The sequence below is a fragment of the Colius striatus genome, chromosome 26 (assembly GCF_028858725.1).
Source record: "Colius striatus isolate bColStr4 chromosome 26, bColStr4.1.hap1, whole genome shotgun sequence".
Taxonomy (NCBI): domain Eukaryota; kingdom Metazoa; phylum Chordata; class Aves; order Coliiformes; family Coliidae; genus Colius; species Colius striatus.
The window spans coordinates 1,186,041-1,462,913 of NC_084784.1; the positions used below are offsets into that span (position 1 = coordinate 1,186,041).

The 276,873-nt window shown below is 51.5% G+C and overlaps 14 protein-coding genes, 1 long non-coding RNA gene and 1 pseudogene across 19 annotated transcripts; 12 read left to right on the plus strand and 4 right to left on the minus strand.

Annotated features, from left to right (window-relative positions):
• Positions 1 to 4,617: 4,617 nt before the first annotated feature.
• On the plus strand, positions 4,618 to 9,062 carry LOC104562270 (keratin, type II cytoskeletal 75-like). The gene is made up of 8 exons (XM_010208276.2): positions 4,618 to 4,719; positions 4,767 to 4,922; positions 6,231 to 6,448; positions 7,111 to 7,171; positions 7,744 to 7,839; positions 8,188 to 8,352; positions 8,442 to 8,567; positions 8,838 to 9,062. The coding sequence occupies exons 1-8, from the start codon at positions 4,618 to 4,620 to the stop codon at positions 9,060 to 9,062; spliced, it is 1,149 nt and encodes a 382-aa protein (XP_010206578.2).
• An 8,795-nt stretch (positions 9,063 to 17,857) lies between these two features.
• Positions 17,858 to 30,152, plus strand: LOC133627875 (keratin, type II cytoskeletal 4-like; annotated as a pseudogene).
• A 5,546-nt stretch (positions 30,153 to 35,698) lies between these two features.
• LOC104551393 (keratin, type II cytoskeletal 4) lies at positions 35,699 to 41,206 on the plus strand. Its single transcript, XM_062015596.1, has 9 exons — positions 35,699 to 36,157; positions 37,012 to 37,226; positions 37,558 to 37,618; positions 38,259 to 38,354; positions 38,968 to 39,132; positions 39,214 to 39,339; positions 39,698 to 39,918; positions 40,169 to 40,197; positions 40,728 to 41,206. Exons 1-9 carry the CDS (start codon positions 35,699 to 35,701, stop codon positions 41,204 to 41,206), a joined length of 1,851 nt encoding a protein of 616 aa, XP_061871580.1.
• Positions 41,207 to 55,193: 13,987 nt separating this feature from the next.
• On the plus strand, positions 55,194 to 61,775 carry LOC104562883 (keratin, type II cytoskeletal 4-like). Its single transcript, XM_010209158.2, has 9 exons — positions 55,194 to 55,745; positions 56,915 to 57,129; positions 58,252 to 58,312; positions 58,618 to 58,713; positions 59,524 to 59,688; positions 60,108 to 60,233; positions 60,603 to 60,823; positions 61,243 to 61,271; positions 61,381 to 61,775. The coding sequence occupies exons 1-9, from the start codon at positions 55,194 to 55,196 to the stop codon at positions 61,773 to 61,775; spliced, it is 1,860 nt and encodes a 619-aa protein (XP_010207460.2).
• Positions 61,776 to 66,130: 4,355 nt separating this feature from the next.
• On the plus strand, positions 66,131 to 71,030 carry LOC104562882 (keratin, type II cytoskeletal cochleal). The gene is made up of 9 exons (XM_062015591.1): positions 66,131 to 66,802; positions 67,628 to 67,848; positions 68,420 to 68,480; positions 68,961 to 69,056; positions 69,175 to 69,339; positions 69,470 to 69,595; positions 69,929 to 70,149; positions 70,270 to 70,304; positions 70,546 to 71,030. Exons 1-9 carry the CDS (start codon positions 66,131 to 66,133, stop codon positions 71,028 to 71,030), a joined length of 2,082 nt encoding a protein of 693 aa, XP_061871575.1.
• A 5,200-nt stretch (positions 71,031 to 76,230) lies between these two features.
• On the plus strand, positions 76,231 to 83,517 carry LOC104562881 (keratin, type II cytoskeletal 6A). The gene is made up of 9 exons (XM_062015597.1): positions 76,231 to 76,815; positions 77,452 to 77,666; positions 79,524 to 79,584; positions 80,086 to 80,181; positions 80,458 to 80,622; positions 81,547 to 81,672; positions 82,170 to 82,390; positions 83,118 to 83,152; positions 83,255 to 83,517. The coding sequence occupies exons 1-9, from the start codon at positions 76,231 to 76,233 to the stop codon at positions 83,515 to 83,517; spliced, it is 1,767 nt and encodes a 588-aa protein (XP_061871581.1).
• Positions 83,518 to 85,686: 2,169 nt separating this feature from the next.
• Positions 85,687 to 99,445, minus strand: LOC133627980 (uncharacterized). The gene is made up of 7 exons (XR_009820467.1): positions 99,171 to 99,445; positions 95,522 to 95,584; positions 89,181 to 89,225; positions 88,656 to 88,788; positions 88,071 to 88,140; positions 87,706 to 87,802; positions 85,687 to 86,145 (listed from the first exon to the last, which is right to left on the minus strand). It is a non-coding gene; the product is annotated as an uncharacterized LOC133627980 (long non-coding RNA).
• On the plus strand, positions 91,563 to 95,884 carry LOC104561197 (keratin, type II cytoskeletal 75). Its single transcript, XM_062015601.1, has 9 exons — positions 91,563 to 92,057; positions 93,040 to 93,254; positions 93,795 to 93,855; positions 93,973 to 94,068; positions 94,315 to 94,479; positions 94,689 to 94,814; positions 95,046 to 95,266; positions 95,547 to 95,578; positions 95,688 to 95,884. The coding sequence occupies exons 1-9, from the start codon at positions 91,563 to 91,565 to the stop codon at positions 95,882 to 95,884; spliced, it is 1,608 nt and encodes a 535-aa protein (XP_061871585.1).
• A 1,011-nt stretch (positions 99,446 to 100,456) lies between the features above and the next one.
• On the plus strand, positions 100,457 to 104,558 carry LOC104561195 (keratin, type II cytoskeletal 5). The gene is made up of 9 exons (XM_010206789.2): positions 100,457 to 100,936; positions 101,358 to 101,572; positions 101,979 to 102,039; positions 102,161 to 102,256; positions 102,534 to 102,698; positions 102,960 to 103,085; positions 103,721 to 103,941; positions 104,205 to 104,239; positions 104,344 to 104,558. Exons 1-9 carry the CDS (start codon positions 100,457 to 100,459, stop codon positions 104,556 to 104,558), a joined length of 1,614 nt encoding a protein of 537 aa, XP_010205091.2.
• A 1,900-nt stretch (positions 104,559 to 106,458) lies between these two features.
• On the plus strand, positions 106,459 to 116,070 carry LOC104559568 (keratin, type II cytoskeletal 75). Its single transcript, XM_062015602.1, has 10 exons — positions 106,459 to 106,707; positions 106,777 to 106,916; positions 107,299 to 107,507; positions 111,060 to 111,120; positions 111,753 to 111,848; positions 112,029 to 112,193; positions 113,140 to 113,265; positions 113,394 to 113,614; positions 113,878 to 113,912; positions 114,962 to 116,070. Exons 1-10 carry the CDS (start codon positions 106,530 to 106,532, stop codon positions 115,153 to 115,155), a joined length of 1,425 nt encoding a protein of 474 aa, XP_061871586.1. The 5' UTR covers positions 106,459 to 106,529; the 3' UTR covers positions 115,156 to 116,070.
• Positions 116,071 to 132,646: 16,576 nt separating this feature from the next.
• Positions 132,647 to 145,827, minus strand: LOC104561902 (keratin, type II cytoskeletal cochleal). The gene is made up of 9 exons (XM_062015600.1): positions 145,346 to 145,827; positions 143,836 to 144,044; positions 140,891 to 140,951; positions 140,286 to 140,381; positions 139,392 to 139,556; positions 137,645 to 137,770; positions 136,109 to 136,329; positions 135,570 to 135,604; positions 132,647 to 133,939 (listed from the first exon to the last, which is right to left on the minus strand). Exons 1-9 carry the CDS (start codon positions 145,730 to 145,732, stop codon positions 133,752 to 133,754), a joined length of 1,488 nt encoding a protein of 495 aa, XP_061871584.1. The 5' UTR covers positions 145,733 to 145,827; the 3' UTR covers positions 132,647 to 133,751.
• Positions 145,828 to 146,053: 226 nt separating this feature from the next.
• BCDIN3D (BCDIN3 domain containing RNA methyltransferase) lies at positions 146,054 to 213,697 on the minus strand. Of its 5 annotated transcripts, XR_009820446.1 has the most exons (8): positions 213,488 to 213,697; positions 208,641 to 208,987; positions 204,431 to 204,538; positions 203,852 to 203,976; positions 170,019 to 170,097; positions 156,681 to 156,895; positions 149,294 to 149,443; positions 146,054 to 146,197 (listed from the first exon to the last, which is right to left on the minus strand). XR_009820446.1 is itself a non-coding variant. In XM_062015624.1 (2 exons), the coding sequence occupies exons 1-2, from the start codon at positions 213,677 to 213,679 to the stop codon at positions 208,373 to 208,375; spliced, it is 807 nt and encodes a 268-aa protein (XP_061871608.1). In that variant the 5' UTR covers positions 213,680 to 213,697; the 3' UTR covers positions 206,722 to 208,372. The 5 variants fall into 5 exon arrangements, 1 of the variants encoding a protein (XP_061871608.1); XR_009820447.1 differs by lacking the exon at positions 170,019 to 170,097; XR_009820449.1 differs by lacking the exons at positions 170,019 to 170,097; positions 203,852 to 203,976.
• LOC104550989 (keratin, type II cytoskeletal 80) lies at positions 164,560 to 181,696 on the plus strand. The gene is made up of 9 exons (XM_062015603.1): positions 164,560 to 165,000; positions 168,856 to 169,070; positions 174,685 to 174,745; positions 175,634 to 175,729; positions 178,737 to 178,901; positions 179,456 to 179,581; positions 179,679 to 179,899; positions 180,257 to 180,312; positions 180,405 to 181,696. The coding sequence occupies exons 1-9, from the start codon at positions 164,761 to 164,763 to the stop codon at positions 180,554 to 180,556; spliced, it is 1,332 nt and encodes a 443-aa protein (XP_061871587.1). The 5' UTR covers positions 164,560 to 164,760; the 3' UTR covers positions 180,557 to 181,696.
• A 9,162-nt stretch (positions 213,698 to 222,859) lies between the features above and the next one.
• FAIM2 (Fas apoptotic inhibitory molecule 2) lies at positions 222,860 to 240,203 on the minus strand. The gene is made up of 12 exons (XM_062015656.1): positions 240,189 to 240,203; positions 238,531 to 238,711; positions 234,216 to 234,319; positions 233,993 to 234,057; positions 233,195 to 233,248; positions 230,214 to 230,264; positions 229,635 to 229,674; positions 229,098 to 229,135; positions 227,861 to 227,948; positions 226,541 to 226,636; positions 224,768 to 224,821; positions 222,860 to 223,009 (listed from the first exon to the last, which is right to left on the minus strand). The coding sequence occupies exons 1-12, from the start codon at positions 240,201 to 240,203 to the stop codon at positions 222,860 to 222,862; spliced, it is 936 nt and encodes a 311-aa protein (XP_061871640.1).
• Positions 240,204 to 256,620: 16,417 nt separating this feature from the next.
• AQP2 (aquaporin 2) lies at positions 256,621 to 261,701 on the plus strand. Its single transcript, XM_062015542.1, has 4 exons — positions 256,621 to 256,986; positions 259,676 to 259,840; positions 260,618 to 260,698; positions 261,486 to 261,701. The coding sequence occupies exons 1-4, from the start codon at positions 256,621 to 256,623 to the stop codon at positions 261,699 to 261,701; spliced, it is 828 nt and encodes a 275-aa protein (XP_061871526.1).
• Positions 261,702 to 271,743: 10,042 nt separating this feature from the next.
• Positions 271,744 to 275,489, plus strand: AQP5 (aquaporin 5). Its single transcript, XM_010208144.2, has 4 exons — positions 271,744 to 272,106; positions 273,804 to 273,968; positions 274,686 to 274,769; positions 275,304 to 275,489. The coding sequence occupies exons 1-4, from the start codon at positions 271,744 to 271,746 to the stop codon at positions 275,487 to 275,489; spliced, it is 798 nt and encodes a 265-aa protein (XP_010206446.2).
• The last annotated feature ends 1,384 nt before the right edge of the window (positions 275,490 to 276,873 follow it).

Below are 276,873 nucleotides of genomic sequence, written 5' to 3' on the forward strand. Positions count from 1 at the left end.
TTTAGTGATTTCCTCCATCAATTGTGCTGGAAGAGCTAAAGCTTGAGTATGTCTGTGAATTGTCTTTATGGTTTGAAAACATTAACCCTTGGTTCAGCCTCTGTGTCATGGGTCTGGTGGGAGACAGCTCAGCTCATGTTACTTTCACTGCCTAAAGTCTGGAGTTGAGTGAGCTCTCAAGGTTCCTTTATGGTCTGTGGAGGGAAATGAGACCATCCAGCAAGGCATGCCCATATCACCTCAGGGGCTTCTCCAGGTGGGAGGAACAGCATCACCCATTTCACAGACTGCTCTGGATGGGAGGAATAACACATGGAGGTTCTGTGCTCACTCTGACAGCTGTGGAAGAAGCCCAAGCAGCCAATTTTACACGACTCACTTTTGGGATGACATTTACATTTATCTTAATAAAAAACAACAACAAAAAAACAGGTTAACTCTTGTGGCTATTTGAACTCTCCCTGAAGACTTCAGCTCCCTGGTAGATCCTGCAATAACCCATCTCCACAGTGAGGATATTAGCTGAACTTTTGGTCCTTTTGGTCCATGGGCTTTTGGAACCGTTGTGCTGTTTCTTTTAAAGGATCAGAGCAGAAGCTACCCAGACACATCCAAGAGCAATGCCAACTCATTGATGGGAAGAGGAAGATGTCACAGGATGCTCCTCCTTCATCTGCAGGATGCATGAATATCTCTCTGGATACATATCTGTTTCTGGAGCCAGCTCAGCAGGTTGAGGTGTGGCTCAGTCTGTTGTGCCAAGGCCAGGCTGGTGCCAGCAATGATCATAACAAGCAGCCTACACACTGTGCTCTGGATTATGTGGCACGTGGGGGACATTCTTCTCATGTAAGGTTTGCAGGAGGCCTTCTCAAGCAGGACACAGAATCATAGAATCACAGAATGGTTGGGTTAGAGGGGACCTTCAGAGCTCAACCAGTCCAACCCCCTGCAGAAGCAGGGTCACCTAGATCAGGGGGCACAGAAACACGTCCAGGTGGATTTTGAAGACCTCCAAGGAAGGAGCCTCCACAACCCCTCTGGGCAGCCTGGGCCAGGGCTCCTTCACCTCAACAGGGAAATAGGTTTTTCTTATGTTTAAATGGAACTTTTTGTGTTCCAGCTTCATTCCATCACCCCTTGTCCTGTTGCTAGCTACAATAGAGAAAAGAGATGTCTCAACCTCCTGACACCCACCATTTATGTACTTTAAATATTAATGAGAACCTTCCTCAGTCTTCTCCAGACTAAACAGCCCCAGATCCCACAGCCTTTCCTCATAAGGAAGATACTGTCGTCCCCTCAGCATCCTGGGAGCCCTGCACTGGCCTCTCTCCAGCAGTTTCCCGTCTCTCTGCAAGTGGGGAGCCCTGAACTGGACACAGGACTCCAGATGAGGCCTCACCAGGGCAGAGTATAGGGGGACCAGAACCTCTCTGACCTGCTGCCCACACTCTGCTTGATGCATCCCAGAATGCCATTGACTTTCTTGGCCATGAGGGCACATTACTGGCTCAGAGATCAATGCAGTGGTTCTGTATGAATTGCTACCTGGTTTGCTTTGTGCAGTGAGCTGATGCATGCATTTAGGGCAATGGTTTTGGATAGACATCTCTCTAACCATTGTTCCATATGGAGCTGGCTCATTTGGTCTGTGGATGTTCCCTCTCCTAGATCACAACACTTCCAAGACCCAGATGGATGATCTAAAGCATTGCCTGATACAATGTGCATTGGAATGAGCCACTCTCAGAACTAAAGGAATGGGAATGAAGATACATTTCACCCAGAGCAGTCATTCACAAACTCAATAGACAGGTGAACAACACCAGCCTTTTAGTTTAGAAACTCTTGAGTATATTGCTGAGGAATCATTACTTAGGGCAAGAAAAAGAGAGGTTTTGGCTCAGACCTCCCAAGGAAAATCACGGGTTATGTCCTCAGAGTCTCACCTCCTCCTGACAGGAAGTCATAGATTGTCCTAATCTTTACCTGAGCATAATAGTGGCTCTAAGTTGGCACAAGAGTTTCAGTCTCAGCATTGTCAAGACATAGTTTTGCAGGGGGTGGGAAGAAGCCCTTCCCTATGAGGATGGTGAGGCCCTGGGACAGGTTACCAAGAGAGACTGTGGTTGCCCCATCTCTGGAAATGTTCAGGCTGGATGGGGCTATGAGCATCCTGGTCAAGTGGAAGATGTGTCTGCCCATGTCAAGGGGGTGAAATTAGATGAGATTTAAGGTCCCTTCCCACAGAAACCATTCTGAAATTCTATGATTCCGTGATCAGTCAGTTTGACTGAAATGTACGAGTGAAGGAGGACAATGGACACTGATTTATGTCAAGATGCACCTGCATCTAGAAAATATTGAGCTCAACTAAAACAGAACAAGAAAGATTTGTGTGTAATACTGTAATGCTTTGGCAAATCTCATCCAGATGTGTCGAGATTAATCTGCTCCCAGACTTTCCCCCCACTCACTTTTAAAGCCATGGGCATTACACAGTTTTTTTCTGTTCACCACAATGATTCTTTCCAGTGGGGGACAGGATTCTCAACTCAAGTCATGTTTTTTATATAAATATTTAAAAATGGGGAATTCAATAGGAAATTTAGTTGAAATTCTCAATAAGATACAGATAAATGAGATAAAAAGTAGCACAAATAGAAAGTCTGGGCTACCAGTGGGGAATTCCTGGTGTAAGGATAGAAGAGACCAAGTTTTTCAGGGAAAAGTAGTAGTTCTCATCTGATTGTCTGGAGAGCACTATGTCTGCTTCTGGGAAAAGCCCTTCATCTGGTCACCGTCCAAAATCTTGTCCACTTCTAGATGTATCAGTTGGACTAATAACAGCTGGTCTAATAACCTCTCCCTACAAACATCTCATTTAGGGGATTTACGAGGCACTTTCCAAATGGAGCCAGAACAGGGATTACAAAGCTCTGACCACAAAACCTCTATATAACCAAAGGGTTCACTGTGAGGCTTTATCCAGCACCTTTGGAAGGAAGAACATCCCCTTTGGGTAAAGCCCAGCTCCTCCTAATGTTGTGTAGGGGACAAAGGGGAGGTGCCTCCCATGGAAAGTGTTCCACCAGTGTTTTTGAGGACATTGTAGCAGATCTCAGTTGTCTTCTTGAGATATTGGTCAAGACTGAAGACTTTCAGTGGCGTTGTCAGCAGCAGGACTTGGCTCTGAACTGCTTTTTAATGAGTCCAAGGCCACTGAGTCTTGCATGAAGTGTGCTCAGAGTGGAAAGGTGGAGACTTTGAGCAGAGATGGGGAGAGGAAAGAGGGATAGATCAGGTAGATGATCAGTGGGAGACTCTGGGTAGAAAAACTTGGAGGCCAGTTCTGTAACTCATATCTCAGCTGTCCAGTAGCAGAGTCCTTAAAAACCATCCCCAAAACACCCCACAAACAGGCAATTTTAGTTCATGCTCAAACTACTTCCATGTGAAAGAGAAGAAGCAGCCAAGAGCAAGGGTCAAGAGCCAATGGAAGCGATGAGTCATCTGTTCCTTAAGGTGACCTCATCTTAATCTTTAATATTTAAAACACTGGTTTAGTTGATTAAAGTTTATCTCAGAGCTTTCTCTTTCCCATTTAAAACCATATCCACTTGCTTAAAGCTAAAATTGTTGCAGACAGATTCAATTTTTTCTGTTTTCCAGACACTATTTCAGCTTCATGAACCAGAGGCAGATTTTTTTTAATGTCATTGGCAAGAAGACCAGGTCACAACATCTTCTCCCTTCTGACAGAGGCAATGCTTACTCCCGGGTGGATACACTGGCAATGAGAGAAAAGAGAGAATGAGAAGCTAAGGGAACTGTGGTCTTTGCTTTCTGTGGTAGGTACTTCTGGTGATGTGGCCAAGCAATTGACCCCTGAGTCAATGTGAGGGCAATATCAAGGCCTCCTGCTTCATGAAATGACATGTCAAAGGAGGTGGGGAAATGTGAGAGAGAACAAGCCATGGTAATGTGCACGGATAACTGTACAAGCTGTAATTAATGATAGAGGGGAGGTTAATGAGATAAGGAAATCTCACCTCAGCAAATCTCATGAGTCAAGTAGGATTTGGGGAATTTCACAACTCCTCCACTGGTGTGTGGTGTTTACTCTGACCTCTCTTTGGGAAGCCATTAATTGCTACCAAACCCAATAACAACATTAACAGACCTGCTAATTACGGAATGGAAACTAACTCCTCCAGAACGTATAAAGGGGAACATCCATCACCCCCCACCAGATGAGCTGAGGATCCTTCCCTCTCATTTCTCCTCCTGTTTTACAACCTTCCCCACCTGCTCTCTCATCTGAACGCTCTGAAAGCAGCGCAATGAGCCAACATTTCTTCCGATTTTGGGATGGGAATTTCAGCTCCTCTTCTGCTCACTGCGGCATGCTGGGAGGTGGGAGAGGCCCATCTGCCATAAGCCATTGTGAAGACAATAGAGGAGGAGAAAGATATGGTGGTTATGGGTATGGTTATGGCAGCAGGAGTCTCCAAAACCTTGGTGGTGGGTTTAGGAATGTTTCTGGTGGTGGAGGCTACGGAGGATATGGGAGGTACCTGGCATTCAGTGGCAGGAGACATCTTGATAGGGACTATGGTAGAAGAGGGTATGTTGTGGGAACTTTTCAAGGTGGTGAAGCAGGGCTTGGTGGCATCAGCAGAAGTTCAGGCAGAGAGGTGGCTGGAGGAGGCCTTGGTGTAAGCGCCTTTAATGAACAAAGGGTTGGACAGGGTTTTGAGCAGGGTGGTGTTAGCAGAGGCATCGAAGAGGTTCGTGTCAACACCAACCTGCTGAGGCCAATACAAGTACAAGTTGACCCTGAGTTCCAGAGAATGCGGTCAGATGAGAAAGAGCAGATTAAGACTCTCAACAACAAATTTGCATCATTCATCGATAAGGTGAGTCCCTGTTTCTCTTTTTCACTTGTTATTTGGGATGGGGAAAACACAAGGGGTGCTGCTTTGCCTGTGTGAGTCATGGGGACATCTTTATGTTGCATCTTTCCCCCGCCTAAAGTCACAATGTTGGCTAGATTCCCTTGTGTTGGTGTGAAGTTCTTAATAGCTTGCCATAAATGCCACTGCATGAATCACTTATTAGCCCTGGGATAAATATCTCTGAGCCTTCTTTTGTGGCAAACTACTGGATGTCACTGATGCATTAACTCACTTCTGAGGAGAAGGGTTTCTGCATGGCTAATAATAAGCTGGTGCATGGCAATTGTTGATGCTAGCAGAAAAAAATGGTCCCAGCTTCTTTCAGGGGGCCAAGGCCTCCCCTATTCTCCTTCTTTAGCTCTTTCTTTGGTTACACTACCAATGCTTCTCCCCTCTGTCTGCAGGCATAGAATCATAGAATGGCAGGGGTTGGAAGGAACCTCTAGAGATCATCTAGTTCAACCCCCCTGCAGTCTTTTGTTTTTACTCACAGACACAGGAACAAAACAGCCACAGAAACACTTGCACCCACGCAGAGCTGACAAGTGCCTTTGGGTGGTGACACGTGTCTCTGCATAGGGTGGAATCTCGTGTTGTTTGTTACATGTGAAGACTTCAGGGCTTTTTGTATTACCCTACAGAGGTGTTGGCTACATCCAGAAGCTTGAAGCATGCTTAGTCCTGAAAAAATAGGAGCACTTTTGGCTTCTTTTTGCTGTTTTTGAAACCTTCTGGATGTCATTTCCAGGTTATAACCTGTTCAGTGTTCCAGCTGAAGAGATCCTATCCCTCTGGTTTCCAAAAATACCAGCTCTGTGTGTTACAGGTCTTTCTGATCTTCTCTAAGGCAAAGTCTGTCTAGGAAGAGAGCAGTCCTGTGTCATCTTCTGAGAAGGGGCTAACACTTCTCATGCATTTGGGTGTCTAAGGTATTTCAGAAATGTCTGAAGTCCTCCTCAACCCAAATCATCCCTCTAAATATTGTGCATTTAAGAGATAAAAAGGCAGCAAAGATTTCAGTATCAGCTTTGAGAAGCAGCAGTAAAATCACACACTCCTTACACAACAGATTGGGGGAAAAAGAGGTGTCTCCTGTGCCAGTCTGAGCTGTCTCATGTTGCTGTGGTTGGTCCCACCTGACAAAGTGTCTTGATAAGTGTTGGAAAAATATTATCTGAGATTTCTTTTTCTATAGGGACTATTGCTGATGTTGGTCTTTCCCACCGTGTTTCTGCAGTGGCTGACACACTCTTCTGCTTTGTCTTTCAGGTTCAATGTCTTGAGCGTCAGAACCAGGCTCTGATGGCCAAATGGGAACTTCTGCAGCAGCAAAGTGCCCGACCAGAGGAGAGCAGAAATATCACCTCTTTCTTCCAGTCTTACATCAGCAACCTGCAGAGGCAGCTAGAAACGCTCCAGAACCAGAAGGAGCAGCTGGATCCAGAAGCATACAATATACTTCAGCTTGTTGAAGATTATAAAAAGAGGTGAATGATCCTGAGTCTGGCAAAAAGCATACTGGAATTTTCCAAGGCAGTGCTAATCATGCCCTGGGATGGTATAGCTTAGCTTTACACCTGTAAGAGCTTTGTACTCATGACATCCCTACTCTGCAGTAGGTTCATTGAGAGACTTGATTGTGATATTGGAAGACTAAAGCAGATTTGGCAGAACCCAGAACAGTAGGAGGGAAATCAAAGGCCCTGTAGGTCTATCTCACTCTTCTGTCCTCCCCTGTGCCCTTTCCTCCCCCATGCAATGAGTAACCCAGGACTCCTTACTCCTGCTGGTAGTTGTGGAGTTGTGGTCAACCTGGACAGTGGGGAGGGACAGAAGTGAGCAATGTTGTGAAGTTGAGAAGAGTTGTCACTTGTGACTTAGCTGTACCCAAAAGATAATATATATATGTCCACAGCTCTGAAAAAATGGGGCATTTAGTTGGGAATTACAGGGATATTGGAATTGATCTCTGTCTATCCCATTTTGTTGGGTAATTCAGCACATAGTCTTCAGAGGGTCTGCAACTGCCAAAATCTCGGTGGAATGAAAAATTGACACATTCTCTTTCTGGGTCATTCCTTTTGGCTTTTGACTGAGAAAAAAAAAAGACAGGCCATGAACTACCTGTTTATTTTCTCTGCTGCAACAGATTCGAGGATGAGATCAACAAACGCGCCTCTAAAGAAGAAGAGTTTGTGGAGCTTAAGAAGGTGAAGTAATCCAAGACACTGAGATAAATCAAAGCCTCTGAAATAAAGCAATAACTGGGCAATTGCTAAGGTTTTCAAAAGCAGGGTCCTTGCTTAACTTTCTCTAGCATTCCTCTGCAGTAATCAAAACCCTGAGCTTTTTACTGCAAGACTGGAGAGAAGTCGTTTCCTCTAGAGACATAATCAGTTCTTTGTAAGATGAATACTAGAAAGTGCTGGTCTTTATTCACTCAGTCACAGCCTAGGTGAGACGTGGTTGTTGGGGCTCAGACAATCTCTACGGATGGCTTAGACAGGAGGAGAGAAAATTCAGCAGAGTTTTGCATCCTCTCCAGGATCACACTGCCACAGATATTTTGCTTGATTTCCAAGCCATTCTTTTCTTTTAAGGGTTAAATTTTTCCCCTTTGCTCCAATTGTCTTTCAGATGAAACCTGAGATCTGTGGGTTGTTATTTGGCTCCAGGAATGAGTGCTCTAAAGATGTGTACCAAGTCTTGCAAGAATTGCATTTTGGTGGAGAATTTTGATCAAAGAAATACAAACAAACCCGTGGCTTTTCTGTTTTCACAGGAACTGGACAATGCCTACATGGGAAAAATGGAGTTTGAAGTTCGGGTTGAAATACTGAAGCAGCAGCTTGAGTTCCTCAGATGCTTACATGAAGCTGTGAGTATGTTTGTCAGATAAAAAACTTACCTTCAGGTCTTGAAGAACAGATATCTTTTGGAGGTTCCCAGAAATTTTTCACCTGAATAGAACTTGGTTTGGAGAGTGTATCATCCTTGGCCTTTCATCTTATAAAATCCTTTCAAGTCTGTCAGTGAAAAGGAGGCCTGGTGTGTCATGAAAGCTGGGAGAGACACTTCAAAATTAAAACTGGTGGTGGAACAGTAGGAGCTGAGGGATGCAGGTAGGGCAGTTCCAGTGGGTAACAGACTAGAAGGTCCCATTTCTTTCCTCACAACGTGACCTGCGTTACCCACAGGAGCAACCAAAATCTTGTTTTTCTTGCAGGAGCTGTCCCAGCTGCAAACAGTAGCTGGCAACACCAATGTTGTTCTGGCCATGGACAACAATAGGGAGCTGAACATGGATGGCATCATTGAAGAAGTCAGGCAAGAGTATGAGACAATTGCTCAGAGAAGCAAAGCTGAAGTAGATGACATGTATCAAGGCAGGGTGAGTAGACATCAGCAAGACAGGGAGGCAAGTCTGTCTACTCAGAGGAAAATAAACCAAAAAACTCTGTTTTCTTCTCTGCACATCAGTACCAGGATCTTCAGAACAAGTGGGAAACTCAACGTGAGCAGCTGAGGAAGAGTTACCAGGAAATCCAGGAACTTGCCAGGCAAATTCAAAGACTACAACCAGAAATTGAAGTTGCAAGGAAGAAGGTAAAGTTGAAGCTTCTCAACATGACCAAACTATTTAAATCACTTTTAGATGGGGGCTTGGTGAAGTATAACATAGTCTGACCTTTGGAGCAAACCTAGAAATGGTGTTTTCTCCTTTTGACTGTCTACACTGGGATTTAATTCGGGTTCTTTTACCCACACTAATGTATCTTCTGAGTCTGTCATTGTGGCAGGTCTTGTGCCAGAAAGGTTTGAAAATCTCCTTCCCACAGAAGGGAAATGGACATGTTCTGTTTGTGCCTTCTGCAGAATGACAACCTCCATAAGACCATTAAAGATGCTGAGCAGCGTGGGAGCTCTGCTGTCAAAGATGGCCAGCAAAAGCTTCAGGACCTGGAAAATGTCCTGCAGGAGGCAAAGGTTAAACTTGCTCAGCTTCTTCATGATTATCAAGAGCTCCTGAATGTGAAATTGGCCCTGGATGTTGAAATTGCCATGTATAGATCACTCCTTGAGGAGGAGGAAACCAGGTAGGTGCAAAGTAGAAGCATCAGAACAAAGCAGTTGTGTCCCATCCTTTGGTCTGGCACAGACCTCCAGGATGAATTGCTGCCTGGAAGGAGTGACCTGTTCCACTGGCCTGCTGATAGAACTAAGTCTGACCTTTCCTTTTATTGGATGCACTATCTCAGTGTCACTTTTCCTTCACAGGATCCAGGAAGGCTCACCAGCCACAATCTGTAAGTACTTTGAGGCTTTGCTTTTATTTAAGAGCACTGCTACCATTTTGTTGTGTGGTACTTCACACCTACCAACAAAACAACCTGCCTTAGCTTCTCTCTTAGTTCCCTGGGGAAATGAAGCACGTGGTGGTCTCCTGTGTCTGTGTGTGTGTGTGAATAGGCATGTACACATGTCAGCACCAAGCTACTGACTTTGGAACTTATTGGCTAAGCTCAACGAAATTTCTGGGAAGACCTACAGACTTCTTCTATAAATCTGTGCAGTGTGGGGTCAGAATTGAAGGAAACAAAAAAATCTAGTCCTAAAATTTGTGGGAATAAGAGGCCAGCTAAAGGAGGCAGAAATTCTTACTCTTGGCCTTTTTAAAGGAAGGGTTGCACTGGGTATTCATGTACAGATAAGATACAGGGCATCATAAAGTGATAAACTGGTAAAGCTAGAAACACGTGAGGAAAAAAATAGAGGTACCTGTGCTAATGGACATCCTCATTGGTTGATTTCAAAGACATGACTAGAGGAGGGAAAAACAAGTCTTATGAGGACCAGCTTAGAGAACTGGGGATGTTTAGCCTGGAGAAGAGGAGGCTGAGGGGAGACACAATCACTATCAGCAACTACCTGAAAGGAAGCTGTAGTGAGGTGGGAGTTGATCTTTTCTCTTCAGTAATGAATTACAGGCCATGAGGAAATGGCCTCAAGTTGCATCAGAGGTTTGGATTGGAGCTGAAGAAGAACTTTTTCCCTGAAAGGGTTTGTCAGCCCCTGTGCCAGGATGCCCATGTAGCTGGGGGAGTGCCCAGCCCTGGAGGGATCCCAAAGTTGTGGAGCTGAGGTGCTGAGGGCCAGGGGTTACTGGTGGGCTGGGCAGGGTGAGGTGGGCTTGGACTCCAGCAGCTTCAAGGGCTTTTCCAACCAAAATGATTCTATGATTCTATGAATGCAGGCCACAGCAAACTACATGCATCAGTTGAGCTTAAAACTTCTTTAAGTAAAAAGAATAGGGTGGACATAACTTCAATTTCTTGCAGGTGTCATTGAGCACAACATGGGTGCTACCGGAGTCTATGAAGTAGGAACTGGAGGACGGAAAACTGGGAATGAGGGGATGAGCTCTGGCAGTCCCAGCAAGAACAAGAACCAAGGAATAGTCTCTGGAGGAGGAAAAGGCAGAAGCTCAGGAGGATATACAGGATCTGTCTCTGGTGGAGGAGGAAGCTCAGGTCATGGAGGATACAGCTCTGGCAGTGGTGGGTCCATCTGTGGAGGAGGAGGCTCAGGAGGTGGAGGCTCCATCTCTGGAGGTGGCCACAGCTCTGGAAAAGGAGGATACAGCTCTGGCAGTGGTGGGTCCATCTGTGGAGGAGGCAGCTCAGGTGGTGGAGGCTCCATCTCTGGAGGTGGTCACAGCTCTGGAAAAGGGGGATACAGCTCTGGCAGTGGTGGGTCCATCTGTGGAGGAGGCAGCTCAGGTGGTGGAGGCTCAATTTCTGGAGGTGGTCACAGCTCTGGAAAAGGGGGATACAGCTCTGGCAGTGGTGGGTCCAACTGTGGAGGAGGAGGCTCAGGAGGTGGAGGCTCCATCTCTGGAGGTGGCCACAGCTCTGGAAAAGGAGGATACAGCTCTGGCAGTGGTGGGTCTATTTGTGGAGGAGGCAGCTCAGGTGGTGGAGGCTCCATCTCTGGAGGTGGTCACAGCTCTGGAAAAGGAGGATACAGCTCTGGCAGTGGTGGGTCCATCTGTGGAGGAGGCAGCTCAGGTGGTGGAAGCTCAATTTCTGGAGGTGGTCACAGCTCTGGAAAAGGGGGATACAGCTCTGGCAGTGGTGGGTCCATCTGTGGAGGAGGAGGCTCAGGAGGTGGAGGCTCCATCTCTGGAGGTGGCCACAGCTCTGGAAAAGGGGGATACAGCTCTGGCAGTGGTGGGTCCATCTGTGGAGGAGGCAGCTCAGGTGGTGGAAGCTCAATTTCTGGAGGTGGTCACAGCTCTGGAAAAGGGGGATACAGCTCTGGCAGTGGTGGGTCCATCTGTGGAGGAGGCAGCTCAGGTGGTGGAGGCTCCATCTCTGGAGGTGGCCACAGCTCTGGAAAAGGGGGATACAGCTCTGGCAGTGGTGGGTCCATCTGTGGAGGAGGCAGCTCAGGTGGTGGAAGCTCAATTTCTGGAGGTGGTCACAGCTCTGGAAAAGGGGGATACAGCTCTGGCAGTGGTGGGTCTATTTGTGGAAGAGGAGGCTCAGGAGGTGGAGGCTCCATCTCTGGAGGTGGCCACAGCTCTGGAAAAGGGGGATACAGCTCTGGCAGTGGTGGGTCCATCTGTGGAGGAGGAGGCTCAGGAGGTGGAGGCTCCATCTCTGGAGGTGGCCACAGCTCTGGAAAAGGGGGATACAGCTCTGGCAGTGGTGGGTCTATTTGTGGAGGAGGCAGCTCAGGATGTGGAGGAGGAAGCTCAGGATATGGTGGCAGAGGAAGCTCTGAAAGTGGTGGATCCATCTGTGGAGGGGGAAGCTCAGGCAGTGGAGGCTCTATGTCTGGAGGTGGCCACAGCTCTGGCGGATGCGGCTCTAGCTCGAGCAGGAGAGATTCCATCTCTGGAGGAGGAAGCTCAGGCAGTGGAGGCTCCATGTCTGGAGGAGGTGGCTCTTGCTATGGAGGAGGAGGAAGCTCAGGCAGTGGCAGTTGCAGTCCTCACAGTGGAGGGCTGAGCTCTGGAGGTGGCAGCAGCTCTGGTAGGAGAGGATCCATCTCTGGAGGTGGAAGCTCAGGCAGTGGAGGCTCTATGTCTGGAGGAGGTGGCTCTTCATATGGAGGAGGAAGCTCAGGCAGTGGTAGCTCCATGTCTGGAGGAGGTGGCTCTTCCTATGGAGGAGGAGGAAGCTCAGGCAGTGGCAGTTGCAGTCCTCACATTGGAGGGCTGAGCTCTGGAGGTGGCAGCAGCTCTGGTAGGAGAGGATCCATCTCTGGAGGAGGAAGCTCGGGCAGTGGAGGCTCCATGTCTGGAGGAGGTGGCTCTTCCTATGGAGGAGGAAGTTCGGGCAGTGGAGGCTCCATGTCTGGAGGAGGTGGCTCTTGCCATGAAGGAGGAAGCTCAGGCAGTGGTGGCTCCATGTCTGGAGGTGGCCACAGCTCTGGAGGGTCTGGATATAGTTCTGGGAGGAGAGGCTCCATCTCTGGAGGAGGAAGCTCAGGCAGTGGAGGTTCCATGTCTGGAGGAGGTCACTCTTGCTATGGAGGAGGAAGCTCAGGCAGTGGCAGTTGCAGTCCTCACAGTGGAGGGCTGAGCTCTGGAGGTGGCAGCAGCTCTGGTAGGAGAGGATCCATCTCTGGAGGAGGAAGCTCGGGCAGTGGAGGCTCCATGTCTGGAGGAGGTGGCTCTTCATATGGAGGAGGAAGCTCAGGCAGTGGAGGCTCCATGTCTGGAGGAGGTCACTCTTGCTATGGAGGAGGAAGCTCAGGCAGTGGAGGCTCCATGTCTGGAGGAGGTGGCTCTTCCTATGGAGGAGGAAGCTCAGGCAGTGGGGGCTCCATGTCTGGAGGTGGCCACAGCTCTGGAGGATCTGGATATAGTTCTGGGAGGAGAGGCTCCATCTCTGGAGGAGGAAGCTCAGGCAGTGGAGGCTCCATGTCTGGAGGAGGTCACTCTTGCTATGGAGGAGGAAGCTCAGGCAGTGGCAGTTGCAGTCCTCACAGTGGAGGGCTGAGCTCTGGAGGTGGCAGCAGCTCTGGTAGGAGAGGATCCATCTCTGGAGGAGGAAGCTCGGGCAGTGGAGGCTCCATGTCTGGAGGAGGTGGCTCTTCATATGGAGGAGGAAGCTCAGGCAGTGGAGGCTCCATGTCTGGAGGAGGTCACTCTTGCTATGGAGGAGGAAGCTCAGGCAGTGGAGGCTCCATGTCTGGAGGAGGTGGCTCTTCCTATGGAGGAGGAAGCTCAGGCAGTGGGGGCTCCATGTCTGGAGGTGGCCACAGCTCTGAAGGATATGGACATAATTCTGGGAGGAGAGGATCCATCTCTGGAGGAGGAGGCTCAGGCAGTGGAGGCTCCATGTCTGGAGGAGGTGGCTCTTGCTATGGAGGAGGAGGAAGCTCAGGCAGTGGCAGATGCAGTCCTCACAGTGGAGGGCTGAGCTCTGGAGGTGGCAGCAGCTCTGGTAGGAGAGGATCCATCTCTGGAGGAGGAAGCTCGGGCAGTGGAGGCTCCATGTCTGGAGGAGGTGGCTCTTGCCATGAAGGAGGAAGCTCAGGCAGTGGTGGCTCCATGTCTGGAGGTGGCCACAGCTCTGGAGGATCTGGATATAGTTCTGGGAGGAGAGGATCCATCTCTGGAGGAGGAAGCTCAAGCAGTGGAGGCTCCATGTCTGGAGGAGGTGGCTCTTCCTATGGAGGAGAAAGCTCAGGCAGTGGGGGCTCCATATCTGGAGGTGGCCACAGCTCTGAAGGATATGGACATAGTTCTGGGAGGAGAGGATCCATCTCTGGAGGAGGAGGCTCAGGCAGTGGAGGCTCCATGTCTGGAGGAGGTCACTCTTGCTATGGAGGAGGAAGCTCAGGCAGTGGAGGCTCCATGTCTGGAGGAGGTGGCTCTTCCTATGGAGGAGGAAGCTCAGGAAGTGGGGGCTCCATGTCTGGAGGTGGCCACAGCTCGGGAGGATCTGGATATAGTTCTGGGAGGAGAGGATCCATCTCTGGAGGAGGAAGCTCAGCCAGTGGAGGCTCCATGTCTGGAGGAGGTCACTCTTGCTATGGAGGAGGAAGCTCAGGCAGTGGAGGCTCCATGTCTGGAGGAGGTGGCTCTTCCTATGGAGGAGGAAGCTCAGGAAGTGGGGGCTCCATGTCTGGAGGTGGCCACAGCTCGGGAGGATCTGGATATAGTTCTGGTAGGAGAGGATCCATCTCTGGAGGAGGAAGCTCAGCCAGTGGAGGCTCCATGTCTGGAGGAGGTCACTCTTGCTATGGAGGAGGAAGCTCAGGCAGTGGAGGCTCCATGTCTGGAGGAGGTCACTCTTGCTATGGAGGAGGAAGCTCAGGCAGTGGGGGCTCCATGTCTGGAGGAGGTCACTCTTGCTATGGAGGAGGAAGCTCAGGCAGTGGTGGCTCCATGTCTGGAGGTGGCCACAGCTCTGGAGGGTCTGGATATAGTTCTGGGAGGAGAGGATCCATCTCTGGAGGAGGAAGCTCGGGCAGTGGAGGCTCCATGTCGGGAGGAGGTGGCTCTTCATATGGAGGAGGAAGCTCAGGCAGTGGAGGCTCCATGTCTGGAGGAGGTCACTCTTGTTATGGAGGAGGAAGCTCAGGCAGTGGGGGCTCCATGTCTGGAGGTGGTCACAGCTCGGGAGGATCTGGATATAGTTCTGGGAGGAGAGGCTCCATCTCTGGAGGAGGAAGCTCAGGCAGTGGAGGCTCCATGTCTGGAGGAGGTGGCTCTTGCTATGGAGGAGGAGGAAGCTCAGGCAGTGGCAGTTGCAGTCCTCACAGTGGAGGGCTGAGCTCTGGAGGTGGCAGCAGCTCTGGTAGGAGAGGATCCATCTCTGGAGGAGGAAGCTCGGGCAGTGGAGGCTCCATGTCTGGAGGAGGTGGCTCTTCATATGGAGGAGGAAGCTCAGGCAGTGGAGGCTCCATGTCTGGAGGAGGTCACTCTTGCTATGGAGGAGGAAGCTCAGGCAGTGGTGGCTCCATGTCTGGAGGAGGTGGCTCTTCATATGGAGGAGGAAGCTCAGGCAGTGGAGGCTCTATGTCTGGAGGAGGTCACTCTTGCTATGGAGGAGGAAGCTCAGGCAGTGGGGGCTCCATGTCTGGAGGTGGTCACAGCTCTGGAGGATCTGGATATAGTTCTGGGAGGAGAGGCTCCATCTCTGGAGGAGGAAGCTCAAGCAGTGGAGGCTCCATGTCTGGAGGAGGTGGCTCTTCCTATGGAGGAGAAAGCTCAGGCAGTGGGGGCTCCATGTCTGGAGGAGGTGGCTCTTGCTATGGAGGAGGAAGCTCAGGCAGTGGCAGTTGCAGTCCTCACAGTGGAGGGCTGAGCTCTGGAGGTGGCAGCAGCTCTGGTAGGAGAGGATCCATCTCTGGAGGAGGAAGCTCGGGCAGTGGAGGCTCCATGTCTGGAGGAGGTGGCTCTTCCTATGGAGGAGAAAGCTCAGGCAGTGGGGGCTCCATATCTGGAGGTGGCCACAGCTCTGAAGGATATGGACATAGTTCTGGGAGGAGAGGATCCATCTCTGGAGGAGGAAGCTCAGGCAGTGGAGGCTCCATGTCTGGAGGAGGTGGCTCTTCCTATGGAGGAGGAAGCTCAGGAAGTGGGGGCTCCATGTCTGGAGGTGGCCACAGCTCGGGAGGATCTGGATATAGTTCTGGGAGGAGAGGATCCATCTCTGGAGGAGGAAGCTCAGGCAGTGGAGGCTCCATGTCTGGAGGAGGTCACTCTTGCTATGGAGGAGGAAGCTCAGGCAGTGGTGGCTCCATGTCTGGAGGAGGTCACTCTTGCTATGGAGGAGGAAGCTCAGGCAGTGGGGGCTCCATGTCTGGAGGAGGTCACTCTTGCTATGGAGGAGGAAGCTCAGGCAGTGGTGGCTCCATGTCTGGAGGTGGCCACAGCTCTGGAGGGTCTGGATATAGTTCTGGGAGGAGAGGATCCATCTCTGGAGGAGGAAGCTCGGGCAGTGGAGGCTCCATGTCGGGAGGAGGTGGCTCTTCATATGGAGGAGGAAGCTCAGGCAGTGGAGGCTCCATGTCTGGAGGTGGCCACAGCTCGGGAGGATCTGGATATAGTTCTGGGAGGAGAGGCTCCATCTCTGGAGGAGGAAGCTCAGGCAGTGGAGGCTCCATGTCTGGAGGAGGTGGCTCTTGCTATGGAGGAGGAGGAAGCTCAGGCAGTGGCAGTTGCAGTCCTCACAGTGGAGGGCTGAGCTCTGGAGGTGGCAGCAGCTCTGGTAGGAGAGGATCCATCTCTGGAGGAGGAAGCTCGGGCAGTGGAGGCTCCATGTCTGGAGGAGGTGGCTCTTCATATGGAGGAGGAAGCTCAGGCAGTGGAGGCTCCATGTCTGGAGGAGGTCACTCTTGCTATGGAGGAGGAAGCTCAGGCAGTGGTGGCTCCATGTCTGGAGGAGGTGGCTCTTCCTATGGAGGAGAAAGCTCAGGCAGTGGGGGCTCCATGTCTGGAGGTGGCCACAGCTCTGGAGGATCTGGATATAGTTCTGGGAGGAGAGGATCCATCTCTGGAGGAGGTGGCTCAGGCAGTGGAGGCTCCATGTCTGGAGGTGGCCACAGCTCTGGAGGGTCTGGATATAGTTCTGGGAGGAGAGAATCCATGTCTGGAGGAGGAAGTTCAGGCAGTGGAGGCTCCATGTCTGGAGGAGGTCACTCTTGCTATGGAGGAGGAAGCTCAGGCAGTGGGGGCTCCATGTCTGGAGGAGGTCACTCTTGTTATGGAGGAGGAAGCTCAGGCAGTGGAGGCTCCATGTCTGGAGGAGGTCACTCTTGCTATGGAGGAGGAAGCTCAGGCAGTGGAGGCTCCATGTCTGGAGGAGGTCACTCTTGTTATGGAGGGGGAAGCTCAGGCAGTGGGGGCTCCATGTCTGGAGGAGGTCACTCTTGTTATGGAGGAGGAAGCCCAGGCAGTGGAGGCTCCATGTCTGGAGGTGGTCACAGCTCTGGAGGATCTGGATATAGTTCTGGGAGGAGAGGCTCCATCTCTGGAGGAGGAAGCTCAAGCAGTGGAGGCTCCATGTCTGGAGGAGGTGGCTCTTGCTATGGAGGAGGAGGAAGCTCAGGCAGTGGCAGTTGCAGTCCTCACAGTGGAGGGCTGAGCTCTGGAGGTGGCAGCAGCTCTGGTAGGAGAGGATCCATCTTTGGAGGAGGAAGCTCGGGCAGTGGAGGCTCCATGTCTGGAGGAGGTGGCTCTTCATATGGAGGAGGAAGCTCAGGCAGTGGAGGCTCCATGTCTGGAGGAGGTCACTCTTGCTATGGAGGAGGAAGCCCAGGCAGTGGTGGCTCCATGTCTGGAGGTGGCCACAGCTCTGGAGGGTCTGGATATAGTTCTGGGAGGAGAGGATCCATCTCTGGAGGAGGAAGCTCAGGCAGTGGAGGCTCCATGTCTGGAGGAGGTGGCTCTTGCTATGGAGGAAGAAGCTCAGGCAGTGGCAGTTGCAGTCCTCACAGTGGAGGGCTGAGCTCTGGAGGTGGCAGCAGCTCTGGTAGGAGAGGATCCATCTCTGGAGGAGGAAGCTCGGGCAGTGGAGGCTCCATGTCTGGAGGAGGTGGCTCTTCATATGGAGGAGGAAGCTCAGGCAGTGGAGGCTCCATGTCTGGAGGAGGTGGCTCTTCCTATGGAGGAGGAAGCTCAGGCAGTGGAGGCTCCATGTCTGGAGGAGGTGGCTCTTCCTATGGAGGAGGAAGCTCAGGCAGTGGGGGCTCCATGTCTGGAGGAGGTGGCTCTTGCTATGGAGGAGGAGGAAGCTCGGGCAGTGGCAGATGCAGTCCTCACAGTGGAGGGCTGAGCTCTGGAGGTGGCAGCAGCTCTGGTAGGAGAGGATCCATCTCTGGAGGTGGAATTTCAGGCAGTGGAGGCTCTATGTCTGGAGGAGGTCACTCTTGTTATGGAGGAGGAAGCTCAGGCAGTGGGGGCTCCATGTCTGGAGGAGGTGGCTCTTCCTATGGAGGAGGAATCTCAGGCAGTGGGGGCTCCATGTCTGGAGGTGGCCACAGCTCTGGAGGATCTGGATATAGTTCTGGGAGGAGAGGATCCATCTCTGGAGGAGGAAGCTCAGGCAGTGGAGGCTCCATGTGTGGAGGAGGTCACTCTTGCTATGGAGGGGGAAGCTCAGGCAGTGGAGGCTCTATGTCTGGAGGTGGCCACAGCTTTGGAGGATCTGGATATAGTTCTGGTAGGAGAGGGTCCATCTCTGGAGGAGGAAGCTCAGGCATTGGTGGCTCCATGTCTGGAGGAGGTGGCTCTGGTTTTGGAGGAGGAAGCTCAGGCAGCGGAGGCTCCATGTCTGGAGGAGGTGATTCTTGCTATGGAGGGGTAAGCTCGGGCAGTGGGGGCTATGGAGTAGGTCACAGCTCTGGAGAATCTGGATATAGTTCTGGGAGGAGAGGATCCTTTTCTGGAGCAGAAGGAAGCTCAGGGTTTGGAGGTGAGGGATCCAGCTGTGGTGGTGTCTGCAGTTCTGAGAGTGGAGGGTATGGTTCTGGGGGTGGTGGATCCTTCTCTGGGGTCATGAGCAGCTCTGACAGTCGAGGATATTGGTCTGGAGGAGAAGGAGACTTTGGCGGAGACTGCTCTGCTGGTGGGAGATACAGCCCCAGAGGTGGCTTTGGGGAACGCAGCTCTGAAGGAGGCTACTCTTCTCGAAGGCTGAGTTCCAGGTCTGTCTATGGAAGTGGCTCTGATTATTCTGAAGAAGCTTATCACCAATAATATTTGAATGCAAATATCTGCCAGTGAGTGGGAAGAATGCTGCTCCCTTGGCATTGAAGATAAGGGTGGCTTTCCTGCCCACCACTGAGGCACTGCTATTCCAAATGGGTCACACTCATTGCCCATCTCTTCTCCCTGCAAAACAATCTCTGGCATTCTCCAAACATGCATCTTTTTTTTTGGGACAATGTTGTGATTTTTGCTTTTGTTTCCTTTGCCTTTTCTGAGCATTTCACCTCAGGCTGTTTGGAACCTTTGTCCTTTTGAACTAAAAGCTTGAAATCCTGTCTGTTGTGTGTGTATTGATCTTTGGGAGGGTAGCACTCTGGGATTTGGGATGAGCTTTTTGAAAGAGCTCTTGAAGTAAATGAAACAGTTCATTGAGATTTGGTTCAATAGCAACTGAAAAAATAGCTGAAAAAGTGGAGGAACTTTTTTTACAAAAGTTTGTTGGGGGGCACACAATGCTGAACAACTGCTCTGAAATTGGGGTGTAGGGGACAATTCCTGTTGCCCTAATCTATCCAGTCATCTAGGACTGGTGGTTACATCTCAGTTCCATCATTCTCTCCAGAGTCACTCATCAAATAACCAGGAGACACATTCTCTATGTAGATCTTGTGAGCATTGTAGTTGCAGATAAAGAAAGGAAAGGAAAGTCTATGAACAATGTCTCCTTATCCCACTGCTAGTCCCGTTCTCCCCCCAGGAGTCTCAAATCAAAGTTGGACAGTATATACCCAATTAAGTCTTTTTCAACCAACATCTTATTCAATAGTCAGCAAGACACCATCTAAAAGTCTCACAGAACCTTCCTTAAGTCCAATCAACAGTTCTACAGAAGAGCAAAGCAGCTCACATTAGTGGGAAAGTTTGTTCAAGAAGCTCAATGCAATCGTGTCACCTTAATTTAGCAACACTCCACTTAGATAACTGGGGTGTCATAATGCCATCATGAATGTTTCATGCCTTGACCCCAATCAGAGGGAAGGTAGGGTCCCCAGATCCTCTTAACTACTTATCAGTGTAATCCAATTGTCCTCTGAGTGGCAGCCATTAGGGAGTGAGATGCTCAGCTTGATGGGGAATCTGCTGTGGAGACCCATTTGCTAATGGATGTAGAGTCATGACAAGAACAAGACACAAAAGGCTGATTCAAACCTTTATAGCATAGTCTGAAAGTAGTTATGGGTACCCTGCATGTGGGGAAGTCTAGACACTGTTCCAGGTAAAACTAGGTTATCACCATCCTCATCAAATGCAGAAAGCCTTGCACCATCTGTGAAGCAGTCAGCTGTGGTAGTGAAAGCTGGAGACTGTGTAGCAAACCCTGCAGAGATAAGCCTGTGTTTTCCTCTTCACTGGCTTGCACCCCACAGGTTAAAGTGTGTGGGTGATGTGAGTCTAACTTGGCTTGCAAAATTCTGTGTAGCGTTGCCCACCAACAGCTGAGATGGTTTATTCACCCCATCAGTGGTTCCTTCTACATCACCCGCTGGAGTTGCTCAGTTCTTCAGGATCCAAGTGATAAGTAAGGTGTATCATCACCACAGAGGTTAGGTAAGGCTTTTCAATCAAGCCTCTCCCTTACAACAAGAAGTGGAAACTGTGGAAGGTAATTCTGCCCACCATCAAGTATCACTGGGCCTTAGTTTCACTGCTAAATTAATTATGTAGACAGAGCTTCTCATCCTTAATCAGAAGGAATAAAGACTGTGGTCAGGTCTGCGGGTTTCTTACTGATCTCTTTTGTGGAGTGAAAGGTTGAAAAGGAAGAAGGGTGAGTCAATAGAGAGAAATAGGCACTTCTGGAGGCAGTTCAAAAGACCTGAGTTGTGCATCTGCCTTAGCAGGGGATGAATCACCCACTGGAGATCAGACAAACCATCTGTTTCAGTTGGCTACAACAGGAGCCTGGGAGACCAGCTTAGAAAAGAGATTGCTAACCCTCACCTTGTACCAGGGGCTTGATCAGCATTTCCATTAAGCTGGTTTAAGTACTATTTACACACTGGTAGTACATAGCCTGAAGTGCTGTGCTAATTTAGTGGAGGAATGGTTTGGAAGGCTGTATCAAAACCTGTTCTGCTTGTCAGCTAAGCTATAATCATATCTCCAGCTTCTGGAGATGAGTGTTCTGGCTCCTCCTTCCAAATAAAACCATTCTTTTTTAAGCATGAGTGAAAAATCTGGCCTGAGATTTGAGTCATGTGAAAATATGTCTAGTTTTAAATGCTTAATTATTGCTGTTCCTTTCCTTCAGTAGTTCTGTGGCTCCTGTTAGTGTCTGTAAGGAGCTTGTGTATTTGGCTCTGTTAAAACCAAGGCTGAGTTTCACATCTTTGGATCTTACAGATTTGAGCTGGGATGATCAAGTGGCCATAGCAGGTGGAAAGTGGCTAGAAGAGGTGCAATGTCACTGTGGGGAGAGTGGGGATATGCCCACTGATGATTTCTCGTTGACTCAACACTCACTTGCTTATGTTGATTAGATATTGTCCATGCATTTTGATGACAAAATCCATCACAAGGACAGGCTGACTGAGACTACACCCAGACACATTTTGATATTTGAGGGTCAGCTGAAGTCATGAGAAGAAGATGACGAGATGAGGCCTTCAGTTTTATGTCAGTTAATGTCTTGGGCAATGCATTATCAGCCACCACAACACTGTAAACATGATCAGGATGTAACACTGAAAGGTGTTTGCTGACACCCTGTGCCTGGTCACAGCTTGAGCCTCCAAGAGTAATGACACAATGAGCAAGATTCCAGGTATGAAGGGAGGACAGCAAAGTGGTGAGGACTGTAGGTCAGTTGTCGTTAAAGCTGGTGGTGACCTCCTATCCCAGTGTTGTTTTTCTGCCAGAGAGGCATTACTGGATCCACACATATTTTACAAAACATCCCAGGCTCACAGTCAACCCCAGAGCACAAATCCATATGCAATCTCACCTTCTTGGGAGGACTGAGGCCCTACTTGTTCCCATGCTGTCCTGCCTTCTAAATATTGCCCTTTCACAGCTATGAGCCAGCTCTTGTTAGTGGTATCCCAGAGCTTTCTGAGTGCTGAACTAGGGGTAAAGAGACTGGTGTCAACACCAAGAATCCAGACAAGATCCCATTCACAATGTGTACGATGCCACCATCTAGTGGGAGGAAGATGTTGAACCACAGAGGTACAGAGCTGGGCTTGGTGCCTGCTCTCCTGGTCCCTCCTGATGGAGTTTTGGGCGTGAACCCTCTTTGCTCTACAGATGTGGCCAGAACAAGAAGTTCTCTCATCATTTACTTTGGCAATAAGGGTTTGAAATTAGTCAGGGCTGCATTGCAGCACCATGAAAACCGTGGGCCTCCTATCTTCATTGCTGGGCCTCTTTCCAAAATTCCTGGTGATTAGAAGTAAATTAATGAGTTGGGATTACCCTGGAAGCTACCCCTCTGGTGCCCACATACTCATACAACCCTCCTTCTCCCATGAAGAAGCTGCAGCAAACACAGTTGCTCTGGATGGAAGCAAGAGGAGAAGATCTGGCGTATTTTAAACCTGGAGACATTTTAAATGCTGCCAAATGACACACAAAGACTTGGTCTCCTGCAGCAATTTGGGATGGGATGAGATTAAACTGGGAGACAAAGGCAGAACTGACTTTGTGGCCCTCCAAGGTGCCGAGCTGGGCACTTGAGAATGGCCCAAGGGTTGCATCAGGTGGCATCATCTGCCTTTGGGAGACTCAGGGTCACCAGGGGACACTTAGACTCAGAGGTTGACACAGATAAATGAACCTTTCACTACATCTAGGGGTATGAAACCCCAAGTTCAGAAGTTTTGCTTGTCAAAGTGTGTCTATGAGGGGAAAAACTTTGGAAACCATCCATGATCCTGTAGGCTCTAACAACAGCAAGGATGTGAAAACTCTGAGCTAACTCATTTGAGCTTGAAAGGAGCCTAACTCTCCTTGCAAGGTCAGACAGGGTGCTGTGAGATTGCCCACCCCTGTGCAGAAGATGCAGGGGAACCATCGAGCACCACGGTACCTCATCACTGGGTCCACGCAGACACAGCAAGAGCATTCAGTGAGAGACTGAGGAGAGACAAGCTGGAAGCACATAATGAAGAGAGAGTCAGAGCAGCTCCAGGCCAAGTGCCCTCCTCCTGGGCTCTAATCCTGCTCTTCCAGCTGGGATTGTCATGCACTCTGCCTGTATTTAAGCAGCCGAGACACCCAGCACTTCAATCATTCCTGCTCCTCTGTGCGTAGGTGTAATTGATAGTGCTGTCAAGAATCTGCAATTAAGCTAGTTGTCTTTCCAGCTACTTCATACCATCAATTATCTCTCTTGCTGGGTGAAGGGCAAGCTGTTCCAGTGGAGAACATTTGCAAATAATGAGGTACAAGGAGACCTTTGGCATCAGCCACTCTTGGAGACAGAATACCAGCAAGGTTTCTGGTAACCAGTTTTGTTTTTCATCAGCCTTCTTGCGAAAGGGGCTGAAACAGCCGTCCAATGAGCACAGGGAGTGAGAAAAATACATCCCAAAATCCCTTCAAAACCAAAGAAAGAAATGAGTGCACGAAATTCTACCCTGTTTACTTGGCATCTGAAATGCTTAAATGGTTAATTGCCAAAGAAAAAGCACTGCCCAAGGTTTGAGCCTATAGAAAACGCGAAGGATTGGTATGACATAACAGCAGGGGAAAACCATCTCTTTGAAATCATCTGAAACGAAACCCTTTGCCTTTCTGCTTTGAAGGAGACTTTGGCAAGGAGCCACGAGGACAGAGATGTAATCTCAGCTCCACCTCTGAGGTTCTGTGAGGCTCTCAGTAAATACAATAAACATATCAGCCTTTTCTTCCCCATCTGTCAGGCAACTCTAATAAATCTTTTTCATTTGCCTTGAGGTATCCCAAGGATTTTAATTACTAGCTGAAATACAAAGGACTGTAACAGAGAGCAGCCATACAGCAGCTGTATTAACAAGTTATTTCTGCAGGATGCTGGTTGCTGGTCTCCACCGAGGCCAAACTTGCCGCTGTTTCTAATTAAATGATTAACAAGCACCCAGTTAAGAGCCTTGTGGCTGAGTTTCCTGTTTTCTAAGCTATTTATTGTCTTCTCCACACAAGTCTCATTCTTCTATGTGTTCTATACAATCAAAGCCAAAAACTTAAAGATAAGATACAGTTAAACTAATTTTTTCCTCAAAAAAAATGGGCTTCCAGGTCTGAGATGTTTGGTTTGGACTCTCTTGGGCTCAACATAGAAGAGAAAGGCTCTCTGCAGAGCAGTATCTCAGACACGCCTGTCCCTCAGCAGACTGTGAGATGAGTCCTGCACAGTTAGTTATGGCCTTTAACTGGGGATTGTGTGTGAAGGGCAATTTGGAAAGAAGTATTTTGCACTCTTGTAGCACAGCAAAGAAACTTCAGCCCACACTGGTTCCCAGCTTCCAAGCACTGGGCTGCCTCTGGCTGTGCCTCATGGACTCATGCTGTGTACTTTGTGGAGGGAGTGACTGAAAAGAATGGCTACTGATGGCACCAAACTGGAAGGACTGGCTGATTCACTGGGAGGCTGTGCTGCCAGTCAGTGAGATCTTGACCAGCTGAGAGTTGGGCAGAGAGGAAACTCATGAGCTTCACCAATGGCAAGTGCAGAGTCCTGCAGCTGGGGAGGAACCAGCCCAGCACCAGCCCAGGCTGGGGGTGACCTGCTGGAGAGCAGCTGTGGGACAGGGCCCTGGCAGTGCTGGGGGGCAGCAAAGGGAACGTGGGGCAGCACCGTGGGCTGGTGGGCAAGGAGCCAATGGCAGCCTGGGGGGCATGAAGAGAGTGTGGGCAGCAGGGCCAGGGAGGTTGTGCTGCCCCTCTGCTCTGCCAGAGCTGGGGAGGCCTCAGCTGGAGTCCTGGGGCCAGTGCTGGGCTCCCCAGCTGCAGACAGACAGGGAAGTGCTGCAGAGAGGCCAGGGCAGGGACACCAAGATGCTGAGGGATGGAACGTGTGTGTGAGGAGGAAAGGCTGCAGCCCTGGGGCTGTTCAGCCTGGGGAAGAGGAGACTGAGGGGCGACATCATCAACACAAGTATCTAAAAGGTGGATGTCAAGAGGATGGGACAGCACTTCTTTCTGTTGTCTCCAGTGACAGGACAAGGGGTAATGAACATAAACTGGAACACAAAAAGTTCCACTTAAGGAAAAACTTCTTTAGTGTGGGGGTGAGGGAGCCCTGGCCCAGGCTGCCCAGGGAGGGTGTGGAGGCTCCTTCTTGGAAGGTTTCCAAACTCACCTGGACACGTTCCTGTGCACCCTGAGCCAACGGAACCTGCTTTAGCAGGGGGAAGGACTAGATGAGCTCTAGAGGTCCAACCCCCACCAATCTGTAATTCTGTGATACTACCAAAATCACTGATAATCTCCTGTTCAACAGAACGTTCCTTTACAGACTGTCCTTGACAGAGGGAGACACTCTTAGGACCATTTGCTAAACCATAATTCATGTAAGGAAGGAGGACAAACTAAAAGAAAAGATGAATCCCCACAAAACCCAGCCCACAGGATCCTCCGAGCTGAGTATGCAAACAGAGCAAATTAAAACCAGTAAAGTTCCACAGGATCTCACAGATGTTCAATGTTAAGCACTGTTTTGCACATTTAAACTTCTGAATTGCTGCCAGGAAAAGCAAACCCCAAGAAAACTCAAAATTAGTCTGCATCATCCAAGCTTCACTTTTGAGAGGTGTATAAATGAGGTGCTCAGAGATGTTAGAGCAAAGGGGCTCCTTTTTGAATTGCATCCTCCAGCATCCTCTCCTCCATCGTGTCTGCCAGCATGAGCCAGCATCTGTCAGCTACAAGGCCCTTTCGTGGAAGAAAGTACTTGTCATCATCTCCTGCTGAGAGTGGCATGAGCCACTGCTGAAGCAAGTGCTTTCCTCTCTGCTGTGCTATTTGGAAGAGGTTATGGAGCCTGGAGCCACAGCAGCCAAAGCCTCCAAAACACAGATGGGTGTCAGTGGATTTCTTCTGGCCAAAGCTTCACACATGTGGAGGCTTGGGGTGGAGGAACATCCATGCCAACAGTGAAAGGGGGAGTCATGAGCTAGGCTTCCATGGCAAGAGCTGCAAAAATGAAGGTATTTGTGTGGTGCATGTCAACAAGAACCTGTTGAAGCCTCTTGATGTGAAGATCAGTCCTGAAATCCAGCACATTGAAAAGCAGGAGAGAGAGCAAATAAAAAGCCTCAATAATCAGTTTGCCTCGTTGATTGACAAGGTGAGAGCTGAGACAAGGCTTAGAGAAATGATGTGTGAGGAACCCTTTTTGTGCTCAGGTCTTTGATTCCTCTCCTTCTCTCATCCTATTAAAAGAGCTGCTTTTATCACTCGTGACTCTAGTACCACGAGCTGCAAGGGCAAATCTAGAAGGCAATGTATTTTTAATCTGCCATATGTGCTTTGCTAAGATGCCTCTATTTTTATTATTAATAGTGTAAAGGAGCAGTTCCTCCAAGGTACCTTACCAAGGTTTCACACTGAGGACCTCCCTCTCTGTGTAGCTAGGCCTTGTGAAGTTGTATGGGGTCCTATCTATAAATGATGGTGTCCACTGTCAGCCAATTGATATGCAGATCTATGCAAATAGCTCCCACAAAGGCTGTGCTCTCTAGGGCTTCCTTGGAGCATAAGAGAGCAGCATGCCCAGTGTGCAATGCCCCCCTTTTGTCCCTCTCATCCTCTTCAAACCACAGTGTACCCCTGGGGCATTGACTCAGATATCTTCTGGTCATTCTGAGATGGCTTCTTCCCTCCACATTCATCTGATCCCCACACAATGCACCTAAGGACGTGCCTGAAGAAGTTGTCTTTGATTTCTGAATGCAGATACACCATCTGGAACAGCAGAACTGGGTGTTGGCCACCAAATGGGACCTACTCCAAAAGTAGATCCTGACATCCTAGAGAATATCAAGCATGTATTTGACAGATTTGTTTGCAGACAGAGAATGTGGCTGGACTCATTACTGCTTGAGAGAGGGCAGATGGAGTCTGAGATAAATGATACAGAGAAGCTCATTGAAGAGTTCAGATGCAACTGAGTGAACAGAAGCTGTCCCCAGGGCAGTGAGCTCAAACACCTTGTCTAATGGGACTTTTACTTCTGTCCATATCAATACACTTCTCTCTGAGGTACAAAAAACTGAGATCCAAAAGGACACCTAAATACTCAAATACTCAGACAAAGAAGGTCTCCAGTCTCAGAAGGACTCAGTAACCAGCTCTTCCTCAACAGGTACAAGCAGGAACTGAACAGAAGGACAGCTGCTGAGAATGAGTTTGTGTTACTGAAGAAGGTACCAGGTTCATATGAATTGGGAGGGTTGGATGCAGTGATCCAAGGGTGATCCAAGGACTTTCCTGTCATCTGCTCCTTGCAAGAGTCAGGTCTTGAGAATGTCATTGGACAAGTATGGATTCAGAAAAACATGTTACACGGAGCTTTAAACTTCTGCCTTTTAGCACAGAAAGTATATTTCATTCAAAACTGGGAGCTTGCCAGTCCTAACACACAAATCATGATGTTTTTCAAGCAAGAACTCAGCAATATTGTATATCCCTTTGGGATCCCTCAGCTGCTGCTGTTCAGGGCATATCTGAGCTTTCCAATTACATTTCCTAAACACAATTTCTTACTCTCAAGATATAATAAAGTGGCCTCAGGTCTCTGTATCAGCATCAATTTGACTTCTAAATGTTTTGAAACTCCTTTAGGATGCAGACTGTGTCTCTCTCAGACTGTGTCAAGGTAGAGCTGGAAGCAAAAATGCAAACCCTAAAGCAGGAGATAGAGTTCATGAAATGTGTTTCTGCTCAGGTATGGATACACCAGTCCCAAATTTGCCTGATGGCAGCTATTTCTTCCAGCTGTTTGTTATCTACATTGGTTTAGGCTTGATTAAACCAACCCATCAGGCTCTCATTGGGAGGCAATGGGAATCCCATTTGAGAAGGACTTTGAGATCTCATTAAAAAGCTCCCTAGCCCTTAGGCTGTATGTATGACTTAGTCCAGCCTCAACTCAGGTCAAACTCTTGGTGGAGGGAGTGTTACTTCTGTTGGAGTGTGAGATAAGAAGCTGACAAATGAGCAACAGCTGAGGCCTAGACATGGAGGGCTTCCACAGGAGTGTTGAGTGCTGCTCTGAGGACATAGCTCTGAAAAGTAAAGTAGAATTAGCTGTGTTGTACAGAACTAGGTAAGTAGTAGCATTCAGTGACATCTCATTATCAAAAGCAGTAATGCAAAGGTAGTGATTTTTCTTCCTGTCTTTCATATGTGACTTCTGGACCTAATTTGCCTTTCTGTTAATCTCTGTGAGTCGGGAGAACACCCTCAGAACAGACACAGCACAATGGGATGAGACCCAGCTGTGCTGGGAGTGGGGATGTTGTAGGTGAACAGTGAAAGCTCCAGGAGGAAAGCTCCATTTGCTGATGAATGTCTGGGGAGCTGCAAAGTCATGAGGACTTGTCTACATTCACTTGGGAAACACAGGCAAGGCTCCTTCTACCTACACAACCAGTACTGACTGTCAGTTCTCTCTTTATTACCAGTTCTAAACCCAGCAGTTCCAAAACCTTGAGGAGCCAAGGGGAGAGATTGCAAGGAACTGAAGTCCCACCAATGAGACTGAAGAGCTTCATGGTCCAGAGGAGATGGTGTGATGTTGAAATGTGAAGAAACAGATATTGTGGCTCATTTTGACTCACTGAATCCTACATGTGAGACCTCAAGCCACGTTTTCTACATCTCTGTGGTGTTTCTTTCATCTTTATCAGAGAGCATTGCCTCACACTGGTTCCATTGGTCTGGAGAAGATCTTACCAGTGCTGGGCGTGGAAGAGGAATTATCTGCTGGCCTGTCTTCTGCTGGATGGTTTTGATTATTGCAAAGAACTAATTGCACCAAATTAGATCATTGGATTAGCCACAGTCACTTGGAAAATTGCTAAATTTGCTCCAGCAAGATTTCTGGCAGGAGACAATGCTTCTGACACAGGTTCAAAGCATCCAATAAATAAGGTGGAATTATGACTCATGGGTGATTCAGCACCCATAGAAACTCGTATAATTTTCAGACCATCTAATTCATTATATAGTTTATAACGGGAAGTAATGGAAAACCTTAATTATTAGTTCCAATTAGAACAAAGTATTGGTGTCCTTGAAATAAGACTTAAACACTGCCCATGAGTACAGGGACATGTGCAGTTTCTCTGTAGTGTTTCAGAATTGATATTTGGTTCTGGAAACATTTGTCTTTCCTAAAAGCACCCTTAAAACTTCAGTTTGGCAACCTCAAAAGAAGTTAGACTTTCAAAGGTATGGCAAGAAAGAGAGCTGGGAAAGTAAGGCATTCTCGTGTCTCCCCTCACAGGTGTCCTCTATGCAAACATCAGTTTGTGAGACTGAGTGGAACAGGGACTGTGCCCTCAAAGATGTCTGGGAGAGCATGCTGAGCTGCAGAACACCCTTCAGAAGGGCAACAATGAGCTGGCTTACATGTTGCAGGATTACCAGGAGCTGCTGAAGGTCAAGCTGGCCCTGGATATTGAGATTGTCACATATAAGTCCCTACTGGAGGATGAAGAGAGCAGGTGGATACTACTACAACCATGTGAGGGCTGTGTTCAGTCCTTGAGGCTCTTCAACAGAAACAAGGAGGCTGGAAAAAGCTAAAGATACTAGTTAGGTGATGGATAACCTTGTGACCTTCTCTGTCAGGTTATGCCTTGGGAAGCCTGTGTGTAAGTATGCTCGATGTTTTCTGTTTTCCTTACAACATTAAACAATGTAGCCCTGGTTTGCAGGGGGAGGAGGAAAGCTCTGTCCTCCCCATGAGTGGTTTGGCATGAATTTTCCCATGATGGTGACCCTTTGCAACATCATCCTGGGATATGGATCTGGTAGACAGCCCAGAAGATGCAAGGCCTCTGATGGCACTGGTAGAGCATCTCTACCAAGTGGTAGTGCCTGCCATAGATTCACTTCCAGAAGCATTGCCAGGTCTGAGGGCAGGTAGCATATCCCTGGTGTACCCAGCAGCATCCTGAGGAATGGAGAATCTAAGGCAGGAGGTGAGGGGCATTCATGGCAGAGCTTGGCCTGCCTGGGCACTAGTGGATGGTGCAGTAGGACTGCAGGGAGCCAATGCAAAGAGCTGCAGAGGGTATGGGAATCATGGGTGACCCACACAGGATGCATTGGCCATGGGTGAGGATTTCAACTGGACCTTCATACTCCAGGAATATCTAGGTCTAAGCTTCAGCTGTCAGGAGAATCAGAATGTAAGATCTGAAGTAAAAAAATGAAAGCCCTGCTCCACTTTCAGTGGAAAAAATGTCCTGAGCTCCACCTTACACAGTGTGCCTCTTTCTTGTGTGTACAGGAATATTGCAGCATCATGAAACCACATCAGAGAAACTTCACTGGGATCACATCAAAAAAGGGACACTTGAAACATATGCCTTTTGATTTATGCTGTTTCCTTAAAGGGCTGGTGGTTGTGCTGAGGTGCTTATCTTATTATCACTCAAGTCCTGCTTCCCACCAGCCTTCCTTTTTTTTTCCCTGATTAAGCCTTTGCTGTATCTATGAAAGATGTTGTGATCTTGAGTTCAGAATCCTTTCTCTAGAGTGCTCTGGGGAGTGTTTCTGGAAATATGTTCTGCAGGACTCACTGCTTCATCAAAGTCCAGCTGATGCAATTTCAGGCAAGTCAGTAGAGCTGTAGTGGTGAGACAGGGGGTAATGGAGAGGGGAGGCAGGACTCCACTGATGTTCTTTGCTCACTGCTTTGGAGTGGTTTAGTCATCCATATACATGCAGGCAAATCTTAAAGGAAATCTCAATCTAAAAACCCCACATTTTCACCTTCTGTAGGCAACAGAGAATTGATTTATGCTGCTTGTACTCCTATCAGCTTCCTTGCTTAGTGTCCTGACGTATGCACACATTACAGCACCCTCACTTCTCTCTTGATGACTCAACAGCTTTAAACTTTTTCTCTCTTTTTTTCCATTAAATTGCATGGAGAAAAACCCTGTTGTCACCTGTTTGATGTTTGCCAAGAATACAGAAATGCCCTGTTCCTAAACTGGAGAAGCTCTATCTGCCACTAAGACGTCTTCACAGTTAAGCAGAGGTGGCAGGACTGCCCAGCAACAGACCTTGGTTGGTGTAAATTATGGAAGACTTTTAAAGCCAGATTATTTTTGCTGATTTCCACCAAATTTGGCTCCTACCCAATGCTATTCAATGGGTGTTTAAAGATTCATAGAGAGGTGACCTCAGTCTCTTTGCACTTTTATAGTATGTCTACCACAGAGGTTTGATGACAAAACACCTCTCACACTTCTTCAAAATCTGCTGCAAAAGAGTCATTACAAGAAAAAACTCAGGAGTGTGCTTGGTTGCTTTTTTTCAGCATCATTTTAGAAGTCTTACCACTACCAGTTTAGGAGCTCAAAACAGATCAGAGAGTGAGATGTGATTGTACATTTGAGTGGATTAAAAAAAGAAGCCAACAAATCAGTAGCATGAATCAACCACAAAGGACTAAAATGTTTTTGTTGATTAAACTGATGAAAGCCAATGAGTAGAACAAAGAAATGAGCCACATAGAGGTAGGTTGGGCAGAGATGTGTTTCATAAAGGGGGGAAATCCACAGAAGATCTTTCCTACCCAAAGTCATTATCCTGAGTTAGGACTGGAAGAGCTTTCTCTCTCCGCCCCACAATTCTCTTGTGATAGGAAGCTATTTCCCAATCAAATCTGAAGACTAGAAAAGGAAACAAGCACCATCTTTAATGAGGAAAACCACAAGAAAGGTTTGACAAGAAAAGAGCCATCGAGCAGCCATAAATATTCATAAAGAGGGGTTTAAATGTCTCTCAAAGGTTATGGTTTTCCATCAAAAACAGACAATCCTGTCACTTTTTATGCAAGAGAAGAATAAGGTGGGGAAGTGACACAGAATTATGGTTGCTTTCTCAACTCCAAACCCCTTCTGTCACTATTTCAAGATCCAACAAGTTCACTTTGCAAGGGCTTTACTTCAGACCTGTGACCAGCAGCTCTGAACATCAGTGTGTTGCAAACCAACCAGGTGCTTCATCAGAAATGCAGCAGTACATCACAAGGCTGCATCAATCAAATCCAACTTGAGCTTGGGCACTCCAGCTTTAGCATAACAAAAGGAAGAGCTTATCTCCTGCCATCTGAACATGCTTCCCAGGAGGACCTGACCCACCTTCCATGGGCAAGTCCTTTCTTCTGTATGGCTCAAGTGGAAAGGAATCCTGTAGATTTACAGGGAAGTTGCTGTAATCTAACAATGGCTGCTGTGTCCTGGTTTTTTTCCTTTTCTCATCTTTTGGCTTTAACAGGCAGTGTGATGCCACCCCATTCAAGGGCCTGAATTCCCATGCATCCCACATTAATTTCCACTGTGCAGTTCTGTGGGAGGAAGACATCAGCATGAAAAAGATCAAAACAAATCCTTTGCTTTGTTGTGAGCCTCAGCTCTACAGGCTCTCATCACCACACGGAGATATGATATATGCATACGTCAGGAACTGAGCAAATCTGGAGAGCGTGTGATGTTGTGTACTCTCATTAAGACTTCAAAGGTGCTAAAGAAATTTGGCGCCCAAAGGGTGGGACTAATTTCACCTGACTTTAACCATCCAGAAATGGGGCGCCTGGTCTAGTTGTCTGGTTGTCTAGACTGCCTCTGGTAGTCAATAAGAAGAGAGGCAAGTACCTCCAGAGGTGGATTCCTCCCAGCTGCCTTAGTTGCCTATTTTAAGATGTGATGAATCACCGTCTGGAGATGCCTATCTATCTCTTTCCATTAGCCATAGAGGGATTCTCAACGATGAAATTAGAATATATGGCTAGTTGGATGGCTGAAGTGGGGAGGAGGGTGCCCCTAGACTCAGTGTTTGATGAATTTTATGAGGAACATCCTTTGAAAATCCCAGCTTTGACTTCTAACACAGAACAGCTGTAGGCTAATGAGAGGAAAAAACACATTACCAGGTTTAATTCCCTTGGCCAACTTTGGCTTTAGGATACAAGGGAACAAGGCTGCTCTACTGACATCAATTCTTTAACATCTCATGAATGACGTGGACAAGAGTCTATACAGTCGAAGAAACTGTGTGCATAAAAATGCATATTTCAACCCAATCTTACATCTATCAAATGATGTTATTGCAGGTAGGTTATTGCCATTGTCCTGTCTGAATGCAATGAGTTTTCTATGGCTGTGGATAATTACAGAGACAGAGCACAGCCCTTTGAGACTGTCGTATATTTTAAGAGCTGGTTTAGATTCATCTCTACAGTCAGCAAACAAATTAGTGAACTTCACATGTTCTTATAATGAATTCCATTTTCAGCAGCACATTCAGGGACAAGAATGCTGACAAAGGGAGAGATTGCAACTTGTCAAAATGGCTCATCCAACCCTTTTTTCCTTTTTTGCTCCTTCAGTCCTTCCTCTCCTCTTTTTTTTTCTTTTTGAGTCAAAAAGATGCAATTTGTGCTTCAGAGCACTCTCCCATTTCCCTTTTCCATGCTCACAATAACTCGATCCTTGAGGTCTTATGTATCATCAGATGAAACATTATTTCCTTGGAAGGATTTAAGTGACATTAAATGAACCTTCTGCATTGCTGCCTTCTCACTGGGATTCAGGAGCAACTGCAGGGATTTGCTGAAGGTTTGAGAAACTTAATCCAGTACTGGATAACATGCTCCAAATCTCTTACCTATCAGGAAGCCAGTGGCCCTGGTGAGGTGTTTTGGAAGCGAAGCTGCTGCAGCACATTTGGTTGACAGTTGTTTAATTGCAGCTTGTGCTGCGTTCCAGGTGTCTCCCACACAGCTGACATGTATAATAGGGTACAGAAAGAGAGCAGTGGCACCCCAACCTTCAGTCTGGCACCTCATCCAGGATGCAGTTTTCCTATATACATGTCCTCACAATTGCCTTTTGTACTCTTCTTTGGATTCAAACACACATTTCACATCTTGAGCTTTAGAACTCTAAGGACCTGATCAGTTACAAGCTTTAGCTTGGAGTCTCTAATACTCAACTGATAGTGCCAATTGTGCTGGCAACCCAGCATGAACCGTCAGCCTAAAATACCATAAACAAAGGTGTAAGCTGAAAGTCATGCTGCAAAGATGTTGAATGATCCCATTTGTACAGGGCAAAAGTATCAGCTTATGCAACTAATTTATACCACCAGCCCCTCAGACTCACAGAAGTTGCAATTACACATTCAATTAATAGCCTTGTGCACCTTGGTGCTGCAGTCACGTCCGAGGGTTTCAATGTGCATGTCTTCCTTTTAAGAAAGGAAGGTATTGGTATTAGAAGGTTTAATGTTTTAAGGGAGTTTAGCTCTGTTTTTATGATTTGCACCACCTGCTCCAAACTCTTGCAAAGTATTTTTGGAGGGGGTTAATGAGGATGGGGGAACACAGCTACTGGGTGTCTCCAGACACCCTCCCGTTGTATGTTTCATGTGCAGACTTCTCCAGGCAGCACTCCCCTTCAGTCAGGAAGGGCTGAGGGCATTTCTTTGTTTGCACTATAATATCTCTCTTTCTCCCAAACACTTTGCTCTCAAAGAGCTGAAAGAGCCCCATTGTTTTGACTTTCCAAATGTCAGTTTGGAGAAGGTCCCGAGACGGTTGACAGATAGGTTCACTGTCTCACCTCCTGAGGCTGGTGATTAGGGGAGAGAGAGATTCATCTTGCCAATGTGAGTCAAAGCCATCTCTGGTGTCCAGTCTAATCCACTCATTAGGACTTCCTCTGTTGATGGAGAAAGACGAGTGCTTGTGGAGACTGAATCACTCTGGTTCCCCTAAGCACAGACCCAGGGGCTGTTTCTCTTGGAGATGTACTTCCATGGAGTGTCAAGGACGTGTCTGTCAAAGTCACCCAACTTTTAGCTGTTGCTTCTTGAATGAGGTAGATCTCATCAGGCTGAAACATGCTACTGTTCCTTTTGTGTTCCCTTATAGAGACTACCAGAAGATAAATAAAAAAGGTCTTTGACATCCAGCTTGGTAGAAGCTCCAGTACTGTGAGGGTCAAAGATTTAACTATGTCAAAGGGAATTCATGTTAAGCATTTGCAGCATTACTCAAGTGAAAAGGTCATTGACTGCACAGAACATAAATCTGATAAGCCACTGAAATACTCTGCAGGTTTTGGATACAGCCTGAGCTGCTTTGACGGTGTTTCATGGTATTAAGAGAAGTTTAGTGTGAAAATGCTGCATGCAAATGTTTTTGAGGTGGGATTTTGAGTCCTTACATATATATCCAGACCCACAACTCAGTGAATTTGCTGGTGTTTCAGGTACAGAAACGACCCATCCATCACAACACAACCTCCACCATGTTTTTTCCATGATTGACTTTGTTTTGGGTTTTTTTTTTGTTTGTTTTATTTTTGGTTACTTTTCCACACCCAAAGATTATGAAATTACCCCCATAAAGTGCAAGTCTGCAAAACACACCATCATACACAAAAACCCATGAGACACAAAACCCCAAACAACACACTGCAAACAAATCACAAAGAGTTTCTTCAAAAATGTTTGCTAAACTATAATTAGCCTAAGTTAGGGGAACACTTCAAACCGTAATATATTCTAAGCCAACTTGCAAACAGAGCACTTTTGGATTCCTTTTTATTTCCTCAGTAGTTAGTATTTGCTGGGCTGTTTTGCATTTTGAGGAGCATTTATTGCTGCCAGGCAAACCAAACCCTTAAGCGCTTTAAATTAACGTCCTGATCCTATCAAGGCCAGCTTCCCAAATATATATAAGGGGCAGCACCACGGTGTCACTTCAGCGGGATCTCTGTTCCTCTCCTGCGGAAGAGCTTCCCCTAAACTTTCATATTCCACCTTCAAATAAGCCACAATGAGCAGACAGGCACCTACAGTGAGATCTGTCCTGGGACGAAGAGGCTTCAGCTCCGCTTCAGAGATTTGTGGCCGAAGCTACGCCGCCTCTGCCTGCCAACCCGTGCGATGCGGGGCCGGTGCCTATAGCAGCAGGAGCGTCTGCAACCTGGGGGGAAACAGGAGAATTTCCTACGTGAATGGGGCCTGTGGTACTGGATGTTTTGGGGAGTTTGGCTTCGGAGGTGTAGGCTACGGTAGTGTTGGAGGACGGGTTGGCCTTTGTGGCCCCCGAGGATACAGCATTGTGAGAGGTTACCCCGATCGCAAGTCCGATGGCATCCAAGGTATCTGCATCGATGAGCGGCTTCTGAAGCCCCTCTGCGTTGGGGTCGACCCGCTGGAACATGAGATACGCTGTCAGGAGAAGGAACAGATCAAGACCCTCAACACCCAGTTTGCCTGCTTCATCGACAAGGTGGGTGTCAACATTGCTCTTCTTTGAGTCAGGACACAACCAAACCCCTCCAAGACCCCATTCCAGCTTTTGCTGAGCTGGGACCATGGAAGGGTCTAGAGCCACGTTGGTTCAGACTGGGATCTTCCTTGCTGGGGAAGGGCTCATTTCAGCCATATACCTAGTGTTTGCTGGTGTTTGTATTGTGGCTGTGGTAGCCCTGGACTTTCTTGCAGGTGTCTCCTCTCTGGACAGCCTTAGTTCAAGGCTGGATTTCTAATTGCAGCCTTGTTTTAGCTCAGCTGGGAGAGTTATAGACATGATGGGCTCATTTTTCTGTCTTGTATTAGTCTATATGGGATGATATTTGTCTTTAAACATAGCAACTGAAGGCAAAGGAGGTTAATCTTGATTCAGGCACCTAAATTCAGCTAAATTCACCTAAATCTCGGTTCAGGCACCTAATCTTGATTCAGGCACTCCTGCCATTCTATGAAATGTTAGATATCTAAGTCTGAGCCATCACCTTAGGATCCTTTTGTATAAAAAGAGAGAAGCAGATTCCACCTTCTGAGGATCCCAAAATACATCAGAGGTACCATTCTGAGATGGTTTATTTCTTGTCATTGGTGGGAAAGGCAGACTGACACATGTCACCTCGATTTCTGAGCAATTTAGACGTGAGACTTTTAGATTTCTAAATAAGAGCAGCTCGTTTTGTGATCCTCATGGCATATCCCCTCTCAGTGCCTGAAAATCCTGTTCTTACACCTGCTGTTTCACAGTGAGAGCAGACAGTTAAACCAGGTGTCGACTTATTGCGTTCAACTCTTGATTTGGAGAATCGTTTTGGGGCTTTTTTTTCTGGCCTGCAGGTCCGATTCCTGGAGCAGCAGAACAAAGTGCTGGAAACCAAGTGGGGCCTTCTGCAGCAATATGTCCAACCAAAGAAAGGGAAAAACCTTGAACTGTACTTTGAGAACTACATCTGCGACCTGCGAAAGCGCCTGGACTGTTTGCTATGCGAGAAGCAAAAACTGGGCAGTGAAGAATGTGCCACCAGCCAGCTGGTGGAGGAGTTCAAGTGCAAGTAAGGACCTTCAGGTCTCCTCTGATTGCTGGCATTTCACTTCTCCTCTGGTTCATCTCAGGCAATGTCTCATAGACCTGTGGTGCATCCCCTTTGGGGATGTCCCATTCTTCTGTCTCACTTGCAAACTCTTTGCATTGTTAATGTAGCTGTTCATGAGAAAGCTTCTGATCTTGAGATGGTCTAATATTTGGTCTACCAGACACTGATCTTACAGTGCCTGATGGCAGCCTCTGAGCAAGCAAAGGTTGTTATTTACATCTGGTGTTTAGTGTCTGTCTGTCTGTCTGATAGCATTGCTTGCCTCAGCCCCTTTCTGCTTTTCCAACAGATATGAAGAGGAAATCAACAGGCGTACAACTGTGGAGAACGAGTTTGTGGCACTCAAAAAGGTGAGAAGCTCAAAATACATGAATCCCTATGACAGGTTTATTTGGTGTAAAGCTTGGCTGAAGTACTACAGTGCATTGTTAGCAAACACCCAGCAGAAGTGTTCCAATGAGCAGAAGGATGGAGGCCTGTAAAGAGGTCAGAAAAAGAGGCAAATGCAAGTGGAAAGTAAAAATAATGTATCCTCAAAGCTTTACATCCTACAGCAGCAGTTTTATTACCCCAAGCACGTTCTTCAAGTGTAGTGGGAGGGTGTATGTCTGGAGTGGAAGAGGTCACACTGGAATACCTGGTGTCTAGGACGCTGGCTATTTTCTGACCGCCTCCTCACATCCTTTATCCTTGGACATCAGAAAAGCAGAAATCATTTGAACAATATTAAAAAAATCATATTTAAACACTCATTAGTCAATTCTGAGTTTGTAGCTAGGTCCCAAGTAATAAATAAACTGATCCCTACCAGTCATGTTGGGATGGTTTTGTTTTCCTTTAGGAGACACCAGAACATCTTGACTCACTCTCTCACACCTTTCTGCTCTTGAAATCTTGTTGTAACATGTTTCTGTTTTATTGGCGCTGCCTGTGTGTGTTCCTCCAAGGTTTTCAGCAAGATGGGGCTGGAAGGTGTCTCCTCTCTTTCAGGATGCAGACTGTATCTTTTTGAACAAGGAAGAGCTGGAAGTGAAGGTGGATCTGTTAAGAAGGCAGTTGGAGTTGTTGAAATGTGTCTTTGAGGAGGTGAGTTTCTCTGGCCCATCCCAGGAGTGTAGTGGTGCCGTCTCATCCTTCGGGTGCTCCAAATTTCTACAACTTAAAAACCCCTCTTGGACTTGTCTCATCCCAAGCCCTGAATACTTGAAAGCATGGAAGCACAAGGTTCATATAACATTAACATGATTATACTGGAAATAGGGTGGTTTCTCCTTTCTTAATGCAGCTCTAGGTATGAATTGGCTGTATCTTGAGTCTAGCCCTGGGAGAAGAAATGTGTCTGTCTAGTTACTCTGGATTGCAGTATTTGATTAGAGCTAGAGAAACTCCTAGTTTAATCCTGTCATTAACATCAGTAAAGCAGCTGATGACAGATGGAGAAGATGACAGGATGCCAAGGGTTAAGTCACTCAAATTCCTTGCCCTTGATGTGGACAGAATTGCTGCAGGTCAGCATGTAGGTCAGCAGCTGACATGTGGCAACTCATCTGGCAGGGAGGATTTTCTGCTGAGCCAACCTGAGGGACATCTCTTGACTTGTTAAATCCACCAGCTGAGCAGTGTGGCTCTTTGCCCCAGCCCTTCCTTCACTAGAACTGAGAATTGCTAACAGCTGACTAAGCCTTTCCCCAACCTGCAGGAACGAGCACAGGTAGATCGCCAGCTATGTGACACTTCTGTCATTGTGAAAATGGACAACAACAGAGACCTGGACATGGAAAGCATCATCAAGAACGTTGAATGCTGGTACCAAGAAATAGCTCAGAAGAGCAAAGAAGAAGTTGATGCTTTCTACCAAACCAGGGTGAGTAAGAAGCAAGCTGAGAGTCTGCCTGGAAACTCCACAGTCTGCAGAAGTGACAGTTGTCTTGTTCCTTGGTTCCAGTTTCAGGAGCTTCAAGACAAGAGAGGAAAGTATTGTGACGACCTGCAAAGCAACAAGTGTGAGATTTCAGAGCTAACCCGCATGATACAGAAGCTGCAGTGTGAACTGGAGAATGTGAAGAAGCAGGTAGGAGAGGCCCAGAAGTGATGTTTCCAGAAAGGGCAATGTCTGGGAGGACAGCTCAGGTATGGGGAAAGATGACACATTGGCCTTTAGTAGACTGAATATCTGCTCCAGGCTGTAGGTGGAAAGTGCATAGTCAAAAAGTGGATAGAGAGAAGGGAAGCTGGTGGGACTTCTTCCTCTGTTTGAAATTGGAAGAGTGGATTGATCTAGAATTATAGAATCATAGAATGGTAGGGTTGGAAAGGACCTTTAGAGATCATCTAGTCCAACTCCCCCTGCAGAATCTAAAAGCAGAACATCCAGGAATTAGGAAGCGAAGCCTCAAAGACACTTGCCCTGCTATTTTCCCTTCTGACAGGTCTCCTGCCTGCAAACCTCCATTTGTGATGTTGAGCAGCGTGGGGACTGTGCCCTCAAAGATGCCCGGGAGAAGCACGTTGAGCTGCAGAACGCCCTTCAGAAGGCAAAGGATGAGCTGGCTTGCATGCTGCGGGATTACCAGGAGCTGCTGAATGTCAAGCTGGCCCTGGATATTGAGATTGCCACATATAAGACTCTACTGGAGGGTGAAGAGAGCAGGTGGGTGACAGAGACAATTCCAGGATCCTCCCAGGCTCACAAAAAACAGGCTGGAGAGATGGCTGGGGGCCATACAGGCCACTCGTGTGCCAGCAAAAACAGTTCTTATCCTAGGGATAGTCAGGCATGTTACAACAAGGGGTGAAGTGGGCTGGGTGTATGGCTGGAAGTTACGAGTAACGTCAGGTTTCTAGATGTGCATGCAACTGGTTCATAGGATAACATGCATTTCTCTTCTCTCTCCTAACAGGATATGTGTGGGGAACCCCGTGAGCGTGTGTAAGTAACCAGGCGATTTACAGCCATGAGAGTTTTCTCAGTTCAGGAAAGGCAGCTTATGGAGTAGCATGCACCAGCTCCCTCTGCCTCCCATTTCCATTTCAGCCCACAACAAATGTTGAAGGTTCAGTCCCAGAAATCTCAAAGACCCCTGAATTTAAAAAAAAAAAAAACAACCCAAACCAAACTTGCTTTTGGTTGGAGTGGGGAAGGTCAAATTCATGACCCTGTTCTGCTCTTGGAGGCAACAGCAAACTGTCCTGGTGAAGCTGCCAGGCAATGCATTGGTGTGCATTGAACCTGGGAAACAACATGCCTCCGGCCAGATGAGCAACATGGGAACTGGGAGGATCTGTGAGGGGATGTGTTGGGACATGGGTGAGGAGTTGGAAGGTGCAGGGGCTCAGATATGTTGGACAAATCTGGAGGAAATCAGGTTTGGTTGGTTCTGTCACTCATGAAACAACTTGCCTTGTGAGAGTCTTCCCGTTTTCCTCTCTAAATAATTAATCCCATGGGTTGTGTTGCAGCTGTGGTCAGCAGTGGCTACAACATCCCCGACGACTGCGGGATGCTGGCTGCAAACGGGGCTGCGTGTGGCTACGGCTCCCTGGGGAGACGATCCGGACGGCACAGCTCCCAGAACGGAGGGTTCAGCTCTCGGAGTGCTGGGATCCACCCCAAGAGAGTCATTAGCTCGGTGGCCAAGCAGTGTGTCCCAGAGGTGTTTTGCCAAGCTGGAGGGGTCAACTGTAAAAGCGGGGGATTCAGCTCCCGGAGTGGGGGGTACCCAGCCCGCACCGTCATCAGCACGGGAAATGGGGGCCTGAATGCCAGGATGGGGGCTTGCCAAGCCGGTGGGGTGGTCAGCTTTGGAAACCAGGGCTGTGTCATCAGGCAGCTGGGGGGCTCACCTGTCGTTGTGGCAAGCAGCCCTGAAGTTGTGGGGTGCAACAACGGCGTGGTGGGGAACTTCGGGGTGGTCAGAGAGCCGTGCGTTGTCCCATAGGGCCCCGAGCTGTGCAGGAGGCAGAGCTGGCGGAGGGCAGCGCTTGCAGCCTCAGTCCCTTCCCTGAGACGAGGCAGGAGACTTTCTCTGCCCATTAGCAGCAACATTCCCACAACCCATTCCCACATTTATTAATGTCAGATATCCTACCAAGTTATGTTTTCATAGTGCCCAACCCCACAGACACATCTAACAAGCTTCTCCAGCAGGTGCTCAACACAGTGTTACGTCTCGGAGCTTGTACTGTGTAGATTGTCGCAGCTTTAAAGGTTTGCCTGTGTCTCTGCCTTCTCTCTCCAGCTTTTCCCATAACAAGCAGACTCATTAACAACCTTCTTCCTTACAAGACACCTCTTTTTCTTCCAGCTCCTCCCAAAGCATTTCAGAAAAGAGAGTGATGATTTATCTTTCCCAGGAGGCACTGCAAAGAGCACGCTCCCTTTTCTTTTCTTTTAGTCAAAGAAGAAACCCCGAGCTGCAAATTTGAGCTTAAATTTTAAACAAGGCAATTTCAGCTTTCAAAGCACCTGCTAGTTACACTGCAGCCATAGGCTTCTGGTGGAATTTGCTTACAGATGAGTACGTAGCACTTTCATTTGCTTCTGCATGTTAGGGGTGGCTGTTTCAAAGCCTGCTGATTTTAGAAGAGCTCACCACCCCACCCCACCCCCCGCCCCATCCCTACCCCTGGAATGCCAAGGGAAGTTACTGGTGCACAAATCTTCTGAGTTGACATCTTGTACTCACACGAACTGAGCTTCTGTTGACTGCTCAGACTTCCCAGCTTTTCACTGTGCCTTCAATAAACTGCATTGAAAGTACGAGGTGTGCCTCTGGTTTTTTTCCATAGGTGGTATTTAAAGATGTTACAAAACAGGGAAGAAAGGACCAAACATATCTTTTGATCCTCTGTAGAGCGTGGACTCAGATGTCAGGAGAATCAAATGGTGTTAATTCTGTTTTATTTAGCACCTTATATCACATCACCTATAAGGTGTTTTATAACCCAAGTAACAACTGATGACAAGGATTGCCAGAGCAACCCCCCAGAATACGTCTGAGAACTGTACGATGTCCTGTATGACAAGTTTGTCAGCCTGCAGCCTCATTCACTGCTGCAGCCTTCTAACAACTCATTTGTTCCTTATGTGTCACAGCAGCTGAGTGAAGATGCCAATGCTGACCTTCTGGGCTCCATGGGCTTGTGATTAGGGCTGTGCTCTGCCAGGGTGATATGTATTTCAGACATAAACCCCTTAGCTACAGTGGCATCAGGGCTGACAAAGTGTGGCATTTACCCTGTATGACTTAAAAGGCAAAGGGATAAGTTATGAGATCTCTTCATAACAGGGTGGGATCAACTTTGCCTCAATGTTGAATCCTCCCATGTAGAGACCAACACGTGAGCTGGTTGCTGAAGGCTCACTTCATGGAAGGAAATCGGCATCTTCATGGGGGGGCGATTCGTCTGACCAAACACAGTTGCCTAATTTAGCTCTGGAGTCTGCTGACTGCATCAATGAGCTCTCCCCTGGCTCTGCAGGCAGCCTGGAGCAGGGGTATTAACACAACTGGGGACTTGGCTGTGTGAGACGCCTGCATCTGCTTAGAGGAATCCCCCACCCTGCCTGTCATGCACTGGCCTCGCAGACACTATCATCACAGGGAACGTCTTCCTGTCTCCAGCACATGAGGAATTACAGGTCATGCAGCACCACTAATCTCCCTGCTCTCACAGGGCAAAATTCTAATTGTAACCTAAAAAAAAGTGAATATTAAAGAGTGGCACAAGGAAGAAGATAAGCACCTTTGGGGATCAGCCTCAGAAGTCATTTCTATGCTAAGAGTAGAACCTGTTTCATCTAACTTTGACCATCTGTGCATCAGACTCTGGCTGGATGAGGTCCTTCACCTGAGCCCCTCCCTCAAACAAAAGCATAATCACTGCCCTGGTCCTGCTGGTCACACTAGTGCTGATACAAGCCAGGATGCCATTGGCCTCCCTGGCCACATGGGCACAGTTTGCTTCTGGGCAGCTGAGCTTAATGCATTCACCACTTGCAAATGTCATTTGTGAAGAAGGCAAGCCCAATGCTTAGAATTTCTGCTGAGACATTAGGCAGCTCCAGTTAATTGCCTGAATGTCACCAATTCCCTGTGTGGCTACAAGATGTCACTCTGGGCCATGGCCAGACAGTGTGAGCAGGATGCCATCCAGGAAACAGTGGCTCCAAATTGGGGCTCTCCTTGTGGCTCTGAGGAGGCACAGCCACCACGTCACAACCCGTAGCCAGAACAACTTGGCCATTTTTCATTGTGTTTTGCTGTTGCCAAAAAGGACAAGTTGAGAAAAAAAAAAATGCTGAGAAAGAGGAGGTGGAAAAAGTCAGAGCTTTGGGACCTGAGGTTAATCCTCAGCAGCTGCTGCTGGTTGATTCACCCACTTGGTCTTTCCATTGCTTGCATTCATGGAGGGTGTGATGTTCCCAGCCTCCAATAGAAGAAAGGCCAGCAAGCCCCAGGTTTTCCTGTACACTCTCCTCCTGACCATTAACATGGGACACCAAGGTGTCCCCACATAAGACATGAGCCTGGGCTGTCAGTTGCAGTGCCTCATTCTCTTGCTTCAGGGGTGAACTGCAGACAGGAGTCTAAAATAGCTTCCTAACATTAGGGAGGGGTGACTTCTCTCATCCAAACCGAGGAAGCAGAAGGCAGCTGCCTAATTTCAGCAGAAGAATAATTATCTTTTAGTGGACTGAATAATAGAGTAAAGAAAGATGATATTAACTCTCCCAAAACAAGGGCAGCTCCTTTCCTCCTCGAGTTTGAGCCAACACCCAAGTATTCTCAGCTATAATATTAGCAAACCAAAGAGGAAAATGAAGGCTGCATTTATTTTCTCTCTGTATGGCTACAGCTGAATGGGCTGACTCTTAAGATGTTGTCACAGTAGCAGAAGCAAAAGGTTCATCTTGAATGGCTTTCAAGCTATTCATTAAAGCTTGTATGACAAGCTCAGGAACATTTCCTGGTGATTGTTATTTTTCCTTCCCACTTCATTTATTTATTTCTAAATCTTGAGGAGTGTTTTGACTACTTTTTTGTTCTTATTTCTAAAAGCAATTATCTTAAACAGTTGGGAAACTGGATTTTCTGTCAGTTAAAAACAACCACAGAAAACCTTTTGACAACTGAGAAATGTTTCCATTCAGCTCTTTTAGTAAAAAATACTAATAATTGGAAAAGTACTGTTCCAGTAACTTCATTCTATGAAATGTTTGGGTTTTGATGTATTGGCTGACCAATGCAAGCACCCTAAGCAAAAGTCTACCACTGTCAAGGAGATAAAGAACAGAGTGGGATGAAGCAAAGCCCTCTAGAAAAAGAGCGTGGTGCAGGTTTCCTCCATCACCCATGGGGACCGACGAGCACCTCAGAGGGTGTCCCCCTCCCAAAACAAAGTGTGTCCTGAGTGTGTTGCAAAAAGAGCAGTATGAAGAAAGGGATGAATCTACTCCTGCATCAGACGAGCTCCTGCAAATATGTCACCACCCTTTATAACCAGAGTTTTCCATTTCAACCATGTGGAACGCTTCTGCCACGTATTTGTCTTCAAAAAAGGCAAAATCACACTGACCCACTCACCTTGAACCTAACTGATAGACTAGAAAGGGTGACTCACCCTCTTCTACATCATCTCTCTATGCTAAATACACCAAGCCAAGAATGTGGGAAGAGGAGGAAGAGGTGGAACCCTTACAGTAAAACAGAGAGAAAGTCATCTCCAAGAAAGCCATGGCCACAGTGTGTCCCTGTGGTATGAAGCAGAAGAGACAGCACAGCTGCAGCAAGCAACTGAAAGAACACACTTTGCAGTAAATATTTGAACTGGTAATTAACCCAAATGGAATACATGAAACAAGGAAATGTTTTCCTAGCCAAGATTGTCACTGGAGCTTTTTCAGTTGCTCATTATTCTCTGTGTCTCTGATAGTTATTATAATGTAACTTCACGTCAAACGCAGATACCAGTTACCACTAACCAAACAAAACCATGCAGGCTCAAAAGACCTCATCCAGCCATGCCCAAGATAAGGGATATTTTCAAAGTCTGCCACTAGACGGGCTCCTTCCCTTCCTGCTCTACTCCTTCTTTTCTCCCTACCTGGAATGAATTAAAAATACTTGACCCGAGTGTGATCCAGCATTGGACAACGGGTCTTTGAAACTTTTTTAGCTCAGAAGCAGCAGAAAAGGCAGAAGCAAACTCATCCAGCTTTTGAATTGGTAGCAACATCAAGAAATTCGAACAGCTTTGCTGGAACAAGAACCCTCTTTGGTTCTGTGAAGGTCTACAGAGACCTTGGTGGTGAGCCACACACAGGTGGAACAAAACATGGAAGCACACACCATAGTTTTAGCTTTAAAGATCTCAGAGACTGCAGAGACCCCACTGAGTGCAGAAGGTTTGGATTTTACAGCAGCTGAGGAGCTTGCAGGATGAATCATGGTGCTGGTCATCCTGGTCCCACTCACTCTGCAAGCACTGACAATAGCCGAAGTGAAAAGACAGGGAAAGTGAAAAGACAGCAGAAGTGAAAACTCTCAGTAACGGTGCAGCTCTGGGGCTGAACCATCTGGGACTACGAAATACAGGGCTAAAGAAATCCCAGGAGCAAAAGCCTGCTTTGTTGATAAGGTGGGAACAGGTATTTAGTGGTGAATTCCTTACAGAGCCAAATTGGCAAGTCTCCAGCCACATCAGAAAGATTTCGTTTGGAATATCCCACTTAAAACCAACAATATCCACTTCTGCAACTTCAGCATTTTCTCCTAGGTGTTAAAAAGGGAGTTTGAAGCAGCTTGGGATTTTCTGGAGGACAGAAGCTGCATTTTTGTGGCCTGACAGAGCGGATGTCGATCTATTGCATTTTTTAACCATGACTCAGGGTGTCATTATCAGGGATCGTTTGCCTTTTTTTTTTGGCTTTGAATTTCTGTCAGCTATCCAATTTTCAAGCCATGTATCCAGCTCCCACAAAGCACAGTGGTTTTATTTCCCCTTTCTGACCTCACTGGATCAAAAGAGATCGTCTAGCTCTCCTCCTCATATGTTGTTTTCTATTCTGTAGTGAACACACCATTGACTGTGACCATTACTACATTGTTATTACTCCTAGCACATGGAGGAGGCAGCCAGGTTGGGTATCTTGTGGCTGCATAGATGGGAAATCTGAGGCTGTATTCTTACCTGCAGCGTGGGGAAGCAGAGAGATGTTCTGCAAGGCGGGTGGGAAATAATACCCAAATAATAATACCCAATAATAATACCCAAAGAGCCTGCCACAAAGCAGATTGTGCATAAACAGAGGTAAGAAATTAGTCAGTAATTAGTTCCCCCAGTGAACACTCATTCCTTGCAGCCAGACGGCTCCATAATCCACATTATATTCAAGAGCAAGTTGTTTCTTGTGATGTGGCCAATGCTACTAACAGGAGGGGGAATGTTTCAGACAGACATCTCACTTGAAAAGAGACGGATCAGGGCAGGAGCAAGATATTCTGGGCTTGTGGTCCAGGCTCAGTGTGTGGTTGTAGGATTCTCCACCTCCTTGGGCACAAGCAATATAGCACCATGCTGGATCTTTCTCAACAATGCTTAATACTACTTCCTTCCTTTGAAGGGGATTTAAATGGAAAGCCCAGTTTTCCTTGGATGCTTCAACTCAGCTGCACTAGAACAAAGTCAGTGTTGGACTTTTCTGTTTGTTGGCCAGACCAAACATCTGGGTAAATTCTAACTTGGCTGTCCCTAAGCATTTTTAAGGGTTCAAGGTTTGTCTTCTGCATCAATTAACCCTTTTCAGGAGATCTGTTCTTCTCAAAACTTTGGCCAAGGGATTTAATTTTCCTTCTCCACTTTTTTTTTCAAGCTTACGTCATTGGAGTGGCTGGAGAAACTCCTAACTGCAGACAAGACAATCTGCAAGTCTGCTTAGAAGGAATGAAGACAACCTGAACCAGCCATGCAAACCAGTTGGCTAGCTGATGGTGAACTGCTGGGTGTTTGCATGCAGCTGGCCCTGTGTCGGCTCCCGAGGAGCTGGACGGTGCACACCATGACACGACAGAGCCACGGGGCAGGGTGGATCTGTCGAGGCTGGGGCTGGAATTGCTGAGATGTGTGTTTGAAGAGGTAGCAATTCCTCCCTTTCTGTCCGCAGGGAAATGCAGGTTGTGGGGTTTTTTCCTGGAAACACCCTCATCGTTAGCACACCCCAGTTTGGTGTAGACAGAGTCAGCCTTTGGAGGTGGACTGTCTACTTATCCAACATATTCACTAACTGGGCTTATGTGCTAGTTGAGTATGGGAACAAAAATCCCACTGACATTCTTCAAGGTTCAGGTGCTACCTGTGTGAGGAATCTTCTGTCTCTCCTTGGTCATGGTTCAAATCACTTACATGGACTTATCCTTTTTCAGGATAAAGGAGGCTTGGTGTGTTCCTCAGTGATTAATCACTCCAGGTCAGATTATGGCTGCAGGATGACGACTCACATTATACAATTTGTTTTGCATTTCCCTAAAGGTGATGCAAATGAAAGGAGAATCGCTCTGGACAGCAGCTTTTTGCAACCTTTAGGTACAGGCTTTAAATTGCTTCTGCCACTGTGAAAATGGACGACTGATAGGACATGGGTACTGTAAGAAACCCCAGCACTGAACATAGAGCAGGGCAGACTTCAAGGCTTTGTACCATAAATGAAGGGTCCATCAGCTACTGAGTGCCATTGCACAAGACCAACTGCCAGCCCTAGAAGTGCCCAGATGTTGACCAAGGGCAGTGTATTCAATAGGACCTCTGCCATCTTTCTAGAAATGGGCTATTTTGTACAACAGGAATTAAATTAACAGTGTTATTATATGAGGAAAGCAGGCAGGTGGAAGGGTAAAGCATTAAAACCTTTCGCATTGTAAGGTGCTCTTTCAGCTCTGGAATCAAGGAAGGAGAATTCAGTGCAAGTGAGAAACAGGACACAACACCTGAGACCTCTGGCTTTGGAGATGAGACCATGAGCTTGCCTTGCTGTGGTCTGCTTGTGACAGTGATGAAGGGTTTGGGTGGAAAGGAGGTGCTAAACCTCTGCAGAGCAACAGGCAATTATGCCAAACCCAGTAGCAATCTCATAAGCAACTGGTTCTTTTTATCATATGCTCTTGGAGTAACTTGAAAGATGTCACTCAAAGGGGGTATGACATTTTGGGGACAGTATGCCTTGGGTGTTTTTCAGTCCTTAATTGAAGTGAGGACACAGTTGTCATGCTCAGTAATTAAAGGGAAAGTAAAGCCACCCCTCTGTCCTTTGACCGGTAGCCTGTCTGCAGATGGATATTTGTGATGCTGAGCGGTGTGGTGACAGTGTTTGCAAAAACATCTGGGAGAAAAAACACAAAAAGCTTTCTGTGTTAGAGCAGGGAAGAGCTGGAAGGCCAGGTGTGCAATTATTGGGATGTCTTGAACACCAAGAGGGCTTTTGGTCATTGAGATTCCCACATGCAAGCCATTCCTGGATGGAGAACAAGAGAGGCAGGTGCTTCACACTCCCTGGTATCACAGGCAGTGCCCAGCAGGTGGATTACACCATAGGATATTCAAGGAGAAAAAGCAACCACATAATAACAAGAACAAAGAGAATAACAATGCAAAACAATGATGTGTGGATGTTGCTTCAAGAAATGACACCAGAGCTCCCCAAATGAATCTCTTCAACGTGTGCATCCCTGCTGAGTGGAGCGGGAGGATGGGTGCCTGGTTCACCTGGGATCACCAGGGCGCAGAGTTAAGAGCAGCTGGTGAATGAAACAATGAATTTCTAAGCTCACACTCAGTGTGGCTTCTCCAGAAAGCTGCAGATTTGCCTGAAGTTGCCATTTGCCTGTTATCCTCCAGCACGACAGAGCTATGAAAACCATATGATTCACAGGATGATTTTTCTTCTCTGTTTCTCTGTGCTGCTTCTGTCTTTCTTTTCCAGCTACTGAGTGATGGTGATTCTTGCTGCATGGGTTCCCAATCCAGTGCAATGAACAGTGATAGTGGCCCTGTTGGATTTCACACTTAGTATGGGCACTTATCAGGCCATGGAAGAAAGAGATTTTTAGGTCAACAAGTGAAGGAATCCACCTGAGAAACAGTGAAAAAAACAGTGTGACTTTGCATCTCTGAAGGCACAATGACCTTGCATGCTGGAGGATATAGATGTGGCAGAGAAGTGTTTAGCTTTGGGACTAGGGATTACCAGTCCAGAGGCATCATCATTACCGTTGCTTGCTTTTATCTCCCTGAACGTGTGGTTTGCTGGCAATTCACGGAGTTAATCCCTGGAAATGGAGGTTACAACCCCGTGGGCTTGCTGAGCTGGGGAAATAAACACTGTAGTGCCCAATGTTTTGTCTGGCTGCTCTCCAGGGCAGATAGCACCAGGGCTTCAGGTAGCTTTGGAGCAGATGTTTCTGAGTATTAGGGCTGTGATGAACAGAAGTTGGTTTCAAATCCCTCTAGGAAAAATACTGTTGTTTATCTGTAGTTAACTCAGTGGAGACAACCACAATATAGAGCTCATGCACCAAGCTGCCACCTCTGGAGTGACACACAATGAGTTTTTTGCGTGTTGGTGGCAAAATGAATCACAGAAGAGTCTCCAACCCTTCATTAAGATGATAACAGGTATGTCCTCTAGAAGCTATACCTCTGTAGTCTCCTTAATATGAGTGTCCATCTAGAAAGCTTAATGAATAGGTGCTCTTAAACACTGCATTGTTATTTCTCCTGGTTCATATTTGTCCTTTTATTTTACTGAGGCCATTAGCTGCATAGAGATACTGCCTCTGCTCCTGGATCATGCTTCCATGGCCTTGCAAAGAATGACTCCTTGTCTCCAGGTTCTCCTGGGCTGGTAAATTTAGAAAACAATCTTTTTTTTTGATGATACCAAGCTCTCTCACGGACTCTTCATGGTGCCCATGCCTCCAGCTTCAGTTCAGTGGCTAGTTTTTAGGCAGCTGAGGACTCCCACACTAGCACTGGTTTTATTCCTTTATGTTATGTTGCCTGCCAGGTCATTCTTACAAGACCAGTAACAGGATTTGCTCCCTGCTGATCATCCCTCCTTGTCTGCAGAGCGATGCTTTTAAATTCAACACGCCACACAGAGATCGTATCGATGATAAAAGCTCTGTGTTCTCTGCTCTGCTGCCAATAAACTGCACACAGTGTTTGTGCATCATCTCCACTTCTTCATTTTTTTTTAAAGAAAGCTGTTAATAAGTTTGCAAAATTAACTCTATTACATTAACCACACACAGTGAGCAGCTGCTTTCTATGGCCATCATTATATACACTCATGTGCACACACAGACGTGGATTTACAGACATATTGATGGGAACTAGTTGAGATTCAGTGGCTGAATTTCCCTCCTCCCACACTCTCCTCTTTCACTGAGCTGCTGGAGGGCATCTCTGGAGTCCCTGCTTGGCTTAGTGCATGAAGGAACATGCTTTCTGGTTAAAAAAGTCTGTATCATACAAGAGAAGACTGTCCTGTGAAACAGCACAGCAGTATTTCCAGCCTCAAAACCTGATGTGGCTCCTTTTCACAGGCACTTCTTACACAGACTGCTCACCTTTCTCCAGAAAAACATTCTCAGTGCAAACCCTGGCATGCAGTTGCTTTCCCTCTGCAGTGGCAATTCCCTGTCTTTAGTCCTGTCTCTTGTGCTTTCATGGTGACACTGCCACATGAATTCCACCCCATTACTCAGAGGCCTAATAGTCCATCAGCCCCTGAGTGTTAGTACAAATTTGGTCAGATGATGCAAAAGCACCTTACAAATTCCTATGCAAAAGAGGGAGGTTACAAAGGAAGAGGGTGGACACCTGTGGTGTTTGGTTTGAAATCTATTTGTCCCTTGCAAAATAAGATGGTAAATAGTAAGAGCTATGAAGGAGAGTTTCTTGGCTTAGATCATCTGGTAACACCATTGAAACAGAGACTGAAAATCCAAACCAGCTGCTGCAGTCAAACATTCAGAAGTCACAGAAGCTCTGTCTAAAAGATGCAGGTAGTTCTGAACCCTACATCCAGGTTTTTCCATCATATGAACAAAATACTGCCCAGAATATGATAAAGTTGCTCTGAATGAAGCACTTGGATTTGTTGCCAAGGCACCAAGCGTGGCCAATGCATCACAGTGGACATAGGTCAGGTGAACATCTGACTCTGGCTCACAGGTAGCTCTCCATGTTCCATTGCCTTTGGGAGTGATACCCTCTTCTGTTTATCCTACTGCCATGACACTCCAACATCATCTCATCAGTACCAGTGATGTGGCCACACATAGTTTATTATTGTCCAGCAGAAAGGCTGCAGAAGGAGGGTAAAGGTTTTGACAAGGTCTCATGTGGCAGCACTGCAAATGCAGATGGTGGATATGGGCAGAGACCACTGATGTTGCATGAACAGCCTGGAAGGAACCTCAGGAATTATCTTGTGCATGTGTTTGCCCTAAAGCAGCACAATGTCCAGAGACAAGCTGGGCTGAGAGTGAAAACAGCTCCTCTGGAGCAATGTTACTGGGAAGAAAGCAAGGTGCCCAGTGGCGATGGAAGAAGCCTGGACCATCATCTCTAGCCCAGTCCCCACAAATCCGCCATCTGCTTTGATGTGGGAACAGAATCAAGCTGCAGTTAAGAGACCAGGAACAGCCACCTTCGGAGGGCTGGGCCCATGAAACCAGAGGGAGGTGTCCAGGGGCCTCATTAGCTATTTTAATGGTGACTTCATGGTCTCTTTCACAAGGAGCCACAAAAACTGCCCAGTCTGCAGGGAAGTGGGGAGAGCACCAACATAGCCAAGCCCTGCCAACCTCCTTTTCTCAGGAGAGGGTCTTAAAAAGCAGTTTTCTCACTGGGAGAAAGCAAATGGAGATGGTTGGGTTGTTACAGCTGAAATCATAACAGGGGGTTGGAAAACCCCCCAGGCTCTCCCTGCCTGTATGGTTGGCTTAACAGGTCCCAGTTTAGTAAGGTGCTTAAGCAGAATTAATTTACTCTAATGCATCCGGGTACATGTAAATCTCAAATGCATAACTCTCATGGAAACCACCACAGTTCAAGGCATATTGAGGGCCAAGGACCTCGGGGTTTCCCCAGTAAATCTCTGTGTAAGCTGCTGCTTTACACCTTTGCTGAATCCCGTCATCCTAAATAGAGCAGTTTCATCTCTTCCTTGTAGAGAGGAAGGTTAGTCCCTCTCCACACTTTCAAACACTATGTCTGATCTGCAGTCAGCCAGGACAAAGCATGGGAGACATGAAGGTCTCTACAAAGAAGGCATTTGCACCTGACTTGAGCCAGTGCTGTGCATGTGTGTGGCCAATGAAATAAAAGCGACTGCAAGCCTTCTCTCCAGAGGACCAAATCACACCAGAGTGCTTCCTCCTTTGAAGCTGATGTAACCAGTGCTCAGGGCTTCCACCATGTGACTGTGAACTGGCTTTGTGAAAGCTCAGCAGATGGAAACCACAAGCACTGCCCTGAACCATCTCCCTCTGATGTACAAGGCTGGGCACCTGGAAGAAGCCACTTCTTAGGGCTGCAAGGAGGAGCCAAAGGTTGAAGCACAGGTTTGCTGCTTTCAATCCTCAAGGAAACTGCCTGGCAGCATGTCGTGCCTAAGAAGGGATCTCAGGACTTGCAGACAGTGGAGGAATGTGGATGGTTGCTTCACAAGCTGCATTTTCTCTGCCTTCCAATAAGACCAAGGCCTTGGAGGGTCTACAGCCCTCAAATGGTACACGTATCACCCACATGGCACAAAGCACACTACAGTGGGTGGCCAAGCAGAGATATGGAGGATCCAGGGATCTGACCCAAACCAGATCCAGATTTTTCACAGCTGGAAAAACTGGCAAGTTGTTCCCTTCAAGGATGAAGGGCTATGTCTTTCTTGCCATGAAAACGAACTGAAATGTCTCTCTATGCTCCTGAAGGATAGCGGAGCTTGGAGCAGTGGCTTCTCCTGGTCACCATCCCCAACGTCTCACCTGCCCCACCCCAGTTGCACCAAGCCTGTGTGCAGGACCACTTGTGCCAGGAAGCTGATAGCCTGGCTCCTCCCTTTCAGCTTGCCCATGGTTATGCCCACCTAGACGTGTTCATTAAACTCGTGTTGTATGGACCTAAATAAAGACTAAGTGATGTGTTAGCCCCCACCATGAACACCCTCCTCCCAGGCAGAGCTCCAGGTTTGGCTTCAGACCACACACCAGCACCAAACAAAATATATTTCCAAAATATTTTCCCCTTTCACCAACTAGAGAGGTGTCCTGGTCCTTGCATTACCTGGGGCAGAATGGCACAAAGGACACAGTGGCCCAAAGCTCATCTGCTTTCTCCAACTATCTCAATCTCACAAACGAAAGTACATCTCGTTGCAAGACATCCATCCTAACACACCTGAACCATTGCAGCTCCAATGGAACTACTGCATGGTTATAGCTGCACACAGCATGTTACAGCTCATTTCAACCCATTATGAGACCAGTAAAAAAAAAGAGAGAGAGAGACTCCAAAAATACTCAAAATCATCCTGATTCCTTTGCATGATTTTTAATTCAAGGCAATCTACTTCAGGTTTACAATAGCACTGTCTAGGAATCCTCCCAGAATCGGTTGATACTACCCCAGCAAAGATGCAAAGACTTCTTAGGGCAAGCTAAGCAGTCAGCTGTGATTCTGTCATTTGAACCCTCCGTTAAAGGGGAAAAAAGGAACTTCATCGATTTCCAGGGAAATTAAAACATCTTTTTAAGAATTTTAATTAAGATGGCTCGATAGCTTCTCATTAACAGGTATTAGCAGAATGATTTAGTGTCAGGTAGGTGTGTCACAGGAAAAAAGGTCATTCTGGCTAACATTTCTCAACCTGTTTGTAACCCTTCACTTCTTTATTACATCCCCAGCTATCATTTGTGTGAATTTGCTGCGAATTCACCACTCACATCACACCCAGACACTAAACACAGTTATCACCTTCTGGGGGCACATAATCCAGCAATCAATGGCTGGCTGCATTACCCAGAAATGCCATATCTTCAGTTCCAAACAGGACACACAAACACAGGACACACAAAGCCCAGCAGGACCAGAGCCTTGGCTCCATGTGCACAAACCCCCAGTTTGCCAGAGCATACACCCCACAACAGAATTTGTCCTTCATCTGTGCTCCATTGATATAGAAACCACCAACCCCCTCCCGCTCCGCTCATCCACACGCGACCCGGCAACCACGGCTGTGCCGAATCGCCTGTGAGAGCCGCAGCCCTCCCCACGAGAGGAAGAAATGAATGCTTACGAGGACGCTCCCGACAACGTCGGTGCTGTGCTTTGGCAGATACACCTTCCTCCTCCCCTATCGCCACCGGTCATTGCTCAAGAGTCAGCCCTGAGCTGGCGAGAGCCCCTGGAAGAGGTGTCACCGCCACATTTTGCAGGAGGTCCTCAAACGTAATTAAACACTGTGGTGAAACCGAACCGTAAACAAGCCATGAATAAAAACCCCTTGAATTATTTTGCTAAACTATAATTACACAATAAGGAAGCAGATTAATTAAGTAAAATATAAGTCCTGAAACTGAAGCTTGCAAGCAAAGCAGTTTATTTTAATTTCCACATTATTTTGTATGAGATAGAAATGTTTGCTGTGGGTTTAAAATGTTGGAAGCCATTCCTTGCTGCCAGGCAGACCAAACCCAGTGGGTAAATTAAATTTTTGCATCTCAGGCACCTCCTGAAATGTATATAAGGAGAAGGGCTCTGCCTCAGAGAAGCTAAAGGAGATCTCCTTCTTTCACTCCCTGCACCTCTCTTGCTCCTCTGCTTTGCCGTTACTGCTTTTGACCTCACGTCTCCCCCCCAGCCACCATGAGTCGACAGTGCTACACCTCCAGCTCTCTCCTGGGAAGACGAGGCTTCTCCTCCGCGTCCGCCGTTTGTGGCCTGGGCAGAGGCAACAGCAGCTCGGCCTCTGTCTGCCAGCCAGTGGGACGGAGATGTGGCATCGGTGGCTTCAGCAGCCGGAGCGTCTGCGACCTGGGCAGAGGGCAAAGGATTTCCTTTGGCGGGAGCTGCCGCAGCGGGGTCTACGGCGGCGCCGGAGTGGGACGTTGCGGTGTGGCTTACGGCGGAGGCCGCTTTGGCGTGGGCACGGTCGTGGGGTTTGGTAACTGCGGAAGCTATGGCGGCCTGGGCAGCTACAGAGGTGTTGGGGACAGCGTGGCTATTGGAGGCTACAGCGGCGGCATCGGCATCGGCCTCGGCGGAGGTAGATCTGAAGGGATTCGGGGCGTCAGCATCCACCCAGAGCTCCTCAAGCCCCTCTGCGTGGGGGTCGACCCCGAGGAGTGCCAAGTGCGGACCCATGAGAAAGAGCAGATCAAGAACCTCAACAACCAGTTCGCCTGCTTCATCGACAAGGTGAGATCCCGCTTCCCTCCACGCAGGCTGTTTGTTGCGTGTCTCTGTGCTCTGATGGACGGGCTGTCTCCAGAGAGATGTCTCTCCTGGCACCCTCATATTGTAAATGTTTCTGATAGACCACGGTGGTCCTGACCTGGAGACTGTTTGGATTTAAGCCTTGCACCAAGGCACCTGCACCGGTATTTACCTTTCTGAGCTCACCAATCTGCTAAATTGCTAAATTAGGAGCGTCTCCAGGGATACAGGAAACCACAACCTGTGGGAGAAGGGATGGAGACACGGAAATGCAAGAAGGCAAAATAGGAAGTCTTGTCTCAAATGCGTAATCTGACATTGTACCTCTACAAACTCCAAAGAACTTGGTGTTTTTAAAAGTTTGTGTGCTTCAACAAGCTGCAGGAAGACAGATGTCTAGCTAAAATGAGATCAACTGTTTTAACTTCTCTGTCCCTCCACTCTGTGAATGAAATAATTTGGTGATTTCCTAAACAGATTTAATTTATCATTGCCTTCTTAGCTAAGCCTACGGGGTTTCATTACCCCTTAGGGCTTTAGACAGGTATTATAGGAAATACATTTTTCAAATGGCAGAGAAACCTGTGCTCTGTTTGATCTTGATTTTCCTTGTGAGTTGTTCTGCAGCTGGAAAAACCAAACCCACGTAAGAGCAGTGACTCTGCTTCCTCCCATTTGAAAAATGACTTATTCATGATCCATTACAAGGTTCTCAAGTACTAGGGAGCTCTTTAATCTAGAAGTGAAAGGCATGATAAATACCCATGGTTAGAGTTTAAATCAGATACATTCAAATGAGATCCTGGATGGAGCTTTTAGTGCTGCAAAAGACTCATTGCTGTACTCAGCCCATTGTGGGAGACAGTAGATCCAGCTGTCACAGGCTGAAGTGAGCTTTGGTCAAATAGATGATTGGCCTCGACACAGAGCAAACACACCAGTGTTGCTCAGCCTCTGATATGAGTCCTGAGTGAGACCAGGTTTAACTCAGAGAAAATGTGGTTCTCACTCCAGCTGCTGAGAAAGTGTCACTTAACCATAAGCATTTCTGATTTTATATTTACTTTTTCCTTTTGGAAGTGAAGAAACCCAAAGTGCCTTTTGCCCAGGACAAGAAGCAGCTGCATGACTCCTATCTCTTTCTTCCCCAGGTTCGGCTGCTGGAGCAGCAGAACAAGGTGCTAACCACCAAATGGGAGCTGCTGCAGCAGTATGTCCTCCCAGCTTCCAGAAGAAACCTGGAGCCTGTTTTTGAGAACTTCATCTGCAACCTGAGGAAGCAGCTGGAGTGTGTGCTGGGGGAGCGAGAGAGGCTGGAAAACGAGGAGCGGTGCCTCAGGGACCTGGTTCAAGAGTACAAGTGCAAGTAAGTAGTACACAGAGAGCAGGGTGTTCGCTGGCCTGAGCTGTGTTTCTGAGTGTGAAGCCAATGCAGTTGTGCTGGATGAATCCAAAAACTGGGCACAGGGAGGGGAGTGGGGCAGGGCACACCAGGGCTGTTTTCCTGGACTGGAGTCCTACTCCATTACCTTGGATGCTGGTGATGGACTGGAAGAGCTCTTCAACCACAGTGTTTCCTAAGGGAGAGGGAAAGGGAACCACTTTTCCTCCCCCTAAACTCTGGCACAGCACTGTGGTTTGCCATATCAAATCTCCCACATCATCTATGCCTGTGGCTCCCTTAGGTCTTATGCCCCTGGTGACATCTGCTCCCACAAAACCCTCAGCCTATTTGTTACCAGCCCACGTTTTATCCACAGACTCTGTTGGGGTTCATTCTCTCTTCCCAGAGGAAATGTAGGAATTGTTTTTTTCAATCTTAGCTGCAGATATCCCCTTAATAGCTCCCTGTGTGCTCTGCTAAGCCACGAACCAAGACACTTGGTGGCTGGTGGAATACAGCACAGGATCAAACAGCAATCCCTTCTGCAGAGGTCTTACAGTCAAGCACCTCAGATGTCTTCTTTTTCTCACTGAGCCACCACCAAGGTCAGACTCATGGAATCATCTTGTGAAAGTTCTTCTAGGTCCCAATTACTAGGTCATTAATGCACTGGCTCTCCTTCCCATTGCACCTGGGAGTTTCAAAGGTTGCTCAAGCTCCTGATCTCCCTTGGGGAATTTTGGCCACGGTCTCCCCATGAACGCTCAGAGCAGAGTCCTGGGTGTTTCAGAAAAACATCACACAAAGCAGCAGGGCCAGAAGCAGCAATCCAAACCTTCAGCTGAGGTACAAGCTTTGGCATTTCTAGTGGTTTGGCATGATTTACTGCCACCTCAGTCCAGCCACTGATACTGCTGGCGTGGACTAAAAACTGCTGAACAAAGCCCAGTGAGGAGGAAAGCTACAAGGCAAAAATCAAAAAGCAAGTACAAAGCAAATACAGAGAGGCTCTGGTTTTAGTCATACTGCCCATGTTTGGCATCGGCCACTGGGGTCGTGGGGACGGGACTCCCAGGCCTTAACCCCTTTCCTTTCCCCCTGCAGATATGAAGATGAGATCAACAAGCGCACGGCTGCAGAGAATGAGTTTGTGGTCCTCAAGAAGGTCAGTCACACTAAGGACAATGCTGGCGAGACCTGTGTGGGCAAAACCTGGCTGTGGGGCCAGGGAGAGAAATGAGGAGTCCTGGCACCATGACACTGCCTGAGTCCTCATCGGGTAGCCCCAACATAGAGGCACTCAATGAATTTGAAGAACCCCTCTCAGGCTGTAAGCACATACAATGCAAACCCAGATAGTCTTAAGGGCTGGGAATGGTGAGGTTTCCTCCTAATCTAACAGAAAGCATGGGCTTTGCCACAGTCGTTGTTTCTTCCCCTCCTTTCACCAAACACACAATGTCTTTGCAGGATGTAGACTGTCTCTACCTGACCAAAGAGGAGCTGGAAGTGAGAGTGGGCCTCCTGCGGCAGCAATTGGAGTTCCTGAAGTGCATCTACGCTGAGGTAAGAGCTCCCAGCACCTTGTCAGCTGCCCTGGGGACAATGCATCACCCTGCTGAGCTCTTACACCAAAACCAAATGCAGGGAAAGGTGTCTTTTCTGCAAATCCTGAAATTGCATCCCCAAAACCTGCATCTCTCTATATGTTATATGGTAATAACACTATCCCACACACGTTGGGAAGGCAAAGGGTGTTCTTGGTGGTGCCCTATACTGCTGGCTGTAAAGGGAGGGATTTTTTTGCATGAAAAAGCCCTTCAGATTAAAATTCAAACCATTCCTGGGAATCACTGAAACAGCTCTCTCTTCAAAACCCAAATATCGCTGCACTTCACTGTTTCAGCTGCACTGGTCAAAGTATTTTGGTAAAAGTAACACTTTTGTCTAAAATGCAGCAAGTTGTTAACAAAAGACACAGGAGGCACTTTATATTTGCACATTTTCCAGCCAAACACCTCCCAGCAATCTGTAGGTAATGGGGCCCAAAGCACTCACCTCTGAGGGACTCACAGGCCACAAAACTGCTGACATGTCCAGAAAGGCTGAATTGCAATGAAACGAGTTGCTCCATCAGGATTCCCCACCCTTCCTTAGGGAACTGCATGCAGCAATCTCATATTGTGCCACCAAAACAGGTCCCAGTTGCCAGCTCTTGCTGGAAACCAGTCACCAGCTCATGCTCTAAATGAGTGTTAATGGGAGAACCTCCCCTAACCCTTCACCTTCTCATCCAGCCCCACTTCTCCAGAGGCATCTGCATGCCTGGCTTGGGCTGGTTGAGGGAAGGGGTCTGACATGTGCTTGATCTTGCAGGAGAGAGCTCAGTTGGATTGCCAGCTGTGTGACACCTCTGTCATAGTTCAAATGGACAACAGCCGGGACCTGGACATGGAGGGCATCATCAAAAGTGTTGAGTGCTGCTATGAGGAGATTGCCCAGAAAAGCAAGGCTGAAGTGGAGGCTTTCTACCAAACCAGAGTGAGTATTTGCACCACCAGAACAGATGGCAATGGAATCTCTTGAGCAGCAAAACTCTGAGAGCCATTTTTGTCCACCATGATGTAACTTAAACCCACCTTGCTGTGCGGTCACTGTAGTTTGCTAAGAACATCCTATCAATCCACTGCCCCCAAACCTGTGGTTTGGAACTTCTCTGTAAAGAGGCAGCAGATCAGTGTTGCTTCAGAGGGGTCTCCTCTGTGCACACCCATCAGGAACACAATCCCCTTCCCAAAGGGCAAGTGCTCAGGACCTACCCAGGACTGTCACCTTGTCAGGGATGAGGTCACATCTGGGTGCTTCCTTGGAGCACCCACGTCAATGTGGCTCCAGAGTTGCCGCCTTCCCTGGAAGGGGCAACTCGGTTGTATGAACATCATCCTCTTCTCACACACTAGCTGGAGGAGCTCCACAGCAGCAGGGGCAAGTTCTGTGATGACCTGAGAAACAATCAGAGCGAGATCGCTGAGCTGAACCGGATGATCCAGAAGCTGCAGTGTGAGTCGGATAACGTGAAGAAACAGGTAGGACAAAGGGTTGAACACTGCACGGGCAGCGGGGCAGGCAACTTCTCCTCACTAACTCTTTGCTGAGCTTCAAGAATCCACCCCCTGTCCCCTGCTGAAGCCTATTTCATAGCTTGTCATCTGCTGTCAATACACAAAGAAGCAGATTTATTTTCACTTATCAAATAAGCAGGAGCCAATGGTAACACAAACAGTGTTTGCTGCTTCTGTCCTGCCAGTCCCCTCCCCTTCACCTCAAATAGCTTGGCCATCACATGTGTCCAGCCTAAACCTAGGCTCTGGCAGTTTCTAGCTGAGAAGGGGGTACACAAGCAGCCCTGTGGAGATGCTTTTTAATGTCACCCTCTTGCCCATTACTGTCCACAGATTGCAGCTCTGCAGACAGCCATCTGCGATGCCGAGCAGCGGGGCGACTGCGCCCTCAAAGATGCCCGTCAGAAGCTGATTGACCTGCAGACTGCACTGCAGCAAGCCAAGGACAAGATGGCATGCTTGCTGAGAGACTACCAGGAGCTGCTGAATGTCAAGCTGGCCCTGGACATTGAGATTGCCACTTACAGGACACTACTGGAAGGAGAAGAGAGCAGGTAGGAGCATCCCTGGCTGCACCTTGTAACCATAGCTGGGAAAACTCAACAGGAGAGTGAGAGGCAGTGAGGTGTGCTGGGTGGAGACAGCTCCTGATGGGTGCAGAGGGAGGAGAAACATTGTCCCTGTTTCCTCCTCATCCTCCCAGGGCAGACGGATTGCAGTGCACTGAGCATGCTGCAGTCAGATCCCCTGCTTGTGGTACAAAAAGAGGGTGAGACATTGAGATGTCTATGACATTTGGGGATCCAACCTTTGGTACTTTGGTGGGCAATTTGGATCAGCACCTCACATCTGGGTGGACAGAAAAGCTGAAGTACCTGCAGGGTTTCTAAGGAGGCAATAGCTGAGGCAGTGGCTTGTGTATTTGAGGAATCCTTCCCTAAATAAATCTTTGAGACATTTCTTTTCTTAACAGGATATGTACCGGCAACCCTGTGAGCGTAGGTAAGCTAATCAAGCATCCCCAAACTTCCTTACAAGCCTTTTGAGCTTGTTTCCTTAATCAGCTGCTTTTAGCCACTTTGGGAGTGACTGAGCCTGTTTTTCTCCACAGCTGTGGTCAGTGGCGGTGGCACCGTTGGGGAGTGCCGATCCTTGTCTGGAATCGGAGGCAAATGCACTGTCAAGACAGGAGGAGCCGGTGCAGGGTTAGGGGTGGTTTCCTCCTTTGGGGTCGGCGGCGCCGGGTTTAGCACCAGGAGCGTGGATTGCCTGCCCAGGGTAGGGGGTGGGTTTGGAGCCAGGAGCGCAGTCAGCTGCGTGGGGAGAGAAGTCATCTCCGGTGTGGAGGGGGTGCAGTGTGCCACTGGCATGGCCAACCTGGGCAACGTGGTGTGCGCTGGCGTGGAGCAGTGCAGCCCGGGAGCCGTCATCATCCCCGGGGCAGCGGTCTGCGGCACGGGCAGCAGGTACGGCACAGCTGTGCGCATGGTCAGGACAACCCGGTAGAGACCAGAGGGTGACAACACGTCACGTTTAAAAAGAATTAGCATTTCTGCAATAAAAACAGTATTCCCCTTCCTTCTGACAGCTGTAGGGATCACACAACCATGCGCTGCCCATGCCCACGCTATTCCACTAGTCACTCTGCCGAAAACCCTCTGCGTGACCAAAACCCACCTTCTCTTGCATGTCCTTCCTGGGGGAAACTTACCCCCACGGTCTCAGACAGGTGGGATTTTCATTACAGAGAGTCCCCACCTGTCTTCAGTGCATCATCTTGGCTCTTGACTCAGGCCTCTCAGCTTGACCCCTTTCCAGCAGGGATTTTCTTTCCCTGTAACACAGCCATTGCAAAAGGATGCAAAATTCGGTCATCCCAACTTCAGAGAGAGAAGCCACATTTTAATTGTCTGAGACGGAGCTGCAGCTATTATTTAACTTCTGTAATGACACCAGAAAATCCAATTTTTCCTGTTTACAAGAGGGTTGGTAATGCTTATGTAAATTGGTCCAAGTTGCCACAACAGGTTTGGTAGAGCAGATTTTAATTACACATCGACGAGCACCTTATGTTTCTGCAGTTAAATGCATGTGTTGTTGTTCCTGTGTGTGTTCTAGACAGAGTTAAAGCTTTTAAATGTGTAAGTGAACAGAGTTGATTACCCTTCGCTTACTCCAGACTTTCAGCTGTACCTTCAATAAACTACATGCATAATTCATGCTTTGCTTGATGGGTTTTCTTTCCCTCCCTGATATTACAAAAGCACAGATATTTTCTCAAACATGAACCTCCACATGGGTGGGGTTTGGTGGCTCAAAAGAAGTGGAGTTTTAGGCAAAGGGTGTTTTTGAGACTTGTGTCTGCTCCTGATGCACTTTTGCATACCTTTATTCCATCCAGAGATTGGTGTGGCCACAAGGAAGTCTGGAAATGCAGCAAAACCAGGATGTTTAACCTCTTGCTAGGGATCTCTCATGCTGTCTGGGATCTCTGGGAGCAGGGCAAAAAAAGCAGCCAGGCCTTTCTTTAAAGAAATCCATGAGAAACAGCTCAGGCGGTAACAAAAAGAAAAATAATCCCATACCCCACCTCTGAACCCCTCTCACAAGAGGTGACTTATTTTAAATGTAAGCAAGACAGAAGCCTATCTTCCCAAAACGCAGCATCAGGGCCTTTCTTCTTCAAAAACCCCACCTTCCCTAAAACACATCAACTTGCATGAAGAGCAGAGTCTGGAGTATGTGCCTGGACATCCCCCTTCAACATCCACTGCAGGGAGGGGAAAACCCTCTCCCATCATTGTGGGGGACTGGGATTTAGGTGGAATCAGGTTGCCTCTTGCTTACTCCATGAGGGTCCCCAGGTTCCACAGTACAGTGACCCACTGAGAAGTCTCTCTACCACACCTGGGAAGGGTTTGACACGGTGGCACTCTGGATGCACAGCTGGATGCCAGGAACATCAGCTTGCCCAACTGCCTTACTCCCTCCCACAGCTTGTCTGGGCACAGCTGAAAGCCCCTGAGACAACTTCACTCTGAATTACCCTTTGGAGAAATCTGCCTCTCCTCACCTGGAAGCAGCACAGGGTGTGGGCAGGTTAATTTACCCCATGGGGAAGGTACACTGAGGACCAAATGTCGTCATTTATTCCCCAATGTCCCGTTCCACTTCCTAGACTTCACTGTTGACTCAAGGCTTGCCTGACCCAGCCTCTCCATGGCTGGGAGACTAGTCCAACCACCCTGCCAGGCTCAGGCTGTCCATGCCAACGTGACGGTGATGAACCCATCAGTGGTTGTGCTTCCCTCCCAGCTGAGCTGAGCGTGGTGGATTCAGGCTCCTCACATCTGCAGCACTTTTTTGATGGCTTATTGGATGTGATCAGCAGGTAGCAGATCACTGTTTGTTTTTTAATAAATGAAATGCTTTAGCAACACTGCCTGTGCTGGGAGGGTGGTGAAAGCCAAATGGATCAGCCCTTGCTGAGAAGGCAAAACCCACTCACCTGAAGAGGGTGCTTTTTGAAATGGTTATCTCTATCTTTTCTGTCTCAGTGCATAAGACTCGGAGTTTGTCTTATTTATATGCAAATAACAAGCAGAAACAGCCAAACAAGAAGCTTCCAGTGTCCCAACAGCTCATAACTTATGTTGATCATCTTCCTGCAAAGCAATACCTGCACAGAAAAACCAGCCGGCTCCGCAGGGTACCAAAGCAGCCCAGCAGCTGTTTCACTTCTGGGAGAATACCTTTAATCATCCCTGCCCTTCTCAACCCCCAAGTATTGCAAAACCCATGTTTTCTGTGGCCTGCTTGAAGATGTTCATGTTGATCAAGCTATTTCGGAGAGAAAAAAACCCAGGAGCATGTTTTTAGGGGGAGTTTGGAAGCCAAATCCTTCTTGGTGTCACTCTGGACATGTCTCTTGCTAGATTGACAGAGCTGATCTGAATTGATAGAAGATGTAAAGAGCCACATCTGCCTCTGGGTGTGGAGCCCACAAACCTCGCTTCCTCCACAATCAACCAGCCCGGTAAAGAAATGGTGCACTTTCCACCCAAGCTTTTCATCGCTCACATACCTTGTGGACAGTGGGCTGAAGGAAGAAGAGTGTGGGAGCCTAAAATGACAATTCCCTCTTTCTTGTGGGCAGCCCCACCTTTAATCCCATTATATTCATTCAGCTCTAAAATCTGATCCGAACCCGTCTGTCAGCTTCAGGACAATCTGCCTTTACTGGGGTCAAGAAAGCATGAAGGCAATCTCGTTTTCCCATCGCACCCGGGCTTTGAGTTTCATGCAAACAACCCAGGCAATAGACATTCATGAATTTCAAGTGACATCCCAGGCAGATTCAGACCAACCTTTTCCAAAGAGAAGCAAGCCAACCTGCACCTACAGGGAATTTCACACTGCAATGGGAAATTCCCTCTGAGTGACCCAGCTCTCCTGCTTTGAGCCTGCCTGGCAGCACTTCTCCAAGGATCATCAGATATTTAGGCTTCTGTATTCGGCAGAACACAAAGCACCTGCTCAATTTCTCTTCCAGAGGTTCCAGTGGGATTTTACCTCGTACTTAATGGTTTTGTAGCATGTAGAGTCCTGTCCTGCAAATATGTTTAAGCTCCAGTCATGTAAACAGCACAGGCAATGCCACCAGGACAGCAACACACTGAAAAACAACCTGGGCTCTCAGATATGAAGAAACTCTAAACATTGCAGTTCCACAAAGGCTGAGACTCCAGAAAATGTCACCACACCCTATTGAATTTGCTCATTTTTTTTTTCTCAAGGACTCTAGGAAGTAAAATAAGGAGAATTTGTGGGAGCATTTCTCATGGCGGGTTAAATCTTTGCTTTTGGCAACATTTTGAATGGAATGGTTCAAAGTCTTTAAAAGAAACGGCAGCTGTAAAGAGCTAGAAACTCAAGACTGGTCACATTTTAATGTTAACATGCAAATAACAGGGTTCCACAAGGCTGGGCAGAGTGTTTTTTAGGGAATCTGCCTCTTTCACTCAAATGCTTTTTAGGTCAAGATGCAAATGCCTCGGTCACATCGTCTGGAGATATTGCAATGGCAACCCTTGGGTGGGATGGAGCTCTCCTCTAGAGATGCCAGTATCTCTAGAAAGGAAGCATGGCATAGGCTGAATATTTGATGATCAAGGTCTGAATGAAATAAATTTGAGCATTTAAATATCACAGAGGAAAACCATGGATCAGGACCTCTCTGCACAAGTCAACTCAAAACGACAGTCTCTGCCTAATTAATATGAAAGGGCAGACTGCATAAATCAGAGCCCTGAAAGAGATGTCAGACCTGGTGAACATCACACCCGTGCTCTGTCTTCAGGGTGAAATATTTCTGCTCAGATTTAGGCATTTTATTCTCACTGCCTCTCACTGAAGTTAATTCAGAGCTAAGCTCCACAACCACATCTCACGAGTAGCATGCATGCATCTGCGTGGCTATTTCTTTTCACCTTTCTTTATTTCTTTTCTTTTGCTTTGCAATTGGAAACAAAATCTCTCTGCAAGCATACAGAGGTTTTGTACTAAGGCTGAGCATTCCCTGCCAAAAAATCAGGGAGTTAGGTAACTCTTCTAGCTGAGCAGACTTGCACTAGCTCCAATAGGTGTGTTTGAGCGCAATCAGTGTTCAACAAGTTTCAGTAAGACAGCTGTCTGCCTGGCACGTCAAAACCATGAAGGCACTTAAATTGATCACTGGACTTCCATGCAACCAAGCCCAGATCCCCACAGGGATAAAAGGGGCATCCCACACTCCCTTCCACCAGAGCTCTGTGCTGGGTTTGCTGCCTCTTGCCAGTGCCAGGCTGTTATCTCCTGCTGCCATGAACCGGCAAACTTACAGCATGAGAGCAGGAGGTGGAGGTGGAGGCAGATCTTACAGCACTGCCTCAGCTATTATCCCAAGTGGCAACAGGGCTGGCTTTAGCTCAATGTCTGTGGCACGATCTGGAGGAGGTGGAGGTGGTTTTGGAAGGCTCATTGGAGGAGGTGGCGGTGGCGGTTTTGGCAGCAGGAGCCTCTACAACCTTGGTGGTAGCAAGAGGATATCCATTGGTGTTGGAAGCAGCTTCCGAGCTGCTTTTGGGAGTGGAGCTGGTGGTGGCTCTGGCCTGGGAGGTGGTGGTGGAGCTGCTGGTTATGGACTTGGTGGTGGAGCTGGTGGTGGTCTTGGACTTGGTCTCGGTGGTGGATATGGCTTTGGTGGAGGTGCTGGTGGGCTTGGCTTTGGTAGTGGACAGGGAGGTAGCGGAGGATTTGGCTTTGGTGGAGCAGGGGGGCTGGGGGGATTCAGTGGAGGACTGGGTAGTGGCAGGGGCCCAGCAGGGTTTGGTGGTGGTCCACCTGGAGTCGGTACAATCCAAGAAGTGACTGTCAACCAGAGTCTCCTGGCACCGCTGAACCTGGAGATAGATCCAAACATCCAGCAGGTTCGAAAAGATGAGAAGGAGCAAATCAAGACCCTCAACAACAAGTTTGCTTCTTTCATTGACAAGGTGAGACTTCATCAAGTGCTGTGGAATCATGACAGACAGGGAGCGAGATCATCTCGTAGCTACAGAAGTGGCTATAGATCTAAAGCAATCAATCTAAAGTCTATTGCTTACTTCCTATCTGCATGTCTTCATTTAAGTAATTATAAAAGAGCATTCATCTAAGCAGTTACAAGGCAGAAAGCTAGACTAGAAAGCAGTAATGAGAGGATTAGGTCCAGGTTTTGTGCCCAAGAATTAAGATAAAGGAGCTCAAATGGAGTAAGCCTGTTTCAGGGCCAGATGTAACTGCTTAACCCAGCTCTCTCTGTGGGGAATCACAGCAGATGCATCAGTCTTTATTGCTTTACTGCCTGCAAGTTAAAGTCTATTTTATACTGACTCAATTTAAGCTCTGCCTTGCCTTTCACAAAGGTAAATATATACTATAAATGAGCGAAAGGAAAGGCAATTAAGTACTAGTCTTTTAAACCTGCAGTACTCAGACCTTGGCTTTAATGAAGGAAGATGAATATCTCTTACAAAGAAAGAAAAAAGGATGTTAAAGAGAGCAAGTGATGAAAGAGCTGAACCTGCGTTTTCTGATGATTGCTCATTGCCTTGCTAAATTAACTTGTCTCCAAAGAGAACTGTCCACTGAAGGCAGATTTGCTTAGCTTCTGGATGGGCTAATATAGCCCTAGATGATCTGGAGCATATTCACAGTTGAATTTAATAACCTTGGCTTGGGATTTCCTTGGTTTGTTCTATGCATCGGTCTCTGATTATTGGCCATCGGCACGTTCACAGGTATCTTTTGCTAAGCTTTTTCTGCTTCCCAACGTTCAGGTTCGCTTCCTGGAGCAGCAGAACAAGGTGCTTGAGACCAAATGGACCCTCCTGCAGGACCAGGGTCAAAAGAACAACTCAGGCAAAAGCAATTTGGACCCACTGTTTGAGGCTTACATCAATAACTTGAAACGGCAGCTGGCAAACCTGCTCAACGAGAGAGGACGCATGGACGGGGAGCTGAAGAACATGCAAGACCTCGTTGAGGATTTCAAGAACAAGTGAGTGCCTGTTAGTTGCATATCCAGGCACCCTGGGGTGAAAAGGGATGCAAATGGTTCAGCTTAGCGTTAGGCAGCAGGATTAACCTCACTTAAATGTAGCTTTCTGAAAGTCAAACATCCAGCCTAAGATGATCCTCACACTTCCTACAGGAAAGGGGGTAAAAAGGTATCTGCAGTCTGTGCTCTGGCCTGAGACATAGCACCTAAATAATCCCCCTCTAATACACCACTGCCGTGAGGTATCTCTCCCTGCAGAGCCCCATCTTCCTCGACAGCCCCAGCAAAGTGGGCCATTGACATTCTTCCAATTGGAAAACTGAAAACTCAGCCAGAACACAACATCTTGTGATGACACTTGCAAAGGAAAATCATCCGAATCAGCTTTACCTTCCTTGTTCCATTTACATCATGTCAAAACGCCATTTCAGTCCTTTGAGAAATGGAACCTTTGAGCTGGGCTGTTCCCAGGGGGTTGATTTGGAAGTGCCAAGCCCAGCCCTGATAACCCTGCAGTCCCACCTGTACAGCTTTTCAGCTTGCTGAGGTATGATTCCCTTTACCCCCGCAGATATGAAGAGGAAATCAACCGACGCACAGCAGCAGAGAATGAATTTGTGGTGCTGAAGAAGGTGGGTGAGACAGGAGGTGTTATAGATGCTGGGCTAACCTCAACCATTGCACAAGCTGAGAACGTCCTGAAGGATGGGAGCTCTTATGGAGCTGCAGCCTCTTCCTTTAAAAGCTGTACTTTTGGGGGGAAGGAATGGAGGGGCTTGGAGGATGGTAGTAAATTCTTGTCCCACAGCATAAACACATATTTGCCTGGGCAAAACATATCATGTAGAAACAAAGATGGTCAGTAGTGCTGGGAACTCCAAGGACCAAGGTTGAATGGCCCACACCCTGCTTCTTCCCCACTAACAGTCACACACTGCATTTCATTTGACCAAGTGATGTCCTCTTGGCTCTCTTCTGGAGACATGTGGCAAGCACAGCCTCTCCAGTAAGGCAGCACCGCTGCAGCAGTGGAAGGGGCAGCCTCCTCTCTGGGCTTGGCCAGTTCTTGGTTAAGCTAAAGAAGAGATACAGGTGCTGTTGCTCTTTCCCAGGATGTTGATGCTGCTTACATGAATAAGGTGGAGCTGGAAGCCAAGGTGGATGCTCTGACCGATGAACTCAGTTTCCTCCGAGCCCTCTACGAAGCGGTACAGACACTCTGCCCTCCCTGATTCCTGTCCTCACCTCCTGGACAGTGACTGCCAACGTTCATGCCGTTTGAAAAGGTAAGTGCAGCCGCCTGGGCTCCCATCTGCTTCCCCGCAGGAGCTGGCTCAGCTCACCGCACAAGTGTCCGACACCGCCGTCATTCTGTCCATGGACAACAACCGGGACCTGGACCTCAGCAGCATCATAGCCGAAGTCAAAGCTCAGTACGAAGACATCGCTAACAGGAGCCGGGCTGAGGCAGAGGCCTGGTACCAAACCAAGGTGAACAGACCCATAGATGTCGTAGATGCATTTCTGGGGAAAATGATTGCTGTCCTTATATGAGGCTGTTTGAGCCACATCTTGTCCACCTGGACACCTCAGATGGTTTACTCTTCCTTCTGCACCTCAGTTTGAGGAGCTGCAGGCCACAGCTGGGAAGCACGGGGACGACCTGCGCAACACAAAGGGGGAGATCTCTGAGCTCAACCGGCTGATCCAGAGGATCCGGTCAGAGATAGAGAACACGAGGAACCAGGTAGGAATGGCAAAAGGAGCTTGTGGTGCCTCATGGTGCGGTCCCTTAGCACCACAGATCTGCTTTGCTGGTTTTGGACTTGAGCGGCCAGAGTATGATGTTCCTCACTGAACGTTGAACTCCTGAAAAGGGCACCACGCTGTCACATAAATGAAATCCCCCTTGCCAGGCTGGCATTTCAGCTCCAGCAATGATAGTTACAGGGGAATGGCCTCAGTCATAACTTTTTTGATTAACATCCCAAGCAAGGTTTTCTTGGTTTTCAAGGTTTTCTTCCTCAGGTGACTCTTACCCAAAAAGTAAAGCAGCATTTAGGAGTCCCTTCTCTTGCAGTGTGCCACCCTGCAGACAGCCATCAGAGACTCTGAGGAACGTGGGGACCTGGCCCTCAAAGATGCTAAGGCAAAGATGATTGACCTGGAAGACGCCCTGCAGAAAGCCAAAGCTGACATGGCCCGGCAGCTCCGTGAGTACCAGGAGCTGATGAACGTCAAGCTGGCCCTGGACATCGAGATCGCGACATATAGGAAGCTGCTGGAGGGAGAGGAGAGCAGGTGGGAGCAAAATCCCTGCAGGAATAGCAGGCACTATTGCTTTTGCCCCTGCCAGCAGTTGGTCCCCTTGCCTGTCCCCTTCATTTTGCTCTAACCTCCCCTTTATCTGCCCTCCAACAGGCTGAGCGGAGAGGGACTCAACCCCATCAGCTACTGTAAGTCTCACAGTGTTTGTCTCGCTTTGGGCCCACTGAGAGCAGGGGGCTGTGAGGAACCTTGGGACAGGGGAAGGTTTTGCCCAACATGAGATGTGCAGAGCCCTCCACCAGCATTGGTGGCTTGCACAGGGGACAGAAGTTGGAATCAAGTCCTGTGGGTCAAGGTCCTGAGGGTGCTTTCTGGAACTGGGTGACTGCCAAGCAGATGCCCAACCCTCTGGTTGTCTTTTTCTTGCAGCTGTCATCAGCTCCGGTTCTGGCATGGCTGGTGCAGGTGGGTTAGGAGGAGGATTTGGTGGACTGAGTCTAAGTGGAGGAGGCGGAGGAAGTGGTTTTGGTCTTGGAGGAGGCGGCGGAAGCGGTTTCGGTCTTGGAGGAGGCGGTGGAAGCGGCTTTGGTCTTGGAGGAGGCGGTGGAAGCGGCTTTGGTCTTGGAGGAGGCGGCGGTGGTGGTGGAGGCTACAGCTTTGGAAGCGGAGGAGGACTTGGACTCGGGAGTGGTGGTGGCCTCGGAGGTGGATTTGGAGGAGGAAGTGGTCTCGGTACTGCAAGTGGTCTTGGCTATGGAGGAGGTGGCAGCAGTGGTCTGAGCACCAGCGGAGGGAATTTCAGCTCTGGAAGTGCAAAAGGCACCAACCCAGGTGTGAAAATCGTCTCCAAAACCTCTTCCAGCAAAAAGAGCATAAAAAGTCAAAGCCTGAAGAATGCTACACAGCCTGAGTAAAAACACCACCAGATCCTCCCCCAAACCATTGCTCCTGCATCACTCCTGCACCCCACCATCCCTTCTACTCACCCCTGTCCTGGCTCCTTGCACCATAGTTCTTAAACATTTGGATCACGGTTCAAGAAAAGCAGCGGAGCACGTGTGAAACGGATCTCTCAGAGTACCTGAAACAGGATTAAAAGGAAAACACAGACCTAAGTGATTTCTGAATGGGGAACTGGGGGTTTTTTTGTTTGCTTTTAATGAGGCTGAGCAGCTTGTTTGTAATTGTGGCTAGCTGGCAGCCATCAGCCTAGACAGATCAAATAGCAGTGAAGGTGCAGTAACGTGGGTTTTTAGCTCAGTTCTGGGCCACAGAAGCCCAGGGATGGGCTGAGAACTTGACATTAGCTCAGTCTGCTTTGCCTTCACTGCTGGGATGAACCAAACACATTCCTTCAAGTTAAGCAGCTCATCTTTATGAGAGATGTGGGTTATTTTTCTGCTATGTAGAAATACCCCAGGAGACTGCTGAAAGACCCCAGGCAGTGGCTTGCAAGCGTAAGGCCTCTCTTAAAATATCCCTTATTATGGGAGTGCAGAGCCCATTAGGAGCCACTCCTGAGTCACTTGAGTGTGAGAGAAAAATCCCTCTGTTCCCCATTCACAGCCAAACTTTGGAAAAGACGCTTGTTCCAGATGTGCTGAGCATTGCAGCTGTGTGCAGTTAGGGCACACAAGCCTGGGCAGTGGTTCAAAGTGTAATATTAGGAAAGCAAAAGCTGAGATACCTCCATCACAGGTACCACACACAGGGGTGCAGATTCAACTTGCAACGAGCTCATCTAAAAGGAAGCCCCAAATACTCTCCCATTTCTGTCCTTCCTCTCCTTAAATGAAAATTTGCCCACAGTGACACCTTGCACATAATCCTGTGGGTGTATTCTGTCAGAAGGCCCATCAGCGACTGATCCAAAGCACATGGCAAAGGGCTGCTTTTCTAAATGGTGGGATTTTAAAATGCTAAACAATAACTGAGGCAGAGAATTCTTCAAAAGCAACCTCGGTGTTTGCAGTTAAATCAGGTTGCTACCCTGCCCCATGCTTGGTTTTGTTGGAATAGCTTAGGAAAATACCCAAATCATCCAACAGTCCAAATCTCATTGGCTTTCACCACTGTTTTGGTAGCAGCAGTCGAGGTGAAAGTCTGAGACACCGAAAATTACACTGAAAAAACTGCCTGAAATGCGACATCCACACTGCAACGGGGGGTGTTTCAGCCTCTCCACTCTCTGTGGGTTTCTCTGCCAAAAGAAACACATTTGTTAAACTGGAAAGTGCAGTCAGGATTCACCCCAGCACATGGGAAATGAGGCAATGGGCAGCAGGAGCCCAAGGCACTCTGGTGCCCAAGATATACTTTCCCCTTTCTAATGGAATCTACTCCTCTATCTTTCCACTGTGTCTCTTTATGTTTGTGAAAGTACCATTAAAAAGAAAATTGTAGCTTTTTCTACTTCAATGACAGTGATATTTTGCTGTGTTTTCCTTCCTCTCTTTTTGGAGTGTGTCCAATAAAACTGGATTGTAATTTATTTGTTCCTCCCTCTTTTTACTCTAAACCAGAACCAGCACACTGACATACTCCCACCCTTCAGCAGAGTGAGCTGGGGAGGGGGCTTTTGCTTTATGCTGGGGGGAAAGTTCCCATATTCTGATACAATTACAATGTAAAGCTTGAAATCAGTTGTCTCAAAACAAACTGAAGAATCAGAGACAGGAGGAGGAGGAAGAGGATGGGAGTTCACCCATTAAGTGAAAGAAAATGAATCCCCATTCATTTCTTAGCATCCCAGTTAAGCCAGAAGTCCTTCTTCCATGGAAGGGAGGGCTTTGACCAGCTTTTCTAGCTAAGGCAAGAACTAGCATTTATATTTTTTTGGCTTGTTAAAAAGACACAGCAAAAGCAAAGGCAAACAGGGCTCTGGGGAAGGATTTTATCAGGGTGCTCTGGATTGAGGATGGCTTTTGGTGAGCTGGAGCAGAGCGACTCACACACCAAGGTCATCATTGCAAAAGGAGGATAAAGAAGAAAAAAAAGGGGGAGAACAACCCCTCAGACAAACACTCACACCTCATTGCACTTCAAAGAGTCAGACGCTTCCCTCTTCCCTGACCTCTCAACATCCCGGCTTTACATAACTCAGGGCAGTAAGTGGGAAAGAGCAAGTGAGAACTTGCAGTCCTGCAGCTCTGTAAGAGACGCTCACAACTGCCTCAGCACAACCCCACAGAAACACAACTGCTTCAAACCTCCCTTCACACAGAAAAAGCAAAGGAGCTGCAGTAACGAAGTCAGGGGACAAAACCCCGCTCCTGGGCCCCTGCTGCTGCAGAGGATGTTTTATGCAGAAAGGGTCAAAAAGTAGTAAAGGTTAAAAATAACCTCTGAGTCACCTTGATTTCTGTACTCACCTGTGCAAACACTGACTACACCACAGCACAGCTGTGAGGCCTTAATACAGCTAATGGCAACCTAACCTTAGCTGACCTTAAAAGTTGTTAATGTCTTTTTTCCAATCTGAACTGAAAAAAAAAACCCAGATAAGAGAGTCCCAAAGTGGTGCTCACAGGCAGCTGAGCTCCTACAAACATCTCAGCTGCACCCATTCCTCCTCCCTTTGCTCTGCTCCCGTCGCTCTCCAGGCAACCCTTGTGCAGCAAATCCTGCCTCCCAAATTGACACTCCTGCAGGCAACCTGCTTGTCTGAGGGGGAAAACACAGCCCACCTGGAGCCCTGAGCAGCTTCAGAGGACAGTGCATGTGACTGACATTCTGCAAGAGATTTCCTTGTTTGGTGCCTACACCACCGTTTGCTTTGCTCTTCTAAATCCTTTGTAATATCCCACTTAATTACCATTGTCTGTAGCAACAGGCTTTCCTAGAAGAGCTGGGGAGGCAATGAGCGCCTTGATGAATCCTTTCTCTTTGTTTTAATTAAAACATTTGCTCTGGTTCCCAGGTGTGACTTTGCATAGCTCTTTGGAAGCCAAAGGCAGGCTCCCTGTCTGGCCCTTGTCCACAGGATTTGGCACACACACGGTGCCAGTTCTTATCTGCAGGCTTAGCAAAGAAAATCTCCATCCAACTGCCGTGCTTATAACAGAATTTATCTCCTTTCAGCACTAGCCCAACCCCGGTGGTGTTATGGTTGAGGTCTCCTGCTGCCGCGCATCACCTGTGCAACAGGGAGTTTGTGGCTTCTGGACGTTTGGGTGCCGTTTTCCCTGTGAAAAACCTCCGTTTCCAGCAGCCAGCAGATTCCCACGTCTCCACTCCCGAGGCGCGAGCACCCCCTTGCTACCGCCCAGCCGCCTCCCTTTCCTGTGGGAGAGTGTCTTGCAACAGCCCGTCCAACCATCCCAACCTCCAACCATCGGCTTCCCGATCACTGGCCCGCGGGCGCTGCGGCTGCTGGTGACTCACGCTATTGGCAATGGGCAGCCACAGGAGCGCTCGGAGGAGATGATGGTTGTGAGCGCTGCTTGCTTCTGATTGCAATGAGAAACACCCTCCCTCACTCCCCCCCAACCACCCTCCCCAAACCCAACAAACCAAAAAAAAACCACCCACCCTTCTGCTCAGGTTCTTTCAAGTTCCCAGACAGAGAAAACGGCGGTTGGAAACACATCAACAGAAACAAGCTCTGAGATGCAGCCTGTACCCTTAAGCTGCTCGTTTTGGATCAAACTCCCTGCACTCACTGCTCACGTAGCTGATTCCCAGAAGCTTTTTGCTTTAGCTGCTCATCTCTGTGCCCTGCACTATTATTTTATCTGATACATAACATGACCAAGGTGGGCAGCCCTTCGCTGGGGATGCAGCTGGGGGATGCAGTTGGGCAGAATCCAGTTTGCAGAAGTATTTTGGGTGGGAGGGAAGGGTTATCTTCTCTTGTAACCTAAGCTGGGCTCTTCATCAACACAAGAAAAGATGTTTCCAGCGCTCCTGCCTTCACACCATCCCAAATCACAACCCAGCCTCGCTGTGGGGATTGAAGCTCCTGGGCAAATGTTCACCCAGGATCAAAAGGCAAAGGTTATTTTAGAAACATTTTCTGACAGAATGATCTCAGCAGTGAAGAAGGGGGTGGGAGGGAGCTGGAAGAAAAGTGGGTGAATTCCCCTTCACCTTGGAGAGCCAGCAGTGACGTGGAAACTGTTGATTAAATACTGGGGGGTGGAAAAAAAGTGATAAAAATACCACTTCACAGGGAGCTTTGGAACCTTGAGCCTGACAGGGAGATTCAAAAGAGGAGCAATCACTTCAAACATCTTTTGAATAACTATTTTACAAGTCCTGTAGTATTAGTTACTGTAATTTGAAGCTATTTTGGGAGAGGCGTTCACTCGCTGTCTTTGAAAGCCACGATAACTAATTTCTCAGTTTCCTCTGCAATGAGGAAAGACAATTTTTCTTTTTTGTGAGATCCCAGAAAATACTGCCACAATATCAACTCCACACAGCTCATCTCTGCCAGCCCGTGATCGTTTAGATCCCTTTTCCAAAAGAAATCAAAAAGAGCTGCACTGCTAAAAGCAAAACCACCCTCAGCCCCAGCTTTCCCCAGCTGGCACCAGGACGTGCATGTCCAGCCCCAGAGCTGGCAGCCCTTGGGAAAGCCCCTGTTTGTGTTGCCCTGTTTGCTGTGCAACGGATTAAACTCTAAACATCACCCTGTGAAAGCTTCAGTGCCAGGAATCTTACTCCAGTGAGTGAGCCTTTGGCTCGCCCAAGGAAAACGGTCTCCAAGGGTCTTGGTAGAATCGTGTTGCATCCTGTCCCTGAGCACAGACCTCAGCAAGTCGTCCCATTCAATTCTAATTTCATGACTCAGAGGCTTTGGTTGGGGGGTGGGGTGGGGAGGGGGGAAGCTCCCTCACTCCGTTACTTTCTTGCCTGCAAACAATGCATTTTTCAGCGCCTTGCCATAGCCTAGGTGTGTTTGACAAGGCAAGTTGCTGCAAGGCACGTCAAGTTCTGAATTCCCGTGCCAAGTTTTCCAAGCAGATAAAAGAGGAGGCTCCCAAGCTCTCCCATCACAGGGGTTTCTGTCTCCTTTGCCCTCTGCTCTTTTCCTGCTGCGCAGCTTTTATTCAGCAGACTTTTTTTTCCCCCCCTCTCCTGCTCTTTGCATTTCCAATTGAACCAACCAACATGAGCCGGATCTCTTTCAGATCATCTACTGGAGGGGGCATGAGGGGCTTTAGCTCAGGCTCTGCTATTGTAGGAGGTGGCAGTGGTACTAGAAGCAGTTTTAGCTCCGTGTCTGTCTCCAGAGTTGGAGGAGGAAGAGCCGGAGGTGGAGGCGGCTTTGGAGCTGGTGGTGGCTTCGGCAGCAGAAGTCTCTATAGCCTAGGTGGAAACAAAAGAATTTCCTACAGCTCAGTCGGTGGAGGTCTACGGAGCGGAGCCGGTGCTGGATACGGCTTTGGTGGAGGAGCTGGCTTTGGTCTTGGCTATGGTGGTGGAGCAGGCGCTGGTTTTGGCTTAGGAGGAGCTGGTGGTGGTGGCGGCTATGGGCTGGGCAGTGGATTTGGGCTGGGAGGTCCTGGATTTGGTGGTCGAGGTGGCCCTGGGTTCCCAGTTTGCCCACCTGGTGGCATCCACGAAGTGACTGTCAACCAGAGCCTTCTGGCACCCCTCAAGCTGGATATTGACCCGGAAATCCAGAAGGTGCGAACACAGGAGCGGGAGCAGATCAAGACCCTCAACAACAAATTTGCCTCCTTCATCGACAAGGTGAGAGTTTGGTCTTAAACATCAAGCCATGCAGATAATCAGTTGCCTCGGGAAAAAACAACAGGAAGACATTTCCTTTGGATTTAGGGGCTTGCCTGAAGTAATCCCAGCGTGGGTTTGTCTGGAAACTATGGTCTTATGGTCCCTCTTTGCAAGGATTAAGTTTTTCAGCACCTTGATTTATTGAAAAAGTAAATCCCCCTCCTCCCTGCAAAAACATCGCAGGGGCAGGATGGATCTTCTCCTGGTTGTAAAATGGCAAAGCTCTACATAAATCAAGAGGGAAACACCAGTTTAAACCAGTAAGGTGGGCTGAGCATCCAGCCAGGGCAGAAACACCCGAAGTTGCAAATACAGGTGTTTGGCCTGCTTAATAACCCTTGAAAAAGCTCGTTAAAAATCTTTGTTGTTTTTGATACTTTCAAGAATCCACCATTCTAAGTCAGGACAATCCTAAGTCAGGACAATCCTAAGTCAGGACAATCCTAATAAACTCCCCCCAACTGTCCCAGCATCTCCTGACTTGTTTTTTTTTTTTTTCTGAGTGGAATGATCCCTTCTTTTCCTGGCAATGGGCCTGTTTTCAAGTGTTGTTTGCATGGACTTCAGCATGTGCCTGTTTTTGTTTCTCCCCAGGTGCGCTTTTTGGAGCAGCAGAACAAAGTTCTGGAGACCAAGTGGAGCCTCCTCCAAGAGCAAGGTCACACAGTCACCAGGAAGTCCCTTGAACCCCTTTTTGAAGCCTACATCAACAACCTCAGACGGCAGCTAGACAGTCTGGTGGGAGAGAGGGGGCGGTTGGACTCTGAACTGAGGAACATGCAGGACATGGTGGAAGACTTTAAGAACAAGTAAGAAATCATCTCTGTAGCATAAAGCATTAACAGATGGGAAAATCAGAGCAGGTGGTTCATGCTCCTTGGAGCACGCTTTGTGTTTGCACTGGGTTCACCTTCCAGTTTGCAACTCAGTTCACCTTCCAGTTGCAAAACGAACATATAAAAGCAAAACTTGGTCTCAGAATTAGCTCTAGTTCTGTCAGGATCTTGTGTGCAGGATCAGTGTTTAGCACAGAATTTATGTGCCCAGGGGAAGCTGCTGCATGTAACATTGATCACGGGCTGATCCCTCGAGTCTCCCCAAATAATACACCTGGAGACAGAAAACCATGTAGCTCATATAATGGACCTGTAAAAAGGGAATGGAACGTAGCTATAAACTGACAGCTCCAAAATCCCTCAGTTCCCTGTTTGCAAAGGAAACCCCAGCCTGTGTGGAGGGCTCCAGGAGACCTGCATGTGCTCGGCCTCGCTCGGCTCCCATCACATTAAAGGTGCTCAGCTCTTTTCTCTGACCATTGTAAAACAAACCTGTTTTCCTGGCAGAGGGGGGAGTTAATCCCATCACAGATTCACAGAATCTTAAGGGTTGGAAGGGACCTGGAAAGCTCATCCAGCGCAACCCCCCTTCCAGAGCAGGACCACCTAGGGCAGGTCACACAGGAACTCGTCCAGCTGGGTTTGGGATGTCTCCAGAGAAGGTGTGCAGTGGAGGTGGGATGAATCATTTTAAGGACATGCCAGTTTGCCTCTGCTGACTATAAGGGACCTTTAGGTGGTTTTTTTTGGGGCGAGGCAGTTGACATTCAGTGGGAGAGAAGAATCTCTTCCTTATTCAACCAAACCTGACCAAGTGCAAATTTGAGGAAAACACCCTTGAGACCTGAAATATTTTTGTGTTAGATCGTTAAGCATGTGAAGAGACAGACTTTTTCGGGGGGAGGGCAGGGGGAATGGGGAAATGGCATTTAGAGCTGGGATGGCACAGGGCTGATACAGCTGCTGGGATGTTGTATTTGGGTGCATTTCAGGTTGTGATAGGCATTACAGGCTTTTAGAAATGCTGACGAGGCCAAGAATGATAAGTGATACTTGTCTGGGAAGGAGAACTCATTTTATTTCAAGTCTAGAGTTGGTTCCGAGTCCGCTGGCTGATTTCCACTTCTCCCCATGCCTGCTCAGAGATCCATCTGCAGGGATAACTCTGCCAATATTAGTTAGAGGACTGGAATGAACCTGCCTTTAAAATCCAGGTCTTTGCCTCAAGAGCCTACATGTTTTGTCTACTTTCTAGCGAAGCCCTGCCCTGATTATCTGATGAGAGGATGTTGCTCAGAGCCATAAAAAGTTCCACAGAAACAGTCTGAGGCATAATGATCTGCTCTTGCACAACCATGGCTACGGAATCACAGACTTTTGCTTTAATTAAACGCTGCAGCGGGTTATTCAGAGCCATTAGCATTATTATAATATCAAATATCAAACTGTTACATTATTATACATCGTAGGCATCGCAATGCAGCTTTGTTGAAAGCCTTTTGCATAACTTTGCTTTGGGCAAAGGTCACCAAGAATACCTGCTCCTGCTTCCTACCGAAACGGGCTCTGATCCTGCAAATGTTTATGCATGAGCTTGACTTTGAGGGTTTAAAATCTATTAATTTTAGCTGGGACTGCTCACACCAGAGAGTGCTGCAGCTTCAGAGTCACTAATCATTAGCTCTGCATCTGCTCTGGACCATAAACAGGTGGGAGTAAGGAACATAACTGTGAGCCACAACTAACACTGGGATTGGAGTGGTCCCATCTCTGCTTCACATGCTGGTTTTTCTCTTCCACCAAAACCCTCTTGCTCTTTTATCCAAACAGATATGAAGATGAGATCAACCGGCGCACTGGTGCAGAGAATGAGTTTGTGGTCCTCAAGAAGGTGAGTGAACTGGGAGTTATGGGTCAGACTGGGAGTTATGGGATGGACAATGGAATCGCCTTGGCACGCACAAGGCTCAAGCAAAGCTGGTGGGAGCTGAGGTCCTTCAGCCTCAGTTTTATCAGGTTACGACATTGGCATGTCTAGGAGTGAGTTTGGGCTGGGCTCTCCTGAAGCCACAAATGGGCAATAACCTTCTTGCCAATGGACCTGCCCTGTTTTCTGAAGATAGCTGCTCCAGTTGCAGTTGCAAACCATCTGGACTGTTGTGGTTCAGCTGAATTCTATCTGTAGTCACATCCCCATGAATCAGAGCTTTGTCTTCTGCCCAAGAACCCAGTTCTGGCTCACAGTAAATGTCCAATATTACCTCAAACACCGTGGGCATAGCAATGTAAAAACAAGCATAAATAAAAACAGACCTGGAAGCAAAGCGATGGTCCCACTGGTGTCCTGATGCCCCTTTGTTTCATCAGAAGTCTTTTGTTTTCTTTTCTTTAGGACGTGGATGGTGCTTATATGAACAAGGTTGAGCTGCAGGCCAAAGCAGATGGGCTGGCAGATGAAATAAACTTCCTGAGAGCTCTCTACGAAGCGGTAAGCAGGCAGCCCTCCCTGCAACAGCATCGTCCACAGCTCCCTGTCCTACAGCTCTCCACACCCTGGCCACCAGGCTCAGTGCTGTACAGCTGTAAAACAGAAGGTGGTCACTGCCTGTTTGATATTTTAATGCAGGCATAAGACAGAAAGAGTAGAGCAGCAGGAAACGCAAGGAGAGGGCTCAGTGGAGAGGGCTGCTGAGACACCTCTTCCCTGCACGGCTTCCACCCCAGATACCAGGCCACTAACTTTGGGTTTTTACATTTCCTGCAGGAATTGTCCCAGATGCAGCAGCAAGTATCTGACACCTCTGTGGTCCTGTCCATGGACAACAACCGTAACTTGGACCTGAACAGCATCATCGCAGAGGTCAAAGCGCAGTACGAGGACATCGCCAACCGGAGCCGGGCAGAGGCTGAGGCTTGGTACCAGAACAAGGTGGGTGACCCGAACCACAGGCTGTGATCATGGGGCACCACACTAGCTGATGCAAGGAAGGGCTAACAGAGGAAGGACCACAGTATTACACCAGAGATGAACTGATCGTTCTGTGCATGTTGCTATAGACTCTGGGGTACAGATCCTTGCTGTGCACTTGGCCACTACACTTGATCAGCCTTAAATTCCTTCTGGCAAAACCAAGGGACAAGGGGCATGAATGCCCTGACCCTGGGCTCACAAGGAGTCACTGGTACATCTGGCCTTAAACACAGAGCACTTCTCTTTCCCCTCTAGGTTCTTAATAGCAGGTGACAACCCACAGGTGCTCTATGCAATGCACTGTCTGCATGCTTGGCATATATTCATGGAATCATAGAATCACAGAATGGTGGGGACTGGAAGGGAACTTTAGAGATCATTCAGTCCAAGCCCCCTGCAGAAGCAGCTCCCACCTAGATCAGGTCATGCAGTAACGTGTCCAGGTGGGTTTTGAAGAGCTCCAAGGAAGGAGCCTCCACAGCCTCCCTGGGCAGCCTGGGCCAGGGCTCCCTCACTGAAACACAGAAAGAGTTTTTTCCTATGTTTAAATGGAACTTTTTGTGTTCCATTACCTCGTCCTGTTGCTAGATACAACAGAAAAAAGGAGTGTCCTAACCTCCTGACACCCACCATTTATCTACTTATAAATACTAATGAGATTCCCCCCTCAGCCTCCTCTTCTCTAGACTAAACATTGATAATACAGACTAATATATTGATACCTAAGAGCAAATGCTGTTATTCCACGGGCAGGTTTCTCAAGGGAACGTTCTCATGCCCCTTAAACTGCATCTAGATCCACATTTTGTGCCCTGAAGTCTCCTCACCCTTCCCCTCACCCTGTAGTGACTAACCAGTGCTCTCCTCCCCCCTGCACACCAGTACGAGGAGCTCCAGGTCTCTGCGGGGCGCCACGGCGACGACCTGCGGAACACCAAGATGGAAATCTCAGAGATCAACCGGGTGGTGCAGAGGCTGCGGAATGAGATCGAGAGCGTGAAGAAACAGGTAGGAGGAGGGGGATGCTCCTGCAGAGCAGCTGCTGCGTGGTGGAGGCCAGTTGGAAGGTGATGGTGGCCAGGCATAGCAGAAAACCAACTCCTGGCACCAGAGCAGGGCTGGAGGGCCAAGCTTTTCCCTCTGCATTACAATGGGCACGGCCACATCTGTCTTTGCCCACCAGAGAAGGTCCCTTAGTGCAAGGATGCACTGTTATAGCAGTTTCCTTGCTGGGGAAGCAATTTGTGAGTGACCCAGCTACCCTAGCAAAGGTGTGTCACAAAGCAGAGCGACGTAGATGTCTCTCCTTTTCTTGGGGGACAGGATTATGGTTGTGGGTCCCCAGTCACCCACCCTAATGACATCTTCCTAATGGCCCTTCAGGAGCTGTCAGTGCCAGTATTTCCTCCTTGAAGCCATCAGCCAGTATTTGCAATACCACAGCAATACTCAGGAGAGCAGTTTGGGGTAGCCCAAGTTAAAACAACTGTTTCCCTCGCTTTCAGTGTGCCAACCTCCAAGCAGCCATCGCTGAGGCAGAGGAGCGTGGCGAGATGGCCCTCAAGGATGCCAAGGGGAAGCTGGCTGAGCTGGAAGATGCCCTGCAGAAGGCCAAGGCAGACCTGGCCCGGCAGCTTAGGGAGTACCAGGAGCTGATGAATGTCAAGCTGGCCCTGGACATCGAGATTGCGACCTACAGGAAGCTGCTGGAGGGAGAAGAGAGCAGGTGAGGTCAAGCACATGGACCTTTTGTGTGCTGCTCTTCAAAGCAGAGAGAGGAGCATTTTAAATGTTGAGTTTTGTAGGAAAAGATTAGTTTCTCTACCTCTTGGCACCAGATACACTTATAAAAATGAACATTGTCAACTTTCACCTGTGACACAGACACATCCCACCAGAGCACAGTCCCCGCTGAAGTCTAATTAGACAGTCCCAGTGAATGATCACAGGATCCCAGAGTCTCAAGGGCTGGAGGGGACCTGGGAAGCTCATCCAGTGCAAACCCCTGCCAGAGCAGCAGCACCTAGAGCAGGGCACACAGGGACTCATCCAGCTGGGGTTGGGATGTCTCCAGAGCAGGAGCCTCCACAGCCCATCTGGGCAGCCCCTGCCAGGAGTTTCTCCTCCTGTGCCAGTGCAACCAGAGAAACACACAGTGATGGGGGTGGGAAGGAACATCCAGAGCTCAAGCAGGTTCCTCATGGTCAGGGGGCACAGGAATGAGGCCAAGGTGGGTTTGGGATGTCTCCAGAGCAGGAGCCTCCACAGCCCATCTGGGCAGCCCCTGCCAGTGCTCCCTCACCTCAGCAGGGAACAAATTCTGCCTTGTGTCTCTCTGGAACCTCTGATGTTGCAGCTTGTCCCCGTTGCCCCTTGTCCCATCATTGGCCATCCCTGATGTTGTATCTTCTCTGTACCTTGGAATTGTTGCTCACTATCCCGTTTCCCAACAGGCTCGCCGGAGAGGGAGTCGGAGCCGTCAGTGTCTGTAAGTACCGTCCCCACTTCCCACCCCTGCTCATCGCCCCGTGCCACAGGGGTGACGGCACAGCTTCCCTCACCCTGGGGTCTGTGCTGTGTGTCCCTGCAGCCGTGGTCAGCAGCTCCAGCGGGATGAGCTACGGTGGTGGTGGCAGCGGCCTGGGCATGGGGGGAAGCCTCGGGCTGGGAGGCGGCAGCGGCGGCAGCTACAGCATGAGCAGCGGCGGCGGCTTCGGAGGCGGGAGCGCAGGGTTCGGCTACGGCGGAGGCAGCTCCTTCAGCTCCGGCAGCAGCCGAGGTGTCAGCTCCAGCACGGGAGGCAGCGTGAGGATCGTTTCCAAGACCACCACTAGCAAAAAGACCATCAGATAAGGATGGTGGGCACAGAGCTCTCTGCGTGGAGGGCGGCGTGTCGCCTGCCTACTGAAAGCAAGTGCTGTCTTCTGAATCAACGGTGTAAATAGCTGCGCTAGAACCTCTCCTTCCTCCATCCTTCACTCTGCACCTTTGGGGCAGCGGGGGGAAAAACCAGGACCCCACTGCCAGAATCTGCAGCATCTTTGGCTAAAGCACAGGTTGCAACATGTCACTGACAGGGCTTTGGAGAGCCGTCGTGGACCCTGGCGGTGGCCCTCTTCCAGCTCAGTCCTTGTTCCTCCCATGTTCTCATGTGTTTACAGCAAAGTGGAAGAGCTTTGTTGAACAGGGACAGCTGCATTTGGCCATGCACATTTGCTTCATTCACCCTACAACAAGGGTGGCAGCCTTCTGAAACCACAGTCCAGGGTCCTCAGTAATGAAAATAGCTCCAAGATGCTCTAAAAACCTCTGCCCACAACACGTGTTACAATCTCCAAATGTTTTGTCTGCAACTAAAGGGGTTTTTTTTCCAAGCCCTTCTGTTTTCTCAGGCACCTGTGGGAATGTTTATTGCTTTCTGTGTACATGAATTGCCACACTGATTTCTAACTCCTTGTCCTCACAGCTACAGCCTCTTCCCTTCCAGGCCTATCATACTGTATGATCCAATAAAGAGCATTTGTCATTTTTAAAATCTGCTGCTTTTTGGCTTTTTTTTCCCTGCTGATCTCAGGGTTGATGTGTGCTGTGCTCCAGCTGCATTGGGGACTCATCCTCAAAGGCAGGGGAGGGTGGAAGAAGGGTGGGATGGGTGGAGAACTGAGGCATGGGGAGGAAAAGCTGCCCCAGAGCTGAGCCAAGTGGATTCCACTGTGGTGGTGAACTGCAAAGCTGCCCCTTCTGCCTGTCACTGCAGGGGTGGGAAAGCACAGGGGAGTGGGAACAGGAGATTCCCAAAGGTTTATCTGGGACACACAGGGTATGGCTCAGCCTGGCCATTAGTTACTACAAACAGTAGCAAATCTCACAGCAGAGGAGCTTGGCTCTGGCATCAGCACCACTGCAGCGAGAACGGCACCAGAGAGGGAGAGGAATGGAGCAACCAAACATCACCTTAACCAGAAAGAGCAACTGAGGGGTGGGCAGCACTAGCAAAGAGTGGGCACAAGGCAAAGGGCCCAGCATCTGCACACGTGGTGTTTGCACATCGGGGTATGCACATGTAAATGTCTCACTACGTATCCTGGCTGCTCCACTGGAAGGGCTGGTTTTGGGCCTCAGCTTCATTTTGAATGAAGTTGAGGTCTTCCAAGGTGCCTGCAGTACCTGGCCTCCCAGTGCCCATCCAGCCCCTCCATGGGCTTTGGTCCAGCTCCTGCATTGGTCCTGGGCTCCCTCCTGTGGCTCTGGGGGCATCCCCTGGCTCCTGCTCCCTGTGAGGCCATAGGGCTGGGCACAAATCCTGGCAGCAGCAACTGGGAAGCAAGGGGAGAGGTAGGAACCCCAAAGGCAGGAGCTGGAGCATGAACCAAAGGTGAGGAAAAAGCATCAGGGCAGGAGCAGGACAGGTGAGGAAGGACCTGCAGCCCACTGGGAGTCCCAAAAGGAGACTGCTTGGTGTCCACCAACCCATCCTTCATCCTCTGCAAACTCCAGCTGGGGATGCACCCAAGTGGGACCCAAGGGAGGGAGAGGAGAGGGGGGCACCAGCCATGTCTGCAAGGCAAAAGCACCCTCTGCGTGGCGTGCCGGAGCGCTCGCCCCAAGGAAACGCCTCCGAGCTCCAGAGCCAGCGGGACCTCGCACCGTGTGCTGCACGAGCACTGCAGTCAGGATGGAGCTTCCAGTAGGTGGGGGCCCAGAGCAAGAGACAGGCCCAGTGCTGCTCTGTGAGGGCTGGAAGGCCTGCCAGTCCCATGGCAGGGCTGGGCAGGGGCTCGCAGCCATGGGAAGGGTTGAGCACACAATGGCTTTGGAAAGTTGGACAGTCCTTTGGCACCAGAGGAGGTTTTGTGTAGGGTCAATGGGTTTGGCTCCATTCATTGAACAGTTTGCATCACTTTTCAAGCATCTGACCATGTTTCTTAAACTGTTTTAAGGAAACAGAAAAAGGCTTGCAGAGCAGAGGCATCTAACAGGCAAAGTATCCCAGCTGGGCTACTGCTGCTAAACTGCACTCTGGTGTGTTTCTCTCCTTTTTTGGTTTTTTCCTGATGATTCAGAATGCCAAACATGAGTTTGTTGTGATTTTTTACAGCAGTGTGCACAGTGTGCACTGTGCCATCAGCTGCATCAATGTGTCATGCACACTTCTGCAAAAAAAACCCAAAACAAAGCCACCCTCAACATGGAACTCCCCATGAAACTTGGTTGAGAGCTGCACTGACAAGTCCTTACCCATCCCTGGCATCCCTGCAGCCCCCCATCAGTCTGGTGCCACAGGCTGCTGTCACATCTTTCTCCTGCAGGCTGAGGCTGAGGATGCCATTAAGGTCAAACCAGCCCTGAGTGGCTGTGAGTCTTTTTTTCTGTTTCCATGGGAAGTGTTTGCAGAGATCACTCCAGCATCTCTTCTCTCAGAAGGCAGACAGCAGATGCAAAAAGTCATCTTCTAGTTACCTTCTTCTGATTTGCAGAGACCTGGGAAAATCACATCATCCAACTTGACAAGTCATTTCAGCTGGAAACTTGAACACTAGGTGAAATAGGTTGTTAAGCTCAACATGTAATGTTTCCCGAGGGAATGGTCCTGTCTCTGGAATGCTGAAACATCTCCCCTTAACATTCCCAAATGGAACTTTGCAGCTTTCTTTTCTTTGACTCAAAATCAGAATTTTCCTCAAACAAAACAATTTCTGGTTTAATTTGGAAACAGTTTACACAGCCTATGAATGAAATAAGACACAAAATGACTGCAGGGGAGGTAGCTCAGGACACAGCAAAACCAGCAGTGGAACAATATTGCCAGTTACCATCTGTGAGGCACGTTCAGCCTGAGCATTGCCACTTAAACAAACAGGGCAGCAATATCCCACTGCACAGAGCAGCTGGGGATGGGAGTGTGGCCACACACAATGTCCAGAGTCACCAGACAGCAGCGAGACCTCTGTGTGCATGGTCAGTGCCAGAGAGCACAGATGGTAAATAAACAACAAGCCAGAACATTGGTTCATAGGACACACAAATCAGAAGTGACCATGTCCCTGTGCTGGGCCCTGGGGAGGCTGCAGCTCCAGGGCTGTGTCAGTGCTGGGCCCCTCACTCACTGCCACAGGGACACTGAGGGGCTGCAGCGTGGCCAGAGCCGGGCACAGAGCTGGGGAAGGGGCTGGAGCACAAGGGGCTGGGGAGGGGCTGAGGGAATGGGGGTGTTGAGGCTGGAGAAGAGGCTGAGGGGAGACAGGAGCCCTCTCTGACACTCCCTGACAGGAGGCTGCAGGGAGCTGGGGTTGGTCTCTGCTCCTGAGGGACAGGCCAAGAGGAAAGGGGCTGGAGTTGCCCCAGGGGAGGTTGAGGCTGGAGCTGAGGCAGAACTGTTTCCCTGAGAGGGGTGTGAGCCCTGTGCCAGGCTGCCCAGGGAGCTGGGGCAGTGCCCAGCCCTGGAGGGACCCCAAAGCCGTGGGGTGAGGCGCTGAGGGCTGTGGGTCAGTGCTGGGCTGGGCAGTGTCAGGTAAGTGGCTGGACTCGGTCTTAAAGGTATTGTCCAACCAAAACAATTCTATACATGAAATAACCCTTGTTTATCTTACCAGCTCTGAGAATTGTGTGGATTCAGTTTGTTTAATAGGCAGAAATTAACTTCACACAAGTGCTACAGCTCTTTGAGCAGAAACCCAAAGCAGGGGCAGTGCTTGGTGCTGGATGGAGCTGAGGGATGCATCCTGTGCAGGCACAGAGCTGATGGGAAATAATGGGACTTTCCAGCAACACTGTTTTTCTTTATCAGGAGAAAAGAGGTACCCTGAGGCCACGAGAAAGGACAAGGTGCTGCAACACTGCTACAACGACTTTCACTGTTGAAACACCTTGCTTTCCACCTGGGGCTCAGTGGACATCACAGCCCCAGTACTGAGACATTAAAGACAGGCTCAGAAAGTGTTACAAGACAATTTGGGCCATTTAGGTTTCTTTGGGTACCACCACCCTAAGCATCAGTGTCACATGCAGTATAGGATAAAGAAGGTATCAGCCAATACTCACACCTCAGGTCTCCTGTATTAGAGTCATGGCATCTGTCAATTGGTGGGCAAGACCCTAAGGCTGGCCAATAATCCACCTCTTGCTCTGTATAAAGCATCTGGCAACAACAGCAATAATGAAAGTGAATAAAAAACCCTGGGCTGCACCAGTGTCTCCATTCTAGCCCAGAAAACAATTATCTGGAGAAAGCAGGTCACACCTACACTTCAAAGTCATCCAGTAGTTATAGCTGACTGGCCTCCAGATACTGCTGGGAACAGGCTCAAAGGACTGCAACACCCATCACGGGGCAACACCTATGGGAAAGCTGCTGAGGAGTTCATCCTAATTCATCCCTTCAGGAAACGAGATTCAGGGACACTCACCTCCTGCTCGGGAGGTCTCTCGGAGGTGCCCATCCTTGCAGCACAGAGATGCTGTGAGTTCCCTGCTCCTCTGTGGAAAAAGCTCAGAGTGAGCAGCAGGGCTTCATTAACTTGGGATGAAATAGTAAATTACGGTCAAAATGAGTAGGGTTTGAATTTAGGTTAGCAGCCCAAGTTTAACCCAAAGGCTTTAATTTAAGCAATTAACCTAAATTACAGCCTTGACTTTACTGATAATTAAACTGAGATTAGGTAGCACAGGTGAACCAACCCGAGCTAGCAAGCCACACTCTTGTTTTACAAATACTTGTACTTTTACAAACAAAACACACAGAGGCTCTGCTCAAAATTTCAGCCTTGTCTGAGAAAGGGCATCAGCAGCCAGAGGCTTCCAAGGTGGATGCTGGAGAGGAGCAGTGGTGCAGCGAGATGGAGAGGGGGTGGTGAAAAGCTGCTGGAGGCATCCTCTGCTCTCTGGCTGGGCACACACAAAAACGGTTCAGATATATCACTAGAAGGGCTGGGGTTGCCTTTGCACTGACAGAGTCAGAACTCACTTTCCTAATCTCAAAAGGGAGTTATTACCTTGATATCAGCATGGTGCCAAAACCAGCCTGAGCCACGACTTTCCTCCCAGGTTTACAGCATGGTGTTAAAGGGATCTCCTGCTTCTCGGGCTGGGACCTGCACCCGCTGCAGCCTGTGCTCTCTGCTCTGTCTGTCAGGGAGAAACAAGGAGGGAGAAGGAAGAAAAAGGCTTCGGAGACAGCTCAACCTCACAGACAGCCTCACCAGGGGGGCTCTCACCTGGCAGGACGTGCTCAAAGACAGCTTGTTTTGTTTGATTAGGACAAACTATAGTGCAGCTTGAGCACTGTCCTCCAGTGGAGGGGGAAAAGTCCATATCAGAGCAAACCATCTGCACCAGAGCAGCAGATCCATTACATGCCTGGAGCTGCAGGGTGCACAGGAGACACTCCCCCAGGAGCTACCTGGAAACCCTGTGTTTCATCAACAGAGCAGGGTGGGGGCCCCCCCCTTGCCATCACCCCATACCCCAAACCTGTAGCTACAGCTCCTTGTGCTCACAGTTCTGCCTGTTGTAATTACCTCTCGAATTCCTTCCAGATGAGTGACAACCACATCACCTCCACCCTAGTGCAAATGTGAAATGGAAAGAAATTAATTTCTTTTTACTTGGTTAGAGGAGCTGTATTATTACCATTATTAACAATGGACTCCAACGCAGTTGGCATATTCTTTAGCCAAAAAAGACAAGTTTCATATGTAAAAGGAGCCTGAGGGGAAAAAGGAAAGTACTGACGCATCACGCTGTTAGTAACCGAGGGTGGATTTCAGCCTGGTTAACTCTGCACACCCTGACTCAGCCATCTGCTCTACCCACAGCTTGTTGTTGGGGGTGGAAAGCCATCTCCAAGGGCCTCCCCATCCACCTTAGGATGGGAGAACCTGCCGTTTGGCAGAGATCTCCACTGACTGCACAAGAACATAGAAAAGCTTTCAGATCGCCAAAGTTACATGCACCTGAGAGGGCAATTCCCAAAGGAGCCACTGGCATTCAACAAGGCTGCAACTTGCATCTGCCTTTGAATATCCTGCTGTCTGGGATTTGCACCTATATGAAACAAGCCCCCTGTGCACATGGGAAGTCAATCTCATGCATTCAAGTCATGACATCTGTCAACTGGTGGGCAAAACCCTAAGGCTAATCAATACTCCACAGCCTTTTGAGTGCAGATCTGTTGGTTGCAGTCTGTTCACTTCCAGTTCCCCTGGGTGCAAATGTGCAGACCCAATGAGAAAGCCCCACTGGCCAAAAATTGCAGGATTAAGCCTTTTCATATGATAAAAGCTCCATCTTGTTATAGACACTGAAATAAACAATTGCTATTTATTCTCCCCTTCATTCAGACACCCAGTTGCAAATGCAACCCATCTGAAATAAAGCAGCTGGGGAAACAACAGGGACATGAAGAGTTTCTGGGAGTCTCCTTTGCTCAGCTCCCTGGCAGGAGAGGGGCAGACTGAAGCACAACATCCCTCCATCATGACGACTCTCACTATTACGTTATCCCTGTACCACTGCCAGCAGCGGCTTGGGCTCGAGACGGCAGAAGAAGAAGCTCTTCAGGGGGAGATGGGTTTGCAATTCCCCCTCTTGTGTAAATAAATTATGTGTGAATCATGTTTTCCCAAAAAAGGGTCAGAAACACTTGTTGTCCCTCAAACAAAATAACTTATTTTACCGATTTTTCTGCCCAACTCATCACTAAATGCGAAGGGATGCATTGGCACCTGCAGCTGAGAACGGAAAGACTCAGGATGTCTCGCAGATTGCTGTGGATCTGGGCAGAGGAAATCGTGTACAGCACCTTTCCTGGTGGATTCCAGCAGGCAGGATCACATTTTCAGATGTGCAGTGCTGAGCACGGTGATTAAATCTTTGGGAAACTACATCGTGTTTATAAACTGAGAGTTGGGAACAGTCCCGGAGCACTCCATTTCCATAAAGCCAGTGGATTCAAAGCAGTTCCCATTCCCACAATCATTCCTGCTCTGCTTTTTTTTTTTTCAGTATGTGTTTTGTTTTGTTTGTTTGTTTCCATCCTGCTAAAACACCATAAATCCCAACCTTCAAAGCCAAAGTACCAGCACAGCTATTTGGGATACAGCTCAGTGGCAGCTGTCAAAATCCTCACGTGGACAAAAGATCTTGTCAAAGCATTTCACTGGCATTCCTGTGCTATCTTTTTGTTTTCTCAGTGACAGAAGAATAAGGCTGCAGAAGCAGGATTTTACCAAAGAGCTCAGCTCAGGGAGCTCAGCCTTTATAGGGATGGATGCAAAACTCCTTCTGCAGATATACTGAGGTGGCATAAAGGGGAGCATGCAGCACGTATCACAAAAACCCCAGGACAGAACAATTCACTGCAGGGTTTGCTGTCAAACTTTTCCTAAAACACCCAGGAATGGAACTTTTCGAAGCCCTGCTTGGGAAACAGAAAAGGGGCAAAAGCAATCCCGAGGGATCAAGTTCTCCGATGAGAGAGGTGCTGAGTGACAGGCACTCTGAACGGTGTTTTCCTCCCTGTGCCCAACGTTGACTCATGGCAACTTTCAAAGGCTTTGATATGGCGAAGAGTCTGTCTGTCTACAAAGACGGCAGAAGGCGACAGTTATTCCCAAACAATACCACTGTTGCTCAGAACTTGGCTATATTATTTCAGCAGGGCGTGTGTGAGGAGTGAGTTCACCCTCCAGAATGCTGTTGGACATGCCAAGCCTAATTAATCAGAAAGATGATCCACCTCATCAAACCCATCCCAGTCTCATACATGCATAAAAGGGCTCTCCTGAGCCCGCGGAGAGCACAGGTTCATCTCTCTCCTTTCCCTCCTACTCCTTGCTCCAGGCCAGCACCTTTGCTCCTTTATTCTTGCTGTAGCATCCATCCCAATCCAAAAGCCAGCGATGTCTCGCCAGTCCACTGTGAGGATTCAGAGGGGAAGAAGTGGCTTCAGCGCTGCTTCGGCCGTCGTCCCCAACACCTGCCGCACCAGCTTCAGCTCCTGCTCCGTCACCCGGGTCGGAGGCCGCAATGCCGGCAGTGGGTTTGCTAGGGTTGGTGGTGGCTTTGGAAGCAAAAGCCTCTACAATGTTGGTGGATGCAAGAGGATCTCTGTGGCTGGAAGGGGTGGTAGCTTCTATGGATCTGCAGGTTTCGGTGGTGGTAGCGTGTACGGTGGTGGCTTTGGTATGCCAAACCTTGGCTATGGATATGGTGCATTTGGTGGTGGCATGGGTGGTCCTGGATTCCCAGCTGGGGGCATCCACGAAGTATCCATCAACCAGAGCCTTCTGAAACCTCTCAACCTGGAGATTGACCCCAACATCCAAAGGATCCGAAAGGAAGAGAAGGAACAGATCAAAACCCTCAACAACAAATTTGCCTCCTTCATTGACAAGGTGAGACATGAGCTTCCCTAAATATCTTGTCCTCTTTTTTGATAGGGACTCCTTTCTTAGCTGCTTTATGAGCACTTAAGCTGATCAAGAAGGAAGAGGCATGAAGGGATGAGACTGGAAGATGCTCAGTCCAGAACTGTACCTGTTACATAGTGGTTGCTATGAATTAATCATCCAGTGTTGAGGTTCTCCTCATTTGCTACTTGACATCTCATAGGCAGTGCAGCAAGACAGCTCTAGAAGACAACCTAGAAAAGATGTGGGTCTCTCTCCACTGAGTCTTATAGGAGCCTTGATAACAGGTTTTTAGATGGTCAAGTGAGATGCAAGCAACCCATCTAAAATGGCCAAGAAAAGAATGACATGAATTGGAACCAGGGACAAGGAACCTTCTCATTCCTTGAATTTCCTCAAAGGCATTTCAGCCGTCCCTGCAACAGTACCAGCATGTTTGGACTGTTAGTTCAAAATAGCAAAATCTGATTTGACACTGTCTGTCTCCTTCATTTCCTTGTTAACTGTATTAGATGCATGGGAGCATCTGCTTGATTTCTGCTCTGGTTGAGCAGCTCCTCGTTGATTTCAAGGAAAATGCTACACTACTCCAGAGCTTTTGTGGGGTGGGGGAGCTACACTGAAGGGAACGAGAAGTGGCACTTTACCTTTGTTTTCTTATTAAGAGTGCAAACCCTGGTTTGCTCTTCATCTGACTTTGTGTGCACTCTTCACCCAAAAATATGACCCACATATCCTGGTTTATGAAAGCTGTGATGGGGAGGCACGGAGCAAGAAAATCAACAGTCATTGCAGAGTTGGTGTGCAACACTGAGCAGGGTCCCTGCAGTCAAATAGCAAATTCCTTCTTCTACTAGATGAGAATTTGGCTATGAAAACCAGCTGGACCAAGATCCCACACTTGAAAAGAAAAGCTCTCCATAACCTCTGCTCTTTCAAAACATCTCCAGGATCTCTCTGCTTGCAGGTCCGATTCCTTGAGCAACAAAACAAAGTGCTGGAAACCAAGTGGAGCCTGCTTCAGGAGCAGGGGATGAAAACAGTTAAGAACAACGTGGAGCCGCTTTTTGAGACTTACATCAACAACCTCAGGGTGCAGCTGAACAGTTTGCTGAGCGACAAGGGAAGGCTGGAGGGAGAGCTCGTCAACACACAGTACCTGGTTGAGGATTTCAAGAAGAAGTAAGTAAGCTAGCGGTCTGCTTCCCTGGGTAGGTGCAGCCTTTCCCCACTCAACATCCTCCAGGCAGCTGGGGATGGGATCCAGGAGAGTTTGGGACACGGGAAATCCCGACAGTAAAGGCTGTGACATTTTGTGAAGATAAACGGTAACGGAGTAACAGATCTGATACAGAAACACGTAGGGGACAGTTTAGAACACGATCAGAGACGTAGTAACTAAATCACCTCCTGAAAGAGGAAAACAAGAGATTACATGGTAGGTCTGAGAGTTTCAGGACAGCATGCTCAGTTTGCTTAAGGCAGGCAGCAGTGTGACTAATGGCCAGAAACAGGGGGAAAAGAATAGATTAACAATTTTTTGATGTACTTGTTTTAACTAGTTTAGCCCAGGAACGTGCTCATGGTGCCTCACTCAGATACTCTGCAGGAGAAAAGAACACTGTATGCAAAATGCTCTTAAGGAAGTTCATTCCAGCAAGCCCAAATCACTTCTATCTGTTACTTGCCTAAACAGATGCTCCTTCTGCTTCACTCCATCAGGTACGAAGATGAAATCAACAGGCGCACAGTCGCAGAGAATGAGTTTGTGACACTCAAGAAGGTGAGGGCAAACTACTGAACACCATTCTTTCTTTGGACTGTTCCTGCAGAGCTATGAGTGCTCCTGAGTTGTTAAAAAAGGTTTTAAACCACGTTACCTAAATCTCTTGTCCTCCAGGATGTAGATGCTTCCTATATGAACAAGGTGGAACTACAAGCCAAGGTAGATGCGCTGGTCGAAGAAATTAATTTCCTGAGAGCCCTCTACGAAGCAGTGAGTACAATCACCCCCCAAGAGACTTCAGCCCTCGGTTAAGAGCTTCCCTTCCTCCTTTTCTCTGAAAGCCTGTAATTTCTTCCCCGGGGAGATGCTAAATCCTTTACCTCTTCAGTTATACCAACCGTCTTAGTTGTTCAGATAACGATCTGTAGCCTCTCCCAGGTCTGCACACTCATCTGAAAGGATGAAAAGGCACCTCTCAAGTGAATTAGCTCACCTAATCCCCTGTGCTCTTTGCAGGAGCTGTCTCAGATGCAAACACAGATCTCTGACACCTCTGTCGTCCTCACCATGGACAACAACCGAAACCTGGACCTGGACAGCATCATCTCAGAGGTCAAAGCGCAGTACGAGGACATCGCCAACAGAAGCCGGGCAGAAGCAGAGTCCTGGTACCAAACCAAGGTGAAGAAACTGGGGGGTTTTCATGCTGTAATCTTCATATCTTGTCTTGAACAGATACAGACTGACTCTCCCAGGAAAACATTCTCAAATATTGCATCTTGCACAGCTGCTAGTCTGGGCTTGAGGCGGGCCCCATGCTTTCACACACCTGGGTTGCTCCAAAAATGATGGATTTTTACCTGGAGTGGTTGTTCCTCTCTCTGTGACAGTATGAAGAGCTGCAGGCTACAGCAGGCAGGCACGGGGACGACCTCCGTAACACCAAGCAGGAGATCTCCGAGCTCAACCGCCACGTCCAGCGGCTGCGGTCTGAGATCGACAGCGTGAAGAAACAGGTAAAAAGCAGCAGAAGTCCACATTTTAAACCAATTTACCCCACTGCTTGCAAAGGAGAGGAAGGAAAACATCACATTCCCCTCAGTTTGATCCTTTTCCTCTCAAAAAAAAGGAGAACTGTCACTAAAAACCATTAAGCTGCTGGAACAAGACCTTGTGATCTCAGGGTAGATAAAGAACAAGTCCAGGTCTTGCTGGGGGGAATTTAACTGAATGTTTCTCTTTTGTAGTGTGCAAGTCTGAAAGCTGCCATCGCTGATGCTGAGGAACGTGGGGAGCTGGCCCTCAAAGATGCCAAAGCCAAACTGGCTGAGCTGGAAGATGCTCTGCAGCAGGCCAAGGCAGACCTGGCCCGGCAGCTCCGCGAGTACCAGGAGCTGATGAACGTCAAGCTGGCCCTGGACATCGAGATTGCGACCTACAGGAAGCTGCTGGAGGGAGAGGAGTGCAGGTGGGTGAGAAACACAACCCTTCTAGTCTTGATGTTGGAGGAGCAAAGCAATGCAAGCCCTGGAGATGCTCAGCATTTCTGAAATGCTAAACAGGGGATTAGGGGCAGGGAGGGGAAAGATTCTCCTGGCTAATGAAAGTGACGTTGTGGGATGCAGCCCCGAATTATGCAAGTTTTTGTTTTTCTCCCTAAGAGCCTCTAGGAAATGTGTCCTGTTTTCCACCCCCACTCTTAACAGACTTATTATCCCCTTACCTTGTTGTGTTCTGTCCCCTAACAGGCTGGCTGGAGACGGTGTCCCAGTGAACATCTGTAAGTCTGAAAAATACATGCAATTATCTTAACTAAGCATTAGTGTGCCTGTGCACCAAGAAGTCAGTTCTCACAGAAACTAAAAAGCTTTTCCTTCTCCTTCTTGCAGCTGTGACCAGAACAACTGTGGGAACAGGCTATGGAGCAGGAAGCAACCTCAGCATGGGAGGGGGAATCTGCAACATGGGGAACAGCTTCAGCTGTGGAAGCGGTCCCGGGGTTGGCAGCACCACCCTCGGAGCCGGCAGCAGCTCCAGCATGAAGTTTGTCTCGACCTCCTCCACCAGAAGAAGTTACAGAAGCTAAAAGTTTTCTTTCAGATGCCTTCACTCGCCAGAAAAACCCCTGAAGGCTGGTCCCTTACTAACGGCTTCTCGGGGGTCAACAGAACGAGGGCCACCTAAAACCCTATGTCTTGTCACACAGGAGCCTCACTTTAGGAACTCTCTCTCAGCTCTGTTGTGCAGCACACGTCGTGTAGGGCTCTGCCACTGAACACGAGTCCAACTGCTTTAAATTTGCAACTTGCCTGTTACAGCTCAGCATTTTTTTTTTGGCCGGATTTTGTATATAAAATGTGTCCCATGACTGTTTGTCTCTCTTCACTTTCTGGTGTTTGTCTAATAAAAATGCATATGTAATTTATTCTATTTTGTGGATCTTTTTAATTAAAGGCATGGAGCAGAAAATGCAAATGCAGATAACAAGCACTTTTCTTAGGGCCCTGCCCAGCTAAAGGCTCAGGTTTTTGCTCCTCATTCGTATTTCCTGACTCTCCCCATTAGCAGCCAAAACACACAGGCACAGTGCAGCACCAAAGGCAGGTTTGCTGTTGATTCCAGTCTTCTCCCCACTGTGAGAGTAAAACACCTGGAAGCTAAACACAGGGCACGCCAAGGCAAGAGTCAGGCACAGGGGAAAAAGGCTAAGATTCATTACTGTGCAGCTTCCAGCCAACACAACATCCATCAGCCTGGATCCCAGGGGGTACAAAGGGCAGTGCCAAGCGTGTGATGTACCTGCAGAAACTTCTAAAGATAGGGAACGAATTACCAGGGGAGTCAGAGCAGCCACCTGACTTCTTCAAGTGTACCAGTCCCTCTCAAACCCCTTTCACTGCCTGCTGTCTTGCTCAAGCGTAGGTGAAAACATCTGTGGCCAAGAAGCCAAGGGCAGCCTGGGGGGCATGAGGAGAGTGTGGGCAGCAGGGCCAGGGAGCTTGTGCTGCCCCTCTGCTCTGCCAGAGCTGGGGAGGCCTCAGCTGGAGTCCTGGGGCCAGTGCTGGGCTCCCCAGCTGCAGAGAGACAGGGAAGTGCTGCAGAGAGGCCAGGGCAGGGCCAGCAAGATGCTGAGGGATGGAACATGTGTGTGAGGAGGAAAGGCTGCAGCCCTGGGGCTGTTCAGCCTGGGGAACAGAAGCCTGAGCTCAGGGGCAACTCAGCAACACTTTTAAGTATCTCTCCAGCTCCAGAGGGACAGGGAACTGCTGCAGAGGCCAGTGCAGGGACACCAAGATGATCAGGGCACTGGAGCATCTTCCTTCTGAGGGAAGGCTGCAGCCCTAGGGCTGTTTAGTCTGGAGGAGACTGAGCTCAGGGGCCCTTCTCAATGCTTCTGAGTCCCTAAAGGAGGATGGATGGGGCCAGGCTTTGTCCTGGGGTGGCCAGTGCCAGGACAAGGGGTGATGGACAAAAGCTGGAACACAAACAGCTCCACTTAAACATAAAGAAAAACTATTTTGCTGTAAGAGTGAGGGAGCCCTGGCCCAGGCTGCCCAGGGAGGGTGTGGAGGCTCCTTCTCAGGAAGTTTCCAAACTTGCCTGGACACATTCCTGTGCCCCTTGATCGAGGGGAACCTGCTTTAGCAGGGGGCTGGACTAGATGATCTCCAAAGGTCCCTTCTAACCCCTACCATTCTGTGATTCTGCCTGAGTGAGCTGAAAGCACTCCCTTTCTGTCCAGAGCACAGCCCACACTTTTAGGTGTTCATCTTGGGTCTTGATGCTGATGTTCCCCTTCCTTTGACCATAAGCAGGTGGAGGATCTGGTCCATACACTACATTGAAATTGATGATCTAACAGCCACCAAAAATATGTGAGAATGGGATATCTGTCAGAAAGTGAAAGTCTTCACAGATTCAACCTTTCCTCACATTCCTAGAATAGATGGGAGACCAGAATTTGTTCTGAGAAAATGGAAAAGAACCAGAGGAGGTGCAGCAATTTGAGATGTGGTTCTGACTAAGCCAGAGAAATTAGCTGAGAAATAAAAGCAGAGCATCATCTGGCTGAAAGCTACAGAAGGGCAAATCTCACTGCTGAAAGATCAGTTGAACAAACAGGCATCAATAGGAAAAGAAGCACTCCTAGGAAAATACTCATGGGCAAACAGAGATGATTTGCCTGTGCCTGAATGATTGTATTTGGGTTTTCCTTCAAGACCAGCAGTTTCCCATGTTTTTGTAGGATGCTCTGACCTCTGCACATTATGGGTTGGTTATGGGTCCACTGCAGCTCCCCACTCCTGCTCCACCATCTCTCCCTGAGGAATACTCACAGCAGCCTCCTGGGATGGAGCAATATCCTCACTCTGAACAGCAGGTCCAGACAAGCCTCAGTTATGGTCTTCCTCATTGCTGCCCAAAGACATTCTCTAAACAAAGAGGACATCATGTACATGGCCAACAGGCACATCAGGCAGATGTCATCCATTGTGTCAACACCCAGGTCAGGACACAGAGGGCATGAAACCCTTCATCCAGCACAGGAAAGGCTAGAGCCAGAATACTTGTTCTCCCAGGGCATCCCTTTTTAAGCAAGACACAAAACCCCATCCTGGCAGAGGCTGGCATCTCTGGCTACATGACCAAGCTGTCCTTGCTCCAGAGCAAGGCTCTGGTCACCATATACATAACCTTCTGCCTCCAGTCCTGCTAGGCAGGTCAGACAGAGCAATGACCTGGGGCTTCTGTTTCAGTGGGAGAGGACAGCCCTCATTAATTTTAACAGAGCCCAGATGAAAACCTTAGTCATAGTGAAATGAATGGTGCTTGCACTCAGGGGCTTGAATTTGCAATGTGTGGAGGGAACTGATTGCTAATTGCTACCCATAACGTTTTTACAGTGTTCATTAGGACACACAGTGGGCAGCTTACTGACAGAAGCTCCCCTCTCTTAAACACCGTTGCTTGTTGTAACTCACAGTGGCTGAAACACTCCCAGAACGGTTATTTTAGCTTCATTCCAAGGTGTGTAATAGAAACAACAGAAGAGAGGAAAATATACACATTAAAAAGGGGAAAAAAAGCATGGCTGAAAGGCAAAAGGGATGACAGGCATCTGCAAATTACCCTCCCGGGACCTGCTGGTCAAACTCACTTGACTGCTCAGCCTCCCTGTGTGAAATGGCAAGGACAAGAGTGCTTTTGAAGGATGTATCTGTGAACTCCTGCTCTACAGTGCCTGCACGTCTTTAATGGCTGGGGAAAGCTACAACCTCCCAGTGATGCTCTGCAGGTGGGCTGCTACCTCTGCTGAGTAGCTGTTCTGCTTGGGCATTGGCATCCCACACCCTTGTGTGAGAGAGACTTACCTTGGTGAATCCCAAGGGCTCTGGAGTCTGAGAGAAGCATGTCCATCCCTGGGCATCCAGACAAGACACGGGAGAGACTTCTGAGCATCTTGCCTGCTCTAGGATAAATGGCTGTCAGTACAGTGCTACCACACAGTATACACAGGGTGACTCAAGAAACCATGTGTGTTTCACCAAAGAAACGCAGTTTGACTTTTCCTCAGTGCTTATGAGGAATAAGAGTAAAGGGAGTTGTCTGGGAACAGAGCTGTAAGCCCAGATCCCAAGCGCTGAATTTCCCTGTGAGTAAGAGAGTATCAGAGAGGGAAGACACAAGATATGAGGAGGGCAGCCTGGGAACAGGCTTCAGACCATGTAGAGACAAGGTCATTCCATGAGTCAGGAAACAGCCCAAATATCTGTGAAGGTGAAGCTCTGAGAAATTGCCGACTCAGCTTTTGTGTTGTCACAGACAACAGTAACTCCCCTCCCAGATCATGTTCTGATATTTCATCACCTGTTGTCAGTCTGAATCAGGATGAAACGCAGACACTTTTCACAGAAAGAAAAGACCTGAAAATACTAACCATACCTTCCATGTCCTTCCCACTCTCCAGCTGGTTTTGACAGCTGATGGTCCACGACTTCCAGCAATGCTCCAGCATCCCTCCATCACCTCTTTCTCCCTCCTGTATCAGTTCTGCTTTAAACGACTCTTGTTTGGGCATGAGAATGAGAGCTCAGAATTTCTGACAAGTCAGGGCCTGAGGTGCTGATGCCCCGCTGGGGTTTACTCAAAACCACAGCAGCAGGAAAGCACAGACCCACAATAACAGATTTCTCAGACCTCGGACCACTGCACTGGGAAATAATGTGTCTTTACGCAACAGAGAGCTTGATTCATCCATGAAGCAGAGATGAGCGAGCGCTTGCCCAACTTGGGGAACCATCTACCACAGAGGTGAAAGGAAGGAGTGGGAGAGGGATGGCTGCAAACAATAGTTGAGCAGGCAGTATTTAGTGTTTTCTCAGATATTACAGTCAGATCATGACGGTCACCAAAAAATGCAACCCCGGCACTTTGCGTTTCAGGTGCTGGCGGTGAACTCACCCTCGGCTTCGCTGCTGGGTGTGACGAGCCCAGTTAATCAGTAAGATGAGCACCATGCCAGACCCATCCCCAGTCAGTAAGGGTATAAAAGGGCCAGTCCCAGCCTGGGGGAGCACAGCTTTACCTTCCCTCCTTCACCCTCTCCCTCACTGCCTTATCCTTGCTGTAGCATCTCACCCTGCTCGTACCAGCTGCCATGTCTCGCCAGTGTGCTGCAAGGAACCAGAGCAAAACAGGCTTCAGCGCTGCTTCTGCCTTCATCCCAAATGTCAGCAGCTCCAGCTTCTGCTTACGTCCTGCACCCCAAGGTGGAAGCTGCAGCACTGCTGCTGGGTATGGAAGATTTGCCGGAGGATTTGGAAGTAGGAGCCTCTACAGCCTTGGTGGATGCAAGAGGATCTCTGTAGCTGGGAGAGGTGGTGGCTTCTATGGACCTGCAGGTTTTGGTGCTGGCACTGGGATCTCCTGTGGGTTTGGTGGTGCAGTTGGTGGTGCCTTTGGGTTTGGCCCTGGATTCCCTGCTGTCCCAGCTGGTGGCATTCATGAAGTCTCAATCAACCAGAGTCTTCTGAAGCCTCTCAACTTGGAGATTGACCCCAACATCCAGAGTATCCGTAAGGACGAGAAGGATCAGATTCAGACTCTCAACAATAAATTCGCCTCTTTCATCGACAAGGTGAGACTGAGCTTTCCTGGCTATTGTGTGTTGATTCTTCAGTGGGGAGGCACAAACAAGGGCAAGTTGTACATCAGTAATTCTGCTGCTCTTGTACTGACTCTTCTGAGAGCAGCACCCTGGGAATAAAACCTGAGGGGTTCCAGCTTTGAGACGATCTCTTCTTCACATTAATGCTGAAGTGAGAGCCCCCAACAAGTGGGGAAATGGTGAAATGGGATGTAAAGAAGCAGAGTTTGCAAAGTGAGCAGGAATGTTAACATCAGATGTGCAATCCCTGCTTGCTGGTATAAATTGTCAGCTGCTCCCCAAGGGCTGAGAGACTTTCAGCAAGTGAATCCTCACAGGATTGCACCCTGCTTCTCTAAGGAAAAGTGTCATAAAAATCACTGTTTCTGAAACATCTCCTTTCTCCATCCAGGTCCGATTCCTTGAACAACAAAACAAGGTCCTGGAGACCAAGTGGGCTCTTCTGCAAGAACAGGGGAACAAAACAGTCAGAAACAACATTGAGCCCCTCTTTGAGACCTACATCAACAACCTGAGGAGACAGCTGAACAGCTTGTTGGCAGACAAGGAGAACTTGAGCAGGGAGCTGAGCAACGTGCAAAACCTTGCTGAGGACTTCAAGAACAAGTAAGTCTGTCCACCTGAGATCTGCCTGGAGAACAGGGTGGGCTGTGGAAGATGCCAGCTCTTTGTTGCATCTGTGCAGTCAAATGAGGACAGGAGGACTTTTTGCTGATACAATCTTCTGGGTAAGGCCCAGGTTAAGTTTAATGAGACATACCCAGCCTCATATCCCCATGGCTGAACGTCACAGGTAGAAGACTATAGGACTAAGACTGAGGTACAAAATTGTACACATAGAATCTTAAGGGTTGGAAGGGACCTTGAAAGATCGCCCCATCCAACTCCCCTGCCAGAGCAGCACCACCTAGAGTAGGGCTCACAGGAACTCATCCAGGGGGTCAGAAAAAAAAGTAACCCAAGGCTGACCCTGAAAATATGAAATCACCAACCCTCCACTTCCACCCTGCAGATATGAAGAGGAGATCAACAAGCACGCGGCTGTCGAGAATGAATTTGTGATCCTGAAGAAGGTGGGTGCACGCACGCTGTGCCTCAGCCCTGCACAAGCACAGCAATAAACACGTTCTCCAGCTTCTCCCTTTTTCAGCTTCTCTGAAATCTGCTTCATTTGTGATATGTTTCCTCTCCCAGGAGGTGGATGCTGTCTACATGAACAAGACAGAGCTGCAAGCCAAGCTGGACTCCCTTCTGGAGGAGATAGACTTCCTCAGAGCCCTCTATGAAGCTGTAAGCACCAGCATTTCTACCCTCCTTCTAGTTTTCAACATCCTTGCCTGTCATTTCCCACTTCAGAGGCTCACAACTGATTATCTTCCCCTCTGTCACATTAAATAATTCAGTGCTTTTCCCATTTCACCTACTGGCTTAACCCTGCCTGCCACTGCCTTGGGAAAGTCCCATTGCCCACCCAGGATTATCCTCTCTCTGTGGGGGGGTTTCCTCCCTCTGAGCAACGTTTGTGTCTCACAACTGCCACTTGCCAAAAGACCCAATGCTTTTGCAGGAGCTGTCTCAGATGCAGACCCAGATCTCTGACACCTCTGTCATCCTCACCATGGACAACAACCGCAGCCTGGACATGGACAGCATCATCGCAGAGGTCAAAGCGCAGTACGAGGACATCGCCAACCGCAGCCGGGCAGAGGCTGAGTCCTGGTACCAGTCCAGGGTGAGTGCCTAGGAAGGCTTTGGCAATGGGAAAACAACACTCCCTTCCCCAGATCCCCACAGGGAGGTGGGTCCCACTGTGATGTTATTTTATAACACAGGATGTCTTCAGATTTAATCATCCTGTAAAGTTCAAAAGTGCTAATTTGGGATTGAGAACATACGGAAACTCCAGAGTGCAAACAGCTCCCACCAGCCTGTTCTGCCAGGCTGTCAACCCAACATATTTCACCTGGAGTGGTTGTTCCTCTCTCTGTGACAGTATGAAGAGCTGCAGGCTACAGCAGGCAGGCACGGGGACGACCTCCGTAACACCAAGCAGGAGATCTCCGAGCTCAACCGCCACGTCCAGCGGCTGCGGTCTGAGATCGACAGCGTGAAGAAACAGGTAAAGGGGAGCATAGATGCATAGGAACTTAACTCTTGCCATAGCCTAACATCTTGGATCAGAAATGAATGCCACAGCATTTATCTCAGCGCAGTAACATCAGTCAGAGTAACTTCATGCAGTATTAGTAAGCAGTAAGTTGAGGTGTGGAGTTAGATCAAATCAAGGTTGTGACCTGGCTCAGAACACTGATCAGTTCAATGACTAAGATCACACCTATAGATGTCAATCCAAAGTCTTCTGTATCTAGACCAGGCACAGCATCATAGAATTGTTTCAGTTGGAAAAGACCTTTAAGACTATTAAATCCACCCACTTACCTGACACTGCCAAACCCACCACTAACCCATGGCCCTCGGCACCTCAGCTCCATGGCTTTGCAATAGCTCCAGGGATGGGGACTCCTCCACCATCCTGGGCAGCCTGGTACAGGGGCTGACAGCCCTCTCAGGGAAACAGTCCTGCCTCAGCTTCAATCTCAGCATCCCCTGCGGCAACTTAAGGGAATTTCCTCTTGTCCTGTCACTTCTCACCTGGGAGCTGAGACAGATCTCCACCTCAGCATGACCTCAGGGCAGACAGAACTGGTCTATGCTCTAGATCAGGGATGCAACCACTACACTTTTCCTCCACAGTGCTCCAGTTTGCAGACAGCCATCGCTGATGCTGAGCAGCGTGGGGAGATGGCCATCAAGGATGCCAGGGCCAAACTGGCTGAGCTGGAGACAGCCCTGCAGAAGGCCAAGGCAGACCTGGCCCGGCAGCTCCGCGAGTACCAGGAGCTGATGAACGTCAAGCTGGCCCTGGACATCGAGATTGCGACCTACAGGAAGCTGCTGGAGGGAGAGGAGTGCAGGTGGGTGCAATTTTATATCCCAGTTTCCAGAGGTGCAATGGAGTCACAGACCCTTGCCAGGTTTAGACTTCCCACATTCAGAAGACCTGAAACCTGTTTAAAGGCAAACAATTGCCAAGCAGATGAGCCCTTTGGGGAGATGGTGGATTTTTTGTGCAAACTCTCCAACATCTATCAAAAATATCCCAAGGAAATTTTCCTGCCTTTTCAACCAGCTTGAGTTGTTATTTGAATCCTTACTGTCTCATTTTGCTCCCTTACAGACTCTCTGGAGAAGGTGCTGGCGCAGTCAACGTCTGTAAGTAACTTTTAAAGACAGTTTGTGACTTTTACATTCCTGTCCCTGCCCCTCAGAGCCCCCTGCCTGTGAATGTTTCTAAAGAGAGCGTCTTCCTCTTGCAGCTGTGACCAGAACCGCTGTAGGAACAGGATATGGAAGTGGAAACTGCCTCAGCTTTGGAGGCAGTAGTGCTGTTGGAGGTGGGGTTTGTGCTGGAGGAGTGGGCTTCAGCTCTGGAAGTGGACAAGGCACAGCTGGGTCGTGTGTGGTCGGTGGCAGCAGTTCCAGTGTGAAGTACATCTCCACCACCACCTCTTCAACCAAGAGATGCTACTGAAGTCAGACATCAGCACCGGTAGCTAGAGTGTGCCAAGATTTCCCTTGGGTTGTGTACCATCCTTACCCTATTTGTTGCAAAAGATCTGGAGGTCAAAGCTGTCTGTCCATATTTATATAAACCACGTCACGCTCCTGTTTGTTCCTTGACTCTAAAATCCTTGTTTCCCAGTGTCTGTCTAATAAAAGGCACGTGCAATTAATTCAGTCGCATCCTCCTTTTAACCCCAAGTAATTTGTAGGACTTTGGGAGAAAGAATGGTTGACAGAGCAGAGCTGAAGGCAAACAAAAGCTTCACACACAAGAGTTGAGACCTTTCCTTCCTCTACGCTCAACCGCAACTGCACGGACGCTTCCTACATCCAGCAGGAACGGAGCAGTTGGATGTTGCATTCCCGTGTGTGTGAGCAAGGTTTTCTGGCACCACCATCCTCCATGGGATGGAAAAATCTCTCTTCTTCCTCGTAGGCACTAGAACAAACGTTCTTCTATGTTAGTTTCTACACTTCAGCATCTCAGTCTCTTCGTGCCACCTTGATCACGCCCAAACCCCTGTAATCTTTCAAGGTTTTATGTGATGAGTCATGAGGGGATATAAATCTGGTTTTTCCCAAGAAAGCAAGTATTTGGGCTCACACTGTTCTGTACATGCATTAGCTGCAGGGGCTAATAAAATGCCGTCACTGCCGTCCTCTTTGGGAAGCGTAATGTCTTCAGACATAGGCTGTGAGATCAAGACCCTGAGGGTAAGGAAGGTTTAGTTCCCCTTCTCTGATCTCCTGAATGGCAGCAATAAGAGTAGGTTTGGGGTGGTTTTTTGTTATTTCAAAAGCACCAAAGCTCATATTAAGGGGGAGGGGGAAAAGTGCTGAGGTAACCACAGCAGATTGTGGTGGTTCAGTCTCTGACACAGCCCTGCAAGTGACTAAAGTGCTGGAGGTAAACATGACGTACATTAAGTGCTTGCTGACTCTGAGCCTAAAACAGAAGGTCATGTAATAAACCCCAAACTATGAATCCTCTAGATCTAAGCACAACATCACACTACAGGAAAGGAAACACCTGCCTGCCTTTCTCTGACACCTCTGGACTGTATCTCCACTGACACCCACAGAACTGGTGCCTGGTTTGTTATTTGAACACCAGTTCTGCACCAAACAGCCATCTGATGACCTGCATCTTTACAAGTCAGGCTGTTTTCTCTCTGGGGGACCCTGTACTTTTAGCTATGTCATCACTCAGCATGTTGGCTAAGCAAAGCATCCAGACACCGTTTGTCAGAAAGACACAGGTGCCTCTCAAATCATCATCTTTAGCAGAAGCACCTCTGTGCAGGTGAAGATGAGCAATGAAGCCCAAGACACCCAACACCTTTCCTAGATCAGGACAGGTTGCTCCTGCCTCAAGATGGTTGTGAATCAGGGAGCAAAGTCAGGGTTCTTTTCATTAGCAAAGCACTTCAAACTGGCATTTTCAGCATCTCTGGATTCCTTCTTGTGGCAACTTCAGTCCCATCAGCTTCAAACTAACTGGGCACCCACACCGTTAACCAAGTTAAAAGCAAGCCCAAAAGGTACTTCTGGATGTAGGGTGTTTTTCCTCCTTTCCCACCAGTAATCCCCACTCTGAAAAACACAGGTTAGAAAATTTGGTTAGTTTTATGAGCCTGAAGGTTGCCAGCCCATTGCATTAGCAAGTCTGGTGATTAACGGGTTGGGAAAGGTGGCCACGTGCCAACATACCAAACCCATTAACTCAGTCAACAGAGCTGCGGTCCTCTGCGGCCGAGCCCAGCTCTCCAAGAGGATAAAAGGCAGAGGGGACTCCTGATCCAAACTCTCAAAGACTTCTACTCACCTGCCATCTCACCTCATTGTCTTCTGCCCTTACCACGGGCAAGCGATTGCACAGAAGTCGGTGGGCGTTAGGTCAGGAGGACTCACGGAGGGGTTTGGTCCCGCTTCTGCCGCTATGTCTGTGAAGAGAAGCAGCTTCAGCTCCATGTCCGTGTCCCGCAGCAGCGGTGGAGGTGTGGGACGCACCAACGGCGGCTTTGGCAGCAGGAGCCTTCACAATGTGGGGGCAAGCAAGAGGAGCTCCGTGAGCAGAGTATATTCTTCTGCTAGACCAGGATACAGCTACGGGTCAGGTCATGGCGGGGTGGCTTACAGAGCTGGTGGAGCTGGGTTTGGGTTCGGAGGAGGATGCGGCCCTGGAGGTATTCAAGAGGTTACAGTCAACCAACATCTCTTGGTACCCCTCAACTTGGAGTTTGACCCCAACATGCAGAAAGTGCGGCAGGAGGAGAAGGACCAGATCAAATCCCTCAACAACAAATTCGCCTCTTTCATTGACAAGGTAAGTCATGTTCCACCCCATCCAGCCTGGCATGTTTGTTGTTGCCTGTAGAGCTGGGTCAGGGTTGTACTCAACGTTATAAACTTACTTCTAAACCCTTTAATGCACCAAGTTCAGGATTTTGTTCAGTTTGTTACCTCCAGAGCTCAACTGTCTGGACACGGTGCAAGTTATTTCTCCAGGTCTCTTTGCACTTGAATATTGCTCCTGGTTTCCAAACCTTCCTACCACTGATCTTTAATGATGTGCCCATCTAAAGTCCATTTTGTGTTACATAAAAGGAAAACAAAACCCACCTGGCATGAAATCTTCCACCTTGTGAAAAGTGAGAGCTTTTGAGTCGATGATCCCAAAGGACTTAAGCTGTTCTGATGGGTTTCAGGTGCGGTTCCTAGAGCAACAAAATAAAGTGCTGGAGACCAAATGGAACCTCTTGAAAGACCAAAAAGTTGTGAAAAATAACCTTGAACCCATGTTTGATGCATACATCAGCAACATGAGGAGACAGCTCGAGGCTCTAGGAGGGGATAGGCTGAGGCTCAGCTCAGAGCTGAAGGCTATGCAAGATGCTGTTGAAGACTTCAAGATCAGGTAAGCTACACATGCAGAGAAAGAAACCTGCCCAGATTTTCTTTGCTCTATCTTCTGCCTGCAAGAGTTAGCAGACCCAACGCAACCCCAAAACTGTGAGACCTCAGAAAGGACCAAAATGACTCGTTTTCCCTCCCTTTGGCTGCTGTATATATGTCAGCAGCAGCGCTCCACCTGTTGCAAGGCATAAGCAGTGGGTTTTTTTCAGGGACAGATGAACTGTTTTAAACATTGCAAAAGGCTCAGAAGGTCAGAAACAGGGTCAGGAATCCAGGAGCAGCTTCCCAAAAGCTTGGTCTATCCAGAGCTTCAGCTTTCCAAATGGTTTCAGCTCCTAGTAGGCATTTTAACAGAGCAGGATGAAACCTTAACAAACCTACTGAGGATGCTGAACACTCACCTTTCTTACTGTTGTGGATTCCTGTCCAGGGGGGACAAATTGTCTGAAAAGAAAGATTAGTTTGAAGCATGCTTAAGTGTTTTATCTTTTAAATTACTGTAGTGTCCCTTAGTGTGAATGTATTGGATGGTTTCAGCCCTTCTGAGAGTCAAGAGAAAGTGACTGAAATCTCAGGTGAGGGTTTCGGCTCAACTCATTAACTCTTTAGCTGTCTGGAGGAGCTGTCGCCTCTCTCATGCACTCTTTGCACTTTGAAAAACATCTGTCAAGCACTAGTGTCTGCTACCATGCCCAAGAGGGATACACTGCTTGTGCTTGATGGATGTGAATAAGTAAGGAGCTTAAATTGTCAGTCTGGAACCAGAAAAACGAGAGGTGAGAGCTCAGTGCAGCCTCAATTCAAAACAAGGACACGTGTATTGTGCCAAAAGCCATCTGCTCTCCTTTTCCTGGGAGATCATGTGTCTGCCACTTTCTGCCACCTTTACCAGCAGTGCCTGTAGCCCAGGAGCAGCACTGGAACAGAAAGGACTGCCTAGGGGCAGAGAAATCATCACCCACGCTCTACGTTGAGACTTTTCTTTGATGGTTCTCTGTGCCTTCCAAAAGGAAACACTTAAAAGAGGACCCAAAAAAAGTCTGTCCTGTGCCAGTTTGGCCACACGAGATCCCAGGGTCTGCTACAAAGCAGCCATCTGGATTTCCTTAATTCACTTTAGGGTGGGAGAAATGACATTCTAGAAATGAATATCTTTCTCCATCAGCTGCTGGAAGGAATCCCAAAGGAGAGAGCTTAGTCAAAACAGACAAGCTCCAGGTAGCTGACGTGGGATGAATCCTGGCTGTATGCCACACAATGCTGCTATCGATTAACTGAGCCCTCATCACAGCTCCATGAGGCAATTTTAAGCTTTGAAAGGCAATGTCAAACATTAGCATAGTCTGGAGCAGCAAAGGAGCAGCTGAGGTTGCTGAGCTGAGATCCTGACCTGGCTTCAGTCAAGAGATCCTTTGACAACCAATGGTGCCATCATAGACAAAAATCAGACTTTAACACTCTGCTTGTGTCTGTCAAAGTGGCAAATTCCTTTTAGCCCCAGATCAGGGACTCTTTAGGCAAAATCTCATTTATATATATAGAAGTATCTAAATGGTGGGTGTCAGGAGGTTGGACATCCCTTTCTTCTATTGTACCTAGCAACAGGACAAGGGGTGATGGGATGAAGCTGGAACACAAAAAGTTCCATTTAAACATAAGAAAAACCTGTTTCACTGGGGGGAGGGAGCAGTGGAACAGGCTGCCCAGGGAGGGTGTGGAGGCTCCTTCCTTGGAGGTCTTCAAGACCCACCTGGACACGTTCCTGTGTGACCTGATCTAGGTGGGAGCTGCTTCTGCAGGGGGTTGGGCTGGATGAGCTCTAAAGGTCCCTCCCAATCCCACCATTCTGTGAGTCTATCAATCACATCATACACGTTGCTGGGCAGGGACCATCATCTGTCACTGTGGCAATAATGCCTATCAAAAGGACATCACTGCTTCTGTTCCCCTTTCCTCAGAACTCACTTTTCTCACCCTTATTTAGTAAGAAATATGAAATCCCAATGGATCCCAAAGTATTCTTCCCAATGCTTTGCTCTTCCAAGTCAAATACTAATCCATATGGCAATTAGATTAGTTTTCCTCTTTTGGTTAAGTTTAGAGACCCACATGTATAGGCTGGGGCTTTGCTTAACGGGAATGGTTTTAAGCATTGGATATTTCTGAATTGAACAAACCCTTCCCCATGAGAGGGTCGTGAAAGGCTAACACTTTATTAGCTGCACGGACTCCTTCCTTTGAACTGCTGTCTTTCATCTCCCCCATTGAATCATTCCATTTGAGTCCATGGCTACTGCTGGTTTTCATCCTTTTCCAAGAGTGGGACTGCGGGCTGCTGCTGCTGACCCAAGCCTTTGGCTTTCCTTGCCCAGGCCACCCTCTTTCCTGCTCCCCAGCCATCCCCAGCCCTGACTAACCCAGGCGTGGTGCTGGTGAGCTCAGCCCCGCTCCACCCACCCCTCCCGGCCTGAGAAAATGGAGGGAGCACAAGGCTCCCATTCACAGTCTGGGAGGACTAAACGTGCCTTTAATGAAGGCCTGCAGCTTTGCTAGCTGGCCTCCTCCCACCATCTAGCCCAAGGGTGCTGTCTTTCCATCGTAATGGGTGAGATACAATACAATCATAATGCCATGTGTAACATATGCACTGACACAGCCAGGACACGGCACTGGCAGGCAGCTGTTTTGCAGCTTCCCCCAAAGATCTGTGTTCTCATGGTAAGTGCTCTGCTAACAGACTCTTCAGTGTGAGACTCTTCTTTGGTGTGGGGGTGAGGGAGCCCTGGCCCAGGCTGCCCAGGGAGGGTGTGGAGGCTCCTTCTCAGGAGGTTCCCAACCCCCCCTGGACACGTTCCTGTGCCCCCTGAGCCAGGGGAAGCTGCTGGAGCAGGGGCTGGGGCTGGGGCAGCTCTGCAGGGCCCTTCCCACCCCCAGCATTTGGGGATTCTGTAAGGAGGGATGGCTTGTGGGAAGGCACTGAGTGCAGTGCTGAGGGCTGAGCTGGTCTCCTGTTAACAGGTCATTTTTGTTGATGATCAGGGGCCTGGAACATGTGTGTGAGGAAGAAAGGCTGCAGGACCTGGGGAAGAGAAGCCTGAGCTCAGGGGGACCTCATTAAAACTTTTAAATACCTAAAGGGTAGATGTCAGGAGGATGGGGCAGCATTTTTTTCTATTGTCTCCAGTGACAAGACAAGGGGTAATGGAAAGATGCTTGAATACAAAAAGTTCCACTTCAACAGGAGGAGAGGTGGTGCTGAGCATCTTTGGTGCTGAGCTGAGGGAGCCCTGGCCCAGGCTGCCCAGGGAGGGTGTGGAGGCTCCTTCTCAGGAGGTTCCCAACCCCCCCTGGACACGTTCCTGTGCCCCCTGAGCCAGGGGAAGCTGCTGGAGCAGGGGCTGGGGCTGCAGCAGCTCTGCAGGGCCCTTCACATCCCACCATTCTGTGATTCTGTGACCCTACAATGAATGTGTGGATTTCCCATCCAAGGTGGACAGGGTGGGTTGCAGTATCAAAGCTGTAAAGGGATGCTCATCTCCCCCTTTCCCAACAGGTATGAAGATGAGATCAACAAGCGCACAGCTGCAGAGAATGACTTTGTTATGCTCAAGAAGGTGAGGCACCAACAACAAAGAAGGGATAGCTTTTTAAAGGCAAAATGCATTTGAATGCAAATAACCCTTTTTATCCAGCAGTGCCAAGCTGGGCAAAGCTCTTAGCAAATGTGTAGTCATCCCTCCTTGAAGCAGAAACACCCAAATGTGCCAGTGTGTCAGTCCTTGGCAATAATTGCTCTTTGTTTCAGGCCCCTCACCCAAAATTCAGGTGAGTCCTAGTCCCTCGGGTACCAGATCACATCTGACTCATCCATACCTTGTTGTCACTTCACTAGATGCTCTGCCACTTTTGCAGCCTTCCTGTGTCACATCCCACCCTCCACAGCCCCCTGGTCTCACCTTCAGGAGACACAAAAAAAGGCCTTTCACTGTTTCAAGCTTTGTCCAAAATATCTGCTGAACCATGGCAAAAAAGGGAAATGCAGGGGCTTCTGACATGTCAAAAACTGCTTAGCTCGATGGACATCATCCCTCCAAACAGGTGAAGGGAAGAAACCATTTTACTCTTGCATCTGTTTAAAGGCTCAGAGGTCCATAAAAGCCTTCAGTTCTGGTTTAAGTGACAACTGGGCTTTGTACAAGGATGCAGACAGGGGAGGTTCAGTGCAATAAACCTGTTGTGGTTCCAGGATGCAGATGCTGCCTACTTGAACAAGGTGGACCTGGAGACCAAGGTGGATACACTGACAGATGAGATTAACTTCTTAAGAGCTCTCTATGAAGCAGTAAGTATCTCCCCAGTCCCCCACCTTTGCTATTTCCCCATTTTCCTGGTACCAAGAGGATCAAACGAGCCCGAGCGAGATGCTCAGAGCTCTGGTTCCTCCCCATTCCCACCCCGCTGCCATCTCTGGGATGGATGCAACGGGGAAACACTTGGGATTGAGAATGAATTTGACTTTCAGGAGCTGGCTCAGATGCAATCACAGATCTCTGACACCTCTGTGGTCCTGTCCATGGACAACAACCGAAACCTGGACCTGAACAGCATCATCGCAGAGGTCAAGGCGCAGTACGAGGACATCGCCAACCGCAGCCGGGCAGAGGCTGAGTCCTGGTACCAGAGCAAGGTGAGGAGGTGAAAATCCACCACGTGAGGTAGGACAAATTTTCTTCAGCATTTCCCAAAGGTTATTTTATGTTGGAGAGGACAGCAGAGTGGGGTATAAAAACAAGTTGGTTTGGGGAGGATTTCATCTTGTTTCTTGAACGTGTGAAAACGTCGTTTTGACAAGAGATACAGAAGCAAAAGGAAAGGAGGAAGGAAATATATGCTACACTTCATCTGCCTTGTGCTGAAAGGCTGAGGGAGCTGGGGCTCTGCAGCTTGGAGAAGAGGAGCCTGAGGGCTGAGCTCAGTCATGTTCACAAGTGGCAGGAGGCTGGAGCCAGGCTGTGCTCAGGGATGGCCAATGATGGGACAAGGGGCAACGGGCACAAGCTGCAACGTCAGAGGTTCCAGAGACACACAAGGCAGGATTTGTTCCCTGCTGAGCTGAGGGAGCCCTGGCAGGGGCTGCCCAGATGGGCTGTGGAGGCTCCTGCTCTGGAGACATCCCAACCCCACCTTGGCCTCATTCCTGTGCCCCCTGAGCATGAGGAACCTGCTTGAGGGGGCTGGAGGAGCTCTGGAGGTTCCTTCCCACCCCCATCACTGTGTGTTTCTCTGGTTGCACTGGCACAGGAGGAGAAACTCCTGGCAGGGGCTGCCCAGATGGGCTGTGGAGGCTCCTGCTCTGGGACACCCCAACCCCAGCTGGATGAGTCCCTGTGTGCCCTGCTCTGGGTGCTGCTGCTCTGGCAGGGGGCTGCACTGGCTGAGCTTCCCAGCTCCCTTCCAGCCCTTGAGATCCTGGGATTATGTAAAGCTCATGAGGAAGAGCTTGGATTGAGTACAGAAAGAGACAGAAGACCCAAGCAAGAGAGATTCAGAGCAGGGTGAATCTCTACCAATAAGTTCAGGCTGCTGCTCAGATCTGACCATGCCTTGGTGTCTTGTTTCCCTGCCCACCTCAGTACGAGGAGCTGCAGCGCACGGCTGGCCAGCACGGGGACGACCTCCACAACACCAAGATGGAGATCTCAGAGATGAACCGCATGATCCAGCGGCTCCACTCAGAAATTGATGGTGTAAAGAAGCAGGTATGGCAAACAGGTCCCCTCCAAACGTGAGGGCATCTCCAATACCTTGCTATATCCTTGCAAGGATGCCTGGAAATAAGGATCCAAACCCACTGAACAGTCACCAAACCTATTTCCACTTCTTGCAGTGCTCCAATTTGCAGACAGCCATCGCTGATGCTGAGCAGCGTGGGGAGATGGCCATCAAGGATGCCAAGGCCAAACTGGCTGAGCTGGAAGATGCCCTGCAGAAGGCCAAGGCAGACCTGGCCCGGCAGCTCCGGGAGTACCAGGAGCTGATGAACGTCAAGCTGGCCCTGGACATCGAGATTGCGACCTACAGGAAGCTGCTGGAGGGAGAGGAGAGCAGGTGGGTGGTTCTCCCTGCAAACTAAATAATGTCTAAACCCACAGATGGTTTCACAGTTCCATTTCCATAGGAGAGGGAAGGGCTGCAAGCACTTGCAGAGAAAACAGACCCCCAACCTACACAGTTACAGGTGTTATTTCTATTCCTATTGGATGCTCATCCTCAGACCACAGATCATGCTGATATCCAGTGTCCCTGGTGCCAAACTGTTGTCTGGAATTGTCCTGAGTAACAAGCTCTTCTCTGTTCTCCCTTCCTTCCAGGCTGGCTGGAGATGGTGTTGGTGCAGTGAATATTTGTAAGTAATCTGGCCCATAAGCAATTGATAGAGTATTCATTGAGTTATTCCTCAAATGTACCTGGAACCAAGGATAAGATGATGAAAATCACCTTAGGGGCTGCAAAGATGAGGAAGGGAGTGGAGCATCTGCTTTATGCTGAAAGGCTGAGGGAGCTGGGGCTCTGCAGCTTGGAGAAGGGGAGCCTGAGGGGTGACCTCAGTCATGGTTACAAATCCACCAAGGGTGGGTGTCAGGAGGCTGGAGCCAGGCTGTGCTCAGGGATGGCCAATGATGGGACAAGGGGAAACGGGCACAAGCTGCAACATCAGAGGTTCCAGAGAGACACACAAGGCAGAATTTGTTCCCTGCTGAGCTGAGGGAGCACTGGCAGGGGCTGCCCAGATGGGCTGTGGAGGCTCCTGCTCTGGAGACATCCCAAACCCAGCTGGACATGTTCCTGTGCCTCCTGACCATGAGGAACCTGCTTGAGGGGGCTGGAGGAGCTCTGGAGGTTCCTTCCCACCCCCATCATCATGTGATTCTCTGATTCCAACTGGCACAGGAGAAACTCCTGGCAGGGGCTGCCCAGATGGGCTGTGGAGGCTCCTGCTCTGGAGACATCCCAACCCCAGCTGGATGAGTCCCTGTGTGCCCTGCTCTGGGTGCTGCTGCTCTGGCAGGGGGCTGCACTGGATGAGCTTCCCAGCTCCCTTCTAACACTTAAGATCCTTCAGTTCTCTGAAAATGAGCTATGCAGCTTGTAGTTACCAGCACAAAAATGGAACATTCTTAGGGCTTTGCAGCTCTCTGTGGGGTGAGTGAAGCCAAAGAGCCTCATTTGTCTTTTCTTTGAACAGCTCTGAGCTTGAAATATTTTGTACCTTGAGATTGTCCCTAGGAAACCCAGATGTCTATCAGGGTAGCAAGAAAAGCCAGAGAATAAGATGTGTGAAACACAGGCAGTGGTAGACTGTCCAAGAAAAGCCATGAATGTGTGAAACTGGGTTGAAATTCCTTCTTACCACTCCACTCAAACTCACTCTCTGCTCATGGTTTCTCATTGCAGCCGTGGTCTCATCCGGGACCAGCTACGGAGGTGGGAACACATTGGGGCTGGGATCAGGCTTTGGCAACAGGCTGAGCATGGGGGGGAGTGCTGCCAACCCCAGCAGTGTGAGTGGATTTGGCCCTGGGGCAGGAAGCAGCTCGAGCATGAGGTTTGTATCGAAAAGCACCACCAAGAAGAGCTACCGGAGCTAAGCTGTGGTGGCATCCAGCTCGCTCAGAGCAGAAGAGGTTGAGCACCACCTCCTGCTGCCAGCACAAAGTCTATTAAAATCACCCAAAGAATCCTGCTTATCACTTACCCACTGGGAGAAAACATTCCCAGTGCTACTTACTGGCTTGGGAGAGATGCCTCTCCAATTAATTCCTCTGCATAAAGCCTCACCCAGCTGACCAGGAGCCCAGCATCGCTTGTCAATGAGTAATCAGCCTTCCCATTAACTGATGCCATCCTTAGAGCTCAGCTTGCAGCTTCTCAGGGCTTCCTTTTGCTCCAATGCAAATCCAGAGCAGATGCAGGACTCAGTGTAGGTGAAAGCAGAACGTGTCCCTTCACCTGCTCAGGACAGAAAGCAGGAGGTGTGTTGAGACCACAGTCTCTCACGCTCCCTCCTCATCAACCCTGCACTCCCCCACTGCTGAACTTGCTCTCCCCAAAGGCTTGGAGACTTGAAAATGGAGCATCTTTCAATGTAGAGGCAATTGTTCTCTTCCAGTCCCTCTTGTATGGCTGTTGTTTCACCCAAGGGCTCTCTAGCTCCACCTATGTCCACAGCTGAAAGGGGTCAGCTCCCTACGCTGCCCAATCCCTCACCCACCTAGTTCATGTCATTTAATCCAAAAGACCATGTAACCTACAGGTTGCTAAACCTTGGCTGAGCAGCAAACCATTCTGCTTTGCACCAGCCAGAGAGAGAGCTTCAAGTAGAGCTGAGGTTAAAAATACAGGACAAACAAACCTGGGCAACAGCAGGCTTTGGTGTGATAAACCTTCCACAACCTGGGAAAGCATCTCAGGTGTAATGCCTTTGTTCTGAGGTGGGTTTTTTTCCCCCCTCCTTCTCTATGGAAGGGGGTAAAGAAGAAGGTTGGAGAATTATGTGCCCAAATGTAAGCAGCTCATTCCCTCTCATCTCCTGCTACCCTTGAACTGTATGAGCTTTGTGCAAATTCTTCAATAAACTGCAAGCCAGCTCCCGTGAGCAATGTGGGGGTTTCTGTGCCACTGAAAGGGCAATTCACCTGAAAGGGTAATTATTGAACAAGGTTTAGAAGATTTGCCATAGTCACTGGCAAATCTCAGAGCCTTCCCATCTCCTCTGACCCACCACAGCCCCAGAGAGGAGGAGGAAAGTTGTGTTGGAGAGAGGGGTCACAGAGTGGCAATTCTCAAGAAGTTTGGGAGGTTTCCCAAGCTGCAAAGTCAATGGAGCAAGACCAGAATGTGGGGCTGGTTTCACTCAGACATAAACACCTCCCCCTGAGCCACTCCATGGACAGAACCTGACAATTCTGGGTCAAATGATTTGTTTTCCAGTAACACCTCCCTCCCTCCTCCTTCTTTTGCTTGGAGGAGACTGGGGAGGGACTTGAAAGGTGTTTGACAAGGGGATGGGGCAGCACTTTTTTCTGTAGTGTCCAGTGACAGGACAAGGTGTAATGGACAAAAAGCTGAACATAGAAAGTTCCTCTTAAACATAAGGAAAAACTTCTTTAGCATAAGGGTGACAGAGCCCTGGCCCAGGCTGCCCAGGCAGGGTGTGGAGGCTCCTTCTCTGGAGGTTTCCAAACCCAGCTGGACATGTTCCTGTGCAACTGCATTTAGGTGGGCCTGCTTTAGCAAGGAGGTTGGACTAGATGATCTCTAGAGGTCCCTTAGAACCCCTGCCATTCTGTGGTTCAGTGATTCCCTCCCTCTGTGAGACTGAAAGTGCCCTAGGCAGTTGGCTGCAGATGTGTCTGCATGGCAGGAGCAGTCCCAAAGGTGGGAAAGATGGATCCTGTGCATCAGAGCTAGAACTTCCAGAAAAGGTTCACTCCAAACCTGCAGCTTGTGCAGGGAAAACAGGAGAGGTTGCTCTCCATCCTCCATCTGGAGTGGCCAACAGAGCCATCAGTGCTAAACCAGGGTGCAATCCCAGGGCAGGGACATGCTCCTGAGCCAAAGTTTCTGTTGGGTCAGCAGATCAGAGCTGGGCTGGCTCAGACAAGCTGACAGGACTGAGCTCTGCTCAGGTCTGTAATTAAAAACCCAAGAGAGAGAAAGCAAGAGAAGAAGCCTGCACGACTTCTTCCATTTCATGGAAGATGCCAACTATCCCATGCAGCAGCTGCTCTCCAGCAGGGCCCAATCATGAAAGATGCTGAGCTCTCTGAACTCCTTTTAGGCTGAGTCCCTGGAAGCACTTTGCACATACAACTCCCACACAGCTTTACCCTAATAAAGGAGGCAGGCCAGCTTTCAGGCTTGCATGCATGAACTTCTCTCTGATCCCCTTCATGGAGCACAACGTGTTCATGGGCCACAGCAAGTAAGTGCCAAAACAAAATATCACATGAAAATAAGCAAATGCAGCTTTAGAAAAGGCTGAGATGTGCAGGGCTAAGCATTGTTTCACTGGAGGGAAAAGACTGAAGAGGTTTCCCTCTGATGGCACAAAGCCCTTTTGATAAGGGCTTCAGCAAAGGTGAGACTGAACATCAAGTGCTTCATCTTCTAGGAAATACTTAACTGCCTTTCCTGCATCTTTGTCACTCTGAACCCATCTCCTTTGCTGAAAAACATGTACAGTCCAGACCCACATCCACAGGAATTTGCCCAACAATTTCAGCAGAAAGGAATGACCAGGCCCAGCTCTCCTGGAAGCTGCTCCCCATGGAGGACACTTCTGCAAGCAGTGAGATGAGAAGTGTCAGTCTATCTGCCCTATGTCAGTCACACTCCCCCAAAAAACTAGGGCAAACAGCAGACCTCATCCAGAGCAGAATCACAGAGGTAGCCTGAGACATCACCTCCACCTATTCAGCTCCTGCCTTTGTTTTGTTCCTGGCTGGTGCAAAGGTCTGAACTGGAAAATCTTTCACTGCTTTCTCCTGTTCTCACTCCCCTCTTTCCTGTTTGTAGCTACAGACCAGCAGAGCCCCAGCACCAAGAAATACTCTTGCATGGGTCCATCTCCAGTCCTGAGGGAATTAAAAGATTGTTCTTGAGGCCAACAAAATTACAGAGGCAAAGAGCAAGCAAGAAAGCAGTAAATTACAGAATTGGGCTAACAAAAGGAGCAGCTCTGGCAAAAGGCTAATGCAACACCAAACCAAACCAGCCCCTGCACTTGGATCCCTCAAATACTCCCAATAATTTAACTCAGGTTCTTCTTTTCCCACGTGTAAAACAAAGCAACACTCCTTCCCTCACTCCCAGTGCCCTGCAAACATCAAAAGATTGGTTCTGCTTCTCTCTTTCATGCTTACTACAAAAAAAGAGGGAGGTTTGCAAATGCAGTTTTTATGGGACCAGGGATTCCCTCCCATTCAAATGAGAAATGCAGCCTGGAACTCAACAGAAGGTGTGCACTTAAAAGCTGCTCAGGTCACTATTCAGCAAAACAGAAGAGTGAGGATATTACCAAGCCATCTAAGCTCATAAACATCTTTAAAAGTGGTCTTTGGGGGCTGGTTGTGCAGCCAGAGCCTGTTTTCCCAGGACATAAAACACCAGTGACAGCTCTGCTTCTCATTGCAGAGGGTTTCTGGTTGGGTTAACTCATGTGCATTGCCTCCTGCTCCTGCATTCAATTTCTTCCCCTCCAAGCTGGTCTTGACATCTCACCCATCCTGCCTCATCTGCTCCTCAGCTGGGGCCTCGTGGAATTTCAGCCCTTGCTCTGCCCTGATCCCAGGAATTGTAAACCACCAATGTGAACTATCAGCATGGTCCTGTGCCAAGGAGGTGGTGGTGTGGCCACCCTGAGCTGGGATGCTTTGGCAGCAGGAGCCTTGGAGGCAGTGCAGGCTGCAAGTCCAAGCTGGTGATTCATGGCTGTCACCTACTGCAGTGTGGCTACAGGGTTGGGCTATGGCTGCAGGGCCAGTGGTGCCCTGGGGGTCTGCACACTCATGGCCAAGATCAGAGTCAGGGAGATCTGCTCCAGCCACTCCATCTGGAATTGGACCCAAACCTTCAGTCTGTGAAGTAACAGGAAAAGGAGAAGATCAAAACCTTCAATAACACATTTACATGTTCCATTGCCAAGGCAGGAGACAATGGGCACCAACCACTGCTGCTGTAACGAGCTGCCACCCAGCACATGGAGACCAGGATTGCACTTCACAGAACCACAGAGTCTCAAGGGCTGGGAGGGAGCTGGGAAGCTCAGCCAGTGCAGCCCCCTGCCAGAGCAGCAGCACCCAGAGCAGGGCACACAGGGACTCATCCAGCTGGGGTTGGGATGTCTCCGGAGCAGGAGCCTCCACAGCCCATCTGGGCAGCCCCTGCCAGTGCTCCCTCACCTCAGCAGGGAACAAATTCTGCCTTGTGTGTCTCTGGAACCTCTGATGTTGCAGCTTGTGCCCGTTGCCCCTTGTCCCATCATTGGCCATCCCTGAGCACAGCCTGGCTCCAGCCTCCTGACACTTGGAGACATGAATGAGGTCACCTCTCAGGCTCCTCCAAGCTCCAGCTCCCTCAGCCTTTCAGCACAAGGCCACCACTCAACAACTTTCACTTACAGGAATGAGTTGAGATTGTAGGCTGCCAAAGCCAGATATTTGCCAAACTGCTCAACAGCAGCCAAAACTCACCAGCCTGAATCTGCAGTAAGGACCCATTTTGGTTTTGTGAGGAAGACAATTTGCACTACCTTGAAGTAAAAAGGAGCCTTCAATAGGTGCAAGAGGGGATTTTCATGCTTCAAGGGTGATATAAGGCATTCTCCCTGCAAATCATAGAATCACAGCATGGTGAGGGTTGGGAGGGAGCTTTAGGGCTCATCCTGTCCAACCCCCTGCAGAAGCAGCTCCCACATCAACGTGTCCAGGTGGGTCTTGAAGACCTCCAAGGAAGGAGCCTCCACACCCTCCCTGTGCAAATGACCATGAAGCTTTGCTGTTATATGCAGAGAACCTGCTTCTCTAATGTTTTTTATACTGCTTGACCTCTAACTTCAGCAGAATGACCTCTGACTTGCCCAGCTCTCCTCTGGTGCTGAGCCTAACCCAGTGCCTTTTGCATAATGCCAACCAAGACATTTTTCTGAAGAACCTTCTCATGAGAAGATGTTGTTTGGCTGATTTTAAATGCATGCTTTCTCCTCTCACCTGATGCTATCCTGAATAACTCACAGATCTTATCTCTCAGTTTGCCAGTTCTGGGACTGTAATTTGCTCATCTCTGTGTCATCACTATAACGAATCACAACACTTTTCAGTGCTCTGCTTCTGTGTTTCATGTCCAGTTCCTGAAGCAACAGAACAAGGTGCTTTAGGCCAAACAAGGATTCCTACAGCAACAAAAATGCTACAGGAGCAACATTGAGCCAATGTTTGAAACTTAATAGGCAGCTGCATGTTCTGGGAAGAGCCAAGCTGGAAACAGAGCTGAGCACTTTCCTAACCAGGGAAGATTCCAAGTCAGTTTAAAAATGACAAAGGCTCCAAAACTAGAGCTAGAACTGATCTCATCCAATTTCTGGATGGCAAAGGCTGCAGAAGATGCAAGATCTCCTTGAGAGGTGCCCATATGACTCACATCAGGGGTTGGTTTCTGTGCTGAGGTTCAGCAGCTGGAGTTAGCAGAACACCACAGTCACATTCCTGCTTAAGCTGGATAATAAGGGGCAAAAGTATTTCAACATCTTCATCAACAACCTGGGTGAGGGGACAGAGGGACCCTCAGCAAGTTCCCTGCTGGCATCAAACTGGGAGCACTGGCTGATTCCCCAGAGGCTGAGCTGCCAGTCAGAGGGATCTCAACTAGCTGGAGAGTTGGGCACAGAGGAACCTGCTGAGGTTCAACAAGGACAAGGGCAGAGTCCTGCAGCTGGGAAGGAACAACCCCCTGCACCAGCACAGGCTGGGGGTGACCTGCTGGAGAGCAGCTGTGCAGAGACACACCTGGGAGTGCTGGGTGAGAATAAACTGACCATGAGCAGCAACGTGGGCTCGTGGGCAAGGAGCCAATGGTAGCCTGGGGGCATCAAGCAGAGTGTGGGCAGCAGGGCCAGGGAGGTTGTGCTGCCTCTCTACTCTGCCCTGGTGAGGCCTCAGCTGGAGTCCTGGGGCCAGTGCTGGGCTCCCCAGCTCCACAGGGACAGGGATCTGCTGCAGAGAGCCCAGGGCAGGGCTGCCAAGATGCTCAGGGCACTGGAGCATCTTTCATATGAGGAAAGGCTGCAGGACCTGGGGCTGTTGAGTCTGGAGCAGAGGAGACTGAGGGGGGAGCTCATTCATCTTTACCAATATCTCACTGGTGGGTGTCAGGAGGTTGGGACATCCCTTTATTCTGTTGTAGCTGGCAACAGGCCAAGGGGTGATGGGATGAAGCTGGAACACAAACAGTTCCACTGAAACATAAGGAGAAACTCTTTCCCTGTTTGAGTGAGGGAGCCCTGTGCCAGGCTGCCCAGGGAGGGTGTGGAGGCTCCTTCCTTGGAGCTCTTCAACACCCCCCTGGACACGTTCCTGTGTGACCTGACCTAGGTGGGAGCTGCTTCTGCAGGGGGTTGCACTGGATGAGCTCTAAAGCTCCCTCCCAACCCCACCATGCTGTGATTCTATGATAAGTATCTTTTTTTCTCCTCCTTGCAGCTATGAGAGGACACTCACTGGCAAACCTGCAGCGAGTTTGTTGTACTCAGAATGGTCAGAGCACTTCAATTCAAACACCTACTCCAAGCTTTTAGTATGAACAGCAGCCAATAGTGCCAGAAAGAGAAGGTGAGCCTGCCTCTCACTCTCCAGAGACTCTAGAGGGACCTAAAGGCCAACTTTTGGGAAGATTTAATTAAGAGAGTTAAATCCCACCTTAAGTGGGTCAGTTTTAGCTGAGCTTGTTCATTGGAGATGTTTGCATAGCCCAACTGGTCAAAACCTTTCCTTCTCTTCTCTGTGTCTACTCATCTTTTTGTCTTCTCACAGAGTGGTAGGGACAAGAGGATAAAAGAGTAAAACAGTTCAGTAGCATGGTAAAACTCACATCCTTGGAAAGAGCAGCCCTAAGAGTTTGCCATCTCATCACTTGCTGGCAAACTACTTTAGTTTGCTCTTTCATGTCATCTTTCAGGATGTGGATTGTGTCTATGTGAACAAAACTGAGCTGGAAATCAAGGTGGAGCTCCTCACCCAAGAGAGCAACTGCCCAAGGAGCTTGTATAAAGAGGTAGCAGCTTTTCCCTTTTCCACTCCTTTTTCCTCCAGCCCTCTGATGGGGTCTCTGGAGTCAGGCTCCCATGACCCATCACTAAAGACAAGAGAGTTTTGGTGTGTCACATGTACATCAGTTGATTGCTCCACATTTCAAAGGTATTGCTCTTGCTCTGAAAGGGCAAGATCCTAAGGAACCAAGATCCTAAGGAACCAAGATCCTAAGGAATCTCTTTCAAGTTGATGGTGAAGGTAGAAACAATTGACCTTAAACCAGAGAATCTCTCTTTGGGTTTTCTGCAGTGAGGCTGAAGTCATGGTACACAGAGCACATCACAACTCATCTCCACACCATGGAGGTCTGCAGGGAAACAGCTCCAGTGCAGATAACTGGTAATCTTGCTGCTGCCTCTAGAAAAACCACTCAGGTCCAAGCATCCACTTCAGACACCTCTGTTACTGTGCAAAGAAGCTGAAGCCTGGAGCTGATGCAGAGTCCTGATTCCACAGCAAGGTAGTCAGGATGGACACCCACATAAGCAGTGATGCTCCTGCTTCTGCTACAGGAGTCTTCAGAGTCCTAATTTGGGTTGAAAAGGCTTTTAAAGGTCTGCTTTCTTAGCCACCTGCTGTGGTGTTTTCCCATGTGTGATACACCCTCTGTTAATGTCTTCACAGACACAGTTGCTACCGTGTCAATGAGTCACTTGTGTCCCCCAGTGACAAAGGTTTCTGCCTTAAAGCTTGAGATCCAGGACTGCAGCCACAGGATCACACAGCAGGTTTAATTACTGACTCAGCTCCTCGCTCTGCTGTTTATTTTCGTCATGGTTTCCCTCTCCTCAGTATGAGGAACCAGAGAAACCACCAGCAAACACAGGACAGCAGCACAAAGAATGGAATTGTGGAGCTGAATGGAGTGATTCAGAGGCTGCTTGGAGAAGATGAAAACAACAAAGCCCAGGTAAGGATGACTCAGGGGGCAATAATGTGTCAATTGCAATTCCCAGGTTTTGGCTTTCCAAAGCTCCCCTGGCTAGAGCAAGGGAGCAATGAAGCCAGTTTGGATGAAAACACAGAATGCTGAGGGCTGGAAGGGACCTGGAAAGCTGCAACCCCCTGGAAAGCTCATCCAGTGCAGCCCCCTGCCAGGGCAGCAGCACCCAGAGCAGGGCACACAGGGACTCATCCAGCTGGGATTGGGATGTCTCCAGAGCAGGAGCCTCCACAGCCCATCTGGGCAGCCCCTGCCAGGAGTTTCTCCCGCTGTGCCAGTGGAACCAGAGAATCACACAGTGATGGGGGTGGGAAGGAACCTCCAGAGCTCCTCCAGCCCCCTCAAGCAGGTTCCTCATGCTCAGGGGGCACAGGAATGAGGCCAAGGTGGGGTTGGGATGTCTCCAGAGCAGGAGCCTCCACAGCCCATCTGGGCAGCCCCTGCCAGTGCTCCCTCACCTCAGATTTGCCTGTAACCCAGAGAATAAAGTGGTCTATTACAACTAGTTACTGAACTGCTCTCAGTAGAAAAGACAATAAAGTCTCAGCTAGGCAGAAGAACCATCCTGGAGTTAGAGGCTTACCTACAGAGTCTGAAAACATAACAAAGTGGAGGTGGGTGGGTACACAGAGGCACATTTGAGAGCTCTGAAGTATCCAAAGCACGTGCAAATAAGTGGCAGTAATGAAAATCTCCTACCTGCAGAGGCAAACTGGAAGGTGCCACTGCTGAAACTGAGGGACACAGGGAAGTGGTTGTCAAGGAGGCAAAGTGCAAACTCTCCCAGCTGGAGGTATCCCTGCAGAAGGCAAAGCAGAACATGGCCTGTGGGCACCAGGAGCTGATGAACATCAAGGTGGCCTTGGACATCAAGATCAGGGAAACACTTGCCTGGGAAGACAACTGGGTTGAAGACACTATGTGACAGAAGCTTCTGCTCCTCCAGGAGGGTGTGGAGGCTCCTTCTTGGAATGTCTCCAAAACCCACCTGGACAGGCTCCTGTGTGACCTGATCTAGGTGGGAGCTGCTTCTGCAGGGGGTTTGGACTGGATGAGCTCTAAAGGTCCCTCCCAACCCCACCACGCTGTGAGTCTATGATGGTAACAAGAAGTGAAAACTCCAAGGAAGCAGAGTCTCACCTCGACCATCTGACTCCCTTGTGCTGCTGCTTGTGTGACTGTGTCTTGTTTTGTCTCTATTTCTCCCCAGTAAACTGACACCACAAACCTGGGGTGACCTGACACAGCTCCTCTCCTCAGAGTTACAAACCACACACTAATGGGACTATTAAAAATACCCCAAACTCAAATCAAAGCTGAGGCCATTTCTTGCTAGAGTCCTCAAGAGGTTCACTGGCTTCTGGAAAACATGGGGTGCAGATCTGCTCTGTGGGAACAGGGAGGGGGGTGAGATCAGGTGAGAACACATCTCATATGCCCCACACTCCTCCTGTGTCTATCACTCAGTGGACATCACACCCCTTGACCTAACCCAGTGGCTGGACTGGCTCTTAAAGATCTTCTCCAACTGAAACCATTCTATAAATCCCTAAAACCAGGATGGAAAGAGAGAGGAAACACCTTGGGGGCTGAAAACAGCTGTGGCATGTCAGAGCTGCTGAAGTGCAAGAGATCATGGGAAGAGGAACAAAACCAGGGGGTATTTTCCTGCTCTGAAGCGTGTGGAAGGATGAAGAGGAGGAATTTTCTCATCAAACCCTTCACAAAGTAAATAAATAAATGAGATTCTTGCATTTCAAACAAAAAGTAGCACCAAAACATCTCACCCCCAACATGCTCAACCCAACTGGAACCATTTGGCTTCCTGGAGCGAGCTCAGCACACTTTGGGGGGATTTCTGGAATCAGTCAATGACACATCCAAGTGCCTTTCCCTGTTGTGTCTGAGAACCTGCAGCTTTATCCACTGTCCCTCTCTCCTCGTGGGTCAGGCTCTCTGCAAGGCTTGTCCTCAGATTTCTGCCCAAAAGTGCTCCACAGTTGCATTTGGTGCCAGTCATCTCCCAGGCAGAAAGCATTTGCTAGGATGGCAACGTGGAGAGAAGAGACACAGCCAGAGAGCCATAAAATCCAACAGCAGTCTGCAGCAATGAGGTCTGGCAGAGGAAGACTGAGGGCAAGCACAAGATTAACTCCAGATCTCCTCATACCCCATGAAATAGGGAACCTGAGGATGTTTGTGAGCCCTGGAGCTGGAGTGTCCAAGAGCTCCCAGATGCCTACAGCAAAGCTGCTCATTTTGGCTTGCAATTGTAACCAACCACTGAAGAGAGAAGGGGAAAGAAATGCAGTAAACAAACCCCAGATTATTACTGTGAAACTTCCACCCTGCCCCTACAAAACACACCTTCCTCCCACACAGCAACACAGGCAGCAGTGCTATCCCCATCCTCCCAAGGGCTGACACACACACGAGCAGCAGGGGTAGGAGTCTGAGCCCTCACCCCTCACTGAGGGCACTTGTCCAGTGCAGGAGGTGAAGGCTCAACACTGACCCTGCCCCAAACCAGGTGGGAACCCAACCTTCAAGCTGAGGGTCAAGGGGAAGAAGACACCAGGTCTTTGAGGGTTTGGCTCTGCTAAAGCTTCATGTTTCAAGCATCACAGAATGGTTTCATCTCCCAGCCCATGGGGTGCAGCCTCTGTCCCAGCCCCATCACCCACCAGCCCATTGCCCTCAGTGCAGCACCCACCCAGCTCTGAAACCCCTCCAGGGATGGTGACTCCAGCAGCTCCCTGGGCAGCCCCTTCCAAGGCCTCACAGCCCTGGCAGGCAACAACTTGCTCCTCACACCCAGCCTGAACCTCCCCTGCTGACACTTGAGGCCGTTTCCTCTGGTTCTGCTGCTTGTTCCCAGGGAGAACAGACAGCTTCAATCTCAACTAACCAGCAATTCCCTCCATTCCCATTCCAAATCATGCTGGAAAACATCAGCAACCTGCAGAACAATGACCCTGAGAAATAGCTTTGACCCCACAGACATTCCCCTGGCGTTACAGTACGTTGCCTTTTTACAGGCAGAGCAGAGCAGTCACCACTAACCTGACAGCGAGACTTTGGTCATGAATTCTCAGTGAATTCACATTGTTTACTGTCAGTTTTTAATAACCAGCAGGTTGAATCACATTCTCCTTCAGAGCTCTCACTTGCACACTGAGGAACCAGCAAAGCTGAAAGATTTCCTTCCATAGAAAAGCATTTGACGTTTTCAAAGCCTCAGTTCCACTTTGTCCAGCCTATAAAAAGGAGAGCATGCAGCTTTTAACCAGTGTCCTGAAGACAATTCACCCAGCACCACCTCCCTAATGTGTGTTGCTATCACACAAGGACTAAATATGACCCCTTGGACCTAACAAACAGCACCCTTCAAACCCTTGTGGGGCAGGTTTCCTGCTGCTTTCTCTGCAGGTTAAGCACAATACATGCTAAGTAGCTCACATTCTTTGCAACATATTTGTGGAAGTCTCATGCAGCCTCACCCCACCTCCACACAAATAAAAGGAAGGTGGTGCTCCCCTGGGAACTGGAACCTGCTCCCAGCACATCACCTGCAACAATCCCACCAGCAACCACGTCCTGCTGCTCCTGCAGCATCAGTTTCAGATGCTCCATCAGGAATTTCAGCTCTTCCTCTGTAGCTCTCCCCAGGAACTGATGTAGTTTCAGCCCTGCCTTGTGTCACTGGGGCTGTGCTGTGGGCTGCTGTGGCTTGGGTTACTTCAGCAGTAGAAGTCTGGATGGTATGGCATGCTCCAGGCCCAGAAGAGCTGTTGGAAGACATCCTCCTCCAAGACACAGATATGGCTTTGGTGCAGCTCCACAGGGTTTGGCTTTGGCTACAGAGTTGGTGGAGTCTCCAGGCCATGCACTATCAACTGCTCAGACTGGAGCTCAGTCCCAACATGCAAACAGTGGAGGGCTGAGAGAAGGAGCAGATCAAGACCCTCAAGAACAAGTTTGCTTCTTTCACTGACAAGGTGAGCTGAGAACCCTTCCCCAGCTCCAGTCTGTAGGCACCAGAGTCCAAGTGAGGTGTCTAGCATGGAAAGGGTATGGAATCCTTGCAAAATAAGTCACTTGAGACATGGAAGGCAACTTGCCTAAGGATGCTGGTTGAGCACCAAGGTGTTTAGGAGCCCTATGGCCTTGCTGCCATTGGGGAAGCTTTAGTGTAGGAGCACTAATGCTCTGATCTCCAGGCCTGGCTACAGGGAAGGAACAAGCTAAGACCAGTTGCATCAGCCTTCCTGTTCCCATTCCTCTCTGATTTATTGCAAACCTCTCCTTTCCTACAAGTGCTTAGTTTACTTGTCCATTTCCACATGGGCAGCCCAGAACAAAAGCATCCTGGATTAGCAAAAGCTGCATTCACATGTGCCAAGAGCAGGAACACATTTCACTGCTGTTGCACAGACAATGGCTCTCACAAGCTCTGAACCCTCCTCTCATTCCCCATTTGTCTCCCTGGGGCTCAGGTTCAATTCCTGGAACAGCAGAACAAGGTGCTGCAGATCAACTGGAGCTTTTTGCAGGGTCAAAACCACTGCAGGAACACCCATCATGCCCATGTTAGAGGCTTATATTGGTAACTTGAAGAAGCAGATGGAAGCAAAGCAACAAGCCAAGGCCAACACACAGCCACAGCAGAGCTGCTGTGTGCTCAGCTCCCCCCCACCACAGGCCCATGTCCCATTAGGTGGGGATACAAAAGGCAAAGAGACCCTTTCTATGCATGAGACTTACACTGTTCCTGCAAGGAAATCTAAGAGCTAAGAAGAGCTAAAATCCCCCTCACCACTCCCATCATGCAGCTAAAATGAGCTGCCTTTGGTGTAGTTCTCTGGTCTTTCCACTCCTATGGATTCAAGGATTAAACTGAAGTGGCAAAGAGGGCACATTCACCTAAGAACAACTTCATTAGAGCTTTATCCAGCCCAGATGTCTCAGCAGCCCCCACCCCAGTTTTATCAGCCAGCCTTTTGGATTACACATACACCCTGGCATGAGCAGAGCTCACCTAAACTCACCTTGTAGTTTCCTTGCTCATTGCATGGATTATTTGCCCCAGAGGATAGAGTTCAAGGGCTGCTGCTGTTTGAAGGCATTCTGCTTTACATCCTTGCTTTACCTGTTTTGAAACTGATCCTCAACTTTCCTTTTCCTTCTGGGTTTTTAGTGGCCTGGCTCATCTGTGGCCATAAATGCCACCAGAGCTGAAGGGTCTGGGGGCCAGAGTCTGCTGTCAGGGATGAAAAGGGCTGATCCATTAAGTTGCCTGGCCCTAAAACACAAAACTCTGGGATCTTGGTCAAGGGATGCAAACACAACCTTAAACCCATGGGACCAGCAGCAACTGCCCTCCCAGGTGTCCAATACCTAGCACACTGAACTGCTAGAGAAGGACATTAACCCCATGTGAAGGGGAGGAGGTGATCTACATCTAATCACCATGTATTCTGTGCCCTGCATTCCAGACTACAATCTTGCAATCAATTGACATGGCAACTCAGTTACCTCCATTCAACACCTTCATCTGGGGGAAGGAGGGTTAATTCTTGTCTCTGCTCCAGGATCAGCAATGCCAAAGCTCACAGGGGTCTAAAACAAGCACAGGCCAATGCCTCCATCCACTGGGAGCTCTTCCTTCCTACCCCAGACACTGCACCACAACGGTCTCCCCTGACCCCCAACACATCTACTCTCCATGCACACGAGCAGCTACACCAAGGAGAGGGGTTACAGCCTGTCTCTCACCACTGACTCAAAGGCACAGCTCTGTTCTTCCTTCACAGGGGCACACAGGGAGCAGGATCCATCCCACCCAGCTGAGCATTCACAACACACTGATGCTTCCCAGGTTCTACATCTCCATGAGCACAGGGTGGAGCCTCAGATGATTTTTTTCCCCCTCCAGGAAAAACACAAACATTGAGCAGGCACTGACCCAGCAAAGATGCTCCAGCAGCTCCCATCAAGCTAACTGAAACGTTTTGTTACTGTCACTGGTTGCTAAAGCCCCTCAAAACCATCCCAGGTTGCTTCAAGTTGCCTGTGAGCTCCTCAAGAACCAGATTCCAGGAGCTGCTAGATGGTTTCACACTTGCTTGTCCTTCCACTCATCCTGGCACTAGGGCAGATCCCACTCAGCTCACTGCAAGGATACCCCAGGGGAAGCAGACCCAGGTCCCAGCCTGTGCTATGGGCCCCTTTCCAGGCTGCAGCTGCCCCAGCACAAAGTCTCACCACCTCCAGAAAGAGGCTGAAAAACCTTTTCCCCTCCACTACGTGGGACATTGCCCTTTATAACCTCATCAAGCCAATCAGGGTTCCCAGGTGGGAGCTTTCCCAGGGCAGGAGCTGTTTCCCCCACCTTGTTCCTCCCTGCGCAGTGGAGCTGGGGTCTCAGCCCAGCCCACCCTGGTTTCATGACATGTAATTCCTTTTAAACACTGATGGAAGCTGAAGCAAATGCAGCTGAAACACTGGGGAACTGAAGGAAGCTCCTCACTCTCTGCAGCCTTCCTCCCAGACCTGGTTGCATCCAAGTCCTCACCCTTCCCCTGCCTCAGTTTCCCTATAGGGAAGAACAGTACTTACCTCTGTTGTAAAACCCTCTGACATCTGTGGATAGAGCCAGGTTGCCACTGACCTCAGTGTCACAGTAACACACATCCAGCTTCCCATCCCTCTGGTAGAGCCCCTGGGGGTGGGGGGCAACATGGTTCCATCCTGCCCTCAGCTCAGGCACTTCACTGGGGAGAGAAAATCAGGGCAGTTGACAGGAGGGGTGAAATGCAGAGGCCAAGCACAAGCAGAAAGGGCTGAAAACTCCAAGTATTGCTTAAAGTATTAGCCAAAAATACTTCAGTAAGTATGATGAGGCACAATTACTGTGCAACTGACCCTGCAGAGAGCAAGAGGCACGATAATTAGTTTATGATGCTGAGTGAAGCTGCTGAGGCACTCGGAGCCCTGGCTGTCATTTACACCCTTGTGGGAACCAGCAACCCTGCAAGAAGCAGAGAAAGAGCAATTTCACTGCTTTAACGAGCTCAGGAACCCTTGTAGAGTTGGCTTGAAAGGAGGAAACACAGCTGACCACCCAAACAAAACCACTTGGGCATATGTAATGCCTGTGAGCAAAGCAGCTGCAGGGAGGGACCTCCCCAGGGCTCAGCCCTTCGGGTGTTCAGCTCACACTGTCATGACCAAGGGCTGTGGGAGGCTTCAGTGATGAAGGCAACCCTTACAGTTATGGAGCTGTCCTGTGGAAGGCTGAAGGTACACAGCTGAGCAGAGGAGGATGGATGTGCTCCTGACTCTGTCCTATCACCCACGTGAATCATCACAGCAAGGGAAAGGGGGAATGGGATGAACGCTGAGATGGCACCAGATGGGTCAAAGGACTTGCCCATTTGGGGAGGAAATACCCTCTGCAATTGTCTTTTGCTGTCTGCCAGGCTCCATCTTTCCCTCAGCTCACATTTGCAAAGCTAAACAACCTCCAGCTTACCTCAGATTCTCTCTCTGAGCCCAAACAGCTTCTCCACGAGGCACCGCAGCTCGCTGGGTCACTGCAATGTCAAGACCAGGCACGTTCCTGGCCTTGCACCAGCAAGAACACCCTTTGTGAGTGATTTTATACACATCATCCTTCTTAGTCACTGCTGCAAAACAGAGAGGCCAAAAGAAACCTGCTCTGTGGGTCGTGTGATGGCTTCTTCTACCTTTCCATACCTCCAGGGCCTCTGTGCTCCCTTCTCGGTGCCTCTGTTCTCTCCAGCAGTGACCTGCTGCCCACCAGCATGGGAAGCTCAGCTGCTGTTCAGCAAAGCCTGGCACTCAGGACATGCAGCCCCAAGGGCCAGCACCAGGTGAGGGCTCTGCTGCCAAAGAGCTGCCCTCAGCACCAAAGGCACCCTGGGGCTGCCAGTGGCTGTGGGCTGGGGGTGGGTGGGTGTTGGGTTTCGCTGGGTTTCGTGGATCTCCTGCCCCTAAAAGTGCAAAAATCCCCTGCAAAGCTGCTGGGATCATTGCTCCTGAATGCAACTGGCAGAAGTTGGACCTCAGCAGGAGGTTTAGCAGTGCACCTGCATCACACAGACTCAGGGCACTTTGCTTTGTAAATCAACATCCCCTCTGAGGCACACAGATTAAATTCGACCTGCTTGCACTTATGACCCCAGGCTGAGCCAAGACTGGATCCAAACACCAAGCAGAGAGCACAAAGGGCATCTGTCTCCACAGACTCACAAAGGTATTTCCCAGCATCTCCTGGAAGGTGCAGATCCCTTGTTCATTGCTGTGTGTGGGGTGTGCTGCTGCTGCTGCTGTGGTAAAGCTTCCAGTGCCTCCTCCTGAGTCAGTGCTGCAGCAGGCACAGAGCTCTGCCAATGTCTTGTAGTGCTAAGGGAGACCACAACTCCTCATGCCAGCAAATAGTGGCTGTTCCTGCCCAAATCATCTGGGCCACATTGATCTCTAAGCGTTTCATTTGGACTTCAGGGGATACCTTATCATCTTCCTTTTTGGCCACACCACAGAAGCTGTGAGCTGGGTGTGCTGGGGCAGGGACACCATGGCTCTGCTGGCTCCCTCGGTGCCACCACGTGTACTGGAACCACACACAGGTTCAGACCATGCTTGCTCAGGCAAGTGATGGGGTCTGGGTTGTGCATAAGCAGACAAAGCATCCCTCAAGGTCCTGGCAGCCTCGTGGCCATGCTCAATCTGGAGGGAACAGCTTCCCTTAGGGACTACAAAATCTCTGCCTGGTACATCCCCACTGCAGTGACACCTCACTGCTCCTCAGTGCTTGGAATGCAGCTGCACCTTGGCCCTACAAGAACAAGAGCAAGCTCCAAGAGCAAGCCCTTCTCAACCTATGCTGCCCCAGAAGGAGCAGGAGTGAGTTGTCCATGTGAAACAAGGCCCAGCTTCACCTCTCCAAGCTTTGGCCATCTGCAAGAGAGGCGTCTGCTCCCATGTTTTTGCTCCTCTGCTCAGCAGAGGAAGATGATGCTCGAAGAAGGACTGGTCTCAGTCCTGATCAAGGGCCAAGTGCTTGCAGGAAAGCAGTCCCATCATCCCACTGCAAAGCAGGCAGGTAAAATCGAGCCAGGAATGAAAGACTGTGCAGGCAGCAAACCCTACACAGCAAACCCTGACCACGGAGTGACACTGCTGCAGGGGACAGGGCCAGGAGCTGCCTCTGGGGCCAGGAGGAAGCTGAGATCCTTGCATGTTTTCCAGAGCTCCTGAGCATCCAGGGCAGCAGAGAGAAGCAATTCAGATGGGACTGAAACAACATGTAATAGGGAAACTTTATTAAAGGCCTCATGAGAATGTCTTGGAGCACCAAGGCATAAAATATCAATCAAAGACACACTGCTAGGACATGGCTGAGCACGTGACAGAACGATGCTGTGTGGTTTGGAGCTGTTTATCTGTTCTTCCTACTGCAGTAACAACTGAGCTGTCTTCCCTGGCACATCCCAGTGGAAGACACATTTTGGCAGGAACAAGTAGTTATTGCAATGATGCATCAGCAAAACATGTGTTTTCCCTGGATGTAGTGTAAAGACAGCAGATATCAGCAGGCAGGCTTTGAAAGCAGAGTGGTAAACAGAGACACCAGGGATGGGGAATGTTATCTCCCATGACAGTGGGGCTACTTAGAAATGTCAGCAACTTCACATCCCTTAGGCTTTGGGCTGCTTTCAAAGATAAAGAATGAGTGGGGGAGCTCATTTATGAGCTGCTTTGCTATAAAGAACCTGAAAGTAAACCTGTCTGTTGCTTTCAGTAGGAAACTGGCTTCATTGAATCATTGAATTGCATCCCTGAGCCCATTTCTAAAGACAATGAGGAGAAACCCAAAGCAGCTTTCACTGTTTTCTCCTTGCTGTACTTCAAGAGAGTAAACCCAGGCTGAAATCTTCACAAGGGCTGGCATTTTCTGAGGAGCCCAAGGGAATAAAAGTCTTCCAAATCATATTAAGAGGGAGATAATCTTCTGGTCTCTTTTGCAAAACCACAGCAGAAACGTGGGACAGCTTGCCATGCAAATGATTGCTCTGCCTTTCAAAGGGTGAAATCCAGCCCTGAGCAGGGGGTACCAAGCACACAAGTAACAAAAGCATTGCCCTGCCCACTCCACTGGATAAATTTCACCCTACAGGCTTGAACCTGCTCTCAGTGGAACGACTCCCACTGAGTTCAACAGTGCAGGATCATGCCTCAGGCGTGACGTGGCAGGGTCAGGTACTCTGGTGTGTCTGATTGCAATTCATTCATCACTGCAGAAATGGTGCAGCCAATTTGTCCTACGAGATGCACAACAAAACACAACTTTTCTTTCTCTATGGTTTCCCCCCCGCCACGGAACGGGCACGGCTCAGCGCCGCTCCTGCAGCTACTTCCTCACGCTTCTTCTGCTGGACGAGGTCGTGGTGATGGTGTAGGATTTGGTTGCACCCCCAGAGGAGAAGCCCAGTGCCCCGCTGCCCATGCCTGCTCCCAGGCTGAGGCCTCCTCCAATTCCTCCTCCCAGCAATCCACTGGAGCTGCTGTAGCCACCTCCACCGCTGGAGCTGACCACGGCTGTGGCACAGAGAGAAGCAAATCACATGTAAGCACCAAGGGAACTTCCACCCCACCTTGGCAGCCTCACAGAAAAGGGCATCTTCAAATTGCAGCTACCAGAACTCTCCTTACACTAATCCTGCAAAACACAAAGCCTGAGACACTAATAAACTGAACAAGAGGCAGCAACGTGGGCTGGTGGGCAAGGAGCCAACAGCAGCCTGGGGGGCATGGAGAGAGTGTGGGCAGCAGGGCCAGGGAGGTTGTGCTGCCCCTCTGCTCTGCCAGAGCTGGGGAGGCCTCAGCTGGAGTCCTGGGGCCAGTGCTGGGCTCCCCAGCTGCAGAGAGACAGGGAAGTGCTGCAGAGAGGCCAGGGCAGGGCCAGCAAGATGCTGAGGGATGGAACATGTGTGTGAGGAGGAAAGGCTGCAGCCCTGGGGCTGTTCAGCCTGGGGAACAGAAGCCTGAGCTCAGGGGCAACTCAGCAACACTTTAAAGTATCTCCCCAGCTGCAGAAGGACAGGGAACTGCTGCAGAGGCCAGTGCAGGGACACCAAGATGATCAGGGCACTGGAGCATCTTCCTTCTGAGGAAAGGCTGCAGCCCTGGGGCTGTTGAGCCTGGGGAACAGAAGCCTGAGCTCAGGGGGATCCCATCAGTGCTGCTCAGTCCCTAAAGGAGGATGGATGGGGCCAGGCTTTGTGCTGGGGTGGCCAGTGGCAGGACAAGGGGTGATGGGCACAGGCTGGGACACAGCAAGTGCCCCTGGCCCAGGAGGAGCAAGTCCTTTGGTGCTGAGCTGAGGGAGCCCTGGCCCAGGCTGCCCAGGGAGGGTGTGGAGGCTCCTTCTCAGGAGGTTCCCAACCACCCCTGGACACGTTCCTGTGCCCCCTGAGCCAGGGGAAGCTGCTGGAGCAGGGAAGTTGGGCTGGATGAGCTCTGAGTTCCTTTCCAATCCCCACCATGCTGTGATTCTGTGACACTGATTCATTACATTTGGGCCCAGAGCATTTATTCTCTGTGCTAAGCCAGATGCATGTGAGGGCTGAGCAGCTCATCCCCTCCTCCATCATTCAGTCTGCCTCAGGACCCTCAGTACCATGGAGAATCCCATCTCTTAAACACATCCTGCTCATCCCTTGGCACACCAAGGAGGCTGTGGGCATGTGGTTCACCAGCTCTCAATGGTAATTAAGTGGGTGAAAATTAGAGCCACTGCTCTAGGGCTGCAGACTCCCAGACACCAGCATTGGTGCAATGTCCAGGCAAGGCTGGGAAGACACACTCTTAACATCACTTTTGCACTAACTCCCAACCCTGGCAATGCCTTTTCTCATTGGTACATCTTTCTCCAAGCAACAGAAATGGGAGGAAAGAAAGATCAACACTCCTCCAAGTCAAACTTCAGACAGATGAGTTAGAGCTGGAGTCTGCCATGGAGCCAACAGCACCATCAACTTCTGTCTCAGGGGGCTCCCACTTAAGAGGAGGGTGAATTGGTTTGTAGAAGCCAAGTTAACTGGTTTGTGGAAGCCAAGTTAACTGGTTTGTGGAAGCCAAGTTAACTGGTTTGTAGGGCCCTACAAGGCTCCTGCACACAGACTCCCACCTGCATTTTCTACAAGCAACGCTTATAAAATCAACTTACAGATGTTGACGTTGCCAACTCCATCACCAGCCAACCTGTTGGAGAAGGAAAACACAAAGGGAAGAGGACAGGTTAGACTCTGCATTACTCAGTGTTCCCCCAGGGCCTGGGAGCTGAGGATGGAGACAATGGCAGTGAGTTATTGCTGCTGCTGTAAATCACTCAGCCAAGATAAGTGTGCCATCCAGTGCCTTGCCCCAGCCCTACATGCACACGTGCTGTGATCACCTGGGGGTGGCTGAAAGGGCACAGCTCTGTCCTAATTCCATGGGGATTTGAGCCACTGGGAAACTTTCACCTCCAGCATCTTAGATGGAAACCAATGTTTGTCTTCTTGGCATATTTTCCCCACAACTATCAACTTCTCCCCAGTTTGGCTCCTCAGCCAAAGCACTTCCAGGGCCCAAACCAGTTCAAAATGCAAGGTTCTCTTCAGTTATTTCCTTGCAGACACTGGAACTGGGCCATCACAATGACCCCAAGCAAAGGGAACAAAGGGTTGGACCCTTTCTGAGGTGAAACCCCCAGGCTGCACCCACCTGCTCTCCTCTCCCTCCAGCAGCTTCCTGTAGGTCGCGATCTCGATGTCCAGGGCCAGCTTGACGTTCATCAGCTCCTGGTACTCCCGGAGCTGCCGGGCCATGTCCTGCTTTGCCTTCTGCAGGGCTGCCTCCAGCTCCTCCAGCTTTGCTTTGGCATCTTTGACAGCCAGCTCACCACGTTCCTCAGCTTCAGCAATGGCTGCCTCCATCTTGGCACGCTGCAGGGACAGAGCAGGACACCTCAGTGGGCATCTCACCTCCTTGGTGGAGGACACCACTGCCCATGGACTCCTGACATGTCCTGGCCAGACCATCTCTGTGTATCTGCAGAGCCCTGCAGCCTTCTGCACAACGTTTAGATCACTCCAAGTTCAAGCCTACTGATTTTTTAGGGGGCACTGGATGGAGATGAGCCTGCAAAGGAGGTTCATCTCATCCCAAGATATGTTCTTCTTCTCTCCATTAGCTGTATTTTCAGAAGACTTTCTCAAGGTAATCCTCAGCTTCTCAGCCCACCCACACTGCACAAAACAGCACAACTTAGGGTTAATGCAAGCTCAGGTTTTCTCTCCTATTATGCCCCAGAGCTTGTTCAGAGCCAGTTGGTCTCCAGCAAGCTTTGATGTGAGGCAAGCGTGGACTAGAGCAGGCCTGCAGTTAACAAACAATGCAGACCTACCCTGAAAGCATCCCTGTGGGGCCACATCAAGCTGGCAGTCTAATAAACCCTCAGCTGTGCCCCCTGCACCTCCAAAAAAAGCCTCATGTTTGGCAGGAAGGGCTCCCAGGGAACACATGTGCCTCATACTCTCATTCATTATTCAAGGGAGCTGCACACGGTCAGCTCTTCCTTTCTAAAGTGTGTGTTGAAGCCTCCCTGCCCTGAAACCAAATAAACACAAATGGATGATTCACAATGGCTTATCTCCAGCTTTGTGCAGCCTGGTTGTTCACAGCCAGGTTCCAGTCCCAAACATGGTCTGAACCACTCACTGGCCTGGCTTCCCTTTGATGCAGCGATAACAGCCCCTGCAGAAAGCAAACAGAACTCCCATACAGCCCAAGAAGCCTTTCATGTGCCCAAACATGGTGTTCCCTTCTGCAAAAAGGGAGTGCACAAAGATCCCAGCAGCAAAAAGGCACAAGGAATGTGTGTGGCTGGGGAGGGAGGCCACATGCAGCCTTGCTCTTTGGAAGGGGCTCTGGATCACTCCCCTTCTGCACCCTGGGGGTCGCTGGTAGACTTGTCCTCCCCTGTAACTCATCCCTCTCCCAGCATTTCATTGCTCACAAGTTCCTCCCTCCAGCAGAAGTGATATGTATTGAGGGTGAGCATTACAGCCACCCCCACACTGCTTCTGCAGCTCACAGAGCCACGGCTGCAAGAGATCCTGAAGAGCATCGAGCACAACCACTCGCCTCCCACCGCCACACGTTGCGTGACACAGAAGATGCCACGTTCCACCCAGCTCCCTGGCAAGCCTGCTGCTGCTAAACCCACTGCTGTGCAGCAGGAGAAGGGCAGCTCCTCACCTGGGCCTTGGCGTTCTCGATCTCACCCTGCAGCCTCTGGATCATTCGGTTTATCTCCGAGATCTCGTTCTTGGTGTTGCGCAGATCGTCCCCGTGTTTGCCGGCCGTCACCTGCAGCGCCTCGTACTGCCCAGCACAGGGACACACAACCATGGAGTCAGCCTGGCACTCAGCCAGCTGCCCAGCATCTCTCCCACTCATGACACACACAACACATGGATTAACATGAGGCTGGAACCCCTTTAGCTCTCCATCACTGCAGTGGTTTGGGTGGGTCAGGTTTGGGTGGCTGGGGGGGCTACAGGGGGCTTCTTTAAACAAAGAGCTGCCAGAAGCTTCCCCTGGAGCTGCCAGGGCCAGGGCCAGTCAGTTCTAAGCTGGTCCCACAGCTGAGCCAGGCCTGGCCAATGAGGGACTGGGGTAACAACTCTGGGATGAATGTGTTGGAGAAGGGGAAGAAGCTGCTGGGCAGTTGCTGAACTGCAGCAGCAACAGGGAGTGAGGGGGTGAGAACATCTCCCCAGACACCAAGGGCAGTGAGAAGGAGGGGAGGAGGGTGCTCAGGCCCTGCAAGAAAGATCCCCCTGTGAGTTGTGGTGAATAACAGAGTCTCAAGGGCTGGAAGGGAGCTGGGAAGCTCATCCAGTGCAGCCCCCTGCCAGAGCAGCAGCACCTAGAGCAGGGCACACAGGGACTCATCCAGCTGGGGTTGGGATGTCTCCAGAGCAGGAGCCTCCACAGCCCATCTGGGCAGCCCCTGCCAGTGCTCCCTCACCTCAGCAGGGAACTAATTCTGCCTTGTGTGTCTCTGGAACCTCTGATGTTGCAGCTTGTCCCTGTTACACCCTTGTCCCGTCATTGGCCATCCCTGAGCACAGCCTGGCTCCAGCCTCCTGCCACTTGTGAACATGACTGAGCTCAGCCCTCAGGCTCCTCTTCTCCAGGCCACAGAGCCCATGGTGGAGCAGGTTGTCCCCCTGCAGCCCAGGGAGGCCCCAGGGAGCAGAGACCCACCCACAGCCCGTGGAGGAGCCCACCCCAGAGCGGGTGGATGCCTGAAGGAGGCTGGGACTCTGTGGGGAACCCACCCTGGGGCAAGCTCCTGGCAGGGCCTGGCAGTCTGTGGGGAGAGAGGAGCCCAGGCCACAGCAGGTTTGCTCCCAGGGGATCCTGTGAGGGACTCAGGCTGCAGCAGCCTGCTCCTGCTCCCCCCATGGATGTCCCACGCTGGGGCAGGCTGTGAGGAGCTGCCCCTGGGACAGGCCCCAGGCTGGAGCAGCTCATGAGGAGCTGCAGCCCATGGCAAGGAGCCACAGTGGAGAAGCTCCTGAGGGACTGTGTCCCGTGGGAGGGAGCCCACAGGGCAGCAGTGGGAGGTGTGAGGAGGCCTCTCCCTGAGCAGCAGCAGCAGCAAAGTCCATCTGTGATGAACTGACCCCAACCTGCTGGGGGGATGAGGGAGAGTCCTGGGCAGGGGGAGGGATGTGGGGAGGGGTTTAAGGTTTGGTTTGATTTCTCACCTCCCTGATTTGTTTTGATTGTTTATTCATCAATCAAACCTTTTCTCCCCATGTTGAGTCTGTTTTGCCCCTGACACTAATTGCTGAGTGATCTCCCTGCCCCTGTCTCCACTCACAAACCTCTCATCATGTTTCTCTCTCCCCTGACCAGTTCAGGAAGGGAAGGGATAGAACAACTTGGTGGGCACCTGACACCCAGCCAAGGCCAAACCACCACAATAACTCACCTTGCTCTGGTACCAGGACTCAGCCTCTGCCCTGCTCTTGTTGGCAATCTCCTCATACTGGGCTTTGACCTCTGCAATGATGCTGTCCAGGTCCAGGTTTCGACTGTTGTCCATAGACAGCACCACTTGTGTGTCAGAGATCTGCGCCTGCAGCTCCCGAAGTTCCTGCCAGTTGCATTAAAACCAACACCATTAATCACTGGCTTACAAGAGCCTCTCTTTGGGAAACTTCTCTCTTTAACTGAGGGGGAAAAAAGGGAAAGACAGGTAAGAACTCAATAAAAATATTCATTAATTAGGAGGAAACCAACTGAATCCCATCAGCCTTGCAAAGCACAAAGGAACAAGCAACAGGGTAATTGGAGCTACTTTATCACTCACATTTTGACAGCAAGGTTGTTTTACCCCACTCCTGAGATAAGAACCCAACACAAATACTATCCCAAGAAGCTTGAGCATCAGATTCACAACAAAGAGAGGGTCAAATTCCACCACTTACACCCAAGGATGCAAGAGTCCAGTTCAATGGAACTCTTATCTCTTAAATAATGGGTATGATAAAGGTGTCTGGGACAAGGAGCTTTCCTTTCTGTCTCTCACACAGCACACACCATGGCACTGGCTATAACACACAGGTTGGCCTTGTTCTCACATCAACAGCAGCAAAGAAAATGATGCATGTCCTGGCTCTGTGTGTCATAAATCCATCCCACATCCCAGACAGGGAGGCATCACTGGGACGTGAACTTTACTGACAGGAGTCTTCCCTCCATGTCTCCACCACCTTTCTTGTCTCTGCAAACAGCACACTGATCTTCTCAGGCACCATTTGCCCTTCTTCACCCACTGCCAGTGCTCCACTGCCACAGCCATGAGAAGCAGAGAGGACCTCACCTCTTCATAGAGTGACCTCAGGAAGTTGATCTCATCTGTCAGGGCATCCACCTTGGCCTCCAGCTCCACTTTGTTCATGTAGGCAGCATCCACATCCTTAAAAAATAAGAGAGATAATCCATTGAGATTGCCATAGCTTTGATGTCTAAGTCCACCCAGCCTTTGATGGCTTCCAAAGCAGCCATGAGCACGCTGAGCTCCCCAAGCTGCCTGCTCTCCATGCCCCATGACTCACCATGCCCCAAGGATTATCTACCAGGGTGCCAAACACTGAGGGTGTGCAGCATCCCATATGTTCTGTAGGGTCCCCTGGACCTGTGTTTGCAAGCCCACTGTCAGTTTGGACAGTCAGGGGATGTCTTAGGGATGCCCCCAAGAAAGATATAACCATAATCTCTGATACCCATGGCACCTGGCACTCCCTCCCAGCTTCCTACAGAGACTTCACTGCCTACACTGAGGCAGCCTTTAGCCAGCAATGAGAGCTGTAATCCTTCACCTGTGGGGCTCCAGGGACAGCTACAGCAAAGAGAGTGTGAGGGCATAAGGGAGAGAAGGGCTGCAAACATGTATGGGCAGCCCCAGCTGATGCCCATGGCACACACCTTCTTGAGCACCACAAACTCGTTCTCTGCTGCCGTGCGCCTGTTGATTTCATCTTCATACCTGCCAGGAAAACAAACCAGGGATTGCTGTGAACTTAGAGCCTGGGTTAAAGGAAAAGATGTTCCCTTGATTCCCTTCTCTCTCCTGCCATCTCTTTGTGAGCCCATGACTTCCCCAAGCAAACCAGCCACAGGTTTGCTGTCGGCAGCAGGTTGGTGTTTGCACAAGAGGTACCAGCTGAATGCTGCAGCTCCAAGGGACTGTTGGGATGATGACACCTGAAAGCTGTTCTGGTCCACATCACCATGACTACTAACCTGGAAAGCATTTGTGACCCCCAGTTTTCTATATTCATCAAAATTCACTGCACTCTAGGAAGACTTCTGCTCGTTATCCTGAGCCATGGACAGCTGCAGGATGGCACTTTATGTCCTGAGGCTCTTGGCCCTTGTGAGAGCAAATACAAACACAGAAGAGATCTAAGCAGGTTCAACAAATTCCTCTATGCTGATCAGAGCACCAGCTAATGCCACTCTCACTGTGCACATTACAGACATCTGAGAAGGTTTTGCAGGTGCCAGTCACCTGTCACTGTCCCAGTAAGAGCCATTCTCATTATCTTCATTCTGCACAAAGTCTGCTTCAAAGTCACACAAAGTTCAGAGATTGGCTACATCCCATTCCTTAGGGGTTCACCTTTACATGCAAGGAGCTAGAACCTCAGCAGATACAGGTCATACTTGATGGAGTTCACTGATCTGTACCACTTGCAAGCCTGGCTCTTGCAGCTTACACCTGCCAAAACAAACAGCAGGAGTCTGCTATGTGAATCCTGAAAGTCATCCAAGGAGTGCAGCAGGAACCACTTTCTCTGTTTCAGAATGGCAGTTGCCAAAGTTAGAACACTGCTGTCTTTATTTACCCAGTCCCTGCATGGCTAACACTGTCATTTGCCTTTCAAACTGTGAGCTGCTTCACTTTCAACAGCCTTCCTGGAGCACCTCTGCTTCTGCTCCACCCACGCTGGCATAAATGGACCTTGTCCCTTGGAGTCAATGAACTACTGCAGAGCAATCTCTGACCTGGCAAGTTGTGTACACACAGCCTGCAGGATGGGCTTGGAGAAGAGGAAACTGAGGGGTGATCTTATTAATGTCTACAAATATATAAAGGGTGAGTGTGAGGAAGATGGAGCCAGGCTGTGCTCAGGGATGGCCAATGATGGGACAAGGGGCAATGGGGATGAGCTGCAGCATCAGAGGATCCAAAGAGACACAGGGAAGAATTTCTCCTCTGCTGAGGTGAGGGAGCCCTGGCAGGGGCTGCCCAGATGGGCTGTGGAGGCTCCTGCTCTGGAGACATCCCAACCCCACCTTGGCCTCATTCCTGTGCCTCCTGACCATGAGGAACCTGCTTGAGGGGGCTGGAGGAGCTCTGGAGGTTCCTTCCCACCCCCATCACTGTGTGATTCTCTGGTTGCACTGGCACAGGAGGAGAAACTCCTGGCAGGGGCTGCCCAGATGGGCTGTGGAGGCTCCTGCTCTGGAGACATCCCAACCCCAGCTGGATGAGTCCCTGTGTGCCCTGCTCTGGGTGCTGCTGCTCTGGCAGGGGGCTGCACTGGATGAGCTTCCCTGGTCCCTTCCAGCCCTTGACATTCTGTGACTCCCAGAGGCAGGTAAAAAGGCTGAATTATTCCAGAGAGGTTTGTTGAATCCCCCAATTCCTGGGGGAAGCTTCACTCAGCTGCTCAAGGAACTGATTCATCATTCAGTACCTTCCACAACCTCCTGAGGTGCCCCGTGTGCATGGGCACGGTCACCCTGGCATGGGCACGGTCACCCTGGCATGGGCACGATCTGCTCCTGCCCTGCCTCCCTCTGAAACACACCCCTAGTCCATGCAGGTACTAAGAAGGGACCAAATCTCATTCCCTAGAGCCTCGTGCATGTGAATCTCTCCCCCTACCCCAGATGTGGAGGGAGAGTTGCTGTGTAACTTGGAGTTGTAGCAGGGGAGGCCACAGCCACAGGAGCAGTTGCTCATGTTGGAGGTATTCTGCTTAGAAGATGAGATTTTCTTCACATCAAGGGGGAGAAGCAGGTTCTGAACTCCAGTTATGACATTCTCAGCCCCTCTGCTGCACGAGGCTCCTAATTCCTGCTTCCCTCCTCTTGGCACATACAGGGTTTGGTTTTACACAGACCTGGGAGCTGGAGGGATAAATATGGACCTGTGCCCCTGGCATTCATGTGACATGCAACTAAAACTAGGGCTGTGATTCCTCTGGGTGCAAACCAGCTCCTTGAGAGATGCAAAGTACAACTGTGGGTGAGCACACAGCAGAAATAACTGAGCAGGGCTGGGGGAAACATCATTCTCAAGCACCTCCTTGGGAATCACTGGCTATTGACTTTCCCTAAACACACCCTGGGGATTATCAGATCTATTTGCTTTCAGTTCCTGCTTGATCCAGTTTACCAGCTCCCTCTTTCATTTCTTTTTTTTCCACTAAAGGCATTCCCCTGTGGAGCTGGGCTGGGCACAGGCTGGGACAAAGGCTGCTCCCTTCACTGGACTCCTCCCAAGCGACATGATTTGGACTGAAAAATCACTTGGTGATGGCAGGTCACCTACCCACAAAACAAGCAGCAGCTCAGCCACCACCTGCCAAGCTGCAGAGCTCCTGTGGGGTTCCTACAGAGCCAAACAGGCACAAAGCTGTCCCTGAGAGAGCCAAAGCCAAGAGGATGGAGCCACTGAAGACCATTTGGGAACAAACTGCCAGGGACAATGAGAGATCCAGGCAAGAAGAATCCAGGCAGCTTCCCTGGGCTGGGAACAAAACCTCCTTGTCCAGCAGAACAGCTGGGGACACCTCTGCTAAGCTACTGAGCAACCTGCCAGCTCAACTACACCGTTAGATGGGAAGATGATACATTACTTGGTCTTGAAATCCTCAACAAGATCCTGCATGTTCCTCAGCTCGCCCTCCAAGCGCCCTTTGTCGTTCAGCAACCCGTCCAGCTGCCGCCGCAGGTTGCTGATGTAAGCTTCAAACATGGGGGCAATGTTACTCCTGGCAGTCTTCTGGTCCTGGAGGAGACTCCATTTGGTCTCCAGCATTTTGTTTTGCTGCTCCAGGAACCGGACCTGGCAAAACAAATCAAGGAGGTCACTTGGGAAAGTGGGAGGGAAGGGGGAGCTGACACACAGAGTTTGAAGGATGGTATGTGAAGAATGTAGGTTGCTTGTGGGAAGCACCTAAACCCTGGTGATAAAGACCATGAGGGAGCACTGATACTCTAAGGCTTGGCTTATGACTTTAAGGCTTTGTATGAAGTGAAGATAAGCAGATTCTGCTTGCCTCATGCTTGACAGAAGCCATCCACAGACCTCACAGTCAGCCAGTTACTCAGACTCCAGGTCTGGATTCCTTGCATTTTGAGGATGCCAGAGTTGAGGTTTACACAGGACATAGGATCAATCAGTGCAAGACAGTAAAGCCACAGAGGTACAGGGCAGTGCAAATAAACACAGTAAGCTCTGGCTTGTGACAAAGATCTGTTCTGCTGGGCAGCTCCTCTCCCAAAGGAATTCCTCTCCCCTCCTCCCTGTATTTGCTGTGCTTGGGTGCAGATTTCATCTTTAAAGCCTGTACCCATGTCATAGAATCATGGAATGGTGGGGTTGGAAGGGACCTTTAGGGATCATCCAGTGCAACCCCCCTGCAGAAGCAGGTTCACCTAGATCAGGGGGCACAGGAATGTGTCCAGGTGGGTCTTGAAGAGCTCCAAGGAAGGAGCCTCCACACCCTCCCTGGGCAGCCTGGGCCAGGGCTCCCTCAGCTCAGCACCAAAGGACTTGCTCCTCCTGGGCCAGGGGCACTTGCTGTGTCCCAGCCTGTGCCCATCACCCCTTGTCCTGCCACTGGCCACCCCAGCAAGGAAATGTCACCTCAGTCTCCTGACACCCTTTATCAGACTCACAGCATGGTGGGGTTGGGAGGGAGCTTTAGAGCTCAGCCAGTGCAACCCCCTGCAGAAGCAGCTCCCACCTAGGTCAGGTCACACAGGAACGTGTCCAGGGGGGTCTTGAAGAGCTCCAAGGAAGGAGCCTCCACAGCCTCCCTGGGCAGCCTGGGCCAGGGCTCCCTCACTCAAATAGGGAAAGAGTTTTTCCTTATGTTTAAGTGGAACTGGTTGTGTTCCAGCTTCATCCCATCACCCCTTGTCCTGTTGCCAGCTACCACAGAAACAGGGATGCCCTTATGGGCAATGGCAGCCTAATGCAATGTAGCTGGTTTTAGCTAAATAACTAAACCCAAAGCTATTTGCTTGCAGTAGGCAAAACCCCCCCTTCCCCTGAGGCCCCATTTGTGAGTCCCCCACTGGCTGAAGCAGCTTTGGGGCAGAGCAGTACCCACAGAGCCCTGGCTCTCTCCAGCACCTCACCTTGTCGATGAAGGAGGCGAATCTGTTGTTGAGCGTCTTGATCTGCTCCTTCTCCTCCTTCCTCACCCTCTGGATGTTGGGGTCAATCTCCAGGTTGAGGGGTGTCAGGAGGTTCTGGTTGATGGTGACCTCCTGAATGCCAGCCGGGCCCCCACCCAAGCCCATCCCTCCGTAGCCGTATCCAGAGCGAACGCTGTAGGAGCTGCCCCCTCCCAGGGAGACCCGTTTGCTGGAGCCCAGGTTGTACAGGCTGGAGCTGCCAAAGCCTCCTGCCCGGCCCAAGGCAGCACCCCCGAGTCCACGGCTGGAGGAGACGGTGCTGACCCGCACGTGGCTGATCCCCGGCACGGCGGCAGAGCGCGAGCTGAAACTCACGGAGCGGGACATGGCTGCTCAGAGGGTGTCTGTGCTATCCCCCACCCTTGCAAAGCTCAGGGCAGCTGTGCTGGAGACCAGGCAAGTGAGAGAGTTCTCCTGACTGCTCCTTTTATCCGTTAGAAAAAGCTGGGCTTGGCCCAAGGGCGAAAGAGGGATCATTTTACTGCCTCGGAGGGCTGGGTGTGCCTGGCTGCCTTCCCACCCTCCCTCAACCTGCTGAAGGCGAGCAGGAGAGAAGGGAAGGGCCAGGGAAGGGACAGGACACACCTGGCGCCGTGTCCCCAGGCTCAGACCTGGCTTTGTTCTGCACCTCCCTTCGCCTCTGCCACACACACAGCCGCAGGGCATGGGGCACGGAGCACAGGGCATGGAGCATGGAGCACAGGGCATGGAGCACGGGCTCTCCTGGGCTCCCATGGCAAGGACAACGCTGATCCCCACGTCCTCATGGCTCCTCAGTTCCTCTCTGCTTGCCTAAAGGGAAATGAAAGGCAACATGCATTGGCTTTTTAACATATTGCAGAGCAGGTTGCTCCTCTGTGCAGCAGCAGAAAGGAGATAAGGAGCCTCAGCTTAGTGCCAGGTCCAGCCTAGTTTAATATAAACCAAAAGCAGCCGCAGCCTTGGACACACACACACAGAGGGCACAGTGCTGGCAGCACCTGCACCCCGTGGCTCCCCCTCTGACACCCTGGGTTTGCCTTCTCTCTGCTGTTGCTGCTGAAATAAAGATGGTTTAGGTGGGTTGCTGTACCTGGAAACACTCAACATGCTACTCCAGGAGACAGGACAGGTTTCTGCTTCAGTTTCTGGGCTCTCCTATCTTTTATGGCCTTTCTGCCTTTTGCCTCAACAGGGCACATCTCCTTACTAGCAAGTGATAAATCCTCCATGAGATGACAAAGCATGGTCTGAATATGTCACCCTTCAACTCTTCCCCTGATCAGGACAGCAAGATAATGCTGGCTACGTGTTCTGGCCACAGCTTATTCAAACTATGCACTTCCCTCTTCGTGGGAAGAATACAAGTTGGCTGCAGACACCAGCTGCTAAGGGGAAATGCTCTTTTTGCAGGAGTGAGAGGGACAGACTGAGCCAGTGACATAAGAGGCAAGAGTCCTCCCTGCCCTGCAAGCTGTCTCAGCTTCCACCAGCAAAAAACCCCAAAGAAACCCACTGAGTGTAAAGCAAAGTGGTGTGTTACACACACCCAGCTCTACCTGACCCCGTGGCTGATGCAGACAGGCCAGGCTTCCTTTATCAGAAGCCTCCAGCTGCTTTACACAGCTCCAGGTCCTTCTGAGTTCAGAGAGAGAGAGGCAGGCTGCTCTTGCAGCTCCTCTGAGAAGGCAGGGATTGAATCTCAACGTGTGAGTTAGAGTCCTACAGTCAGGCAAGAGTAATTCCCCCCTCAAAGCAAGCTCAGGGTGCTGGGTTTTATCAGGCTGCATTCCAGCCTCAGCTCCTTTGGATCAGCAGACAGGGCTTGTTCTGCACAACACCACAGGCAAAGCAGAAAGCATCCCAGCCAGGTGAAACACAAGCCTGCTGTCAGGTGAGACTGTCAGAAAGGCAAAGCCACTCACAAACACCAGTCCAGCAGTAAGAGAGCTGAACCTCACCCTGGTTTGCACTATCAAGGGCCACATCAATGAGAAGCCATTCTTTTCATCTTGCCACCATGCAGCAGCCCTGATTTTAGGTAGGGATGAGTCTGTCTGCCACTCAAACCTCAAGCTTTCCTTTCTGTGCCATTTAGCAACTCAGCCAAAGCAGGAGAGACCTGGGGCAGCCTTGCTGCTCCACTCCCCAGCTCCCAGTGTCACCAGTCAGGAGCCCTTGCACTCCCTCAGACATCCTGCAGTGAACATCCCCCATGTTCATCTGGTTTCCAGCCAGGTTAAATCCCAGCAGGATCTGGTGACCCAGAGGTGTCACAAGCAGAGTTTGCTTGTGTTGTTGGGATGCCATGGTAACACTGCATACTTTCACAACCAAAAGGAAGGGTAAATACTTCCAAGCACATGTGAATGACCCCCAGGGATTCAGGTCTGGTAGCACAGGAGAAAGGCCAGGCTGGGGGTGAGCTGCTGGAGGGCAGCTGGGGGACAGCAAAGGGAACGTGGGGCAGCAACGTGGGCTGGTGGGCAAGGGGCCAATGGCAGCCTGGGGGGCATGAAGAGAGTGTGGGCAGCAGGGCCAGGGAGCTTGTGCTGCCCCTCTGCTCTGCCAGAGCTGGGGAGGCCTCAGCTGGAGTCCTGGGGCCAGTGCTGGGCTCCCCAGCTGCAGAGAGACAGGGAAGTGCTGCAGAGAGGCCAGGGCAGGGCCAGCAAGATGCTGAGGGATGGAACATGTGTGTGAGGAGGAAAGGCTGCAGCCCTGGGGCTGTTCAGCCTGGGGAACAGAAGCCTGAGCTCAGGGGGATCTCATCAGTGCTGCTCAGTCCCTAAAGGAGGATGGATGGGGCCAGGCTTTGTGCTGGGGTGGCCAGTGGCAGGACAAGGGGTGATGGGCACCGGCTGGGACACAGCAAGTGCCCCTGGCCCAGGAGGAGCAAGTGCTTTGGTGCTGAGCTGAGGGAGCCCTGGCCCAGGCTGCCCAGGGAGGGTGTGGAGGCTCCTTCTCAGGAGGTTCCCAACCCCCCCTGGACACGTTCCTGTGCCCCCTGAGCCAGGGGAAGCTGCTTTAGCAAGGGATTGGGCTGCAGCAGCTCTGCAGGGCCCTTCCCACCCCACCATCCTGTGACTCTGTGGGTTAAACATCCTCCTGGAGCAGCAAATGCTTTAACATTAGGACTGTTGTCTTTGATGTCTCAAGCAGCCAGCCCCATCCCTGCACACCCAGCAACAGCCCAGCACCATGCACCAACGCTCACAGAGCCACCAAAAGAGTCCCAAATGATCAACCTCTCCACAAAGCCTTGGGGAAACACACTAAATTCTCAACTCCAGCCTAGAAAGTGCAGAAAAAGACACATATATCCAATACAGTTTGTGTCCTGATGGAAGAGCAAGCAGCTCCTTCTGCTGATCGGTGTCAGGCTGTTGTTTCCACATCCTCCATCAATGTCCCACGGGCTATCTCTTGCTGTGTGCTCAGACTGCAATGTTTGGACTGAAAGCTTTCTGGAGCAGGGAGTGCCCTGAGGTTTTGTGTTTGCACAGTGCAGACCTGGTTTGTAATTACTGCTCCAAAGTGCTTCAGCAATGACTCATAAATTAATCAGTGGCCCAACCACAAGCGCTGTTTCGGTGGTCTCATGGTTGGGGTCTTGCAAGAGCAGGATGGGGCACTTCAGGGCTGTCAGAACAACCCTGTTCTTGCTAACAGCCCTCTCAAAGCAATGCCAGCACAGCCAGGTTGAGGATTCCCCCCCAGTGCTGTGATCACAGGTCTCATTTGCAGCATCTATGGAGTCTCATTCATACAAATGCCCAGCAGCTCCTGCCAACACAGAGGAGCTTTCTGCAGAGGGAACATCATCTCTTGCTGCCCATGTACCGACAAGCTGATGCACAAATGAGCCAGGTCTGGCTCAGGCAGCCATCTCTCATGTTACTGATCTCTCACCTCCTGCTTCTTGTGTCCCCCAGGAGATAAAGCCCAGCAGTGACTCAGCTCTCGGGGTGTCTCGGCGACAGCAACGCGGCTTTTCCAGCAGCCCGGCGGCTGCCTGCTTTGAAGGATTCACAGCTCCAAAGGTTGCTCCAGCTCATTGCCCTGCAACAGGAACCCTCCTCCTATAACTCAGGGCCTTACACCTAATTCAAAGCCATGTCTTTGGTTTTCTGCCACTTCCAAAGCACTTCAGTGGCTCTCTTGAAGCTGGTGTGATCCCCCTGATGTGAAGTCATCACCTCCCCAGTCTTACAATGAGCTCAAATCCTCACACATTTCCTAAGCAAGTGGCTTTTCTGAGGACTTGAAACCACTTATCACAGAATCACAGCATGGTGGGGTTGGGAGGGAGCTTTAGAGCTCATCCAGTGCAACCCCCTGCAGAAGCAGCTCCCACCTAGGTCAGGTCACACAGGAACGTGTCCAGGGGGGTCTTGAAGAGCTCCAAGGAAGGAGCCTCCACACCCTCCCTGGGCAGCCTGGGCCTCACCTCAACACTGAAATGCTTTTTCCTTATGTTTGAATGGAACTTTTTGTGCTCCAGCCTCACTTGTGGGGCCTCTCTCTGTTGCAGTGCCCTTGGCACCTGCATCTGCATTGTTTGCACCACAGCCTCACGCAGCTTTACCCATGGAAACTGCATTTTGCTCTCCACACTCACAGCCCAGCAGCTTTAACAGCCACAGGCCTTCATCAGTGCTAGAGGCTGGTACCACAGCTCTCACCAAAACCACACTGGGACTTCCAGCTACACCTCTCCTTTTGCAACAAAGCAAAATGCCTTTAGTGTTAATGGGGGCATCACAGGGATCAGTTGAGTAGCTGGATGTGTCCTGCCCAGGGTGTTAACAAGACTTCCAGTAAGCTCCTGTCCCTCCAAGAGATGCATCTGACCTTTCCTTCTCCCTCTCTGGATCCTGTTGCCACCCCAAGCCCAGGTAATACCATGGGCTGGGGCAGAGAGGCTGAAAGGTGCTGCAGGGAAAGGGCCTGGGGGGTTGGTGCCAGGGGGTGAACAGCAGCCAGCAGCGTGCCCAGGGGGGCAAGAAGGCCAAGGGCAGCCTGGCTGGGCTCAGCAGTGGGGTGGCAGCAGGAGCAGGGCAGGGATTGTCCCCTGTGCTGGGCCCTGGGGAGGCTGCAGCTCCAGGGCTGTGTCAGTGCTGGGCCCCTCACTCACTGCCACAGGGACACTGAGGGGCTGCAGCGTGGCCAGAGCCGGGCACAGAGCTGGGGAAGGGGCTGGAGCACAAGGGGCTGGGGAGGGGCTGAGGGAATGGGGGTGTTGAGGCTGGAGAAGAGGAGGCTGAGGGGAGACAGGAGCCCTCTCTGATTCTATGAGTCTCTGCCTGCTCTGCTGGGAGGCTCTTGGCTCCTGGCCACCCCTGGGAAGCTTCTGGCTGTGTAATCACAGAGTTACAGAATCCCAAGGGCTGGAAGGGAGCTGCAAAGCTCATCCAGTGCAGCCCCCTGCCAGAGCAGCAGCACCCAGAGCAGGGCACACAGGGACTCATCCAGCTGGGGTTGGGATGTCTCCAGAGCAGGAGCCTCCACAGCCCATCTGGGCAGCCCCTGCCAGGAGTTTCTCCTCCTGTGCCAGTGCAACCAGAGAATCACACAGGGATGGGGGTGGGAAGGAACCTCCAGAGCTCCTCCAGCCCCCTCAAGCAGGTTCCTCATGCTCAGGAGGCACAGGAATGAGGCCAAGGTGGGGTTGGGATGTCTCCAGAGCAGGAGCCTCCACAGCCCATCTGGGCAGCCCCTGCCAGTGCTCCCTCACCTCAGCAGGGAACAAATTCTGCCTTGTGTGTCTCTGGAACCTCTGATGCTGCAGCTCATCCCCATTGGCCTCCAGCTCAGAATTGGCCACACTTGTTCTATCAGCTGAAGCCCAAAACCAGCATCAGCCCAAACCACAGGGTGATTAGACAACACCACAAAACCACTTGCCAGCACCTCCAGGAACAACTTGGAACCCCCCAAAGGACCAAGCATCTTCCATCTGCTCAGCACAGGGACATCACTGCCCTGCCCCACGGATGGATGGGCTCCACGTGCCTCCTGTCCTGTTTGCAGAAGGAGTGTGATCAGGCTGCAGCGATGGGAACCTGCACGTTGCCATGAGCTCCTGGATAAACAAGCAAACCCAACCCACACAGATGGGCTGCAGGGATCCTTCCTAAGGCCACAGCGTGTGGCAGGGCACAGGCTCATCCCAAGTGCTCTCCTTGCCTGACACATGGTGGAGGCATTCAAGCTATGGACTTTCCCCTCCACCAATCCATTTTACATGCACCTAAAGCTGTTTTCACCCCTCCTCTCCCTCCCCCAAATTACAGGACCTTATGATTACAAGAAATCATGAAGGAAGAACTATAAATATAGTTATAATTATGTATAATCTTAATGGCATGGATAATTTTTACATGAAAGTTGAGAGTCACTCCCACAGCTAAAGCCTTAAGGAAAAACAAACAAAACACTGCCATTCTCAGAGCTGAGGTGAAGTTTGTCAGCCCTGGTAATGCTGGGCTCAGTTTTCCTGGAAACAGCACATCTCAGAAGAAAATGGAAACCCTGTTCTTCTGCCACAACAATCTGAAGGGCCTCTGGAGTTCTGTCCATTAAGTCTGTGGGTCTGTTCAAGTTCCCCACAGCCCATCAGACCAAAGCTCTGAGGATGCTCACACAGTACAAAGCAGGAAAGCTGGGTCAGAGCAGAATCCATCTATCTTAAGCCAGTAATACATGCTGGCCAGCCCCAAAATACAGGGCAATTATTCAGTGGTCCTTCCTCTGGCCATGCTTCTCCAGCCATCAGCTGTTTCACCCTTCCCAAGTTGGAGGCTGCATCTTGACCAGCACATTTAACCACTGTGGATAGCCCTCTCTGCCCATTATTGGTCCATTCCTTGGTTATACTCATCCCTGTTTGCTACAGCCCGTGGCAATGAGATTGCAAGTGGCCTGGAAGATCCTCATGAGTTCCTTGTTTAATTAACTCAATTGCAAACTAATGTGTCTCATTCAGAGCAGATGGGAACCGTGAGGTCATTGTGCTGCAGCCCAGAGCAACACCAGCAGCTTACAGGAGCTGAAATCAAAGTAGGGCAGCAGTTGAAGGGCCTGGTTGCTGCCTGGGTTAAAGATAATGCTTCCAAGTGCAAGGAAAGAGAGCAACAACCTAGCACAGGCATCAATCAGAAAGGCTCAGATCAAGATTTGCTTCACCTGACACAGCTTGGGCAGAGTCAATGGCACAAAGTCCTCTGTCACTCACTGATCCTGCAAATCCAGGAAGGATTAAGGTCTTCCCCCAAAAAGCATGCAACAGAGGAGGCATCCTAAGTCACCTGGATTTGTACAGCCCTTGGCACATGTAATTGTGGACAACAACTGGGTTTCTTAATAGCTACCACAACACAAATAACCATCCTCACCCTGGTGACAACAAAGCTGCTCCACAACCTCTGCTCCCAGTTCACAGAGTGTCAAGGGGTGGAAGGGAGCTGGGAAGCTCATCCAGTGCAGCCCCCTGCCAGAGCAGCAGCACCCAGAGCAGGGCACACAGGGACTCATCCAGCTGGGGTTGGGATGTCTCCAGAGCAGGAGCCTCCACAGCCCATCTGGGCAGCCCCTGCCAGGAGTTTCTCCTCCTGTGCCAGTGCAACCAGAGAATCACACAGTGATGGGGGTGGGAAGGAACCTCCAGAGCTCCTCCAGCCCCCTCAAGCAGGTTCCTCATGGTCAGGAGGCACAGGAATGAGGCCAAGGTGGGGTTGGGATGTCTCCAGAGCAGGAGCCTCCACAGCCCATCTGGGCAGCCCCTGCCAGTGCTCCCTCACCTCAGCAGGGAACAAATTCTGCCTTGTGTGTCTCTGGAACCTCTGATGTTGCAGCTTGTGCCCGTTGCCCCTTGTCCCATCATTGGCCATCCCTGAGCACAGCCTGGCTCCAGCCTCCTGACACTTGTGAACATGACTGAGCTCAGCCCTCAGGCTCCTCTTCTCCAAGCTGCAGAGCCCCAGCTCCCCCAGCCTTTCAGCACAAGGCAGATGCTCCACTCCAGCATCTCTGTGGCCCAATTCCAAGATCTTTTGCAAAAAGATCAAAGCTGTCCAAACAGATCTGTTGCCCAATAAATGCTCCTAAGGAAGAAAAACAACAAAGAAAAACACAGAACCCTGCACAGGGTTGATGAAGTGTCCTGCAGGAAGGAAGTACATGGGAGAGGCAGGAGTCAAACCTGACTCTCCTCCCTCCACTCAGTGCCACATGTGGCTCATTTCAACTGTCAGGCCACAGGATTGCAAAAACTCCATCAGATTCAGGACTGTTCTCCTGCTGCAGAGGGTGGTTTGGACCCTCCAGGGTTTGCAGAGATGGGCTTTTCCCAGACAAGCACTGGGAATGGCCACAGCAGGGATGTTTTTCACCTGCAGTTGCAGGAATTTAACCATTCAGCTTGTTTTAATCATTGAGCTTGCAGGATCTACCCAAATCAGCTCAGCTTGGGAACACAGGGATGATTCCATGAAAGGTAGAGGAGGAGAAAAGCAAAGGTAAAGGGGCAAAACCAGAGAGGTGCAGGATCTCCTCCCAGATGAGTCACTGGCAGAAGAAATGAAGGGCAGAAAATCTTCAAAGGATTAATTTGTTACAAGTATTTTATGAGAGCTGTAATCAGGAGCTGAGATGTTATCTGTGCTGCACAGGGGCCAGCTCAGCTCTTGGGGACACAAGGGCTTTGTGGGGTACTGAAACGAGGAGCATCGTGCTCCCAAGATCTGAGCTGCAGTACTCCCACCCACCTGCCCTCTCACCAGCCAGGTATGTGATCTCAGCATTTACATCTCAGCCAGCAAGACACAATGCTCAGCTTTCAACCCAAATATGGCAGGGTTAGAAGCTTCCAAATGAAAGTCAAAAGGAAGGTGAACTCTCCTTCCCACCCCCCACATCCCTTCGGTCTTCTCTCAGCTTGGTTCTGGGTCTTGGGTGTTGCAGTGGGAGCAAAGGGCAGGATTGCAGCCTTGGACCTGATGGGGAGCTGAGCCCTGGCTGCTGATGGCAGCAGAGGGTGTGGTAGGTCTCTGTGAGGCACCATCACAATCAATACATTCAGTGATGACAGTAGTAATTACAATTATCTTGCACCTGCCCACGCTGCCTGTGACAGGAATGACTCCAGCTCTGTGGGAGGGGACAGATCAGGACCAGCATTATCTTCCTTGAGAGGAAAGGCTGCAGGAGCTGGGGCTGTTTAGAGGAGACTGAGGGGGGATCTCATTAATCTTTACCAATATCTCACTGGTGGGTGTCAGGAGGCTGGGACATCCCTTTCTTCTATTGTATCCAGCAACAGGACAAGGGGTGATGGGATGAAGCTGGAACACAAACAGTTCCATTTAAACATAAGGAGAAACTCTTTCCCTGTTTGAGTGAGGGAGCCCTGGCCCAGGCTGCCCAGGGAGGATGTGGAGGCTCCTTCCTTGGAACTCTTCAAGACCCCCCTGGACACATTCCTGTGTGACCTGATCTAGGTGGGAGCTGCTTCTGCAGGGGGTTGGACTGGATGAGCTCTAAAGGTCCCTCCCAACCCCCCCATGCTGTGAGTCTGATAAAGGGTGTCAGGAGACTGAGGTGACATTTCCTTGCTGGGGTGGCCAGTGGCAGGACAAGGGGTGATGGGCACAGGCTGGGACACAGCAAGTGCCCCTGGCCCAGGAGGAGCAAGTCCTTTGGTGCTGAGCTGAGGGAGCCCTGGCCCAGGCTGCCCAGGGAGGGTGTGGAGGCTCCTTCTCAGGAGCTCTTCAAGAACCCCCTGGACACGTTTCTGTGTGACCTGATCTAGGTGACCCTGCTTCTGCAGGGGGTTGCACTGGATGAGCTCTAATGGTCTCTTCCATCCCTGATTCTATGGTTGCATGGAGCTGGGGCTACCCATGGCCATGCCTGCTCAGAGAAACCTCCTTCAGCCCCAGCACCTGACTGCCCGCTCTCTGCACCCACCAGCACCCTGAGGCCACCTCCAGGTATCAGCTCTGCTCACAGAAGTTCCATGTGACATGAGGACAGTGTGGGAGCAGAGGGCCTTGGCAAGAAAAGGAGAAGAGGAAGAATAGTGCCAAGAGTGACAACAGCTCTCCATAACGCTGAGGATGATTCCTTCCTGCATGCTCTGTGCTGCACAGCTCCTCAGCACAGGGGAAGATGGACACAAGCTGGAACACAAGGAGTTCCACTGGAACACGTGGAGAAATGTATTGGGGTGAGAGTGAGGGAGCCCTGGCCCAGGCTGCCCATGGGGGGTGTGGAGGCTCCTTCTTGGAGGTTTCCAAACCCACCTGGACTCGTTCCTGTGTCCCCTGAGGGAGGGGAACCTGCTGGAGCAGGGGGGTTGGGTTTAGATGATCTTTAGAGGTCCACTCCAATCCCCATCATTCTGTAATTCTACAAGGAAAAACGACTTTACTGTGAGGTGAGGGAGCCCTGGCCCAGGCTGCCCAGGGAGGGTGTGGAGGCTCCTTCTCAGGAGGTTCCCAACCCCCTCTGGACACGTTCCTGTGCCCCCTGAGCCAGGGGAAGCTGCTGGAGCAGGGGCTGGGGCTGGAGCTGCTCTGCAGGGCCCTTCCCACCCCCAGCATTCAGGGATTCTGTGGAGAGCCTTGCCCAATAAGAACAAAGGCACGAGAGCCCTTCAAGGCAGGACTGAGCCTCCCATTCACAGCATTCACCAGGCATGAATCAGTCAGCAGCATTTGACCCCAGGACTTAAAAATAATCAAGCTGAATCAGATCTGGTACCAGATTTAAGAGGGATTACAGCCTGGCTGCTGGGCCTGGTGCTGGTGTGGCCCTGCCACACACACCCCCCCGTGGGGCTGTCACACAGGCTGTGCCACGTCACAGCCGCCCTCCTGGGCTCATTCCTCCCTGTGCCTCACGCTGCTGACTTGGGTCTGTGCCTGCTCTGAGCCCAGTGAACGATGCCACAGGCACAGGGGCTGGTGCCAGAGCTGCCCTTGCAGACACAGCAGGATGCTCAGTCAGTGGCTCCTGACCACAGGCTGCACTGCACAGAGGAAGCTGCAGGAGTTCAGTGGCCCCAAGGGGTAAGCCAGCACCAAACCCACCCACATGGCAGCTGCCCCTTCACTCTAATTTGGGTCTCATCAACATGTACAAGTATCTAATGGTGGGTGTCAGGAGGCTGGGACATCCCTTTCTTCTGTTGTATCCAGCAACAGGACAAGGGCTGAGGGGATGAAGCTGAGAGCTGTTCAGTGCTAGTCCTGCAAACACTTTCCCTTTGTCATATCCAAGGAGAGCAGAAACCTACTTGCTTCGGAAGTTGTCCATGGTGCTCAGGACCCTCGTCAGCTCCAGCTCGAGATTTTCCTGCTCATGGTTGAGAGCCTTCATCTCTTGATTCATTTTGCTCATGTACTCATCATAGATGGCCTTGATGTCTGACTCAGAGTGGGAATTGTCTTGATCCTTCAGGAAGTTCCACCGTGTCGTCAGGATCTTGTTCTGTTGCTCCAAACACTGGACCTACAGAAGGGGTTTCAGAGATATCAGTGACAGCAGTAGCCAAAACCAAAGCTCCTGGCAGGGGCAGGAGACATTGATCTGGAGGCCTCCAGAGTAGCAAGAGGCTGCTGGAATCAGCAGGTATTTGCAGGTACAAGTGAGGAATCACCTGAAACTTGGGCCTGAGGATGGTGGCTTGTAGGGACTTTGGGAGGTTTTACACGTTACCTGCTAATTGAGTTCTTGATCTAACATGTTGGTATAAAAATGAATGAGCATCTTTTATCAAGGCAGTGAAAGCTGAGAGCTGTTCAGTGCTAGTCCCTGTGCCTGTGGACATACAGGAGTGAAGGCTGAAATTCCACCACAGGTCACCTCTAGATGTCCAGGGTGAAAGAAAGTCAGATTTCCTACCTCAGAGTGACACAAAGGTGTCCTTTCCTTGTGAGGAAAGGCTGTGAGACCTGGGGCTGTTTAGTCTGGAGGAGACTGAGGGGGGAGCTCATTAGGAGTTACAAGTATCTCAGTGGTGGGTGTCAGGAGACTGGGGCAGCACTTGTTGTATCCAGCAACAGGACAAGGGGTGATGGGATGAAGCTGGAACACAAACAGTTGCACTTAAACATAAGGAGAAACTCTTTCCCTGTTGGAGTGAGGGAGCCCTGGCCCAGGCTGCCCAGGGAGGGTGTGGAGGCTCCTTCCTTGGAGCTCTTGAAGACCCATCTGGATGCCTTCCTGTGCCCCTTGATCTAGGTGGACCTGCTTTAGCAAAGATGATCTCTAAAGGTCCCTTCCAACCCCCACCAATCTGTGGTTCTGTGATTCAGACACTGACCAGGTGCAGAACAAGCCCTGCCCCTCTCTGCTCGGGATGGGGTGGGTGGCATCATTTGGGCAGCGTGCTGTGCTGAGGTGCAGGCATGGCCAGACACCCACTTATTTACTCCAGAAAGGTCTTGGTGGCACAAGGTAAAAAGTGAGAGACTGAGATCCAGTTCACAGAAGTGGCTGGGAAAGATGATAAACTCAAAGACTTCTTTTTGCCTGATGATTTAAGAGGCACGTGGCTCCTGAAAGGTGCAGCTGCACGTCAGAGGGTGTAGGGGCATTGGCTCTGCAGCACAAGGAGCTCCCATCCTCATCTCTGTAGGATTCCACAGCAGATTGTTCCTCAGGTTGTCCTGACAGAGCTGCTACACTAAGCAGTGACACCATCCCCTTCTCCCCCTCCCACCCACACCATGCTCCTGCACACAGCTTGTGGCTCCCAGCTGATGACACATGCAGCAGGAGGCCAAACCTCTGTCCTCACAGTGAACAAAACCATCACACCTAAGGACATCCCACCTCATGTGGTTGACCTGCTTCTGCAGTGGGGTTGGACTAGATGATCTCTGAAGGTCCCTTCCAACCCCACCATTCTGTGTTCTCTCACATTTCTGGGCTCACTCCTGTTACACTGATTTTAGGAGAGAGGCCACTTTAAGCTGGGGCTGCTCTGATCAGCCTCCAGTCCCCACCTTGGGGCAAAATGACCTGTTTCTGCAATTCCCACTGCAATGTCCACCTTCTATCCCTTTCATGTGATACTCAAAATAAAATCCCAGTGTCTTTTAGCTTCAGAACCTTGCAAAACAGGTAGATGGCCTCCTAACTATCCATTTAACCTCATTAAGAGCTAAAGGTTCACAGTACCCACTGAAACACAATACATCATTATTTATGCTGCAACCCATGTGAGAATGACACACAATGCAGAAACAAAATGCCTCATTAAATGTGACACAAGAGCACAGAACCAGATTGCAATCAAGAGTGGTGGATACTGGGTGCTGTCTGAAAGGAATGAAGTCATTTGCTCCAGAGTGGATTGAGAAACACTGAGCAGTAAATCTTCACCTTGTGTGTCTTCATCTACGCTGCTGTTACAAGCAGGGACATCGAGAAAGGAGAAGGCATCTGCCAGAGCAACAGGACAGGTTATTACCTTCAGGTTCCCAAAGCAACAGGATCCCAGCACAGCTCCAAGGAGTGGAGGACAAGAGGGGATGATGGAGAGCTGAGAACACAGACTGCTGCTTTGGGGCAGCCTTCAGCTGAGGAAATAAAGCAGCGGATTCTAAGATGAAGCAGAGCCCCTTTATTTGGGAGATGATTGGATGTGCTGCCTGGGGGAGATGGGAGCACCCAGCAGTTGCTTCCCCAGCCTCAGGCATGGATGGTATCGCTCAGCCTCCACACAGCAGGAAGGGAAGAGCCTGCAGCACCACAGCACATACAAGTGATGTCACCAGCACTTAATTAGAGCTCCTTTGCTCCTTTCCCCCTCCCCAATACCTGACATTTCCTGGAAACTACGTGAGCAAAAGCTCATGTTGGAAACCTTTCAGAGTGGGAAGCAGATGTGGGCACGTCCCATCCTGCCTTCCAAACCCTTCTACACATTCTTTGCAAGTGATGTCTGTTCTGGAGGGAGCCATTTAGCAGAGCTTTGGCTACTCGCTGCTTCACCCAGAAATCAAAAAGGAGGAAGGAGGGAAGGGGCCTGGCAGCATGAAGGATCCACAGGATGGCTCTGGGCAGGCACATCAAGGAATGACAGGTGCTGAGAAAGGAAATGTGACACTAGGAAAGTGGATTAGCACAGAAAGAAGGAAGAAGTGAGAGAAAAGGAAAGGGCAGGGATGGAGTGGGGCTGGGGAAGGCTGCAGAGCCAGCCCAAACCATCCCTCAGACCAGGGTCCACAAAGAGCCACTGACTTGGGTGAAATTGTCCATGCCCCAGGGTGGCTACAGCACTTCCCTCAGTGCCCATCCACCGCTCCCCAGGGCTGGGGAGGGTCAGACAAGGACAGCAGTGGCCAACCACATGTGTACCCAGGTGAGCACAAAGCCCTGTGGTCACTGGCACATCCCCAGCTGTCCTACCTCAGCACTGGTCTGGACATGCCTCCAGCCCAGCCCAGCCTCTTCCCTTCTCCTCTGGGCACTGCAGAGACAGGCTGAGAAACAGAGCTGAGGTGTCTGCACAACCCCAGCTCTGGGCAGTGCTGCTGGCCCAGGACCCCAGATCATCCTCCTACCCCCAGCAGGTAAAAGCCTCTCCTGTCACAGATGAGCAGCCCAATCTAACCAAAGCAAACCAAACATGTAACAACACAGGCCCTCTCCTTATTCCTTTTGAAACCTGAAGTGAACTTGTTGGTCTGGAAGCAGGAACCTGCAGCTGCTCTGCCTCGTCCTACCCGTGGCCACACTATCAGCCATTCCCCTGCCATGCGTCACCGTCACACACACACCATCCCCCTCCAGACGTGCCTGACGAGCCTCAGGTCAGTCCTGCTGACCCACTCATTATCCCCACAGCTCTCTGCATCCCTCAGCCCTGTCCCAGTCTTGCTTAACCTTAATCATTTGGATTCCTTGGGGCAAGAGCTGATGTGTTGTTTATGTTCCGTGCATTGCCCACACTTAATAAACAGCAATTGCTTTTGGAACCTTGATAAACTGCTGCTATTCTGCTGTGCATTTACATACTGAGCCAATAACTCTGAAAGGTACTTTTCCAGATGGCCACAACAGATCTCCACATACTGAGGGAAAGGTGAAAGGACTCTCCAGGTTGGCTGCAAAGGTTGAAGCGTTCACGAGCCATCACGTGCCCACCCTCAGATTTCAACCTACCAAACCAGCACTCTGCAAAGCCAAAGCAACACTCCAGACATGTCCAGGAATGGAGATCCTTGGGTCCTCAGCATCCTTGGATAGTGAGGACTCCATCCAAATGGACAGGACCAACAGATCAGGCAGCAACACTATGGGAGAAGGAGGATACAGCAGCTTAGTTGGAAGTGACTGGACCCTTCTCACCTTCTCCAGAACCTTCTCACTGTGTTACCACCTTCCTCCTGTCCCCAGCCCTTCTTGGGCTTGTTTTGCTGTGCAGCCAAGAAAGCTGGCACCAAATGTGGCTCAGTTTTGGAGACCTGCCCATTCCAAACCCAACCAAATGCCTGGCCAAGGAGGAGCATCGAGAACATCAGGAGGAAGGGAAGAAACACGCTGACTCAGCACTGCCTCTCCCATAGGGCAGGGAAGACAGCAAGGGAGAGAAACATGTAGCAAGGCTTTGACTGCCATGGGGTAAAGCAACACTCCCTTCTCCATCCTGGAGAAGACAGTGTGGGGTGAGGGGCTTCAGTACTGCCAAGGCCACCATCACCTCAGCATCAGCCACTGATCCTCACACCAGCTGGGAGCAGAGGTGACCCCTTACACTTTCCTTAGAGGGTTATTGCAAATTATACCCATTCCTCTGGAAGGAGGAATGACTTAGGAAAGCTTTGCTCACCTCAGAGCAGAGTGGCCTTAACTCCCCCACTGCAAAACAGCTTTGCATCCTGTCTTTACCGAGCATTAAAGGCAGCTCTGATCCTAAACCATCACCCTTCTGCATCTTTCTGTGGCAGGATGATTCAGCCTCTGCCTCCAGCATCTCATGGAGAGGATGTGGAATGCAGTACATGGTGCTGGGCAGAAACTGGGGCTCAAAAGGCATCAAACAATCGTGTTACAATTGGATCTGATCATCTGGAGGGGTTTTGGTGTCATTCTGCACTGGGAGATGCCATTTTAGCCCAACTGGACATCCTACAGGCTGCATCTGGTGAGGGAAATCTCATTTCAAGGTATTAAAACAGAAAAAGAAGGGAGAGAAACAACTGATACTTAGGGGAGCAAGGGGTAGGGACTGAGGCTCAGGCAGGTGTGGTTGTTGATGACCAGCAGTGCATTCCCTGCAGCAGTGCTTCCTGGCACCCTGCAAAACACAGTCCCAGAAGCCCAAGGGTTGGAAGGGAGCTGGGAAGCTCATCCAGTGCAGCCCCCTGCCAGAGCAGCAGCACCCAGAGCAGGGCACACAGGGACTCATCCAGCTGGGGTTGGGATGTCTCCAGAGCAGGAGCCTCCACAGCCCATCTGGGCAGCCCCTGCCAGGAGTTTCTCCTCCTGTGCCAGTGCAACCAGAGAATCACACAGGGATGGGGGTGGGAAGGAACCTCCAGAGCTCCTCCAGCCCCCTCAAGCAGGTTCCTCATGCTCAGGAGGCACAGGAATGAGGCCAAGGTGGGGTTGGGATGTCTCCAGAGCAGAAGCCTCCACAGCCCATCTGGGCAGCCCCTGCCAGTGCTCCCTCACCTCAGCAGGGAACTAATTCTGCCTTGTGTGTCTCTGGAACCTCTGATGTTGCAGCTTGTCCCCATTGTCCCTTGTCCTATATCCTCCCTAGCTCAGCACAGAACACTGCTCTCAGCCACTAGAGAACTGAACCAGCCTCATTTCACCTCCACCTCCTTCCCTCAGAGGGATCCTTCCCAGGGAGCCATCACAACTGCCCCTGGTACCCAATGAAGCAGAAAACCTGCCAGGTGACCCCATGACCTGATGCTAATCGGGAACCCCAATGTTCCTGCAACCACGAAGCCACAAGCGAGCAGCCCACAGTGAGACAGATAATCTCAGCTCACCTTGCAAGAGCCATCAGCTTTGTCATCTCCCAGACACAAGTTTTGCTTTAATCCTTAAAATAAGCCATCAGGATTAAACTGAAAAGTCCTGACAAGGATCTGTTGAGTGAAGGGACTTGGTATTCAGGTGGATCACCAGGGGAAGCTTCTTCTCTGGAAAAGGTGTTTTGGGAGGATGGATGTGCCACGTGAAAGCACCTTGTCCCTGGCAGAACACCAAAACTATGCTTTGCAAGGGCAAAAAAAAGGTTAACCCTACTGGAATGGGTCATCTTCCCTCTGAAGGTCTTGTTAAGGCAGAAACTACATCACCAGACACGCTTCTTGTTGAAGCAGGTCTGTGACAGATCCAAACCTTCTTTCTTGCTCTACTTGGCAGGGGAATTCCCAGCTTGTCTTCCAACGTGGGGCAGAACCAAACTGTAAAGCAGCAGCTTTCCCACATTTTGGCCAGAGAAGACCAAACCCCTTTCCTGAGAACACCACAGTGCCAACAGACACAGGGAGGCTGTTCCTCTGTCCTGGCTTTTCACGTGAGAAACTGACTTAAAGCAGGAGAATACTTTCAAGAGAATCATGTCCAACACTGATTTATACCTCGGTCCAAACTGGTATTTAAGGGTGTGCCACGTTAGCAGCCCAGAATTCATCAAAAGGCAGTGGGGTTTGGTGTCTCCAGTGCCAGGTTTTAAAGGGCTTTCAAGCAGCAGGGGTGCGGTAGCCAAAGATGGGCTTGGGCACTTTGGAGATCCAGCCTGGTGTCCAGAGGTCTGGAAGGGTCTGTTGTTGCCTGATCAGATGACTGAGTCCCCTCAGGACTCTCAGTCACAGAATCACAGAACTTCAAGGGCTGGGAGGGAGCTGGGAAGCTCATCCAGTGCAGCCCCCTGCCAGAGCAGCAGCACCCAGAGCAGGGCACACAGGGACTCATCCAGCTGGGGTTGGGATGTCTCCAGAGCAGGAGCCTCCACAGCCCATCTGGGCAGCCCCTGCCAGGAGTTTCTCCTCCTGTGCCAGTGCAACCAGAGAATCACACAGTGATGGGGGTGGGAAGGAACCTCCAGAGCTCCTCCAGCCCCCTCAAGCAGGTTCCTCATGCTCAGGAGGCACAGGAACCCATCCAGCTGGGTTTGGGATGTCTCCAGAGCAGGAGCCTCCACAGCCCATCTGGGCAGCCCCTGCCAGTGCTCCCTCAGCTCAGCAGGGAACAAATTCTGCCTTGTGTGTCTCTGGAACCTCTGATGTTGCAGCTTGTGCCCGTTGCCCCTTGTCCCATCATTGGCCATCCCTGAGCACAGCCTGGCTCCAGCCTCCTGACACTTGTGAACATGACTGAGCTCAGCCCTCAGGCTCCTCTTCTCCAAGCTGCAGAGCCCCAGCTCCCTCAGCCTTTCAGCACAAGGCAGATGCTCCACTCCAGCATCTCTGTGCCCTGTGCTGAGCTCTCTCCAGCAGCTCCCTGTCCTTCTGCAGCTGAGGGACCCAGAACTGGCCACAACATCCCAGATGTGGTCTCAGCAGGGCAGAGCAGAGGGGCAGCAGAACCTCTCTGCCCTCCTGCCCACAGCCCTTCTGACCCACCCCAGGCTGCCAGGGGCCTCCCACACACAGGGGTCTCAAGACCAGGCTGTCATCCCTCAGACAGTCAGAGCACCACAAGTTTCCACGATGCACCCACATGGTAAAAGGAAGACCATGAGCACCTCTAATCACAGTGAGCCTGAGATGTGTTTCCAAACCCCTGCCCTTAGCCAATTCAGACTCTTTATGATGGCAAACGCTCCCCCACACACACACAGAGAACATTAAAGGATCATCATTCCTTTTGGCTGGAAGCCAGCTCAGGGGCTGAGCCCAGGCTGCACACAACGAGCCTGGGGTGCAACAACCCAGCACCTCCAACTCCTCTCTTCACCATTTAAGGCTGCAGGAAAGCAGCTGCTTGGGGCCTGGCAGGATTACCTGGGAGTGCTTTGTTTTATGCCCTCGCCACACCAACAAGCTGCTGCAGAAAGGAAGGTGCAGACAGAAGAGGGAAGAAGGGGTAGAAAAAAAACCAGAAAGCCAACAGGTTGATCTGGATTACATCAAGGGCTACACCCTCCTCCACTTAATGAACATAGGAGAACAGGTGCTTGTAATTCATTAGCCAACCCACGAGCTGAGGAGACAGGAATCAAGCCGAGCAGCGCTGCTCAGCGTGCCACTGCTCTCCCTCCCTGCCAGGCAGCAGCAGCGAGAGAGCTGCGTCTCTTCTCCTTCCCCTCCTTCTTTCCCTCCCCTGGAGCTGCAGAGCCACGAGCTGAGCGTGACTAACCCTTCCCCAGTGGCTCCCTCTCCTCCTGGGAGGCGGCAGGGAAGATGAGCAGAGGGAAATCGGGCAGCGCGTCCCCGGAGCGCCTGGACCGCTGCAGCCCCAACGGCGCGGCCACCAACGGGGATGACAGCTACCAGGGCTCTTCCTACTCCTCCTTCTCCATCGATGGCAGGCTCCTGGCCCCTGTGCACCTCGATATCGACTCAGACTTCCAGGCCATGAGGGAGCAGGAGAAAGAGGACATCAAGTCACTCAACAACCAGTTTGTGACGCTCATTGAGAAGGTAAGGCGAGGCGAGCTGCCCCAGCACAGGGACGAGGGTGCTGCTGGGGAAGCAGAACCTGCCTCTCAACACACTTATCAAGGCCTTCAGCCAACCATTGCCAGGTCCTGGATACTAGGCTAATTACCCAATTAGTTATTCCTTCAGTGCTATCTGCTTTAACAAGGGTGAGCATCACCCCTAGGTGAAGCTGAGCCACATCTGTGGCCAGCTGAGGCCAGGCACTGGGCAGCCCTTTGCCTGTCACCCCGTGGGACCCAGGGAGGATGGGCAGCTCTGCCCTCAGGGCTGTGGCCCTGCCTGAGCAGCAGTGGCCACAGAGGCAGGGAGCAGGCCATGGCTCCCAGAGTGGACAAACAGCCGTGATGCTGGTTAAGGCAGCAGCTCCAAACCTTCTCCAGCTGCTAAAGAGAAGCTGGAAATTCACCTTGGTAGGGATGGGGTGGGCAAGGGAGTCCCCCCACCCACCTCCCTCCTGTGTGGCTTTTATTGCAAGGGGTTGCAGGCTCAGCCAAGAAAGTGTCGCTTTCATCTCTTCACCTTCTGCCTTCTCATGGATCTTTTCTGAAAGGAAAACAACTCATCCAGCCAAGGCAGGTTTCTGCAAAGCCCTGGTGCTCTGTAAACAGATGGTAATCTCCCAGGAGGATTGCTTCACTGCAGTCTACAATGCAGGCACTCAATGCCAAGCTACTATGGCTTGGCATTTTTTATTGTTGTTGTTGTTTTAACTGTACCTCCAGGAGGACCTGAATTCACACTGGGAAGGAGAAGGGTGGGGGAAGCATCTCCCATAGCATCTCTCTAACCTGAGTGGTTGTGAACCAACCACACCTGCATGTGGCAGCAGCAGGAGGGGCTGGCCCTGGATGGAGGGGCATGGCAGCCTCCACAGCTGTGCTTTTCCAAGCACAGATCTTGGCAGTACCCCTGGGTTTGGAGCTCACCCAGGTGGGTCTCACTGCACGTGCTACAAGACTGGTCCATTCACATCAAGGGGGTGTGGGGGTGTTAGTCCTGCCCAGAAACCAGAGCTCAGCAGAAGAGATGGGGACAGGGCAGATGGGACAAGACCACTCAGGGGCAATGTGTGCATGAGCCAGACCACGTGCATGAGCCTGATCCCTGCAGTCAGGGATGGAAGAAGTGAGGGAGCTGCTGGGTTTCCTGATGAGCCCAGTCTGGGGGCCTGGTGATGAGTGTGTGTTACAGGGCCTGATGAACAGAAACACCTCACCTTAGTTGAGTGGCTTTGACTTTAGTGCCAGCATCTCCTGCATTTAGCTTGGATGGCCACAGCTTCAAGGGATACATCAAGTGGCAAACTTCAGCCACCTGCCTTGGGCCAGAGGAAAGGAATGACCCTTGCCAAACAGAACTTGCCTTTTTAATCAGGAACTCGGGTGGTCTCAAGGCTGAGTGGCTAATTCCACAGATAACTGACCACACTAAGTTTAGGACTCTGCTGCTGATGGTTTTCCAGCAGCCTGTTCCAGATGTGCTGGTATTTACTTTTCATCCACATGTGGAAGCCAGGGATGGGCCAAGTCAAGGAGCCCCTGTTTGAAGCCCTACCTCGAGCCTGAGCAGCACTGGTGGAGGCTTCCAAGGACCATTTGGTCACTTCTTTCTGTTTTCAGGGATGATTTGTCCAGGAAATGAGCCAGAGCTGGGTGATTCTTCTGTTGCAAAGCTCATGTTGGAAGACTTTGCAAAGAATTTCTGCTAAGAGGGACACTGTGTAGGAAGCCCAGAAGTTCAGCCCAGTGGATGGGTATGGTTTGGGAACAGGAATGAAACAGAAGAGTTTAGGGGAGAGAGAAAAAGAGCAGCTAAGGATTAGGAGCAATGTCAGGAACTGAGACTTAACTTGAGACAAAGATGGATTTAGAACAAGAGTCAATTCAATCATTAATGGTCCCAGCAGCAAACAGGGAAGTTGCCTTAAAGAGCTTGGCTGTTCCTTACAGCCAAGCCCCCAGGCAGCCCCAGCCCTACACAGGGATGCTCCATCACAATCTCTGAGATACCCTAGAAGGAGAGAACAAATGGCCCAATTGGCCTCTGGTAGCCCCAAGGCCACTTACTTGTGCCACTTGCCCTAAAAAAGGCTCCACTGCAGCATCATCCTCTGGTTCTCAGCCTCATGCACACACACACATGGTGTCACTCTGGTTCTGGGCCAGGACAAAGCAGCCAGTCAGCAGATCAGACTGCTGAGGGGAGATGTCTACAGCCACAGGTTAAGATGTGGGGAAGAAAGGATTAGGTGTCTAAAAGTGAGATCTGGAAGATGCCAACACTCACACCCTGAAAACTGTGAGCATCAGCGTGCTTTTGCTTTGCTGGGCTGCTCTCTGCTCCCACTTCTCTCTCTCCATCTGCTCAGAGAAGCAGCATTTGGGGAGAGACACTGTCTCCCACCACGTGAGCAACAGGGAACCGTGTGAGCAAGTGGTGGGCAGCAGGGAATTGAGTCTCCTCAACGCACCGACGCTGCTCCAGGCCATGGAAAGTCAAAGCTGATGGCCAAGCAGAAGGTCAAGGGCTGACAGCATCAGCAGCCCAACTGCTCACACCACACAGGGCGTAGGGTTGGCCCTGAATCATCTCCATGGCAGAGCAGAGCCCGCTGTCAGAGGCAACTTGCAAATCACCAGCCAAAACGTGAGGGAAGGAGCTGGGTTTTGTTCACAGGAGGAAGAGAGAAAGAGGTAGCAATTAGATAATTAATTGAAGCCAGCCCAGAGCTTTGAAGACCAAAAAAAACTGTTAAACACTGAGCATTACTGTGAAGAGGATGAATATTAGGAAAGAAGAGTGCCAGGTTCATCAAATGGTGGGTGGATGCCAACGCTGTGCATCCTCTCTCGGGCAGACAGGCCAAGGCACACACAGACCTCACGTGGAGTCTGTAATTACTTTGCTTGTTCTCTACAGTTCCCATTGGCCTTGTCTCTGTTGCTTTGCAACACAAACCAGGATCTGATTCATTGCTCAAACTTCAGCGTGGTGTAATCCTACAGATCAGAGAGGAGTTATAGAATCATGGAATGGTGGGGGTTGGGAGGGAGCTTTAGAGCTCATCCAGCCCAACCCCCTGCAGAAGCAGCTCCCACCTAGGTCAGGTCACACAGGAACGTGTCCAGGGGGGTCTTGAAGAGCTCCAAGGAAGGAGCCTCCACACCCTCCCTGGGCAGCCTGGGCCAGGGCTCCCTCCCCTCACAGGGAAAGAGTTTCTCCTTATGTTTAAGTGCAACTGTTTGTGTTCCAGCTTCATCCCATCACCCCTTGTCCTGTTGCTGGATACAACAAGTGCTGCCCCAGCCTCCTGACACCCACCATTGAGATAGTTGTAACTCCTAATGAGATCCCCCCTCAGTCTCCTCTTCTCCAGACTAAACAGCCCCAGGTCCCACAGCCTTTCCTCACAAGGAAAGGACACCTTTGTGTCACTCTGAGGTAGGAAATCTGACTTTCTTTCACCCTGGACATCTAGAGGTGACCTGTGTTGGAATTTCAGCCTTCACTCCTGTATGTCCACAGGCACAGGGACTAGCACTGAACAGCTCTCAGCTTTCACTGCCTTGATAAAAGATGCTCATTCATTTTTATACCAACATGTTAGATCAAGAACTCAATTAGCAGGTAACGTGTAAAACCTCCCAAAGTCCCTACAAGCCACCATCCTCAGGCCCAAGTTTCAGGTGATTCCTCACTTGTACCTGCAAATACCTGCTGATTCCAGCAGCCTCTTGCTACTCTGGAGGCCTCCAGGTCAGTGTCTCCTGCCCCTGCCAGGAGCTTTGGTTTTGGCTACTGCTGTCACTGATATCTCTGAAACCCCTTCTGTAGGTCCAGTGTTTGGAGCAACAGAACAAGATCCTGACGACACGGTGGAACTTCCTGAAGGATCAAGACAATTCCCACTCTGAGTCAGACATCAAGGCCATCTATGATGAGTACATGAGCAAGATGAATCAAGAGATGAAGGCTCTCAACCATGAGCAGGAAAATCTCGAGCTGGAGCTGACGAGGGTCCTGAGCACCATGGACAACTTCCGAAGCAAGTAGGTTTCTGCTCTCCTTGGATATGACAAAGGGAAAGTGTTTGCAGGCTGTTGGTTCTGCTGGGTGCACACAGCAGCTTCATTCCCAGGAACAAATTCCTGGCTTGGTGTGCACAAAACTGTATTTGAGAAGTTAGAATCTTATTCTCTTCCTGATTGACTAGAGATGAAAGGAATCAGCATGGTGGGGATGGGAAGGGCCCTGCAGAGCTGCTGCAGCCCCAGCCCCTGCTCCAGCAGCTTCCCCTGGCTCAGGGGGCACAGGAACGTGTCCAGGGGGGGTTGGGAACCTCCTGAGAAGGAGCCTCCACACCCTCCCTGGGCAGCCTGGGCCAGGGCTCCCTCAGCTCAGCACCAAAGGACTTGCTCCTCCTGGGCCAGGGGCACTTGCTGTGTCCCAGCCTGTGCCCATCACCCCTTGTCCTGCCACTGGCCACCCCAGCACAAAGCCTGGCCCCATCCATCCTCCTTTAGGGACTCAGCAGCACTGAGAAGGGCCCCTGAGCTCAGGCTTCTGTTCCCCAGGCTGGACAGCCCCAGGGCTGCAGCCTTTCCTCCTCACACACATGTTCCATCCCTCAGCATCTTGCTGGCCCTGCCCTGGCCTCTCTGCAGCACTTCCCTGTCTCTCTGCAGCTGGGGAGCCCAGCACTGGCCCCAGGACTCCAGCTGAGGCCTCCCCAGCTCTGGCAGAGCAGAGGGGCAGCACAACCTCCCTGGCCCTGCTGCCCACACTCTCTTCATGCCCCCCAGGCTGCCATTGGCTCCTTGCCCACGAGCCCACGTTGCTGCCCCACGTTCCCTTTGCTGCCCCCCAGCACTGCCAGGGCCCTGTCCCACAGCTGCTCTCCAGCAGCTCACCCCCAGCCTGGGCTGGTGCTGGGCTGGTTCCTCCCCAGCTGCAGGACTCTGCACTGACCATAAGGAAACCCATAAAAAGCAAAATACCTGAGAGTGCAGGGCAGCTGAGAAATGCCTTGGGCCAGAGAACAGCTCCAGGGAGCAGCATTATCAGGAACAACAGCCACTGAAATAGAGAAATATTTATTCTCCACACTATTATCACCAACCAGAACTTTGTCCCCAAACTAGGACCCAGGCTGCTTAGGATTAACAAACACCCTTTCCTCCTCCACCCAGAAACATTGAATACAAAAGTCTGCTTTGACCCCAAAGCCAACCTTTTATCCTGAAAGCCTCTTGCCAGAAAACATTGAGGCAGCTGAAAGGACCAGCTGCCACGTGCTCATTGCTGCTGCTTTTGCCAAGAGCTTTGGGATCTTCAGATAAGAGCACCTGAGATGTGCCATGGCTCATTCAAGAAGACAATGGGTTTTTCATTATCAGCATCATCTGCATACCACAGATGAAGCCACAATTAGATACTTTCCCTTACAGTTACACCCAGCTGCCTACACAAGATCTCTGGAGTCTTCCAGAGACTGGTAGCACAGAGCCATGTATGGGCACTGTCAAACAGAAGAGTGATGCTGAGGAACTGCCCTTCTGCTGGCACTGGTGCAATAGCCCAAACCTGTTCCTGATGCACAAAGTGATGCAGAAATAATAACAGTGCCCTCTCCAACGAGCTCAGCCCAAGGATCTTAAACCTCTTTGTAGGCTTTGATTAAAGGAGCTACCTGACATGTCTACAAATTAGGGCAAGGACCTCCACTTTATAGCCATGCTAACAGAGACACAGCAGTTAAATGTCTTGCTCCAGCTCACAGAGCAGGAACAGGAACCAAGAGTTTAGTTCTTGACCTTACTCTGAGATCATTGTGCTCAGCATCCTTCCAGAAGTGATGCAGATACCTGGTGCCTAGAAATAGGGAAATGACTCTGCTCTTTATTTGGATGGTGGTTTCACTACAAGACTTGGGTTAATGATGACAGGTAGCAACCCTGAGCTTGGATCCACAATGTGCATTGTGCCATTTACTCTCTGCCCTAAAAAGGTTCAGACCTGTCATTCCTCATTGGAACACTTGGTCTTCCTTGCACTTCCCCCCTGGAAGTAACTGCTCTGTGGCCCTGCAATGATAAAAGATACTTCTTCATTCAGTCCCTGACAGGCAGGAAAACTCAGCCAGGAAAATGGTTGAGCTGGTAGGGAAATGTCAGAGGAGCCACCCCCATCTGCTCTCACTGGTTGTACTCATGCCTGCACTCAGCAGCTGCCTCACTCACTGCCTATGCCTAGCACTTCTCAGCCTGATTTCTCACAAACAGGCTGGCTGGCTGCTTTTCCTGGCTAGTTATTACCCCCCTGGGGAATGGGACAAGGCATGACAGGGATGCTGCATCCCCCAGACCACAGGAAGGGACTGACTGAGAGAACAGGACCCCCAACACACCCAGAAGGATGCAGCACGTGTCCCAGACAGCAGAGAACCCACAATGAACACCAGCCTGTGACCAACTCAACTACTGGTCTTGAGAAGAGCTCCTGCTCTGTGGGAAGAGGTGTGTGAGAAGGGCATTCAGGAACCCCACAGCTCCTCACAGCACTTGTCCTTCCCCTTTGTCCTGTTTGTGAGCTGCGAGACACGAGCCCTGCCCGGGGTGAGACCAGGCAAAACCCACCCTGCTGTTGGATGCTGTTAACACCCAAAGCCTGTGCAGGTGCATTTTTTTTGGACAGTGACAATGCTCTGTGCTGCTCCCAGGGTTGGTGATTCACAGGGAGAGCGAAGTGCAGCTTCTGCTGAGCCTCTCCAGGTCCCGTCCCAGCCGAGCTGAGCCCTGTGTGCTGCCTCAGCCCAGTTGTTTCTCTGGAGCAAATGGTCTGCCTAAACCATGCAAATTTTGGAGGCTCCCAAATCCTCTGGAGGTTTCTTTTTCCCAAGGGAATTTTTTTGGGGGGGAATGGGGGAGGAAAGGCTGTTAACTGCACTGGCACATTGCAGTGGTTGTGTTCTCACCCCAGCTGCTCCAGGCAAAAACCACACAGGCTGCTGCCCAGCACACCAGGTGAAACCTGCCTGTCCTTTCCCCTCTGTAAGGCTCTCATTTCTCAAAGGACAGCTTTCCTCCAGGAGATTTAACTAGCTGGGACACCTGTTACCTCCATCTCAAATGAAGTTGCCATTGATCAGCAGTTCCAAAGGCAGAGGAGGCAGGGAAGTGGGTGGGAGGCTGCTGCAGGATCTCAAACCTGCTGCTTTAGGGACTCAAGCTGACAATCAAACACAATGCAAAGCACAATACAAAAGCAAACCCAGACAGGGATGACTGCCCAGGGGTGCACAAGTGTTTGCTTCAGCTCCTCACGTGTGATTTGCACATCCAAAGAGCCATTCAAATGACAAGGCTGGGATTTTTGTGCCTGGGCTGAACTCCTGTGGTGTGGCACTGGGGAAGATGCTGCAGGAAAACACAGGGCAGGGAGCCCTTCAGGGATGCAGGGACTGTATGTGCTAGCCAAATCTCCACAGAATCAGATTGGTAAGGGTTGGAAGGGACCTTTAGAGATCATCTAGACCAAACCTTGCCACCTGAAGACTAGACAGGCAGGAGCCTTCTACCTTAAACCTCTGCACTCGCTTTTCAGCTGCCTCCTGCCCCACTTGTTTGCTCCACATTAGGAACTGACTGAACTTCATGTCATCAGGCTCATCACGAGGCAAAACTGTGTCCTTGAGAGGGGTGTGAGCCCCTGTGCCAGGCTGCCCAGGGAGCTGGGGCAGTGCCCAGCCCTGGAGGGACCCCAAAGCCGTGGGGTGAGGTGCTGAGGGGTCAGTGCTGGGCTGGGCAGGGTGAGGGCAGGGCTGGGACTGCAGCAACTTCAGGGGCTTTTCCACCCAGAATGGTTCTGTGATTCACCTTAAAACAGTCTTGAAGGCCCATGCAGAGGGGAATGTGGCCTGCCTAAGGTATGGTTCACCTCTGATTTTGCTTCAGTACCTGTGGAAGGAGCCCAAGGCCACCAGACACCCAGCGGTGGGATGGATTTACACCTTCATGCTCCACGGCTTGGGGACCTTCTCTAATGAGATAAAAGCTGTAATGTGCTTGTGGAATGCTCTGTCCCCATGTGAGTCACCTCCTGGCTGCCATGGCCCTGTGGAGCCGTGTGGTGAGCATGTTTGGCTGGCTGGGCCTGCTCTCTTTTGCACTCAGGAGTGTTGTTTGTTCAATGTGCAAGATTATGTCAGCGCCCGGCAATGTGTGAGGCTGCTTCTGCAGGCTGGGACAGACTGGGACTGGGCTGAGGTGCAGAGAGGATGAAGGAAGAGTGGCAGGCTGTAATTAAGCTCAGTACACAGCTGCTGGCAGCATGGCTGACATTCCAGCTGAAGAGCAGAGAAACCAGACAGGTAAATCTCGTTAGCCACACAGCTGCCCTTGTAAAAGCAGGCAGGGAGAGGGTGAGTTTAACAGCAGGGACTCAAGAGGAACCTCAGAAGTGCCTAACTGTAAAGCTTGTGACTGTCAGATCTCCCTGTCCTCACTATCCCCTCTGCTGAGGAAGCAACAGCTCCAGGGAGCTGGTGTTGATATTTTAGGTTGGGTCCTGAGCATGACTTACCCACCTGCTCTGCAACATGATCCCCAAACCACCTCCTCTCCCTGCTCTCAGACACAGCCCTTCCTTCTCCTAAAGGTTTGTACCACAGCAAGGAAGGTGCTTGAGCACAACTGGAGTGATGATGCACCAGCCCATCAAATAACAGAACATGGCCACCACTCCTGATTTCATCACCCTCACTCTGTCAGGAGGTGGCACCCCCAAAGGGCTCAGCCTGCCCCATGTCTTGCTGCCACCTGTGAGGAGCACTGAAAGGTTTAGTTCACAGCCTGGAAACCTGATGTGCACATTAGGCTCAGAGGAGCCTGAGGTATCCTGGAAGAGCAGAGAATAATGCTCCTACATGGCAACCAAAGCAGCTGCTGCTCATATCACACCCAAAAAGACCCTGTGGGCAGGTACTTTTAGCAACAGCAGCTAACACAGCATGCTCATCCCAAGAGCCAGCAAGGGTTGGAGTGTTCCCTAAGCTTCCCCTCTCATGTCTGCTGCTGGCCATCAAGAAATGCTCTTGCCCCTGGACTAAGTCTTTGCTGGCCTGGTCCTGCCTTATCAAACCTGTTTCTAAACACCTGGGGGGTTGGTTCCTCTCCTGACCATTTGGCCTGTGTGACTTCCCAAACCACACTCCATGCAGGATGCCAGCCATGCAGGGCTCTCAGGATTTTCACAAGCCAGAGATTTCTGCCTTGAGGAGACTCTGACTCTGGAAATGGAGCTGCTGAGGGTGCCTGAAGGAGACAGAAGAGGGAGGCTGAGGGTGAAATGGAGCAGTGTTTGGGCATGTGAGTGGCTTTCACAGGGAATAACTCACCATAGCCCTCCTCCCCATGCCTGCTCTCTCTTTCTGTGGCAAATGGGAGGTAACTCAAGGTTGCTCAGCCCTCAAACTACAATTAGATCCTCTCAGCTCTGGGGCTCTTCAGCCTCTAAGTGTTAGCACAGAGCAGCTGGCACGTGGCAGCTACTTCTCCTCTCCCTTGTCCAAGATGCCCACACCTAAGAGATACCCAGCAAGACACCCTCAGCATTCCAGAGGCTTTCCCATGCACTGTTTCTCACTGCTTTTGTCATTCTCCTTAGATATGAGGATGAAATTCGCCTCTGTAGTGGCATGGAATACACCTTCATGGAGCTCAAAAAGGTCAGTGGCAAGGGAAGGTCTCACCTGCCTGGGCTCTACACCAGCTCTGTGTAGCCACCAAAGAGCCTGGAGGGGCAAGATGCTCCAGGCTCAGCTGAGACAGCCATGAGCTAGCTCAGGACTGAGTCTTTGTACCACAGATGCTTTGTGGGGTAAGAAGGTCTTGAGGAGGAGTGAACACAGTCACCATTTCACTAGGAAAAGTCCAAGTGAGTCTGGGCTGCCTGTGGCTACCAAAAAACCCCACAGCTCTTGGCCTGAGGGTTAGACCACATTGCACTTGCAAGACCTGGCCTGGAGGGGGCTGCACCCCTGGACCCTCTGAGGCAACACCTCTCCTCCTTGGCATGTTGTCTCAGCCCCATATCATGGGTTGGGAAAGGCTGGGAAGTGATAAAGGTGTTTGTTTTTGTGCCCACACCCTGTTTAAACATCCCAGCAGTATCAGCTGACAAGGGGAGGCTTTGTGCACAGCCTGGAGAGTCACAAAAGCCCAAATCCCAGGTGCAGGAATGCAGGGTGTTATTAGACAAAGGCAATGTTCCCCACAAAGGATCATCCTGGCTGATTGCTTTCCTTGTCACACTCATCAGCCAGTAAGGGCAGCTCTGGTGACTTTTGTGCATGGCATCAGTGGGGAACAAAAGCTGAGTGGGTATGGGCCAAGCCCTGCCTGCTTCCTTCTCCACCCCATCTCACCTGACACTGCCACCACAGAGCTCAAAGACCCAAAAAAGGCAGAGGGAAATGGTCCACAAAGGAGAGTTTTCACAAGCACCTGCTAATAAAGAGCAAGCAGGGGACTTGCTGGGGGCCAGGGGGCAGTGGGAAGGATTTCTTGCTACAAGCTCACAAACTCTTGATGGACCCACTTTTCATCTCCTGTAGGATTTGGATGTGAGCACTTTGCACAGAACTGAGCTGGAGGTAAAGCTCAACGGGCTGCAGGAGCTGATGAACTTGAAGAAAACCATCTATGAGCAGGTAAGAATTCAACTGGGAGAGTGGGAACAAACAAGCTGCTGGTTTTGTGGCAGCTGCTCTACAAAGAGGGCATTGCTCTGGCCCAACACCCACAGGAGAGCTTGTCCAGGGGGCTGCATGGTGCTGCAGAGAATTCCAAAAGGGCTTCAGGTCTGGTCTCATGAGCTGATCCCTTAACTCAGCTCCATATGAAATGTGCTCAGGCTGTTCCTTCTGCCACACAGCAGCTGCTCAGGGGCTGCTCCAGTGCATCCCTCCTCTGACAGTAAGGAAGCCCCATCCACCTCCTGAGCTGGCTGCTTTGGGGCTCAGCTCCCACCCCACACTGTTACCCCCAGGTCAGGAGCTGAATGTTGTTCTGTTCAGGTTCACACAAAACACAACAAGCCATGGTGAACCTGGGCAAGGTGCTGGGTGCTCTTTAACACAATCCAACTAACTCCATTTCCACCTGAGCTGTGTGTAGCCTGCTGGGATTTCACCCCTAGGGGCTGGGCACAGAGTCTGAGCCCTTCAGCCAAAGGCTGCAGCGTGCTGGGATCCACTCAAACAGGGAGAAGCGATTGCAGCCACTTGCTCAGAGGCTGTAAAATGTCACCAAGCTGGCTCTGCCTTGCTCTGGGAATACCAGTGATCTGTCTGAATTCTACCAATGCTTGACAGAGGAATGTTACCATTCCTCGTGGGGAAACTGAGGCACCTGAGTGAGATCAGAGGGGTAGCAGAACACGTCCTGCCTGCAGCTAACCACGAAGCCTTGGTCTCTAACACTGGAGCATCATTCCTGATGTCAGGCAATTCACAGGAGTAGCTGCAAACCAGCCCCTGCCATCAGCATTGTTCTCTTGAGCTGATTTCCTCCACCTTCCACACTGCTAGAAGGCTGCTTTGCCTTCCTAACCCATGCTTCATGTAAGGAAATGACCCTGCACCTCTCTCTGCCCTCTCCTCTCTGTTCTCAGGTCAGTAACCTGTTGATTTGACCAACAGCAATGTCTAGGCACAAACACACAGTGCAAGGGCAAATGAGGAAAACTTTGCTTGCCAGCTTTGCTCACAGCCTGCTGGGGTGTGTGCATGAGATGAAAACCCCAGCCTCAGCCATTAATAACCCACCAGGTGCTGGGCTTTATCCTCCCCTGGCAGAGGATGCTCAAGTGGCTGCAATAAACATGTGTTTTCTCACACAGCTCTGAACCCCCTCAAGGATTCACAAAGAGGCTCAAGGATTAAACACCAGTGGGAGAAAATGCATTTACAACCCAGTTCTTTGGGTGAGGGGTTGGGGCATTTCCCTGTTGTTCATGAATCACCACATCAGGGTGTCCTTTGTTTGTTCACTCAGGGGGAGGTAAGGCAAACAAGGTGTAAAAATGCTTCTTTAAAGAGATTCGAGCCCTCAGCACAAAAGGGAAGAACAAAACCATCAGGATGAAAGGCAAGAGGTGGGATGAGGTGCATGCTGCTCTCTTGTAACGCTGGTGTAAGGCAGGAGCAACTGCAGGGAATACTGACAGTCCTCCAAGGCTGGGGGAAGCTGCTGAGTGACTGTGTGCACCATCTGCTCAGCATAAGGCAGGTCTTGCCTGGATAAAACCCATCCAGGAGTGCAGTTTATAGGAAGAGATTAAGGATCCCTTTTAGGTTCCCTGCAGGGAGTCTGCTTTCAGCACTGCTTGGCTCCTCTGGCTAAAGCTGTGGCAGTCAGGTATCAAGAGCAAATATCCTGCACGTTCCTGCATCCCCCAGGTCAGATGGAGTGTCCCCAGCACAAGAGCAGCTCTGGGCAATGGAACAGGTCTGTTAGCAATGGATGCATTCACAAAAGGATCCTGATTCTCCTTTCTGGAACTAGGCACAAAGAGGACTGCAGTAATACAAGAGGCAGCCACAGCTGCTGTCTGTACTGAAGCAGAGCTTGGCAAAGCCCTCGTGGCAAAAGGGGCAGAGAGGGGCAGGAGCTGGGGAAGGGGCTGGAGCACAAGGCTGGGGAGGGGCTGAGGGGATGGGGGGGTTGAGCCTGGAGAAGAGGAGCCTGAGGGGAGACATTAAAACTTCAGTGCCAGGACAAGAGGTGATGGGCACAGGCTGGGACACAGCAAGTGCCCCTGGCCCAGGAGGAGCAAGTCCTTTGGTGCTGAGCTGAGGGAGCCCTGGCCCAGGCTGCCCAGGGAGGGTGTGGAGGCTCCTTCTCAGGAGGTTCCCAACCCCCCCTGGACACGTTCCTGTGCCCCCTGAGCCAGGGGAAGCTGCTGGAGCAGGGGCTGGGGCTGGAGCAGCTCTGCAGGGCCCTTCACACCCCACCATTCATTCTATGATCACTCTCTGCCACTCCCTGACAGGGGGCTGCAGTGAGCTGGGGTCTCTGCTCCCAAGTAACCAGTAACAGTCCAAGAGGAAACGGCCTCAATTTGCCCCAGGGGAGGTTTAGCTTAGACATGAGGAGCAATTTCTGTCCAGCCTTGTGCCAGGCTGCCCAGGGCCCTGGGGGAGTCCCCATCCCTGGAGGGATCCCAAAGCCATGGAGCTGTGGGGACAGGGGTCAGTGGTGGCTGTGGCAGGGCTGGAGTGGCTGGACTTGAGGAGCTTCAGAGTCTTCTCCAACCTCAGCAATTCCAGGATTCTGTGAAAGGCACCTTTCTGGCACCAGCAGCCTGCAGAATGGTTCATGCTGCCCTATTTCTTGCCCAAGACAATTGTGCCAATCATCTGAACACTGGCAGGTATCGAAGCACCAGTTCACTTCCCCTGCTCTTGATACAGCACAAATGCAAAGGTCCCAAAGGTCCCAGAACAGCACCCTAGCCTGAGTCTGCATTTCATGGAGCAAACCAGCTACCAAACATCAGAGACTGGAAACCTAGGAAGTGTCACACCACCTGCACACTGCACAGGGGACAAGCTTTGCTCAGCTGAGCACAGCACCTCTGCCAGGGTTCAGCTCTCTTTGTCCTGCAGCTTTGCTGCCTTATTGGCATCTCACTCCTGTTGTCTCTTTGCTATTTAGGAGCTCGAGGAGCTGCTGACAGAAATCAAGGATGTTTCTGTTGTGCTGGGGATTGACAATGCATGCAAGCTTGATCTGAGCAGAATTGTGGAAGAAGTGAGGGCTCAGTATGAAGCTCTGGCGCTTCGCAGCTGGGAGGAGGCTGAAGCACTTACCAGGAGAAAGGTATTTGTGGCCTTATCTGCTTGACAGTGGGGAGAGGCAGGGAAAGAAGAGGGAGAGAGATCAGCTTAGAAACTACAGGAATCTGCAAGATGTGGAGGGACAGGCTACACCTGGGAATGGAGGGAGGGACAGGGTGCTAACCCAGAGCAACTTCTCCCACCTCAGGTGTGTGAAGCAGTAGTTCCATTGCTCTAGGCTCTCCATGTGGAGAAAGGCCAGGACATCTCCCAACAGCAGCCTGTCCCACCTAACTTGCACTGCTGCCTCCTCCAAACAGCAATGGGATTAACCCCAACAGAGTGTGCTCTGTACCTGGCAGAGCTGCAGCCAGAATAGGATGTGAGAATGAGCCCTAAATCCTTCCACACACCCACTGTTCCAGGTGTTTCTCCTCCAGGGCAGTGGAAATGCTTCCTATGTGACCCACTCTAGATGGTCCTGCCCTGGCAGGGGGGTTGGACTGGATGATCTCTCAAGGTCCCTTCCATCCCTTGAGATACTGTGAATCCTTGAGGATTTCTGCAGATTAACCCACTCTTCCATGTCTCCTGCAGCTGAAGGAAGGAAGCAGCCAGTCAGGCACCTACAGCAGTCACCTGCTCAACAGCCGCCGGCAGATCGCAGACCTCAACATCCAGATCCAGAAGCTGAGGTCCTGCATCGTGTCCCAGAAGAGCCAGGTGTGTCCCAGGGTGGGTGACAAAGCTCTGAGGACACAGGTTTGAAACTACAACACGTCTTAACACCTCCACCACCCTTTTCCCTTTGCAACACCAGTGCCTGTACTTAGAGGAGCACATCAAAGAAGCGGGAGAGCACGGTGAGATGGCCCTCAAGGATGCCAAAGCCAAAGTGGTCAAGCTGGAAGAAGCCTTACAGAAGAGCAAAGAGGATATGGCTCATCTGGTGAAAGAGTATCAGGAGCTGATGAACATCAAGCTGGCACTGGATGTGGAGATACTGACTTACAGGAAGCTGATGGAAGGGGAGGAGAACAGGTAAGCTGAGCTTCCTTGTGCCTGCAGAAGGGAAGGGGTGCACCCAAAGGCCTGGGGGGGAAGCAGAGCCTCCCAAGCTTTGAGTCTAGTACTAAAAGTTTGATCAAAGAAAGAACAAGTCCCAGCAGCCCCCACACAGTTGAGCCCTGATTCCTCCTCTGGAGCTCTCCCCAGGTTGGAGTGTTCCAGCACTTCTCTAGGTGCTGCTTTGCCCAGCCGCTGCTGTTTGCCTCCCTGATCCAACTGAGCCCTTTGCCAGTGCAGCCCAGCTCAGATGGGCCAAGAAGCATCCTCTGGATCCTCTCTACCACTGCAGAGGTTAAGAGCAATCCTCACACTCTGTCCTTGCCTTCACAGCATGGAGCAACCCATACCCACAGTCATCAGCACCGTCCACTCCAGAGCAAAGCACCGTAAGTGCTTTTATTCCTACAAGTCAGTAAAGCAGAGTGTGAATGGAAGGTTTCTAACCTGCTCCTTTCTCACTGTCCCCCCACCCCTGCAGTTTCTGCCAGCACCCTCAGACACTCCAAGCTGTTTGCCAGAGGGACAAAGGCCTCTCGAAGCCACAGCGACAACTCGGCGGCAGCTGAAGCGGACGGTCCCGGCGGAGCGAGGCCAAAGCTCAGTTCCCTGCCCAGCCAGGGATGCTCGTAGGAGAAGCAGAGCCCTGCAGCTCAACCACAGACCCACTGGCACCTGCAGCCAGGCCAAAGCTCTTTCTCCTGAACTCAAAGCCACGGTCTGAGGGACAAAGGGCAAGAATCTACTCCGGGCTGTGTCTCTCAAGTTTGCCTTCACAACATCCCAGTTAACGTCTGTCACCAGTTATAAACCAACCCAGGACTTTAGAGACTCTCCCAGTCAGGTTTCCACACCAACAGCCTCCCTCCCAGGTCTGCTTCCCCAGAGGATTTGCATTCACAGCCTTTGAGACCAGGAAACTTGGCAGGAGGGAGAAGGTTTCTTACACAAGCTTTTAACACAGCAGCCAGCAGCCACCAGCTCATTCTACCAGTGTTACAAGATCACTGTCTCTGCTCTGTCCCTGCTCTGTGTGTGTGTGAGAGGTGCTCACTGCTGTGGCTTTCTGAGGAAGGCAGCATTGAGCTTCCCAAGCTGAGCTGACAGGCAGATGCAGGTAAACAACCTGAGCCCCGTGGGTTTGAGCATCTGGCTGGTGCCAAACAGGCTGCATTGGGGATCCTTGGCCACTCCAGGGTATTTCACTGAATTCATTGCCTCTTGGGTGGCCCCTTCCTTCCCTCCCACGCCACCAACCCTGCAACTCCTCCAGACTTCTTGTTTCTAAGCCACATCTCTACCAGAGAACACTTCTGCCTGTCTCACCTAAAAGCAGGACAGGCTGCAGCACACAGAGGGGCTGTGGAAAGGGATCTTGGTTCCCCTTTAGCTGCAGCCAGCTGGGCTTGTCTTTGTATTTATGGACCTCACACAGCAGCTTTTTCCCTTACCTGGCTGGCAGCAGCCAATGCACCCCAAGCACGTTGCACCAAAGGTATTAGAGACAACCCTATAGACACCATGTCCCCTGAGAGCAAGGCTGGGGGATGCTCTGGCCTTCAGCCAGCCACTGCTGCAGCTCTCCTGCCCCAACTAATGCAGCCAGTGCCCTGCAACACTCTCCTTGACTCTGGCTTCAGCCACTGCCACCCAGCTCACCGAGTTCCCAGCTTGGGAGGAGTTGATGTAGTCTCTTGGCTGATTTCCACTGAGTGCATGGCAGTGCTTCCACATTTCTGTGGGACAGACAACCACCCCAGCATCTCTGTAACCAGAACAGCAGCTCTCCAGGGCCATGGCTGTTAGAATAAAGTGCTGAGTGTCACACACAAGGATTGTGTCGTTGGTTTTCTCTGAATTCCTTACCACAGCCCATCCATAACAGCAACTCCTTCCCCAGTGGCCAGCAGGTCTCAGCTGAGGGCTCTGGCTAAACTCTGGCAGCCAAATCATAGAATCACAGCATGCTGGGGTTGGGAGGGAGCTTTACAGCTCATCCAGTGCAACCCCCTGCAGAAGCAGCTCCCACCTAGGTCAGGTCACACAGGAACGTGTCCAGGGGGGTGTTGAAGAGCTCCAAGGAAGGAGCCTCCACACCCTCCCTGGGCAGCCTGGGCCAGGGCTCCCTCACTCCAACAGGGAAAGAGTTTCTCCTTATGTTTAAGTGCAACTGTTTGTATTCCAGCTTCATCCCATCACCCCTTGTCCTGTTGCCAGCTACAACAGAATAAAGGGATGTCCCAACCTCCTGACACCCACCAGTGAGATATTGGTAAAGATTAATGAGCTCCCCCCTCAGTCTCCTCTGCTCCAGACTCAACAGCCCCAGGTCCTGCAGCCTTTCCTCCTATGAAAGATGCTCCAGTGCCCTGAGCATCTTGGTGTCCCTGCCCTGGCCTCTGCAGCACTTCCCTGTCCCTGTGGAGCTGAGGAGCCCAGAACTGGACACAGGACTCCAGCTGAGGCCTCCCCAGCTATGGCAGAGTAGAGGGGGAGCACAACCTCCCTTGACCTGCTGCCCACACTCTTCTTGATGCCTCCAGGCTGCCATTGGCTTCTTGCCCATGAGCCCATGTTGCTGCTCATGGTCAGCTTATTCTCACCCAGCACTCCCAGGTCTGTCTCTGCAGAGCTGCTCTCCAGCAGGTCACCCCCAGCCTGTGCTGGTGCAGGGGGTTGTTCCTTCCCAGCTGAAGGACTCTGCCCTTGTCCTTGTTGAACCTCAGGGGGTTCCTCTGTGCCCAAGTCTCAGCCTGTCGAGATCCCTCTGACAGCAGCTCAGCCTCTGGGGAATCAGCCAGTTTCAGGCAGTTTGCAAATGAAGCTGAAATCACTTCCCAAGGAATTGGTTTGGTTCATATTCCCAGGAAGAAGCATCCAGGGCTGGAGGGGCAGAGGCAGGGCCAGCAGCCAAGGCTTTGGGGAGCTCACTGCTGTTCTGTCACCAGGCTCTTGTGTGGCTTTGAACCACTGAGCAGTTCAAGGATGCTCCAGGAGATGAAGGGTTAACTGCACAGAACACCACACTCATCACTCTGTTCATCCCCACAAAGCTTCCCCTTGCTAAACACCCCCTGTGGCTCCACAAAGGGCAACTGGTGTGTACCTGGGGTCCTGATCCACCCTGGGGAACCACACAGAGGTGCTTTACCAGGGCACTGGGGCTCCCCTGTGCTCCCTGCTCAAAAACACCCTTCCACCACCTGGAAGATCTTCATTGGAGAAGGCCTCAGAGGTGCCAGAGGACCTGAGATGGGGAACATCTCTGCTGTTTGCTGCCCACCTGCACTTTCAAGGTCAGCTCCAAGGGTAGAGGGGCAGAGGAGGGGAGGCCAGGCCAACAGAAACAAGCCCCATCTGGTAAATCTTCTTTCTCAAACCATCAGGGATGGGAAAGGGAGGAACTGGGAGTGAGCTCCTGGTCATGCAATCTGTTCCCAGCTCAGAAGGAGATGGCACTTAGCACAGAGCTTCCCCCAGAGGCAGGAGCCAGCAGAGCCCTTCCAGCTGGAGGAACAATGCTGGGTTTGGGTAAGGGTGCAGGACACCAGAGGTGTGAGGCCCAGAGGATGAATGACTGCTCTGAACAGCCTGAGCTCCTTGTAAGGCAGAGTGGGGCTGAGGCTCTGAGGAGAGCACAGAGCTAGTGTTGTCCAGAATGAAACTCAAGTGGAAAGGGAGGGTTTGGGAGCCCTGAACATTGAGCCTGGGGGAACTGGAGGGTCAGAGATGTGCACTCGTGGCCAGGGAGCTCAACAGCAGCCCAGTCAGACAGTCACAGAGTGGTGGGGTGGGAAGGGCCCTGCAGTGCTGCTGCAGCCCCAGCCCCTGCTCCAGCAGCTTCCCCTGGCTCAGGGGGCACAGGAACATGTCCAGGGGGGGTTGGGAACCTCCTGAGAAGGAGCCTCCACACCCTCCCTGGGCAGCCTGGGCCAGGGCTCCCTCAGCTCAGCACCAAAGGACTTGCTCCTCCTGGGCCAGGGGCACTTGCTGTGTCCCAGCCTGTGCCCATCACCCCTTGTCCTGCCACTGGCCACCCCAGCACAAAGCCTGGCCCCATCCATCCTCCTTTAGGGACTGAGCAGCACTGAGAAGGGCCCCTGAGCTCAGGCTTCTGTTCCCCAGGCTGAACAGCCCCAGGGCTGCAGCCTTTCCTCCTCACACACATGTTCCATCCCTCAGCATCTTGCTGGCCCTGCCCTGGCCTCTCTGCAGCACTTCCCTGGCTCTCTGCAGCTGGGGAGCCCAGCACTGGCCCCAGGACTCCAGCTGAGGCCTCCTGCAGGAACAAAGCTCCTCGGTGGTTTCTCTCCCTGCCATACATTTTTGGGGTTTCTTTTTGGATGTTACCTCTGAGTTTTCTCCACCCAGGGGACTGGGAGCGAGCCCTGAAGCCACAGCAGGAGCCTCCTGGCTTCAGTTGACTGTTGCAGGACGCAGCAGAGAAGGACCCAACTTACTGTTTCACTGTCTCAGTCACTGCCCTGCTCTGTGCCTCAGTTTCCCCGCTGCCAGCTGGGACGTGTTTCTCAGGCTGCAGCACACCAGGGCAGTGACTTTATGCAGCAGAATAATCCCTGAACTCCACTGCTGAGAGCTGAGCTGTGCCTGAGGTAGTCACACTGCTTTGGGACACCCCTATCTGCCCATGCACTCATCCTTCCACCTCAAGCATTGACTTCACCTGAAGGACCAGCCCCTTCCTCAGGGCCAATTCCAGCCCTAAACTCAGCAGTTAAACTCACTGGGGAGGCTCTGCATCTCACAGTCTTTGCTTCCTTGAGAAATGCCAGGCATTGCTCAGAATCCCCTGGGAGGGACAGTCCTACAAGGTGCTGAGTCAGCACAGTCATCAACCCAGCAGCCACCAGACTGAGCTGCTGCTGGGGGGACTGGTGGAACCAAAGCAAGCTCAGCACGTTATCTGGTGAGCTCTGTCTGTGCAAAGCCAAAGCACAACCCATCTCCAGGTAAAGCCTTCTGAGTTCCAGCTGTAAGAGGCTTCCCAAAGATGATCTCAGACACTGTCTGCAGTAAGAGATTGATGCATCTGCCCAAGCATGGGGAAAGGAGATATCAGATGTCCAGTGCATGGTGAGACAAAGCCTGAGGCAAAAGCCAGGGAGAGATAAACCCACTGAGAGGAGGGGGCAGGGCTGACTCTGGCAGGGCAGATCACCAGGGAAATATTCACATCTACACAACAGCAACTGGGCTGGAGTCCAAAGACAAGCCAGAGCAGACAGAGGGAAGCAGCAGGGCTTCTCTGCTGCCTTCCAAGCAGGGAGAGTCTGAGCCCCAGACCACATCTAAGGGCACAACATACCCGGGCTGCCACCTCCCGGGCTGTGAGCGCCCAAGTGTGAGCTCCAGGCTCCCTCTCCTGGGCAGGTGACACCACTGCAAACGCCTCCAAAGAGGCAGCTCAGGAGCCTCCAAGCCCTGGATGCCATCAGCTGCCACATCCCAAACAACTCCCTCCATCCCTCCAGCAAACCCAACCTCCCGGGAGAGAGGGAAAACAGCTCCCAGGCACCGAGGAAGGGGACACCAAAGGGCAGGCAAGAGCATTCCCTGCATGCCCCATGAGGCCAGAGCAGTGGCTACAAAGGGAGGCTGAGAGCCAGAGGCAAATTGGTTCCCAGCAGAGTCACCAAGAGTGAGAAACACCATCCCTCAGTGAGATCCTGAGATCCCACCAGTGCAGGGAGGAGATCTGTCACCTTCCCCTCCCTGTTGGCTTTGGTGGGTAACACCAAAAGCTCTGGCTGGGGGCTGTGCTGCCAGCCCCACTCTGAAAGAGCCCACAGGCCCTTTTGGGGGGTTTTTTGTCCTTTTAGGGCTAAATCCTGCAAGGAAACAGTAAAAGTTACTTATGGAGAGCTGAAGTTACTTATGGAGAGATGATTTCCTTTGGAAACTCAGCTTCCATCTCACTTTCTCCCCATGGAAGTTCTCCAGCTGCATGTAGGACATTGCTGCTGCTTCTCCCATCTCTCCTCTCCCTCCAGATACTGGGATTCTCTTCTGGGCACATGCAGAGAGCCACCAGGCTCCCCTTAGCTCAGGTCATGGTGCAGACAGTGTATCTTGTGGCCCTGAGCACTGAGGAGCTGGGCTCAGGGAGATGGGGGAGGCTGGGGAAGATCTGGCACAAGCTGAGCTCACTGGAGAGGGCAAAAGAAATCCCTCCACATGCTGCACAGTGTTCAATGTGTGGGAAGGGAGATGGGAATGGGCTCCTGGCCTGGAGCTCTAGAGACTGTCCCCTACACCTCATCCCAACTGGGTGCAGTTGTGCTCTTCCAAAAGCACCCCTGAGCTCACCCCAATTTCCATCTCCCTTCAAGTTCACCCACAGCTGCTCCCCCTGGTTCCAGCTCATGTCTGGAGCAACTCCAGACAAAGAGACAGGGCACAAGGCATGGGGAGGATCCTCCAGCCTCAGCTCCCAGGCCTGCTGCTGGCACTTGATGTCTCCAGGGGGGCTGAAGCACAACTCCAAGAAATCAGTTGTCAGGGACAGGAGCTCCCCCAGCCTTGGGCAGAGACAAGAGTTTCATTTCCCTTCCCTGCATCCCCCTGGACAAAACTCTGCCTCAGCTTTTCCTGCTTGCTTTTGCCTGCAGCCTGAGGTGGCATTGAACTGGGGCATGTAAGTTAGCTTTGCTACCCAAATGCTCCAGCCCAGGACAGGGAGTGGGGAGTTTAGCAGCAGGAAAGAGGCTCAGCCATCAGCCAGTGATTTGTACTGTTCCCTCCTGTCTACCTGAGCTGGAAGAGGTCTCCAGCCCCAGCAAGGGGCATGTTTGGCTGCCCACCCACCACCCCTCTGCCTCCTGGGAGGAACCAGCCTCTCTTTGCAAGCCCCAGGAGTCAGCCAGGCAGTCACTGTCTGCAGGGCACTTGGGGAAGGGAGGGGAGAGCAGGGAAGGGTGGAGGAAAATGCATCCGACCCCATCAGCCCATGCACACCTCTCCATGGGAGGAGGAGCAGCCAGAGCTGGCTTCTTGACCATATAAGGTGAGGTTTGTCTCTCCAGGGCCAACCCAGAGAGGAATGTGAACACCTGAGCCTTGGCTGGTGTGCCAGGGCCCATCCTCCCTGCCTACACCCTGCCTCCAGCCAGGTGTGCACAGCTCTGCAGGGGAAGCCACCTCCTCACAGCCCACTCCAGCCCCAGGCACACAATGGGGGGCAGATCCAGCCTGGCATGGAGCCATCACTGGGGACTTTCGTGTCCTGCAGCCCTCCAGACACCCAGCTGAGCTCAGGCTGTCTGCTGCAAGGCTGCCTTACCCCTTTCCTTCCATTCCTTCCAGTTATTCACCACCTCAGACACATGAAATACCTTTTCTCCTGTCCTGCAGCCATCCCTGGTGCTCAGCTGCCATCTCTGCCTGTGTCTGGCTGCCTCAGGGCAGCCCTGGGGTCTCTACCTCCCAGACAGTGCTGGAAGACAGGAGCCTGCACAGAGCTGCTACAGGAGCTTCACCTCTGGGGTGTCCCCAGCCTGGCCTCTGTTCAGGGGAACTGGATGGTGGTGGGTGACTCCAGGCACTGCCCTGCCATGACCAAGACTCCCAGCAGTACCAAAACCAGGGTGCAACAGGGCTGGCAGCCTTCCAGCCCACTGGCTCTTTGTCCTGGTACCACATCTCACAGCTCCACTGCCCCAGGTGAGAGGAGGAATGAGGGACACGCTCAGCCCATCACTTGGTGCCTCCAGACTAAGGACAAACCCCACAGACCAACCCAAGATGGGTGTCCCAGCCAGGAGGGACCCAGGACAGAGGCTGAGCTGCCAACCCAGCCCCACAGTGCTCCCCAGCCAGGAGAGACCCAGGACAGGGGCTGAGCCCCCAGCCTCAGCCCCACAGTGCTCCCCAGCCAGGAGGGACCCAGGACAGGGGCTGAGCTGCCAACCCAGCCCCACAGTGCTCCCCAGCCAGGAGAGACCCAGGACATAGGCTGAGCCCCTAGTCCCAGCCCCACAGTGTTCCCCATCCAGGAGAGACCCAGGACAGGGTCTGAGCCCCCAGCCTCAGCCCCACAGTGCTCCCCAGCCAGGAGGGACCCAGGACAGGGTCTGAGCCCCCAGCCCCAGCCCCACAGTGCTCCCCAGCCAGGAGAGACCCAGGACAGGGGCTGAGCCCCCAGCCCCACAGTGCTCCCCAGCCAGGAGGGACCCAGGACAGGGGCTGAGCCCCTAGTCCCAGCCCCACAGTGCTCCCCAGACAGGAGGGAGCCAAGACAGGGGCTGAGCCCCCAGCCCCACAGTGCTCCCCAGCCAGGAGAGACCCAGGACAGGGTCTGAGCTGCCAGCCCCAGCCCCACAGTGCTCCCCAGCCAGGAGGGACCCAGGACAGGGGCTGAGCCCCCAGCCCCACAGTGCTCCCCAGCCAGGAGGGACCCAGGGCAGGGGCTGAGCCCCCAGCCCCAGCCCCACAGTGCTCCCCAGCCAGGAGGGACCCAGGACAGGGGCTGAGCCCCCAGCCCCACAGTGCTCCCCAGCCAGGAGAGACCCAGCCAGGGGCTGAGCCCCCAGCCCCACAGTGCTCCCCAGCCAGGAGTTGAGCCCCCAGCCCCACAGTGCTGTGTCCTGGCCCCGCTGCTGCCCAGGTCGCTCCTCACGCCACAGCCCCGACACAACCAGCCCAAGGCTTGCAGAGAAACCAGCATTCCCTTGTTGTGCTGCCAAGGTTTGGTACCTGCCTGCCAACAGCCCTGCTTAGAGCAGGACAGATGCCAGGGGAGTTGTGTCAGCTCACTGCCCTGGGCTGGCAGGCTGGGAGTGCCAGCAGGTCCCACGCCTCTGCCTCCAGGCACAGCAGCGACTCCAGGCAGCAGCTGCTTCACCACACTCTCCACCCAGCCCAGATTCCTGCTTAGCCACAGGCCTGGAGGAAAACTCATCTGAAAGAACATGGCAGTGTTCAGCCATTTGCCTTTTGCCCACCTTTACTCCTGCACAGCCCTGCAGGAGGACAGAGCCCTGGTGTGGGGCAGCGTGTGGGGGCCCAAGGTCTCCTTCCCTGGAATGAGTCAAAACCACTTCCCAGCACCTCCTGAGCTGCTCTCCCCTCTGTGCCCACAGCATTCCTGCTACACAGCAACCCAGTGGGAGTCTCTGAGGATCCAGGGTAAGAGGCAGAGGGAAGAGCACTGGGAGAAGCAGCTCTGCACACAGAGCCACGTAGGACACTGTCTGGCAGCAGGGGAGTGTGGACTGGGGCCTGTGGGACGTCCATCAGGTCTCAGCACAGATGGGGATGCTCCTCTTCCAAGTGTTCATGGAGGCTTGGAAAGGCCAGTCTGTCCCCAGCCATGATGCCAAGGACAGCTGTGCATGAGCTGGTGTCCATCTTGCTGAGCAACCAAAGGAAAGCACAATATTACTAGTGGCCAGGGCTGAGGCTTTGCAGCTGGGTCTGTGAGCACCAGGCTTCAGGCACCCCAAGCTCACATTGGTCAGAGGCCACTTACAACTTCCCCCCTGCCCATCACTTTTGCTCTGCACAGAGGCTGAGACACATCATGGCATGGGCTGCAGAGCTTGGGCTGGGGACTTCACCCTGCTAGCAGGCACTGCTGGCACAGAGGACCTGCTCCCTTCCACTCCTGCAGGTAGCAGCAGCCAGAGCCTGTCACTGGGGTTGAGCTTGTTGTCAGTACCTGAGTGGTCATGCTGAAGTCTCAGCTACAATATCACCTCTGCTGGCTTTTAAGCGTGGCTACTGGAACAAGTCACATCCCTCATCATCCTCACCAAGAACTCACAGCACATGTCACAGAACCATCCTGGTTGGTAAAGCCCCTGAAGCTGCTGCAGTCCCAGCCCTGCCCTCACCCTGCCCAGCCCAGCACTGACCCCTCAGCACCTCACCCCACGGCTTTGGGGTCCCTCCAGGGCTGGGCACTGCCCCAGCTCCCTGGGCAGCCTGGCACAGGGCTGACACCCCTCTCAGGGAAACAGTTCTGCCTCAGCTCCAGCCTCAACCTCCCCTGGGGCAACTCCAGCCCCTTTCCTCTTGTCCTGTCCCTCAGGAGCTGAGCCCAACCTTCCCCCAGCCACAACCTCCTGGCAGGGAGTGTCAGAAAGGGCTCCTGTCTCCCCTCAGGCTCCTCTTCTCCAGCCTCAACACCCCCATTCCCTCAGCCCCTGCCCAGCCCCTTGTGCTCCAGCCCCTTCCCCAGCTCTGGACATGTGACATTTGAGGAGGTGGAAGAAGCCCAACACATGGCATCTGCCCAGCCTCAGGAAATGCAGATGCTTTGTGCCCAGACTGCCCAGCTGTGCTCCCTCCCAGCCCAACAGATCCCCCCAGTGCACAGATAAGCCCAGGCAGCCTCCAGGCCTGACGCAGCACCAAGCCAAGGTGCACGGAGGGGTCTGGCTGAGCTGGGGCAGTGCCCAGTGTGAGAATATTTGAGCTTGCAGGTTGATGAGCTGAGTCACACACAAGGCCAAGGCAGCCCAGCTCCCTGCTCACCTCTCCACCCCTCCCAGCACAGGCCCCTGGGAGGCTGGAGCCGTGGGAACCAGGATGGCACAGCAGGCCAAGCCAGTGCGAAAACATGGCTGATGCTGACAGGAGATTAAAACTGTCCCTCTCTGCAAAGCAATGACTTGGTGAGAGCAGCAAAAGCCCAGAGCTCAGCAGGTCTAAGTGCTCAGAGACCTGGCAGGATCCCCGTGGCAAAGGGCCAGGTATTCATAAGCTAATGGCAAGGGTGCTGAGCGGGTTCCTGCCAGGGCCTGCGTGTGTTTGAGATCTCAGGCACACACCCTTCGTTGAAGGCTCTGGAAAAAAAGCTCAGCACCTGGGGAGGAGGGGACAGAGGGGGAAGGAGAAGGAACCACTTCAGAGCTGAGGAATCCCAGCTGTGACTCATCATGGGGGGGAGCAGGGGGGCTCTGACGCAGGAGGGAAACGGGGCTGGGAACTGGGACAGGGTCAGAGTGAGCTGAGTGTGTCCTGATGGGCATCGTGCAGGGCACAGCGGCCCCTCTGCCCAAAGCACCCCTCTGTGAGACTCACCCAGCCCCCACCCCCCTTGGGCAAAGAGGGGATGGTGCCACTGGGGCCCAATTTCTGTTCATGGAATCATTCTGGTGGGGGAAAAGCCCTTTGAGCTCATGGAGCCCACCCACATACCTCCCCCTGCCCAGCCCAGCACTGACCCCTCAGCACCTCACCCCACGGCTTTGGGGTCCCTCCAGGGCTGGGCACTGCCCCAGCTCCCTGGGCAGCCTGGCACAGGGCTGACACCCCTCTCAGGGAAACAGTTCTGCCTCAGCTCCAGCCTCAACCTCCCCTGGGGCAGCTCCAGCCCCTTTCCTCTTGTGCTGTCACTTGGCAGCAGAGATTGACCCCCAGCTCCCTGCAGCCTCCTGGCAGGGAGTTCACCATCAAAAACCTACTTTTTCCCTCAAAATTCCATGAAATCCCAACTTTTTGCCTCAGAAGTTCACTACAACCCCACTTTTCCCCCTCAAACCCACGTCCCAGGGGCTGTGGCCACGCTGCAGCCCCTCAGTGTCCCTGTGGCAGTGAGTGAGGGGCCCAGCACTGACACAGCCCTGGAGCTGCAGCCTCCCCAGGGCCCAGCACAGGGGACAATCCCTGCCCTGCTCCTGCTGCCACCCCACTGCTGAGCCCAGCCAGGCTGCCCTTGGCCTTCTTGCCCCCCTGGGCACGCTGCTGGCTGCTGCTCAGCCCCTGGCACCAACCCCCCCAGGCCCTTTCCCTGCAGCAGTTTCCAGCCCCTCTGCCCCAGCCTGGAGCTGCCTGGCCTCGGGGTGGCTCAAGGGCAGGACCCAGCACTTGCCCTGGGGCAACCTCAGCCCATTGCCCTCAGCCCATGGCTCCAGCCTGCCCAGGGCCCTCTGCAGCCCCTTCCTGCCCCCACACAGACCTACACTCACACCCAGCTTGGTGTCACCTGCACACTGGCTGAGGGTGCACTGATCCCCTCGTGCAGATGATTGATGATGTTGAACAGAACAGGCCCCAGCACTGAGCCCTGAGGAACACAGACACAGGCCTGGCTGGTTTTGAGCATTAGCACAGCTGACCTGCACATTTCTCAGCTCCCTACCACCCATGTGCCCAGCTTTACCTGCTGGAGATTAACTCCATGAGTCCCCAAATCTCCTTTGCCTCCAACATTTCTCAGGCTGGTAACATCCCAATGCAACACCAAGACCCTCCCTGGCTACTCAACAGAGGATGGGCCTTTTGAGCTACCTCAGCAACACACATAGAGGAAAGAGGTTCACACATAAAAAGGGGAATCTAAACCATCTGTGGCTTGGCTTTCATCTCTTCCAGAGCCTTATCACATACCAAAGTGATCTGTCAGCTGCCTTGTGCAGGATAAGTGCAGTAGGGCTGAAAGACACCAACCACTAAAGACCTGAGAATGCTGATTTGGAGCCTTTTGCATCTTTTGCAGAGGGTAGAAACAAAAGACAAGGAGTAAAATCACACTAATTCAGATCCACAGCTGCAGATCTACTCCAGCCCTACAGCTGGCTGTAAATCCAGCATTCCCTTAGCACTTGCCTGTGGAGAAGCCTGTGTAACTTCACTGGTCAGCAATGCTGCACCAACTTGTCCCCCCAGTAGCAGCTCTCCCAGGGGGTGACATTGTTTGAAGTTCCATTTCCTGAAGTCAGCTGCTGTCCTAGTTCCAAGTTCAAGCCCAACAACAACAGAAAACACTCAAAACCTGGGACCCCAAAGGCTTACAGACAAGGCAAAGCACAACAAACACCTTCTCCCTTTAAAGCAGGCACTAAAGAAATCCTGAACTTCATTCAGCCTTGCATTTGCCCAGGGGAAGCCTGAAACACAGCAGCATGTAACATATTTACCCCTCTTAGGAGCCAGACCCAAGCTAGCACCAGAACAAGCCCTTTGCTCCCACCAAGGGATGGCTGTTCAGCCTCTGTGACAGTTTTGAGCACACCAAGGTGAGTCTCTGGCTGTAGGAGGCCTGCATCTGTCTGGCAGCTTCCAGGGCAGCCAGCTCATACTCCTGGCCACAAACATCTATGGGACATGTTCTGACCTGAGCACTGAATTCAGTTCTCCCTGGAGGACTCGCCCACATGAGCAGCGTGCTCTGCAGCTTATACAACACACCTTGCCCAGGCCAACAAGCAGCATCCAGAGGAAAGCCCCTGACTTTCCTCCCAGGTGCTGGGGCCATCCCAGCTGGAGCAAGGCAGAGGGTTCAGGTGGTGGGCAGCACTGAATTTCAATACAAAATGCCCCACTGTGAGGCAGAAACATGAGCTTCCACTTTGCTGGATGTCTCATGGTCCTTCATGAGACTATAAGTGATGTTACAAACAATTCAGGGCTCTGTCTTGGGGTTCATAAAGCAGCCCCTGACTGCAACAGCCACTGGTTAAAACCTGGCTCACAACTGGGAATTGTCTCTTGGCTTCACCCCCTGCTTCTGGCAAGGGTCAGCACTTGAAGCTCCTTCCTAAAGCAGGCTGAGCCATCCCAATCCTGCTGCCCCCCTCAAGCAGCAAAGATCCCCCAACCTTAATTCTTCACTCAAGCAAAGGAAACAACCCCCAGCAGTGTCTGGCTGTGCTTGCCCCAGCACACACAGACTTCTGTTGCTTCTGAGCCTCCCCAAACCCTGCTGTCACCAGAGTTCTGAGATGGACTGTAGGTTTGTAACTGAAGCAGGGCTGAGGACAGAGCTGTTGGCACCAGCCAAGTGCTGAGGGTGCTGCAGAGCTGGTAGATTAAACCTAACCTGAGCCTGCCTGTTCTCAAACTGCACATCACCACCTTGCTCCTGATTTATGCTGCTAAAAAAGCACTGGCATCTGCCCCTGCTCTGCCAGCTTCACCCAGGGCAGAACAAGCAGAACTCCAGTGAGTGTTGGCTGCAGCAGCACAGGGGGGCTGAGCTCCCTGGGGATTTGTGGGAGCTGGACAGGGCCCCTTGGAGAGTGACTTTTGTGCCAATTCCTCTGCAATTTACTGAGAAGTCTGGGTGTTTTACAAACCATCCCAGCCATGCAAGGAATGGGGTGGGGATGTTTTGACATGGAGTCTTGGATGACTTACAGATCCTACCCTGCTCCCTCTGTGCTTACCTCTTAATGCTCCTGTTTCTCAGTTAACATCAAGCAGAGAGCAATTCACATAGTGTTGTTTAAGATAAAACAGACTCCAGGGAGCAAACACTGCCCAGACCAGTGAATGTGCAAGGGCTGCCAGGCCCAGGCACGACCTCTGTACGTGAATGCAGCATCCCAGGCTGCACTGGCATCTCTTCACCTGCACACACACCCCCATCTAATGTGTGTGGAAGCACCTCTGACCCCACTGCTCGTCTGCAACACGCTGGGACACTCAACCCTAAGCAATGCCACCACTTAAACTGGAAACCTGGAGGAGAGGCTTGGCTGGCTGCAAGAAAAGCAGAATGCTTGGGGCAGGTCCTGGCTGTTGGTTGAGGGGCAGAACAGCCCCACATTGCCCTGCAGTGAATTCCCTTCAGCAGTATCAGACACCCATTGCACCCTCAGCTGCTAAGATAGACAAAAGCATTTCCCCTCACAGTGACTTTGTGCTGCCCAACCAGGTGGTTTTAGCATTAGAGCCACGAGAAGCTGAGCTAATCCTGCACATCACTAACTTCACTGAAGCAGATCCTCAGTGTGGTAGCTCAGCTCCAATTCACTTTACTCTCCTGGTTTTCTTTGCTTCCCATTTGCTGCAGGTGGGGGTGGAACAGGCTGGCAGCATTTCCTTGTTCTTTACTCAAATCCTATGCTTTGGGAACAGAATCACTCTAATTCTTTTCTCCATTTTCACAACCAACAGCTGCTTCTTGCAGAGCAGCACAGAGACATCCAGTGTCTATGTCCATGGCTGCCTCTGCTCTCAGTGGTTACTATCTCAGAAGCCTTGCAGAATCACATTGGTTTAGTCTGCAGTGAGATCCAAACCCAGTTTCAGATGTGGATCTAGGTTTCACAGCTGGCCTTTATTGCTCTAACACACTGCTCCAGCTGTGCCACCTGAATCCAAACAGCCACAGCACTCAGCAGGTCTTTGGATGCAGAGCTCACCCACTGAGCCTGACCCTTGCATTGATACAGCTCCTGCTGGCAATGTCTGAAGCAGCCCTCCAAAAGCTCCTTTACAGGTCTCAGACACTGGTGAGAGCTTTCCTGGACCCACAGGAGTGTATTGGAGTCAGTAATAGTGTCTGATTCTGCTCCATGAACCATGCCAGGGGAGGACAGGAGTGGAGCATCTCCCTTCTGATGAAAGGCTGAGGGAGCTGGGGCTCTGCAGCTTGGAGAAGAGGAGCCTGAGGGCTGAGCTCAGTCATGTTCACAAGTGTCAGGAGGCTGGAGCCAGGCTGTGCTCAGGGATGGCCAATGATGGGACAAGGGGCAACGGGCACAAGCTGCAACATCAGAGGTTCCAGAGACACACATGGCAGAACTTGTTCCCTGCTGAGGTGAGGGGGCACTGGCAGGGGCTGCCCAGATGGGCTGTGGAGGCTCCTGCTCTGGAGACATCCCAACCCCAGCTGGATGAGTCCCTGTGTGCCCTGCTCTGGGTGCTGCTGCTCTGGCAGGGGGCTGCACTGGATGAGCTTCCCAGCTCCCTCCCAGCCCTTGAGACTCTGAGGTTCTGTGACAGAAAGGCCAGGAGTGACTTTGGTATCCCTAAAAGGACAACACCAGCTTTAGCTGGGTGTGCTGGGGGAGAAGCAGCCTCCCAGCACTCACATCCATGTCCCTCACTCCATGCAAATGCTGCTCTGAGTGAGCAGAGCGAGGGGGGCCGGCAGACAGCCCTTGGGCTGAGGAACCCGGGCAGACTCAGCCAGCTCAGGCTTCTCTTTCCACCTGGCTGGGAAAGGAGAATCGAGAGGCAACTCCGAGGCCGGGCCCAGCCCCCGAGGGCTGTGTCAGCATTGTTTGCAGCTGTGGGCCCCGCCTGGCGCTTCCCTTTGTGCCTCTGCTGAGCTCTGATCTCCCGGCGTCGCTGGCCCAGGGGGGGGAGCTGCTGCGAGCTGCCCAGACGGCTCCAACCTACTTTCGTTGGCTTTTGCGCAGGAGGCAAATGTTGCAGGCTTCAAAGCTCCCACATCAGCACATTGTCTGACAGGTTCCTTCCCTGACGGCTTGGCAAGGAAATGCCAACGTAAGGGAGGTGAGGAGGCTCTCCCATATGTGAGATGCCCAGTTTCTGGGCTGTATCAGCAACAGCTCATCTCTTGTCCCTTTCCTCCAGCCCTTCAGGCTCGAACCAACCTGCCCTTTGCCATCTTTGCTGCCCACTCAGTTCCTGATGTGTCAGCAGGGTGCAGGTGCCTCAGCCCCACAGCAGGTGCACATGCAAAGCAGCTCCTGTGATGGGGTGAAATGGGCCATTCTCCCACCTTACCACAGCCACATTCCTGCTTGTGCCACGTGTCATCACAGATGCACAGCGACAGGAACCGGGGGGAGCCACTCACCACGACCTCCAACAGATCCCATGGCCCCTGTGGGCTCTGCTCTGTAACAGTCCAAGGCAGTCACACTCCTCACACAGGACATTACACAGGAGCTGCAATGTGGGCTCAGTGCACCCACCTGCCCTGGACCCCAAAGCAGGGAGTTGAAAGCAGCCAGGTTCTACATCAATGAGCTGCTCCCCCAATGACACCATGGAATCATGGAATGGTGGGGTTGGGAGGGAGCTTTACAGCTCATCCAGTGCAACCCCCTGCAGAAGCAGCTCCCACCTAGATCAGGTCACACAGGAACGTGTCCAGGGGGGTCTTGAAGAGCTCCAAGGAAGGAGCCTCCACACCCTCCCTGGGCAGCCTGGGCCAGGGCTCCCTCACTCAAACAGGGAAAGAGTTTCTCCTTATGTTTGTGTTCCAGCTTCATCCCATCACCCCTTGTCCTGTTGCTGGATACAACAGAAAAAAGGGATGTCCCAACCTCCTGACACCCACCAGTGAGATATTGGTAAAGATTAATGAGCTCCCCCCTCATTCTCCTCTGCTCCAGACTCAACAGCCCCAGGTCCTGCAGCCTTTCCTCCTATGAAAGATGCTCCAGTGCCCTGAGCATCTTGCTGGCCCTGCCCTGGCCTCTGCAGCAGATCCCTGTCTCTCTGCAGCTGGGGAGCCCAGAACTGGACACAGGACTCCAGCTGAGGCCTCCCCAGCTATGGCAGAGCAGAGGGGCAGCACGACCTCCCTTGACCTGCTGGCCACACTCTGCTTGATGCCCCCAAGGCTGCCACTGGCTTCTTGGCCATGATGTCATGTTGCTGCTCCTGGTCAGTTTATTATCACCCAGCACTCCCAGGTCTGTCTCTGCAGAGCTGCTCTCCAGCAGGTCACCCCCAGCCTGTCCTGGTGCAGGGGGTTGTTCCTTCCCAGCTGCAGGACTCTGCCCTTGTCCTTGTTGAACCTCAGGAGGTTCCTCTGTGCCCAACTCTCAGCCTGCCCAGCTCTCACTGACTGGCAGCTCAGCCTCTGGGGAATCAGCCAGTGCTCCCAGTTTGGTGCCAGCAGGGAACTTGCTGAGGGTCCCTCTGTCCCCTCATCCAGGTCCTTGATGAAGATGTTGAACAAGACTCTGTGACCATCACCAATGTACTGCTACAGGAAACGTGAGGCTCTCTGGAAACCTCCAGGTACCTTCTCTCCTCCCTGTCTCCACACACACACACACCTGTGTGTACACAACATGGGGTTTACTGGTGGTTTTATGAGCATTTACACACTCAACAAAGCATTCTTTTGCCTTGCAGCTGTGCCAGCTCTTTGTAAATCTTTAATACTCTTCCTTTGGAACCTGGAAGGGAACCAGAACACCTCTACCAACACTGTTTGCTGTAGTTTATAGCTTACAACTCCTCAAAAACACTTTCCTCCCTCTCCCCTAAACCTCTGCCCTTCTGAGTCACACTCTGCACAAGGTCTGAAGTCAGCACTTCACACAAACCAGCTGAAGCTGGTCTTTGGAAAAAGCCCTGAGACACACACAGAGAGAGCAGGGAACAGGCACGAGCCAGGACCTGCAGCCCTGGCAGAGAGCAGAGCCAGCGTGCTGCTGACAGCACCAGCCAGAAACGCAGATCAAGAGAGAACACGGAGAAGCAGCAGCTCTCTGCTCTCCACCTCCCCCAAAGGCAAAGATGAGTGTTTGGGACACTAGTCACCTGGGAAACTTGCACCAGGGGAGAGTAAGGCCTAGCACAGGCCTGTTATAGCTTTGCATCACTCTGTTCTTCAACCTACAGCTCAGGTAAATGCATCCTCTGGCCTTGTGAATCTCCCCACAGCAGTTTTGCACTGATGTTATTCAAGGTCAGATGAGATTCCTGCTTTCAGCATGATCCTCAAGAGAAAAGAGCTCACAAATACAAAGGCCAGGAAGAACCACTGGGAAGGTCTGATCTGATTCCCAAGTCTCATCCACATTTACTCTCCTTTCCATCCTCCCTCCTTGCCAAAGCAGCAACAAGTCTCACCACTGCTGGGAGATCCATTCCCCTTCCCCATGGCCCTTCAGGCAGGATCTGAATGCTTCATTACACACTCCAGTGCTTTCAGGCTCAACACCTCTTAGGGCCTTTCCACAAGGGCAGTGCTTGTCCTCAGCACCACACAAGCTGCCATGGAAGAGGCCACACCATTTTGGCTGGTTGAGGGAAAGTAGAAAAGGTGCTTTTTCACCTTGTCTTTAGCTGCCCTGACCCAAGGACAAAGTTGCCCACAGAGGTGATCTGCAGTGGGCTCAGAAGTGATCCAGGGCAAACCAAAGGAGCCATTCATCCCAAGCAACAGCTGTGGGTATTTTGAGGAAAGGACTAAGCAACACCTGGTTAAGTAATGGTTAAGCTGTGGAGTTAGAAGTCAAGCTGAGTCAGTAAGGAATGCACTGCAGGTCCTGCTCCAGGGGCTGGAGGACAATAAATCCTTCAGCATCTGCCCTACTCTGGACAACAGGAGCCAGCACTGCTCAGGCTTGGAATGTCCAGGGAATGCAGCACCAGGGGATCCCAGAGCCCTGCAAAACAACCACCACACATTCCTGAAAAGCCTTCCCAACCTTCAAACACTGACCTGCTGATTCCCTTGCCTCCCTGCACTCATAGCAAGGAGATCCAACCCCTGACATAACACAGGGGTACCCCAGAGACCTCCTGCCCTGCCACCACCGAGGCACTGCAGTCACAGCAGGTCTGACCTCCAGGGAGAGACTCATCACAGAATCATGGCATCCTTACAGGTGGAAAAGACCTTTATCAGAGTCCAACCCCTCACCTCACACTGCCAGGCCCATCACTCACCCATGGCCCTCAGCACACCATTTGTGTGTCTTTTAAATAGCTCCAGGGCTGGGCACTGCCCCAGTTCCCTGGGCAGCCTGGCACAGGGGCTGACACCCCTCTCAGGGAAACAGTTCTGCCTCAGCTCCAACCTCAACCTCCCCTGGGGCAGCTCCAGCCCCTTTCCTCTTGGCCTGTCCCTCAGGAGCAGAGACTGACCCCCAGCTCCCTGCAGCCTCCTGTCAGGGAGTGTCAGAGAGGGCTCCTGGCTCCCCTCAGCCTCCTCTTCTCCAGACTCAACACCCCCATTCCCTCAGCCCCTCCCCAGCCCCTTGTGCTCCAGCCCCTTCCCCAGCTCTGTGCTGGCTCTGGCCACGCTGCAGCCCCTCAGTGTCCCTGTGGCAGTGAGTGAGGGGCCCAGCACTGAGCACAGCCCTTGAGCTGCAGCCCCTCAGTGTCTCTGTGGCAGTGAGTGAGGGGCCCAGCACTGACACAGCCCTGGAGCTGCAGCTTCGATTCAAGGTGATGCCAAGACTCCACACAGGGCAGCTCATATCCAGCTCCCCAGCACCCTTTTCTGCTCACGCTGTGTCACCTGCTCTGATGGGACACAGAGATGCTGGATGTATGAGAATGGCACATTAACACCTTTGCTCTCTTCCATGCTTTCCTCAGAAGGGCTAAGGGAATCCAACCAAGGGTCTGTTCCCCCACATTGGCCACTTCACAGAGGAGCTTTTCCCACCACCATCTCACATGCTTGGAACTGTGATCTCCTAGGAGGTAACTGAGATTAAAGGGACACAGAGAAGGAGATGAGCAGTGTCAGGGCCAGCCAGGAGCCGCCCTGCCTGCTTCCTTTTGATCTCTGCAGGAGCTGCCCTTCTCTTTTGATGTGTCATCCTGCAGCGTGTTCTCTCACAGCAGGGCAGGCCTGTTGCAGCATGACTGCTCCTGGATTTCAGCTGCTGGGGTAACAAAGCTGCATTTCAGCAGCTTCTGTGTGTTTCACAAACTTCAGAGGATCTGGGTTGACCCCAAGGGTGGAGGGGAACTGCAAAGGCCAAGGAGGGACACGATCCTCACACTCAGCTCTAACCAAATCCTTGTCACTCACGTGGCAGATGCAGAACTTGCTAGTGCAACAGTAAACCTGAATGAATGATGATGGACTCCTGAAGCACTCCACACCAGGACACAGAGAAGAGGATCTGCAGTGCCATATCTAATCTTTGTCCTGCCATATACTACTTAGATGAAGGGAGGGTTTCATCAGTTACAAAGGCACTTATCTAAAGGGTGTTTTATGATGAAAACATGAGTAAGATCCCTCCCTTTGCCTTCTGTGCTTCACAGCAAAGTCTCCACACTGCAGTGAGTTCAGAAAGCTCTGCTACTTTGAGAACATTATTACTCAAAATAAGACCTTCTGCTCAGTCAAGCTGCTGTGGGAAGGATCCCAGGCTGCTGGGGCTCTCTTGCAAAGCCTTGCAAGGGTAAAAACCCAGGCAGCTGATAATAAGCATTTGATAAGTCTGATTCACAGCTGGTTGTCTGGTCCTAACAGATCAGGTCTGCAGAGCATTTCATACTCACTCCAGAGCTCATCACACCAGGTGTCAGGTCATGCTTCCCAGTGGAATAAGGAGTGCAAGTTCACAGGTCCCAGGAGAGGAGCAGCTCACCCAAGTTCTGCAGCCAGCCCCTGACAAGCTCAGAAGGAATTCCACACTGCCCCACCTGGAACAGAAATCTTCCAGACCTGAGCACTATCAGTTCCTGTCACATCATTACAATCTTATCCCAACCTCAGATAATAGCCCCAAGCTTTCTTCTTTGAACTCAAGGCCCCTTCAGGGTCCAAACACAGTGGGTAACCCAGCTCTGAGGGAACAAGGACACTCCCACAGGACTAAATCCAAGCTGGTGAGGGAACTGGTGGCAAGGCCCCTGCCCATGGAGCTCCACAGCACTTTGTGCAAAGGCCTAAACCTCCCACTCACATGAACATGGGAGACTCCAATGAGAAAACTGAGGTGCCTGCAAAGAAACCCTGAAGGCTAAAGAAGGAGCCCAGTAACCAGACAAACTTCCCACACAAACCACTCACCTACCTATCAGCTTCTCCACTAGGCCCAGAGACAGCACCTAAGCCTTGGAGACTCAGAGAGGCCCCTCTTGCCTAGGCATCAAACCTGAGATGAGAAAACTGAGGTGCCTGCCAAGAAACCCCAAAGCCACAGCCATTTCCATAACCAGGGGGGCACAAGGGAGTGAACAGCTCATCTTTTTGATCCCCTCTGACCTCCCCCAACCCAACAAACCCTCCTCATCTGTGACAAGACCAAACAGGATCAGCCTTCAGCTCATGTCCAGAGTGAACCTCAAACTCACACCTTGGATTTGTGGTTCCTTTTCCCACCAAGCCCCCTCCCCCAGCTCTGTCAAAGGGCTCAGTTTCCTCACCTAACAAATCAAAACAAGACAAGTCCTTGCCTCCACCAGAGGCTGTGCTGCCATTCAGCAATATCTCAACCAGCTTGAGAGCTGGGCACAGAGAAACCTCCTGAGGTTCAACAAGGACAAGTGCAGAGTCCTGCAGCTGAGGAGGAAAAACCCCAGCAGCAGCCCAGGCTGGGGGTGAGCTGCTGGAGAGCAGCTGTGGGACAGGGCCCTGGCAGTGCTGGGGGGCAGCAAAGGGAACGTGGGGCAGCAACGTGGGCTGGTGGGCAAGGAGCCAATGGCAGCCTGGGGGGCATGAAGAGAGTGTGGGCAGCAGGGCCAGGGAGGTTGTGCTGCCCCTCTGCTCTGCCAGAGCTGGGGAGGCCTCAGCTGGAGTCCTGGGGCCAGTGCTGGGCTCCCCAGCTGCAGAGAGACAGGGAAGTGCTGCAGAGAGGCCAGGGCAGGACCAGCAAGATGCTGAGGGATGGAACATGTGTGTGAGGAGGAAAGGCTGCAGCCCTGGGGCTGTTCAGGTAAGAGGAGACTGAGGGGGGATCTCACTAATAGTTACAAATATCTCCCTGGTGGGTGTCAGGAGCTTGGGGCAGCACTTGTTTTTTCTGTTGTATCCAGTGCCAGGACAAGGGGTGATGGGATGAAGCTGGAACACAAACAGTTCCATTTAAACATAAGGAGAAACTCTTTCCCTGTTTGAGTGAGGGAGCCCTGGCCCAGGCTGCCCAGGGAGGGTGTGGAGGCTCCTTCCTTGGAGCTCTTCAAGACCCCCCTGGACACGTTCCTGTGTGACCTGATCTAGGTGGGAGCTGCTTTGGCAGGGGGGTTGCACTGGATGAGCTCTAAAGGTCCCTCCCAACCCCACTGTTCTGTGAGCCTATGAAGTGAACTGCTGGCACCTGGTAGAGAAAAGACATCATTTGCTTTGGTTTGTGGCTGTTCTTTTCCCAGGTGTCCAAGCTGCCAGAAGCAGATGCCCATCTTTCCATGGGCTGACACCTCTCCCTGTTCTCATTTAATTCACAGGCAGCAAAGTGCCAGGAAAAAAAAAACAAGCTTCAACCTGCCCCCAGCTGAGCAAAGGAAACCCAAGAATCTGCAGCTTCTGCCACAAGCTTGTGGTGACAGGCTGCTGCTTTTCCAGCTAGAGGAAGCTGCTTGTGGGAGCAGACATGTTGCTGCCAACTCTCAGTCCCCAAAGTCGACTCCTCCACTCTTTGGGCTGGGGCAAGTTGAATTAAAACGTTTTTAAACCATGTCACCATTTAAAAATGCTGCAGAACAGCGTCTGCAAGGGCTGGCAGCAGCTGCATGCCTGGGGAGGGAAGCAGGCAGCAGGGAGATGGGTGCTCACAGCAGTCATTTGCTCTGGCAGCTGTCAACATGAAACTAAGAACATTGCTGCTGCTGCACAAAACTTACACAGCAAAGCTTTCCCCACTGGCTGCATCCCCTGTACTCATCCATCACAAGAATCCAGGAGACAGCAAACTGTCTCTTAGCAGAAGTAGGAGTTGAAGTTAAGAAACATAATGAGTAACTCAAATTCCTGTGTGCCCTGCTCTAGGTGCTGCTGCTCTGGCAGGGGGGTTGCACTGGCTGAGCTTTGCAGGTCCCTTCCAGCCCCTGAGATTCTGTGAGATAGGCCTTTCACTGACTCCATCTAAATCTTACCTCCTACACAACGACTGGGAGCAACTGCAGATCATCCAGAAGGTGGAATCCCCAAGCTCTCAGCCCCAGATTTGATGCTAGCTTACACAACACTACATGCTTCACCTCCTCTGCTTACATTTTTCCAACCAAGGAAGGGGGATAGTTACCTGCAACTTGCCCACAGCAGTGGCATGAGACTTAATTAGTCAGAACACTTTGAAGGTATGGTACCTAATTACTGTGTGAAGTGGCTGCAGTGGTTAGTGTGAGCAATGGCATAGCTCACAGCTGGGGATACAGCTCAGCTCATCAGTATTTGTCATTCTTGAAAGTGCTGTGCAAACACACAGCCCACAGCAGAAGGCAGCACAGTGCTGGGTGGTTATCAAGCTCACTTCACCAACAGAAAAACTGAGGCAAGGTCTGATGGAGCCCAGCAACAATCACAAACCACAGAGCAGGGGAACCTGACAAAGCCCTCACCTGGGGACTCCTCCTGTGCTGCTGGGTCAGAGCAGGGCAGCAGCTGGACAGTCCCATCACAGTGCTCTGCAGTGGTTTGGGTCTGTTTGGAAGTGCCCTGTGCAGGTGTTGGATTTAGCAGGCTCCTGTAAACAACCATAGGGTTGGAGCTTTAAGGGTAGGAAAGAGCAAGCTGGATCTCTTAACTAACCTTCCAGTGCACACATACATAAGGTGGCACATGAGAGGAGCAGGACAGCTACAGGACCCACACAGCAGCTCCCAGCCCAGCAGTGGGAGCACAGCCCTCCTTCTACACACACAGGAAACTTGCATCTTCCCTTAACCCAAGTACCATGAGCCCTGCAAGGGAAAGCACCCCCAGGACCCACACAAGCCAGGGGCAGCTGCATTTCACCAGCTGCAGGATGAGCAGTTACCAACCAACTGTGCAAAGTGATCTCAGCAACAGGAAGTGTTGGGTTCAGCCCTCAGCTTTACTTTCATTCTCTCCTGTCTTCAGGAGAGCTGGGAACAGCTCTGAGCCACACTGGACAGTGCAGGGGGAGTATGTAAGTAAGAGAATGTCCAGAACCTTACTGGAGCACTGCAGCTGAGATCCACAGGCTGTCCTCTGTCGCTGTGCCATGGAGCTGGGTTCCACCTTTCTCATCACCAGACAGCTTCCTGGCAGGCCAAAGCAGCAAGCTGAAAGAAGAAGAGATGATTCTTTTTATCATTAAAGGACTGACTGTATTTTGAGCTCCTTACTATGCCAGAAACTGCAGAGAGGTTTGTGTTGACACCATCTTGAACTGTATTTGGGGCAAAAGCCAAAGGTCCAGAAACAAAACCCACTGCTGTGCCACAGAGCTTGTTCTGGAGCTCAGCCATTTCTGAGGCAGTGGGACATACTGATATTAGCAATTTAATAGCACAGATAAGAAGACATCACACTGTTACACACACACTGGGCCTGTTGGCAGGTCTGTACATGGCCAGCACAGAAAGGCTGGGGGGAAAAAAAAGAGAGGGGAAAACCAATCTTTCAAGAAGCACCAGTCCAGAAAAATCCCCCAGGCAGATACTGATCTATCACTCAGTGCATCAGGAACAGAACACACAGGCTGTTGGATGGGGAAGGTCATTCTAGATGGGTGCAGGAGATGTCTCCTGGGTGGAACTGTGTTGTCAACCTTCCTAGCAGTCCTCCAGGAAATCTTTCATAGGCAAGTGTGTAAAACTCTGGAGGGAAAGGAAAGGCAAGAAATCCTGTTCACCCCTTTAAACTGAAGTACTGAACTGGTAAGTCCAGGTCTATTTTAGAAATACTTCAAACAAACCAGCAACTGACACAACCCAACAGAAACATCCCAAGGGACAAGGCTGCAGGTTGTGCGATGCTCCGGCGCCACCAGCTGCACAGAGAGGGAAGAGCAGCCAAGGAGAAGGACAGCAGAGGCCAAGCAACACCTTACCCACACAGTACCATGTCAGATGAGGTGCTTAATTAGCAAAGTGATCAGTGTCACATATAGGCTGCAAGAGAGATCGGGCACTTGGGTGGACCCTCAGGAAAGCACATGACAATTGGTTCTCCCTTCACTCCCACAGGGACAGTGTCAGGAGGCTGGAGCCAGGCTGTGCTCAGGGATGGCCAATGATGGGACAAGGGGCAACAGGCACAAGCTGCAACATCAGAGGTTCCAGAGACACACAAGGCAGAATTTGTTCCCTGTTGAGGTGAGGGAGCACTGGCAGGGGCTGCCCAGATGGGCTGTGGAGGCTCCTGCTCTGGAGACATCCCAACCCCAGCTGGATGAGTCCCTGTGTGCCCTGCTCTGGGTGCTGCTGCTCTGGCAGGGGGCTGCACTGGATGAGCTTCCCAGCTCCCTTCCAGCCCTTGAGACTCTGTGACAGGAAGCCCAGACTTAAAAAGTCATCTCTGAGAAAAGCAGCAGCCACCTCCTCCAGGGAAGGCACAACTGTCAGGCACCAAGAGTGCTCAGGACTCCCAGGAGGAGTCTCAAGTATCTCCTGCATAGCAAGACACTGGAAGCTGCACTGTGAACCACCTCAGAGCCTTTCTGTGACCCTGCTCAGTCCCTTGATGGGACACACACACAGAATTTCCACACCTCTGTCCACAGCTCCCAGCAGTTTCTCCTCCAGAAGGCTGTGCCCAGCACAACACTCACACACTTCACTCCTCCACCTGAGCCCACTGTGCAGGAAATCAAAGCTTGGCTGGAGTTTGGTTTTCTTCCTTCCCTCCCCCATCACTGCAGGAATAAGTAACAAGGAAGTCCCAGGAAAACAGAAAGGAAAAAACACTTCAAGCTGCTCTGTGCCCTTGAACACAGGCTGAGCAGGGCAGGAGAGCTGCTAGGAAGGAGAAACCCTCCTCCATGCTTATGGCACACACATGGGCTTCCCTGTCACCTGCACAGCAAGGAAGGGCAGGACACAGGAATTCAGGGGAGCCTTTCATTTTCTCCCACTGTGTGTCACAGTCGACCCAAGGGAGCTTTTAAACTGTTTAGATAACGCTGCAGGAGTGCAATTGCTGCTTCCCATCAAAGCCAACAGAGCCACTGTGTACGAACCAAAGCTGGCAGGGATGGTGAGGCAAGGAAAGTGAAGTTAAAATCACACATTTTGTTCACTTTCTTCCTTCCTGGATTTCACTGAGGGGAAAAAAACAAGCCACAACCCTTGAAGAGTTGTGATACTTGAACCCTAGCAAACTGCAAGCTTACCAAAGCCTCATTGAAGCCTGTAAATACAACATTCTAAGCTCAGCTACCTGGGGCTGCTGAAAACACTGTGAATAAAGATTAAAAACCCAACACAAGATTTAGGATGAAACTGAAGTTATTTTTATTTCCAGCATGTTGTTACAGAACACTGTTACACACTTGAACAGCCTCCCAGAGAAACCCCTCACACACAGCAAGCTCACACTACTGCACAGTCCAGGCAAGCCCCATCTGCAAAGCTGCATTGATCAGAGCCTGACCAGTGTCACAGCATCCCAGAATGGTTTGGGAAGGACATTTCATGGTCCTTTAAGTCCCTCCAGCCATAAGCAGGGACATCTTCAATTGGATGAGGTTGCTCAGAGCCCCATCCAAGCTGACTTTGTTTCCAGTGATGGTGCATCTACCACTTCTCTGTGAAACCTCTCAACCAGAAACCCTCTGCAATGACCCAACTCACTTGTTCACAACCAGGTAAAACCAGGTGATGTGTTTTCTAAGAGTATTTTGTCCTGAAAAGATGACAACAATCAGAGCAGTGCATCACACAGGTCAGCAGAAGCTGCCTCTTTAAATGCAAAGCTCCAGGGGCAAAGAAAAGGACATGTTCTCTCTTCTTGCAGGGAATACCCTTGGTACATACAGAAGGCACATATGTAGCAACTTTGATCTCAAGAGCACTTTCTAGGAACAGCAACCTCAGAACCTAGAGGCAGGTTAAAACTGCCACTGCAATCTACAGATGGAAAATAGGGAAAAGATAAACTCACAGAGACATTACTTGCCTGAAACTGCCTGGGGAGGTCAAAGTCTGCTCTCACTTGGGATTTAGGAATTCCTAGATCTGCCTCTGTAAACAGCAAGCACCTCCTCTCCTAGGAAATCAAAGAATCATGGAAGGGTGGGGTTAGAAGTGACCTTTAAAGCTCATCCAGCCCAACCCCCCTGCAGAAGCAGCTCCCACCTAGATCAGGTCATACAGGAACGTGTCCAGGAGGGTCTTGAAGAGCTCCAAGGAAGGAGCCTCCACACCCTCCCTGGGCAGCCTGGGCCAGGGCTCCCTCACTCAAACACTGAAAGTCTTTCCTTATGTTTAAATGGAACTTTCTGTGTTCCAGCTTCATCCCATCACCCCTTGTCCTGTTGTTAGATGTCATAGAAAAAAGTGCTGCCCCAACCCCCTGACACCCACCATTGAGAAACTTACAGATATTAGGGAGATACCTCCTCAGTCTCCTCCAGACTAAACAGCCCCAGGGCCTGCAGCCTTTCCTCATATGGATGATGTGCCAGTGCCCTGAGCATCTTGGTAGCCCTGCACTGGCCTCTCTCCCTGTCCCTCTGGAGCTGGAGAGCCCAGAACCAGATACAGGACTCCATCTGAGGCCTCCCCAGGGCAGAGCAGAGGGGGAGCAGAACCTCCTCAACCTGCTGCAGGACTCTGCCCTTGTCCTTGTTGAACCTCAGCAGGTTCCTCTGTGCCCAACTCTCCAGCTGGTTGAGATCCCTCTGACTGGCAGCACAGCCTCTGGTGAATCAGCCAGTGCTCCCAGTTTGGTTCCAGCAGGGAACTTGCTGAGGGTCCCTCTGTCCAGGTCCTTGATGAAGATGTTGAACCAGACTGGCCCCAGAACCCATCCCTGTGGAATCCCACTGGCCACAGGCCTCCAACTCGATCCTGTGCCATTGATCCCCACTCTCAGGCTCTGTCACTCAGCAGCTCTCAGAGGTGACTGGGGGTTGAGAAGGTCACTCATTTCCCATGCAGGGGGTGGTTTGTCAGTCACTGCTCCTGTCCTGACGACGCCCTGTCCTCGTGTCCCGAGCCACTCAACTTAAACAGCAAGAGGCTCCTATCCCAGCTGGTGCTCCCAAAGCAGCACACCAGCTCCATGGCACAGTCCCTGCTCAGGATCTGGGTTATCCTCTCTGCCATGTCCCCGTTGATCTCCAGAGATCGGAAGTGATCGAAGTCGTTCCTGCCCAGCCTGCGCAGGCGGCGCGCGGCCGCCCGGTAGCACTTCCACGGCTGAGGCTCGATCAGCAGGTACCTGCACAGAGAGGCCAGCAGGGACAGGAACTCCAGCAGGCCTCTGTCCCCATGATTCAGGTGGATCCACATGGTCACAGACATGCAGAAAACGATGTCAAAGCTGGAGCGGCCGAAACGGGCCAGGTAGGAGCCGAGGAGCCGCTCCCGGGCGCCGCGGTCCATGATGTCCAACTTGGCAAAGGACATGGAGGTAGGAAAGGGGCTGCACTGCTGAGCCCTCTCAATCAACTCTGGGTCAATGTCACAGCACAGAAGGTGCAGATCCTTTCCAGCTGCAGGCTGGGCCAGGCTGTCTGTGCTCTGCTGAAGGCCGAGGAGGTGCCTGTACAGAGCCACACTCAGCTCCTGCAGAAAGGAAAACAAGATGGGTTCACAGGGCCTTCATGGACACACAGCAAGCACACAGCATCCCCTCAGCAGCAAGGGACAGGCACCAACTCAGAGCTTGCTCTCAAAGTTCTGAGCCATAGCTCACTGACAACATTCCTTCCTGCAGCAAAAAGCATCACTGTAGCTCTGACTACCAGAAAGTCAACCAGAAATTGCAACTAAACCCATAATAACCCTCACTGGGGGCTTTGCTCAAAAAGCTATCATGGAATCATGGAATGGTGGGGTTGGGAGGGACCTTTAGAGCTCATCCAGTCCAACCCCCTGCAGAAGCAGCTCCCACCTAGGTCAGGTCACACAGGAATGTGTCCAGGGGGGTCTTGAAGAGCTCCAAGGAAGGAGCCTCCACACCCTCCCTGGGCAGCCTGGGCCAGGGCTCCCTCACTCAAACAGGGAAAGAGTTTCTCCTTATGTTTCAGTGGAACTGTTTGTGTTCCAGCTTCATCCCATCACCCCTTGTCCTGTTGCCAGCTACAACAGAAAAAAGGGATGTCCCAACCTCCTGACACCCATCAGTGAGATATTGGTAAAGATTTATAAGCTCCCCCCTCAGTCTCCTCTGCTCCAGACTCAACAGCCCCAGGTCCTGCAGCCTTTCCTCACAAGGAAGATGCTCCAGTGCCCTCAGCATCTTGCTGGCCCTGCCCTGGCCTCTCTGCAGCACTTCCCTGTCTCTCTGCAGCTGGGAAGCCCAGCACTGGCCCCAGGACTCCAGCTGAGGCCTCCCCAGCTCTGGCACAGCAGAGGGGCAGCACAAGCTCCCTGGCCCTGCTGCCCACACTCTGCTCGATGCCCTCAGGCTGCCATTGGCTCCTTGCCCGGAGCCCACATTGCTGCTCATGGGCAGTTTATCACCAGCCAGGATAACACACTCTATAATGCCTAACTCAGAGTAACACACTCATCTTGCTAGTGCTAAAGTAAAAGACATTCCCTGACCATTACATTGCAGCACAATGTAGTTACCATGAGAGCCTCCCTTTGAACCTCCTTTCACAGAGTGCCACTCCATGCAGAGCACTTTAACCTCCCATTAAAGCAGGTGCCAGGAGATCGCTAAGGACACCGGCTGCGGTGCAGACACCGGCCTCTAGTGGTGAAAGTCTCGGCATCTCACAGCTGGGCTGAGAACACTTTTACCTGACCTGCTTTACAAGTTCACCCGAAAAGGGATCCAGAATCGTTCTTTAGATTATGCAGACTGTCAAACCTCTTGGTAGGGGGCTGTGTCCCCCCCTCCCTGAGAGACAAGAGGGGCTGCAGTGGGGCCAGAGCTGGGCACTGAGCTGGGGAAGGGGCTGGAGCACAAGGGTGCTGGGGAGGGGCTGAGGGAATGGGGGTGTTGGGGCTGGAGAAGAGGAGGCTGAGGGGAGACAGGAGCACTCTCTGACACTCCCTGCCAGGAGGCTGCAAGGAGCTGGGGGTTGGTCTCTGCCCCCAAGTGACAGGACAAGAGGAAACAGCCTCAAGTCACTCCAGGGGCGGTTGAGGTTGGAGCTGAGAGAGAACTTTTTTCCCTGAGGGAGTTTTGGGGAGGAAAGTGGGGTTTGGTGGAGTTCTGAGAGAAAAAGTGAGGGTTTAGAGGAGTTTTGAGGGCAAAAATGATGTAATGAATGACAGGACAAGAGGAAAGGGGCTGGGGTTGCCCCAGGGGAGGTTGAGGTTGGAGCTGAGGCAGAACTGTTTCCCTGAGAGGGGTGTCAGCCCTGTGCCAGGCTGCCCAGGGAGCTGGGGCAGTGCCCAGCCCTGGAGGGACCCCAAAGCCGTGGGGTGAGGTGCTGAGGGCTGTGGGTCAGTGGGAGAGGTGGCAGTGCTGGGGGAATGGTTGGACCCAAGGGTATTCTCCACCCTCCACCACGCTGTGTTGCTATGATTCTACAAAAGAAGCCACAGAATCAGCAGGATTCTTGTCCCCAGCCAGAATGCCATTTCATTAGGAGTGATTAATTCTTGCTAAGTTAACACACTGAGAAAGTCTCCATCTGGACAAGAAATCCTTGCATGCAGTTACATCCCACACTGCAGCAGCACAAACCAGAGGGGCACAGACAGCTCTCATTAGAGCAGAGCAAAGCTGCACACTGAGGGGTTGTGAGAAAAAAGCAGAATTAGGTAAAGCAAGTGAAAGAACTTTCACAATGGGAAATTCTATGAGATTCACCTCCTCTGTCACAAGATCTGCAAGAGCACATGACCAGGATTTCACTTATCCCATGTATAAATGACACTCACTACACAACACACCCCAGATCCCTGGCCTTAGAGCAGCTCTCTGGGGCACAGGACACAGCAGCTCAGGGCACTGCAGGTTTAAGCTTTGGTGGCAAAGAGGACATACCCACAGACTCTCAGCAACACAACCAGCTCCAACCCACCCCTGCCATCACCTTCCTCTCACAGCAGATCTGTGGAGGTAGTTTCATAGAATCATAAAATCACAGAATGAGTGGTGAGGGTTGGAAGGGACCTTCAGAGCTCATCCAGTGCAACCCCCTGCAGAAGCAGGTTCCTCTCAATCAGAGGGCACAGGAACACGTCCAGGTGGGTTTGGAAACCTCCAGAGAAGGAGCCTCCACACCCTCCCTGGGCAGCCTGGGCCAGGGCTCCCTCACTCAAACAGGGAAAGAGTTTCTCCTTATGTTTAAGTGCAACTGTTTGTGTTCCAGCTTCTTTCCATCACCCCTTGTCCTGTTGCTGGATGCAACAAGTGCTGCCCCAGCCTCCTGACACCCACCATTTACACACTTGTAAATATTACTGAGATTCCCCCCTCAGTCTCCTCTTCTCCAGACTAAACAGCCCCAGGTCCTGCAGCCTTTCCTCACAAGGAAGATGCTCCAGTGCCCTGAGCATCTTGCTGGCCCTGCCCTGGCCTCTCTGCAGCAGATCCCTGTCTCTCTGCAGCTGGGGAGCCCAGCACTGGCCCCAGGACTCCAGCTGAGGCCTCCCCAGCTCTGGCACAGCAGAGGGGCAGCACAACCTCCCTCGCCCTGCTGCCCACACTCTCTTCATGCCCCCCAGGCTGCCATTGGCCCTTCCCCATGAGCCCACGTTGCTGCCTCATGTTTAGTTTATTATTAACCAGTTTTGCATACACCACTGATCTCCTGTTCTCCATCAGTCTCAGGCTACATCCAAGTCCTGCTTTCACACTGTGTCTTTCCCACTGCTCATCCCCATCCCAGACTCCTACCCCTACACCACAGATGTTCCAGGCCATTCCATTCCTTCCCAGTCCCCCAGCTCAGTGCTCTCCCCCCATCCTTCCCCATTGCTTCCAACACTCCAGGCCACTGCCCCCATCCACTTTTCTCAGTCTACCTCAGTATCTCATGGCAGTGCCTCCCCTAACCTTCCTTGTCTTCTCTCCAACACTCCAGCTCGCTGCTTGCCCCAGCCTCCCCCCTCCCCCAGTGCCCCCAACACCCTGCTGCCTCCCCACCTTTCCAACCTGCCTCCCTACACCAACCAACCCAGCTCCTGCCTCTCCTCTGTTTGCCTCACTCCCTTGGAACTCTGCCTTTCCCAGTCCTCCCAATCCCACTCTCCCCCTCCCAAGCCCTTGTGTCCCCAGTCTTGCCAGTCCACCCCATCACCCCACACCAAATGCCTCATCCCAGTCTTTTCCACATGCTGCATTGTCCCCCAATACCCCCTTTCCTCACAACCTCCCAAAACTCCAGATCTCCCCTCAAGCCTTCCCAGGAAAGGCTGCAGGGCCCTGGGGCTTAGTCTGGAGGAGACTGACGGGGGAGCTCATTAAGAGTTACAAGTACATAAATGGTGGGTGTCAGAAGGTTGGGACATCCCTTATTTCTATAGTAGCTAGCAACAGGACAAGGGGTGATGGGATGAAGCTGGAACACAAAATGGTCCTTTAAACATAAGGAAAAAGCTGTTTTACTGCTGAGCTGAGGGAGCCCTGGCCCAGGCTGCCCAGGGAGGGTGTGGAGGCTCCTTCCTTGGAGCTCTTCAACAGCCCCCTGGACACGTTCCTGTGCCCCCTGATCTAGGTGGGAGCTGCTTCTGCAGGGGGTTGCACTGGATGAGCTCTAAAGGTCCCTCCCAACCCCACCATGCTGTGAGTCTGATAAAGGGTGGGTGTCAGGAGACTGAGGTGACATTTCCTTGCTGGGGTGGCCAGTGGCAGGACAAGGGGTGATGGGCACAGGCTGGGACACAGCAAGTGCCCCTGGCCCAGGAGGAGCAAGTCCTTTGGTGCTGAGCTGAGGGAGCCCTGGCCCAGGCTGCCCAGGGAGGGTGTGGAGGCTCCTTCTCAGGAGGTTCCCAACCCCCCCTGGACACGTTCCTGTGACCTGACCTAGGTGGGAGCTGCTTCTGCAGGGGGTTGGACTGGATGAGCTCTAAAGGTCCCTCCCAACCCCACCGTTCTTTGATCTCCGATTCCCCCCAGCCCAGGCCTCAGCGCCCGCCCCCCCTCAGCACCCCGCTTACCCCCGAGTTGCACCCCACATCGAGCCCCAGCAGCGGGCGGGTCGCTGCGGGGAACAGGCTCCGTAAGAGCCCGGCAGGCAGGAGGCCGACTCGTCCCTCGGGCGGGTGGAAGCGCGAATAGTTGGGGAAGTTGCCGTAGGGAGCGGCGCCGGGCTCCGAGGCGCGGGACCCCTCACCGACCGGCGCCGCCATCTTCCCCCCGCGGCAAACGGCGGCCGGAGCTGGGCGGGGCAGAAAGGTTCCGGAGAAGAAAGGTTCCGGGGCCACGGCGCATGCTCCGTACGGGCACTGCGGGCAGGGTGCTGTGGTGTGGAGGGGCGGGATGGGGAGAAGGAGCATCGCCACCACAGCATAGCCCCAGCGCAGCCCCAGCGCAACCCCAGCACTGCCCAAGCACTGCTCCAGCACAGCCCCAGCACTGCCCCAGCACATCCCCAGCACATCCCCAGCACAGCCCCAGCGCAGCCCCAGCACTGCCCCAGCTCAACTCCACCACAGCCCCAGCACAGCCCCAGCGCAGCCCCAGCACTGCCCCAGCTCAACTCCAGCACAGCCCCAGCGCAGCCCCAGCACTGCCCCAGCTCAACTCCAGCACAGCCCCAGCACAGCCCCAGCGCAGCCCCAGCTCAGCTCCAGCACTGCCCCAGCTCAGCCCCAGCACTGCCCCAGCACAGCCCCAGCACTGCCCCAGCGCAGCCCCAGCACTGCCCCAGCTCAGCCCCAGCACAGCCCCAGCACTGCCCCAGCACTGCCCCAGTGCAGCCCCAGCTCAGCTCCAGCACAGCCCCAGCACTGCTCCAGCACAGCCCCTGCACTGCCCCAGCACAGCCCCAGCGCAGCCCCAGCTCAGCTCCAGCACTGCCCCAGCACATCCCCAGCACTGCCCCAGCGCTGCCCCATCGCAGCCCCAGCGCAGCCCCAGCACTGCCCCAGCTCAACTCCAGCACTGCCCCAGCACAGCCCCAGCACTGCCCCAGCACTGCTCCAGCACAGCCCCAGCGCTGCCCCAGCTCAGCCCCAGCACTGCCCCAGCACTGCTCCAGCACAGCCCCAGCGCAGCCCCAGCACAGCCCCAGCTCAGCCCCAGCACTGCCCCAGCGCAGCCCCAGCGCAGCCCCAGCGTAGCCCCAGCTCAGCCCCAGCACTGCCCCAGCGCAGCCCCAGCGCAGCCCCAGCGTAGCCCCAGCACAGCCCCAGCGCAGCCCCTGCACTGCCCCAGCACAGCCCCAGCACTGCCCCAGCGCAGCCCCAGCTCAGCTCCAGCACTGCCCCAGCACAGCCCCAGCGCAGCCCCAGCGCAGCCCCAGCACTGCCCCAGCACTGCCCCAGCACTGCTCCAGTACAGCCCCAGCACTGCCCCAGCACAGCCTCAGCACAGCCCCAGGGCAGCTCCAGGGCAGCTCCAGTACAGCCCCAGCACTGCCCCAGCACCTGCCCTGCTCTGACACCAGGCACGATTCACACAGTCCTGTTCGCCTTTAACACCGTATGTCAGACAAACGTGGTGCATCAGGCCAGGCTGGGAGTGAGCTGCTGGAGAGGAGCTCTGAGAGAGGGGCCTGGGAGTGCTGGGTGATAATAAACTGACCATGAGCAGCAACGTGGGCAAGGAGCCAACAGCAGCCTGGGGGGCATGAAGAGAGTGTGGGCAGCAGGGCCAGGGAGCTTGTGCTGCCCCTCTGCTCTGCCAGAGCTGGGGAGGCCTCAGCTGGAGTCCTGGGGCCAGGGCTGGGCTCCCCAGCTGCAGAGAGACAGGGAAGTGCTGCAGAGAGGCCAGGGCAGGGCCAGCAAGATGCTGAGGGATGGAACATGTGTGTGAGGAGGAAAGGCTGCAGCCCTGGGGCTGTTCAGCCTGGGGAACAGAAGCCTGAGCTCAGGGGCCCTTCTCAATGCTGCTCAGTCCCTAAAGGAGGATGGATGGGGCCAGGCTTTGTGCTGGGGTGGCCAGTGGCAGGACAAGGGATGATGGGCACAGGCTGGGACACAGCAAGTGCCCCTGGCCCAGGAGGAGCAAGTCCTTTGGTGCTGAGCTGAGGGAGCCCTGGCCCAGGCTGCCCAGGGAGGGTGTGGAAGCTCCTTCTCAGGAGGTTCCCAACGCCCCCTGGACACGTTCCTGTGCCCCCTGAGCCAGGGGAAGCTGCTGGAGCAGGGGCTGGGGCTGGAGCAGCTCTGCAGGGCCCTTCCCAACCCCCACCATTCAGTGTTTGTGTGTCTGTGTGATTTGGGCTTTAAGTGAGGAACAATGAGAGAACTGCAAGCAAATGGTTAAAAGTATTAAAAATGCCAATACCCACTTATCTGTGCTGCAGACACCAGCGAGCAGGAGGCTGCAAGATCAGCCTGAGCAGCAGCCAAGGGAGGGAGCCTTATGGCAGCAAGACAGTTCTGTTTGGGCTATAAATACAGGCAAAAGCAGACAAACAAAACAGTTTCAGCAAGGCTGTGGTGCCCAGAGTGAGATCTTTGCTTCATTAACTCAAATTGATAATAAAGTTAACACCTCTTTGATACCCCTTAAGTATGATAATGAGCTAAAGGAGTACATGCTGAGCATACAAGACTGTGTTCCTCAGCTTCCCACCCAAATGATACTAAAAGTCATCTTGTGTGTATAATGAGTAGGCAGGTAGTGCATTTTCTGCAATGTATATAAGGAGTGTTCTTTCATTTCTCAGGGTGGGAGGAGAGATCCCTCCTGCCCCCAGTGCTGCAGGAAACTCATATTGACATTCTAAACCATAAAACCTGGTTTGGAGAGTGATTTCAGCAACAGATTGAGTGAAAAGAACAGTTCTTAGTGGTTCTGTGTGAAAGCACCTTGTCTGAGCCCCCATTACACCAGGACAGGGTGAGGAGGGACAGAGATGGCTCCAACCACCCAGGTTGCCTCTGGGCTTTTGCCCCAGCTTTGCTGTGGTGATGCTGTGGCCCAGCATGGTGCCACAGGCCTTGGAGCAGACCTTGGGGCTTTCCACCTGAGACACACAGAATTCATCCATCTCCACAGGCTGGTGTCAAAGCCCAACATTTTGTCTCAGCTGTCAATAGGTGCCAGTGTCAGAACCCACCTGAATCTGGGCAACCCAGCCTTATCCAGGGCTGGTTTACAACAGCTTCTACACACTTCTGTTTTTTGAAGATACATATATGTGTGTGTGTGTACAGGTGTGTAAAGACATCTAAATCCCAGCTTCTGTCAGAAATAGTGTGGGCAGCAGGAGCAGGGCAGGGATTGTCCCCCGTGCTGGGCCCTGGGGAGGCTGCAGCTCCAGGGCTGTGTCAGTGCTGGGCCCCTCACTCACTGCCACAGGGACACTGAGGGGCTGCAGCGTGGCCACAGCCCCTGGGACGTGGGTTTGAGGGGAAAAGTGGGGTTTTGGGGAACTTGTGAGGCAAAAAGTTGGGGTTTTGTGAAGCTTTGAGGGAGAAAGTGGGGTTTTGTTGGACTTCTGAGGGAAAATGTGGAGGTTTGGCAGAGTTCTGAGGTAAAAAGGGGATTTTAGGGAACTTCTGAGGGGAAAATTGGGTTTTTGTGTAGCTTTGAGGGAGAAAGTGGGGTTTTGTTGGACTTCTGAGGGAAAATGTGGAGGTTTGGCAGAGTTTTGAGGTAAAAAGGGGGTTTTAGTGAACTTCTGAGGCAAAAAGTTGGGGTTTTGTGAAGCTTTGAGGGAGAAAGTGGGGTTTTGTTGGACTTCTGAGGGAAAATGTGGCAGTTTGGCTGAGTTTTGAGGTAAAAGGGGGGGTTTAGGGAACTTCTGAGGGAAAAGTTGTGTTTTTGTGAAGCTTTGAGGGAGAAAGTGGGGTTTTGTTGGACTTCTGAGCAAAATGTGGAGGTTTGGCAGAGTTTTGAGGTAAAGTGGGGTTTTAGTGAACTTCTGAGGGGAAAATTGGGTTTTTGTGAAGCTATGAGGGAGAAAGTGGGGTTTTGTTGGACTTCTGAGGGAAAATGTGGAGGTTTGGCAGAGTTTTGAGGTAAAAAGGGGGTTTTAGGGAACTTCTGAGGGAAAAGTTGGGGGTTTTGAGGGAAAACTCGGGGGTTTGGGTGGGTTGGAGGGAAAAAGGGTTGTGGTGTACTTCTGACAGGAAAAAAGTGAGGTTTAGAGGGAGAAGATGCGGTTTTGGTGGTCATCTGGGGGAAAAAGTTGGGATTTCATGGAATTTTGAGGGAAAAAGTGTGTTTTTGGTGGTGAACTCCCTGCCAGGAGGCTGCAGGGAGCTGGAGTCAGTCTCTGCTCCTGAGGGGCAGCACAAGAGGAAAGGGGCTGGAGCTGCCCCAGGGGAGGTTGAGGTTGGAGCTGAGGCAGAACTATTTCCCTGAGAGGGGTGTGAGCCCCTGTGCCAGGCTGCCCAGGGAGCTGGGGCAGTGCCCAGCCCTGGAGGGACCCCAGAGCCGTGGGGTGAGGTGCTGAGGGCTGTGGGTCAGTGGTGTTAGGGGAGGGCTGGGACTCAGAATCTCAAGGGCTGGAAGGAACATCAAAAGCTCATCAGGTCCAACCTCCCTCCCCAGGACCAGCTAGAATAGATCACACAGCAACTCAATGAGCTTAAAAGGCTTTTCCAACCAAAACACTGCTGTGACAACGATTCTAAACGCTACTCAAATTGCATTTCCACATGAGCTTGCCCAGGTCTCACAGCTTTACAGCAGAAGAAAATGAACGCTCAGAGTTAGGAGGGGAAGGCTCGCTCAGGGAAGGGTTTAGGCTTGCTCAGGGAAGGGTTTAGGGTCAAGCTGACACAGGGAGCCTTTTCATGCTGTGTTTTCAATCCCAGCACGAGGAGCAGAGGGCGCCAGGAGCCCAGAAATGCCAGTGAAAGACTCCTGCCCGAATCGGTGGCCTCGCTGCGTTTTGTTGTTGCTCTGGAAGAAGCAAGCAGGGGTCAGCAGGGATCCCTCCCAGCGTGGCAAGGCCTGTGCAGAGTCTGCACCAAGACTCTGCTCTTTCTCAACATACCTCAAGCACAGAAGGGAAGGAATGAAGAAAGAAGTGCAGAATTAAAGAACGACCTGCTTCTGGAGTCAGAGGAATTCAGGCTCTTTGAGGTCTCCTGTGATTCTCTCTGTTCTTAGGGTCCTGTTTGCTATAGGCCTGGAAACAGCACAGTTCCCCCCTTTGATTGAGCCAAGTAAGTTTTTGCCCCATTCCTCAAGAGCCAAGTGTTGAAATGTGACTCAATCATCAGCCTTTTATCCCATCTGTGGTAATTACAGGAGCAGCTAATGGTGTCTCATACAAATGCTTGTGGCCACCATATTGTTCACATGGAATCTGCCCCAGAGGTGATCACCCAGTAAAACACAGGCCAAAAACATCTTCTTGCTGCACCAAATGCAACTGTGGGTAGAAAAAAGAGACCTGGCAGTGCTGGGGGGCAGCAAAGGGAACGTGGGGCAGCAACGTGGGCTCATGGGCAAGGAGCCAACGGCAGCCTGGGGGGCATGAAGAGAGTGTGGGCAGCAGGGCCAGGGAGGTTGTGCTGCCCCTCTGCTCTGCCAGAGCTGGGGAGGCCTCAGCTGGAGTCCTGGGGCCAGTGCTGGGCTCCCCAGCTGCAGAGAGACAGGGAAGTGCTGCAGAGAGGCCAGGGCAGGGCCAGCAAGATGCTGAGGGATGGAACATGTGTGTGAGGAGGAAAGGCTGCAGCCCTGGGGCTGTTCAGCCTGGGGAACAGAAGCCTGAGCTCAGGGGCAACTCAGCAACACTGACAAGCACTTAAAGGTGGGTGTCAGCAGGATGAGGTGATGCCTTTTTCTCTGGCACCCAGTGGCAGGACAAGGGGTGATGGGCACAGGCTGGGACACAGCAAGTGCCCCTGGCCCAGGAGGAGCAAGTCCTTTGTTGCTGAGCTGAGGGAGCCCTGGCCCAGGCTGCCCAGGGAGGGTGTGGAGGCTCCTTCTCAGGAGGTTCCCAACCCCCCCTGGACACGTTCCTGTGCCCCCTGAGCCAGGGGAAGCTGCTGGAGCAGGGGCTGGGGCTGGAGCAGCTCTGCAGGGCCCTTCCCACCCCACCATCCTGTGATTTTGTGAAAAGCTCATATTGGCTGTGCCACACTGTTCAGACACCTTTCTTACGAAACAAATCCTTCTAAAGAGCAGAGATCTGTTGCAACAAGATGCTGCAGTTGGGATTTCTCTCCCAAGAGCTCTAACAGCCTGGACTGATCTTCAGCCCTTCAGAGCTGATGGAAAGAGAGATGAGCTTTCACCTGCCAGCGTAGCTGCTGCTCTAGGTCAGGTGAATTGCTCTCTGGAAGCATTTCTTTTTTCTCATTGACTCCAGGGAAAGGGTTACTACATCAGGTTGCTCTCCAGAGCTACAGAAAATCCCCTCTGAGCAGCTGCCTTGCTTACAACACTTGCATACCCTCACTTACTGGGTGTTTTATTTAACCCTGTGGCCACTTCAATAAAGTCTGGGAGAGAACATGATCCTCACTCAAGGAACCCTTTGGCACTCAGTTCTCCCATCCTTCTTATGCACAATGCCTGTGCTGGAGCCATGTGCATTTTATTGCTTTGTGTAGGATGCATTCCTTAGTCATAACCAGAGAAGGGACAGCCTGATCTCCATTAAAACTCTGGGCCATGCCACATCATGTTACAGGCTTGTTTATGCTTCCTGCTCTCAGGGAATGAAGCACCAGCTGTGCAGCCAAGAGCTGCCTTCAGCAAGAAGATCTCACAGCAGCAGTAAGAGTATTGCAACAGTTTATTAGCAATGTTCAGAGAAAATACAAAATCCTATTTACAGTGAAATCATAAGGAGAGCTGAACAAAGGGAGCAAAGGGATATGGAGGCAGATAAAGGACACCCACACAGAGAGGGAGAGGTAGCCCTGCACCTCTCCTGCACAGATGGCCAAGGAACCCAAGAGGAACATGCCTAGAGCTCTATCCCACCTCTAATCCTGTGTTACTCAGCCTCATGAGAGCTTCCACCTCTGAGCATGTACATGTCACTCATGGCTTCAGTCCAAGTGCTTTTGGTAGGTCTGGCTTGGATGAGCTGCCAAGCAGCAGGGTTAGTGCAGAAGAAGGACCAGGACACATGCAAGAAGGAAGCTCTGTGGAGGAGGCACGGGAGGGCAACGAGCCATCCTCCTCCTCCAGGGGCCTGGAGGTGCAGCAGGTGCCATGCAAGCTTTTCCAACGAAGGAACAGAAAAGCCAGGACATCACAGCAGCTCAGGCAGCAGCAAAGCTACTCCATATCAAAAGGAAAAAGAGCAAAAGATCCAGAAGGAGCTGCAGATCTGTATTCTCCTCCCCAGGTCCCAGGTTATGCAGGGCCAGGCTGGAGTAATCTCAGGGCAGAAAGGAGGGCTGCAGGGCTCTGGTCTAGGTTGTCCTCCAGAGAAGGAGTTTCAGGACCATTTCAGAGTCAGAACTCATCATGTAACTCCCTACTCCCTCCTCAAAAGCCACAAAGCTGAAATACCCACAGGGCCTTTTACTATGGGCAAGAAAATAAAAGGTACATGTGGAGGCTGTGCTAAGGTACTTGAGAAGTGCCTGCACACATCTGAGACAGAGAATTCCCTCTCTGAACTCCTGTTTCATGTTTGGGCTGCCTCCTGTGCTGTCCCCTCTCCCAATTCTGCCTGCTCAGCAATTCAAGGCCCTTGTCTCTCCTCTGCAGAAATCAGTGGGTCATGAACTTGATGTTGTCATCACCTAATAGTCCTTTATCCCTAAACACTGAGACATTGGCTTTGTCTTGTGGTTCATTTGGGGTCTTTTTGGGGCTGCTGGGGAGGAAGGTGAGGTGAAGGGCATCACGTGTGACCATGGACAAAGTCAGTGCAGCCCCCAGAGGGGGTGAAGCATTTTTCCTCTCTGCACAATAACTTTCCTCTGCCCAGCTCAGGGCATTGAACACATGTGGGAGGGGGGAGGATGCACCATGTGAAGGGTAAAAGGCAGGGCAGCAGCAGAGGAGGAATGTGTGGCACGGAGCATTTTGGCAGAGCCTCTCTCTAACACTGGGGATCGCTGGAGGCAGCCCGTGACGCACGTGCCCTGGCATTCCCAGGGAGATTGAAGATATGGGTTTCTATCAGCAGGAAGGATCACCCTTTAAATAAGAGCAAAAGGCTTCTTATCTCCACCTGGAGCTTTACAGTTAGAAATCAGATAGATTAGGCAGCTAATCCCCAAAGAGGGGAATGTGAGCAAGGGGAAGATGGAAAGTTACCCGAGCACTCAGAGGCATCCAGTGCCCTCACTGACATCCCCATCTGGGGGAGCAGATCTGGAAAGTGGTCAGAGCAAAAGGAAGAGGAAACACTGACATTTGCTACAAAGCAGTGCCCTTTTTGAGCATCAGGCATTCACCCTGCCCTCAGTTTCTGGGCAGTCACCTCTTAGGACCATTAATCTCGAGCAATCGAGACAACTCTATGAAGGCATCAGGTCGTTATGATGGGTAACGGAGCATCAGCCACCCATTTGCCACCTCAGGAGGTGCCTGGCTTTGCACAGGCTCTGATATTCAGCTCCTTTCATCTCTTCTCTGCTAATACTCCTTACATGGGATCACAGCCCTGCCAGGTGAAGAGCCAGCCTTCAGAGAGAACCGCCATCCGTGTCTCCTTGGGTGGGGAGGTGAGCCCACAGCTGGTGCTCCTGCTCTCCCACTCTGGGAAAGAAAGCAAGCACATACTCAGCCCCATGGCCAGATGCAAAGGGTACAGAAGAATTCTTCCTGTAGGGGCATTAGGGATGTCCTCAAAGTAACTACACATCCTGAACAACAGGTTCCCTTGTGCCTGGAGGACTGATTGCTGGGACATCCACACTACGTGATGCCGTGCTCTGCACTTCACTACACAGGAATGTATCACTGCAGAGGCCACAGGGCTCCTAAGGCAGGGGAGAAACAGGGAGATGCAAAGGTTTCCCTCACCTTCTCCCTTTGCACATCTGCTTTTCCCAACAGCATCCTGGCAAGATTCCCTGCTCTCCTCCCCTTACTGTTAGTTTCCCTTTGCAGAGCTGGTCTCAGCACTTCAGCATCCCATCACGTGCAGGACTCAGGCAACTCTGACAGCCTCTGGGGAAAAGAAGATCTTGGCCTCATGCTTCCAAGTCTCTGGTCTGCTTTGATCTCAGGAGGGGTGGAGGGGACAGAAGAGACATAACACTCAAGCCCTGCTTTGCTTTCTGGGTCACAAAGGCCTAACAGCATATATACAAGCTGCATAAGGAACCCAGGGGCTTTGCTCAGCTGGTTGAATGGAGCCTGCAATGGGCAGGAAGGGTGGCTTTGCTTTTGCTTTGGGGTGGGGTTTTTTAACCCTCTTTCCCTCTTCTTTGAGTATTATTTCTTAAACACTTGCATCTTGGCAGCAAAGAGAAGACACTGCCTTGCTGCACTCACTCCTGGCTGGAGCCAAAGAACTGCAGGAAGAAAGAGAAGATGTAGATGATGTCCAGATAGATATTGAGGGCTCCAAAGATGTATTCCTCCGGGCTCAGCGAGTAGCGACGGTTCCCCATCAGCATCTGGGTATCAAGTGCCAGGAACTGTGAAGAAAGAGGAGGAAACCCAATGCCAGTCACCTGGAGATTTGGCACAGGGGAGCAAGAAGTGCTGGGGTGACAAGAGTTCTCCCAATTGCAAAGGTGCAGCCACTTCTTATGGGCTGTAACTGAACAACCCCCTGAACAAGCTGCAGCTTCCCTCCTTCCACTCAAACCCTGAGCCTAACCATTACCTGAGGCCTGCTTCCTCCAAGCTTGTTCCCAACGTTCTCTTTTGCCTCATCCATCCCATGTGTGTCCCAGGATCAGCTCTAGAGCAGTTCTCTCTGTTCCTTCTCCTCTCTAGGACTTGTTTTCTTTGCCTGGACTTCCCCCAGTTCAGAAACATCTGCCCTGGACCCACCATGCCATTGCAGCAGCAACACCAGAGCAATAAAGGGCAAGAAACCCCAGATGCTGGGCAGCACCAAGGTCTGCAGAGCTGCCAGCAGCAGTAGCCAGGCCCAGAGGGCAGCCAACACCTTTCTGAGGCACAGGGTGAGGTTTCTGAGGCACAAACATGATGGAGTGCAGGGCAGATTTTCCCAGTGAAGCCATCACTGAGGGAATCCACTGCCCAGCTTGCCTGGAGAGATGCAGCACTCAGGGGAACAAACATGGGCTATAAAGGCAGGCTGGGGGTCCAGCTGCAAGGAAACCTGTGCCTCATTGCATGACTTTGTGCCCAATATCTTCTCCTGTCTCACCTTCCCTCCCTCTGTCAACCCATCCCACGACAGACCCCGGCACGGAGCTCTTCGGGGCTGGCAGAGCATCTTTGCCATGGCCTGGGGTCAACTGGCACCTCTGCCCTCCCCAGTCATAAATAACTGATCTCCTCAGACACTGTCAGGCTGAGCTGAGGCTCTGACTGAAGTTTATGGGGTAATTATAAGATGTTTAGCCTACTTGTATTTTAGGGAGCAGTCTTTGAGCATGAATCACACGAAGAAATACCTGAGCTCACTTGAAATAACTTTCATAGCTAATAAATGAAATTGCTCAACTATTCTTATTCACAACATGCCCAATGGGCACCGCCTCGAAGCCCAGGGCAGCCCTCCTCCTGACCCCCACCTCGAGGCAACACCAAGCACCTTCCCAGACAACTCCCACACCTGAGCGTGGCACCGCTGGGACTTGCTCTGGGAGCAACCCTGGGGAACAGTCCAAGGAACAAATCCAGCCCTTCCAACTTTTCTTGGAGGACCTGGCCAGCTTCAGGGGTTTCCCTGCCTGCAGTGAACCTTCTTAATGCCCCTTAATCCCAAACCATGGCCTCTCTTTCTGCACCACTGTTTCTGTTGCTCAAACTCACCCAAGCCCTTGGCTCGCTCCCACTCAACCGGCCCCAACTTGACTTTGCTCACTTCTGCAGCCTCATTTCATCCCCAGGCTCCCTTTGAGCCCTGCACTCCAGCTCCCACTGACACGCTGAAGCTTAGGCTCTGCTTTCCCCACTCCACAGATGCCTTTTTGCCCCATCCCTACAAGGCTTTCTGCTGCTCACACCTAGTGTTGCGCATGCAGCGGGGGTTTGCCAATCGCGCCACGCTCTGCACGAGCACTGTCACGTACACCAACACCTTCCTGGGAGCTGAGGTCACAAACCATTGCTATTCATGAGCCATCTGAGGATGTGGAGCCCTCTGCAGTCCTGCAGCTCTTCTCCCTTCCCCAAGCACCCTTCAAGGATAGAGGTGTTTGCCCCTTGGTTGGGTGGCAGCGTGTTCCCAGAGCCCATAACCAGCACCCACTTACCATAGTGAAGATAATGGCACCAAGCAGAGCGTAGATCCCGTGGAGCCAGGGGACCTAAAGGGGACAAATCCATCCATCAGTGCCTGGGGAGAACTGGTGAAGTAGGGCTTGACACAGAAGAAAGCTTCAGTCTCATTTGAAGGATACAAGTCAGGGGAAGTGCTGGAATAGTCCAGGATGCACTTGCACCACTTCCAGCTCCACTTTTCCTGGTGTGGACCTTTTAATGGCAGAGAACAAGTCACTGTGCCACAGTTTCCTCATCTCATTGTGGCCTTTGTTTGGCTCATAAGCTTCCAGAACAGCTCACTTCACCACAGCTGCTTTCTCTGTGGAGATGTCTCTGTGCTACCCTGATGGAAACACATTTTGCCCTGGAAGGTGTTTGTTTACCCACACAAGGCTGCTCCCACTGGAAGGAACACCAAGAGCCAGACCCAGCTTGAATTAACAAGCATAAATTCAGTGTGTTCATCTGCTGGAAATTCACTGGAATTAAGGCCCAACCTCAGCCTCTGCTTGCTGGGACACAGTAGCACACAGGAGTTGCCTCTATGCCAGGAGAAGGTGCCCACAAGGATGGCTGATTCAACCCAGGGATCACAGCCTGCCTCCCCATATAGACAAGCTCATTACAAGGCTGCCTCAAGCTATGCTTATCTTGACAAGCTGCAAGATAAAGAGTAGTTGTCTCAACACTTTAATAGCTGTGGCTTGGCACTGCAGGCTGGTTTACCCTCACGTTTGCACACAGGGAGAGGTGGATCTCAAGCCAGGACAACCAAAATCCAGGCTCCTGGTTTTGGAAACACCAGCCTGTGTATTTGACCATCATCAGATCTACTCCAGGGCCAGGACCAGGGGAGATTTCTCCTGCAGGTCTGGCCCTTGAAGGTTCCCAGAGAAGCCAGGTGAAGGGTTTGGAGGTCACCTGAAGGCTGCTGTGATCAAAGCTGGGTGAGCATTCAGGTGATAGCCCCACACACCTTCCCTCTTTCATCAGCACCTTCCAGGGTCTGTCAGGCTCTCACCTGAATGACAGCTCACCTAAGGAGTCTTGGATGGAGGCCAGACACACAGTACTGCCACACCAAACCCTCTGCCAGGTGTGGTCACAAGCTGCTCCGAGGTTTCAGCTGGGCACAGCCAGCTCCAACAGTGACCAAGAAAGCCAAAGGAAGGGGCTGGACCCGTGCAAGAGGGGCTGGCAGCAGTTGGATGGGAGATAAGGTGGTCACTCATCGTCAGGACTTGGCCCTGGGGTCTGACTCCTCCTCCAGAGATGTCAGAGAAGTTGGGTCTTCAGGATTTGAACACTGCCTGGTGTTGGTGTGGAGACAACCAGGTCTGGCCAAACAGACACCTCTCTGCACTTGTCCAAAGTCCAGGTCCTGCTCTGAATTTGGGGCCAGAGCCCTGTATGAGACAGGCCAGTGCTTTCATGTGCTCACTACCCTGCTTTTACTGGAGGGGAAACTGAGGCACGGGCATGACACAGCCTGCATGGGGTCACTACAGCTGCAGGAACAGAAGCAAAACTTCCTCCAGCCTCAGGCCAGTGCTCTCCTACAACCTGCTATCTGATTGTACAACCACCAAGCAACAGCCACCTGGTCTTGCTCTTCCCTTTCCCTTCTGTTCAGCACATCAGCTGCAAACACCCCTTTCAAGCCAAGCCCTGGAGCCTGCCCTGCTTACAGCTGAGCAGCTCCCTGCCTTGCACCAGGACTGGTGGCACTGGGTGAGGAAGGAGGGGCACAGGCCATTACTCACATATTGGTAGGGCAGTACCACAGCCAGGATGATGCCACCAAAGAAGAGCACCATGAGCATCACGAAGAGAACGCCCTGGCAGGAGGTGAAGTCAAACTGCAGAGGTAAAGAACAAGTTACAAGTGCAGCGGGAGCAGCCAGACCAGTGTGTCCTCAGGGAGGGACTCCCCAGCAGCACACCCATCCTTGCTGTCACATCTGCTTGTCACACCAAGTTTCCAGCAGCTTGGTCTAGAAGCACAAGATACTGACAGACAAGACACACCAAGGCTGTGATCCCCAAACACAGGACCAGGCTGGTATCGTGGTAAGTGCCAAGCAACGCCCTGCTGCAGGGCACAGAGCCACACAGCACGTCCCCTGCAGTGCCATGGGCAAGAACTCAGTACCCACCACATACCTGAGAGCCAAAAGCCCAGCATACACACCAGTGTCCCTGAGGCCAGTGCCCCTCTGTACCCCACAGCCTCATCCTCAGAAAAACACCATTTGCACTCCCTCTGCACATCACCAGAGATCACAGAGTGGTGAGGGCTGGGAGGGACCTTTAGAGCTCATCCAGTCCAACCCCCCCTGCAGAAGCAGGGTCACCTAGATCAGGTCACACAAGAACGTGTCCTGGGGGGTCTTGAAGCCCTCCAAGGAAGGAGCCTCCACACCCTCCCTGGGCAGCCTGGGCCAGGGCTCCCTCACTCAAACAGGGAAAGAGTTTCTCCTTATGTTTAAGTGCAACTGGTTGTGTTCCAGCTTCATCCCATCAGCCCTTGTCCTGTACAACAGAAAAAAAAGTGCTGCCCCAGCCTCCTGACACCCACCATTTAGATACTTGTCAATATTAAGATCCCCCTGAGCTCAGGCTCCTCTTCCCCAGGCTGAACAGCCCCAGGGCTGCAGCCTTTCCTCTTCACACACATGTTCCATCCCTCAGCATCTTGCTGGCCCTGCCCTGGCCTCTCTGCAGCACTTCCCTGTCTCTCTGCAGCTGGGGAGCCCAGCACTGGCCCCAGGACTCCAGCTGAGGCCTCCCCAGCTCTGGCAGAGCAGAGGGGCAGCACAACCTCCCTGGCCCTGCTGCCCACACTCTGCTTGATGCATCCCAGGCTGCCATTGGCCTTCTTGGCCATCTTCCAGTCCCATCTGTACCAGACACATCCCTCACCTCAGCATCTGCCCTAATCTTCCTGTAACCTTCACTTGACATCCCAGCATCCCTCAGGTTGCTCCTGCATCCAGAACCCCTTCTCACATCTCCCCCAGCACTGCCTGACCCTGTGTCCTGCCCCTCTGCTTCTCCCAGAGAGACTGTCAGCACCAACTCACCTTGGTCTGGAAGCTGAAGATCATGACAGAGAAACACACCAAGGCTGTGATCCCCAGACACAGGAGGACTGACTTGGTGTTGTAGTAGCTGCAAAGTTAACAGCAAAACTACTTTCAGTGTTTCCCCACAGGGGAAGGCAGAAGGAGGGGGTTAGACAGGCAGGAGCTTAGCAGAAGGGTACAAGGAGAGCATGAGTCCTAGGGGCACAAGCAGCACTAAAATTCAACCTCAGTGTAAAAGGGAAGGGTAGGAAACACTGAAAAATAAAGACTAGGTGGGTTTTCCTCCTGCTTTAAACAGAAGAGGGTAGGCAGGAGGACGTGTCTATGCCTCCTGGGAACTCAGGAGCAGCTGCCATGGGGACTTACCTAAAAAAAACCCCTCTGGAGAGATGGAGGAGAGGGAAGATTCAACCTGGGAGCTTATAAATACCAAATGTCATCACAGCACAATGAGAAATCCAAAGGCTGCTGATGTGTGTGTAACAGGGGCTTGGAAAGCTGCAGGCAAGGAGGGGCTTTGTATGTGTGTATGTCTGGCTACTGATTGTGGTTACAGCACCAGGCTCAACCCTAAGAAAAGCCAGTCCCCACTCTCCCCTTCAGTTTGATGGGAGACTGGTGTCACTGGTGTGATCTCTGAGTTGCTGAAGCTGCTTCTTCCTTTGTCCCCAGCACACGTCCATCAACACCCACCAGCTCATCTGGCTCATCAGCAGGGCCCCACGTGAAGCAGGGCTGATCCTGTGACCAGACTGTAATGGTACAGAACACAAGCAAAGGGGAGCAAGCTGGAGGCTACAAAAAGAAACCCAAAAAACCCCAAACCACCACACAAACCCCCAACCTGAAACTGCTGGGAAAGATTCCTCATCTCCCTCCAGCCCCATCTGCTCCAGTGCTGCTGAGGGGAAAAGGTGAGATCGGTGTGGGGTTGTTCCCTATGGCCCATCCATGCAGGCAGTGCCTTGTCCCTGGCTCTCTAATGCTCTCCTGGAGGATTTGGCATAGCCAGGAGCTGCTCTGAGCTGCTGAGCTGTGCCAGAGAAGAGGTTCCCATCACAGGTCTTGGGGAGCTGCTTTAAAAAGTCTTTTCAGAAGGGAAGGTCAGGCTTTGTGTGGCTCCTGGAACAGCTCCAGAGAGATCAGGTGGCCTGTACAGCTCACAGGTAGGGAAGGTTTCTTGCAGGAAGAGACAGGACATAGAAGACATCCAGAGGCTGCATGCTCAACCTACCTGGAGAGCATACCAGTGAGATAAGCCATGGAGAGTGTCTGGGAGGGAGAAAGAACCACATTACTTCTGCATTCATGTCCAGGGAGAGACAGGCAACAGATGAAACATTTCACAGTGATAAGGGCAGTGAAGCCTTTTAATAGATGCTCAAGAGAAACAATTTTTGCATAGTTTCTAATCCTCCAGTGATTAATATCCACAGGGCAGGTTAAAATGAGGGCAGGCCACCACCCTGAGAGTAGTCCCACCTTCTCCTTCCCTCTACCTGCCTTGCACAGGTCTCCAGCACCCTGACCCAGCTCCCATCACCAACCAGACTCTGCAGGCTTAGGGGTTTTTTAAACAGAGGCTCCCTTCTTCCCTGCTTATCATATTCTAGTCCAATTGCAGCTCCTCAGCCCAGGTGCAGGGCAATTAGAGGATGACATTCCTCCTTCCTGCAGCAATCCAGACCAGACATCTCTCCTGCTTGGAGCCATTACAAAACCCTGGCTGGCTGCAGGGGCAGGACAGACACTGTCCAGATGTGCTACTTACAAAGATGCTCAGCAGGATCAGATTCCATGGGAAATACCTCCTGCAAGGGAAGAAACAGGGGCTGGTCAGCCCTGCAATGAGGAGGGCAGAGGTAGTTCACAGGGCTGCACAACAGGTTGCCTAAGACATGCCATGTAATTAATGGCCTGTGCAGCAAATTGACAGGGGTGGTGCAAGGGGACAGTCACCCTGTTGGGAATGAGGGTGCTTTTGGGGTGCTGCTGGACCAAGAGGGCAGATATCCCCAGGATATTCCAGTGGAGCAGCCACCAGTGCCTTGTTCCACTTCAGAGCACAGACAACCATCCTCTGAGGTATTCAGTAGAATTTGGAGCTATTACAGCTACACAGTGATGCACTTTTTTTGCTGCAACATCCCTTTAGAGCTGCAATTTGGCTTCAGCTTTGAATGCTGTGTTGCAGCACCCCACAACTGCAGCAGGCCTGGAAATACTGCTGTCACCTCAGTCCCTACATCGTGGCATCAGCCTAACCCCATCCAACCATGTTTGAAGCAAGAGGCAAATGCCCATCTGCATTTCTCAGGCTTGTCCCAGATCCAAAAAGCAAATATTTTACCTGGGTCCAGAGCAGCAAGCAAGAATCAAGTAGGTCACAAAGAAAACAGCACTGCAAAAGAAGGGAAGAAGAACTGTCTAAGGAGGAAAAGCCAAGCAAGATGTGTTGATGCAGGACAGAAGTCTCCAGCTGACAGGTTTCAGTGCTCTGCTGCACTGTTTGAAATGCAAGCACCATGCCAGAGTTGAGGCTGGGTTGGAAGCAAGGCAGTTACCAGCTCTCACTGAAGCTGTTCCCTGCCCTAGCTGCCCACTTCTCAAGGTGGGACAGCACAAACATCCCTGAAAAATCCCTGGAGGATGGTTTTAGAGCAGAGCAAGCAAAGGTGTGAAGGTCCAGGAGGAGCCCTCAGAGGGGTTTGTTGCTGACGTGTGGGTCACTCATGGAGGTGGGCAGACTTTGCCCCTCACCTCAGGCACTTCCAGGCTTGGTGGGATCAAGGCTGGGATTTTAGCAGCACTTACACCAGAATCCACAGGGTTGGTGCAGGTGACTCTGCTAAGGCCAGATCTGTGCCAGAGAAGGGAACTGGTCCCATGTCACTGCACCAGCACTTGAGGAAGAGTTCAACAGCAGGATCCTCTAAGGGAACTGGTCCCATGTCACTGCACCAGCACTTGAGGAAGAGTTCAACAGCAGAGGGATCCTCTAAGGCCAGTGAAGCAGCCCTGAGCCCACCAGGGTGTTGCACAAGCCATCCCCAGCTCCCACAGGAGTTACTGATCTGACAGGACTTGACCCTTCTGCAGAGCAAAACGAAACCCAACAGCGGAGGGATGGTTCTCCCTCTGCTCAGCCCATCACCCAGCCTGGGTGTTTTTCCACAGTGCTGATGGGTTCTGGCACAGTGGGAACCTGCTTTCACCCTGGGGCTGGAGCAGCTTGCAAGCATGCTGATGGCTGCACGATAGCCACTCACCTTAGGTCTAATGACGGCAAAACCCACGGGCCATGAGAAATGCCCCAGAGATAAACCTGAGCCTTGCTCTCCCAGGGGGCAACCAGGAAAGATGGAGTGGACACGGCTGAATAGATGGAAGCAAGTGTGTGGGGAGCCAAGAGAGCCATTGCAGTGGTTTGTCTCCTTTGCATAGCATCATAGGGGTTGGGAGGGACCTTTAGGGATCATCCAGTGCAACCCCCTGCAGAAGCAGCTCCCACCTAGGTCAGGTCACACAGGAACGTGTCCAGGGGGGTCTTGAAGAGCTCCAAGGAAGGAGCCTCCACACCCTCCCTGGGCAGCCTGGGCCAGGGCTCCCTCACCCCCACACCAAAGCAGTTTTACCCTTAAGTTTCAATGGAACTTCTTGTGTTGCAGCTTCATCCCATCACCCCTTGTGCTGTTGCTAGGTACAAGAGAAAAAAGTGCTGCCCCAGCCTCCTGACACCCACCATCCCCATTTATACACATGTTTGCTTTGGCCCTGCTTGGCAGAGCCCTCTTTTTGGGAGTATTTCAAGGTATGACCTACTTTAGATGTTCCTGCTCTGGGGTTGCACTGGATGATCTTTCCAGGTCCCTTCCAACCCTCAAGATTCTGAGATTCTGCATCCACCATTTCTATACTTGTAACTATTCATGAGCTGCCCCCTCAGTCTCCTCCAGACTAAACAGCCCCAGTTCCTGCAGCCTTTCCCTTGTTGCACTTCTTCTCCTGTGTTATTCCCTACTTCTGAGGTGATGGCTCATGCCCAAGGGCACCCAGTTTTATTTTACAGGGATGTATATAGAGTTGGGGTCTCTGTGTACTAAGGAGATCCAGATCAGGGCCAGCAGAGACCCTGGGATGGAGGGAAAGAATCACTCACTGGGAGGTGAGGGGACAGCCAAAATTGAAGTCCCTCAAGCACCCCAAACTGGTCCAAGATGTGTTTGCTCCTGCTGAAAGCCAGGAAGAAACGAACTGGTCAGTGATGATGCTAACTGGTCAGTAATCTGCAAGAGATGAGCCCAAAGGTCAAAGCATAGACCTGAGCAGAGCTGTTGCTTCTCCAATCTACCAGCTGGCCAAGGAGAAGCACTTTATTTCCCCTCAGGGACAGAGACATGCTGGTGCCAGTGTCCTTCTACTGCTGCTATTTTGGGTCTTTTTTTCCCCCCTAAGTTACATAAGCTGGTGTCTCATCTCCAGGCCTGGACACATTTCATGATTTGGGTGTGAACTAATTAAAGCCAAGTTGCCAGAGCCTGGTTCACTGACATTTACCTGGCACACTCTGCCTGCTCCATCAGCAGCAGGAACACGAGCAGCATCCAGGAAACCACCACGACAGTGAGGGCTCAGGAGCACAGCCCTGCTGCCTCCCAGCTTGGCATCCCACGCTGTGGGCACTGAGAGCTGCTCCATGATGAAGACTCAAGCATGACAGCCCCCCTCAGCCACAGCCAGGGACATCCTAATGCCCTCACATGCACCCACCATCCCCCTGCCCTTCACTTCTTGCACCCTTTGCATGTGCTGCATGTCAAGGCTTGTGATGTAAACCCAGGGAACCTCCTTGCTTTCAAAGGGATGATCCCAAAATTAAGCCTCCAAGATGCCCTGGGCACCTTGTCAGTCTCACAGCTGTGTCTCTGTACTGTTTTCCTGGATGCTTCCCATATTTCCATGTGTTTACTTTGGCCCTGCTTTGCAGAGTCCTCTTTTTGGAAGCATTTGGAGGTGTGACCTGCTCTAGGTGCTGCTGCTCTGGCAGGGGAGTTGCACTGGATGAGCTTCCCAGGTCCCTTCCAGCCCTTGGGACTCTGAGATTCTGTATCCAGCATCTCTCATGTCTCATACTCATTTAGGGGAGGGTTCTTTATCTTCTCCTCTCAGAGTTATCCTCGATTTTCCACAGCTCCACCTCTGAGCACACACTGGAGCAATTCTTCCCATGCAAGATGCAAAAGTGTTTTGGGAAGCGTCTCCACACCACCACAGCCACATTCAGAACTGCTTGGGGCAAATACAAACAAAGGAGAAGACAGAAATACTCACTAGGAAGCCCAGTACCAGGCAGAGTGTGTCTGAATGTATCCCTTGACCGGCTCACTGGAAGACAAGAGAGAAGGAATGTCGAGCAGAGAGCATAAAGCAGCCAATCCCTTCACAGGCTGCTGCTAAATTAAACCTGGGAACACACACACAGGCTGCTGCAGCACAGGGTATGTGGAAAAAACAACAGCCAGCAAAAAGCAAAACACAACACACTGAATGTAGCCAGCAGACTGCCCAGCTGGAAAGAAATTCAACCTGTCAAGTGGCAAAGGCAGCCGGCGCTGCTCTCGTTACACAGCCAGGGCACGGCCACTGCTGGGCTCTGAGCTGATTAAGGAGCTGTAATCCTCAGGCTGACAGTGATTCATTATTTATTCTGGAGGCAACATGAGCCACACATGCCCAAAATGCTCAGTCATCTGAGCTGGAGGGATAGCTGCATACTGGAGCGTGGGGTATCTGCTTCTGCAAGGAGAGCTAACCCAGCCCCTGGAGCTGGGGCAGGCTGAGGTCTGATGGCCTCAATAGCTCCCAAAGGAAAAAATGCAGCAGTTCATACTCAAGGGCAAGTAGCCCAGGCTACCTGGCAGCCAGAATGGACCATCCAGAGTGGGAAAGGCAGCACAGGTACTGAAGGATGTCTCAGGGTTCCTTCAGTGTTGTTTTTCAACTGGAGCATATGAGGGGAAAAACAATACCAGGTACCTACATGACAGGCAACACCCCTAAGTAACAGGTAATGCAAGATCAGGTCATACACAGGACAAAGCAAGTGTTACCTCTACAGAAGAGACCTACCAGAAGGTGAAGAAAGCCACAATAACAACAGTAACCAAGAGCTGGACCAGCAGGATGGAATAGACCTGCAACGAGAGGCAGCCCATGGGTGACCCACAGCCTCTGCTTCCCACCCAGCCTGGGGAAGCCAGCAAAGTCATTGCAGCCAGGTTCCTCCAAGGGCTCAGAGCTGATCTCCTGCCTCCACAAGGGAAGGCTGAGCCTGGAGGGACTTGCCCCTTACCTTCCTGATGAACACTCTGCGCACGTTCCTGTCGTCCCAGCTGAGGGCCGTGAGCATCTCCGTGTCCCCTGGGTACCCACCACTGCCATAGCTCGGGCTCGTGCCTGAAGCAGAAGCCAGACAGATCAGCTCTTGGCACCCAGTTTCACTCCCCAGTTGCAATAACCTGACCCCAGGGATTGCCAGCAGCTCAGGAAGCCCACAATTCAAGGTTTTCTTGCTGGGATGCACTCTGTTCCCTTCCCAGTCCTGCATCTTATTGGGATCATCTCTGAGAACACAGCAGGGAAACCACCTCTGCAGGCTTCAGCACAAGGACACCAGGGTTAATTCCTGTCTCTGGTAACACCATTTCTTTAATGGCAATTAGAAGGCTCATATCATATCCTTGCTCACCTTTCACTGAATGTTAAAGCATCCCCCAGGAGAGCTGTGACTCAGCACCTCAGTCATTCCCATCAGGAGCTCAGCTGCAGGATTCCCTCACAGCTCTGTAATTGCCTGAGCTCAGACTATGTCTGCATCATAGAATCACAGCATGGTGGGGCTTGGAGGGACCTTTAGAGCTCATCCAGTGCAACCCCCTGCAGAAGCAGCTCCCACCTAGATCAGGGGGCACAGGAACGTGTCCAGGGGGGTCTTGAAGAGCTCCAAGGAAGGAGCCTCCACACCCTCCCTGGGCAGCCTGGGCCAGGGCTCCCTCAGCTCAGCAGTAAAACAGCTTTTTCCTTATGTTTAAAGGACCATTTTGTGTTCCAGCTTCATCCCATGACCCCTTACTCATGTCCCACTGTTGTGGGTTTAGGTCTGTCCAGGCACAAGGCCAACACAGCCACTGGCTCACCCTTCCCCTGCACCCTCCATAGTGGGATGGGGAAGAGAAAAGGTCCTGAAGGCTTCATGGACATCCCTAAGGACAGGAGGGGCTCAGTCACCACTTTTAGTCCCAGACAAAACAAGTAGGATCACTCCACTTGGGGAAGAAAACACAAACCAATGTAATCCACCAGCAACCAAAAGCATCATAAAAGGAAATAACAGAGTGGGATGATGATGAAGAGTGTGACCAGCCCTGAGGCCACCTTCCCCCACCCCTCCCCTCTCCCCAGGCTCAGACACCCCATCCTGGTAGCCCCACCTCCCCCTCAGCAGCTCAGGGGACAGGGAATGAGGGTTGCAGTCAGTCCTTTTCCAATGGTTCCTCCTCAGAGGATGAAGAGCCTTTGCCCTTCCCCTGCTGCAGCACAGGTCCCTCACACCTCAGAAACCCCCTCATGGACCTCTCTGACCACCTCTTGTGTGGGTCTCCCCATGCCCAGCCCTCAGCCCAGCCTGGCCTGCTCCATGGCCACCTCCCCACACAGCCCCAGCCCCTCTGGGCACGGTCACCCCTGTGCTCTGGGGTCCTCTGGAGCTGCTGCTGACTCCCAGTCCTACCATTGCCCTCCACGGGCTGCAGGGGCACAGCCACCTTCTCTCCATGGGCTGCAGGGGGATGTCTGCTCCAGCACTTCTCCTCCCCTCCTCCCTTACTGACTATGGGGTCTGAATGGCCATCTCCATCTATTCCCACTCCTTCCACCACCCAGAGCAGGTTTCTCTCCTTTGACAGTGATGGCAGAGCATCAGGCTGGCCCAGCCTGGGCCAGAGGTGGGTCCAACCAAGAGCCAGAGGGAAGTGTCCAGAATATTCTGCAGAGGCAGCACTGCAGCCCCCTCCTCCATCACCAAGAAATAAACCAGCCCCACACAAGCACATTTATGTCCAGTTGTGGCCTCTGCAGTTCAACAGTGACAGAAAACTTCTGGAGAGAGTCCAGCAGAGGGTTGGCAAGATGCTGAGGGGACTGGGAGTCAGAAGAGTTCAGCAGCAAGCCAAAACAAAAGGGAAACTACACCAGTGCTGGAGCCATTGCACCACACAGTACAGCTCTGCTTTACTCACAGCACAGCTCTGCTTTACTCACACCACAGCTCTGCCTTACTCACACCACAGCTCTGCCTTACTCACAGCACAGCTCTGCTTTACTCACACCACAGCTCTGCTTTACTCAAGGCTCTATATATAATTCAAGCTCTTGGTGGTGGTTTCCCTGCAGATGTGCAAGGAGGAAGGCTGGACCCTAAAGCATCATTTTGCTCTATAGCTTGAGGGGAGGATGGAGGGAAGCACCAAATAAGCTCTGTCTGCTGGGAAGGTGCCCACAGCCAGGGATGATGGCAGCAGTGAGGGTATTGCTGGGCAAGGGGCTGCAAGGAGAAACCCAAAGCAGCAGCTTCTCCCTGCTAAGGTGAGCTGCACAGATGAGATATCAGCAATCAGTCTTCTCCACCTCCTGAATCTCATGCTTAAGAAAAGAGCAGAACTGAAGCCTCAGCTGTCTTCAGTGCATCATTCCCCTGTGCCATTGGCTTCTCTTCCAACAGCTCCTTCTGTGTTGCTGTCAGGCTCTCCCCAGGGTTTCCTATAGAATGAAGGCTTATGGGGTCATACAAGCCACACATTCATGTCCCTGCCTGTTGGAGGGATGCCTGCCCTCCTTCTCAAAGCTTTTTAGCCCAGTGATACTCAGTCCCTTCAGGAAAGACCCTCTCCAACCCAGAGAATGGGCTACAGACAGCAGGACAGCCACACTCAAGGCTCTTCTGTTTTACTGGCCAAAGGTTGGTTGTTGTTATTGCAGAAGCTTCAAGCTCTGCCCAGGGCAGGAAATCAACCCTGTGTGTTCTGCTGGTGTCTAATAAACCTCTTGTGGCTTTTTTCTATGCCCCAGTGGAGATGAAACTCCTGCAGTGCATCCTCCCCTCATTTCTGGGAGATCTGTCATCACCCTCAGAGGGCCAAGAGCACTCGAGGCCCCACGTCACAGGGACACTTCAATGCCTCCTGTGTCAAAGCAATCAAGGTATCCAAACAGCAAATTAGGCACCCAAATGCCTCAGAGGAATGGAGGGGATTTCCTCCTCCCTGGCCAGTGTCCCCATCACCCTTCACTCATGGCCCCATCTGAGGCAGCAAGAGTGTCCCAAGCTCTTTATTAAAGAAAGCAACTCAAAACACACATCACTTCCCTGCAGCTGCTTCCAGCCTCATATAAGCTGTCAGACACAAGCCCATGGTACATGTGCCTGAGACACTGGTACCAGTCACAGCTTGCAGCGTGGCTGAGGGCAGGGAAAGGGGAGAGGAGGTGAAATGAGAGGGAAACACCAGCAGGGACCAGGGCACAGGACACAGGGCACAGGACACAGGACAGCTGCAGAGAGCAGATCCCACCAGGCTTGTCAGGGAGGGGACAAGAGGTTGCAGAGCACCTAAACAAGTCCTTTGGGAGACCCAAAACATCAGCATCTTAACCCATCTGGGCTTCACCCATCCTAATTCAACATGACAGCAGAAAGACCCAGATGGTTGTTACAGCAGGCTGGGAGGTGATTTATCCCCTCTCCTTCTGACCCCTGAGGCAAACAGCCCTGAGAAGCCATCAGTGTGCAAGCACACACGTCTCAGGGGGGTTTGGGTTGTGCTCTCTCCCCTTCCACGTCTCCATCCCTGGACCAGGCAGAGCACAGCAGAGGACTGAGCACAGAGAAAAGACTCAGGAGTCACTAAATCCAGTCCCTCCAGCTCAAGCTGTGCTGACCAAGCAGTTGGCCACCCCCAGTTGTCCACCCCAGCAGACTCACTTGCCAACTGCATCCAGCCCCAGATGGATTCCTCTGCACTGGGCACAGTTGAGCCTCTGTCTGCTGTTGCAGCCAAGCAGAAGCTGCAGCCAGCACCAAGGGAAGAAAAGCTGTTTGTTTGCTGAGGAATCAGCCACACAGACCAGTGGTGCAACAGTTCCAGTCCAGCTGTGTTTCAGCCTCTGCTGGCTCAGAGCACCAGCTCACAGGAGCCAGACATCTCTGATGCCTTGACACTGATCTTGCCAGTTCAGCAGCTTCACTGGATGCTGGGGCTGAGCAGGAGCTGGATGGGAGCTGCTGCCTGCAGAGCCTGGAGCATTGCACCAGGGCCCTCCTCAGCCCTAGGAGCTGCTGTTGCCCAGTGCAGCAAGTGGGAGAGGGGATTTCTCCCATCCTGGCCCTGGGAAGGAGAGCAAGGACAAAGCACTGGAGTTTAATCCTACCCCTGGAAGTCAGCACAGATGAGGGGTTGGGGCAAATGGTTTTTGGAGCTGCAGCTCTGGGGTGAGCTCTAACCATGAACTGGGCACCAGATCCCTGGTTCCTCTTCTCTACAAGCCTGTCAGGGGAAACCTCTGCACCTCCCTCCCCCCTCTGCAAGGGGCTCAGCCATAGAAAGACTTACTGGGGTCGACGTAGGCCCAGCTGGGATGGAGTGGGACCGATGGAGGGGGAGGGTAAGCACCAGGCTTCAACCCTTCTCCTGCTGTGGCCTCCTCATAGGTGGGAGGAGCTGGTGGAGCTGTGGCATTGTCCTTCTTCTCCCCTTGCCCCTCGGAGTTGGGGGGTTTGTTGTTCACAGAGAGCTGCACAGGAGGGGCAAGGGATGGAGAGAGAGATTAGACTGTGAAAACAGCACAGAAACTGCCCTGCAATGGGAACCTGCCAAGGGAGCCCTTGTGCTGCAGGAGCTGGAAGGACACTCAGCAGCTCCTGTGAGCTGGCAACAGGCCCATCCCCGTCCCCCCAGGAAGGAGCATCCTCTGATGTGATGGGAAAACACCTGACAAGTTAAAGGGGAAGAAAATGTACAGGCAATGAGGTCTGACCCAGCCTTGCAGGGGTCCTGCCTGGCACCTCAGGCTCACAAGTAACCCTGGGAAGCATCCAGAGAATTCTCTGCCTTCCAGCCTACTTGTTCTTCCCCCTAAATTTCCCTTTAAAAAAGGACTTTTAGTTCCTGGGCAGAAGTTCCTGAACTCCTCCATTTCCACTTGCCTCCACGTTTTGGGGAGTTCCTCCTAGCCCCAGGCATTGCTCTGCTTTGGCTCTCTAACCTTTCCTTCTAGCTCAGTCCTCTCTGCCCCTCTAGAGGCTCAGCATTCCTGCTTTCCATAACTTGGAGATGCAGCTGAGGCACTTGGGATCCTATGACCTGAGAGGATGAGATCCCAGCAAAGAGGCAGCCTCAGGCCACCTGAGAACTCGTTTCTCCTTGGGAACATGATACATTTCACTTTCTAGATCCTTGTCATCGTGGGGTAAGTGAGAAGCCTGGTATCCTGCCCTTGCTGCCCAGGGGGCTGCCAGCTCAGCATCAGGGATGGCATCCCCATGGATCACAGGGATGCAGGGCTGGAACCACAGACATCCCAAAAGGAAGCAGACATTAAGTAGCACTGCAATAGACAGCAGAGCCCCTGCCAGAAGGTCTTAAAACAAAGGGTAACAGGCCCTTGGAAATCAAGTCAGGGTACCAGGCTGGGATGTGCACAAGCAGCTGCATCAGAGTAACTGTGCCACCTTCTCTGCCAGCTCCTGGGGACTGTCCTCACCTTGGCCTTCATCACCTACCCTTGGCCAGCATCATGCAAACCCAAGGAGATGCCAGAGGGACAGCGTTGCCTGCATCCAGGCAGCCTCCAGCATTGTTGTCATGGCAATGGTGCACTGTGCTGGCAGAGGATGCACAAAACCCTCCTCTCCCTAAGTCTCAGAGCATTGGAGAACCCCAAAAGTCCAGAGCTGCCTGGGCAGGAAGGAAATGCTCAGGGCAGGGGCCGGGTGCTGACTGCTGTGGGCACGGATGGGAACACGAGCAGCTGGGCTGGGTGGGGGAAACAGCCCCTGGTCCAATAGCAGCTGCACATCCAGCTGCAGGAAAAACAGCCCTCCACCCCTAAAAACAGCCTCACCCCCAGGGCCAAGGCACAGGTACCCAGCAGCCCTCCTCAGCAGCTGCTTCATCCCTTAAATTCCCTCCCTCCAACCCCCTCCCCCCTTCCAACGCCGCAGTTATGCAAAGCGGGACCCGAGTGGCCCCGGCCCCGGCCCCACACCAACCTTCCCCTGGGTCATGGCCCCTCGCTGCCGGACCCTAAGAGAGCTGCAGGAGCGAGAGGAGCCGCGGCCGAGCAGCAGCCGCCCCGCCGGGGCCCTCCCGTCCCTTGTCCCGGGCTGTCTCGGGGCCGGGGGCAGCTGCTGCTGATGATGTCGCTGATGCTGATGCCGCTGCCGCTGCTGATGCTGATGCTGATGATGTCGCTGATGCCGCTGCTGCTGCTGATGCCGCCGCTGATGCTGCTGCTGCCTCTGATGCTGCTGATGCTGCTGCCGCTGCTGCCTCTGATGCTGCTGCTGCTGCTGCTGCTGCTGCTGCCTCTGATGCTGCTGCCGCTGCCTCTGATGCTGCTGCCGCTGCTGCTGCTGCCTCTGATGCTACTGATGCTGCTGCTGCTGATGCCTCTGATGCTGCTGCCTCTGATGCCGCTGCTGCTGCTGCTGCCTCTGATGCTTCTGCTGATGCCGCCGATGCTGCTGCTGATGCTGCTGTCTCTGATGCTGCTGATGCTGCTGCTGCTGCTGCTGCCGCTGATGCTGCTGCTGCTGATGCCGCTGATGCTGCTGCTGCTGCTGCCTCTGATGCTTCTGCTGATGCCGCCGATGCTGCTGCTGATGCTGCTGCCGCTGATGCTGCCTCTGATGCTGCCTCTGATGCTGCCGCCGCTGATGCTGCCTCTGATGCTGCTGATGCTGCTGCTGCTGCCTCTGATGCTGCTGCCGCTGCTGCTGCTGCCTCTGATGCTTCTGCTGATGCCGCCGATGCCGCCGATGCTGATGCCGCAGCAGCCGCTGATGCTTTCACCTTCCAGCAACATCCACAGAGCTGGGGGGGAGGGATGTACCATTCCCGGGCTGCAGCGCGGGGGGAAAGCGCGAAAGAAACAAGGCAAAAGCAAAGGAAAGCGGCCAAAACGTCAGCCCCTGGACACGGGGCAGGGCTCGGGGCCAGCGCGGGGGAAGCAGCCCCCGCAGAGATGCTGGCCGGGTCAGGGATGGGATGGGAGAGGAGAGGGAGGGGCGAAGGGTGCTTTGTTGCAGCATCTCGCTGTTGCTGGGCATCAAAGCTGACGGGGGGCTGCAGAGCAGCAGCTTCCACCCGGCTGCAGAAAGGATGGGGAGGGGTGTGGGGGGCTGGAGGCTCGGATGGGGCTGGGGTATGGCCTGAGCCAAGCTCTGTAATGTGAGAGCAGGAGGGAGGAATCCCACATGGCCCTGGCTCCCTTCCTGACCCTTTCCAGGCTTTGGAGGGAGAGAGATAGGCTGAGGCTCGTTTGCCCCACGTGCCTTGTCGTCCTGGGAGCAGGTCAGCCCCACAGGAGGTGGCTGGAGGTGTCCCAGCAGACACGCTCCAGCCATCACCAAATTAATGGTATGGATTCAAGCCCATGAAGGAAAGGGCTAAATGGTGAGAGCAGCTCCCAGCCCAGGCCATGCCCAAGGGAAGGGGCACAAAGAGAATGAGGTTTTGCTCCCCTCTCCATGCAGGGCCTGGGGCAGGGATCACAGTGTTGAGGGCACAGGAAGATGGGAATATCTCCTCTTAACCCCACAAGCAGCAGGAGAGGAGAAAAAGTGTCCCTTTACATAGTGACATAATGAACTACTTCAAAAGGGCAGCAAATTTGTCCAAGAGTGACAGTAAAACACATCACACCCTTTACCTAAACACACAGAGAGATGGGCTGTGATGAATGACAGGTATCAGCTGAGCACTGTCTTCCCACAACATGAAACCACAATGCTGGGCAGTTCTGAGGCTGCACCCAGGTCAGGAACTGTGTTCTCCACAGCCTCTCTGCAGTCCTTCCCCAGCCCCTTCAAGTCATTTATTGCTTCCTATGCCATCCCTCAAATGACTTGGCCAAGTCTATAATACAGGTACCAAAACATTAACTGGCTTAGCTTTTTATTCTGCTATAAAGAGAATAAAAACCAGAGAGCCTGACACATCTTAAACCAGAGAGCCTGACTTATCTTAAACCAGAGAGCCTGACACACTTCAAGCTTCCTAAACACAGCCCTAGAGAAGGTGAAGACAGGGCTGTCTGCAAGGAAAAGAGGTTGAAAAGGTCCATCCCCACTTGCAGCTGCTGCCAAGAAGCAGGCAATGGAAGGGTTAAAGAGAAAGCATGAGCTGGAAGTGAAAGAATGCAGCCCAGCAGTGTACAGCTGGCATCCACACAGCCCTAGCCTGAGCTATTCAATTGGAAAGAGAGGCAATTACCACAAGGGCTGCAAAAACTTGTCAGGATTATTCAGAATCAATTAAGTGCCAGTTAACCACAAGCTCCTCAAGGGCTTTCATTCTCCTCCAGGCTGAGCAGAGGCTTAAAACTAGGCAGGTCCCAAGAGAAGGAGAGAAACTCAGCCCAGAGGTGGGGTTCTCACTGCTGCTGAGCACAAGGAAATCACCCGTGGCTTGTTGACCCCCTCTGAGCAAGCCAAGGGGCCAAGGGCTTGGGAGCAGAAACTGCAGGTGATGCATGGCATTGTGGCAAGAAAGAAAACACCCATTCTCTTCATGAACCCCAGAGGGGCTCAGCTGCAGTTCCTGGCCAAGCCAGATTCCTTGGTGGCACAAATGCAGGACCCCACATGCTCCAATCCCAGGATGAAGATGCTTCAAAGAGCTAAAATACTGGGTCTGGAAGAGGGAAACCCCTCAGCAAGGAAAAGCAGATGGCTTTGCCTGCCACAACAGCTTCTCTCTAAATAAAAAGCAACAGGGAAGAGAAACCAAAGCCCAGCACCATGCTGTTGTCTAGAAGACCTATTCCCACCCCCTGAGCTCCCAGAGGGCTCCTCAGTCTTCCCTCACTGCCCAGACACAAAGCAAATAGCAACAGAGAACGTTTTCAGGTGGCTCTGAGGAACCATGGTGTCTTCTCCCAGCCAGGAAAATTATCTGGGAGAGAGCCCATGGGCTGCAAGGCTTGAAATGAGTCTCATGTCTGCTATGGAGAAGACTAGAGCTCTGGCCAGCTGGCAGCAAGGATGAGCAGAGCCCTTCAGCCTGTGCAGGGACCATCTGTCTCCAGCAAAATAGCTACTCCATGCCCAGTTCCTTGCTTTCCTGATTGAGCTGGGAGCTCTTGCATATGCTGGAGTCCTACCAAGAAGGTAATTTTCAGTAGGCTTTCTCTTTTCCCAGCCTCACAGATGGGTTAGGAGGGATAAGCACCCACACAAGGTGCCACATTGTGATGCTCACACCAGGCATCACAGCAGCAGTTCAAGATTCCACCTCCCAGCTCCTTGACCCCTGCTGCTGTGGCTCAGCACCAGCCCACGTGAAGCAGCCCTTCAGCTGCACACACAGACCTGTAATGTCAGAAGAAAGGAAGGGGAGGGGAAAAAGGAGAATGAAAACAATTATCTCCCTGAGGGCCACACCCTGCCAAATCCACAGGGATTTCACAGGGATTAAAGCAACTTTGCTTAACACTCAATCACATCAAAAACAAGGGAAAGAAAACCTGATGAGATAATTAAGGGATCTGTTGCATCAACATACAGGATAGCACACCCAGGAGCCCTCTGTAAATATGCCTAAATATGCTCATCCCCAAGAGGGAAAAGCCCCCAGTGGCAGTGAATGCTCTGTCATGGACCTCAAAGAAACCCACAAACCCCAAAAGCACCACAAACCCCACAGTTAAAACCCCAGGAGTTCTCCCTGGCCTTTCAGCATCAATTATCCACAGATTGCTGATGCTCAATCCTGCTACTGGCCTTCAGCCCCACTGGGAAACCAATATGCAAGCTGTGAACATCAGAGCATGCACAAAGAGGTGTGGAAGGAGAAAAGAATAGATGCCTTTATTCTTGAGGGGCAAGGCCCTACTCTGATCTTCCATCCTCCCAGCATCCCAGGCACAGGGGAGGCAAAGAGCTCCCCAGAGCCTCATCTCCATAAGTGCAAACCTGCTCCCAAGCACCAGCCTTTCCCTTCCTGGAGAGTTAATACCTGCTCCTGAGCAGAGTCCTTCAGCTGAAACAACCCTCCTTCCTTCTCAAGCTGCTCTTGAAGAGCAGGTGTAACAACCCCTTAACTTGCAAGACACGGAGCTGCACAAGCCAGAACTATTTGAGGTGGGATGTTCTCCTCACCAGCTCCTGCAGTACCAGTCTCTAGCTCAGGCTTTAAAAGGCCAACACTAGTACCTGAGCTAAAATAAGAAACCCAACCCTCTGTCATCCCCCCTTATACAGCAGCTTCCCATGGCCTGGAAGAAAACCCTGCAAAGCAAAGCAAACCCTGCAAAGCAAAGCAAACCCTGCAAAGCAAAGAAAATCCTGCAAAGCAAAGAAAACCCTGCAAAGCAAAGAAAATCCTGCCTAACTGAGCTGCCCCACTGACCACAGGCACCTCAACTGCTGGGTAAAACTCACTGAAGGCCTCAGAAAGGCATTTGAATGGGAGAGGGTTCAAACAGCAGCTGCAAGTCAGCTGGGGACCACGACCCCAGTGAGGCTCTTGGTTGCTTGCTTGGTTGTCAGTGTGGTGGGGACAAGGCAGGATTTGGGTGCTTTGAGACACTTTGCCTCTCTTTTCCCTTTCTTGAAGCACCTCTAGAGCTGTGGGCTGTGGTTTTGGGGGACTCACAGGGAACAAATCCCAGCAGTGAGGAAGCAAAAGTCCGTAATGCCCTCAAACCACGTCAGAGAGTGACAACGGCTGCAGCAGCCAAACAAAGAGACAAACACAAAGGTGAGGCACTCCCCAGCATTAAATTGTTCAGCTGCTCAGGACTGCCTTTCACTCATCACTGCCAGAAGAACATGTTCTTGCCACCATCGTGTGCATTTGATGCTGTTAAACGAAAGGAATTGCACAAGTATGCAAACTTGCCTCACGGGGAGTGGGGGAACAGAACAGGTTTGGGTGACACTTGGAGTGACACCTTCATGCCACTGTGCAGTTTCTTCTTTAGGCTATTATGAAGGGACTTTATATAATACAAGCCAGGGATGTGCCACGGGGATGTTTTGCATTCCTATGAGCCCGAGTGACCCGTGGCCTCGCCGTGACACAGCGCTGGAGGCACAGCACACAGGCCCTCAGCAGGGGCAAGAGATGCTTTGCTGCACTTCAGAGCCCAAATGTCCAGCTCTGAACTTGGCCCAAAATCCCAGTTTGTTGGTGCTAATCTGGAAGGAACATCTGTCTTTGCATTGGAAGTGGTTTCCCACCTGGTTAATGATGTCCCAGGAATAGCTTGGAATGTGTCTCCTGTCCTCTGGGCTCACATCTGCCTTCCTTGCCTACATCCCTCAGGGAGCAAACACCTTTGCATTTCCTCCTTTGCAGATTTCCCAGCAAGCCATTTCATAGAATCATAGAATCACAGCACAGTGGGCATTGGAAGGGAGCTTTAGAGCTCATCCAGCCCAAGTCCCTGCAGAAGCAGCTCCCACCTAGGTCAGGTCACACAGGAACGTGTCCAGGTGGGTTTGGAAACCTCCTGAGAAGGAGCCTCCACAGCCTCCCTGGGCAGCCTGGGCCAGGGCTCCCTCACCTCACACTGAAAGAGTCTTTTCCTATGTTTAAGTGCAACTGTTTGTGTTCCAGCTTCATCCCATCACCCCTTGTCCTGTTGCAAGATACCATAGAAAGAAGGGATGTCCCAACCTCCTGACACCCACCAGTGAGATACTTGTAAATATTAATGAGCCTCAGTCTCCTCTGCTCCAGACTCAACAGCCCCAGGTCCTGCAGCCTTTCCTCATAAGGAAGATGCTCCAGTGCCCTGATCATCTTGGTGTCCCTGCACTGGCCTCTGCAGCAGTTCCCTGTCCCTCTGGAGCTGGGGAGCCCAGGACTGGCCCCAGGACTCCAGATGAGACCTCAGCAGGGCAGAGCAGAGGGGGAGCAGAACCTCTTCCCTCCTTAAAACACATCTTTCCCATAACAGCCCCGTTAGATTGGCAGAGTGATGCTGAAAGTGATTTCATTTCTTACCCATTTGTCTGCAGATTTCTGTTAGAGGTGTCTGCAGTGGTTTGGGTGGGTCAGATTTGGGTGGCTGGGGGGGCTAAAGGGGGCTTCTTTAGACAAAGAGCTGCCAGAAGCTTCCCCTGGAGCTGCCAGGGCCAGGGCCAGTCAGTTCTAAGCTGGTCCCACAGCTGAGCCAGGCCTGGCCAATGAGTGACTGGGGTAACAACTCTGGGATGAATGTGTTGGAGAAGGGGAAGAAGCTGCTGGGCAGTTGCTGAACTGCAGCAGCAACAGGGAGTGAGGGGGTGAGAACATCTACCCAGACACCAAGGGCAGTGGAGAAGGAGGGGAGGAGGGTGCTCAGGCCCTGCAAGAAAGATCCCCCTGTGAGTTGTGGTGAATAACAGAGTCTCAAGGGCTGGAAGGGAGCTGGGAAGCTCATCCAGTGCAGCCCCCTGCCAGAGCAGCAGCACCCAGAGCAGGGCACACAGGGACTCATCCAGCTGGGGTTGGGATGTCTCCAGAGCAGGAGCCTCCACAGCCCATCTGGGCAGCCCCTGCCAGTGCTCCCTCACCTCAGCAGGGAACAAATTCTGTCTTGTGTGTCTCTGGAACCTCTGATGTTGCAGCTTGTGCCCGTTGCCCCTTGTCCCGTCATTGGCCATCCCTGAGCACAGCCTGGCTCCAGCCTCCTGACACTTGTGAACATGACTGAGCTCAGCCCTCAGGCTCCTCTTCTCCAGGCCACAGAGCCCATGGTGGAGCAGGTTGTCCCCCTGCAGCCCAGGGAGGCCCCAGGGAGCAGAGACCCACCCACAGCCCGTGGAGGAGCCCACCCCAGAGCGGGTGGATGCCTGAAGGAGGCTGGGACTCTGTGGGGAACCCACCCTGGGGCAAGCTCCTGGCAGGGCCTGGCAGTCTGTGGGGAGAGAGGAGCCCAGGCCACAGCAGGTTTGCTCCCAGGGGATCCTGTGAGGGACTCAGGCTGCAGCAGCCTGCTCCTGCTCCCCCCATGGATGTCCCACGCTGGGGCAGGCTGTGAGGAGCTGCCCCTGGGACAGGCCCCAGGCTGGAGCAGCTCATGAGGAGCTGCAGCCCATGGCAAGGAGCCACAGTGGAGAAGCTCCTGAGGGACTGTGTCCCGTGGGAGGGAGCCCACAGGGCAGCAGTGGGAGGTGTGAGGAGGCCTCTCCCTGAGCAGCAGCAGCAGCAAAGTCCATCTGTGATGAACTGACCCCAACCTGCTGGGGGCTGAGGGAGAGTCCTGGGCAGGGGGAGGGGTGTGGGGAGGGGTTTAAGGTTTGGTTTGATTTCTCACCTCCCTGTTTTCACTGTTCATTCATCAATCAAACCTTTTCTCCCCATGTTGAGTCTGTTTTGCCCCTGACACTAATTGCTGAGTGCTCTCCCTGCCCTTGTCTCCACTCACAAACCTCTCATCATGTTTCTCTCTCCCCTGTCCAGTTCAGGAAGGGAAGGGATGGAACAACTTGGTGGGCACCTGACACCCAGCCAGGGCTAAACCAGCACTGTGTGACCTGCTATTGCACTCTCTGAGTCTGTACAGTCTTTCACCAGACTGTTTCCATCTGAGATCAAGGTTTTAGGCTTCCTAGCAACCTCAGGAGATTTGTTCTGTGCTGTTTGAGTGGGATTTGCACAGTTGCTGCTGTATGACAATGTCCCAGGGAGACTCAGAGCCTCTTGGATTCACACTGCAGCGAATTTCTGACCAGCAAAGAGAAATGCAGAGCTCCCCAGGCAGGAGACAGCAATGCTGGGCATGCTGGGCTTCACTGGAAAGGTCTCAGAGGAGCTGCCTATTCTCCTCTCCACCTTACACAATTCAAGGCAGCAAAGCTAATTGCACGGCCACGCCAGGGCCAGATCCCATTAACACGGCTGTAAATGCAGAAGGAAACCAGTGCAGTGGGACAGATTGAGACACAAGAAAGGAAAAAAGGTCCTCACAAAGTCTTTCTACCAAAGTCAGGTGGCAATTCACGCTGCTGACAACTCAATCCCTGTGCCCCACCCAAAAACCCACACGGAAATCAAGCAACTGGCCACACACAAAACTATCCAACACTGAACCTTTATTCCCAGGACTGGAGAGGAGCCAGAGGCTTTATGGAATCAACTTTGTGGTTCCCTTACTGCTGCAGCTTTGGCATGGAAGCTGGTGTGTGGGTTGCACAATAAAGCAGGGAGAGAGGCACACAGAGGAGAAGGGGATGAGAGGTGATGGGCAAAAAAAAGGGATGGAAGGAGGGAAGGAATCTGTCACATTCCATTCAAGATTTCAAAGCAATAGGTTGTATCTTCCCCTATCTCCATGCCTTGTGGGAAAGTGTTTTAGGAGCAGTTTTGTCTTAGTCCTTTTCCCCAGTGTATGTTAATCATGTGGACCAAAGGAGACCTCTGCAGAATCCAGCAAGGTGGAAAGAGCTAATGGTCAGCTCTGAAGGCTGTTGGGGTCTTTCCACAGGTGGTATTCAATCTAAGCAGCTGCTCTGCTCCTTTACTTTCCCCATCCTCCCAGATTTAACATAAGTCTCCATCTGGTGTGGGAGGAACTTCCTGAAGCAACACAGAAAACATGACAAGCAACAAGGTTTTGTTTGATATGAAAATGACCATCAGCAAAGCAGCTCTCAGCAGCTTGGATGGAGAAAGACCTTCTGGGAACTCGCACCAGGGTCTTAACTTTGCTCCTGATGCTGCCCTGTGGGCTCCAAGCCAATGTCCAAAGTAATGGCTTCCAAGCCAATGTCCAAAGCCCTGTAGCTGGTGGGTGCCCATGGCCCATGGGCAAAGTTGTTCTCCCACAGAACCCTTCTTGTCCTCAGAGCTCTGGGCCAACCATCCTGTTCAGCTTCTCCACTGCTTCTTCCCTGGAGCCCAGGTTGGGTGGGAATCAAAGCTTTTGCTCAATGTTCTGTTGGTTCTGCACAGACCCTCCCCAGGGCCTTTGGGCAGCAAGCAGCATGGAGGATGAGCCCACTAGGGCTGGGAACATGCAGCAGCTCCAAGAGTTAAGGGACAGGCAGCACATCACAGCCACACAAAGGCTCTGGGCTAGGAAGGAGACAGCACATGCTGAGCTTCATGATTTCAGGGGAGAGCTGAGGCTCTGAACTGAAGACACCTCGGAGCAGTTGCAGCCACCAGCATCCTGGAGCTGCCAGAGCCCAAACCCCAGCTCCTTGCTCCACCAAAGCAGAAGTGGAAGCAGCTTTCTACTCAACAATTGATTTTTAAATGACTTTGATTTAATGGCCAAGAGGGATCAATGTCATCTGACATCTCATCTGGCTCTTCTCTCTGTGATTGCTGCACTGGAGCCTGAAAGTGCTTTTGTGTTCCTCTGTGGACCACGAAGTTGCTTCCATTGCTCCCCTCATCCGTCTGTACAACAAGGGCCGTGGCACTGACCTTGGTCTCTGATGAAAGATGCTGTTTTCAGAAGCCAAGCACCTTCTTCTTCCTCCACTCATCCCAGCTGGTTGTTAGAAGGATGTTTGGAAGAGCTTTCCCTCCTCTGCTCACCGTTCACACGCCTCCTCACCACAGGCATCAGCAGCTCCCCACAGGCATGCTGAGAGATAAACCTCTTCTCCAAGGTGAAGTTGCCAGGTGTCCTCCCAGCAAAATTCAGGAGACACCAACCAAAACAGTCCTGCAGCACAGGTGAGCAGTCAACACACAGACTGGTACCCACAGCACTGATGGTGAGAGAACTCAGGTATGGTCATGAACACCTCAGGGCTGCAGCAGACAGACCAGGACAGAGCAGGGGACTTTGTTTCCAGAGCTGTCAGCAGAATTCATTCCTGCCAGTACCTCACCTGGCTTTTTTTTGTTCAATCCAGGAGAGTGACCTAGAGGAAGACACCTGAATCAAACTCACCCCCTTTCCTCCATTTCCACCCACTGGGACTTTGGCTCATGAGATGTGATTTGGTTTGCAAACACAACGCTGGGTATCAGGCAGAGGGTGAAGCTGAGGTCTCCAGCTCACTTCTGTCACCTGAGGATGCTGTTGCAATCTTGATTGGTTTTAACTAATGTAATATCCATACCTGGGTAAGTAGCAGAGAGCTCACAAGACCTGGAAAGGCCACAGGGTCTCTGCCTACAAATCTGCTGGCTACATGGACACCCTGGTGTCTGGCTGTATTTGTTCCATGGATTTGAGAGAAAAAGCATTTCCTCTAAATGTTTATGCAAAATATGCCATGCCCTGGCCTTGAACTTCAGCACTCAAACAAGGGAAGAACACTCTCCCTTCTTCACCCCTTAAAGGGAGGTTGTCACCTATCACAGCTCTGTCTCTAACCTTGTAGTGTGTTGGGATTGGCCATATCTTGTCTATTGTCTACCACAGTTTCTCCCTCTCCCTGGCTCTGGACAGTCTGGTTCTCATTAATACCTTGTTAGCAAAAGAAAAACTCTGTTTTCCTGCAAATCAAATGAAGGAAGAATTAAATCCCCTCATAGGTGCTGTCCAGAGACCAGCTCATGCTGGGATGGGAGGCATTGTGGTCTTCACAGGTGTCAGGGCTTTATACAGCCACCAGAAACATCTACTGCTCCTGATGGGATTCATCACTACCAACACCAGAGCCTCTCACTGTCTGCCTTGACTAAGACCCTGGGCAAACATTCAGGACTGAACTTGCAAGTCAAGCCCTTGACATGGGGTCAAAAAATGAAATGAAGCCTTCTCCTAACACCAGGCCCAGTCCCTAGCCCAGGCTCAAGCTCAATTCATTGAAGTCAGTGAAGGAAATCAGGGCTGCATGAATCCTTCTGCTTCAATTCAAACAAGAACAATCAACATTGCAAGAGCCAGCAGAGGGTGGAATGAGGAGAGGTTCAGGATTTGGTCTGAAATGCTGGAAAAGGTGGGTTTTTTCCCATTTTGCTCCTCTGGGTGAGTGTCCTTTTGATGAAATGTGACAATGAGAGAATATAACTTCTCCTGATGGCCACCTAGCTCTGGAGAATACAGGTTTTATCTCTGTCCTCCAACCAGAGGCAAGACTTTCCTGGTACATTTATGAAGAGCAATCAAAACCAGGCCTCAGTGTGCATTGCAGCAAGAGATGGGCTGCTGCACCCCATCACAACACAACCCACAGCTAAAAGGGACCTCAGCCCACTCTGTGGCTCACCATGAGAAGGCATCTCTGTCCATCTCATCCTGCAATGGGCAGTGGGGCATAATGGTTAACAAACTCAGCTCAGGGAGAGGTGAGAGATCTGTGTCTGGTCCTTTCCATGTCAGAGGGACTCAGCCCACAGACCCACTTGTCTGGGAATCACTGAATCATTTGGGTTGGAAAAGAACTTTAAGCTCATTTAGTCCCAGCCCTGCCCTCACCCTGCCCAGCCCAGCACTGACCCCTCAGCACCTCACCCCACAGCTTTGGGGTCCCTCCAGGGCTGGGCACTGCCCCAGCTCCCTGGGCAGCCTGGCACAGGGCTGACACCCCTCTCAGGGAAACAGTTCTGCCTCAGCTCCAGCCTCAACCTCCCCTGGGGCAACTCCAGCCCCTTTCCTCTTGTCCTGTCACTCGGGAGCAGAGACTGGCCCCCAGCTCACTCCAACCTCCCCTCAGCCTCCTCTTCTCCAGACTAAACAATTCCAGTTCCAATGCCCACGAGGGTCAGGACATTTAGAGTGAAAAGGTCCCTGGAGCCAAACTAATGCTGCAGGAGTTCTGACTGAAGCTGTAGGAGATATTTCTGTCCCTACTGATCCCAACCCAGAAGCATCCATACCCTCATCCCCATCTGCTCTGCATCCCCAGGGGTCCTGGCAACCCACAGCTCCCATTCCCCAGTCTCTTGGGAGCCACGGATGAGGCCAAGTGCATTGGTATGTCCATTTATCCAGGCAGTCAGCAGAAAACCTCAACTGATAAACAAGGTGATTAGTCTCAGTAGAAGAACATTTTCCCTTCTTAGCCTTTGGCTTCTTTTAAAGGCTTCCCCTAGTGAACCCAGACAGAGCAGCTTCAGTTTTGTACTTCAGTGAACAGCAAAACCAATAACAGCCAGCTCGGTACAAAGTTTTCTCCCAGGACAACCCTGCTGTGGATTCTCCAGTGCCTAATAAAAAGGACAAGTGCTGCCACGTGAAGTGTGGGTGCAGGTTGTCCATGCAGCTGTCAGAGAGGAGGGGGATTTGTCCACAGACACAGAAAAGAGTGAGAAAGGGAGCTTCCAGCAAGGTCTGGGCAGCACATGCACCTCCTGCAAGGAATCACATCCAAGCAGGAAAACCCTCCGTTGTTTATGTGATAAATCTTATTCTCTGTGGCTTGGAGGTATTTTAGATGGAATGGAGATACCTTAAAGATGTTTATACTTTCCTGAAAGCCAGGGAAGCAAAGATATCTGAGCCATCTAAGTTACTGGAGAAGCAAGTTGTTGTGCAAGCACAATTCCCTCGCTTGCAAAATGTTCTTCAGAAACACGTTACTGAGCCCTTTTCTGCCATGGGGAGGAAACACAGAGGATCAGCCACACATGTGGATCAGCCCCTACACATGGGGTCTGTGGATCAGCCCTCCACAGACCCCCCAACACACTCCCAGTTAAGCATTTGCATGTGGTCCCAGGGGAGGGCTGATAATGCCGTTACACTCCAAGGGCTGTGGATTAAAAGGTAAAATCCTGCCCTTCCCTGACTCCCTGCATGGCTGCAGCACTCCTGGCTGCTCCCAAAGCTGCAGCTCTCGGGGTGTGAGCTGTAAAGACACAGTACAGGAGACTGCAGGGGGGGACAATCTCATTGATGTCTACCAATATCTCAGTGGTGGGTGTCAGGAGGTTGGGGCAGCACTTTATTTCTGTTGTCTCCAGTGGCAGGACAAGGGGTGATGGAAAGAAGCTGGAACACAAAAAGTTCCATTTAAACATGAGGAAAAACTCTTTCAGTGTGAGGTGAGGGAGCCCTGGCCCAGGCTGCCCAGGGAGGGTGTGGAGGCTCCTTCTCAGGAGGTTCCCAACCCCCCCTGGACACGTTCCTGTGCCCCCTGAGCCAGGGGAACCTGCTTCAGCAGAGGGGTTGGACTGGATGGTCTCTAAAGGTCCCTTCCAATCCTCACCATTCTATGATTCTATGATTACCATCAACACCAGCATCTCCAGGAACCTCTCCTAGAAACAAGCAGAGCTTCAGCCACACAGAACCAAGCTCTTCAGCTTGCTTAGTCTCCTGTCCTGCTGTTTCCCAGGCACATGGCAGGACACGTGGCTGTGGCACTGGGTGGCAAGGCAGGAACCCTTGTCTGTGTCACTGCCTCACCTCCTGGCATCAGCAACAGCAGCATCTGGCTTTGTGCCATGGACCCCCACCCCTGTAAAACCAGAGGGATTATGGTCACCTGAGTGCCAGAGGTCCCTGGGTGACACTGGGATGTCTCATCGTTCTTGCTGGAAAACAGCATCTCACAGCAATAGTTGGCCCTGCAGTGAAGACCAAGGTAGCAGAGATCCCCTTCAGCAAGTTGCCTTATGGTGCAGCACCAATCCTTCCACCATGGCTTGCAGCAGAAACCTCCTGACCATACCTAGCACAAAGATCTCAGAGCAGCATGAGCAGGAGCTGTGGCCAACTTTCACGTCACCAGACAAAAGGTTATCACCCAACTTTCACCTCACCAGATAAAAGTGAGGACCATGAGGCTGTGTTAGGCTCAGAGCTAACCCTACTTCTCTTTCCTTCTAATTAGTCTTCATTAGGCACATCACAAGTCACTCACCATGAATAACTATTAATCAAACAGGGCATCAGTTTCAGTTAATTGCCTGTATTTGCTCCCTGTCATTCCCTGCTCTAATAACAGCCTGCATCTCCAACCAGCCCCTGTCATAACCAGCTCTTGGGTAGTGCTCAGCTCACAAATCCATACCAGGCAGACAGGACCAAGAGCCTACAGACTAGATGTGACCATGGTTCCATGGCTCATCAACACCCCAAATGTATTTAGCCTCATAGCCTGTGGTATGGGGTTGGCTTCATCCCTGGAAAACCAGAGGCTCCAGTGGTGCCCTGATGGGCCGAAGCCCTGGGGGAAGTCCAAGACAAGGATTTTCAGAGGAAAATGTGTCCTAGGACCACAACCCCACCTCCTTCAGGCTCACCCATTGAGCTTGTTCCTCCCACAATCTCTCCCTTGTTAAAAGCATCTTTTTAAAAGAGAGGGTAAGAACAGAACAGAAACAGAACAGCTCAGTGTCAAGGGACCCAGAGCAACCATCTAGTTCAACTGACAGCATTGTTACCCACCTTCTGTGGAGAAAACAACAGGCCTTCACACATTGATGTGAGCCCTTCCACCATGGGATATTCTGTGGTATAACTTGAGCAATATGGAATGTTTTTGCATCAACCTTTCCCATCAGTTTGGTGGCACACATCTGGTTCCTCTAGAGGGGAAAAATATTGGGTCTGATGTACAGCAACAGCCTTTGTCAGACCCCAGAGCCCAGACTCCGTAGTTCTGGTGCTCTTCTACCCTCTGAAATCAAGTGATCCTTTCAACTCCAGCTCTACCCAGGGGAAGGGCTCCTCTGAGCTGGCAGTGCTTTAAAATAACTACAGAGCCTGCTAATGAGGGGAAAAATGGAAACAAGGGCTATCTTTCCAGCAAACCAACTGACCCTAATGGTATAGGGAGACAAAGGCTTTACAGACATCAACCAGGAGTGGGCAAATGTGCTCTAAGCACGGGGAGGAAAAGGAAAATAGACTCGCTGGGCAATTAGTGGATGGTTTGATCTGGAATATTGTGTCTAGTTCTGGACTCCTCAGTCCCAGAAGGACAGGGAGCTGCTGGAGAGAGCTCAGCACAGGGCACAGAGATGCTGCAGTGGAGCATCTGCCTGGTACTGAAAGGCTGAGGGAGCTGGGGCTCTGCAGCTTGGAGAAGAGGAGCCTGAGGGCTGAGCTCAGTCATGTTCACAAGTGTCAGGAGGCTGGAGCCAGGCTGTGCTCAGGGATGGCCAATGATGGGACAAGGGGCAACAGGCACAAGCTGCAACATCAGAGGTTCCAGAGACACACAAGGCAGAATTAGTTCCCTGCTGAGGTGAGGGAGCACTGGCAGGGGCTGCCCAGATGGGCTGTGGAGGCTCCTGCTCTGGAGACATCCCAACCCCAGCTGGATGAGTCCCTGTGTGCCCTGCTCTGGGTGCTGCTGCTCTGGCAGGGGGTTGCACTGGATGAGCTTCCCAGCTCCCTTCCAGCCCTTGAGATCCTGTGATTCTGTGAAGGGATCTATCCCTAGAGGTGCTTGTTGCTCCTCTCCTCAGCAAGTTCTACCACCTGCAGCATGGAGAGGAGGCAAAGCACAGGGAGGGGTTCTGATGTTGGGGCTGATGTTGGGTTGTGTTGAAAAGCAGGATGTGGGCTGTGATTAAACAACCAGGCAAAACTGGATGCAAAAGAGTCTCTCAGAGGCACAAAACTCCAGGTGACTTTATACAACTCAATTCCTCAGAGTACCAGAGTTTTATAGCCCAGGCACAGATTTCCCACGAGAAAAATGGGAACCAGCCCCAAAAAATGACTGTCAGGAAAGAAACTCTAGTGTCAAAAAGTGACACACACAGCTGGAGTGCCATCTGTGCTCTAATTACAGGGATTTTGGCCAACTCAGCTCTTCAGAAATGTCTTTTTATTCCTTGGTTTTAATCCTCAAAAGAGGCACAGGGGTTCTTCACATGAATCATGGGATCTCAAGGGCTGGAAGGGACCTGGGAAGCTCATCCAGTGCAGCCCCCTGCCAGAGCAGCAGCACCTAGAACAGGGCACACAGGGACTCATCCAGCTGGGGTTGGGATGTCTCCAGAGCAGGAGCCTCCACAGCCCATCTGGGCAGCCCCTGCCAGTGCTCCCTCACCTCAGCAGGGAACTAATTCTGCCTTGTGTGTCTCTGGAACCTCTGATGTTGCAGCTTGTGCCCGTTGCCCCTTGTCCCATCATTGGCCATCCCTGAGCACAGCCTGGCTCCAGCCTCCTGACACTTGTGAACATGACTGAGCTCAGCCCTCAGGCTCCTCTTCTCCAAGCTGCAGAGCCCCAGCTCCCTCAGCCTTTCAGCACCAGGCAGATGCTCCACTCCAGCACCTCTGTGCCCTGTGCTGAAATGGCCTCCCTTAGTAAGGAAGCACTGAAGAAAGGGATCAGCCTTTCACGGCATCGCTGGAGGCTGATTTACGGCCTCCCGAGCGTGGCGAGTGCCGCATTCCCCAGAAAGGGCCTGGTCTGATGTTCCCTCAACTGGAACACAAAAGCATCAAGTTTCCCAGGACTCCAACCCCATCTCAGCCAGTCATCCCTCACCCCCCACCACACATCTATATATATGTGTGTGTTGTCCCCTTGCCATCCTCCACGGCCACGGCAGGCGCGGTGGCAATCGCCTGAGGACACCACGGGCAGGGCCAGGCCTGGCAGCCTCCAGCAGCCGCCTCTCCATGATGTGGGAGCTGCGATCTGTAGCCTTCACCCGAGCCGTCTTCGCCGAATTTCTGGCCACTTTGGTCTTCATCCTCTTTGGCCTGGGCTCTGCTTTGAACTGGCCCTCAGCCTCCTCGCCCAGCGTCCTTCAAATCGCTCTGGCTTTCGGCCTGGCCATCGGCACTTTGGTGCAGGCCCTGGGGCATGTCAGCGGAGCCCACATCAACCCGGCCGTGACCGTGGCTTGTCTCATCGGCTCTCAGGTCTCCTTCCTCAGGGCAGTGTTCTACGTGGTGGCCCAGCTCCTGGGGGCTGTGGTGGGGGCTGCCATTTTACACCAGATCACCCCAGCAGACTCCCGGCAAGGCCTGGCCATCAACAAGGTAAGACCTCAGCCTGTGGATGAGTGGGCATGGGGTTTGGAAACCATAGAATCATGGAATAGTGGGGGTGGGAAGGGACTTTTAGAGCTCCTCCAGCCCAACCCCCTGCTCCAGCAGCTTCCCCTGGCTCAGGGGCACAGGAACGTGTCCAGGGGGGGTTGGGAACCTCCTGAGAAGGAGCCTCCACACCCTCCCTGGGCAGCCTGGGCCAGGGCTCCAGCACTCCATGTAGCCCTTCAAATAAAGGAGGGGAAGCAAAGGCTGAGGGATACAAAGGGGTTTCTCAACAGCAAAGACCCGTTTTATTTAGTGTTGGGTAGGAAGACACCGTCAGCTGCAGCCCAGCACCATCAGCCTGCTGTGCCAAAAGCCCTTCCACATGGACTCCAGGGGTTTGGAAACCACAGATTCGTGGAATAGTGGGGGTTGGGAGGGACTTTAAGAGCTCCTCCAGCCCAACCCCCTGCTCCAGCAGCTTCCCCTGGCTCAGGGGCACAGGAACGTGTCCAGGGGGGGTTGGGAACCTCCTGAGAAGGAGCCTCCACACCCTCCCTGGACAGCCTGGGCCAGGGCTCCCTCAGCTCAGCACCAAAGATGCTCAGCACCACCTCTCCTCCTGTTCAAGTGGAACTTTTTGTATTCAAGCATCTTTCCATTACCCCTTGTCTTGTCACTGGAGACAATAGAAAAAAAATGCTGCCCCATCCTCCTGACATCTACCCTTTAGGTATTTAAAAGTGTTGCTGAGGTCCCCCTGAGCTCAGGCTTCTCTTCCCCAGGTCCTGCAGCCTTTCCTCCTCACACACATGTTCCGGGCCCCTGATCATCAACAAAAATGACCCGTTAACAGGAGACCAGCTCAGCCCTCAGCACTGCACTCAGTGCCTTCCCACAAGCCATCCCTCCTTACAGAATCCCCAAATGCTGGGGATGGGAAGGGCCCTGCAGAGCTGCCCCAGCCCCAGCCCCTGCTCCAGCAGCTTCCCCTGGCTCAGGGGGCACAGGAACGTGTCCAGGGGGGGTTGGGAACCTCCTGAGAAGGAGCCTCCACACCCTCCCTGGGCAGCCTGGGCCAGGGCTACCTCAGCTCAGCACCAAAGGACTTGCTCCTCCTGGGCCAGGGGCACTTGCTGTGTCCCAGCCTGTGCCCATCACCCCTTGTCCTGCCACTGGCCACCCCAGCACAAAGCCTGGCCCCATCCATCCTCCTTTAGGGACTCAGCAGCATTGAGAAGGGTCCCTGAGCTCAGGCTTCTGTTCCCCAGGCTGAACAGCCCCAGGTCCTGCAGCCTTTCCTCATAAGGAAGATGCTCCAGTGCCCTGATCATCTCGGTGTCCCTGCCCTGGCCTCTGCAGCAGTTCCCTGTCCCTCTGGAGCTGGGGAGATACTTAAAAGTGTTGCTGAGTTGCCCCTGAGCTCAGGCTTCTGTTCCCCAGGCTCAACAGCCCCAGGGCTGCAGCCTTTCCTCCTCACACACATGTTCCATCCCTCAGCATCTTGTTTTCTCCTGTAGAGACACCCATGCCAGGACCAGCATTGCCCAAACTCTTGTGCCAAGCAGGGAGGGAGGAGGCAGGGGGTGTGTTTTAGGAAGTGGCACACAGAAATCCCCTTTCTTGCAGAAGAGAGGCACTGCCAGGACACATCTTCACTGCCAAGGAGATTAAGAGGGTTGGAAAGCGAGGCTGAGGATTACTTTGAGCAAGACTATTTAGGCTGATAATAGCTGAGGTTTAACAAACCCAACAAAGCAAGTAGGAGTTTTAAGAGACTTTCAAAATGCCCAGCTGTGTTGTTTTAGAGCTTAAACCACCTAAAAGGGGAATAGGGATTTTCTCTCCTTTTTCTTTCTTTCCCTGTGGGCCTGTTCATCCTGTAGCTGCCTGCACAAATTACCCTGAAAGTAAAAGAAGTTGTAAAAAAGGGAATATTGGAGAGGAGAGTGAGCAAGATCTGAGTCTGGATCCCTTCCAGGAGGGAAATTGCTGCCTTCATGGCATCAGTGAGCAAAGCACTCTCAGGATCAGCATTTAGGAGGCTGCAGAGTATCTGCAGCAGGATTGACACTGGGTAAAAAAGGGCAGAGCTGTGCCAGGACGGGCTGGAGGGAGCAACAGCAAAGGGAGAGCATGTGCAAACAGGGCTGGCAGCTGCAGATCAGCCTGGCAGCACTGCCAGAGCCACCCAGCCCTGGATGTAAAACTATACCAAGGAGTAATAAAGCATCAGGAGGCAGAGCTGGAGGAGAAGGGAGTGCAACCAGGCACAGCTTCAGATCAAATCTGGACGAGTTCCTTCGGTCAGAAAAGTGTGGGAAGGGATTTGATTTGATTATTTTTTAACACCAGAACGTTTCTTTTTGCCATTTCCAACTGCAATGTATCAACTTTGCCAAAAGGCTTTTTGCTCTTTAAGTGTGAGGAAAAGAACAAGGAGGGGGGGAAATATCCCAGGGGAAAAAAGAAGAGTGAGAAACAATCCCCAAATGCCCCCAAAATGCTTCCTGACAGGTCAACCAAGTGTTACCCATTGACCCACTTTTCCTCCTCCTCATATTGCTGACAAAAATCTCACCTGTTTTCCTGCCTCTGGTTGGGGTCCCCTGATTTGAGTTTCCCCCTCCACATCTCCAAGCCAGTCACCAAACCTTCCTGTCTCTGAAACACACGTTTCTTCCTCCCCTTCCAGCTGCACAACGAGACGACGCCGGGGCAGGCAGTGACTGTCGAGCTCTTCCTCACCTTCCAGCTGGTCCTGTGCATCTTTGCTTCCACTGATGAGCGCCGGGAGGACAACCTGGGCTCCCCTGCCCTCTCCATCGGCCTTTCTGTTGCTGTGGGGCACCTCCTTGGGGTGGGTTGAAAGGGGGGAAAACTCAAAAGCATTTTAGGTTGTCTTTGTGTTTATGTCCCAAACCTGTGTGGCTGCATGCTCTGGGGATCTGTAACTCAGGTGATGTCCAGGAGCTTTGGTGGATAGAGGAGATGAAGCCCACCAAAGCCATAACAGAGTGAGCTCAGCCTTTATGGAGCATGAAAAAGCAACCTTCTGGGCTCTGCTGCTCCTTGAGGGAGCTCCAGGCATCAGTGGGGTCTTCTGTCCTGGAGGGGATGTGTTAGCAACTGAGGCACTCAGGATCATGATAAGATTGGAAGCATTTGGGATGGACACCCAGGGAAATCCCACCTGGGTGATAGACCAAAGCAGCTCCCACCACTCCCAACCTCTCAGTTCATGCTTTAAACAGCAACAATCACACCACAGCTCCACCAGCCCATGTGTCTGTGGGACTGTTCTTCTCCCATCCTCAATGGTAAGGACTAGCAATCTGCTCCAGGACTAGGCCCAGCAGAAGCTTGTCCCCCACATGCTTCAGGGCATGTCATTCCACCTTCAGCTGAGCTGAGCCATGCTCAGGACACACAGGCTCACACAGAAGATGCTCCAACACGGACAACTCATCCATGTTGACATAGGTGGTGGAAGCTGCTAGCAGTCCTTCTCCTGGAGCAGGCATGTTGGAGGGTGAACATCAGCTCAGGGAATGAATCATGTTAATAACACACCAGGGCTTTTGAAAATGTGCTGAAAAGGCTTAATGCTAACCACAAGTGTGGTGTTTCCTGGCAGATCCGTTACACTGGCTGCTCCATGAACCCAGCCAGGTCTTTTGCCCCTGCTGTGATCGTCGGAGACTTCAGTGATCACTGGGTAAGAAGTCAGGGCTTACCTGCTGTTTTGGTGGGATGAGCCTCCCTACAAGTTCCCAATATTCCTCGAAACCCACAGAGCCAGTCAAACTCCTGGCATTTCCACACCAGCTCCCAGCTGGAGGAGAGATGTGGAGATTAGCAAAGAGAGGTGGGGCTCAGTGCTTCAGTGGCTCTTCTGAGCAGGGAGCATTGCAACAGGAAAAGGGTGTGTGATTTGTTGACTTGAGAATTAGCAAAAGAAGCAAAACCAATGGAGAGTGAAGCAGCTCTTGCCAGTCCTTGGGGATGTCTCCTGGTTCCTGTTGGCTCTAGGCACACGTCTCCCACCATCTCCCTTGTGAACACTCGTAGGCATTTCCATCTGCACAGAGCACCTGCAGAGCCAGAGCTGGGGTGGTGCAGGTTGATGTGCTCAGAGGTGTTCAAGCCCAAGCTGGCAGCCTCCTCTTCTCTATAGCAATGTGTAGAAGGGTGGAAAAATGTTCCTCCAGAGGAACCAGAGTCATGGAGCGTGCTCATGATGGGCCAGTCATTAATGAAGATCAGGCAGCCCTCAACAGAGGAGGAAAGAGAATGGTTAGATATATTCAGGCACAACAGCAATGGATGGGAGTTCAGGTCAACAGTGATGGCCAAAGCAGAGATGGCATTTTGGTCCTGATGCACAGAGGGTGGGAAGAAACGTGATCCCCCTGCAGTGCCTTTAGGAGACCTTGGTTCCCCTCCATCCTCCAAACTCAGGCTGGTTTTAGCTCACCTGATCCTTCTCTTTCCCTTTCCCCCAGGTCTTCTGGGTGGGCCCCTTGGTTGGGGCAGCAGCAGCCTCCATCATCTACAATTACATCCTCTTCCCACAAGCCAAAAGCTTCTCGGAGAGACTCGCCATCTTCAAAGGCTGCGAGCCCGAGGAGGACTGGGCTGAGCGCGAGGCGCGGCGGCGGCAGTCGGTGGAGCTTCACTCCCCACAGACCCTGCCGAGGGGAATGTCTGAGAAGGTGTAGCCAAACCTCCCCCTGGGCCAAGAGAGGAGCTGGGCAAAGCTCTGGCATCCCTTTTAGAGATGGTGCCTGTTCAGATGAGCTTTTCACCTCTCCCCTCTCTCCTCAAAGCTGACTGATCTCCTGGGCAGACGCACCGTGATGGCCCAACTCACCTTCTGCTGCCCGTCTCTCCCCATGGCCAAAGGTTTCCTGATGCTGGGGGAAAACACCATTTAAATCAAGAGCACCTGTGTAGCAACAGGAACAAGGACACTGGGCTCCTACCCCAGGCCAGGGGATCCTACCCTTCCACATCCCCCTTGCAGGAGGCAGCGCTCAGTAGTTTGTTGCCCTTCACCAAGAGCAGCGAGGTGCTGCAGGGAGTTGTTATTACAGCCATTTGCTGGGTGTGGAGGTTGCCACCCGATGCCTCATTGCTGTTGAACTCTGTTCACCTGGCTCCCATTTTTTTGCTCTCTGCCCATCTGTTTGCACACACACACACCCCCACCCCTACCTGTGGCTCGCTCTGTGCCACAAATAACTCAGCAACTACAAGTTTTGCTGCTGAAAGGAACGAAAACGCCATTTACCAGCCCCCAGGGGATGGAGCTGCCCTCCTCTCACAGGAGGCTTTCCTGAGGAGATGGGACTGGAAGCGTGTCCTTGAGTCCCTGCTGACCCCATTGCAACTGCTCTCTCCTGTGACAATGAGAAACCTGCTGATTTCCAGCCCGGATTCAGCCATGGCTTGTGGACTAGTGTTGTCTTTCAGTTTCACCTCTCTCCCTGGTTTTTGCTTTCTTTCCTCTCCTCCTGTTCAGGTAAGAAACACAAAGCATTTCAGGTGTGATCTTCATCACTCACTTCCTACAGCCCAGAACCATCCCACCCCTTTCTTCTGCTATGTCAGGACCTCACTGTGCTCCCCAGTATAGCCAAAGAATTTGGGTTAGTCTGTGAGATACAGCTTTACTCTTTCAGCCATTAATTGAATCCTATTTCTATTACTTAGCCTGACATCATCCCCTTCCAACACAACATCCCAAAGCCTTTCTCTGTCAGTGCTGTCTCCTCAGCACTGCACCACCACAAAATATCACCACCAAATTCAGGCTTTTTCTGCTAAAAGCTGTTAACAGAAATATTTGCCAAGGTTGGACCCAATTCCAAATCATAAGGAACAGTACTGACCATCTTCCTCCCTCTGACTGCTCTGACACAAACCACCACCAAATGATGCTCTTCTCTTCCTCTTTGCCCACTGTGGTCTGCTTGTGCTGATCTGCTCCTTCTACTGAATTCATGATTTCCTCTATTCCTTGCTGTGCTCTTCTTCAAACAAGTGCTAATGGCTATTGCTGGAGAGAAAAGGAGGAAACAAAGCTTTGTTCTGACTCAAACAAGGTGTTACTGTGGTCTTCATTTCACCATACAAAGCAAGGCCAGGAGCACAGATTCTCCTGTATCTCCTCCTCCAGCTGTCATTTGCTGTCCCTTATACCACTGCAAAACAAGAGGAGAAACATCACAGGTACCAAGCTTTATTTGTTGTAGCCAAGGATCCATTTTAACTCTACTACTCAATTAATGCAACCATCCCCAGGAGGCTACTGTACAAGTGCAGCAGTTTTGGTGCTGGTTTGACCCATTCTCGACAGAAACACAGAATGTCAAGGGCTGGAAGGGAGCTGGAAAGCTCAGCCAGTGCAGCCCCCTGCCAGAGCAGCAGCACCCAGAGCAGGGCACACAGGGACTCATCCAGCTGGGGTTGGGATGTCTCCAGAGCAGGAGCCTCCACAGCCCATCTGGGCAGCCCCTGCCAGTGCTCCCTCACCTCAGCAGGGAACAAATTCTGCCTTGTGTCTCTCTGGAACCTCTGATGTTGCAGCTTGTGCCCGTTGCCCCTTGTCCTGTCATTGGCCATCCCTGAGCACAGCCTGGCTCCATCCTCCTCACACACACCCTTTACATACTTGAGTTTGCCCCACAGTTCCCTGTTTAACCCTGGGGCTCTCCTGGCTACTTTGCTTGATGTCTTACCCGCTGGTGTGCTCTGATCCTGAGCGTGGCCGAAGGGATCTCTGAACAGAGACCAACCTTCCTGGGCCCCTTTCTCCTCTAACACCCTGTCCCACGAGATGCCCCCTAGCAATTGCTTGAAAAGGCCAAGGTTGGCCCTGCTAAAGCCCAGGGCTGTGATGCTGCTTGGCATTCTGTTCCTACTGCACAAGTCCCTGAACTCCACCGTCTCGTGGTCGCTGCAGCCAAGGCTGCCCATGGTCTTCTCCAGGAACCTCCTGGACTGTCAGTGGCAGCCCTGTAGGCCTTGCAGCAAATGTCTGGGTAGCTGAAATCCCCCAGGAGAACCAGGGCCTGTGATTTTGAGGCTGCTCCGAGCTGCCTGTACAAAGCCTCATCAACTCCCCCAGCCTGATCAAGGTGGCCTGTAATAGAAACCCACAAGGGTGTTGATGGTGGTTCCTCACTTTGTTCCTTCAATGGCAAAGGAGCATTTGAACAAAAGGCTTTTCAAAGGAACAAAACAAACCTGTCCTCAGCAGTGGGAATTAAAATCACCTTTCAATCACAGCATAAAGTCGTATTGAGCTCATCAAATAGCTGACAGGAGCTTGTATTTGTTGCTTTTCAAAGGAAACAAATCCACCCGAGTCAGCAAAACCCAGAGCAACTCCTGCAGAGGTTAATCCTGACAAAGATCAGCTGCATGAGATGGCACACAGCTGAGTTTTTGGCTGTTTTTTGTCTTTTGGCAATGCTTAAGCTAATTACATGCCTCTTCTCCTGCAGATCTAAGCATTTACTTTATTGTTTACCCTGACAATCTTTAAGACTCACATAAACTGCACAGGGCCCACAAATTAGTTTTAATGTCCAATAATTACCGTACTCTTACAAATAAAGTGCTTGAAATTCACTTCTACCCACTGAATTAGTACATGTGGATGAAATAATGACACATTTATGGTCATATAATAGATATATACAGTCATATAAAGTAACCTCCCAGACCCTAAACCCCACTGCCACCACTTCAGCACAGCCCAGTCCAACCTTGACTGCAGCTGCCTCGTGCCTGAGGCATTAAAAGAGCAATTCCCCCATTGACAAAATAAGGACCCATAAAATAAAGACCATCCCCACTTCAGCACCCCTCAGGTGCTCTGGTTTCTGACCTGGTTGGATCCTGGTGCCAGCGCTGACACGAAGCAATCTGACTAAACCAGATCTTCAGAAGGCTAAAGCAGCCTAAGTCCTCTCGAGTCACTCAGGAGCACGAATTTGCTTTCTCTGCAGGGCTGCATCACTCAGTGACACTTCCAAAACTTGCACAGTCAGGAAACCAAGCCAGTCATTCCAGATTCACACCGGAGCAACTCGAATTAGAGGGCAGGATCAGCAACTCAGAGGTCAGAGATGCCATAGATCAACCTAAAACCTCCCTCAATTGATAACTCTTTGTATATTAGACCTCAACAGGAACACTTGGAGACAGGACTTGAACCCACCCAGCTGTGTCTATCCATGAGCTCGTGACTTGACAATAAAGAACCTGCAATATGTGTTGCACCACACACCAACCTTTACGAGCTTCATCGTGGACCTGTGACAAACTGTATGACCATGCAACCAGAATGAGCATCTCAGGTCTCATTGCTTCTGTGTCCTGCCATCACTTGAGACCATGAGGCTTTCCTTTACCTCCTGCTGTCCCACCTCTTGGAGGTCTTCAGTGGGGTCAGGTCTGGGGTGATTCTGCACAGCACTAAATGCTCCTCGAGGTGCTGTGACAACTCAAGACATGCCCAGGTGCCTTTTCTCACTTGGCTGCCGTATTCAGCCCATCCTGTGGCTTTAAGAGAACAGTTTAAATGCCAAAATACTGCACATCTTCAGCAGAAATGTGTGGTTTCATAGAAATACCTTTTGAATCACTGCCTTGTCACCCAGGGCATGGTCACACAGTTCCCTAAGGGGATTCTAAGATGATCCTCTGCCACCTGATCTTGGTTGACCTGCTTCTGCAGGGGGTTGGTCTGGATGATCTCTAAAGGTCCCTTCCAACCTCCACCATTCTGTGATTCCCCCAGTCAGCTCTGCTGAGCTCTTCATCCCACTGTGTCTCCAGGGGTCCAAAAACAACACAGCCCAAGCATTGGCTACCTCTCAAGACCTGGAGATCTGGAGAGGCTGCTGGGAGCAGTATCCTGGGAGGTGCTTGGCAGCATGGCAGCAAAGCAAAGCATCACGTTGCTTTCCAACAAGCTGACCCTACCTGAGGGAGAAGGGACAGATGCAGGGTGTGCAAAATGGTATTTTGAAAGGTATTTCCAGGCAAACAAAATCTCCCTCTCTGCACACTCCTGCACCTTGGACACTCACTGCTGACCTCAGTGAAATGGTGCTTGTAGTTAGGAGCGAGACATTCCCTCCTTTCAGCATTTCAGCTCCATGAAGGAAGGTTGCAACACCTACCTACTGGTCTTTTTCTTACTTTTTGCAGAGGTGAGTGAAAGCAACCTGAAAGAACCCAAATCTCTGCTCCAAAGAAGGCCAAGACAGTCGTCTGTCTCAAGACCACAGACCCCAAACCCAACACCTGAATTGCTTCTCCATCACATGGCTGCAAACAGGGAAAGTGCAGCTCCATGCCTTGGGGGAAAATGGCAAGAAAAACCAAGCTGGCTTGAGGCACACCACACTGATCTTGGAAAACATTGTGCAGGGCAAACCACTCCTGCAGAGATGGGCTGATGCTCATAGGACAGCGAGGAAAAGAGCACAGCCCAGCTCCAGACCTCACAGAGCAGAGCTAAGTTTTCTGCTTCCAATTTCTTGCCCTGACCTTGCACAAATACTCCAGATCCAGATCTTCAAGGCCACGTGAGCATTCAGCTGCCATCTGGTACCTGCCTTGCAATGGCATGACCTACCTAGCATGCAGGCACATCATTATTTTTATGGATCTATTTATATTTGTAGAAGTGTTTCCCAAGCATGTTTTCCTTGAGGAGCAGCCAGGAGGCTAAACACATCCAGGAGAGCAAGAGAAGGAGGTAGGGGCAGGTATATCTGGAACAGGACCTCAGACCTTCTCAGAAGATGGCTGCTGGTGCTCCCTGAGGGAACCCAAACCCCCAGCTAGTTCCTGTACCTTCAAGGCTTACAGCAAGTCCTGTTTCACAAGGCTCTGGCAAAGGGTCTGGATGTGAGACTAGAGGCTCTGCTTCCATTCTCATCCTGATTTGCTAGGAATACAAACAACCTAAAGAAAGTAAATCCCAGAGACCACTCAATGCAAGAAACTTCCACTCCAGATCTGATGCAACAAAGGATGCTACCACCATGAGGCTCCTTAAATCCCAATCAGTATATACTACCTACATCTTTAAACTGAGAAGTTGCTTGATGCACTTGCTTGGAGGCTCAGAAGCAGAATGGGATGAAAAGCTGGTCATCCAGTTCACCAAGGTAGCCAGCTGCCCACATATTTTGCTTTGCAAAGTCTCAGGCTTTTGGAGGCAGGTGATTATGTGAGAACTGCAGCTTTTTAAGGGTTTCCAGAGTCCTCTCTTATTTATGTCATCTATAGGTGCTTTAGAGTGCTTTCAGCTCCCCTCTGCCTTGATGCAATTCAGACCACCCCCATTGCAGAACTGCCCCTGCTCTCCAGCCAGCTCCATCTCTTCCTGTTCCAGCAGGATGGCATTGCCAAGGTGGGGAGGGGAGGGCTCTTTGCTGGTGGCAGCTCTCTTCCCACATCATTTTAGCATTTATTCCCAAGTGTGCTCCTTGCAGTGTCAAAAGGAGACAAAGGAGGGCAAAGACCACACTCCCACAGCAAACATAGCAAGAGGAAAAACACCACTACCCCAAACACAGCTCTGCCTGAATCCTGAGGACACCAATAAACAGCTGCTGGCCTGTAAGAATTCAAAGTATTTGTCTAGAGGAGCAGAAACACAACCTCTTAATCATCACTGATGCAGGTGGCTTTGCTGGAAAGGGCTAGACCTGAAAATCAAGACACCAGGGTTTCAAGCTTTCCCACTGCCTGATCTCTTACAGATCTGGTTTGCAGATCCCTTACAGATCCCTTTGCTTTCCCTGATACAGGTTATTGTCCCCATGGGATGATTTAATGACGATTTCAGTGCAAATTAATGATGAAGGATGCTGGCCTTTCCATTGCAGGCCAGCCCCAAAGCATTTACACACGCCTTGGAGGCCGTCAAGTAATGTCTAAGCAGAGAGCAGGGCAATGCTGTTATTAAGCATTAACACTCTTCAGCATTTTAATAGCATCATCCCTGTTTACAGGCTCCAGAGGTCACAAGATCACTGTGACCACCCAGCTCAGCCCAGTAACCACCACGGGCTGGAAGACACCTTTGGCACAGCTTCTGCAGCTGAAGCAGTGGAAGGGCAAAGGGACAGGAAGACATCCCCAAAGCCTAACTCAGTCTCAGGGAGGGTTTGTTCTTACTAAGGGAAGCAAAAGCCTCATTGCTGCATGCTGGGAGAAGCTGGAAACACCATCAGCCTGGGGCCAGCAGAGTAATCCCTCCTCTTTACAGAGAGCACAAGCAGATGGTGGGTTAGATAAGAGGAATCCTTGAAAGCCCTGTCTGAAACTCCTCTACAGAGACAGGAGGTTGCACTAGAAAGTGGTGAGGCTTTGTGCTAATCCCACTGCTTTCCCTCCTTAGAAACATTCCCAGGAATTGGGGGTGAGGAGGGGAAGGTTTGCTACTTCTTGCTCTACTTTTCATTCCCAGTGCACATTACTGGCTTTATCCCCTCCCATCAGTGACTTGCTGCCAGCTCCCAAAGCTGAGCCAGCAAAAACACCCTTTATAGAAAACCAAACTAAACTAAACCAAACTTCCTCCTTTGGCCAATCTAATCCCAACTATTCACAAATCCCAGTGGAACCAGTTGTCTCCTGCTACTATCCTTCATGCTTGTATTGTTGTGCCAGTTTGAAGGCCCTTGGGTGGGTTACAGAGCCAGGTTGGGGGGTGGCAGGAATAAAAACCAGGCTGGCCTGGGTCTCACCAGTTTATATCATGTGTATTTGGCCACCTGAAGCACCACCTGCCAGGCTTTGAGGTCCAGCATTGGAGCTGAAGTCGTCAGGAATCTGGGTTGCCACAGAAACGACAAATTAACAGCAGCCCCATGCTGGCTCAGAAAATGAAATCAGCAAAGTGGGGACGACAGGGACCGACACACGCTCCCAGTTAATAACACACACGCCTCCAGGGTGAGGCAGAGCCTCGGGAAGGCCGTGGGTGAGGAGCCACCAGCTGCCTTCCTCCCATCTGGGCACCCTGCAGTGGGCTCAGGTCTCTGTCCCCCACTGCAGAGCATCATCCCCAAGCTGTGTGGCCTCATGGTTTAGTGCCAGGCGTGGGCCACTTTTGGTTGTGTTGCTTGTCTGCTGACACCAAGCGAGGAGGAGGAGGAAGAGGAGGAGAAAGGACACAGCTAAACCTGTCCTCCTTGCTAAAAGCCTCCCCATCTTCATTCATCCAAAAGCCCGGGGGTGGAACAAGGCGTGTGTGACCCTACCACGTAGGTGTCCGTCTGTCAGCAGGGACCTGCATCATTCCTCCTCAATGTCTTGCCCAATTCAATTACATTTGACACATCAAAGGCACTTTCAGTTCATCCAAGCTCCGTGGAGGCCATGCAGCTGGGGAGAGGAGCCTTCCCAATGGCTGCTCAACGAGGTTAGACATCAGAGAAGCTAAGCAGGAGTGCCCCAGTGAGGAAAGCCTGGCAGAAACCCTTCAGCAAATACAAGTTGTTCATGGCTTGTTGTTAGAGAAACGTCTTGTTTCCCTCTGGAAGTTTCCCCCATCATTACATGTCCCCAGTCAGCTGGAGGATTTTGCTCAGAGGTTGTTATTGACAGCTGGGAACTGGGGAGAGCATCTCTGGAGCATCTCTGGGCTGCGTTTCAGCCCAAGCCAGGCTCGTGGCAGGGGAGCTGCCAGCACAACGTGGCCACCTCCGAGGCAGATCTGTGGTGGGTGTGTTCTGAAAGGGTTTGGAGGATGGGAACCAGGTGCATTTTATCCAGCTGGAGCCACAGACAGAGCTGAAGGGAAGTGGCAAGCAATTATTCCAGCTGGACTCTGGCCAGGGGTGTCTTGAAATACCAGCTTGCAAAACTTTCACCAAAACAACGCCAACGGACCAGGTGTTTCTAGGATAACAGATCTGGCCTTTAGCTCTGCAACCTTAACCCAGGAGCAGCAGAACCAGGAGAAAAGCATCCCCAGGAATTGACACCGAAACGGATCCTCAGTCCCTCGAGGCTCTCTGGGGTCTCTCTGCTGAGCTCGGGACTTTGGGTATGGTTGGAGGAGAAAGGCTCATTGCTTTGCAGCTCTGGAGGAAGAAGTGCCCTCTCTTCTTGCTCTGAAGAGGAATCCCTCTTGCTTTGCAGCTCTGGAGGAAGAAGTCCCTTCTTGCCCTGAGCTTTTGACCCCGCAGGGTGTGTGCAGGTCTGACTGCACCCAGCAGAAGGCAGCAGTGAATGCAGCTTTGTGGTGCTTTTACAATGTAAGGAGGAATTTACATGATTTTTAGCAATCTCCTGCATGCAGAGCTCTGCTCACCACATGCTGGAGTGTGACTGCCTCTGCAGAGGTGAGTGGCAGCCCTGGATAACCCCAGCCTGGGCTCACAGCGTTAGGCACAGCGAGGTGGCATTGCTTGAGAAAGGCAAGCTGCAATCAACCAAGCAAGGCAAGCTGCAATCAACCAAGCAGGGAAAGCAGATCTGGCACCCAAACCTGGTTTTCTTTTAATTTAAAAAAACCAAACTAATCCTGGCACAAGGCTGCAAGGACCAGGAGAGAACTAAGAATTCATTGTTAAGTGTCATCAGAGCCTCTTTCTGCCCCAAAAGCTCAAGTCTCCAACAGTTCTGTGCTGTGTAGCCCTGAGAGCCTCCCCCCTCTACTCCCTGCCAGCCAAGGAATTGCAACTGGACAGCTTTAGGATGGGAGGCAGCACCACTGAAACGTGAAAGGAGACGTGTAAACATGGCCTGTGTCCATGCAAAGCCTATGGCTTTCTGCTGGCATTCCCAAGAGCAAAATCATCCACCCCATTGAGCAACACCTTGAAAGGCAAAAAGAAAAGAAAAGGGCCCAAGATGACAGGAGGAGGATACACCCTCCCTGGCTACAGGCAGTGAGAGCACCAGCCCCAAAGCTGGTGAAACCCACCCCCCACACTCTGCAAGGAGCAGCAAAGGCAGCAGAGAGGTCCAGTCAGGCTCTGCCATGCTCAGTCCCCTTTATCCCAGCTATGCCACCCCATCCAGCCACCTCAAGGCAGCCTCAGCCTGCCTGTGGTTCCCTGGCTAGCAAAGCATCCCCTAAACCCTGCCCTGCTCCCAGACAATTGCAGGCCACTGGTTTCCTGGAGCTGAGCTGCCTTGACAGCCCAGGAGCAGCTCCAGGTGCGTAACTTTGCTTAAGGTTTCAACATCCCGTGCAAACTGAATGCACCAGGAGCCCTCCTCCAGCCTGACACCAGCAAGGAGACATGTCACACCAAGGCACAGAGCTCCCCAGCCTGTGAGCACACAGAGGAAGGGAATATTAGCTACACCTCTGCTAATGAAGCAGCCAGAACCGGGCCAGGAGGCAGTAAAAGGAAGAAGCAGAAGTGGGAGCACGGCGTCGTTATGCAACCGACGTTATCTAACGACCAGAGAGACACCCTATAGGGGCTCTTTGTTTGCAGAGGGAAAGAGAAAGAAATGCCACCAACATCTGAGTCACTGGTTCACCAAGAGGCTCGGAAGTTATTTTCAGGTGGAAACCTTTCCAGTTTCACATGATAATTTGGGAGGACTGGCTAATTCCCTGGCTCCACCCACCGCCTTGTAACACGGCTCCCTGCCGCTCTGGCATATATAGATAGGTATGGCCCTACGACCGGCTGCAGAGAGAAGAGCCCGGAGACAGAGGAAAGCTAAACTGTCTTCCTCCCTCACCGCCCTCCACCCACTCCCACCATGAAGAGGGAAATACTAACCCTGGCCTTCGCTCGCTCCGTCTTCGTCGAGTTCCTCTCCACCCTCATCTTCGTGTTCATCGGGCTGGGCTCAGCCCTGAAGTGGCCGTCAGCCCTCCCCAGCATCCTGCAGATCTCGCTGGCGTTCGGCCTGGCCATCGGCACCTTGGTGCAGGCGTTCGGCCACATCAGCGGAGCTCACATCAACCCGGCCGTCACCGTGGCTTTCTTTGTGGGGAACCAGATCTCCTTCCTCCGGACCCTCTTCTACGTCATCGCCCAACTGGTCGGGGCCATCGCCGGGGCTGGCATCCTCTACGGCGTGACCCCGGCCAACACCCGTGGCAACCTGGCCATCAACGCAGTAAGTTTCCCCTACTAGATCCTTCACCTTCCCTTCACCTTCTCATTTGCAAACGAGGAGCTTGGTGCCGGCTCCCAGCCGCAGAGTCAGCCCTCGGTGAAGGATGGTTGGTGTCGGCACGTTGCTCTGCGGGCACAGAGGGATGGGAAGGGGCTGGGAGCGCTGCTGCTGCAGCTGGGTATTGACATGCCAGCTTTAGTGTGTGGGGTAAGGGCTGGCGTGTTTTTTTCCTCCTTTAATAAGCGCTTCCTTTATCCTAAGGGCTCGAGTGAGTCACCCACACCATTGAGATGTTCTCCACTGCAGCCTCTCCACCTGGAGATTAGTGCTGGGATAGGAGCTGTGCCAGGATGGAAAGGGGGAGGGCAGGGAGCAGAGGCCAGTCAAACCAGTATGTGCAGGGGGAGCAGAAGCCCACTGGAACCAGGGGGAGCTGGGAAACAAAAGTGGACGGAGAGGAGCGATGGAGAAGCTGAAGCAAGGACAAGGTGCAGGAGGGTACAGGGAGGTGCAGAGAGGCTGCAAGTGGTGGGAGCTGCTCTTGGAGTAGGAATGGAAAGAGTAGGACCCTCTCAGACAAGCAGGGATGGGGAACACTTCTCAAACCCTTGAGGCAATGCTGGGAAGACACCCAAAACAGGAGCAGTGCAGCTACTGCCCCATGTCCAGGTCTGGACTCCTTGGAGCAGCACAGACGTGTTGCAGAGGGTTTGAACACTTGGACAAGGTGCTGCAAAGCATCTTATTCCCACAAGCTCCACATCCCAAACCAGTCAGCTTTAGCTAATAAAACAAGCTGCAGTATCTCGGGTCGCTTTGCCCTTCCCATGCCCAGTGGGGTCAGGTCCATGTGACAGTGGTTAGCACAGAGGCACTGGGACAACAACAGTCCCAACAACAGTCCCAGCCTTCACCCCAACACTCACCCCTCACCTCATGGCCTCCGTGGTGGCTGCTGGCTGCTCCCCAGCCTTTTGGGGAGGTGCTCCACAAAGTGAAGGGGAGAGGAGTCAGGGTACAACAGCTTGCAAGGATGGAGAGGAGTCAGGGTACAACAGCTTGCAAGGATGGAGAGGAGTCAGGATACAACAGCTTGCAAGGATGGAGAGGAGTCAGGGTACAACAGCTTGCAAGGATGGAGAGGAGTCAGGGTACAACAGCTTGCAAGGATGGAGAGGAGTCAGGGTACAATAGCTTGCAAGGATGGAGAGGAGTCAGGGTACAACAGCTTGCAAGGATGGAGAGGAGTCAGGGTACAACAGCTTGCAAGGATGGAGAGGAGTCAGGGTACAATAGCTTGCAAGGATGGAGAGGAGTCAGGGTACAACAGCTTGCAAGGACCAAGCAGGAAGGAAATGCAGGAAAACAGAAGAGACAAATCAGTGTGGGAAAGGGCTGTGCAAGACAAACAAGCAGGAAGAGATGTGGAGAGCCCTGGGAAGGGAGGGGCTTGGGAGAAAATGGATTTGGGGGCATTTAGCAGAAAGAAAGGTAATTTCTTCCCTTTCAAGGAAAGGAGCAGTGAGTCTGAGCAGTGGCCAGCACAGCACCTTGTGCCCCAGGGCTGGGCAGGGGATTTGTGGGGCTGTCTTGTATTGCCTTGACAGCCCAAACACACCAGCAAAGAGCCTAAAAGCCCTCCTGGGGATGCTGAGCCCCAGGGATGGTTAATTACCATTGCTCTCGATGGTTCACAGATCAACAACAATGTGACCCCGGGCCAGGCCCTCGTGGTGGAGATCATCCTCACCTTCCAGCTGGCTGCCTGCATCTTTGCATCCACAGACAGCCGGAGGAACGGCAACGTGGGCGCCCCGGCACTGTCCATCGGCCTCTCCGTCACCGTGGGTCACTTGGTGGGGGTGAGTGTCCAGGCAGAGGGTGCCATGAAGACTGAGCTCCCCAAAATACTCTCATAGAATCATAGAATGGTGGGGTTGGGAGGGAGCTTTAGAGCTCATCCAGTGCAACCCCCCTGCAGAAGCAGCTCCCACCTAGATCAGGTCACACAGGAACGTGTCCAGGGGGGTCTTGAAGAGCTCCAAGGAAGGAGCCTCCACAGCCTCCCTGGGCAGCCTGGGCCAGGGCTCCCTCACTCCAACAGGGAGTTTCTCCTTATGTTTGTGTTCCAGCTTCATCCCATCACCCCTTGTCCTGTTGCTACATACCATAGGAAAAAAGGGATGTCCCAACCTCCTGACACCCACCATTTATATCCTTGTAAATATTAATGAGATCTCCCCTCAGTTTCTTCTTCAGACTAAACAGCCCCAGTTCCCACAGCCCCAGTTCCCACAGCCTTTCCTCATAAGGAAGATGCTCCAGTCCCCTCAGCATCTTGGTAATGACCCTCTTGGTAGTGACCCTCTTGGTAATGCAACTGGCCTCAGAGGGAGCTGCATTGGGAGAGCCAGCATGGGACATATCAGGGCTCCTTCTCCATGATGATGGGGAGATCTGCACCTCTGTGCAGGAGAGGCAGCTTCAAGGTCATTTTGCTCTCTGCTTCTGGAAAGTTGCTCATATCTGCTAAGCAACTTGTGATGCATCTTACCCTGGTCTCCTTTCCACACTGACAGATCTACTTCACGGGCTGCTCCATGAACCCAGCCCGGTCCTTCGGGCCCGCGGTCGTCATGAGGAGATTCAGCCCAGCACACTGGGTGAGCAACGGCCAGTACGGGCCAGATGTGGGCAACCAGGGGAGAGGGAAGCAACTGCCACAGGGATTACAGGGGTGGGTGTTTCAGAGCCCATCCCAGGCCTGAAAGGACAAAAGAGGGATGGAGAACAATTGTTATCCCCCTCGGTGCATGGGGAACAGGTTATCCCCATGGCACAGCCTGCAAGGGGACAAGCCATAAACCTCCAGCCCATTGCAACAGTGCATGCTGAGCCAGGGCATCATCTAAGACCAATGAAGCCCCCAGTGTGGGCTTTCCACTCTCTCAGAGCCTGCAAGCTCAGACCCAGCATGGCAGAGCAGGCTTGATGCCTCCTTTCCAGCACACCACGTCTCTGCACTCACAAAGACCTCGATGTCTTCAGTAAGCAAAGGCTGAGAGGGTTGCAGTCTCCTGGAAAGGGTGTTTGCAACTCTCAGTCAGCTAAGAGATGTGAAGCAGCGAGGGATGCTCGTGCAGCTGGTGCATCAGCCTCCAAGACCTGCTCTCACCCTCTCCCTTGTTGCTTTCTAGGTGTTCTGGGTTGGACCCATCCTCGGGGCTTGCTTGGCTGCTCTGCTCTACTTCTACGTCCTAGTCCCCTACTGCATGAACATATCAGATAGAGTGGCCATCATCAAGGGCACCTACGAGTCAGAGGAGGAGTGGGAAGAGCAGAGGGAGGAAAGGAAGAAGTCCATGGAGTTGACTCCACCGTAGGAAGAGCTGGAAAAGCCAAGCGAGAGGGGAGGAAGCCTCACACATGGGCTCATGTGTGCACCAAAGCCAGGCAACAAACCCATCCAGCTACAGTAGACTGAGTTACAAGACTTTTGCTTAAGAAACACCATCTGTGACTAAGAAAGGAGCATTGCAGTGTCTGTGTATATAATCTCTCTGCCGGAGCATGAGCACTAGAACCTCTCCCAGCTTAACTGCAGCCAGGCGAAGGAATCTCAGCCCAGGGCAGCCTCTCGGCTGTGGTCTCACACCCTGCTGCATCCCTGCCCTTCCAGGTGTGAGCTTGCACGGTTTTCCAAGGCCTGAGGCTGCACTTCTGACAGCCCAGGGGATGGGAATATTGTGTAGATACCAGTGAAGAAGAAATGACCACTTTGGGCAGGGGGGTGCAGCACAGTCCCCCGCTTTCTCCCCACCACGGGGCCCGTGCTGCTCATAGATGCTCTTTCATGCATTATCTGGTGCCAGGGAGTTTCTTTTGTTCCTGGCTGCAGAAAAAAAACCCCCATGTGATTTTGTTTTGTTTTTTGGATACTTTTTTTTTGTGTTGAGATCTTTGTAACATAGAATCTTATTTATTGTGAATAAAGGAAGGTTTGAAAAGGCCACCGCTGCAAATCACGGCTCAGGCACCAAAGCTTAGGGGCAAAAACGGATCAAAGGCTGGATGCAAAGAGACAGTAAAGCCCCAAATCCTATGGCAAGAACAAGTGCTTGGACCCCAAGTCCTATGGCAGCTGACAAGTAGGTGGTTTGGGAGATGAAAGTCATTAATGCTGAGAGTCATTAGTACTGAGTGAGACGAGAGCAAGAGCTGGCTCACGACAGGGTATGAGGTCCAGGGCAGTCTGAAGCCCATCTCTGGGGCTGGCATAAGCTGGGAGGAGCCAGCAGCAATCCTTTACACTCTGCCAGTTTGACTCAGGCACAACTTTCTGCCATACCAGTTCTCCCAGACTGCTCCATAGGTGTCCTCAAAAACTGACCCACAACACTCCCCAGCCCCCTCTCTGGGTGCCAAACCCACACCTTCACCCTGACCTTCTGCTCTAGCCCTGCTCTTCCAGTTCTGCCACAACCCTCTGCCAAAGCATCTTGCTCCTGACCTGGGCATGGGGACACAGCGAGCTGGCACCATCCCAGCTGTACCTCCCACCAGCTCCCTGAATCCACCCCTGTGCAAAGCTCCAACTTCACAACCCCTCTTCTAGCTGCAAATATCAGGTTTCTGCTGAGCACGCCCCAAGGAGGTGGGAAACACTTGCCTGGGATCTCAGGTTTGCAATCCAGGCTGTGGCACTGCATGAGCTTGGGCAGCAGCAAACCCTTGTCCTTCATTTTCCTTTGCCCCCTGCCCAGTTCT

What these genes read in the sequence shown, in the direction of transcription:
- LOC104562882 (XM_062015591.1), top strand. Translation starts at nt 66,131, where the DNA reads ATGAACCGGCAAACTTACAGCATGAGAGCAGGAGGTGGAGGTGGAGGC. An exon ending in TTGCTTCTTTCATTGACAAG is followed by an intron (nt 66,803 to 67,627) that starts GTGAGACTTCAT and finishes CCCAACGTTCAG; the next exon opens with GTTCGCTTCCTGGAGCAGCA. An exon ending in AGGCCTGGTACCAAACCAAG is followed by an intron (nt 69,340 to 69,469) that starts GTGAACAGACCC and finishes TCTGCACCTCAG; the next exon opens with TTTGAGGAGCTGCAGGCCAC.
- AQP2 (XM_062015542.1), top strand. Translation starts at nt 256,621, where the DNA reads ATGATGTGGGAGCTGCGATCTGTAGCCTTCACCCGAGCCGTCTTCGCC. An exon ending in AAGGCCTGGCCATCAACAAG is followed by an intron (nt 256,987 to 259,675) that starts GTAAGACCTCAG and finishes CTCCCCTTCCAG; the next exon opens with CTGCACAACGAGACGACGCC. An exon ending in CTGTGGGGCACCTCCTTGGG is followed by an intron (nt 259,841 to 260,617) that starts GTGGGTTGAAAG and finishes GTTTCCTGGCAG; the next exon opens with ATCCGTTACACTGGCTGCTC.
- LOC104561197 (XM_062015601.1), top strand. Translation starts at nt 91,563, where the DNA reads ATGTCTCGCCAGTCCACTGTGAGGATTCAGAGGGGAAGAAGTGGCTTC. An exon ending in TGAGAGCCCTCTACGAAGCA is followed by an intron (nt 94,069 to 94,314) that starts GTGAGTACAATC and finishes TGCTCTTTGCAG; the next exon opens with GAGCTGTCTCAGATGCAAAC. An exon ending in CTGGAGGGAGAGGAGTGCAG is followed by an intron (nt 95,267 to 95,546) that starts GTGGGTGAGAAA and finishes GTCCCCTAACAG; the next exon opens with GCTGGCTGGAGACGGTGTCC.
- FAIM2 (XM_062015656.1), bottom strand. An exon ending in TGATCCTGCTGAGCATCTTT is followed by an intron (nt 229,136 to 229,634) that starts GTAAGTAGCACA and finishes TCTCCCTCCCAG; the next exon opens with ACACTCTCCATGGCTTATCT. An exon ending in TGGTACTGCCCTACCAATAT is followed by an intron (nt 224,822 to 226,540) that starts GTGAGTAATGGC and finishes TGTCCCCTTTAG; the next exon opens with GTCCCCTGGCTCCACGGGAT.
- LOC104561195 (XM_010206789.2), top strand. Translation starts at nt 100,457, where the DNA reads ATGTCTCGCCAGTGTGCTGCAAGGAACCAGAGCAAAACAGGCTTCAGC. An exon ending in TCGCCTCTTTCATCGACAAG is followed by an intron (nt 100,937 to 101,357) that starts GTGAGACTGAGC and finishes TTCTCCATCCAG; the next exon opens with GTCCGATTCCTTGAACAACA. An exon ending in TCAGAGCCCTCTATGAAGCT is followed by an intron (nt 102,257 to 102,533) that starts GTAAGCACCAGC and finishes ATGCTTTTGCAG; the next exon opens with GAGCTGTCTCAGATGCAGAC.
- BCDIN3D (XM_062015624.1), bottom strand. Translation starts at nt 213,679, where the DNA reads ATGGCGGCGCCGGTCGGTGAGGGGTCCCGCGCCTCGGAGCCCGGCGCC. An exon ending in ATGTGGGGTGCAACTCGGGG is followed by an intron (nt 208,988 to 213,487) that starts GTAAGCGGGGTG and finishes TCCTTTCTGCAG; the next exon opens with GAGCTGAGTGTGGCTCTGTA.
- LOC104561902 (XM_062015600.1), bottom strand. Translation starts at nt 145,732, where the DNA reads ATGTCCCGCTCCGTGAGTTTCAGCTCGCGCTCTGCCGCCGTGCCGGGG. An exon ending in TCGCCTCCTTCATCGACAAG is followed by an intron (nt 144,045 to 145,345) that starts GTGAGGTGCTGG and finishes TTGTTTTGCCAG; the next exon opens with GTCCGGTTCCTGGAGCAGCA. An exon ending in TCGAGAACGCCAAGGCCCAG is followed by an intron (nt 136,330 to 137,644) that starts GTGAGGAGCTGC and finishes CTGTCCCTGCAG; the next exon opens with CGTGCCAAGATGGAGGCAGC.
- LOC104559568 (XM_062015602.1), top strand. Translation starts at nt 106,530, where the DNA reads ATGTCTGTGAAGAGAAGCAGCTTCAGCTCCATGTCCGTGTCCCGCAGC. An exon ending in GTTGAAGACTTCAAGATCAG is followed by an intron (nt 107,508 to 111,059) that starts GTAAGCTACACA and finishes CTTTCCCAACAG; the next exon opens with GTATGAAGATGAGATCAACA. An exon ending in TAAGAGCTCTCTATGAAGCA is followed by an intron (nt 111,849 to 112,028) that starts GTAAGTATCTCC and finishes TTTGACTTTCAG; the next exon opens with GAGCTGGCTCAGATGCAATC.
- LOC104550989 (XM_062015603.1), top strand. Translation starts at nt 164,761, where the DNA reads ATGAGCAGAGGGAAATCGGGCAGCGCGTCCCCGGAGCGCCTGGACCGC. An exon ending in ATGGACAACTTCCGAAGCAA is followed by an intron (nt 169,071 to 174,684) that starts GTAGGTTTCTGC and finishes CATTCTCCTTAG; the next exon opens with ATATGAGGATGAAATTCGCC. An exon ending in AAGCACTTACCAGGAGAAAG is followed by an intron (nt 178,902 to 179,455) that starts GTATTTGTGGCC and finishes TGTCTCCTGCAG; the next exon opens with CTGAAGGAAGGAAGCAGCCA.
- LOC104551393 (XM_062015596.1), top strand. Translation starts at nt 35,699, where the DNA reads ATGAGCAGACAGGCACCTACAGTGAGATCTGTCCTGGGACGAAGAGGC. An exon ending in CTGGAGGGTGAAGAGAGCAG is followed by an intron (nt 39,919 to 40,168) that starts GTGGGTGACAGA and finishes CTCTCCTAACAG; the next exon opens with GATATGTGTGGGGAACCCCG. An exon ending in GGGGAACCCCGTGAGCGTGT is followed by an intron (nt 40,198 to 40,727) that starts GTAAGTAACCAG and finishes GTTGTGTTGCAG; the next exon opens with CTGTGGTCAGCAGTGGCTAC.
- AQP5 (XM_010208144.2), top strand. Translation starts at nt 271,744, where the DNA reads ATGAAGAGGGAAATACTAACCCTGGCCTTCGCTCGCTCCGTCTTCGTC. An exon ending in CCGTGGGTCACTTGGTGGGG is followed by an intron (nt 273,969 to 274,685) that starts GTGAGTGTCCAG and finishes CCACACTGACAG; the next exon opens with ATCTACTTCACGGGCTGCTC. An exon ending in GATTCAGCCCAGCACACTGG is followed by an intron (nt 274,770 to 275,303) that starts GTGAGCAACGGC and finishes GTTGCTTTCTAG; the next exon opens with GTGTTCTGGGTTGGACCCAT.
- LOC104562270 (XM_010208276.2), top strand. Translation starts at nt 4,618, where the DNA reads ATGGTAGAAGAGGGTATGTTGTGGGAACTTTTCAAGGTGGTGAAGCAG. An exon ending in GGTGGCTGGAGGAGGCCTTG is followed by an intron (nt 4,720 to 4,766) that starts GTGTAAGCGCCT and finishes GGTTTTGAGCAG; the next exon opens with GGTGGTGTTAGCAGAGGCAT. An exon ending in TCAGATGCTTACATGAAGCT is followed by an intron (nt 7,840 to 8,187) that starts GTGAGTATGTTT and finishes TTTTTCTTGCAG; the next exon opens with GAGCTGTCCCAGCTGCAAAC.
- LOC104562881 (XM_062015597.1), top strand. Translation starts at nt 76,231, where the DNA reads ATGAGCCGGATCTCTTTCAGATCATCTACTGGAGGGGGCATGAGGGGC. An exon ending in AGTTTGTGGTCCTCAAGAAG is followed by an intron (nt 79,585 to 80,085) that starts GTGAGTGAACTG and finishes TCTTTTCTTTAG; the next exon opens with GACGTGGATGGTGCTTATAT. An exon ending in CTGGAGGGAGAAGAGAGCAG is followed by an intron (nt 82,391 to 83,117) that starts GTGAGGTCAAGC and finishes GTTTCCCAACAG; the next exon opens with GCTCGCCGGAGAGGGAGTCG.
- LOC104562883 (XM_010209158.2), top strand. Translation starts at nt 55,194, where the DNA reads ATGAGTCGACAGTGCTACACCTCCAGCTCTCTCCTGGGAAGACGAGGC. An exon ending in GTTCAAGAGTACAAGTGCAA is followed by an intron (nt 57,130 to 58,251) that starts GTAAGTAGTACA and finishes TTCCCCCTGCAG; the next exon opens with ATATGAAGATGAGATCAACA. An exon ending in AGGCTTTCTACCAAACCAGA is followed by an intron (nt 59,689 to 60,107) that starts GTGAGTATTTGC and finishes CTCACACACTAG; the next exon opens with CTGGAGGAGCTCCACAGCAG.